The sequence below is a fragment of the Schistocerca americana genome, chromosome 2, assembly GCF_021461395.2.
Source record: "Schistocerca americana isolate TAMUIC-IGC-003095 chromosome 2, iqSchAmer2.1, whole genome shotgun sequence".
In the NCBI taxonomy this organism is placed as follows: Eukaryota; Metazoa; Arthropoda; class Insecta; order Orthoptera; family Acrididae; genus Schistocerca; species Schistocerca americana.
In genome coordinates, this window is record NC_060120.1 from 506,375,627 (window position 1) to 506,663,984 (window position 288,358).

The following is a 288,358-nucleotide window of genomic DNA, read 5'->3' on the forward strand; positions in this document are numbered from 1 at the left end:
AATCTTTCTCTCTTCATCTCACTATATGCTGCCGTGAAACTTAGCCTGGGACGCGGTCTTAGAGCATTGCATGGATGGTGCCGCTAACAGATTGAACTATTCAGGTTCGACTCACGACCGCCATGGCAGCTGCCATTCTGACCGATATACCTATCTTCAGCTTCTCACCAGGTCTCCTGCATGCCATTCTGGATTAGCGTTCTTGGAAGAAAAGAATGTCTTAGCCACTGCTAAGGACAGAATCTTTGTACTGATATTTGTGTTGTATACAGAAACGCGAAACCTTGCCCTTTGCGAGCAACACTCTTAATCCAATAATCTCTCGTGGTACGTCTCACGAACCGTCCTCAATGCCGCAGTTCTGCCACTACATCTGTGCCACTTTCCAAATTACATAGTATCTCCAACATACACCTTACTGACTTGATATTACTAGACAGGTCAATCCACAGTCGACTGTCTACAGCACAGCAGAGTTTAGCAGAAACATTTGGCGAACGTGGAGGTTGTTGTTATTGTTGCTGCAATATTCAGGCCAAAACCTTTCTTGATGCAGCTCTCCGTGCTACTCTGTCCTGTGTCAGCCTCATCATTTACGAATAACTACTGCAACCTACATTCTTCTGCTTCATCTCTCTGTCTCCCTCCTTCCTCTACAAGTTCCGCCCCCCCCCTCTCCCCCCCCCCCCACCACCCACCCACCGAACTTCCTTCAAATACTAAATTGGTGCTTTCTTGATGTATCAGTATTCGTCCTTTCAAACGATGCCTTCTTCTAGTCAAGTTAAGCCACAAATTTCTTATCTCCCCAATTATATTCAGTACCTCCTCATTAGTTGCTTGATCTAGCCATCCAATCTTCAGCATTCTTCCGTAACGCCATATTTCGGAAGTGCCTATTCATTTCATGTCTAAACGGTTTATCTTCCATGTTTCACTTGAATACACGGCTACATTCCAGAAAAATACCTTCAGAAGGCTTCCTACAAATTAACTTTATATTCGTTGCTAATAAATTTCTCTTCTTCAGAAACGCTTTTCTTGCCATTGCCATTATAAATTTTGTATAGTCTCTAGCTCGGCCATCAAGCTATTTTTCTGCCAAAATAGGAATACTCATCGGCAACTTTAAGTGTCTCGTTTCCTAACCTAGCTTCCTCAGCATCACCTAATTTAATTGGACTCATTCCGTCATCCGTGTCTTGGTATTGTTGATTGTTGTCCTTTCAAGACATATTGTCCATTCCGTTCAGTTCCTATTCTATGGCTCTTGCTGTCTCTAACAGAATTACGAAGTCACTGGTAAATCCCAAACCTTTTCTTTCTTCTCCCTGAACTTTAGTTCCTTCTCCATATTTTTCTTCGTTTGCTTTACAGCTTGCTCAGTGTACAGACTGAATAACATCGGGGATAGGCTACTACTCTCTCTCACTCCTTTCTCAACCACTGCTTCCCTTTCATGCCCCTCTATTCTAACTACCGTCCGATTTCTATATAAATTGTAAATAGCATTTCACTCCCTGTATTTTATTACTGCTCCCTTGAGAATTTCAAAGAGAGTATTCCAGTCAAGTTTGTCAGAAGTCTACAATTGCTATAACCGTAGCTTTCCCGTTCCTTAACCTCTCTTCTAAGATAAGCCGTAGGGTCAGTATTACCTCGCGTGTTCCTACATTTCTCCGAAATCCAAACTGATCTTCCCCGAGGTCGGCTTCTAATAGTTTTTCCACTCTTCTGCAACAAATTCATGTCAGTATTTCGCAGCCATTACTTATTAAACAGGTAGTTCGGTAATTTTCACACCTGTCAGCAAATGCTTTCTTTTAAATTGGAATATTACATTTTTCTTGAAGTTTGATGGTATTTTGCCTTATTCATACATCTTGCACACCAGAGGCAAGAGTTTTGTCATGGCTGGCTTTACTATCAGTAGTTGTGATGGAATGTCGTCTAAACCAGGGACCTTGTTTCGACTTAAGTCTTTCAGTGTTCTGTCGAATTCTTCTCGCAGCATTATATCTCCCATTTAATCTTCATCTAAGTTCTCTTCCACTTATATACCTTCAAATTTAAATACCTTCAAATTTATCTCCCTCGTATGAACCGTATATATACTCCTTCCCCCCTCTCAGCTTTCCCTTCTTTCCTTAGGACTAGTTTTCCAATTGGACTCCTGATATTCTTACACCTGCTTCTCTTTTCTCCAAAAGTGCCTTTCATTTTCCTATAGGTGGTATCTATTTTCGACAGAATGAAAGCTTTCACGGCCAGATGACATTGCGGCTTGACCACGGCCTTATACCCTTACAGGTTTACCAGCAGCAACGGTATCTATTTTTACCTAGTAAGATATGATTACATGTCCTTACAGATGTCGTCTAGTCATTCCGACTTAGCCATTTTCCATTTCTTATGGTTCTCGTTTTTCAAACATTTGTATTGCATTTAGCCTGCTTCATTTGCTGGTTCTTTCAACTTATTCACGTCCCATCGCCGCAATTTCTTACATTTTTTGCAATTTATTCAGTTTTAATCTACAGTTCATAACCAATAAACTATGGTCAGAATCCACATGTAACCCTGAAAAGTCTTACAACTTAAAAGCTGGTTCCCAAATCTCTGCCTTACCATTATAAATCAATCTGAAACCTTTAGGTCTCTCCAGGTCTCATCTTTCGTAGTTCTCAAACCAAGATTTAGCGATGATACCAAGATTTAGCGATGATTAGATTATGCTCTGTCCAAAATTCTACCAGGCAGCTTCCTCTTTCATTTCTTTTATCGAGTCCGTATTCACCTACTATATTTCCTTCACCTCCTTTCCATACTATTGAATTCCTGTCCCCGAAGTCCCCCCACCCCCACACCTCATCCCCATCACAATTAAGTTTTCGTCTACGTTTACTATCGGAATAATTCCTTTTATCATGTCGTACATTTCTTCAATCTCTACATTACCTGCGGAGCTAGTTGGTATACAATCTTTCAGTACTGTGGTAGGTAGGTCCTTCGTCTTTATTTTGGCTACGATAAAGCGTTCAGTATGCTGTTCATATTAGCTTACTCGCATTCCTATTTTCTTATTTATTATTAAGCTCACTCCTGTATTACTCCTATGTGACTTTGCATTTATAAGCCTGTATTCATCTGACCAGAACTACTGTTCCTCTAGCCACCGAAGTTTACTAATTCCCTCTAGATATAACTTCAACTTATCCATTTATCATTCTAAATTTTCTAATCTACCAGACCAATTAAGGGATCTAACATTTGTTTCCCCTGATGGCGACATCCTCCTGAGAAGTGAACACCCCCCCCCCCCCCCACCCCCGAGATCTGAATGGGGACTATTTCATCTCCAGAATATTTAATACAAGAGGACACCATCACCACTTAACCTTACGGCAGAGCTGCTTGCTCTCTGGAAAAATTATGGTCGTAGCTTCCCATTTATTTCAGCCGATCACTGTACCAGAGAAGTACACGAAGAAGAAGGAGTACCTTGAGACGAGTTTACATATTGGATATCACCAAAAGTAAAACAATGGTAATGGGTTGTAAGTGGGTAAAATTAGGAGATGCTTAGTGAACTAGATTACAAAAACTAAAAGATGTTTATGACTTTGGCTATTTGGGCGACTGAGGCATAGAGGTCATAAAATGCTGAGTGGCAACAGCAAGAAATGTGCTTCTGAAAGAGATAATTTTTTTAAAATATCGATTATGAATTTAAATATTAATAAATATTTCCTTGTGGTATTTGCCTTGAATGTAGCCTTGTACAGATATGAAATGTGATCGATAAGCAGAAGGTAAATTATTTATTTCATGGCTTAAACAATTAGCTCTGTTCCTTCCTACAATTCTTCTATCCTAGAGCATTTGCGAACTTTAATTTTCATTTTATTTTCTGCATTACAATGTTTTAACAGTAAACAACATCTTAGAATTACGCTGGAAACTCTTGCGCTGCACATTCTTGTAGAATTTCTGCATTAAGCTTCAATTTTGCAATTTTTTCAACCAGATTACAGGTAAATGTTGTTTTACGAACATTTTTAAACTACGCCAATGGCTGCTCTGTTGACAGGTGCACATTGTCCACTCCATCTCATTTAGGTACAATTTTACAATCCTTTTTAAGCAGGTCTAAATGCAAATGGGGGTCTATAAATACAGCAAACGCCCATGGATCCACTGATTTCTGTGATTACTCTGACATGGACCACTTTCCATTGCTATTTAAAGTAAATACCAATACTTTGTATTCCCCGCTCGTTGTACGGTATTTCCATATACTTGAGTTAAAGTAACATGCAAACCTCATTTACACATCTGCATTTGCTTCGACTTTTCCGAAAGATTGTGTATATTCCTGTTATGTGACAGTTGCTTTCGTCGTATACTACAGTTTTCGTTTCAGACTTCGATCTCTTCCACCCATGTTTTCTATTTTGAACATATAACTTACTAACTTACGGCAGTATTTTATTTAACAGGAATTGGTCTAAATGTGTTCAGTAAGTTGATTCTTCTTCTGTAGAACTGTGGAATAATATTATTTCGAGAAAATATTTTAATTCAGCAATATCTATATGTGACTGTGTTGTAAACACTTCCCTAGACTGAGAAAAGCATGTTTCTCTAGTTTTAATATAGCACTGATACTGTCTTCGTTGGAGTCTGCGTTAATAATTTGCACATAGGTTACAGACAAGTAATAAAAGCAATGGGCGGACAAAACATAGTCCATAAACCTTTCTCGGCCTTGAGTGCCTGGAGGGTTTACTTGCACACCAGTCAACCCATCGCCCGGTAGACGAACTGCATAGCTCTGCCAAACACAACAAAGCAACTGTGCTGTAAGTTATATGTTACTTGACGCTTCATAGAAGCAATGCACGGATAGTGCAGTGGAGCACACAGTAATTACTGTGGCTGGCGTTTAATACACTACGACAGCCTTGCAGAACTTCGAATACACATCCATTCTCTAGTAACTTCCAGCCGGGTAATACCGTGTTCTTTAGCCAAAGGTTCACGCGGCTTCCCCCGTTAGAGGTTCGAGTCCTCCCTCGGGCACGGGTGTGTGTGTTGTCCTTAGCGTAAGTTAGTTTAAGTTAGGTTAAGAAGTGCGTGAGCTTAGACGCTTAAGACCTCAGCAGTTAGGTTCCATAGGATCTTACAACAAATTTCCAATTGTAGCCAAGGGAGATGTAAAAGTTTCTCAAAGACCCATATTGTGGCACTTTATGAAGTTGATATGTTTACTAATATCTTTGTTCACTCTTTGGATTATAATTTGACCATAAATCTGTTATATGTCTTTATTCTCCAATTGTACCTTGTCCATTTTCAAAAGTCTATTCCTGTTGTCTTATCGTTATTTACAATAACGTTATCTTTTTCTTGGTAGTCTTCTTCGAGGTAGAAGCCGTGGTTCAATGTTACGCAGTCACACATCCAAATTTTGTCCGAAATCCCAGCAAAATATTGCGTTATATCCAAGTCCAAAATGTAATGGTAGTCTACACCAAGCTCTTAAAATGTTCGAAGCAATTGATGGATTAGGGCATCTATTGTCACATCGGCCAATTACACTTTATATGGTACAGCCACAGGATTTCTGTATTTTCTCGAAATGGTTTACAGTGCCTCCTGATTAGTTTTTTGTAATATTTCTCTCGCTGACACAATACCATCCCCGTTTAGGAGAAATGGCAGTTTCGCCCCTACATTGTCTTACAGAGACGAACTTGAAGAATTTGCCTCTTAGATAATTGTCAAATGCTCTGCAAACTTCCTTCTTCAACATTATAGATTATCCATTATCCTACTGTTCATGGTAGTTCCGTTGATAACAGACTTTATACAGAATATGTTGTCTATAAACGGTTACGTAATGAGTGTGGAGACAACTAAAATCTGATTGCTAAGGAATATGCCACTGTCGATGCAATTTTTGTTACCAGTATCATTAAAAGGAGTAACCAGGTACTCCAGTAACAATCTTACAATGAAACGTTCTTTGGCTAACTGGAGAATTCTTCTCGGGTTATCAGCCGAGTGGTGACGTCGTCTTGTCGCAACGTTTCAATGAGTTTCGTACCCATCATCTTCTGAGCCGGCTACCAGAAACACGCTGTTTACAGCCGACGTGTAACCACGGTCACGGACTTACAAAAATTTCGAGCAGAGCGGAGTGCGCTTATCTCGGTGGCGCGCTCAGGAGCTCTAGGCGTGCCTCCACTTCGGTGCGACATCTGCCGTGCAGCCATTCTATTTTTAGCCACTAACGGTATGCTACACTGAGAACATCCCAGGGGGCTCCAGAGAGCATCCCAGGGTGCCCCGGAGAGCTAAAACACTAAGAAGAATGGCTTCTCGGCTTTTGGCAAGATCAATGTGTAGAGTTTTTATAAAGGATACAGGTCTATACCACAGGACCAATGTAGGTACAATACTTTATTACATACTATTATATACAGTCATGCCGCCAACAATTTTACATTTCATATCAACACCCTTACCACGCACAAAGACACAAATATTATCATCGTGACCAAGTTTACAAGACCGATGAGCTCTGAACACAGAATGGTTAACCGATAAAAAAATTACGTTTCTCCAACACCACTTGACACTTCGCCAGAAGATGATGGGTACGAAACTAATTGAAACGTTGCGACAAGACGACGCCACCACTCGGCTGATAACCCTAGAAGACTGCAATCGCATATGTTCTTTGGCTAGTCTCTTGTTCCTTCCTAATTGAAGAGGGATGTTTAGTAGTTTGGCGCAAGACATACTAACACTTTGCGCTACTGCTGATTACTGATCAGTTCCTGTTTACAGGCCTCCTTATATACTCCAAAGTTCCAGGATCTTGGGGACTATTGGTCACAAGATCATAACGTCACTTCCATTTATTCGTAAATTTAGAAGTCTGTTGTATGCTGCCCCTAGTTCCAGGCAATAAAAACTTTGCTATAGTTGGCGTCACAAACGATGGCGGTCGAGTTTAGGCTTCTTCTGCGCACATACAGTACGTCACGCATCCTCCGACAGCCAATCAGCATTTAGTAGTATTGTGGGCGCTCTGCTCTGAATGCCGTAGCTAATGTGAGCATTAAACGTGATTGTAGCGAATTGTTTAGTGAAGTTCTGTGCCACTTGTTGCGAGTTTTCAACGCTGTTGGTGATAAATGATACATTCCGCATAAGCAAAGAACTTGCAGGATATAATCTTACTTCAAGCGGAAAGCACGCGCATTCCCGTACCACAACTATCCCTTGGAATCGTCAGCAATGCAGTCCTCGTCCGCGCCTCGACGTGCTTAAACCGCCACGTTCGTGGTTCGGAGTGTATGTAAGAGCGTGTGCAGGTGGCAGCAGCAGCAGCTCAGCGCATATGGTTCCGTGAACCACACTAAGTTGCAGAAGTGACGTCACACGGGCCGTGACAGTTCACGCGGAAAGGGAAGCCGCCAATAATAGGCGTGTTCGCACGTGGAGTGTGTACCAAAACATTACAGCAGTGTACAGTGCACCAATGAGGCGATCTTTCTCACACGAGGGTTTTCAATAAGTAATGCAACACATTTTCTTTTCCTGAAAACAGGTTGGTTTTATTCAGGAATCTAATACACTATATTATTCCCCACTCTTCTGCTTACAAAACCCTACTTTTCAACATTATGTCCGTTCAATGCGTCGACCTTACGCCAGCTTACTAGGAAGGCCCGTATGCCCTTATGGTTCCTCTCCAATGGTCAATCGGAGCCGAAGTCTTACTGCATGAATAAGCTCCCCATGATCCACGCACTGCTTCCCGCGGAGAGCATTTTCGTTGGGACAAACCGATGTAGGTCGGATGGTGTGAGATCCGGGCTGTACGAGGGATGAAAAAGAACAGTGCAATGAACATTTGTGGACTCCTCTCGGGCTCGAAGACTTGTGGAAGGCCTTTCGTTGTCATGGAGCAGACGAAGTTCGTTCGCTTTTCTTATGGCGACGAACAACTGTCACAACTGTCTGCGGCCGGCCGGCACACGGAAGATCTGACAGGTTTGCGCGACCCTGCTGCGATGATGACAGAGGTCTCGCCCAACGACTCAGGGTGCTTTTGGTCATTGTCTCCCTAGACATTCTTCAAGCGCTTATGAATATTTGCGATGCTCTGTTTTCTAGCCAAAAGAAACTCAGTGAAAGCTCTCTGTTAGGAACGCATCTCCGTTGCAGACGCCATTTTTAAGCCTACGTACCAGAGCCGAACCCTATCGGAACTTCATCAAACCATATCAACTGAAGTGGGAATTTTCCAAGATGTCCCACATCCAGTTCCTCATTTTTGGAACCGAAGGTGCTGAAAAGAAAAATGTGTTGCATCACTTTTTGAACGCCACTTTTATATAGGCATGCTGCTTCGAAACGGTAGGACCGCAACCGTTTAATGTTGAGGAAAATTTGATAAATTTTTATTTTTGCCGTTTTAGCCGTGATATACCTTCTTGCTGCGTCCATCATCGGTTATTTTACTGCCTAGCAAACCGAATTCCTTAACTTCGTCTCGTGTTAAGTTCCTCGCTGTTTCATTTCTTCTACTTCTCATTACTTTCGTCTTTCTTCGATTTGCTCTCGGTCCATATTCTGTATTCATTAAACTGGTTGTTCCATTCACCACATCAGGTAATGCTTCTTCATTTTCTCCGAGGACAGCAATGTCATTAGCGTATATTATCACTGATACCCTTTCACCTTGAATTTTCATCCCTCTCTTGAACCATTATTGTATTTCCGTCACTGCTTCTTCGATGTGTAGCTTGAAAAGAAAGGCTGAATAACTACTTTGCTCTCTTACACTCTTTTTAATCCGAGCACTTTGTTCTTGGTTTTACACGCTTATTGTTCCCTCTTGGTTCTCGTACATATTGTCGTGCATTCAGTATAGTACCCCTCTTTTCCTATAGCTTACCCATGTTTTTCTCAGGCTGTGATATCCCAGTCGAAACTTACTGTAGCAATTTTTCTTGAATAAATGCTGTTGACCCTTTACCACAAATCCTGTGAGTGAGAAAGTATGCATAATCAAGTAATAATTCAATATCTTCGGAAGATGAGCAAAATGGTGTGAAACTGGGCGCCGTTACTATTGGCGTTCTGTATCTTACAGACGAATAGAGTGACCTGTTTCAGTAGAGTTCTGTTAGTACAATCCACGTTGTTCCCATGCAGAAGATTTTCATTCCCCAAAAAGGTCACGTAGGACGTGTTCCATAGTCCTGTAACAGACTGATGTCACAGCTATAGGCTTTTAGTTATGCGCTTCTGTCCTGCGACCTTCCTTCAAAAAGGAGATAAGCTGCGCTTGTTCCAGTCATTTGGTACGCCGTGTTGCTCCAGTGACCTACGATGTACTGCTGATTTGCTGGTTCTATGTTCGATTCCTGTTGGTCCAGTGATGCAAGGCGTTTTATACTGACGAGAAGGTTCTTGGATCAATTCCTAACGGTCCAATGTTTAATACTGATCATTACAGATCTAGGGTCACTTCCTAGTGATTTAGAAACTTCAAAAACAGATGCAGCTGCCATATGTCTTATAACGAAACGACACTTAGTGCTCAGCTAGAGGTTCTTGGTTCGATTACTACTGGTTCAGTGGTTTACGTTCCTTATTATCAGGGGTGATCAAAAAGATTCCGTTTTAAGGCGTGCTGCAGCGTATATGCAACGTAGACCGACTCCTATCCGGGTATATAAGCATCGACTAAGGAGAGGAATTCGTGTCTTCTCGACGTGCGTGCTGTAAAAGCGGCAACGAACTATGGCGACGTTACGATCAAGTGCGTTCAAACAGGAGCAACGTGCTCTTTCTTTTTCTTGGCTGTCAAAGCACAAACACCGAAAGAAATTTGTTGGGGAATGAAGAATGTTTACAGGGCACCATGGGTGTCTAAAACCACCGTTGTGGAGTGTGCGCCAAGGGGTGCTGCAGCTTCATAATAACTGCTTCATAATAGCCGCTTCATAATAACTCACGTCCCCATACCGAAAATGTCGTAATTCAATAGTTACGGCAACCCAAACGTGCACTCGAGCATCCACTCTAGAGTTCTGATCTCTCCCCACACAATTATCACGCCTTTGGTCCCTTAAAAAGTCCCTGAAACTTCGGCGATTCCTGTCTGATGAGGGCGTACAGAAGGCAGTTACGCACTTCTTCACGTAGAAGGACACGTTGTTTTACCAAACGGGTATCTTCAGTCCGCTGAATCGTTAGGATGATTACCTCAATGCTCACGGCGACTTCGTCTGATTGGCATACCAGTTCTGGACGTGGTCTTCGAATGGAAATTTTTTGATAGGCCGTTATACTAAATTATATTTCAAATGTTGCTGGGAGCGACCTTATATTTGGTAAATAAGAGTATTTGGCAGTGAAGTTCGCGTATTACAATATTTGTATTTCATTTTCTTTCCCTAGTGATCGGTTTCGACAAAATATAGCCTCCGTCTGCGGATCTCATGTACAGTAGCCACAAAGGCTATTTTGACGAACTCACCCCCACTCCAGGGCACGCTGTTGGTGCTATGGACTTTTTATTTCCACAGTTTTATGTATTTGACAAGCCAATATGGCACCCTTGTTTTATAACTGGAGTGTGCTCTCGTTATGTTTGTGTGATTCATGCCCAATAATATTATTTCCCGGAGGTATGTAGAAAGTATTGTGATACCTAGTTATTATGTTGTCTTACCACGGTTACTGGTTGTACAGCTATGAGGATTGTAGCAATGTTTTCTCCTGGTACAAAGTAGATCCGAAGATAACAGTTAGACTGTCGAAACCAGTTATTTTGGAAATAAAATAAAAAAAAATATCGCAACACGTGATCTTGGCTGAAAAATATTCTTATATGCTAAATTAGATGTACTGATTTCCATTTGATATCCAGGAGCCCTACTCGCTTATGTGCTGTACTGTATGGAGACAGCATGGCTTCATACACCAGTTGATTCAAAAAGAGAGAACAGATTTAAATTGTTTATTACAAACTACAAAAGATAAAAACACACTGCGAATGTCTCTGGCCAGAGGAAGGTTCAAAGTTTTGGCACAGCTGCACTGTTGTTTGTTTGTAGCAACATGGCAACTACATAGCAAGAGAAATCATTTCGTGTGTAGGAATTTGCGCAAAGTCAATCGATTGTTCAAGTGCTACGCTCATGCCACCGTCGATTCAGCAAGAAGCCGCCTCTGCACAGAGAGAGTGATGACTGGCATACAAAATCCTTGGAAGTTAGTTGCATACGCAAAGGGAAGATAACTGGTCGGCCACGCACGTCTGATGAAAATGTCAAGTTTATCGGATATGAGTTCACCCAGAGCCTTCGGAAGTCAACAAGACGGGTGTGGCTTGTTTTGAAAGGACGCTTTCTTATGAAACTTTACAAGTTGCAGTTACTGCAGCAATTGCGTCCCAGCGAATCGATGTTTCATCTATCGGGCAAAATAAACTGCCATAATGTAATAAATTTAGAGATAACAAAATCCCGGCGTCGTCGTTGATATGAAAGAGACTCACCGAAAATAAATGTGTTTTGTGCCGTTTCTGTTCACAGAGTTTATGGAGCCCACTTTTTTGCGGAGGAAACTGTGACAGGAATGTCACACCTCTACCTGCTGCAATATTGATTGTTTCCTTAGTTTCACGAAGATTCCAATGATATAATTTTTATACAGGTCGGTGCACGCCTCACTTTCAGTTTGAGGTGCGGCGTTGACTTAAAAACCCATCCCACAACTTCGGATTGTAAAAGGTGGACAACAAGAATTTGTTCACAGCTTTTGGCCTCACATATCACCAGACCTCAAACGTTGGGATTTTCTTCTGTTGAGATGCATAAAAGACAGAGTCTTTGTCTCACCTGCTCTTCAAGAGTTGGGAAAACGAATTGTTGAAGCTGTCGGTTCAATAAAGGGCGACCTGTTGCTTCATGTATGGAATGAAATAGACAACCGTTTCTATAGTTGTCGTTCATCGCACGGTGCTGATGTTGAGTGTATTGTGTAGTGTCTGTGTGAATACAATACTTCGAACCTTTCTCCATCCCAGTGACACGTGCAATGTGTTTCTACCTTTCAGAGTTTGACTGTAACAAACAACTGAAATATGTTCTTTCTTTTTGAATCGGTCTTTACTCTAGGAAATTGTAAGACAGTGACGTACGTAAATAATTAAGGTGCAGTACTGTAACAACCACCAAGATTAATAAAACCCTTAATGTTCTGTCAGTATGGTGTATCACGATATCGGGGCACAGTTGAAGTTCCGCCCTGCCTGCAGGTGACTCCAAATACACAGACAGTTATCTCGCAGAGAGTGAGAGGGCGCTGGATATGTCTGAGGCACCAATGTCGACGTGGTTAGGGATCGGAGCGACCCCGTGGAGTCTTGCTGAAAACAGCGAAACGAGCTGCTCAGCTCGGATGCAGCATGTGGAAGAAGCTTGGATAGCGGTGGCTTGGCGAGAAACGAGAGAGCGCTCGGTAGAGATGTCGGTTATAGCTGAAACAACCTGTTTTCTATAATATCGGTTTCCTTCAACGCCAGTTTAATCAAACTATTAGAACCGCTCAAAATAATCGGTTTCTGTTTGAAATACTTGATTTTCGTTTTTTGTTCCTATTGCTTCCTTTATGAAACGTAGAAATCGAACGAAGTTTGAAAAATCTTGACTCCCTCCGTTTTAAGCTACGTAGATTCGAAATATTAAATGGAACAGGTCAAGACAAGAAAACTTAGTCCGTCGACCATTCGCTGATTTTCTCGAAAACTGACAAGTGGCTCTCTACTACAAAAAATTGCCAGTATTCTACTACTGCTTCTAATTTCTTGAAACTCTGTCCAAAAATGATGTCGTAATCAAGGATCATACCACTATTTGTACATGACGAAAAGTCTGTGCTAAAAAGTGTAAACTAGAGTTGAAGGACGCTATTTTTCATGAAAAGTTATCGGTATTCAAGGACTACAAGCAGATAAAGGCATGTTATGTAGACACACGCAGCAGACCAGCTGCTTTCCACTCTTTCTGCTAAATATGAATGAACCATTAAGTTTTAAGTTTTCTCCTTATATTATGGCTCAAGTTTGTTACGGTTCCTTCCGTTTTTATCTTTTAAAGCAAAAAGAGCACTGTATTTCACTGATACCACACTTTGTAAAACATCCGGACTGTGAATGGTGCCATTCTGTAATACAACTGATGACAGACTACGATATGCGCTTCATTCGTATTTCAGTGTTGTCAGCGTGTTGGAGGTCAACATTTGCTTATATGAGCCAGGAAATTTTCGTATTAATTACAGATCATTCAAAGTACTTAGTTTGCCACGTCCAGCAATCTAATCTAACCCAATTTAATCTAATCTAATCTGATGTTACGTAGATTACTGTCGTAGCAAAAGAGCTACATACAGTCAATAATTTACTTTTTAATAACGATTTTAAATACCGTTTTCTAAATTTATTTTTCCGAATATTAATGACATTAGACCGTTGCTTTCTTTGTTCATTATTATTTCGTAACGTATTGCGTTGTCAGAAACCCGTGTCAATTTTTTGTTGCCATACGTATTGCCGAACGGTTATGTATTCTTTGCTGTCCCCATTATTGATCAGGTATCGAACAGACAGTGCTCAGGTGGAGACCGTATTCATTAGCTTCTGTATTATTTCAGTTAGATTCCATGTGGTACCCCTTTTTGTTTCGTAATTTATATGAGCAATGTCACTATTTCAAGTATCAAACGAAATCAAATAAGTAGAAAGTGCAGACATAGAATAGGTTGTTCATAAGAAGGCGTGATTCTTATTACCTTTTATCTTGGACATAAGCCTTCAAGTTCTTTTTTCCGTCGTTCCTTAAAGGCAGACAGATCTATTGTGAATTTTTTTATCATCGTTTCTTCAGACTAGGCACATTTCTTGTGTATTTGTGAATTCTGTTGTTTCAGTTCTGTTGTTGTAATAAAGCTGTCACCCACGTATACTAGGGACGTTCAATAGACAACGCAACCCCCTTTTTTTTCGTCGTCCAGTTTGGCTTGAAAAAATGCTGTATTTGTTGTGGGACATTGTGGAATATTCCCGCTTCAGTTCATACGGTTTTATGAAGTTCCGATAGGTGGCGGAGCTGTAGTAGCCTTCAAAATGTCTTCTGTAACGGAGGTGCATTCCAGGCAGAGACCGGTCACAGAGTTTTTTTTGGCAGAAAACTAGAGCATCGCATATATTCACAGGCGCCTGCTGACGTCTACACAGACTGGCAGTGAGCAAATGTACGATGAGTCGTTGAACGAGGCGTCTGTCAGCATCGCAACGAGGTCACACGAGCATGTCCGATCCCCCTCCGGCTGCCAGGCCGCCCACAGCTGTGACTCCTGCAGTGATGGAATGTGCGGGCACACTCATTCGTGTTGATCAATGGATCACAATCAAAAATTTCGATGCACAACTGGACCTCTTTGCTGGTAGTGCTGACACATTCGTCCACAGTTTGGTGTACTCGAAGGTGTGTTGTGCCCAGATCTTTGTGCCCAGGTCTCGCTCCTTCTGACTTCAATCTGTTTTGCCCAATGGAGGAAGCACTCTGCGGGAAGCAGTACGTGGATGGTGGGGAGGTTACTGATACAGCAAGACTTTGGCGCCGATATGGGCCATAAGAGTGGTACCATGCGGGCATACAGGTCCTTCCAGTAAGATGTCATAAGGCTGTCGCACTGAAAGGAGATTATGTTAAAAATTGTAGCCAAAAGAGTGAGGAATAATATGGTGTACTGGAACCCAGAATAACAGTAGCCTTTTTTCGGGTAAAAATTGCGTGACATTACTTACGGGTCGCCCTCGTATCTCTATTGCTGCTAATCATACTGTATCAATGGAAACAAGTATTGCAGTGACTGTATGGAACAAATAATGTATTACGGTATTGCAAATGACGTATGACAATCGTATTTTTTTTTTCGTACAAATTTCACGACTAAAAATACGTCTATCTCACTAAAACTCTCCACATGTCTGAACGTATGAAACAGTTCTGAATCTCTCGCAAATCATGAATAATCACTTCCAAGTACTATAATCGAATGCGTTAATACCAAGAATCAGCCTGTGAATTGATATACTGCTTCGTGTGAAAACCCTTTACAAACTTCTGAAAGCGACACGTATACATAAACCGAAAAAAGTAATACACTACTGGCCATTAAATGTGCTACACCACGAAGATAATGTGCTACAGACGCTAAAATTTAACCGACAGCAAGAAGATGCTGTGATATGCAAATGATTAGCCTTTCACAGCATTCACACAAGGTTGGCACCGGTGGTGACACCTACAACGTGCTGACATGAGGAAAGTTTCCAACCGATTTCTCATACATAAACGGCAGTTGACCGGTGTTGCCTGGTGAAACGTTGTTGTGATGCCTCGTGTAAGAAGGAGAAATGCGTGTCATCACGTTTCGGACTTTGATAAAGGTCGAATTATAGCCTATCGCGATTGTGGTTTATCGTATCGCGACATTGCTGCTCGCCTTGGTCGAGATCCAATGATTGTTATCAGAATATTATGGAATCGGTGGGTTCAGGAGGGTAATACGGAACGGCGTGCTGGATCCCAACGGCCTCGTATCACTAGCAGTTGAGATGACAGGCATCTTATGCGCATGGCTGTAACGGATCGTGCAGCCACATCTCGATCCCTGAGTCAATAGATGGGGACGTTTGCAAGACAACAACCATCTACACGAACAGTTCGACGAAGTCTGCAGCAGCATGGACTATCAGCACGGAGACCACGGCTGCGGTGACCCTTGACGCTGCATCACAGACAGGAGCGCCCGCGATGGTGTACTCAACGACGAACCAGGGTGCACGAATGGCAAAACGTCATTTCTTCGGATGAATCCAGGTTTTGTTTACAGCATCACGATGGTCGCATCCGTGTTTGGATGCATCGCGGTGAACGCACATTCGAAGCGTGTATTCGTCATCGCCATTCTGACGTATCACCCGGCGTGATGGTATGGGGTGCCATTGGTTACATAACTCGGTCACGTCTTGTTCGCATTGACGGCACTTTGAACAGTGAACGTTACATTTAAGATGTGTTACGACCCGTGGCTCTACCCTTCATTCGATCCCTGCAAAACCCTGCATTTCAGCAGGTTAATGCTCGGCCGCATGTTGCAGGTCCTGATCGGGCCTTTCTGGATACAGAAAATGTTTGACTGCTGGCCTGGCCAACCCATTCTCCAGATCTCTCACCAATAGAAAACGTCTGGTCAATGGTGGCCGAGGAACTGGCTCCTCACAATTCGCCAGTCACTACTCTTGATGAACTGTGGTATCGTGTTGAAGCTGCATGGGCAGCTGTACCTGTACACGCCATCCAAGCTCTGTTTTACTCAATGCCCTGGCGTATCAAGGCCGTTATTTCGGTCGTAGGTGGTTGTTCTGGGTACTGATTTCTCAGGTTCTATGCATCCAAATTGCGCGAAAATGTAATCACATGTCAGCTCTAATATAATATATCTGTCCAATAAATACCCGTCTGTTAACTGCATTTCTTTTTGGTGTAGCAATTTTAATGTCCAGTAGTGTAATTTAATCCAATCTAATGTGATGTTACGTAAATTACTGTCGTAACAAAAGGGCCACCTCCATTTAATAATTTACTTTTTAATAACGATTCTAAATATCGTTTTCTAAATTGATATTTCTGAGTGTTAATGACATAAGACAATTGCTTTCTTTGTTCATTATTATTTCCTAACGTATTGTGTTGTCAGAAACCTGTGTCAATCTTTTGTTGCCACACTTATTGCCAAACGGTTAGCTATTCGTTGCTGTCAGCTTTGTTGATCAGATAGTGGACAGACAGTGCTCAACTGGGCAGGAGACCGTTTTCATTCACTTGTATATTATTTCAGTTAGATTTCATGTGGTAACCCTTTTCGTTTCGTAATTTATATGAGCGATGGAACTGTTTTAAGTATTAAACAAAATCAGATACGTAAAAAGTGCAGGCATAGAATAGGTTGTTCATAAGAATAACTTAGTATACAATTCTCACCTCTAACAGGTCAATTTTTCTTCAGAGACGACAGCCGCGTCCAAAATCAAATTCATCAAGCGTTCGGGATCACTTTCATATTATCGTATTAACAGAGTAGTTAGGGGATAGGTTAAGAAGTGTAGCGCTGATTTACTCTGTTGAACTTAGTGATCTCACTCTGCTTCCTTTTATTTCATTGGATAAAATTTAGCTTTTGACTATTTTTTTTATTTTATTACTTTTTGTTCTTAGTACGAGGCGTGTCTCTTATAATTAAACCTTCTATCTTGGGTATAAGCCTTCAAGCTCTTTTTTTTACGTCGTTCCTTAAAGACAGACAGATCTCTCGTGAACTTGTTTTGATCGTCGTTTCTTCAGACTAGGCACATTTCTTGTGTATCTGTGAATTCTGCTGTTTCAGTTCTGTTGTTGTAATAAAGCTGTCACCCACGTATACTAGGGACGTTCAATAGACAACGCAACCCCCTTTTTTTTTCGTCGGCTAGTTTCGGTTTAAAAAATGCGGTATTTGTTGTGGGACATTGTGGAATATTCTCGCTTCAGTTCATACGGTCTTATGAAGTTCCGATAGATGGCGGAGCTGTAGCAGCCTTCAAAATGTCTTCTGTAACGGAGGTGCATTCGAGGCAGAGACCAGTCACGGAGTTTCTTTTGGCAGAAAACTAGAGCATCGCATTTATTCACAGGCGCCTGCTGAACGTCTACGCAGACTGACAGGGAAAAATGCACGATGAGTCGTTGAAAGAGGTGTCTGTCAGCATCGCAACGAGGTCGCGCAGGCCTCTCCGATCCCCCCTCCTGCTGGCCGGCCGCACACAGCTGTGCCTCCTGCAGTGTTGGAACGTTCGGACACACTTATACTTGTTGATCAATGGATCACAATCGAAAACTTCGCTGCAAAAGTGGACCCCTTTGTTGGTAGTGCTGACACACCCCTCCACAATTTGGGGCACTCGAAGGTAGGTTGTGCCCAGATCTTTGTGCCCAGATCTTGCCCAATGGAGGAAGCATCTGCGGGAGGCAGTACGTGGATGATGAGGAGGATACTGATACAGCAAGACGTTGGCGCCGATGTGGACCGGAAGAGTGATACCACGCTGATGTACGAGGTGCATTCAAGTTCTGAGCCCTCCGATTTTTTTTCTAATTAACTACTCACCCGAAATTGATGAAACTGGCGTTATTTCTCGACGTATTCGTCCTGCAGACGTACACATTTTTCACAACGCTGACGCCATGATTCCATAGTAGTGGCGAAGGCTTCTTTAGGAGTCTGTTTTGACCACTGGAAAATCGCTGAGGCAATAGCAGCACGGCTGGTGAATGTGCGGCCACGGAGAGTGTCTTTCATTGTTGGAATAAGTCAAAAGTCACTAGGAGCCAGGTCAGGTGAGTAGGAAGCATGAGGAATCACTTCAAAGTTGTTATCACGAAGAAACTGTTGCGTAACGTTAGCTCCATGTGCGGGTGCGTTGTCTTGGTGAAACAGCACACGCGCAGCCCTTCCCGGACGTTTTTGTTGCAGTGCAGGAAGGAATTTGTTCTTCAAAACATTTTCGTAGGATGCGCCTGTTACCGTAGTGCCCTTTGGAACGCAATGGGTAAGGATTACGCCCTCGCTGTCCCAGAACGTGGACACCATCATTTTTTCAGCACTGGCGGTTACCCGAAATTTTTTTGGTGGCGGTGAATCTGTGTGCTTCCATTGAGCTGACTGGCGCTTTGTTTCTGGATTGAAAAATGGCATCCACGTCTCATCCATTGTCACAACCGACGAAAAGAAAGTCCCATTCATGCTGTCGTTGCGCGTCAACATTGCTTGGCAACATGCCACACGGGCAGCCATGTGGTCGTCCGTCAGCATTCGTGGCACCCGCCTGGATGACACTTTTCGCATTTTCAGGTCGTCATGCAGGATTCTGTGCACAGAACGCACTGAAATGCCAACTCTGGAGGCGATCTGTTCAACAGTCATTCGGCGATCCCCCGAAACAATTCTCTCCACTTTCTCGATCATGTCGTCAGACCGGCTTGTGCGGGCCCAAGGTTGTTTCGGTTAGTTGCCACACGATGTTCTGCCTTCATTAAACTGTCGCACCCACGAACGCACTTTCGATACATCCATAACTCCATCACCACATGTCTCCATCAACTGTCGATGAATTTAAATTGGTTTCACACCACGCAAATTCAGAAAACGAATGATTGCACGTTGTTCAAGTAAGGAAAACGTCGCCATTTTAAGTATTTAAAGCAGTTCTCATTCTCGCCGCTGGCGGTAAAATTCCATCTGCCGTACGGTGCTGCCAACTCTGGGACGTATTGATAATGAACGCGGCCTCATTTTAAAACAATGCGCATGTTTCTATTTCTTTCCAGTCCGGAGAAAAAAATTGGAGGCCTTAGAACTTGAATCCACCTCGTACATGCCGTTCCTGTAAGACGGCGTGAGGCCGTCGCACTGAACGGAGATTGTGTTAAAAATTGTAGAAAAAAAGTGGGGAATAATATGGTGTACTGGAATCGTGAATACAACTAGCCTGTTTTCAGGTAAAAATTGCGTTGCATTACTTACGGGCCGCCCCGCATATTTCTATTGCTGCTAAATCGCACTATATCAATGGAAAAAAGTATTTCAGTGGCTGTGTGGAACAAATAATGTATTACGGTATTTCAAATGAAGTATGAAAATCGTATTAGTCTTTTACAGTTAAAAATATATCTCACTAAAAATCTCCACATAAAATGGTTCAAATGGCTCTGAGCACTATGGGACTTAACATCTTAGATAATCAGTCCCCTAAAACTTAGAAGTACTTAAACCTAACTAATAAGGACAACACACATATCCACGCCCGAGGCAGGATTTGAACCTGCGTCCGTAGCGGTCGCGCGGTTCCAGACTGAAGCGCCTAGAACCGCCCGGCCACAGCGGCCGGCAAACTCTCTGCATGACTGAACACCTGAAACAGTTCTGAATCTCTTGCAAATCATGAATAATCACTCCCAAGTACTGTAATCGAATGCGTTAATACCAAGGCTCTACCTGTGCATTGATCAACTGCTTCGTGTGAAAACCCTTTACAAAGTTCTGAAAGCGACACGTATACGTAAACCAAACAAAGTAATAGAAACATGCTAGCAGACACGCGCTCAGCAGCTGTCGAAGTCTAAACTAACTCCAGCACGGCTGACAGCCAATAGAAACACGTAAACCACTCGCGTGGTTGGACAGCGACGGCGCTTCCAGTGGTGGAATTCGGACACTGTTAGTTTCGAAATAATTATATTAATATCTACGCAGTACGCACCTAAACGCCGCAGAAGTGTATGTTAAATCGGTCAGCACTGGCAGTGAAAGAACCAAAGGAATATAGAAGACATGAAACATTACAAGGAGCTCCTGTTGTAGTCGCCAGAATAATCGTCAAAATAATACACTCTACAATCACTACGGAAAAAGTTTAAAACATCAAATTTACAAAATTTTATTCACCTGTCAATAACATGATATAAGGCAGGTAGCGAAAGGTACAGTTTTTCATTACGTTACATTAGCATCAGCAGCGACTTATTAGGAAATACGTAACAATTGTTTGTATTTTTCGTGGGACTTTCCAAGTTTATTGAGTGCAACACAATTTAAATGGAAGTTGTGTTAATGCCTTTACTGTTGGTTGGTTTGGGGAAGGAGACCAGACAGCGTGGTCATCGGTCTCATCGGATTAGGGAAGGATGGGGAAGGAAGTCGGCCGTGCCCTTTCAGAGGAACCATCCCGGCATTTGCCTGGAAATGCCTTTACTGTAAGATACAATAACTAAGGAAGAAGAGGCTTTAAATGCGGCAAAAATAAGTTCGTGATACATGTTTTGCTTAGCTTGTCTGTTTTGTATGTTCATTTGTACATGAGGACAATTACAACATAATATACATATACGAGCGCTCTAAATTGTTCCAACAGCTCCTCGCAACACTCAAATGTCTCTGAGCACTATGGGAATTAACATCTGACGACATCAGTCCCCTAGACATAGAACTACTTAAACCTAACTAACCTAAGGACATCAAACACATCCATGCCCTAGGCAGGATTCGAACCTGTGACCGTACCAGTCCCGCGATTCCGGACTGAAGCGTCTAGAACCGTTCGGCCACCGGGGCCGGCCCTCACAACACTGCAAAGTTCCTTGAAGCACCACTTAACTACTCGATTTTAACCTCGTACACGTCGGTGGAACAGCTAACGTGCCTAAAGAGCAGGTAGTTAATGCATTTTATTGGTTTGTACTTCTAGGTTTCCTGCTTTGGTCGTCTGCGCCGGAATGTTACAAGCCGGCTGGTGTTAAAGCGTGTAGTAACAGAGGAACTAGTTGTACACTAATCTGAAATGTAATGAAAACTGTTTTGCTCTTTCATACAAACCAATCACAGGCTCTTGGAATATCCAAGTTTGCATGTACTGCGTCAATATTGCTATCACGCCGCATTCCAGAGCACGATGCCAATGCCGATACACCAGCGAACCTCACTCAACAAACGATACAGTCTATAGGCTCTCATGTAGAAGTGGTTAATATTCCACATGAAATCCATTCCTTAACTTTTCAGAATTGTCAAATGACGTACACAGATTATTGTATGATGAGTTTGAAATGTTTGTGTAACTTTAAAAAGAAAAGTCACTATAACCACTAAAGCTGTAATAATTATAACGGTACAAGACATGTTAGTATCTGACTCATTTCTAACACATCCAGCAACTGCTTGGTCTACGGTGGAGATAGCAGGTGTTTAAAGTAATGTGGTTCAACGGTGGCATAGTCCAATGCGTTGCTCTGAGAAGTCCGCCTGCAATATCTTTCCTTATCAAAGTTGTCTTACACTACTGAGCGACCTTCAGAGCTGGTGAACTTCGCTCCCGCTTGACTCACTGCGATTTGCGCCGCGGTACCGCTGTGATAAAGAGCCTTACGTTAGTCAGTAGTTCTCCAGGCAACAGACTGGAACAGCATTCACGAGGATGACGTCCACAGAGAGTGGGTACGCCACTGTGTGTGTGGCGGAGGGTGCTTTACGAGGCCGCGTAAGCTCCACAGCGACCGGCTGCAAGTACTACAGCTTCCAGGGCGTGCCGTACGCTCGGCCGCCAGTGGGACAGCTGCGGTTCAAGGTGAGTGACAGGAAGGCAATGCAGTGAGTTACGTACCACGTATTTGTATATGATGGTACTAATCTTGATGTACATGCAAATGTAGACGTAGCAAAAATATGAACACCACAGTGAAGAAGGCGCCCACATCACCGCCTGCACATTGTAAAACACTACAAAACAGTGAAGGTTCTGTCTATTGCACCAGATAATCAGATTCTTGAATGGTACGTGGAAGATCTGACTTTTGAGTGTGCCTTATTGAGAGCAGTTATTATTCCTTTCCTTTGTGAAATGCGTGACGTACGGCTGCTGTGGTTTCTAACTACCACTACGAGTCTCACTTAATACGACCATCACAGTAAAAAAAGTTTATCTATCATTTACATATTATTCCATGTCATTGAATGTGGCAATATTATCAGTAGACCTCTATCAAATCCAGGTATCCTTTCTATACATGTGGCATATTAGACGTCGTTAACCTAAATCTTTACTGATAATAAAGGACATAATGACTGTAGAATGCCATACAGTTCATAAAATATATAATATGTGTTGGCAGTCTCTTAAAAAACTTTTAGTATAATTTTGTCGTAATGGACACTACCGGAGGAATATTTGGCGGGCTGAAAATATTCGTAATTCCGCCTTCAAAAGGAGTTTTAAATATTTGGTAAATAGATTTTTGTGACATACTTGGTGACCTGAAAATGTCTGCCAACGAAGTATTCTAGCATTTCCATAATATTCTCTCTCCAGGCAAACTACGAGGCGGTTATTCGTGCTGCACCTTTTTGCACTCGTATGTCTTAACATCCTCCGAAAAAACCAGACTGGGTTGTATTTCAGTTCTGGTTCTTTTGTGAAGTAATTCGTAGTTCACTTATCAACTAACCGGAGCATGCCATTTACTATGTGTACAAAAGAGGTTGTGTGGCCAGTCCGTCCCATGTCAGTAGTTTTGCTTCCATGCCTTTGTATAAAAAGTCTGATTCCAGTGGTGGCTCAGAAGACACACTCACACAAAGAAAGGACACAATACGAACGAATTACCTGAATGGGACGGAAATCGGTTGTTGTTATGTAGAGTTACACACAAATTATTACCATTTCAGGAAAATTGGATGACTTATTCAAGAGAATGGAAGTCACAAATTGAACCGGTCATTAACGCTTTAGTCCACTTGTGGCCCTTAAGTAAACAGTTATTCAGCTTGGCATTGACAGAGTTGTTGTATGTCCTCCTAAGGGATATTATGCCAAATTGTGTCCAACACGAGCATGCACTCCTCAAGATCCCAAGCTGGTTAGAGGTCGCTATCCGTAACGCTCATACGTTATCAATTTGAAAGAGATCTGGTGACTTTACTGGTCAAAGTGAGGATTGGCAAGCACGAAGACAAGGAGTAGAAACTCTCACCATGTTCAGGAGGGCATTATCTTGCGCAAATACAAGCCCATGATGAATTGTTACGAAGGGCAACAAAATGGGGCGTAGAATACCTTAGACGGCCCTCAGTGCTCTAAGGGTGCCAAGGATGACAACTTGCTATGAAAAGAAATGGCCACCTCAGACCATCAGTCCTCGTTGTCAGACCATACCGCGGGCGATAGTCAGGTTGGTATTCACTGCTGTTCGGGCATTCTCTGGACACGTCTTCGGCCTGGAATCTCGTTTACTGGAGTAGGATTGTCTTCAGTGACGCGTCCCGCTTCCAATTGAGCCCCAATGACCAGCGAAGACAAGTTTGGTGACGTCCCAGACAGTTCTAGTTGGACAGAGTTTGACACGATATGCCTCAGGAGCACATCGAACAACTTTGTCAATCAATGCCAAGCGGAATAATTGCTTACTTAAAGGCCAGAGCTAGATCAATACGTTACTGACTTGCTCTATGCCTGCTATAGACTTCTCTCGTAGTCTTTCGTGTTGCCTGTTAAGCGTGGCGCCGCTGCGTCTTGGGATACCTGAACGGCATTTCCCGTGCATGAATGCCGGACAATGAAAGACGCCTTAACGGCGTATATACTGAGGTGAAGAAGTCATGGTGATAGCGATATGCACACATACAAATGTAGGCAGTATCACGTACACAAGGTATAAAAAGGCAATGCCTTGACGGAGATGTCATTTGCAAGCAGAAGATCTATGTGAAAATTATCAGAATTTCAGCGGGGAAAGGTAGCTGGTGAAAGAGGCATGGGACATTCCTTTTGCAAAATTACTAGGGTACTAAATATTTCGAGATCCACAGCGTCAAGAGTGACACAACAATACCAGTTACAGGCATTAATTCTCCTCACGAAAAAGGCAGTGGCCGACGGCCTTTACTTAACCGAGAGGAGCTACGTTTACATCGAATTGTCAGTGCTAACAGACAAGCAACACTGTATTAAATAATTACAGTTATTCTGAACGCCTCTGCAGTTCACTGCATTTAAAATTTCTTTCGTGACCTAAAATGATGCTCAATCCTCTCCATAGTACGAGTAGTTACGTGTTACTCGTGCAGGGCTCCTTCTTGCATTGTCTGGTACACTGTGAGTTTCTTCTACCCCAAGAAAGCGACGACTTGCATCCAACTGCATCTAGTGCTTTCAGTATTTGCCGTTAGCGCCTCATCCATGTCTTGACTAAGACGTCAAGGCAAGCATACACTTGACTTATTTTCAAACCTAACTGAAGTTTCTCTGAGGCCTTCCATCACTCCCCTAGTATATATAGTGGCTCTTACTGATTCTGTAGTCCCAGGACTGGCTAACGCCTCATACATTGAGATGACTAATGGAATAGCTCCTAATTTCGTGTCAGACCTTCTTTTTACCGGCGTAGTGCAGCAGCTTGACGTGGCATGGATTCAGCGAGTCGTTGGAAGTCCCCTGCAAAATAACTGTCACCCTCTAACGGCAGCAACAAACATGGAGAACTTAGTGGACGTCCTTCCACGGTGATGAGAAGATAAGTAAAACAGATCCGCCCATCCAGCCCCCAGCAGCGAGCCAACAAATAAAAACATGAAGCTTCCTCAACCTTGTCATTACTGGCCTCGCCTTGCTGAAAGCAGCACCGCCTAAATCCGAAATGACATATGATGATCAATGTGACTGCGGAACGTGGGAATGTGCTGCTACCTGCAGTTGCGCTTTTTTTATCGCCCTGGAGACACCATTCACGATGTTCGGCCACCTGGTGCCAATACGTTCATTTGACGCCACTTCGGCAACTTGCCTTCTGATGATGATAAAATGATTGTCAGAACGGAGCGGAGAAAATCCTACGTGGTTGGGAATCGAACCTGGGATCCAGTGAGTAAGGATTAGCAATTCGAACTGCAAGACCACGAGCAGTTGACGCATATGAGCCGATTTGTTATGGTGAGTGATGATCACTTTCTAAAATTGTAAAATATCGAGTAACTGACGGATAAAGAAAATAAACGATTTGTAGTTAGGTACAGCGCATATTTTATAGTTAGAAGTACAATAACTTGAGTTGATCTTACGTGTCTACCCGTTTCCAAAGGCTGTGCTCGTAAATCCTAACGAATCAAAGTCCCACTAAAAGCCTCCCACGTTTTACATGTAAGTGCACGAGGTCTCGCTGTTCGTCTTACAGCATTTGAGTGACACCGACGTCGTGAGTCTTCAAGAATGTCACAGACTATAAGAGACACATGAGTAGAGCTGCTAAAATGCGACAGGCTTGTGACCGTTCTTGGTATGGAAGTACGGATTAAACACATTGAGTGTGGTCTAAGATTTGAATCGTATTATGTACAACTTATCAAACAATAAAAGTATTTTCTCAAATGTGGTAAAGTTCAAAAGTCAAAGAGAAAACAGCATTTTCAAAGAGTAATTATTATTCCACATTTCTGAACTTATTGTTCAAATCAGTGTGTACTACACACTTTCTAAAGTAGCCTATGTTCTTGCTCAGCGGTCAAGTTGTCATCGATGCGTGGCTTTCACTAAATGGGTTGATACTCAGGGGCTTGTATTGTTAGCCAAGAAACAAAATGTATTTTTTGTGCCAACATAAGCTTTCTTAAATGGAACAATGCATACTGACATTAACAAACTTAAAGTAGGTTAAATTGAAATGTCAGTGGTGACTGTTGCTGAATTTTAGAGCGACTCGTATACGAGATATCGTGTTTTGAAAAGTTTCCACACTGACACTTGGTTGTGCCGCTCAACCTGTTTAGTTACTAGGTACAATGTTATTATGTTTGTTTACAATGTCATGGTGTGTTCCTTGACTTCATTCCAACTTGCAAGTCAGTTAGTGAAAGTCCAAGCAGTAGGTCGTGGGTGGTTCAAATGGTTCAAATGGCTCTGAGCACTATGGGACTTAACATCTATGGTCATCAGTCCCCTAGAACTTAGAGCTATTTAAACCTAACTAACCTAAGGACAGCACACAACACCCAGTCATCATGAGGCAGAGAACGTGGGTGGATGATGGGATTTTCCAACGCAGAAAAGCCGACATGCTCATGGTGTATGGAGAGTGTAGAAAGATGCAGTTCGTTCTTGTACGGTGTGTGCGGCAGGATATCCCAATAGACGTCAACCATATCACTACTTACTTATCAACCTCTTCAACCAGTTACGTGAAAGTGCTAGGGTAACAGCTAGAAAACATAATGGAGGGAAAGAAATGGCGATTGAAGAGGGGGAGTTAATGTTTTTGCTGCTGTTCCATTTCATCAGCACAAAAAGTCAGCCAAGTTTCCTATGGATTCTCCTCCGACATAGGTTCCATCCCCCATCACATCTCTTTCAAGCAAGAGCTGCGTGGAAACGATTACGAGGATCTTGTTAATTACTGTACATGGACGTTAAGACAGGTCTCTGCAGATGCAGAATCTATCTAGTTCAGTAATGAAGCCACATTTACCGATCATGGCCAGGAAGACCACCGAAACAAGCACTACTGGTCTGTTGACAATCCCAATTGGCATCGTCAGATGGTACGTTAGTGTCGATGGCGAGTAAACATGTGGTTGAGGGATAGTGAACCATCATGATAGTGAACCATCAGCTCATAGAAAGCTGAAAGATGCTGTATACAAGGACATACCAACTACACTCGATGATATTCAACGGCGTATTACTGCAGCCTGCTCGGGCATCTTCGCTGAAATGCTAGCACATGTGCAAGGGCCGTTCCACACCAGACTGAAAGTAGGTATTGACACTGTCGGTGGTCATTTTGAACAATCTGTGATGATAAAATGTTGTCTGGTTACTGTTCAGCAGCCACATAGCTAGTGTATACACTCGTTCTTTAGTGAATGCTGCCACAGATACTGTGCAAGTGTCGGTGTAGGATCTTTTCAAGTAGGATATCTCCTACACGATCGCACAATAGTCTGTAACAAAGACCATTGAAAAACTAATTTAGTTAACTTTTAGTTTATTAGTGTCAGTAGGCATTTTCCATTTAAAGATAGTGCATGTTTGCACAAAAAGAAACACTTCCTAAATACTATTACAATCTGTTGATTGCCTAACAATACCAGCCCCTGACTAACTACTCATTCCGTGAAAACTGCACATCAATAGCTCTTCCCATTTCCGCAATATTTGCGGTGCAAGTTTTAGATGATTCATTCAGTACATACGAAGTGGAGCAGAAGCAGATACAGCAGCAACTAAGTATGCAGAAGCGTCTTTAGCAGTCACTTTATAAACATATTAAAGAAACCCCATAGGGGCAGCTCAAAAGAAAATTGGGTAAGGTATGAAATTGAAAGTAAATAAATATCAGTACCAAATCATTCAGTGAACTTGATGTTGCTCGAGTTACTTTGGCAGAAAGGAAAATTATTTTAAAGTTCTCGTGTGACTGATAAAATTTCAAGAAAAAGATTATAAACCTGCTTTTTTTGAGGTAGTTGTTGAAGTTAGTCATACATGTAACGCATTATGTGTAAGTTAGGTCTTACAACAAAATCAGACATCAGAGAAAGTTTTGCAGTTCCGAGAGTTCCGGAACCTGTAAAAAAATTGGAATAGAATCAACATAAACATAAGTTGACCCATTGTATTGCTCATGAAAACCACACATTACATGTTGTACCACCATACAGCGAGACCTTCAGATGTCGTGGTCCAGATTGCTGTACTCATCGATACCTCTAATGCCAAGTAGCACGTCCTCTTGCGTTGATGCATGCCTGTATTCGTCGCTGCATACTATCCACAAGTTCATCACGGCTTTATTGATCCAGATTCTCCCACTCCTCAACGACGATTCGGCGTAGATCCGTCGGAGTGGTTGGTGGAAAACGTCGTCCATAAACAGCACTTTTCAATCTATCCTAGGTGTGTTTGATAGGGTTTATGCCTGGAGAACATGCTGACCACTCTAGTCGAACAATGTATTATCCTCAAGGAAGTCAATCACAAGATGTGCAAGATGGGGGCGTGAATTATCGTCCATGAAGACGAATGCCTCGTCAGTATGCTACTGATAAGGTTGCACTACCGGTCAGAGGACGGCATTCACGACTCGTACAGCCTTTACGGTGCCTTACAGACCACCAGCAGCGTACGTCAGCCCCACGTAATGCCACATCAAAACATCATACAACCTCCACCTCGCTGCACTCGCTGGACAGTGTGTCTAAGGCGTTCAGCCAAACCGGATTGTCTCCAACACGTGTCCGACGATGGTCTGGTTCAAGGCATATGCGTCACTCATCGGTAAAGAGAACGTGATGCGAATCCTGAGTAGTCCATTCGGTATGTTGTTTGACCCATCTGTACCGCGCTGCATGGTGTCATGGTTGCAAAGATGGACCTCGCCATGGACGTCGGGAATGAAGTTGCGCATTATGCAGCCTACTGCGCACAGTTTGAGTCGTAACACTACGTCCTGTGGCTGCACGAAAAGCATTATTCAACATGGTGGCGTTGCTGTCAGGGTTCCTCCGGGCCATAATCCATTGGTAGCGGTTATCCACTGCAGTAGTAGTCCATGGGCGGCCTGAGCGAGGCATGTCATCGACAGTTCCTGTCTCTCAGTATCTCCTCTATGTACGACCAACATCGCTTTGGTACACTTCGAGGCGTGTCCGCCCTGGTGACTGAGTGGACAGAATGTCCATCCTAAGGGCCCGGGTTCGATTTCCGTGTGGGTCGGAGATTTCCTCCGCTCGGGGCCTGGGTGTTGTCCTATTCACAAACATTTCATCCCCAGCGACGTACAAGTCGCCGAAGTGACGTCAAATCGAAAGACTTGCACCCGGCGAACGGACAACCTGGCGGAAGACCCTAGTCACACGACATTTACATTTTAATCAGAGACGTCTACACTTCCCTCGTTGAGGGCCCTTCCTGCCAAAAAGTAATAATTCTGACGCGATCGAACCGCGGTAAGGACCGTCTAGGCATGGTTGTACTACAAACAACCTGAACCCTGTGCTTCCTGGTGGAATGACTGGAACTGATCGGCTGTCGGACATCTCTGAACAGTCAAAGGGACTGTGTCTGTGATACAATATCCCCAGTCAACATCTATCTTCAGGACTTCTGGGAACCGGGGTGATACAAAACATCTATTGATGTGTGTATTAGTAACTATGTACCCTTTAACTGTTAACTTCTCAACGTTTCTTTAAAAAACCTGTACTGTACGTAACTGAAATTAATATGTCAGAATACATAGGATTTTTGAGACAGTCATAATTTAGATTACAGTAGGCCACTGCGTTGGGGATAGTTTCATCTCTAACACATCCCCCAAACTCTGCATAATGTCACCGTGAGGTCAGGATTTGTGTAGCAGCCACTTTCGAAGTCATTATTCTATATGCTCAAGCATTTAGTGAGTATGTAAAAAGAGCAGTGGAAGTTGAATTGAAATGTGTGTGATTAACAGCGGTGTGCCCTATCATCACACTTTTATTTACTGTAATGCGTACACATGAGTATGGAAGGTTTTGCTATGTACTTGACTATAAACAACAGTGACACTTTAGATATAATGCAGAGAAACTGCATTCTGTGTTTTCTTCACAGCCGCCGCAGCCTCCTGAGCCATGGACAGGCACCAGGGACGCTACCAAGGAGGGCAACGTGGCACCGCAGCTGAACTCTTTCACAGGGCAGTACGTGGGCGACGAGGACTGCCTCTTCCTTAACGTCTACACAACAAAGGTAACTTTTGTAGGCGTCTAAATGCTTTTAAAACAATGGAATTCGGATAGAGTTCCATGGTAAATGCAAATGAAGTCGTTGCATTGACGACGAACAAAACCAAAAAACAAGCTAAGTATGGTTACACAAGAAGCACTGAATGATATCTAAAACAGGATATTACCTACCGACTTAGAAAAATGCATAGAACTTTTAATTGTTAGGAAATCCAGGAAGACTAAAATGTGATCAGCGGTTAGTATATAGATGATTCTCAATATAAGTAAATCTTGTGTGATTCGCGTAAGTTGACTAAATTATTTTATGCCACTAGATAAGCGACCAATCGTACAGATACAAAAACGATGACTATAGAAGGAAGTGTGCGCAGGATTACAGTCTATCGTATTTCACTAGGTAAACGGAGAGTATAAGTGACTGGACAGCAGTGAAATTCATAAAATCTTAAACACGGCTGTAATTCAGAAACTATACGACACAGATAGGAATTCGTGGAGGGCCGCATCAAACCAGTCTGAAAACTCGACATAAAAGTTTTCAGGGTTTGGTACCGCGTCATAGTGTAAAAACTACTGCTGCTATTTACATTATGACGTGGTACCAAACACAGAAAACTTTTATGTCGACTGACTCTGGCCGCGGAAGCCTACGCAATTATATCAGTCAGAAGACTGATCACAAATAAAGTCGACACTAAAATCGGAGGGGTTCAAAAAATCTGCCAGTTGCTTGAAAATTGGGGACTCGAACCCGGATTTTTCCGTTTTCGCGAACGGTCTCCTTAACCGTCTTCACCACAGGCACAGCCCCTGACCTAGTCAAATTTCCAACTTATTCAAACACTACTGACATAGTGCTCCTGCTCATTACCCGTATCACTCGCAGCGATTCGCTGATTTCTGTAAGAGTTCGCTGGTGTTGTGCATCTTCGCTGAAGGTATCACTGGGCATGCTAGCCCTATATAAGTGTATGCAGTGTCTGTTTTCTGGGACATATCCGAAGGAACAGTCATAATTTAGATTACTGCATTGAAAATAGTTTTATCTCTAACGCATCCCTCAAACTTTACATAATGTATCTCTGCATCTCAGAGTAGCACTTGCAACCTATACTCAGTTCCACAAGAACGTGTACGCCGCTATCTGCATGAAATAAAAGACACTATTATGAATATAAATTTACGTGAAAATACATGTTATTACTAATTGCGCACTTACCTAATAGTTAATCCAGTCGCAGCAATTATCGATTATAACTTGGCAGCTTAGCCCTCTGTCCGTGAAATCATATACTTTTCCAACATCGCTCAACCCACTCCACAATGAATGTCTTTGACATTCTAAAAATTTTAGCACCTGCTCCATATGGAACTTCCGTCCCTTTGGATGATTTACAAGGAACAGTGCGTGGTGACGCTTCAGATATTTTGTACTCATTTTAAACTGCAACCGACAAAACGAAAACATTCAACCCTCCCAGTGTTTATCTATACACTGTGCCACTGATCACAGATTCGAGACCGCTACCAGAGAAGTAGCTCCGGACATTACATTTAAAATTAAGGCATACATTTTCCTGTGAAACTCACAGAGCGTCCTCAATTATTCGTTGGAAGGATTCCAGTCGCTGTAATCCTCTGCAGTTTTTATCCTCTACAGCTCCCTCTAGTCCACAGAGGTTATTCTGAGATGTATTAACAAATGTCCTTATATCCTGTCCCTTCTTCTTCTCAGTGGTTTCCATATGATCCTTTAATCACCGTCATGTTCGAAAGAACAGACATCGCATATATAATGCTGGTAGAGTTATCTCCTCCATGTCCGAACAACATCGCTTTGCTTCACTCCGAGACGCCTGGACACTTCCGTTGTTGTGAGCCCTTCCTGGAACAAAGTAACAATGCGGACGCGATCGAACCGCGGTACTGACCGTCTAGGAATAGTTGAACTACAGGCAACACGAGCCGTGTACCTCCTTCCTGGTGGAATGACTGGAACTGATCGGCGGTCGGACCCCCTCCGTCTAATAGGCGCTGCTCTTGTATGGTTTTTTACACCTTTAGGCTGGTTTAGTAGCATCTCTGAATAGTCAAAGGGACTGTGTATGCGATACAGTACCCACAGTCAACATCTATCTTCAGGAGTTGTGGGAACCCGGATGATGAAAAACTTTTTTGATGTGTGTAGTTCTCATTGACTCACCAAAGTAGCTGTTGCCACATTCACAAAGTATTTCGTAAATTCCAGGATCACTACGTCGAAGTATGTCCTTATGTCCTTTACTGAGCACAGGATTTGTTTGATTTTCTTGGCTGATCGGAAAATGGATTGAACACAGCGTCTGATAACAATTTTTTTTGTGTGTGTGGGGGGGGGGGGGGGGGTGTAGGTTTGAAGAAAGGAAAGAATTCTATGAGCTGATCACCTTCTGTTTGGTAATCACTGGAGGCCAGTGGTTTGCTAATAATTTTTTTAACGAACGATTAATTATGTTCGAAATGGTCGTCAATTTATATGCTCAACACAGGTACCCTTAGCTTCCAGAAAATGTGGAAGGCGAGCGTATGCCGGTGATGGTGTGGATCCACGGAGGCAGCTTCACTTCCGGCTCCGGCAACGCAGACCGTTTTGGGCCGGATCACCTGCTGCCGCACGGCGTGGTGGTCGTCACCTTCAACTACCGCCTGGGCGTCCTGGGCTTCCTCAGCACGCAGGACTCTGTGCTGCCCGGCAACCTCGGCCTCAAGGACCAGGTGGCGGCGCTGCGCTGGGTGCGCCGCAACATCGCCGCGTTCGCCGGCGATCCCGACAACGTCACCATCTTTGGCGAAAGCGCCGGCGGTGCCTGTTGCCATTTGCACCTCTTCTCTCCAATGACAAGAGGTGGGGTGCATTCGATATTGCTTGGCCCCTAGCTGCGCAAGCAGCGTGGTAGGAGAGATGAAAACGATATTTGTGGGGGCACCTTATGCGACGGGGCAGCGCTGTAGTATAGGTGTAGTTCTACAGCTTAAGCCTTCAGACAGACGCCTGTCTTGTGGAACTAAGCTACAGCGGGCGACTCTGCAAACGATCATATTAACACGTTAAGTTAGAATTACCAATAGTTCTACAAGTCAACCGTTTATTAAAACCATAATCGGTTACAGGATTATCCTGAAATTGCAACAGAAGGAGCAATTTACACTGAAGAGCTAAAGAATCTGGTACAACTGCCTAATATCGTTTATTAGCCCCGCAAGGCCGCAGAAGTGCCGCAACACGACGTGGACTAGACTAATGTCTGAACTATTGCTGGAGGGAATTGACACCATGAATCCTGCAGCAGGGCTTTCCGTAAATCCATAAGTGTAGATCCCTGTTGAACAGCACGTTGCAAGACATCCTAAATATGCTCATTAATGTTCATGTCTGGTGGGCTTGGTGGTCAGCGGAACTGTTTAATCTCAGAAGAGTGTTCCTGGAGACACTCTGTAGCAATTCTGGACGTGTGGGGTGTTCCGTTGCCCTGCTGAAATTTCCCATGTCCGTCGGAATGCACAAGTGGACACGAATGGATGCAGGTGATCAGACAGGACTTCCACAGTATGTGTCACCTGTCAGAGTCGTATCTAGACGTATCAGGGGACTCATATCACTCCAACTGCACACGCCCCACATCATTACAGAGCCTCCGCCAGCTTGAACAGTCCCCTGCTGACATACAGGGTCCATGGGTTCATGAGGTTACCTCCATACCCGTACTGGTCCATCCACTCGATACTATTTGAAATGAGATTCGTCCGACCAGGCAACATATTTCCAGTAATCCACAGTCGAACATCGGTGTTGACGGCCCAAGGCGAGGCGTAAAGCTTTGTATCGCGCAGTCATCAAGGGTACACGAGTGGGCCTTGGTCTCCAAAAGCCCATATCGATGACGTTTCGTTGAATGGTTCAGACGCTAACACTTGTTGATGGCCCAGCATTGAAATCTGTAGCACCTTGCGGAAGTGTTGCACTTCTGTCACGTTGAACGATTCTTTTCAGTCGTCGTTTGGTACCGTTCTTGCAGGCTCTTTTTCCGGCCACGGCGATGTCGGAGATTTGATTTTCTTGCCGCGTTCCTGATATTCACGGTACACTCGTGAAATGGTCGTAAGGAAAAATCCCAACTTCATCGCTACCTCGGAGATGCTGTGTCCCATCACTCGTGCGCCGATATAACATCACTTTCCAACTAACTTAAATCTTCATAAGCTATCACTGTAGCAACAATAACCCACCTAACAAGTGCGCCAAACTGTTTTCGTATACAGGCGTTGCCCACCGCAGTGCCGTATTCTTTCTGTTTACGTATCTCTGTATTTGAAAACGCTTGCCTGTACCAGTTTCTTTGGCGCTTCAGTGTATTTTCATCTGGATTTAAAACAGTAATTCCTTCCGTAGTTTCCATCTCAAAATTAGCTTCCACAGCAAAATCATAGACGGTTCTTCGCAATTTTACCTCAGTAACATGGTAATGCATGTTGCAATTTCGACAATTCGTGAAACAAGTCTATCATTAAATAATAGCTTTAGGATATGTCAGGTCAGTACTTAATGAAACGCTTATGCTCAGTATAAAAAATCTGATTCTATCAATTGCATTATTAGAGACCTGTTCTCATTTCACCAGCTATCGATGGCCCTTACATAATTACATATTTTTTCTGATCGTATCTGTAGTTACTTCTATATCGCAGTGGGTAAGCAAGTTCGACATGTTACGTATATGTAAAACTATTCTCCGCTTTGCATGCTGTCATTTCACAAAACCTCATTTAGATGTAGCAAACAGTTTATGAGATGTAACGGATGGTATTAATATTTCAAATGGTCGTTTGCACTCGCGCTCGAAAGTGAGTGCACTACATACAATCCATTTAATTGAGAATACAACACATTTAGATCTCATCTCAGTTTTGAAGAAAAATTCAATATGTTATATACAAACGGTGGTTCCTGAAGAGGGACAGAAGCCTTTCCAGTAGTTGCAGAGTAACAGTCTGGATGATTGACTGATCTGGCCTTGTAACAACACAAACACCCATGCCCGAGGGAGGACACGAAGCTCCGGCGGGCCTCGCAATACGTGACTCCGCGCGCCGTGTGAATTCTGACTCTTTGTGCGAGTGCTGAGTTTGTCCTAATTTTAAGGAGTGATGTGGCGGAGAGAGGTTTTAGACTGGTATATTATCACTGACAGTTCCTAGTAATCAGTTGACTGCAGAGAGGTGACAATCAGCTTTTCTACATCCAGCGGTCGAAACTCGGAATAACAATTCTAATTTTGCAGCACTGACAAGTTTCATCCAGTCTTCGGGGGCAGATTAGAGGCTGTTGGCCAATGTTAACATTACTTCGTAAGTTTAGCAGTGTATGAAAATAAATCGGGTTAACCAGTAAATGTTTACCACTGCATCGCAGCCATATCTCTTGTTCGCCCGAGAGCACGTGGATTCTAGTCGCAGCTGTGAGTAGCAAATACGCGTGACCCCCGCAACATCTCTGGGGAAGACTGAAGGAACTTTTGAATATGGTTCACGTTCTGATAAAAACTACAGTGTCGTTGAGAGACTACTAACACTCACGGGTGTAGGGATGAGTTTAAAAAGGAAAGAGTGGGTAGACTTATGTATATACTAACGGGAAAAGAATCGGAACACCAAAATGTAATTAAATTGCAGCAATTAAATTAAGGGTGCCTGGTGTCAGTTTGAAGAATTCAGTTCCATGCCTGTTGTTCTTGATCGGTCAGTATAAGGATAGTAATGTTATTAGTGATCGAGTAGGCCAAGGCTACATGTTGACAGTTTGTGGAGCGTGTTGGATTACAATCGCGGTATGTTGGCGAGCGTTATCCTTTCGGTAAACACCCTTTGGATTGCAGTTTATGAATGGCTGCACACAGTTCGAATCACCAGAGAGTTCTCCTGCTGTCATGCCAAACCTCACTCAGACCATAATTCCAGGTGTATGTCCATCGTATCTAGCATACAGGCAGGTTGGTTGCGGGCCATCAACTGGTCTCCTTCTTTCGACCACACAGCCGTCACTGGCACCGAGGCAAAACCAAATTTCATCAGAAAACGCAACAGACTTACACCCTGCCCTCGACTAAGCTGTTGCTTGACGCAACTGAAGTCGAAAATAGCATTTGTTTGGCGTCAGTGGAATGCACTCTATAGGGCCTCGGAACTACCCTTACGTAACCGATTTTTAACAGTTCGCTGTGTCACCGTGGTGCCAACTGCTGTTGCAGATGCAGTACGATGCGCCAGAATCATACGCCAAATACGGTGGTCTTCCCTCTCGGTAATGCCTCAGGGTCATCCGGAGCCCGGTCTTCTTGCGACCGTACATTCTCGTGACCACTGCTGCCAGCGATCATGTGCAGTGGCTACATTCCTGCCAAGTCAATCGGCAGTATCCCGGCAGAAATATCTACTTTCCCGCAGTCCTATTACACGACCTCGTTAAAAATCAGTGAGGTGTTGATAATGGCTCTTTGTCACCTCAAAGGTATTCTTGACTAACATCAACCCGCCATGTCCAGTCACAAAGGTAACTAACACTCGCGACCGTTACAGCGCGTATTTAAGGCAAAAGTGATTCGTATAATCACAGTGGTGCTACGAGCGACACTGTTTATGCGACTGGCGCGAAATTTGATGGTTCAAATGGCTCTGAGCACTATGGGACTTAACTTCTGAGGTCATCAGTCGCCTAGAACTTAGAACTAATTAAACCTAACTAACCTAAGGACATCACACACATCCATGCCCGAGGCAGGATTCGAACCTGCGACCGCAGCGGTCACGCGGTTCCAGACTGAAGCGCCTTTAACCGCACGGCCACACCGGCCGGCTCGAAATTTGAATATACATCATCTTTCAAAGTGTAGAAACACGCCTACGAACTTTCGTTTATGCCGTACAGCTCCTTCTTGGTGCTGTGGTTTTTTTCCGTGCGTGTAGTTCTGGAACGCTTGGAGAAATTTCAACGAAAATGGCTTCACTTGCGATATGCGGCTTTGGAAAAATTTTGTCAGTGTGAACGACACTATAAATCATAGAGATGGTGGTAACTCTTCAACATGTAAAATTAAGCTGATAAAGAAACGATAATAGCGTCAAATTCGTAAAGTTAGGATTCAATTGGCCGACTAGTGATACTGCAAACTGAAGGACACAATATTAATGTTCCATGACATTATGTTTTACGTTTTGTTCTGAACCGTCTGTTAGCTCAGGATATCGTGCAACAGTGGTAATGGGTTTGAGTAGTAATTAGAATGTCTCCAGTTTCGGGTTCTTACGCCGCCAGCGCTTACATTTTGAATAAAAATCATCCGAAATGTCAGCCAGAGATTTACATCGTAAGAAGTCAACCTCACTCCACCAACGGTCTTTTCAAAGAAAGAGAAGGACCAGACAGATGTTCATTGCACTCTCATGCACTTGCCGGCCGGTGTGGCCGTGCGGTTCTAGGCGCTTCAGTCTGGAACCGCGTGACCGCTACGGTCGCAGGTTCGAGTCCTGCTTCGGGCATGGATGTGTGTGATGTCTTTAGGTTAGTTAGGTTTAAGTAGTTCTAAGTTCTAGGGGACTGATGACCTAAGATGTTAAGTCCCATAGTGCTCAGAGCCATTTTCTCTTGCACTTGGGGTGGAAAACTGCCCATAAAGGTGGAAGAATCAGCAGTCAATGGCATGAAGATGCAGAAGTCAATAGAAACCACGGCATTAAAGACACATTTTGCGTATCCATAGGACATGTGGCCTGTAATTGAAAAAGATTCGTGATGATCTCTCCATTGGCAAAATATTCTCGATTAGCCCTCATTCGGATTTCTCGGAGAGGGGACTGCCAAGGGGGAAGTGACTGTGAGAAAATACTGAGTAGCCAACGAAATGATAACGATTTGGGGCTTGGAAAGTCAGGAGTTTTGACGTGGTAGAGAACCTAGAAAATGTGAAAAGTAAAGTGTGGAGGCTCATTCTAGATATATTGGGAGTTCAATGAAATTTTGCAATAAATTTCAGCTACAAATAGCGAATACTCTGTTCAAGAATCGTAAGAGGAGTGGGTATACTTGGAAAAGGCCTGGAGTTACGAGAATCTTTCACTTAGATTACAACATTTTCAGGCAGAAATTCCGAAATCAGATACTGGATTGTATGGAGTACCCGGGAGCAGACGTAGGCTCACATCGCAATTTAGTGGTGACAAAGAGTAGGCTGAAGTTTAAGAGACTAATCAGGAAGGATCAATACGCAAAGAGATGGGATACGGAAGCACTAAGGAATGACGAGATACGCTTCACTTTCTCTTACATTATACATGCTGCGTTAAAGAATAGATCATTAGGCAGTACAATTGAAGAGGAATGGGCACCTCTAAATGGACAACCACAGAAGTTTGAAAGAAAAAGATGGGTACAAAGAAAGTAACTTCGAAGAAGCCAAGGGTAACAGAAGGAATACTTCAGTTGATTGATGACAGAAGAAAGTACAAAAATGTTGAAGAAAATTCAGGAATAAAAATGAAAGTCACTCAGGACTGATATAATTAGGAAGTGCAGAGAAGTTAAGATGAAATGACTGCATAGGATATGTTAAGAAATCATAAAAGAAATGATCTTCGGAAGAACTGAGTCAGCACATAGGAATGTCAAGAGAAGATTCGTTGAAATTAAAAAAAAGCAAGGGTGTTAACATTAAGAATGCAATAGGAATTCCGCTGAAAATGCAGAGGAAAGAGCGAATAGATCCAAAGATTAAATTGGAGGCCTCTGACAGGGAAAATTTGTCTGGTGTGGTAGAAGAAGAAACAGGTGTCGATATAGAAGAGATAGGGGATCCAGAAACAGAATTTAAAAGAATTTTGGAAGTCTTAAGATCAAATAAGACAGAAGGGATACATAACATTAAACAAGAATTTCTAAAGTTATTGGGGTGAAATGGCGAGAAACCGATTATTCACGTTGGTGTGTGGATTGCATGAGTCGGAGGATATACCATATGACTTTCGAAAAAATATCATCCACGCAATTCCGAAGACTGCAAGAGATGACAAGTGCGAGAATCATCGGACAATCAGCTTAACAGCTCATGCATCTAAGTTGCTCACAAGACTATTACACAGAGGAATTTAAAAGAAAATTAAGGATGTGTTAGACGAGCACCAGTCTGCCTTTAGGAAAAGCAAATGCCCAGAGAGGCAGTTCAAATGGTTCAAATGCCTCTGAGCACTATGGGACTTAACATCTATGGTCATCAGTCCCCTAGAACTTAGAACTACTTAAACCTAACTAACCTAAGGACAGCACACAACACCCAGTCATCTCGAGGCAGAGAAAATCCCTGACCCCGCCGGGAGGCAGTTCTGATGTTGAGATCGATAATGGAGTCAAAACTGAAGAAAAATCGAAATTCATTCATACGATTTGTCGACATGGGCAAAGCGTTGGATATTGTCAAATGGTGCAAGATGTGGAGATTCTATGGATAATAGGGGTAACTATATGGAGAGACGGCTAATATACAACACGTGCAAGGGCCAAGAGGGAATAATAAGAGTGGGAGACTAAGAGCCAAGTGCATGAATTTAAAAGGATGTAATATAGAGACGTATTCTTTCGCCCCTACTGTTCAATCTATACATCAAAGAAGCAATGACGGAAATAAAAGAAAGGCTCAAGAATTGAACTAAACATTGTAACTGAGATTACGAAGTAGTTGAAATCAAGGAATTCTGCTACGTAGGCAAAAAAGGTTAACCAATGGCAGATGGAACAAGGAAGACATCAAAAGCAGGCCAGCAATGGCGAGAAAAGCATTCCTGGCCAAGACAGGTGTACCTGCATGAAACGTAGGCCTTAATTAGAGGAAGAAGTTAGTGAGAATGTTCTCAGAATGGACTGTGGGGAAACTCGAACAGAAGGGAATCAATGCGTTTGAGGTGTGGTGCTACAGACCAGTGTTGGAAATTAGCTGGACTGATAAGATAAGGAATGAGGAGGTTCTGAGCGTCATCGGAGAGAAAAGAAATATGTGGAAAACACTGAAAAGAAGAAGGGACAGGATGACATGACATCTGCTAAGACATCAGGAAATGACTTTCATGGTACTAGAGGGAGCTGTAGATGGCGAAAATTGTAGAAGAAGACAGAGGTCGGAATATATCCAGAGGACGTAGGTTGCAAGCGCTACTCTGAGATGAAGAAGTTGGCACAGGAGAGGAATTCGTGGCGGGCCACATCGAAACAGTCTGAAGACTGATGACTCAAAGAAAGAAGGAAGGTCATAAGACAAGACTCAACACACAGTGGGAGCCTCTAGTTGTACAAAAACTGTTACATACAAAGATATATGAGGATTTGAATATCATTTGAATATCATTTATACATATGAGAAATACAAATTGCAATGTTTCCATTCTACCTGGGTATATAACAAGGTATACTTAATTATGTAGTGAAGTACGAAATTTACTAATTGAGTGACCTAAGCATATTGTATCAAACAAGAGATTTATAATCATATCCTTGTAGTCTAAAACATTCAATGCATTACATATTTTTTTTGTACCCATCTCAAATTTGAGCGCAGCAATTTGTGTTTTTCTTATAGGTGTATTACGTCCAAACTGTCATACCTCTTACCGTGTAATAGCCTTTGTACAACTACAGACTCTCGCTGATTTTGTGTGGACCGGCTCCACCATCTTGTCTGGTCATGGTTTAGAAAGCCGAAAGCTGGTTCACAGAAACATATATGACAAATCAAGAGTCTCAAATTTTTACTTTGTCCAACTGTCGATGGTAAAACACTATTTACCACCACTCAGCTTTTAACGAGTTGGTATTCCTTCAAGTACTAGTGAAATGACTGGTGATACTTCCGAACACCATTATGTCCAACATCAGTCCAAAACAATGGATATAAATTGATAAATCTGCCCAAAAATCTTTAGAAATTAATCAGTTCTACGTAACTTTCTAAATGGAAATTTATATCAACACATTCTGCTTAAGAATCACTTTCTTCCCAGCACATAGGTGGGATTACTGCAGTGTTTATGTGTTCTCGCTCCAACGGAGAAAGCTAAAACTGTTATTCTAATAAAGTTTTGTGTTAAAGTAATTCTCCACCAAGATGATAATAGTCAAGGGATAGCTCCTAATATTGCGTCGGATCTCATTTGGCCAAGCGTAGTGCTGCAACTCGACATCACATAGAGTCAAGAAGTCGTTACAAGTATCATGCAGGAATATTGAGTCATGCTGCCTCTATAGTTGTCTGCTCCAATAAATGTTCATTGCGATTCATGTCGGGCGATCTGGGTGGCCAAAGCATTCGTTCGAATTGTTGAGAATGTTCTTGAAACTAATCGCGAACAGCTGTGGCCCGGTGAAATGGTGCACTGCCATCCATAAAAATTCTAACGTAGTTTCGGAACATCATATCCATTAATGACTGCAAATGAGCTGCCAGTAGCCCGTCTATGATCAGTTAACTTGGACCAGAGCACCCAATCTATTCCATGCAAGCACAGCCAACACCATTATCAAGCTACCACCAGCTTTCACAGTGCCTTGTTGACAATTTGGGTCCATGGCTTCGTGAGGTCTGCGCCGCATTCGAACCCCGCTATAAGATCTTACAAACTGAAATTGGAAGTCATCTGACCAGTCGTCTAGGGTCCAACCGATATGGTCACAGTCCAGAACCGCAGGACTGCTACGGTCGCAGGTTCGAATCCTGCCTCGGGCATGGGTGTGTGTGATGTCCTTAGGTTAGTTAGGTTTAAGTAGTTTCAAGTTCTAGGGGACTTATGACCTAAGATGTTGAGTCCCATAGTGCTCAGAGCCATTTGAACCATTTGATATGGTCACAAGGCCAATAGAAGCGCTGTCATGCTGTTAGCATCTGTCATCTGCTGCCAAAGGCCATCAACGCCAAATTTCGAATGTCCAAACGGATACGCTAGTCGTACGTCCCACATTGATTTCTTAGATTATTTCACGCAGTGCTGCTCATCTGTCAACACTGACAACTCTATGGAAACGCCGCTCCTCTCGGCCGTTATGTGAAGGACATCGGCCACTGCATTGTCCGTGGTGAGAAGTGATGTCTGACATTTCGTATTGTCGGCACAGTAATAACGTTGTGGATCTCGGAATACTTAATTCCCTAACAATTTCCGAAATTGAGTATCCCAGGTGTGTAGCCCGACCTACCATTTAACATTGACTGTCTATAAATTCCCGTTGTGCCGCCATAATCACGTCAGAAATCTTTTTACAAATAGTTCAAAAGGCTCTGAACACTATGGGACTTAACATTTGCGGTCATCAGTCCCCTAGACTTAGAACTACTTAAACCTAATTAACGTAAGGACAGCACACACATCCATGCCCGAGGCAGGATTCGAACCTGCTACCGCAGCAGCAGCGTGGTTCCGGACTGAAGCGCCTACAACCGCTCAGCCACAACGGCCGGCCAATCTTTTTACATGAATCACCCGAGTACAAACGACCCTCTGCCAATGCAGTACCCATTTAGACCTTGTGAACGCGTCACTACCACTATCTGTATATATGCATATCGGTCCCACGAATTTTGTCTCCTCAGTGTAAAGTTTTGTATTAAGGTAATATTATAGTTATATGTTAAATGATTATACTGTATTATTTATACCGTACCTACACTTTTAAAACATATTAAGACAAAAATTTATTTTCCTGCTAAACAATTTATTGGGGTAACTAAATAACGAGGAAATGTCGGATAACCATCTCCTTAATAAACGAAGCAGCAGTTTGCACCATGAAGTACTCTCTTACTGCGATCCAGATGTCGCTTAACTGGCCTGTCTCCTGAGATGGTGTTGACTGGTGTTACAGGGCTGTTTCACCGGGCCATCCTCCAGAGCGGAGCCTTCACGCCGCTAAGTCTGGTCATCCCTTCCAGGGAAAGGAGCTTCCGGCTGGCCAGGCATTTGGAACTGCCGGCTAACAGCTCGCAGCAGCTCCTCGATTCGTTGATGAAGGTGCCCGCCAGGACGCTGGTGGAAAACATTCTCGAGGCTCGCTCACACGAGGTTATAACACTAAGCTTGCTCACTTCGATGTCACGGTTGTTTGGAGCGCATGTGTTTTGTCCCGAATATTAGAACTTTGGCTTCTGTGGTTTTATTTAAATTTGCCCATGTTATCTGGATGAACTTAGTTTCCTTTGTTGTGTTTATCAGTGAGGTTACGTATCGAAAACGACGCTTGCTCAGGGAGATATATATATATATACGTTATGGTATGTATATTGTGTGATAAGGTTTTTAGTCATTTTGTTAGTGCATTTACTTACATTTTTTGTTGGTAATGTCGTTGTTTGACACACAGAGGACAGTACACTGCAACTTAATGCTTTCACTGTAATGTGTTTACATCAGTCCAAAGCCTCTTAAAAGCTAGTTTCTATTGCTAAAACGGTAGTATACCGCGAAGATGAAACACTGATATCTAGATGTATTTATGTCATGGCAAATACTAGGTTATTAGTTGGAAAAGATAATTTTTTTTTCAGTGAAATAGACTTTCAACATGGGAGCGGTTTTTAAAGATGTTGGTATTATTCCTTTCAAGTATATCATTTAGTAACATATCTCCATGTACTGTACCTTCAGTGAACACTTGCTTCTTATAAGTCCATTTGGTGTCACTTGTCCATTTTATGTAATATAAGAAAATAATGCGCACTGTCATGGAAGGGGTGGCCTGTGTTTTACATGTGGGTGGCTGCTACGGATTTATTATAGGTATTAGTGTGGTAGGCATTTTGTATGTTTGTTGAATCTCTTCTGAAAGTCTCCCACCTTGACGTACGTAGAGGGCTTTGCAGGTGCTATATACTATTTTATAAATGCCATATTGTGAGTGTTTATATCTATGTGTGTTAACATCGTGTCTAGGTGTTTGTCTTACTGTGTTGTGAAGGCAATGTTAACGTTCCGTGGTCTGACAATTTTTTCTGTTTTGAAGGAGGGTTCGCATGTGAGAGGAATGGAAGCTGTGAATTTCTTTTTAACTTTCTTTGTAGAGGATGGTTTAATATAGTTTTCCTTTTTTGTGTGAAGCCATCAACTTTCATGGAACTGACCCACCATAGTGTCACACGATCCTCTTCTATTTTCACGCAGTCCTTTGTCGCCGTGGGCTAGTCTTAAGCGATTCTTTTATTACTTTATGACCTCTATGGGGCAACGATTGTAAATAGTGTTTTTCAATCGATAGCTGGACAAAGTAAAAATCTGAGCCTCTTGATTAACACAGGATTGTCTAAAGCATCGCGGGTTTTTCATTTTTGCCTAGTACATGTCAGAAATTTAGCACGTCTCTTCCACTGTCGCATCTTTACCGACGAATGCGTTCTTGAAAATTGACGAATACAGTAAGAAAGAAATTTGTGGATACCAAATCCAAGAATGTTGCTTATGACCGTCAACTCTTTCTCCGTAGTAAACAGTAACACAAACATGGTCAACCTTATACAGGGTGTCCCACTTATCTTCACCACCCTAAATAATTGTTTGTGCAGATGCAAATTACAAAATGTTTCAAGCAAATGTTATTTAGCTGTCAGGGGGACATCATTCTGTATGATTGCCTTCGTTGTAATTTTGCTTTTTTACAAATGTATGAGCAGTGGTATAACTCTTTTTTAAGGGCACCCTGTATTGTTTATTCGGTAATTCATTTCCTCTCCTAAAGACCTATTCAAAAATGTAGCACAGTGTACCATTCACTTAAACATAACGTTAATAATTACATAACACAACATTGACGTTGACGCTCCCAGCGATTAGTACAGGTACTCGGGGTAATGGAACACATCCACGTGCTGACGTAGACAGAGGACAAATGTAAATACAATTAGAATGCACACCCGTCATTCCGTCAACCACCGTCGGTTGAAGAAGTGCGTGAGTAGAATGTACACCAACGAAGAGTAGGTAGAAACGCTACTCATTAATGGAGAATGTAAGGTAGCAGAACAGTAATTGCAATACTGTTTTCTTATGTATGAGTACATTTGGTACAGTTCTTTAATCCTTTTAAATGCTGTTGTGTAGAGTAGGTATACAGTGCAGATTGTCCTTCCTACAAACTGCAACGACATAACGTTTCTTTTATTGTTGTTGAAGGTAGTCGAAATGCTACGCAGGCAGCGGAACTGTACAGAGAGCGATATCCCGACAAGAACCCACCTTACGGACGGTTGTTTCCTCGTCTTGTTGCGATGCTTCAAGAAACGGGAAGCTTCAGCCCACGACAAAGCAATCGTCGTAGCACTCGCACAGACGAAGACTCCGAAGTTACTGTTCTGACTTCCGTTGCTATGAATCCACATGTGAGCACATGACAGCTTGAACACGAAATTGGCATTCCCAAAACGAGTGTACATCGTATTCTTACACGTCACCGGTTCCGTCCTTATCATGAACACCTACATCAAGAATTTCATGGGAATGATTTCCAGAATCATGTACAGTTCTGTCAGTGGGCACAGCAGCAAATCCTCGCCAACCCGAAATTCTTCTCCATGTTCTATTTACCGATGAATGTTCCTTTTCAAACAAAGGACAGGTAAATACAAGGAACATGCATGATTGGTCCAGAGACAACCCAAGATGGCTTAGACAGGTGGAACATCAGCGTCAATGGAGAGTCAACGTCTCCTGTGGGATGCTTGGTACTACAATTATTGGTTCTTATTTCAGCAATGGTAGTCTAAACGGCACAGAGTATGCCAGCCTCCGCCGGCCGGGGTGGCTGAGTGGTTCTAGGCGCTACAGTCTGGAACCGCGCCACCATTACGGTCGCAGGTTCGAATCCTGCCTCGGGCATTGATGTGTGTGATGTCCTTAGGTTAGTTAGGTTTAAGTAGTTCTAAGTTCTAGGGGACTGATGACCTCCGAAGTTAAGTCCCATAGTGCTCAGAGCCATTTTATGCCAACCTCCTCAGACGAATTCTTCCTCCTCTTCTGGATGAAATGCCGCTAAGAACCAGAATGCTTACGTGGTATCAACACGATGGATGTGCAACACATAATGACTTGCGTGCACGTTGTTTTCTGAACCGAAGGTATCCTGCCAAGGTGATTGTTCGAGGAGGAACAGTTACTTGGCCTGCTAGGTCTCCTGATTTAAGTCCTCTGGACTTATTTCTTTGGGGATGAATTAAAGACGTCTATCGCGATATTCCTTCAACTCAGGACATACAAGAAAGTATCGCGCTTGCTTGTAATTCTCTTCAGCAGGCAACACTGGAAGCAGTAAAATATTCTTTCATCCAACGAGTGCACCAGTGTACCGCTGTTGAAGGTCACCACTTTGAGTACCTTTCAATGTTCTATTCCTAGGCAATAGTACAGGAGAGTCGAAGTCAATTTTGTGTTATGTTTTTACTTGGTTTTCATTTGTTTTCTGGCAACTCCAGCAGGTGGACGAGTTTGTGATCCCGGGCTCAAAGTCAATGTTGTGTTATGTAATTAATAAAGTTGTGTTACAGTGAATTGTACACTGTGATACATATTTGAATAGGTCCTTAGGAGAGGAAATGAATTACCGAATAAAAAAACAGGGTGGCATTTAAAAAAAAAGTCATACTACTGTTCATATCTTGTAAAAAAGAAAGCTACAACGAATGGAATCATGCTGATTGATTTCCCCCTGACGGCTAAAGAACATTTGCTTAAAGCATTTTGTAATTTGCATGTGGACAAACAGTTATTTAAGGTGGTCAAGATGAATGGGACACCCTGTATATGTTATTTCCCAAAGTAAGGATAATTCTACCTAGCGTCCAGGAACCTAAATAATTACTATGGCATTTGATCTAGTAACAATCTCTTATGTCAAGAGTCGTACTACCAAGAGACCTGCTTATAAGTTGCGCAAGAAATTATCTTTTGTTCGTAACAAAATACACGACTAGTAACACAGCTGTTGTAGCCAAGATAAAATATTTAGAATAGGTCGTTGACAAGCTAGGTCTGTTGGAATAAACAAAACTAAAAAAAATAAAGATCCGTGAGTTAAGAGAATTATTTCAATGAAACTGGAGACGACGATACAAAAACAGAATAGATAACCTATGACGACGGCATAGTGACAAATTTGTTATCCAAGTTCTATGGTGTTTCATGTTATCTTTTTAGGATTACGTACTATGTTTTTAATTTATGAAGTGCAAAAAACTTTGTAAAATTATCTGTGACAAGTGAGGTATGTGTCTAGTTTTCACAAAAATAAACTGTTATCCTGTTCTTCAAACACCCATCACATTTTGCACGTACGAAGTAGTGTAGTAGTCAGTTAGCATTTCGAACCAAACAGCCGTCCAGTATACAAATTTTGTTTTTTTATAGCATTTGTCATTCATTTAAGATAAGAGGCATGATGGTTTCTTCGAAACGCCATGGGGACAATTTCTTTCCCTACATCCGTCCAACACGATCTCGTGCTGTGTCTCCAACGGCTTCATTGACGACAAAACATTTAAACTAAGCATTCCTTGTTCTTTTCTTACGTTTTCAGGAAAAACTGCGGCTGGACATGAGCCCATTCCGTCCGGTTCTGGAACCTACCGACGCAGAAGGCGGGGCCTTCATCAGCGAAGAGTTCGAAGATGTGTTGGCTAAGGGCCAACACAGCTTGGTACCGGTCATCATGGGAGTAAATTCGATGGAGGGCTTGTATCAAATAGCCGGTGAGTTGTTATGGACTTCCATCAATAGCTTTACCACTAACAGCATACACACACACACACACACACACACACACACACAGAGAGAGAGAGAGAGAGAGAGAGAGAGAGACGCACACGCGCACACACACACACACAAATAATTGGCTTGCGTGCGAGCACTCGTCGCTTTGCAAAAACCGAAATGTTGCCTCGGTCCCTCGAGAAACCTACTGCATATAGACTGATCAGCCAGAACATTATGACCATCGACCTACTATCGATATAAACCTGCCCAGGGGACAGCAGCGCCACCTGGTGAAGTATGTCTGCTAGTCAGACACACGCACTGTGCCCGTAGTATCAGTGAGCGTGCTGTCCGTGCATAGGATGAGGAAGGTGCGCGATCTGAGTTTCACTGAGGGCTGGATGTGTAAGCCCGGAGGCTCGGTACGAACATTACGGAAACTGCATGGGTGGTCGTGTGTTAGAGGAGTGCTGCAGTGAGTGTTTTCAACATGTGGCGATACCATGGTTGGGCGGCCACCTCTCACTACAGATGTCTGACATCTTAGTGCGGCGGGGCGAGTTAAATTTTCGTTCGTTCGTCGTACTGTGCACTGTTCAACTGCAAAAATCCACCTACCTCAGTACGGCGTCCGCTCACCATCCCTTTTCTCTGCAAAAGTACGTCGGAAAAGCAGCATTGATAAAAACGACGCGTATACTTACGTTGCAAAGTCCGCGTAAATTCTAGTAGCCTTCTCTCCTACAGTTATCTCGTAATACACGTCGGGTGGTAATGTTGGTGCTTCTGTCATTAGAAATTGTTCAAAATTCGAAACCAAGTCTTTTTTATTTCCTTAAGCCCATATTTAAACCAGCCATTAAGTTCATATTTACTTAACTAACGAAACTACAACTCGCAGTTCTCAGTTCATACAACTTCACACGCTAAGCAGCCAGAAATACAAATAAGTCCGACCAGATTGACTACGCGATTTCGCAGTCACAGTTCCGCTACTAATAGTGAGATTCACATTCGGCCCTTTTCAATTGTTTTCTTTAAGAGAAATTGCTCGCCAAAATACTCCATAAATGAATACGGAACGTGGCACGCGGAAATGTTCAAAAAAGGCCGAAAGTTCACACGCCCGTAACTTTCAAACAAGGCAATTCCAAAACTTCCAAAAACAACTTTCAAACAAAGCAATTCCGTAACTTCCAACTTTCATCAAACTGTTCGTAGTTGCAACGGATTTTCTTGCAACTAGTTTTAAACGAGAGGAACGCAATATCTCTTCATCTTATACATAATGAGAAACAGCACATTTAAATTGTCCTTCCGCAACCGACGCTGACGAGCTACTCTTCTTCAGACTGCCTCTCTCCCAGTATAACTAACTAGTTGTGCGCGGGAAGTACTTCGTTCTGATTGGCTGATCAGTCTGGCGGACCAATCAAAATGATCCTTCGAGATTATTCTCGCGGCAAAACTCGCCTAAGCCAATCACTATTCAGAAAAGGATTTGCGTCTTCCAAAATGCAAATACTTACACAATATTTAATAAAACAAAACGAAATTAAAATTAATGTTGAAAATAATTTAGAAAATGATTACTCTGCAAACGGCCATTCTGGCTGCCTTCTTACAAAAGCAATAACATCTAGACATACGTCATCAACAATGTGAGTGAAACACAACTTTCTCAAGTTCTAGTTACGTAACGTTGTACATAATATAATACTGAATATCAACGTATGTCACACATACACACTCTCACTCATTCTCATTTCTTCACACAACAAACTAATAAACAGGTAATAATTTTTTCTGAATTTTATACTACAAAAATGCAAAATAATTGTTTTGAAAATAAAATTTCAGTTAAATCATTCTACACCTTGGGAACTCTCGTAATTATTTCAAATGATACTAAAAGGCAAACTGTTATTATTCATAACTGCGTTTTGTACTCTAAGTGTCGATTTGGGGTGTTTTAGGTAATTTTCTGAACCTCCGGAACTGTAATATGCACGACTTAGAAATTTTATGGAGACCTTCTCCTGAATAAAAAAAAAACTAGTATATCAAATTTGAAAATAATCTGTCCATATTTGATGTCTTTTATTTAGATTCGTAGAAGGTATGAATGTAAAGTCGCTCGAAGTGTCACAGGAGCCGTTCTCACGCTGCCTAGCAGCGACAGCTGTGCTTATGAGTCATGGCTAAGACACAAGTTAGCAGCTTCCTAAGGTCCAATACAGAGGGCTATGTTGCACTGAATGTTATCGTGTAATAACTTGCGACGCCGCTGTAGGATGGGCAGACTGGTGGAACAGAACAGGCGGTGGACTGTGGCGGAACTAACATCAGACATTAATGTTGGACAGAGTAATAGTGTGCACGCACAGTGCACCGAACACTCTGCATCCGATGAACCATGCATATACCAATCTTAACACGACGACATGTCAAATACGACTGAAATGGGCACGTGATCATGTGTCTGGACGTTGGAGCTGTGGCAGAGCGTTGCAAGGGTTGATGAATTCCGATATCTTCATCATCCTGCCGATGAGAGAGCGCTAATCCGTCGTCTTCCAGGGAAATAGTTCTTTGACACCTGTACTATACGACGGAGACATGCTGGAGGCAGCTGCATTATGCCCTGGGAAACATTCACATGGGCATCCATGGATCTGGTGGTGATCGTGAAATGCACCATGATGGCCAAGGAGTATCGTACCCTGGTTGGAGACCACGTGCCCTCCTTCATGACGATAATGTTTCCCGACGGCAATGGCAATTTCCAGTTGATGTGCTGGCTCCCGTAACATTACTTGGATGTGATTGTACTTGGCGTCAGAGCTCATTGACCCCTCGCGGGAGTTTACAGGATTTAGTTGACTCGTGTTTGATGATGTGGTACCAACACCCTCCAATGATCGACCAAAGCCTCGTTTCTTCCATGCCACGACGCGTCGCAGCTGTTATCCGTGCCAAAGATGGACATACCGGCGATTAGGTAGATGGTTATAATGTTCTGAAAAATTAATGTACATCCATCTTCTGGAAGCCACAGCGTAATCTCCAGCGGATACATGTGCTTCCTGACGTTATTACAAGAAATATAAAAATATTTGGCAGCTACCTGGTGACATCTGAAAATGGGGTTTAAAGCTGCAGTGTACAGTCTAGATGTGCCAGTGAATCTTATGGTTCAAATGGCTCTGAGCACTGTGGGACTTAACAGCTGTGGTCATCAGTCCCCTAGAACTTAGAACTACTTAAACCTAACTAACCTAAGGACATCACACACATCCATGACCGAGGCAGGATTCGAACCTGCGACCGTAGCAGTCGTGCGGTTCCGGACTGCGCACCTAGAACCGCGAGACCACCGTGGCCGGCCAGTGAATCATAATTCCCGACGGATATTTACAGGAGACAACGATGTTTGTAACCTTTAACGATTTCCTTGACATATGTCATTATAACACTGAGCAGAAAAAAGAAAGAAAGGGACGTAACAAAGGAAGCATAAGGTCAGGTCCATTGATGCCTAACAAAAATATACGTAAAGGAACACTGCTAACCATCCTGTCGGCATTTCTGTTTTAAAAGTGCGTCATTTTCTACTTCGAAAGATAGAGCTGTTTGTTCGATATGTGATCCATAACAGATCCCATTTCGATTCATGTAACGAGCTATCAGTGGGACATAGGGGACAGCAATTGAAATGTTCAGTTTCTTCACTTGCCTTATAACAACCGTAGCTTCTCTGAAATCATGGTCTAAATCGTGGAACTGGAGGTATTTTTATTTTAATTCTGGGACAAAAGAATGAATGTCTAATGCGTGATAGAGTATCTGTTGTTCTGTGTAACACAGCAAAATCGATGACTTGACGTGTACAGCATACCAACCAGCCAGTGGTTTCTCTCATTGCATTGTCATATTCACCGGAATATAAAACCTTATACTGGGGAGGGAGAAGATATTGCTGAGAATGTATGTTTTTAGCACAGAACTGTGTGGCAGTGAGACGTGGTCTGTGGGAAAACTGGAACACAAGAGAATAGAAACACTGATTCGTGGTGCAATAGAAGAATGTTGAAAATTAGGTGAACTGGTAAAGTTAGGAATGAGGAGGTTCTCCGCAGAACTGTCGAGGAAAGGAATACATTCAAAACACTGACAAGAAGGAGGGACAAGATGACGCGAAATCTGTTGAGACATCAGGGAATAACTTCCATGGTACTTGAGGGAGTTGTAGAGGGTAAAAACTGTAGAGGAAAACAGAGATTGGGTTGCATTCAGCAAATAATTAAGGATGTAGATAGCAAGTGCTGCTCTGAGAGAAAAGATTGGCACAGGAGAGGAATTCGTAACCGGCTGCATCAAATCCGTCAGAAATACAAGAATCAGCAAGTAACTTCAAAGTTAACACGAGATTGTACTTTTTTCACAATATACTGACATCTCTTCATCTCATTGAAATATGGAGGATGACGAGCGGAACTGTTTCTGTGACTCAAGAAGATCTAATAGCCTAATATTATGAGTACAAATCGAACAGTGAGAGACAAGAGAATTATCTGAATGCCAGCTCTTGGATCTTTTGTGCATGATCCTACTAAATATTATGCACGTCTATTGCAGTGTCTCTGGTTCAAAAATGGTTCAAATCGCTCTGAGCACTATGGGACTTAACATCTGTGGTCATCAGTCCCCTAGAACTTAGAACTATTTAAACCTAACTAACCTAAGGACATCACACACATCCATGCCCGAGGCAGGATTCGAACCAGCGACCGTAGCGGTCACGCGGTTCCAGACTGAAGCGCCTAGAACCGCGCGGCCACACCGGCCGGCTGCAGTGTCTCTGGGCTAAGACTTTTTAGCATCGCCCTCCCCTCAGTGACAGCATGCTAACAGTACTGACAACCCAACATCGCAACTAAAAAATGCTTTTGTGCGATTGTTTCTCATTTCTGTGTTCTTTTATTGCGCAACACATTAAAACTGTTGAGGTATGTAGTACAACTCCTTACAGAGACATATATTTCTGAAAATGTAGACACGATGTATTTCTAAAATTTAGTTACAGGTATAATTTCCTGATCGCCATACCATTCCTTACCAACATGTCATAACATGTGCAACGCCGATGAATTTTCTTTTTTTCAGACCTTCGTCGCAGTAAAGAGGCCTTGGATGCTTTTAACGAGGACTTAGAAATCGTACTCCCCACTAACGCTAAAATCAATCCGCAAGATCGAACAAACGTGGCAAAGAGCATGAGAAGTTTTTATTTTGGTGATAAGAGGTTGAGCGAAGAGACAATGCAGCAATTCGCTGAGGTGAGAGGGATTTTTATCTAGCCATAGTTCTATAGCTGTTATATGTCAAGCGTTAGGACATAAATTCATCAACAGCAGTTTACGTGGATCAAGGTATGATCTCGCCTTGAGTGGAGAAGGGACCTACGTTTATTAGATAATATTTTATCGTTGAACAGAGATAACGTGTAAATTATTAACATGAGAGCCTCATCTAGCTGTCTGACCATGATATTTGCACCTTCATTGTTTTATTAAACCACCATTCGTGAAACAGTGCATGAACATTGCTACGAGTAGTGGAATTTTGTAGCGCATCTGAACGGCACACTATTTGATTTTTCCTTCCTCTTCTTCCTCCTCTTCTTAGAGCTTTCTCCTCGTGTAACTGCTCATATCCTTCATATTTTTTGTTTCCGTACCTTTGACGTGATGTGTAAGGCCTTTGTAAATAGATCTTCCTGAAGAGTGGCGCAGTGGTTAGCATACTGGACTCGCATTGGGAGGACGAAGGTTCAAACCCACGTACCCCCATCCTGCTTTAGGTTTTCCGTGGTTTCGCTAAATCGCTTCAGGTAAATGTCAGGATGGTTCCTTTCAAAGGATACGGCCGACTTCCTTCCCCGTCCTTCCCTAATCCGATGGGTCGATGACCTCGCTGTTTGGTCCCCTCAACCAAATCAGCCAGTCAACTATATTAGTCGAAACCTCGCAATGCAAAGGCATTGTCTATGTTACACAACGCCGACTCGCCATTGCTGCTATTAGACGCCGCTCTTAAAACTGACCGTCCCCTACTTCACAGTCCACAACTCGTGGTCTCACGGTAGCAGTCTTGCTTTCTGAACATGGAGGCCCGGGTTCGATTCCCGGCGCGGTCAGAGATTTTCACCTGCCTCGAGATGACTGGGTGTTGTTGTGTCGCCTTCATTATCATCATTCATGCACATTACCGTCAAAGGAAGGCAACGGAAAACCACCTGCATTAGGACCTTACCTAGTAGGGCGGTGCGGGTCTCCCGCATCGTTCCCCTACGCTCTGTCAAGAAGCATGGGACTTCATTTCCATTTCCTGCTTCACAGTTGGCACTTCTCCCGTGTTGTCGAAAGATCAGTCTGAAGAAGGCTGTACGCTGTCCAACCATAGACCATTTAAAAGGAATTGTTCACGACGAGACGAGAGCTGTTGCTTTTCGAAGGCGACATTTTATTCGGCACAGTTCTCCATCTCAATAAACTTATAGTTTCTATGAAATGACAACAATTTGTGCCACGAATATGAATTAATTTACTCACGATTATGGATATACGAGGTGCTAACTAAAAGTATTCGGGCTTTCTAGCGCGTTTCTCAACACATACGTCTGTTACATGGAGGAAATGGATTCATACTCCTGTAACGTCAGGAATATTTCATAACTTTAGCCATTCGGCCTGTAGAAGGTGATTGAAGTGCTACTGGAAGCCGGAAGGGAAATAGTCCCATCGACTAAAAGATGATCAGAGCACAAGCACGGGTAGGGAAGGGATGCTGGATGATACCAGGTGTGTACATTTCCAAGGAGCCACCCCAGCATTCAACTTAAACTCTCGGTTCCAAAAAGAAAGCGAAAATGTCGACAGGCAATAGTTAGTAGCATTTTGTGTTTGTATGGAAAGATCGATGTGCGAAGCATAGAACTTCCGTCGTCCTACATCAGCGAAAGATCTTGACGAGAAGTCGAGGAAATTATGGTCCCGCGTAAAACCGTTAAACTGTTCGAAGCATTCTATTCATTTACTCGTCGACCAGTTTAGTGTGACAACGGGAAACCGCAAAAAGGAAAGCTGAAGTTTAAATTTTGCATGTAAAGTATCATTCACGCTGAAGGACCGTAAAGACATACCAGCGTTTGACTGTCTCGTATGGAGAATCCAGGAAGAGGCATCGCTGAAAGCAAACCACTCCGGAAGGATTCACTGTTTGGTTTTACAGAGAGTAATCTTCGACATTGGGCCCTCACTTAGCTTGCATTTATCGCGAATCTCTCACTCATTGCAAAGTCCCAGGCGTCTGGAAAAAGCACAGGGGACGCTCCTATACATTAAGGGTAAAAGAATGGACGTACAAAATAACAGACCGATATCCTTCACGTCGATTGGCTGCACAATTCTTGACCATATTCTAAGTTCGAATATAATAAATTTCCTTAAGATAGAGAAGCTTGTTTCCAGAAATCAGAAAAGATTTAGAGATCATCGCTCGTGCGAAAGTCAACCTGCCCTTTTTTCACTCTATACTTTGTGATCCATTTATGAAGCACAACCGGGGGTTCATTTTCCCTAGACTTCCTGAAAGCACTGAAGCACTGGACAGGTGCCTCACTGCAGAATGTTAACGATGGCCCGAACATACAGGTTAAATTTTCAGGTATGTGAGTGGCTCGAAGACTTCTCAAGTAACAGAATCGAATACGTTATTCCAGGCAGCGATTGTTCGTCAGCGGCAACAGTATCGTCTGGATTACTACAGAGAATTGTGGAAGGATCGGTCCTGTTTTCTTTACGCATAAAGGATTTGGCAGATAGGAAGACTAGCAGTCGGCAACAACTTGCTTATGAGACTGCACTTTATGGCAAAGTGTTGTCGTTGAATGACGTGGGAGGATACAGACTGACTTGCATAGAATTTCTATTTGGTTCATAAATAACGACTTGTTTTAAATGTAGATAAACGTAGGTTATTGTAGGTGAGTGGGAAAAATAACCAAGCAATGTTCAAAACCAGTACTAATGGTGAGCTACTTGATACAGTCACGATAAAATATATAGACGTGACGTAGGGAGGCGATATGAAAGGATACGAGCACGTAAGGTCGTTAGTGGGAAAGGCAAATTGTCAACTTAGGTTTATTGGGAGAATTCTAAGTAAGTGTGATTCATCTATGAAAGACACCGCATGTAGAACCCCTGTGTGACCCGTATTTGAGTACAGCTTGAGTGTTTCGATGCGGACTAGGTCGGATTAAAGCAAGACATCGAAAAAGTTCACAGGAGTGGTACTCGATTTATAGCTGGTAGATCGATCGACGCGTGACTATTTCGGAAATGCTCCGTGAAGTCAAGTACAAATCTCCGGATAGAAGAATTTTTCGGAAAACACTGTGAAAGGTGCGTGTTTATGTGTGTAAGCATCAATTATCTCTCAGAGGTAGTGATGGGGAAGCCCTGGTTTATAGTGATATACAAAGAAAGAAATTTCATTGGTCATGAAATGATTAATAACGCTTTCTGGCTCAATGTCTCAAAAGTAGTTGCATAGCACACACTTTCATGTACCTGAGTGCAACGGCTAACAAGGGGTGTGCTTATATCTGTATATCGTAGAACAGAAGTAAACAAATTGACGGAAACAACAGATAGTACTAATTTATTTTAATTTTACACTTGTAGCGATCCACAATACTATGGGACTGTTTCCCCGAGTATGTATTCTCCTATGCACAGCGATTGTAGCAGCGAAGCATCGGAATTCATTCAGCGACACTCCCACATTTATCGTAAGCAAAATAAACAAGATTACGTGATAAAGTATTACCACACGTAACAACCTAATGTCTTGCAACGGCAACCCACATCGCCTTACTCTATTTAGGTCATCCGACATCATTAAGCAAGCCGAATTTGTACAAAAAACAATGAAATTAATTCAAAAGTGATGCAGTAACCAGCTTCCAGCTTCTCAGTGCTTAAGAAGCTCTCGCCCTTTCTCAGCACACGCCATTCCATGTGAAAAGGCTTGAGTGAATGTGGCACTGCTCACAAAGTCACGACTCTGCTCACGTCGAACGGTGTGTAAAACTTAGGACAGTAAAATAACGTGTAATTGTCTTAATTGCAATAGTATGGATCGTAGAATTTATTCTCCATCATGCAGAAGTAATTTCATCAGAATAGTATGCTCCATTAAATATAACTCGAAATCAGACACGTCTTAATGCTACAAGCACACACAGGGAAGGTAATGGCTGACTACCTTCGTAGAAGGAAGGCCTATGTATATTCATCGTCAAGGCACTTGATTAGCTGATAGTCAACGGCTCACAAAAGACAAGGTTTCTGTTGCATCGGTAATGCAAAGGGTTTACGAAACATCAGAATCGATATGTGTTGAAGCTGGCTGGTTTAATATCTGAAATCTTGGAAGGGATAAAACAAGAGGCAAGAAATTGAAAGAACTAAAGATACGTACATTTGAAGTCTTGAAAAATCTTAGAGAACCGGCGTTGGCTACTAAATGAATGACAACTATACTGCCACCAACGTACGCCTATCTCACATAAGGACGACATAAGTGAGGGAAGAAAAATCAGGGCCCGTACGGAGGCATATAGACAGTTGTTTTTCCCTCGCTTAGTTTTCGAGTGGGCGAGGAATGGCAATGGCTTGTAATGGTACATTGTACCATTCACCATGCACCATACGGTGGCTTACGGCCTGCGTACGTACATGTAGATGTATCGATTTAAGAAAAATATTGCAAAACTGACTCAAAACAGGTTGATTGATACCTTGTCTTCCGCTCCTGCCGAATAAGGGCCCAGTTCCTGGAAGAGGAGTAACGGTGTTGTTCGGTTTTAGAATCGTGCAGTAACGATTGCGAAGTTGGTGTGGTAACCACATGCAACATGCGTCCATTTTCAACTTTGGTGTATGTGGTAACAGCAGTGGGTTGGCTGTTGGCTGGCGAAGTGCCACAATATGTATATCATTATATGTCACTAAGGAATTTATTCATCAGCAATCCAGGGAAGTCAATATCTTCTGCTCGTTATTCAAAGATTTCTCTTGTTTATGGTCTTGTACACCGTTTGTCGCTTTGCAGGTGCATTCCTCTTCTGTCTGCCACAGATTGGTCTACTCTTAATTCATCACAGGCATCTTTCGAGGGCGCTTCAGTGGAAAGCTAAATAACTGCCCCTCTTCGCCGCTGTCCGTCAGCCAGGTTCATTATACAATTCAAAAGGGACTGCAATATTACGCAACTTTAAATAAAATTACATTTATATATTTTTCCATTTTCACGTCAAAAGTGTGAGGTAATGACATAATTAATTAGTTTTTCAATGTAAATGAGCCATTACATTTTAGAAAAATATCCTTATTTCATAAAAAATAATTATTCTCAAAGAAAACATTTGCGAAGAAGCTACATTGGTATATGAATGATGGGTCACTCTTAACTGTTTAAGGGGGTGCACAAAGGAATGGAACATTCATTTAAAACTTTGGCATAAGGTTTACTGTTGACGACAGGGAAGCTTTTAGTCACGTGGAAAGCACCTTAGGAATAACTTCTGCCTTTGCACGATCTGCAAGGTGTCCCAGACAACTGTTTACGTAATGCAGAGCTATATCAGATATTGAATGCTGTACGTTTAAGTCAATATACAGGGTGAGTCCCCTAACATTACCGCTGGATGTAGTTCGTAAACCACATCAAATACTGACGAATCGATTCCACAGACCGAAAATGAGGAGAGGAGCTAGTGTAATTGGTTAATACAAACCATAAAAAAATCCACGGAAGTATGTTTTTTAACACAAACCTACGGTTTTTTTAAATGGAACCTCGTTACTTTTGTTAGCACATCTGAATATATAAACAAATACGTAATCAGTGCCGTTTGTTGCATTGTAAAATGTTAATTACATCCGGAGATATTGTAACCTCAAGTTGACGCTTGAGTACCACTCCTCCGCTGTTCGATCGTGTGTATCGGAGAGCACCGAATTACGTAGGGATCCAAAGGGAACGGTGATGGACCTTAGGTACAGAAGAGACTGGAACAGCACATTACGTCCACATGCTAACACCTTTTTATTGGTCTTTTTCAGTGACGCACATGTACATCACCATGAGGGGTGAGGTACACGTACACATGTGGTTTCCGTTTACAATTACGGAGTGGAATAGAGTGTGTCCCAACATGTCAGGCCAATAGATGTTCAATGTGGTGGCCATCATTTGCTGCACACAATCGCAATCTCTGGCGTAATGAATGTCGTACACGCCGCAGTACATCTGGTGTAATGTCGCCGCAGGTTGTCACAGTACGTTGTTTAATATCCTCTGGGGTTGTAGGCACATCACAGTACACATTCTCCTTTAACGCACCCCACAGAAAGAAGTCCAGAGGCGTAAGAGCAGGAGAACGGGCTGGCCAATTTATGCGTTCTCCACGTCCTGTGAAACGCCCGTCGAACATCCTGTCAAGGGTCAGCCTAGTGTTAATTGCGGAATGTGCAGGTGCACCATCATGCTGATATCACATACGTCGACGCGTTTCCAGTGGGACATTTTCGAGCAACGTTGGCAGATCATTCTGTAGAAACGCGATGTATGTTGCAGCTGTTTGGGCCCCTGCAATGAAGTGAGGACCAATGAGGTGGTCGCCAATGATTCCGCACCATACGTTTACAGTCCACGGTCGCTGTCGCTCTACCTGTCTGAGCCAGCGAGGATTGTCCACGGACCAGTAATGCATGTTCCGTAGTTTCACTGCCCCGTGGTTTGTGAAACCCGCTTCATCGGTAAACAGGTAGAACTGCAACGCATTCTCTGTTAATGCCCATTGACAGAATTGCACTCTATGAATAAAGTCATCACCATGTAATTGCTGATGTAGCGACACATGAAACGGGTGAAAGCGGCGACGATGCAGTATGCGCATGACACTACTTTGACTCAGTCCACCGGCTCTCGCAATGTCCCGTGTACTCATGTGTGGGTTCATGGCAACAGCAGCTAACACACCAGCTGCACCCGCTTCTCCTGTGACGGGCCTGTTACGGACCCGTTTGCGTGCTACGACCATACCTGTTGCATACAGTTGGCGGTAGATGTTTTGCAATGTGCGGCACGTTGGATGCTCTCTGTCCGGGTACCGTTCTGCATACACCCTGCAGGCTTCAGCTGCATTTCGTCGACACTCGCCATAGATGAGTATCATCTCCGCCTTTTCTGAGTTCGAATACACCATGATCACAGTTCCTACAACACTACACTATCACAGACGTCTGGTAACACGGTGTACTACAGTTGGTCTACGTGCGGAGACGAATGCAGAATAACAATAGCAGCAAGCTCTACATGCGGACACTGCGACAGCTAGACCAAACCACAACAGTGCACTACAGTAAACACGGTCGTCATCGTAAACATGTCCCTGCAGATGCTGCTCGCCGACCGTGGCCCGTGTTTGTTACAACACGCAACTGAACGTCGGAGTTTATCAGTAAACTCTTCCGGGCTAAGTTGCCGTGGTCGATCTGTAGAACTTCTTCTCCCTGACGTTTCGTTCTCAACTACGGAGAACATCTTCCGAGGTGAGTCGACTCACTACGGAGAACATCTTCCGAGGTGAGTCGACTCACCTCGGAAGATGTTCTCCGTAGTTGAGAACGAAACGTCAGGGAGAAGAAGTTCTACAGATCGACCACGGCAACTTAGCCCGGAAGAGTTTACTGATAAAGACGCCGGCCGTGAAAGCCTACATGGAATGATTTGAACGTCGGAGCTTTCAAGCGTCAACTTTAGGTTACAATATCTTCCGATGTAATTAACATTTTACAATGCAATAAACGGCACTGATTACGTATTTGTTTATATGTTCAGATGTGCTAACAAAACTAACGTGGTTCCATTTTAAAAAAACGTAGGTTTGTGTTAAAAAACATACTTCCGTGCATTTTTGTATGGTTCACGCTCGGTCTGTGAAATCGGTTCGTCAGTATTTGATGTGGTTTACGAAATATATCCAGCGGTAACGTTAGGTGACTCACCCTGTATTTAATCTTGATATACACGTATTGACTCTGAGATTGTTTTCAAAGGTTGCGTGGGGTAGTACGAGCCCTAAACGCTAGAGTACTAACAAAAGCAGGTTTTTTTATGTAAACTCTGGAAACTCTGGTGTTCCGTTCAGTGAAAGATGGATTGTAGAGAAAGAGCCAGAGTCGGGTAGAGTTGTACAAAAGCGGTCACTATGATAAAAGTGTTATTTCCAGTACTCTCTGCCCTATGAGGAGAATGAGAGGATAGATTATTAGATGAATATGAAGCATGTTAAAACACTGAGAACAGCAGGTTTCCAAATGAAACGAAGAGAAATAATTTTGAGAGAGAGAGAACCAACAGACAGGTTAAGACACAAGATTTCGGTGTTGTTCGCCTCACCGACGTTTGGAAGACAGGCATCATTAACATGAGCTGACTTTTGTAGACTAAATATATGCCTAGTTTCAGACGAGAGTCGCTCCGGAACGTGAATCACTTCAGGAGATACAAATGATTAAATATGATACGGAGGAGACCAAGGCGGAACTGCTAAGGAAAGACGTACAAAGCTCTAACTCCACTGATTGACCTTAGTGTAAATGGTCATAAAATTACAGCCATCCTACATTTATGTAGGAAATGATGTTATTCCTGTAGCCATGAATTTATATGAACAGTTTCACAGAACAGAAGAGACAACTGTACTTCCAGTAAATACTCTGTAATTACAGCAACCAGTCGTAAAACTCGTGCAGTTACCAGGATAATAATCGTAAGTTGTAAGACTGTAGAAAGGTACTTTGATATGGCTGAATTGTATTTGAATCTTGGATTGAGGATTGCGTCTTTGCTAATAACTGGCTGACCAAAAATAGATGTAAACTTTGGAAGAGAATGTTTAACAATAAATGATAAGAATAAAGAATTAGAAATTAATCTTCCTGGCAGATGAAAAGTGTGTGCTGGACCGAGACTCGAACTAGGGATCTTAGCCTTTCACGGAAAAGTGGGCTACCAGCTGAGCTACCTAAGCATGCCTTACGACCCCTCCTCACAGCCATAATTCCGCCAGTACCTCGTCTCCTACCGTAGGTAGGCAAAGGTCCCGAGTTCGAGTCTCGCTCCGGCACACCGTTTTAACCTGCCAGTAAGTTTCATTTTAACGCACACTCCGCTGCAGAGTGAAAATTTCGTTCTGGAAACATCCCCAGGCTGTGACCAAGCCATGTCTCCGCAATATCCTATCTTCCTAGTATGCAGCAGAGCCTTCTGTGAAGTTTGAAAGGTAAGAGACCAGGTACGGGCGGAATTAAGGCTGTGAAGACAGGTCGTGACTCGTGCTTGGGTAGCTCAGATTGTATAGCACTTGCCAGCGAAAGGCAAAGGTCCCGAGTTAGAGACTCGGTAAGACACACAGTTTTAATCCACCAGGAAGTTTCTTTTCTGCGTACACTCCGCTGCAGAGTGAAGATTTCATTCTGGAGTTAGAAATTAATTTGGTTACCTGTTACACAGGATAAGGAAGCAGGAGGGCTCACTCATATTTGTTTTAGACGCCCATGCTGGCAGTTACGTCTTTTTTGCCTCAGTAAGATCAACTGCAAAATATGCAAGAACTTTTAAAGAAGTTTAATGGCATTTATTATGTGAATGGTTTGGGTACGGTAACCAGTTACTGGGAGCTAGAGCGGGAAGAGCACAACCGAATGTTGCGCAGTATCTTTATAGAATGAACGATTTTAGCACTTCAAGTAGATGTCATTCGCTTCCAACATTTTGAAAATTGGAAATATGTGGTAAGGACTATGGGTCCAAACTGCTGAGGTCATCGGTCCCTAGGCTTACACACTACTTAATCTAACTAAAACTAACGTACGCTAAGGACATCACACACACCCATACCTGAGGGAGGACTCGAACCTCCGACGGGGTCCAACATTTTATCTGCTGCTTTTGTTCAAACTTTGGACTATAATCTCGTAGAGATTTTGACTGTTCAGCTCGTGGGAAGAGCATATAGATATGTTCGAAAAACTTCTGACTGCATTTGAAACACCTTAGGCCCCTCAATCTGCAAACATTTCAGTTCGTGAGAAAGAAGGTACAACAATAATAAGGGCATGTAATTTCGTCAGCAGCAAATGAAACAAATGCGAAAAAATTAGAAGCAGTTCGGAATTTTCCTGTAAAAACCTGGAAAAAACAGTTTCGGTCATTTCAAGATTTTTGTGGATTTTTCCAACACTTCATTAAAGGACACTGCGTGACTTCGTGTGCATTTTTACAGTGCATTAAAAAGAAATACATTTGGATACGGGGTACTGAACAACAGAGAGTATTCGAAGAGTTCATGAGTTACTTCTTAGAACTTCACTATTGTAATCCCCAGTCATAATTAAGCATTTCATCCAGGGACAGCCATAGGTCAATCTGGCATCAGGGCAGAGTTATGTGAGTTAGCTACTAAAATTGATATAGAAGAAACACACAAGAGAACTTAACATGAACTATAACAGAGCAATGTACGTATCAAGGTAAGAGAGCAGTTCGGCAAAACTACGTTGTGTATCATGACTTTTTGTACAGTAGTACGGACTGACTCTTAAAACGTGGAGACTTCGCGTACCAAAACAAAATACACACATCAAAAACAGTTTTGCATCACCGCAGTTCTTAGAACTCCTGAAGACAGACGATGACTGTGGATATTGTATCACAGACACAGCCCCTTTGACTGTTCGGAGATGCCACTAAACCCGCCCAAAGATGTAAACAACCATGCATGAGCAGCGCCTATTAGACGGAGGGGTCCAGTCATTCCACGAGGAAGGAGGTACACGACTTGTGATGTTTGTAGTTCAACCATGTCTAGACGGTCAATACCTCGGTTCTCAACAAAGGAAGTGTCCAGGAGTCTCGGAGTGAAACAAAGCGAAATTGTTCGGAAATGGAGGAGATACAGAGAGACAGGAACTGTCAATGACATGCCTCGCCCAGGCCCCAAGGGCTAGTACTGTAGTGGATGGCCGCTACCTATGGATTATGGCTTGGAGGAGCCCTGACAGCAACTCCATCACTTTGAATAATGATTTTCGTGCAGTCACAGGACGTCGTGCTACGACTAAAACAGTGAGCAATAAGCTGCATGATGCGCAACTTCACTCCCAACGTCCATGGCGAGGTCCATAATCGCAACCACGACATCATGTGGTGCGGTACAAATGGGCCCGACAACATACCGAATGGGCCGCTCAGGATTGGTATCACGTTCTCTTCACCGATGAGTGTCAATCAGACAATCGTCGGAGATATGTTTGGAAGCAACCCGGTCAGGCTGAACGCCTTAGACACACTGTTCAGCGAGTGCAGAAAGGTGGAGATTCCCTGTTGTTTTGGTGCGGCATTACGTGGGGCCGACGTACGCCCCTGGTGGTCATGGAAGGCGCCTTGAAGGGTGTACGGTGGGTGAATGCTATCCTCCAACCGATAGTGCAACCATATCGGCAGCATATTGGCGAGGCATTTGTCTTCATGGACGACCATTCGCTTCCCCATTGCTCACATCTTCTGAATGAAGTCCATCAGGATAACGACATCGCTCGACTATAATGGCCAGCATAGTCTCCAGACATGAACCCTATCCAACATGCCTGGTATAGATTGAAAAGGGCTGTTTATAGACGACGTGACCTACCAACCACTCTGAGGGATCTACGACGAATCGCTGTTGAGGAGTGGGACAATCTGGACTAACAGTGCCTTGATGAACTTGTGGATATTATGCCACAACGAATACAGGCATGCATCAGTGCAAGAAAATGTGCTACTTGGTATTAGAGGTACCGTTGTTGTACAGAAATCTGGACCACCACCTCTGAAGGTTTCGCTGTATTGTGCAATGTGTAGTTTTCATGAGCAGTGAAAAGGGCGCAAATGATGTTTATGTTGATCTCTATTCCAGCTTTCTGTGCAGGTTCCGAAACACTCGGAACCGAATTGATGCAAAACTTTTTTCGATGTGTGTATTTATGACCTGATTAAATGTGTGTAAACCACGTCTGCAAAATTTGGTTTCAAAAAATGTTTACAATAGTTTCAAGAGAAAATGACCTTTGAAAACATACTTCATCTATAATAACATGCAACAAAAGAAAGTTATTTATGTCATTGTAACAAAGTGTCAGCAATGTAACATAATGAATTAAGGCATAATATTCTCCAGCAAGCAATAGGCCAACTCTTTGCTTTGGATTTTTTGGACTGCTTCCTTTCTCTCTTGAAAATTTCTCATAAATCTTAGTACCAGTGGAATTATTTTCTAAATTCATTCGATACTTCATGCTGAAAGAAGCTAAATGTAAGATAATAAAAAAACCTAAGGACGACTATTTCCTAAATACTACTCACCTACAGAGTGTTTTGTCAGATAACAGCCTGCAATTTGACAGTAGTGCTTGGAACTCATTTGAAGAAGAAAAGAATATCCTTGACATTGCTACTTCTACCTATCGTCCAATGTATAATCCTGCCGATCACATCATGTAACAATTAAGAAAACTTTTCCGAGCATACAGCTGAAAGGAACATAAGGACTGATTTTGAAGGAGTAATGAATAGTTAGTTTATCAGACACAAGTACTGGTATGGCACCTGCATGGTTTCACATGGCAAAAGCCACTACAATATTTTGGAAGACAATGGAGAAGGAGGCTCTTGCCAGAAAATTAAATCACTATCGCTTACAAAAACCATTGTAATGAAAGGCGAAGTTTATGTGCGGATATGATCCAATTTCAAATCTTCAAAGACATAGGATGAAATTAAGAAATTTTTGCATAGCTTCTTCTTAGGAGCATTTAGGACTGAAAAGATAATCAATCCGAATTAAATTGAAAAGGAAATGCTTAATGGTGAAAAACATGTTGGCTTTCATCACGTGGAAAACATTGTGATGTATCAACAACGTTTGGAAAAGACTGAAAGCGAATCAAGGTGTAACAACAACAAAAAAAACTTTTTCTAAATTGCAAGACCTATCCCTTTTATTGTGTTCTGCTATCAGATCTGATCGGTCTAATCTGAATAGCAGATCATACCTCAGGGTCCAGTACTAATTAGTGAAGTTATGCACAATGCACATGGGAATTATTAGCTATGAAAGCAAAGTCACTGAATACAACATGCAGAACGTATTTCCTAAACAACGTTGAAGTTTACAGGGATTTGACATTTATTATTCACAATCTCAAATAATATCTCGGAGTTTACATTAACAATCGTCACTCTTGGTCGGAAAGATCCAGAAATGAGTAGGATATCAGCCAGGTCATGACGCTATCCTATTATACAGAAAAGTAAACTCGCGTCGTAGGTATGCAGTGATTGCGTGGCAAGGAATTAACAGCGAATGAAGTTAAGCCCATTAGTCGGCAGAGCGTTCATCCTGGACGCCGCCGCTCCTACCCAGACGAATAATCGGTAGTTCCTATCTGTCCCTGGCATACTGCTGCAGCGATGTAATCTAACTGTGAGCTGTGCTGGCTACTGTTGAACCGTAAGTAACTCGGGATGGCCCTCCATCACCTCTCAAAGCATGTAACAGACTGGTCGAGTAACCTGGTAGGTTAATAACTCGTCAGTGCCAATGAGCCAGTGTACAAGCATTTTTGTTTTATGGAGTCCTTATGTGTTGCACAGGTGTTCAGAGATCGAAAACTATGTTCTATAAGATACTGATGTGTTGTGTTTTTCTCCTTGTTTATGGACGCGATTAGCAGTGCGGTAAGAAGTTGTTTGGTCGTTGATTATACGTAATCGACAATGGCCTCATCGGTTTGGTTCCCATAGAAAAAGCAAAATCGCTACAGACGAAATATGTCGTTTTCCTACTGTCAACGCTTCGTGTACGCATTTGGTCTATACGTGAGAGATGTATACGTCATACAAATCATACTAGCCACCATTCATCTGCTTTGTCACGTAGTGCTACGCGTGTATGGCAATAGTACCAGCCGCCATTTCACACGGGGACGCTACCATCACGAAAATACCTACACATAGTCATGTTGCCATCAGCAGAGGCTCAATGACCTCCTAGTTTGGTCCCTTCCACCCTCCTTTTTAAACCAACCAACAGCAGGACCAGAGCAGGTCAGCCTGTCTGCGAGTGTCTGCTTGCACTCCATTCTTTGGCAGTAGTACAAACTGCAGCAGCTACTAGGAGAGACGCTGCTTATAATTGAAAATAGTGCACTGTCTACAACTTATTCTCTTGCATGTTGTCAGCCACACATTTCCATTTTATTTTCGTTCAACGTGAATATCTTATTAAAATTTGTTTAATACAAAAGTGCATATCAGTTATCATTTAACAGGAAACAATTATCACCTCCTTCTACATTTCTTGAGCAATATCATATTGCCACATAAGGGGAGCCACTCGACACGTCAAAACTCATCGCATATGATATATTTAATATGCATTTGGGTCCCTGAATTAAAAAAGGTAAAAAAATGGAAAAAGAGAAACATAGTATCCCAATATTTCATTAGTGCATAATCTGTGCGTATGTTGGTCTTTATAATGCGTTTAAGTAAATAAATTAAAAAAGACTGAGTACGTCAATGTCTCTTAAGTGTAGTGTAACGATAAAAACAAGCGCCATGAAGACACTGGATTAACTTCCTAAGGTATTTATGCAAGAGATTACTGTACCCTACGTACCACTTATCACAATGGACCCCACCTTTGACAGCTATCTTTAATGTGCGATTTCATATTGTATATCCCGCACTGAATATCTTGTGTCATTTTATTATATGCCTATTGCAATGTGTGTTATATAGGATGATACCTTCTTTAAAAACGCCAAAGATTATTACTAACAATTATGATGAACGTATTTTGTTTATTATTTATAAGTTACAGTAGATTTAATGAAGGTGGCCTTATGATTTTAAATGTTTTATTTTTATTTCTTTACCATGTTGTCATCTAATCACCTACAGGTGTTTCATTTTAATGTTGAGTAAGTTTATTACATAATTTTGACCTCAATTTGATTTGTAGATTAGGTAATGAAATGTCTATTTCTTTCATATCTTTGTTTTTACGTTTTTGTTGCTATAAATGTTGACAACACACATGATTCAGTCACACATTTAAATTTTGCTAAAAAAGTATACCCTTGTAGCGGGTACGTAGCTATTTCTGTACATCTTTATTTTCTGTTACGGCGCATCTGGAGCTAATTCACGTCATTTTCAATTACTACACATTTGATTGAACTTTTTGGGCTTAATTATCACTTTCTCTTATAAATTTCACATCGATAATTTTGATAAAACCTAATTTCCAGCGTGCAAATTGTTTTTATTTTTTAGGCTGGTCGGCATCGTCCTCTGAGCCAGTGGAAGAATACGTTAGCGAATATATAGAAACTAGGTATTCATAAATAATGTCTGAAATGGAGATGTAGTCTATGCTTCTCCCGCGACATCTAGCACTGGATTTTCACGAACAACAAAATATCAAATGCAGTTTTTTAATGCGAAATATTTTCTTATCAATAGCATGTATATAGTGTTATATCTACCGGTTTTGCACGACTACAATGAAACCTTAATAATCTGCATACGCATCCAAGTAGTAAACTTCATGTTAGTTTGACCTTTGTTGCACGCCGCTGCCATTGTGTTGCAGCTGTAGTGGCCAGCAGTATAGACATTGCACTCGTGTTTGGGAGGGCGTCGGCTGAGATCCTTTTACGGTCTCCTAGATTTCTCCTTTCTTTGGTTAACATCCTTCCGCGACCCATACCTGTGCTCCGTCTCCAATAATCTGTTTGTCGACGCTAATATTCCTTTATTTTCGGTGGTTTTGAGGTGTATTGTACATTGGTTACTTCTCTCCTTTTGTATGGTAAACTGAAAGTTTCGTCATCCCCCTATATGAAAAGTAGTGTCGTTCAAAAACGAAAAAAACTGAGATTTGACTTATGGTGTTTTGCTGTTTACTGATTACGCTATTAATAATATTACTCTAATCTAGATGAAGGGTGACCTCTGGTTCGTGTACCCTACGCTCAGAGCAGCGAAGAAACTGTCCACAACTCCAGGCGCAAAGCCCGTTTACCTGTACGTGTTCGACGTTGATGGACGACTGAACGTGTACAAGACGCTGTTGCGCTTGCAGCAGTATGAAGGTGAGACATATTTTTAAGTGGAGTGAATCCGTTGTTATCTGCTATTTACAAACACATTAAATTACGAACATGCTAAATTTATTATAGTAAATGTGTTGTTTGCTGTCTGTGGATTTGAGACTATGAATGCAGTGGTTTCCATTGCCTACTGCATCCTCATGTTGTTGATCATTGCTGATTCTTCGGGTCTTTAGGGGCAGTTTCCAACTCCAAGGACAAGAGACTGCCTCAAACCTCTGTTCGCTCCTCCGCTTTCTTCGACAAAGCAGTTGGCAGAATGAGGTCGACTTCTTATGCCGGAAGTCTTCGGCCACAGATGCTTACTATTAATCAAAATTTAAGCAGTGGTGGGTTTCGAACCCGAAGCTAAGGGGGTTTTGACTGCTAATTGAAGACGCTAGACCTCCTAAGATCGGAAAGTTTCTCATTTTAGAAATTTACTCGGCATCTCACAATGTAAAAGACATTAGGATTTTAAGTGCTAACATTTCTCTTGGTAACTGAGGACAGTGTAATAAACAATGTTACATCAGTATTTTACTTCGTTAGCAAATTAACAATTATAGTTACTTTGGGCACTATGTTTTTGGCTTCGTAAGCACGTCCAAGTACATGAGGCACAAGAAAGACACTAATGTTTAATTTCCTCCTGGGCAGCAGATCAGCTACCGAAGTGTGCAGGCGTGAACTAAAAGTGAAAAGTATAAACTGACAAACATAGCCCATTTGGTGACGAGTTACAACCGTTCAAAAAACATCAGGTACTAAACTATGTTATGTACTTGCTGGAAGACAGACGCAGAGAAAAAACAGTTAACCCCTGAAGTGGGCACAATGCCTGTACCAATACCCCTAAAACATTCCATATAAAAATGTATGCTTGGTTTGTCCATGCATCCCACTGTAACTCTGCAACTCACACTTGCAACACCGAGTATGATATTTGCTATGGTAGCCCTCCATCCTCTTTCATGAAGATGACTGGTCTTGACCTGCATGGAACTTATTCGAAGATATGGGGTGTAAAAAGAGGGCATTATACCAATAAACTTCTTACAGAAATTCGCTGGAGCACTTAGGAATCGAGGGCCGAGCTGGCGGAGACTGGCCAAAATGTTTATTCTAGAAAGCTTGAGAGTATTGGAGAATGTTATGAAATCTTATCGGTTTATCAGACGAGTGGCGTCGTCATCTTGTCGCAACGTTTCAATGGATTCCGTAGTCATCAACTTCAGGCGAAGATAATGGATACGAAATCCATTGAAACATTGCGACTAGACGACAACGCCACTGGGCGGATAACCCGGAAAGATTTCATGGTGAAATGCGTCGAAATAGCCTGCAATAACATATTGGAGAACGTTGTAGTATATTCGAGAATGTTATAGAATCTTCGAGAAAGTTCTACAGTTATGTAGAATTTTCCACAACTATAATTTTCAAGAATGTTTGACAGTGTTCTAGAATGTTCCAAGAACTACCCCAAGAACGTATTCAAATGTTCTATTACCCTATTGTGATCGGGTCACTTTTCAGAACAAAAGAATATACGCAAGTAATAGGTGTTGATAGAAAGATATGGGTAAATGGCTCCCTGCTGGAGGTTGGTGGAGGTGAAAATGGTGTAGACATATAAAACCCCTTATGAACAATCGTGAACAAATGTAGAGACGCAGCAGACAAACAGTAGGCAGTAGGCGATGGTACTCTGACTTGAGCACTGTGGCACAGACTCGCCTACATTGGTAGGCGTTTTTCGAGGACTGAAGCTTATAGGTTTCTGCTATTCCTGCTTTGTGAAAGCCTATGTCAGGATGCTGGGGCATTGGAGTGAGATATGGTGGTGAGAGACAGACCAGTTCACCCTGAAAGGACTGCCCTGGATGTTAAACTGGGACCTGCTATGCTGAGGAGTAACAGTGCTAATACTGCCTAGCTATTAGATGATGACGAGGTTGTCCTCGGAGGTTTAAATACATTGACCTGCCCCGACGAAAAGTGGTCATGCTTAAGGTCTTGTCAAAACATTTCAAACGGGGCCAGTGTTCTAGGTCCGAGTGTCATCACTTGGAAAGAGGGCGATGTGAAAGTGGCCCAAGAGCGAAAGATTGTTGCATCGACAGGTCTCCATCTGCGGCTGCTGGCTGTCTTGTGGCCTGGTTACAGCTATGGACTGTGGCGCAGTTTTATGCCATTGCATTTCGCCCCTCCTTAGATTAATGTGGTTCACCAGATGGTCATTTAAGAGTCTAGCTGCACAGATATAGATCTATCATTTCCTCTACACTCTATAGTCTACTGCACAAATTCAGAATACTTACAGCATGACTTTTCCCCTTGGCGTACTCTTCTCCCCTTTTTATATTCCATTATATACAATATCTTATTCTTGTAATGTTGAAACACGAAATTTCTAGGTCCGTACTCTATTCTTTCTCTTTCGCTACTTTCCTTCACTTACTGGCTTACTTCCTCCCTGGTGCCAATGCTACTGCTATGAACCCACAAGTTGAAGGAAGGTAAGGATAGGTTTTGGGCAGATCTACATCTCAGGTGGCAGTACACAGCACTTATTATTAGAATTAATTGAATAAACACTATTTTTCGCCTTGCCTCACAAATTTTAGTGTGGTTGCTACACAATCTAGGTTTCGGATTGTAAACCCATTTTCTAGTACATTACCGACTATGAAAATTATGTGAATTCTGCGAAAGTTTCTATGGCAATGAGTCGGTGCTGATGTTCGGTTCGATGTTTCTTTCACGTGGCCGAGCAGATGTTCCATCACTAGACGACAATTTTGTGTGCCTATCAACTGATCCAGAGAGGGGTGAGGTCTGGCATGTCATTTAAGTAAGTCAGGTTTCCCTTAGTTAGGATCTAGAAGAATACGCCTGGCAGGTAAATTAATACTTTGTGCTTCCGATTGTAGTTCCGGTGATGGCGGAGGGTAACTGGAAATAAGATTCTGAAATATCGCATCGTGTATCGTTTATGAACAACTTTTGCCCCTGAAGTACAATTCGCTTGTGCACTGTCGATATGATCTTCTTTATAGCGGTTGCAAATGACAGCCGCCGGTTTTGGTACAGAAAATAGCCATTGCGACCATATCGTTTGAAGGAATTAGGATTCACATGCAGTGACCTCACCATGGCACCCGATCGGCGGCTTCTCGGAGCACAACAGTCTACTAGCAAGACTCAGAGACTGTGTGTACGTATTTTTCGGATCAGACAGTGATTTAACCAGTTCGACAACGCAGTAATTCGGTGATGGAGAATATTATTTCCTTAATCCTCCATTATATTTAATGACTAAATTGAAGTAGTAAACATTAAAATTACAGCTAAACGTCAAATTGTGTACATACTAGCACCCACTCTTATATACTGCCAGCTGTTGCAAGGCTATACGACTACATCTACACAAACCACATAGTTAACGAAAAACAAGCGCACAGCACCATGTAACAGCGACATTACACTTCCAAAGTAAATGAGACACACAAAGATTCCACAAACATTGTAAATGAAAATTTCACACGAAAGTTCCTGTAAGCTACTGCCAAACCAAGACTGTCCCCTTTACACTCACTCGTGAGTCTCTTCCATGAAACCAATACAAGCCCAGACATATCCATAACATATAAACTCAAATATCCTTAGTAAACTAATAAGAAAAAAAACAAAAATTAGGTCGCAAAGCCATCTCGTGGTCTGAAGGCAATTGGATATGTCGAAAGAAGTGAGTACATAATGCTTCACTTGCCTGGCCTTCTCTCTCGCATTTTCTCCAACCACTTCCCTTTCCCCTTTGGAAGAAACTGCCAGTAACTGAGGCACGAAATATGGTAGCAGAGCATTCCAGTCGTTCTGTCTACATTTTGTATAATAATTTTACATTGTTGCTATTGTTTAGTGTAGTCTTTCAGTCCTATTGTTTGTTTGTGTCATGTGCTAGTTCATAATTTCTTTATGTGTAAAAGTCGACGCAATTGCTCCAGTAACATAAATAGTGTCTTGGTCTGTTGTCTCCAGCATTTCGAAATTAAGTATCCATTGATCAAGCATAGCCAGTGCCACCGCTACTATCTGTTGGTTTTGTATAGCGACCATGGCGAAAAAGATGAGAAATAATCAATTATAACTAATACATATCGATTCCTTGCTGGAGTTAATGCAAGAGACCAAAAGTGCCCCATTTCTGACGTAGCTTCGTATGGGTTGATGGCGAAAATAACCGCTACAGGTTGGCAGGAGCCGTGGTGATGTATACGTCAGGATGGACTCGGTTCCTAGGTGCGTAACTTGAATTCTTTTGATGGCTTGGGGGACGGATGTGTCATTGTGTGAAGTGGCAGACAAACAAACGGTGAGCAGAAACAGTTCTTTATGAATCCATTAAAACTGAACAGTCACTCGGTGTTTTCATATCGACTCAATATTTCCACTCACAGCGGCAGGAAGATAGACGAATCAAACAGCCCACAAATGCTGGCACGCCAAGTGCTGAGTCAGCCATGGCGCCCAGAGTGCTGGAAACATCTCTGCTGCAGGCACAAGGCAACCAACAGTGTCTTCTAAATTTGCGACTAGTCATAGCATCTTCCAGATTCAAACTCCGGCTGATGTCTGGGGAACGCAACGGGCAGCTGGTGGCTTCGCAGCCCAGAGCTGGCTGACCATCCATTCAGAACAAGAGTCAGCGGCCCCATAGAGATGGGGGCAGAGCGTTGGCCGACACACACACACACACATATATATATATATATATATATATATATATATATATATATATATATATATATATATATATATAGGGTGAGTCACCTAACATTACCGCTGCATATATTTCGTAAACCACATCAAATACTGACGAATCGATTCCACAGACCGAACGTGAGGAGAGGGGCTAGTGTAATTGGTTAATACAAACCATTAATAAAATGCACAGAAGTATGTTTTTTAACACAAACCTACGTTTTTTTTAAAAGGAACCCAGTTAGTTTTGTTATCACATCTGAACATATAAGCAAATACGTAATCAGTGCAGTTTGTTGCATTGTAAAATGTTGATTACATCCGGAGATATTGTAACCTAAAGCTGACGCTTGAGTACCACTCCGCTGTTCGATCGTGTGTATCGGAGAGCACCGAATTACGTAGGGATCCAAAGGGAACGGTGATGGACTTAGGTACAGAAGAGACTGGAACAGCACATTACGTCCACATGATAACACCTTTTTATTGGTCTTTTTCACGGACGCACATGTACATTACTATGAGGGGTGAGGTATACGTTCGAGGGCGTTTCATAGGACGTGGAGGACGCATAAATTGGCCAGCCCGTTCTCCTGATCTTACACCTCTGGGCTTCTTTCTGTGGGGTACGTTAAAGGAGAACGTGTACCGTGATGTGCCTATAAACCCAGAGGATATGAAACAACGTGTTGTGGCAGCCTGTGGTGACATTACACCAGATGTACTGCGGCGTGTACGACATTCATTACGCCAGAGATTGCAATTGTGTGCAGCAAATGATGGCCACCACATTGAATTCTATTGGCCTGACATGTCAGGACACCCTCTATTCCACTCCGTAATTGAAAACGGAAACCACGCGTGTACGTGTACCTCACCCCTCATGGTAATGTACATGTGCGTCAGTGAAGAAGACCATTAAAAAGATGTTAGCACGTGGACGTAATGTGCTGTTCCAGTCTCTTCTGTACCTACGGTCCATCACCGTTCCCTTTGGATCCCTGCGTAATTCGGTGCTCTCCGATACACACGATCGAACAGCGGAGGAGTGGTACTCAAGAGTCAACTTGAGGTTACAATATCTCCGGATGTAAGTAACATTTTACAATGCAACAAACGGCACTGAATACGTATTTGTTTATATATTCAGATGTGCTAACAAAACTAACGGGGTTCCATTTGAAAAAACGTAGGTTTGTGTTAAAAAACATACTTCCATGCATATTTTTATGGTTTGTGTTAACCAATTACACTATCCCCTCTCCTCACGTTCGGTCTGTGGAATAGATTCGTCAGTATTTGATGTGGTTTACGAAATATATCCAGCGGTAACGTTAGGTGATTCACCCTATATATATATATATATATATATATTCTCATAGAATATCTATATATTATTGTACACGTGTTAATTAAATCACGATGTTTTTCCTATCGTTGCCACGTTACGTCACTCCAAACATCAGTGACATATGGAACAGAAACATTCATGCCTCCTAGAAAGCTTCCAGGCTTGCGCTGCATAAATCGTGTCATATGGAACTGAAGATATTTAATTACCTAACATTGTCCAGACAATTTTATGAATAACTCTACGCAGCGGCCCGTAAACAAACCTACTGCTACACCAGAAAAGCCGTCCCACCATAGATACCTAGTGCTACACGTGAGAAACCGGAACATTTCGTTACTACTGATTGCAGTTATTTATGGTCACATTCACTGGTTGATTTTATTGTTTCGCAGTCCGTCATCGTTAATGACTATGTTTCAGAATGGAAACCGGTTCTTTTCATTTGCTACTTTTGCAAATTAATTCTTACATTTACTCAAAATAATCGTGGAATCGCTGTCCTTTTGATGTACCGATGGTATCATTTATCTTTATATTATTATTACTCTTACCAATATACATTTTTACTTACATTACTATACCTCTTACGAAATTATGTTTACATCAGGAGAGGTTGATCCCTACTTATTTACCTGTCTGTCCATATATTTGCTTTATTTTTAGCTACCCTTTAGCAGTTACTGAGAGATACATTTCATAAGTCACTACAATGACAGGCAGACAATGATGATCTTAGTTCTAATTCTGATTAATATCGGTATTGGGAAATGACTGTCTCTTTTATTGATTACTGGTTCTGTTTTTACACGATAATGTTTCATTAATGTCCAGCTGAAGCTTGTCGCTTCTTCTAGCTTATGTTCTGAATATTATTTTGTGCAATTTCCATTACATTCCCTGTGATGTTCTCTGCAGGTGCTTGTCACGGAGACGAACTGATGTACTTGTTCAGATCATCGAAGCGGCCCATAGATGTTGAAGCTGGATCCGTGGAAGCGAAGACAATTAACAGAATGACGCGACTCTGGACAAATTTTGCTAAAACTGGGTACGTTAGCAATACATTTGGCACTTTAAGACGATACTGATTATATAAAGTGTCAGTTTCAATGAAGCTTTTATGAAATTAAAATAGGTCTACAAACGTATAATACAGCCTCTTGCAACAGTTATATTTAGAATCGAATTTTTCTATATCTAGTTTACATAATAATAGGCTCCTGAGTATTCGTTTTCGGTATTTCTAAGAGTGCCAAAAATTTATTACTTTTCTTTTCATGGAACCTGCATTTTGAAGTGGAAATTTCAAATAAAATAAATCCATAAAATTCATAAAACGCTAAAATTTTCAAGATAAGGAACTGCTTATTTTAGTTTCAGTAAATATCGGAATTATGTCTGAAAAGAACAGAGAAATATAGATGAACTAGTTCCTCCATAAATTTCAAATTAATTTAATGTTTCGTAATAGGGCTGCGTTGTTGCAGAAAAGAAGATGTGATTGAATTTTTTTTATAATATCCATTAACCTTGGAACTGTACAATAGTACACATGAGGAACTGGAAAAAGTAAGCCAACTAAGGTGTATTAGCAATGCGTAGCTTAGGAAGAAGTATCTAGAAACTTCTGCCGCGCGGCCCTTTTGTTATGGAAATCCGGTGGAAATGCGACCAGAGAGTTCTAATTTGTGCTGCTGTCGAAGAATGTTTGATCTTCAGTTGATGGAAAGGTACAAAAAAAATTAGTGTCATAGTCAAACCCACAGACAAAGAAAACAGTGTATGGAGTACCCATCCAGCATAAAGGAAGAATGACAAATTTAGTGTACATAATTACATCTGCATGAAGTAAGATGTACAAATATACACGGTAGTCCATATCTATCGAAAAAAGCGTTCCCTGATACATTAATTATAAAAATATATTCTAAATGTCGGCATATGTACTACAGAATTCGGGTTTATATTATCAGAAAGGTTCAAGCACTTCATTTGATCCAGAAACCAGGGAAGGTACTAGCCGCTTTATGTGACTGTAGAAGGGAAAGATTATACGTGCTGACAGCGACTAAAGCAAACAAATCTGGCTAGAGCAGATTTTTTTGTGCGGTGATTGCGTATATACTAAAGTATTAGCAGGTATTACAAAAACGCGGGAGCTGGGCGCCATACAAGCCCACAGACTGATAACTTAGGAAGGAGATAATCAAAATCAAATGATATGCTGAATTCTCCCTTCTATCACTGAGTTTAAGAATGTGTTTCAAGGTAACAGTTACCGACGAATAACACGCTGACTTTTGGAAGGAATGCGAGGGCAGTTGTAAATTGCTTTTGCTTGATGCTCATAGCTGATACTTTTTCATTTCTGATTCTCAGAATACTTCCGTATTGCACAAAGAGCAACGCATGTTGATAACACATTTGTACTTAAGAAGTATTCGGTGTACAGTGACTGCGTGTGCATGGTATGTCGTGCAGTGCATATTTAGGAATCCATAAGGCAATATTTACTGAGAAAGTTAGACGTGTAGATAATTTCAGGTGCTCAAGTCATGACTGGCTCAAAAAAACCATGAATTTCAGTGTACTTCATTGATACCAGATGAAGCAATTATCATTGTTTTTCAGATTTCCTCTATCGTATAAATCTCTGTTTGTCTTTTATAATGTTTTAGTTATGGCATTACATGTTTTTATTTGTGAGTATTACTTTCCCTATAAATTTTAGCACTTAAATTTTGGGTTCTCTTTAAATTTTCCTTAAAAAGACGAAGCTCAGTTACATCATCACAATTTCAAGAAACATTTATACATCAGCACTGAAATGACGTGAACAGTAAATGTTAAGGCACTGACCGAATTGAATGTGACTGCTATGATAACGAACTGCCAACGATCAACATTCGCTCATTTTCTTGTCCTGCATCAGTACGTTAGACTACCTACCGCTGGCACAATTCGGGGGCAGGATCTAAACACTGGAGTTTCTTTTGTTTCAGATTTTATAATCATACCATAGTTCTACTTACTGTGAATTAAAATCTGTAAAATAGTGTTCAGGTGGCTAATTGTGTTAACTTTATTCTTCTTATATTTGTAGCGCGTGAGTAATAGATATCTATGGTTGCGATGATTGCAACTTTTAGATTTAAAAGTCTGTAGCACAATGATAGGCCACGGCGGCTCCTCTCGAATCGTTCCATCGTTGCTTGCGTATCGTTGGTTCGCTGCCCTGCCGTGTGGTTAGGTAGCTCTCCAGGATACTGGGGGAGGGGAGGGGAGGGGGGGGGATAAGCTAAGCGAAGGAAAGTTGGTGCAGCGGCAGTGAGGCGATTGCAGCGGCCGTGGGAAGATCGTGTACGGGGAAGCGTGGGTAGTTGGCCGTGCTCCACTCTGGTTATAGCTTTGCGGTCTGTGGGGGCTGGCAGCATTTTGGAGTCGTCACTATCCCGCTGCTTACATGTTGACCTACGGGCTCAGCTGATTTTTGGAGCCTTCCTTTTGTCCACTGAAACCGTATTAGCGGGGAATGAGGCCGTCCTCCTGGAAGGGAAGCTATTATTGTTCCGACCTCTGGATCCAAGCCATTGTAATTTTTTCCTTCCCGCATTTGTATTGCCAGCGTGGTTGAGAGCTGGCCTGAGATTGTATTTTAAATGACTGCATTCACCTGCTTTGGATCCAGCTATGTGTAATGAGATATTTTTTAAGTTTGCATGTGAGGGATTTGTTATAAGTTCATGCATTTATTTGTATTGGAATTTGATGGAAAGCTTGGTGTGTTCTAGTATTGCTCACGTGGACGGCTAAGTTTAAACTTCAGTTACGTTACTGGTCGGTTGTTCCGTTGGGTATATCTGATCTGCTATTTACTCTTGGGCTCACTGCTGGAACTGTAAGCTATTGAAGCCTAATTTTCCTTGTTTCAAGTTATGGAATTTTACGTGTACCATGCTGCGCAGCAATGCAAGTTTTGGTGATGCAAATTTGTGATGTAGCTAGTTTTTTCTTGCAAATTATATAAGATTTCTGTAAATTTCTTGTGCTGTCTAGCCATCAGATCAATTGCATTTTATCGTGTTTGTAAGCTTATCCATGTTATTGAGGATTCAAGGCCTGATATCTTTTTGGGAAATTGCTTCAGTCTGCTTCAGTCCAAAGGGTACTGGCCTAGTACAAGGTTTTTTCTTAAGAAATTTGGTCTACCTTTCTGTGCAGTTAACGTGTGTTTTCCCTCTTGTATCTCGTCTTATCTTTTGTATCCTACGTCCGTCTGCCACCCGACCACTTCTACTGTACTGTTCTGTTTAACCTATAGTCCGACACTACACACCTCTTCTTGACTTAAGTGAATGTTCTGTAACAATGCCACTCATATCATCTGCGAGCATATCAAGAACTGTGAGACGTACAGTTTTGCGTCGTGTGTCTGCAGGTACCCAACACCGACCTCCACAGACGAAGGGCTGGCCGCCACGTGGCCGGCGTTTACCGAGGGCGCTCCCAACTACTTGCACATCGCCAACTGTGGCCTCACCGTCGAGCAGAGTCCGTTCAAGAGCAGAATGGATTTTTTGGAGAGTATCTACAAATAAATTTGCACTCTGTACTTGACCACTACTTACTGGCAACATTAATACGAAATTTCTACTGACAGCTATAACTGAAATCATCCCAAGCTCACGTTGTATTTGAGGAGTTGCATACAATAACAGCGAACGTAGATTTATGTTTTCTGAAGAAACAAAAGTGTCAACTCATTATCTGAAAAAGCTCATCAATAAATAGTAAAATAAGGTAAAATATTATCCTCATTACTTTCTGATGACGATATAAACAATTTCAAAAAAAGTCTTGAAGGTATTCTACAATTGTAGGTATGCATCAAAACAGAATTACCTAGCATACGCTTTTGTTGCAATGAATGTATGAGAGGTCTGTTTTTACTTCTGGTTTATTGTGAAAAGTCAGTCAGGCTGCGGTATATTGCAGTTTAAAGGTAACGATTATATTTACAAATAATTACTCTTCAAATTTTCAAGTTTCACCAATTTGATACTTATATTTATCCACATATTCATCATCAGGAATTTCAACCTAACTGGACGGAACTAATACTTTCTAATACCACTTCTCATTTTCAGATTTCAAATATATAATGATGTGCAGTACTTCATCTCTTTTTTGTGCTGTTACTCCTGGTTTTCCTACATCACTCAATCTGATATCTGTGTATTTGAGACACTGAAACCTTTAATTGAAGAATAAAAGTGGATGGTATATGGAAAAATAGGACTCTGAATCCAGTATCCTTATAAAAAAAATCTGCAGATTTCTGAATACAAAACTTGTATCCCTTAGCAGGCAGGCATTCTTAAAAACATTGGACTGACCGCTGACGCCCAGTCTTTTATTAAGGACGCAGGCGTAGATGTATGCAACGATTGTGGTTGTTTTCTGCTTTCTTTCATAATGTTCTTGTACCCCTTCACTATTTGTATACTCTCTACTTGTTTTAATAGCTTGCCATATTCATCAAAATTCCTGTCACACAGACTGTAAGAATGTTTTGTTTCAAGGAAAATGTGTTCCACATCTACTTTCAAAAGTTTTGAAAGTTTTGACAGCGAAGCACAGAACTTTAACATTACACTACTTTTGTTCTGCCGCACCCCGCCCCCCTCCCGTGAATCTGAGAATAAACTTATTTTATTTGTATGCGACATTTCTCCAAATTCAGATATAATAAAATTAAGCATAAAAGAATTTTTGTTTGGATGTTGTTTGTGTTCAAACTTTAAAAAGCGAAATAAAAAAGTGCTACCATCGTTATGACAAAGTACACGATGAGAGTGTAAAGGAACAGCAACGTTTTGTAGAACTAAGAATTACATTTAGACATGGAATGGGAGATTTTGAGTATAATCTAATTTGACACAAGTAGGTTACAATCATCCTTACTCGTTTGATACTGAATTTTTGATTAAATGTCGTAATTTTCTAACTTTTTTCATAAAAAATACTGAACTTTATATGCGCTGTCTAGTTCCACTGATGTATGTTTAACATTCAGTACAATAATCACACATAACTCTTTTTGGCTGTCTCAGCAAGTACCCACAGTGTTCCCTGAAGTATTTACTGTATGATATGTTCTATAACTCACGTTCGCCGGCTACCCAGTTATATCATACAACAGATAATGCAGGATTTTTAAAATATTTTCCTCACATATTTGACCTCCTGTAATAAGAATCTTTATGAGAAATCTACTTCTATTGATGTAAGAGTTGCCAAACATCACCAGTTACTTTGCTGCTGCGAGTATGGTATTTTCCCCTATGCTCTTCCGTTACAACACCTAAAACGGTTGAGTCTTACAGTTACCAAGTAAAAAATTTAACCCAGTGTCAAAATTATCCCTTTATTTGTCCTTACATTCCTGTGTTACACAACCCTACTTTCCGACATTTTCATTCTTGGGAACATGTTAAATCGAGTATGCCTCTCTCTCATATGTACAGATTTAAATATGGAAATAATTATAATAATAATATAATAATAATAATAGAATTACTGAAAATATCCTCCCCCCACCCCCCACCCCCCACCCATGAACCATAGAACTTGCCGTTGGTGGGGAGGCTTGCGTTCCTCAGCAATACAGATAGCCGTACCGTAGGTGCAACCACAACGGAGGGGTATCTGTTGAGAGGCCAGACAAACATGTTGTTCCTGAAGAGGGGCAGCAGCTTTTTCAGTAGTTGCAGGGGCAACATTCTGGATGATTGACTGATCTGGCCTTGTAACACTAACCAAAACGGCCTTGCTGTGCTGGTACTGCCAACGGCTGAAAGCAAGGGGAAACTATTGTCGTAATTTTTCCCGAGGGCATGCAGCTTTACTGTATGGTTAATGATGATGGTGTCCTCTTGGGTAATATATTCCGGAGGTAAAATAGTCCCCCATTCAGATCTTCGGGCGGGGACTACTGAAGAGGACGTCGTTATCAGGAGAAAGAAAACTGGCGTTCTACGGATTGGAGCGTGGAATGTCAGATCCCTTAATCTGGCAGGTAGGTTAGAAAATTTAAAAAGGGATATGGATAGGTTAAAGTTAGATATAGTGGGAATTAGTGAAGTTCGGTGGCAGGAGGAACAAGACTTCTGGGCAGGTGAATACAGGGTTATAAATACAAAATCAAATAGCGGTAATGCAGGAGTAGGTTTAATGACGAATAAAAAAATAGGACTGCGGGTAAGCTACTACAAACAGCATAGTGAACGCATTATTGTGGCCAAGATAGACACTAAGCCCACGCCTACTACAGTAGTACAAGTTTATAAGCCAACTAGCTCTGCAGATGACGAAGAAATTGATGGAATGTATGACGAGATAAAAGAAATTATTCAGATAGTGAAACGAGACGAAAATTTAATAGTCATGGGTGACTGGAATTCGATAGTAGGAAAAGGAAGAGAAGGAAACGTAGTAGGTTAATATGGATTGGGGGTAAGAAATGAAAGAGGAAGCCGCCTGGTAGAATTTTGCACAGAGCGCAACTTAATAATAGCTAACACTTGGTTCAAGAATCATAAAAGAAGGTTGTATACATGGAAGAAGCCTGGAGATACTGACAGTTTTCAGATAGATTTTATAATGGTAAGGCAGAGATTTAGGAAACAGGTTTTAAATTGTAAGACATTTCCAGGAGCAGATGCGGAGTCTGACCGCAATCTATTTTTGTGAACTGTAGATTAAAACTGAAGAAACTGCAAAAAGGTGGGAATTTAAGGAGATGGGACCTGGATAAACTGAAAGAACCAGAGGTTGTACAGGGTTTCAGGGAAAAAATAAGGGAACAATTGACAGGAATGGGGGAAAGAAATACAGTAGAAGAAGAATGGGTAACTTTGAGGGATGAAGTAGTGAAGGCAGCAGAGGATCAAGTAGGTAAAAAGACGAGGGCTAGTACATATCCTTGGGTGGCAGAAGAAATATTTAATTAATGAAAGGAGAAAATATAAAAATGCAGTAAATGAAGCAGGCAAAAAGGGATACAAACGTCTCAAAAATGAGATCGACAGGAAGTGCAAAATGGCTAAGCAGGCATGGCTAGAGGACAAATGTAAGGAAGTAGAGGCTTATCTCACTAGGGGTAAGATAGATACTGCCTACAGGAAAATTAAAGAGATCTTTGGAGAAAAGAGGACCACTTGTATGAATATCAAGATCTCAGATTGAAACACAGCTTTAAGCAAAGAAGGAAAAGCAGAAAGGTGGAATAAGTATATAGAGGGTCTATACAATGGTGATGTACTAGAGGACAATATTATGGAAACAGAAGACGATGTAGATGAAGATGAAATGGGAGATATGATACTGCGTGAAGAGTTTGACAGAGCACTGAAAGACCTAATTCGAAACAAGACCCCGGGAGTAGACAACATTCCATTAGAACTACTGACAGCCTTGGGAGAGACAGTCGTGATCAAACTCTACCATTTCGTGAGCGAAATGTATGAGACAGGCAAAATACCATCAGACTTCAAGAATAATATAATAATTCCAATCCCAAAGAATGCAGGTGTTGACAGATTTGAAAATTACGGAACTATCAGTTTAGTAAGTCACGGCTGCAAAATACTAACGCGAATTTTTTACAGACGAATGGAAAAACTGATAGAAGTCGACCTCGGGGAAGATCAATTTGGATTCCGTAGAAATATTGGAAGACGTGAGGCAATACTGACCCTACGACTTATCTTAGAAGCTAGATTAAGAAAAGGGAAACTTACGTTTCTAGCATTTGTAGATTTAGAGAAAGCCTTTGACAATGTTGAATAAAAATATCTCGGTGTACAAGCCGCGTCAATTCAGGATAAAACTCCAAGTTTTCAACCACTACCTACATGGTCGTCGTCAGGGCTAAAACTGACTGTCGTGGAGTAGCGAGGTTCCCACTTTTATATGCCAAGGACGGCTTCTGATTGGCTGCAATACGTCATAGCAACAGCGATATGGCGCGTAGTGAGGTAGTGCCCTCTACTTCCATAGATGTAGTTTCTATCCTGCGTTGCTCGCAGCGCCACCCCTTGAATTAGGAGGTAAAGTGCGGGAAGTTTGCGATTTTTCGTTATCCAGTACACTCTTCCAAGTGTTGCTAAGTGCATTGCCGTTGTCTCTGTTGAAGTTATTATCGCTAAGTCTAATTTCGACTTCTTCCCGGATCACAGAGTCCCAGTAATTCAATGCGTGGGCTATTACTCTGGTTTCTTCTAATAAAATCTTATGTTTGTTAAGCAGGCTATGTTCTGCCACCGCAGATTTTTCCAAATACCTGTATTTTAGGTGGCGCTGGTGCTCGATGCAGCGGTCGGCAACGGTTCTTACAGACTGGCCCACGTAATTCTTGCCGCATTCGCAAGGAATAGTATAAATTCCCGGCACTCTTAAGCCGAGACTATCTTTGACTGATCTCAACATTTCCTTAATTTTCCTAGGTGGTAGAAAGTAGTTCCGATCGGTCGCGAAATGGAAACCACTGGTAAAATCCGATAAAGCTTTGCACAGATGTGTTGGGCAGTGTCTCTAGTATGCCCGTCAATCGTGGCGCGTTGCTCTTTTCAGTTTTGAGCGAACAGTGAGCACGTAAAGATGCGTATGGAATAGCATCTCCCCCCAAGTATGTGGGCCTGATTAGAGATTTCGCCTGTATCATGCAGCCCACAATACACAACTGTCGAGCAGTTCCTTCTTCATGCCAATTCTCTGCCGCTCACTGTAGAGCAATGAAGAAGCTCCTGCGGCGTTTCCGATGAGAAGTGTCTGATCACCCACAATACAACCCGTAATTGTCTCCCTCCCCCTCCCCCCCGAGTCTCATCTCTGGTGACAAGAACCGCTTGCTATGAAGACAAAAATTTTCTACAGACAACGAGCTGCAGACCAGTGCAGATAACTGGCCGAAAGCACAGATGGCTACTTTCTATGACGAGGATATTGGAAAGTTGATAGAACTCTACGACAAAACACGAAGTAGGAGCGACGAATATGTAGAGTAGTAGGTGGAAGGTGTACCTAACCGTTGCAAATAAAACGTTTCTGGTTTTCACTGTGGTTTCCGTTTCGCGACCGATCGGAACTTACTTCCTGAATAATCCTCGTACAACGAATAACTGCATTTTACGTAAGTTTGTAGCTCCATAGATATAGTCCGTGAGACTTTGTTAAGTGCTTCTCACCATCGACATTTCATGAATATTGAGTGAGTGGTACACTTTCACGCATAAATTCCATAATAGTTAGCCGCGTGCATTGTTAGTGGTTAAAAAAGAACGAATGAGCGCCCTATGTTACCGCGCATACGATACATAAAGTGAATTACTCTTACAGTTGTTGTTTTGAATGGCTTAACTGCTTCTGTGTTGTAAGATAAAATCTAAGATAATGTGTTATAGAATACCAAACACGTAACTGGAATTAAATAAAAATGACATAGATGGTAGACGTACTTTCGCTGTTCTAAGTTAACGAAGGAAACGAGAACGATAATAACGAGCTGGAAACATAGGAATGAACCGTTTCACTAAGAAAGCCAAATAATAACTACGTCATTGTTCCAGTGCCTACATTAATACGAAGTAGAATCTAGATCTGCAGAAAGAGAAAAGTGTTACTGAAACTAGCCGACAAAAATTCTGCGTCGGTTTATGTAGTTTTCTTGTGAAAGTAACTGTTTCTGCTATTAACTATAAATAACAAGGATTCATACTTATTTCTTGGATCGTAAAATGTAGCTGTGGACAGTCAACTCGTCATATACAACTGCTGGCACTGAATAACGTCCAGTCTTTCTAGTTACCCATTACTTTGAAAAATTCCCAGCATAAGTAAATGGGAAGTGCTTAACGTTTCCCATGTATTTCAAGGGTAAGTTAGTAGTACTCACCCAGTTAATTACAAGTTAAAAAATTCGACGAAAGTTTCATATTATCTGCACCAGATATGTAAGAGCTCCGGTTTCAAGGCATTGTACATAAAACGACCCGGAATCAAAACACTGCGTATAATTTCTCTGGTGTTTTAGAAATTTGCTCTAAACTATATATCCGCTAACTGCTAACTACTGTCTTTGCTTCTTGCGAGAAATTGAGTCAGTGAAGTCTTTCATTGCAAACACGATTCTCAAAATGCTTCATCACATAAAGAAGAAAGAAATGAATTAAGGGTTTCGTATTGAGTTTCATTTCTAACTTACGAAGTATGTAATGTGTGAATCGCATATATTTTTACTGGAAATTTCAGTTTGGTAAGCTTCTGTACAAATGTCATCATGTGTTAAATAATATAGCAACATTGTAGATTCCAAAGTATTTTATTGCCAATATTAAATTCCTTACAATGCTTCACGAAATAAGATGTAATCTAAAGAATAAGATCGAATAGTCCATGATGTTGAGCGATATCGCTGTAGATGTTATTATCATGTAGGAATGTCTTAAGCAATTTTGGCCTGAAAATAAAAAAATAGCATTTTAAAAAGTCATAGTTATAATAAAACAGTTCTACATTTACTTGAAACCTGGGAAGTGGAATTACAAGTGTCGTATTAGCAAAATTAAGTATATAATAAACGTATATACTATACTGGAAAGACAAGATGAAACTCGTATCAGCACACAAAAATCCGACGGGAACAACAACCAATATATCTTCAAAACCAAATATCGCACATATTTTGTTCTGCCTCCGTTGAGCACTATTTTAATAGGAGAAACTACATTTAATCGAAACAGATTTAAGTAACCTGTGTCTCTCTCTTCTAATTAATTTCCTATTTGCCCCAACTTATTTGTTGTAAAGCAATTCCATAAAGCGACTACCGTTTCAAGATTTTACTCTGTCGGTCATACAGCATTATATTGTCATAAGGAATGAGCTACATGTGGGATGCATTTATTGTAAACTTTTCAACGGCTATACGGAAAGGGGTTTTCATCAAGAAGGTTGGTGTAAGAAACATAAGTTTAATCAGAAATATATTCTAACAGCAAACAATGCTACAATAGTACTCTTATGTTATGGAAGGCGCATGGAATTTCCAAATTCTGAATATGGTACGGAAATTAGAAAATATGTAACCGGAAATCCAAAGGATGGGTCTAGATGAAATGAGGGTCAATGAAGTGACATGGAAGGAAAACAAGAATATCTGGTAAGACGAATATAGAGTAATATCAACAGCTGAAAGTGACGTAATGTGATCGCTAACAGGAAGATAAAGCAATATTGTGAAAAGTTGAGTCTTGGAATAATTCTAATCAGAATCCACAATGAACCAATGACAACTATAACAGTTCAATTCCATGCCCATATCTCAAGTAAAAGACATTGTCGTCTATAAGCACTGCAAACGTTCACTGCACATTTTTGACATCTTCGGAAACACCATTTTTGACTTAGTTATCATGATTTGCAATGGGATCTCGGCCCAAAACTAGTCATTGAATGAATAAAAAGTAAAATTATGCGACTTGGAATGGTTTTTCCTTCTATTAAAATATAAAGTCTAAACAAAGTATATGAGGGTACAGAACGTACAATGCAGTACTTAAACGGAGATGAGACTCTAATTGCAGTTCTGTATTGGTGGAAGATACAGAAGACAGGCGGCAATCGGCTTGATAGTAGGAATGAGACAAGAGAAACGCTACTAGACTTCTGCAACAGCCAGTAATAGCAAATACGCTGTTGGAAATCCACAAGGAAGTGTGCTTGGAAAAGTCCAGAGATACAACAAACTTCCAAATGGCTCAAATGGCTCTGAGCACTATGGGACTCAACTGCTGAGGTCATTAGTCCCCTAGAACTTAGAACTAGTTAAACCTAACTAACCTAAGGACATCACACACATCCATGCCCGAGGCAGGATTCGAACCTGCGACAGTAGCGGTCTCGCGGTTCCAGACTGCAGCGCCAGAACCGCGCGGCCACTTCGGCCGGCAACAAGCTTCCAAGATCAGACAGAGGGACTGTAGGGAAAAGAAAGACACTCGATCACAATCTAGAAACAATGAAGAGTGAAGCTTATGAAAATTGTCGGGAAGAACCAAATTGGAATTAATTGGGATATTGAACTACTTAGGACTGATGAGGTTCAAAAATATGGCTCTGAGCACTATGGGACTTAACTTCTGAGGTCATCAGTCCCCAAGAACTTAGAAATACTTGAACCTAACTAACCTATGGACATCACACACATCCATGCCAGAGGCAGGATTCTAACCTGCGACCGTAGCGGTCGCGCGGTTCCAGACTGTAGCGTCTAGAACCCTCGGCCACCCCGGCCGGCTGATGAAGTTCGTTTGGTTCTCTAAGGCTAAAGGTACTGCGATAATAAATGCCAGACAGACAATTGAGTTGACGAGGAATGGACATCTCTAAAAAGAGAAGTTACAGAATACGGATGGATATACATTGACGGAAAGAAATAGCAACACCAGTAGTGCGACATAAATAGAAGTGGGTGGGCGTATTTATACATCTGAAAGATTATCTCTATTCATATATCGTACCAGTCTCATAAGAGTGACACTAGTAGGGCTATATGAGGATGGAAATCAGCTCCTCTTTAAATACACCCTGTAGCGGTCGTGAGCGTTAGTTATCTTGAGATTGGATGTGATGAGTCGGTGTCAGCAGAGAACGCTTTAAGGCGACAACATCTCACAGAGTTCGAACGATGGCGTGTAACAGGGCTGCAAAAAGCTGCATGTTCCTTCTGCGTTATTGCAGAGAGACTTGACAGAAAGTAGCCATGGTACCTGATTGCTAGCAGTGGCAGTCACAAGAAACTACGGTCGCAAAACACGGTCGAGGGCAGAGTGGAGGCCTGTTGTGTTTCATATTGAAAGTTGGTTCTACCACTGTACAAGTGATGGTCGTGTGTTGGTTAGAAGGAGGCCAGTTGAGGGCCTGAAACCAGACTGTCTGCTTGCTAGACACACTGGACCTACGCCCGTTCTTGGGTGCGATTTCGTATGACAGAAGAAACACTCTTGTGTTATCCCAAGCACGCTGACTCTGTACATCAATTTTGTGATTCAACTTGTTGTGCTGCCGTTTACGAGAGCATTCCAGAGGGTGTTTTCCAACGGCATATGTCCCGCCCATATATCACTATTGTAACCCAACACGCTCTACAGAGTGTCGTACACAATTGGCCATTAAAATTGCTACACCACGAAGATGACGTGCTACAGACGCGAAATTTAACCGACAGGAAGAAGATGCTGTGCTATGCAAATGATTAGCATTTCAGAGCATTCACACAAGGTTCGCACCGGTGGCTACACATACAACGTGCTGACATGAGGAAAGTTTCCAACCGATTTGTCACACACAAACAGCAGTTGACCGGCGTTGCCTGGTGAAACGTTGTTGTGATGCCTCGTGTAAGGAGGAGAAATGCGTACCATCACGTTTCCGACTTTGATAAAGGTCGGATTGTAGCCTATCGCGATGCGATTTATCGTATCTTGCCATTGCTGCTCTCGTTGGTCGAGATCCAATGACTGTTAGCAGAATATGGAATCGGTGGGTTCAGGAGGGTAATACGGAACGCCGTGCTGGATCCCAACGACGTCGCATCACTAGCAGTCGAGATGACAGGCATCTTATCCGCATGGCTGTAACGGATTGTGCATCCATATCTCGATCCCTGAGTCAACAGATGGGGACGTTTGCATGACAACTACCATCTGCACGAACAATTCGACGACGTTTTCAGCAGCATGGACTATCAGCTCGGAGATCATGGCTGCGGTTACACTTGACGCTACATCGCAGACAGGAGCGCCTGCAATGGTGTACTCAGCGGCGAACCTGGGTACACGGATGACAAAATGTCATTTTCTCGGATGAATCCAGGATCTGTTTACAGTATCATGATGGTCGCATCCGTGTTTGCCGACATCGTGGTGAACGCACACTGGAAGCGTGTATTCGTCATCGCCATACTGGCGTATCACCTGGCGTGATGGTATGGGGTGCCATTGGTTACACGTCTCGGTCACCTCTCGTTCGCACTGACGGCACTTTGAACAGTGGGCGCTACATTTCAGATGTGTTACGATCCGTGGCTCTACCCTTCATTCGATTTCTGCGAAACTCTACATATCAGCAGGATAATGCACGACCGCATGTTGCAGGTCCTGTATGGGCCTTTCTGGATACAGAAAATTTTCGACTGCTGCCCTGGCCAGCACATTCTCCAGATCTCTCACCAACTGGAAACGTCAGGTCGATGGTGGCCGAGCAACTGGCGCGTCACAATTCGGCAGTAACTACTCTTGATGAACTCTGGTATCGTGTTGAACCTGCATGGGCAGCTGTACCTGTACACGCCATCCAAGCTCTGTTTGACTCAATGCCCAGGCGAATCAAGGCCGTTATTATGGCCAGAGGTGGTTGTTCTGTGTACTGATTTCTCAGGATGTATGCACCCAAATTGCGTGAAAATGTAATCCAATGTCAGTTCTAGTATAATATATTTGTCCAATGAATACCCGATTATCATCTGCATTTCGTCTTGGTGTAGAAATTTTAATGGCCAGTAGTGTATGTTGCCTTGGTCTCATCCATCACCAGATCTGTCTCCAATCGAGCTCATAGGGAACATCATCGGACGATAACTACAGCGTCGTCCACAGCCAGCTGTAACTGTCCCTGTACTGATCTAAAAAGTGCAACAGTCATGGAACTCCACCACCAGTACAACACAACGCTTGCACAGTTGCATGCTCACATTCTGGCGATTACACCGATTGTTAACGTACTAACGTTTAACACTTTCAGTGGCTTATCTTGCATATTAACCTACGATCTTGCGATGTTATTATTTATATACGTTACATGGAACAGGTATTTCTGAAATTTCGATACACTACATTAATTACTTTTTGGTGTTACAATTTTTTCCGTCAGTGTATTTGCCGGGAAGGTAACTGTGCTGTAACCTTGGGTTATCAGAAGAAACCTGTTGATCGACGAAAGAAGAAAGTGCAAAAATAGTTCGGGAAAATACAAGAATAACGCACTACAAATCACTTAGAAATGAAATAAATTAGAAGTGCAGGGAAGCCCAGGCAAAGTGTCAGCAAGAAAAAATAAGAAGAAATCGAAAAATAAATCGTTGTCGGGAGTACAGATTCAGCATACATAAAAGTCAAAATAGTATTCAATGAAATTAAAAGCAAAGATGTCAACATTAAGGGTGCAATAGGAATTCCGCTGTTAAAGGCGGAGAGTGAGCGAATAGGTGGAAAGAGGACCCTGAAGACCTCTTCGACAGGGAGAAACTCTCTGATGACGAGGTAGAAGAATAATTGAGAGAATATATGGTGGAAAAAGGTGTTATAGTATTTGACAAAAACTTTGGAACAACTGCGCTCAAATAATGCGGAAGGCAAGGATTACATTCCGCCGTACACAGGATTTGTCGACGAGTAAAAAGAATTAGACATTGTAAAATGGTGGTACATGTTCAGAATTCTGAGGAAAATAGATGTAAGCTAAACGGACAAATGGGTAATACAACGAACAAGAACCAAGAGGAAAATGTAAGACTGGAACACCAAAATCGAAATTCTCGCATCAGAGAGCGTATAAGAAATGGATGCAGTCATTCACCTCTACTGTTCAGTGTATATATCAAAGAAGCAATGAAGGAAAAGTAAGAAAGGTTTAGGGGTACACATAAAAGTCATGGTGAAAAGATATCCACCGTTATCTAATTATGTCACTGCTGTCCTCTTTGAAAATAAAGTAGAAGTACAGGACCTGATAAAAGGAATGGACACTCTATTGAGAACACGCTATGGACTGAGAGTAAATCGAAGAAAGACGGAAGTCATGGGAAATACCAACAATGACAACAGCGAAAACCTAACATTAGAACTGGGGGCCTCGAAGGAGACGAAGTGAACAGATTCAGCTATCTCGGAAGCAAAATAACACTTCACGAACAAAGCAAAGAGGACATTAAAACCAGAATATCACAGGGAAATACGGAATTCCTTGACAAAAAATTCTTTTACAATCAAATATCGGCCTTAATTCGAAGCAGACATTTAAAATTGGTCGGACTGATCAGATGAGAAACGAGGACATTCTCCGCGGAATTAGTGAGGAGAGGAACTTGTGGAAAACATTGACAAGATGGAGGGACAGGTTGACAGAAAATGTTGCAAGACATTGGGGAATTACGTCCAGGATACTAGAGGGAGCTCTGCAGGGGAAGACAGAGAATGCTACTCTGAAATAAAAGGGTTGGCGTAGGAGAGGACTTCGTTACGGGTTCATTAAACTAGTCAGAACGATAATGGATAAAAAGGTCATATGTGCTTTGATTCTGTAAAACACAGTCAACAGAGCTCTAGTAAAGGGGCTATAAAATTTTTTTCAATGGAATTATTTGTGAAACAAATCAATTTCGTTCTTGCTGCAGGTCTCAGAAAGAACTCATCCAATGCTTCTAAACTCCGTTGCGTATAAGGTTCATCATAGTTTCATCAAAACGTAGCTCAGAGAATATGTATACTATAAACTAAGTCCCACTTCTTGCAAACTACCTTAATTACTTACTGTTTCCCAAATACTTGGTTGACGTACGAATTTGGGTCTAGACTTAAGGAAATGTGTTTGACTTTTAGTTTTCAAAATGCTTCTTGTCACAGAAATAACATCTTCCAGAAACAGTAATGAGGTCTCTGTTTGCCTTACAACATATGTGCTTGCGAGAGTTGTTGAACTTACTCCTGTGTGGATGGCAACCACGCCGTCATCAGCCGACGTGAGGATCTCGATGTAGGCCGTACCGTCACCGTTGACGGTGATGGTGGAGCCGGTGCAGCTGTTTCCGTTCACATCACCAGATATGACGTCACAGTATTTACCACCTGGCAGACCAGTCTGTCAGAAAAAAGGTATGTATTACAGTCTGTGGCATGGTTTCGGCATGCGAGTAATGCCAGAGACAAACCTTGAGAGTCTGCTTCAGGTTGGAGTTAGCTTCGTTGTTAATGGCAATGAACCCGGTGTTTCCTCGAGAGAAGGCTATCTGATATCCGCCGTTGTCCCACCAGTTCGCCATTGCAGTCACTGCGAACATTTTTGGGAAATCTTATATTAATGGGATTTAGCATAAACTTGGTATTTCTTCTTACTTTGCATATAAAAAATGTAAACAATTATACTCTTTACCATGCGACAAGGATGCGTATAGACAAGCTACACAGCACGTGCAATGAAATATTTTACAATTGATAATAAAAACCTAACGGCTTCAAAAACGAAGAGGCGAAGTTACCTCTTGAAAGGATTATTTGAATATTTACTGCGGTCGTATTCAATATGAAAGGTATTGTTATCTACAAAGATTTAGAAGATGGGATAGAATGTAGGCTGCTTGTTACGTAATAATGGCCGGCCGGAGTGGCCGACCGGTTCTAGGCGCTACAGTCTGGAGCCGAGGGACCGCTACGGTCGCAGGTTCGAATCGTTCCTGGGGCATGGATGTGTGTGATTTCATTAGGTTGGTTAGGTTTAAGCAGTTCTAAGTTCTAGGCGACTGATGACCTCAGAAGTTATGTCGCATAATGCTCAGAGCCATTTGAACGTAATAATGAACTCACGATATTCGGCACTCAGATACACAGTTTTCGCATACTGTGAAGTATTACCTCTTAATCCCAGACAGAAAGACGTTAATGAACCGTAGAGAGAAAGTAATCTCTTATTATCCACTTTGTGAAATGGTTGAAACGGCTCTGAGCACTATGGGACTTAACATCTGAGGTCATCAGTCCCCTAGAACTTAGAACTACTTAAACCTAACTAACCTAAAGACATCACACACATCCATGCCCGAGGCAGGATTCGAACCTGTGACCGTTGGGGTCGCGCGGTTCCAAACTGAAGCGCCTAGACCCGCTCTGCCACACCGGCAGGTCCACTTTGTAACTTACGCATCGTAATACAAATATAAAATTAGCCCATAGATTAAAAGAAAATTCACATGCAGAATAATTCACTCTACAGTCAAAGACATATATTTTTATTGCAGTAGTTAAAATTATATGGGCGCCGTGAAATGAACCGTAGAATTTGTTCCCCATGCAAAGTCATTGTGTTCATATTCAACGACTGCGACAGTGTCTCATATTGAATAATTTACCGTAGATTTTGCTGCCAGTATTCCGCATAGGCACTTTGAGGAAGTTGTCCTTGTATGTATAACTTCTACTTCTACTTCTAATTCACCCTTTACCTTTCTACTGCTCTTTTTCACTGTAAAAACAGTACTATAGGTGCTCCTGCACACACACACACACACACACACACACACACACACACACACACACACACACGCACGGAGCTTGTGTGCTTTCACTGTGGATAGCAAATGCCATCAGCGAATCTTATCACTTCGAAACATAATCGCACTTCTGAATTTTTATTTTATTATCGTCATTACTGCTTCTACGTGTAAGCTGAACAATTTAGGAAAAAGGCTACAACCATGTCTTACGCCCTTTTTAATCCGAGAACCTCTCTCTTAACCTTCGATTCTTCCGTCTTGGTTCTTGTACATATTTCCTATTCGCCTTCCTCTCCAGCTTATATCTAATTTCCTGACCCTCCAAGATAGCCGGACCCAGATAGCCGGACGCAGTAACGTGCCTCTTCCAGAACGAGGGGACGTCAACATGGCCTACACCGAATCCGTCTCGCGGATTAACGACGATTTGTGGTGAGCCAGCTAGCCTGATTGTGATTTTTAAATGTTCCCCACATACCCTTCGGTAAATACCGGTGTGATACCGACGTCCCGCCTCAGATACACGATATGAAAATATGTGGCAAATGTTTCCATAGTTGCACATCAGATTTACTCTAGACGCTGACAGTTCAGATACACAGATTCCGTCCTGGGTTGGTGGGGGAGGGGGAGGGAGGGAGATTAATAATGTACCGACGATCACAGATGATATGCCCCATTAAACCCATAATTATCATCATCTATTTTCCTTAGTATTTCAAACATCCAGCTCCCTTATTAATTTGTCGAATGCTTTCGCAACCAGGCAATATTATGAAAATGTATTAATTTTTCTTAAGACATTTTTCTGTTATGAGACGAAACGTCAGAACCTCATCTCTGAAGTCTTTAGCTTCCCTAAAATCGAATTAATAGTCTGCTAACAAATCCTCAATTTTATTTTCCATTCATCTGTGCAATATATTCGTTACTAGCTTGGATGCATGAAGAGTTAAGCTGTTTGGACGATTGTTCTCACATTCAGTTTTATCTAAGCTTGTTTTCTTCGGAATTGTGAGGGCGATGTTCATAAGCAGGTCCGACAGCGTGTCAGCCGTCTCAGATTTTCTACACTAATATGAATAATTGTTTTGTTTACTCATCTCTTACTAATGTGAGGAATTCCTTTGGGATATTATCTGTCATGTTTGACTTCAGGTTTCCTATGTTCTGTCAAACTGTAACTTTAATAGTAGTTGTTCTATGTTTTCCATTGCGACATCAATTACTTCTTCTATAACATCACCAAAACAAATAATCTCTGGACTTGCCACATTATCTCTGCTCTTTAAGTGAAATGGCGTACTGAGTAGTGGCATACATATGACAATTTGATATGAAGGATTGCCTGACCACGCCTGAAAGAAAGAACTCAGTTTCCCATTTCTGACGTCACTTTGGTCCACGTGACATTGTTTGAATACCCGTTAAGCATTTTTACCAGTTCCAGATACAAATGAAAAAGCCGTTCACAGTGGTTTTTATTGTAGTCTTTAGCCCGAAGTCTGGATTTGCCTCTCACCGCCCTAGTCCTTCCTGTGCTCATTCCTTTCCAGTTCGACATAGCTATTGCAGTCTACCACTGCCATATGAATCTGATTATTTTATTCAAGCCTTGGTCTGTGATTACAATGTTTATCTCCTACAAGTAACTTCATTTCCAAATTCACGAATGCTTGATACCTCAGAGTGTGACCTATCAACGATCATCTCTTTTAATTAAGTTTAGCTATAAAGTTATTTTTTTCACATTTCGATTCAGTACTTCGTCATCAAATACTTGATCCATCCACCTAATTTTTAGCATTCTTCATTCATCTTATAGCGTCCCCAGTGCTATATTACGAAAATACTCAAAAAACCGTATTTATAAATTGAATAATATATTTTTATCAAGTTGCCGTAAAATAATAATCTCTCTGTCCAAGTTTCAAATGCAAAGAAATAATTTATGACAAAATGATCTAAAGAGACGACAAGATACGCTCTTTTGTTAATTTTTTTAGTCGCCTTCTCTTCCTCTTTTGTCTTGAATGTGTTTAGAGGGGCATCTTGCGAGTGCTGGCAAATGTAAGCATATTTGTATGAGTTAAGCATATAATATACTGATTTAATATTATTGTGCACTTTTAATTTGTAAGAGGTGATCCCGATTTCATGTCCGCCTTCCTTGAATTAACCTGCATTCAAGTAATTTACAGTTCAACAATCGCAGTGGCCGATGCAGCCAACGACGCCATTACGTAGCGATATTAACTTATGAAAAATTAGCGGAAGCGGAAACCTCGCCCGCTATTAACATAATATTAATTTTTCTCCACAGCCGCCCGACGTTGCAGAAATTACTTAGCTTTAAGATTCTTATTTTCAGTACCATAGCCGAGACCCAGAGCCAGGACTCTGACTACAATACAATGATTAACGGAGGTAAGAAAAATACTCTCGCGCGTGTATGGGCCGCAATTTTAATTAATAAATAAAGATCTTATGCTTTAAAGTGAACTGACTAGCCGAGGAAATTAATATGAAAAGTTTATTACATTGTACAACTTATATGCTCATGTTTTAAGATTCAGCGAGTCTAACATTCACTAACGTAACAAATAATTTAAGATTAATATTGCTAAAAATGGAGAACTTCAGGAAAGCATTTAATCGTAAAATCAAAATTAAATGAAATATCATTTTTATTAAGGCCCACCACGTAAGTCGGCAACAATCAAAAAATAATAATAACCATAATAATATATATATTAAATTACGACGGCCGACGGACGCGAGAATCTGTAACGCCATGTTCCAGTCGCTTCATTTCTACTCTTGCATGTATAATTTATCTTCCATATTACACAACCATTTGAGGTTACTTGCGAGGCAAATACCTCCAGAAAGAACTCGTTATATTTAAATCTATATTCTACGTCAACAAATTTTCAGAATTTCTTTTGTTGCTTTTCCCAGTCTGCATTATATCTTCTTTCCTTCGACCATCGACAGTTACTCATACTTTTCTCCGTTTGGACGTTTTGTTGCCAGGGAACCAGTATCATTAACAATATTTCATGAAGCTTTAATTAACGAATCTGTCAACAGCTGCAGTACGTATGTTTTGCGACTAGTTTCGAATTAGAAATGTCATTTTCAAGCCTAGCCTACTGAGGCTGCACTGAAAGTGCTTGATCTTAACAACAAACATCAGAATGTCCAGAGATGCTTTATAAAATGTTAGCATACTGACTTTCACAATCCATATGTGCCTCTTAATTTGATTTTGACTTGCAAAGATTCCACTTCGTCTCTCTTAATTTTAATTCACTTTCCAAATTGCTCCTTGGACCCAGCAACATCAGGGCGAATCTACAAACCTATCTTACTGCCTTCTCAACTACCTGTTCTCTTTTGTCAGTCAATAATTATAACTTTTGTCTCCTCTCTGTGCAAGTTCTCTTTATTTCATCCCTCTTACCTTCAGAATTTCAAAGAGTTTATGCAACCAACATTGTCGAAAGCTTACTCTATATGTAACAATGTTATTTAAGTAAATTAGCTTTCCATCAGTCTATCTTCTAAGATAAGTCATAGTGTCAGCATTGTCTCTCCATGCCCGCTTTTATCGGTCGCTCCATACTCCTACAATGCGAGCTAGTATTTTGCAACTATTACTTATAAAACTGAGGATTCGCCGACATTTCACACTTATCAGTAGCTACTTTTTTGGAACTCGTACACAGAATGCACGTGTCTGCGATTTTAGAACGTCGCAGAAGTTAGTGTAAAGAACCAATATAACAAACGAATTTTTTGTTTAAAAAAAGTCGGTGCTAGAACTCCGGCTTCTAAATTAGTCAGGAAGACAAACTGTAGTTCTATGTTCGTTACAACGCTACTCATGATAGAGGCATCAGTTCCACAAAATCATAAAGGTTGCAATTCTCGTATAAATATCTACACACTTCCTCAAAAATTACATCTTGCTGAGTGATCTGTGGTATCCAGAGATATAGGGACGTACTGACTTGGACATGTTAGTCTCTGACCGGATTCACACATAACCATCTATGGAAGTATATGCAGGCAGAAGCAAAAACGAGTTGTTGGCAAAAAATACGTAATTGTTATTACTAGTACGTTGCTCCTACACTAACGAAAATCTTACTTACGTCCTGCATTGTTCCTGAAGCCAACCATGTTGTAGATTTGTCTCCAGCGGTGCTCGCACACCCACGGCCTGGCACAAGAGTCGTCTGAGTTGATGGTGGGAGAAATGATGTTGTTGTTGGAGTCCTGTGGAGGTCCGTCCTTGTCGAGATTGAATTCGTAGCTGGACATCACTCGGGGGAAGCCGTAAGGCCACGCCAGCATGAAGGCGGTGGCCATCTGTAACGGCGGACAAGGCAATAAAACGATACATTGCAGCAGGTTCTGTTTTGGCAAGTGCAGAAAGTAAGCGAAAATTGTCTCTCTAACGTCCCCTACATTGTCAGTACACAAGTTTCATAAAACGATAATAACAATTATGCGGTAACTTACACGTCAATGCATCAGTACAGTTACTAGAGTGAACATTGTTATAAACAATTCGTGTAGATTGTTGTAGGTGTTTACGCTCGTCATGACGCTGCCAGCACATATGCTTCTCTTTTCGAAGAGGAACAAATGTGTTGCTTTGGTTAACACCTACGATGTACGTAAATATAAGCATTTACATCGACAGGTACACACATACTTCGCAAGTCACTCTGCAGCATGTGACGTAAAGTGAATGAAAATTAGCCACTCTCTGGTCTCTGACGTATGGAGTATGCCACTGTAAGTTCCCCAGTCTCAGTTACGTTATTCTCACAATCCGAAATCGAGACTATGATGGAGGAAGCAGAACGGTTGCCTAGTCTGTTTCAAGTAGCGGTAATCAAAATGTTCCAAATAAGGTTTCCTAAGAACAGTGTTAGCAGTATAAAACGATTCTCATCTTTCACTCATGGCAATTTCTTCTACTCAGATGCTGCATGCATCTCTCAAATCATCTACGTGCTTGATAGCGGAGGCTGTGTGGAAGGGACTGAGCGGTTTTTAGGTTAGAGTGTCTCAGGAAACCACAGAAAGGGCGTCCGTCTCAAAGGGGGCAGATAAAACACAGTAAGGTAGTTGTAGAAACGATCGGTAGTGTAGTTGTAACTTGTCGTAGCTGTGGGGAAAGAACCTGAGCTCCAAGCGCCAATAGCTCAAATAGTTACAGGTACGGAAAGCTGGTTAAAGCCGGATATAAGTTCAGCTGAATTTTTTTCAAACGACCTAACAGTGTTCAGAAAGGATAGATTAAATACAGCCCGTAGTGGAGTATTTATTGCTGTCAGAAGTAGTTTACCTTGTAGTGAAATTGAAGTAGATAGGTCCTGCGAAATAGTAAAGGTAGAAGATACCACTTGATAATCGGAAGAAACTATTAATTGTATCGTTTTACCGATCCCCCGACAGAAGATATACACTCCTGGAAATTGAAATAAGAACACCGTGAATTCATTGTCCCAGGAAGGGGAAACTTTATTGACACATTCCTGGGGTCAGATACATCACATGATCACACTGACAGAACCACAGACACATAGACACAGGCAACAGAGCATGCACAATGTCGGCACTAGTACAGTGTATATCCACCTTTCGCAGCAATGCAGGCTGCTATTCTCCCATGGAGACGATCGTAGAGATGCTGGATGTAGTCCTGTGGAACGGCTTGCCATGCCATTTCCACCTGGCGCCTGAGTTGGACCAGCGTTCGTGCTGGATGTGCAGACCGCGTGAGACGACGCTTCATCCAGTCCCAAACATGCTCAATGGGGGACAGATCCGGAGATCTTGCTGGCCAGGGTAGTTGACTTACACCTTCTAGAGCACGTTGGGTGGCACGGGATACATGCGGACGTGTATTGTCCTGTTGGAACAGCAAGTTCCCTTGCCGGTCTAGGAATGGTAGAACGATGGGTTCGATGACGGTTTGGATGTACCGTGCACTATTCAGTGTCCCCTCGACGATCACCAGTGGTGTACGGCCAGTGTAGGAGATCGCTCCCCACACCACGATGCCGGGTGTTGGCCCTGTGTGCCTCGGTCGTATGCAGTCCTGATTGTGGCGCTCACCTGCACGGCGCCAAACACACATACGACCATCATTGGCACCAAGGCAGAAGCGACTCTCATCGCTGAAGACGACACGTCTCCATTCGTCCCTCCATTCACGCCTGTCGCGACACCACTGGAGGCGGGCTGCACGATGTTGGGGCGTGAGCGGAAGACGGCCTAACGGTGTGCGGGACCGTAGCCCAGCTTCATGGAGACGGTTGCGAATGGTCCTCGCCGATACCCCAGGAGCAACAGTGTCCCTAATTTGCTGGGAAGTGGCGGTGCGGTCCCCTACGGCACTGCGTAGGATCCTACGGTCTTGGCGTGCATCCGTGCGTCGCTGCGGTCCGGTCCCAGGTCGACGGGCACGTGCACCTTCCGCCGACCACTGGCGACAACATCGATGTACTGTGGAGACCTCACGCCCCACGTGTTGAGCAATTCGGCGGTACGTCCACCCGGCCTCCCGCATGCCCACTATACGCCCTCGCTCAAAGTCCGTCAACTGCACATACGGTTCACGTCCACGCAGTCGCGGCATGCTACCAGTGTTAAAGACTGCGATGGAGCTCCGTATGCCATGGCAAACTGGCTGACACTGACGGCGGCGGTGCACAAATGCTGCGCAGCTGGCGCCATTCGACGGCCAACACTGCGGTTCGTGGTGTGTCCGCTGTGCCGTGCGTGTGATCATTGCTTGTACAGCCCTCTCGCAGTGTCCGGAGCAAGTATGGTGGGTCTGACACACCGGTGTCAATGTGTTCTTTTTTCCATTTCCAGGAGTGTAGTTGCTGAACAGTTCAAAGAAAACTTGAGTCTCATTTCAAATAGGTAACCCACTCATACAATTATAGCTGGTGTGACTTCAGTCCCAACTTGATATGCTGGAAAAATTATATGTTTAAAGCCGGCGGCAGGCATACAACGTCATCCGAAATTGTACTGAATGCTTTTTCAGAAAATTATTTTGAACAACTAGTCCATGAGCCCACTTGAAGTGTAAATGGTTGCAAAAGCATACTTGACCTCTTAGCAACAAATAACCCCGGAGAAATAGTGAGTATCATGAGGAATACAGGGATTAGGAATCACAAGGCAGTTCGTGCTAGGCTGAATACCATGACACCCACAACATAAAAAAGACACCCAAAGTACATCTGTTTTAAAAAGCTGATAAAAATGCTCTTAACGCCATTTTAAGAGACAGTCTTCACATCTTCCTGTCTGATCATGTACACGTAGAAAAGATGTCGAATGATTTCAAAGAGATGTTATCGACGGCAAGTGACAGATATACATGACATAAATTAATAGGTGATGGTACTGATACCCCATGGTACACAAAACGGGTCAGAGTTCTGTTGCAGAAGTAACGAAAAAAGCATGCCAAATTTAAAAGAACGAAAATCCCGAAGATTGGCAAACTGTTCCAGAAGTTCGAAATATAGTGCGTATTTCAATGCTAGATGCTTTTACTAATTTCCAAAAAGAAACTCTGTCTCGGAATCTTGCTAAAAACCTAAAGAGATTCTCCTCATAGGTAAAACGCACCAGTGGCAAGGCACAATCAAAATGTTCACTGCGCGATAACAACGGTGAAGTCACGGATGATACTGCCACTAAAGCAGAGTTATTAAACACGGTTTTCCGAAACTGCTTCACCAAAGAAGACGAAGTAAATATTCTTGAATTGCAATCAAGAACTACAGCCAAGATGAGAAACATAGAAGTACATATCCTCGGCGTAGCAAAGCAGCTTAAATCACTTATAAAGGGAAGGCCTCCGGTCCAGATTGTATATCAGTCAGGTTCCTTTTAAAGTATGCTGATAAAATAGCTCCATATTTAACAATTATACACAACCGTTCCCTCACAGAAAGATCTGTGCCTAAAGACTGGAAAATTTCTGAAGTCACACCAAAACCCAAAAAAGGAAATAGGAGTAATCCACAGAATTACAGGCCCACATCACTAACGTCGATTTGCAATAGGATTTTGGAATATATACTGTGTTCAAACATCATGAATCATCTCGAAGAAAACGATTTATTGACACACAGTCAGCACGGATTCAGAAAATATCGTTCTTGCGAAACACAACTAGCTCTTCATACTCATGAAGTATTGAGTGCTATCGACAGGGGATGTCAAATTGATTTAACATTTTTAGATTTCCAGAAGGCTTTAGATACCGTTCCTCACAAGCGCCTTCTAAACAAACTCCGTGCCTATGGACTATCGCCTCAGTTGTGAGACTGGATTTGTGGTTTCCTGTCAGAAAGGTCACAGTTCGGGGTAACAGACGGAAGGTAATCGAGTAAAACAGAAGTAATTGTCCGCGTTCCCCAAGGAAGTGTTACGGGTCCTCTATTGTTCCTGATCTATATTAACGACATAGGAGAAAATCTGAGAAGCCTTCTTAGATTGCTTGCAGATGATGATGTTATATATCGTCTTGTAAAGTCATCAGATGACCAAAACCAATTGAAAAATTAATTAGATAAGATTTCTGTATGGCGCGGAAAGTGGCAATTGACCCTGAATAAAGAAAAGTGTGAAGTTACTCACGTGAGTAATAAAACCGCTAAATTTCGATTAGACGATAGGTCACAAAATCTGAAAGCTGTAAGTTGAAGTAAATATTTAGGGATTACAGTTACAAATAACCTAAACTGGAACGATCACATAGATAATGTAGTGCGTAGAGCAAACCAAAGACTGCGATTCATTGACAGAATCCTTAGAAGGCGCAACAGGTCTGCTAAAGAGACTGCTTGCATTACGTTTGTTCGCACTATTCTGTTGTATAGCTGTACTGTGTGGGATCCGCATGAGATGGGACTGATGGATGACATCGAAAAAGTTTAAAGAAGGGCAGCTCGTTCTGTATTATTGCGAAATAGAGGGGATAGTGCCACAGACATGATAAGTGAATTGGAGTGGCAATCATTAAAACAAAGGTTTTGTCGTTGCCATAGGATCTTTTCATGAAATTTCAATCACTGGTTTTCTCCTCCGATTGCGAAAACATTCTATTGGTACTCACCTAAACTGGGACAAATGATCATCATCATAAAATAAGAGAAATCAGGGCTTGCACAGAAAAAATTAAAGTGTTCGTTTTTCCCGCGTGCCATTCAAGAGTGGAACGGTAGAGAGACAACTTGAAGGTGGTCCATTGAACTGTCTGCCAGGCACTTCATTGTGAATAGCAGAGTAATCACGTATATGTAGATGTAGACGTTTGAGAGGATACAACGTACCTTCCTGTTGTCATTTACTATGTGAGAACGGAGGAGACAGCCTTTTGGATTCCTAGAAGGAAAGTGCATCTACTATCTGCAGCATATTGTAAGTAGAGGAGACATAGTGTTTCAGATGAGTGACATTTAGGAACTAGTGTTGTTATTCGATCAAAGACGAGAGGTATGAATACTAACCGCCATCCTTCAGTTTGCTCGTCACAGGAGGGACATAATTTGTTATGGGGGAAAATTCCAAATTTTCCAGGAAAGAATACAATGTAAAAGGGCTTCACGTAGATGGATCAGATGTGTTGACAGCGTAGCATAAACAAGGGGCCTCTTGAATGATGTCGGGTAAACTGGATAAATCATCAGTCATAAGGGGCTACAAGGAGTTCTAAATAATAATGACGTAGATTACAACTTCCGTGGTGCGTTTTTTGCTAGTAGACTGTTTTTTATGGCAGCAGACCTTTTTGGGGAGATTAATTGAATGTCTACTGCTAATCCAGTTTCATGTATGACCTGTGTTACATGTTTTGTACACCACCTAGAAGATGACATTGGCTCACACCTTTATTGACTTGATGTAACAGGAGAAAGTAATTGGTTATCGTGTTCCATGTGTCAGTTATCATTCTCTTGTGCCATTAGAATCAAAGTTGAATGTGTTTTGTTCGGATTTCTCTGTGGACCAACCACAACGTGCATTAACTTTATAAGGCAACTGTTCGGACGTCAACGTGGTCGTGCTCCTTCGGTGGTGGAGTTTTACGGTAACTGCTCAACACTGCGAACGGCTATCGCTTAATTTACTTTTCCATTCTCAACTTTTAATTACTATATATAACATGTTCGTCCCCGTCCAACATCTTATCGATTTGTGGTAGCTGCGAGTAACACAATCATCAGAATAATTCCTTATTCAGTTATTCTTCCTCCACGTTTTACGATGCAGCAGTACACTTACTAGAATGAAAGAACGCTCCTAGGACTGCTTATTTCAAAACTTTTGCCTTCCACATAGAAATCCAGAAAATTCAGTGCTCGTTCAATGCTGCGTAAACAAGGCAGAGGAAACAATTGCAGGATGGCTTAAATAAGCGATTTAGTCGTCCAGAATGTCCAACTTCTAAGGAAGTTCCAGTTTTCTATGACATCCATGCAGAAAATTTAAAGTCTTATACCGTTATTTTTTAAAGTAGGGGCGAAAAGCTCTATGATTCTTTTAGTTTTTTAAAGGGTGTTTTAAGTAACTGACAGAACGACAGAAGGCGGACTAGACTGAATGGTGCGGGTAACATCAGTGCTTACCTTGTAAAGCCTTGGTTCCCGGAAGGTGAGGACGTCACCACCACCACCGTGACCCCGCTGGTTGTCATGGTTGTCAATAAAGACCAAAGCGTTGTTTCCGTTAACCATGCCCCACTCCTCACCTGAGAAACGATAGATAGTCCGATTTCAAACCATGCAATAACTATTAATTGCTTGAGAATCTACTTTGGTTGAAAGAAAGTGAGCCCGCATCTCGTGGTCGTGCGGTAGCGTTCTCGCTTCCCACGCCCGGGTTCACGGGTTCGATTCCCGGCGGGGTCAGGAATTTTCTCTGCCTCGTGATGGCTGGGTGTTGTGTGATGTCCTTAGGTTAGTTAGGTTTAAGTAGTTCTAAGTTCTAGGGGACTGATGACCATAGATGTTAAGTCCCATAGTGCTCAGAGCCATTTTTGAAAGAAAGTGAAATAATAAAAAAAGTAGAAATGGGAGTACACACTTTCCTCTATACAAGGTGATTCAAAAAGAATACCACAACTTTAAAAATGTGTATTTAATGAAAGAAACATAATATAACCTTCTGTTAAACATCATTACAAAGAGTATTTAAAAAGGTTTTTTTTCACTCAAAAACAAGTTCAGAGATGTTCAATATGGCCCCCTCCAGACACTCGAGCAATATCAACCCGATACTCCAACTCGTTCCACACTCTCTGTAGCATATCAGGCGTAACAGTTTGGATAGCTGCTGTTATTTCTCGTGGTGGCTGGGAGAGGTGGCCGAAACACCATATCCTTAACATACCCCCATAAGAAAAAATCGCAGGGGGTAACATCATGGCATCTTGGAGGCCAGTCATGAAGTGCTCTGTCACGGGCTGCCTGGCGGCCATCCATCGCCTCGGGTAGTTGACGTTCAGGTAGTTACGGACAGATAAGTGCCAATGTGGTGGCGCTCCATCCTGCTGAAATATGATTTGTTGTGCTTCTTGTTCGAGCTGAGGGAAGAGCCAATTCTCTAACATCTCCAGAGAGTGTGGAACGAGTTGGAGTATCGGGTTGATATTGCAGGAGTGTCTGGATGGGGCCATATTGAACAACTCTGAACTTGTTTTTGAGTGAAAAAATAAACCTTTTTAAATACTCTTTGTAATGATGTATAACAGAAGGTTATATTATGTTTCTTTCATTAAATACACATTTTTAAAGTTGTGGTATTCTTTTTGAATCACCCTGTACTACAGACTGCTGAGTGAAACAGCCGTATTCGGAGAACTCATAATGACTCTGAAATAAGGCTTCCATGTGAAGCTATCAACAACAGAACTGAAATCAAAGCTGCAAAATTAAACTTTTTATCATTATTTGTTACCGAAGTTGACCAGCCATTTCATGAGGTTCTTCCTCCGGAAGCATGGTGCCAGCTGGGAACCATACGTAAATTCGCAGACTCTTCCCATCCCGATGTATTCCGTTTTCTTTACAGCTTCAGTGCCTACAACAAAATATAGAATTTAACCAATGTAAATCCACTACATAATGATCACATCAGTAAGTGATTCGGTTTTGCTTACCAGGGTCGATCACTTCCTGATAAATAAAGGGCCTCTTCCCGCTGCCGAAGTAGTTGCTATTGAGATTGCTCAGTGCACCATAGATCTTGGCAAGATTGTCGGGCCACATGTGCTTTGCAGCATCGATCCTGAAAGATAAGAAGTCATCGTACACCAAACTGTAAAGGTGTATGTTTAATTTCTGGCTACTAGCACGGAAAGGTACCATTAGCAGGAATCGCAAATTAATCTCCAAGCAGTGGACCAATGAATTTGTGATTGAGTCAAGGAACTACACTGAGGCCATCACTGATTGCGGCAGGCAGTTTCGCAGAATTGTCTGCCCTGTTGTGGCACTCAATCCATCAACCACTCACTATCCACGGCAGATGAAACCACTACACGGAGTAGCGGGCAGGTGTGGCGTTTATTAGGTCGAATGACTTATCAACTGCAGGTGTTCTGTGTAAGGCCTGAAGCATTTGCTGTAGTTTATGGGACGTATTTTGTTACCTGTTTCCAGTATTCAGATCACCATCCTATTTTGAAATATGATGGAACTTTATTTCTCAGCGACTACAGTGTGCAATTAATGATCTAACAAGAGCACGAGGGCATGCTCTAAATTAGCGCCTCCGAATGTTAAATATTTTAACATAAAACAAGTATTATTAATATATTACATCTTAATTTTTCATGTCAACATATTTGTTTCTCAACAGAGTCACCCGAACATATTAATCCCAACGACAGACTAATTTGTTGATACCGTCACTGTAACATGTCTGACTTTATTGACGGAGCCATAACCGCATCTCTGCTTGCACCGCTTCATCAATATCAAAGTGAAGTCATCGAAGTTGCTCTTTAAGTTTTGGGAACAGATGAAAATCAGATAGTGCCAAGTCGGTACTGTGCACATAATGACCAATGCCAGTGGAACAAAGCGTAGGCTTGTTGCAGCTGTCGCAGAGCTCGTGTGTGGTCTGGTATTGTTACACTGATGCAAAGGATGCCCATTATGTGAACGAACTTTTCGAAGCAGAAAGTCGATTATAGCAAAGTCTCACGCACCGAGTCAGTTACGTTACACGCCGACACACTGCGGTTTGGAGCCTTTTAAGGCAGAAGGTTGAGAATATGAAGTTATGATGAAAACGATGTAGAATGTAATAAGGTTTGTTTTATTTAGAAAGCTTCAGGAGTCTTCACATACGAAATTCGGAACTATTACTTTTCACCACGCCTTCGTATCAAAAGATCAAAAGGTACATTACTTCGCGTATGTTCAATGTTTTCGTTATTTTGTTCTACATGCATCTCGCAAACACCTATTGTGTCTATGAAGGTTTTCACTGTGTCAATGCAAAAAAAAATATTTGTGGCTTTCTTGCCGCGAAACCCGCTGTGTGAGCGCGACGTTTACGAAATGCTAGTGCCTCTTCCCAGCTTCTGATGACATGCCGGCGTCTCCCACTTACACAGATATCGACGGCCGCTGATACTGAGTAAGTGTTTAAGGAGACCAAACGCTGAAGGCTATCAGTCTCTTATTCACCCTCCTGGACGTAAGCGGTGTACCCTGTCTGACTGAGCACAGGGTAAAGCCTTTGTGCAGGCGTAGTCTGCATCTGAGGCGGAACAAGGGCACGTGCCACATGTTTATCTAGTGGATATGGAAAACCGCCCGAAAACAACACCTATGCTGGCCAGCAAACCGATCGCTCACCGTTAATCCGCCAAGCAGACACGACCCTGTGCCGGCATACCTCCCCGTCGCAGAAGCGGCTCTCTCCGACGCAGTTTAACAGGGGCCTGGCCGGTTGTTTACGTAGCTGACCAGTCACGTACGCCGTCCACTCCTGTCCTACATTATACAGACCGCCGTGTCTCACGTCCGTTTGCTTCTAAACTGCTTCCAAACTTGATTCCTAAGGTGTGCTTAGGGCTGTTTATCGACCTGAGGAAGTAATACAATTACATACGTAGAGGACCAATGCATTTTTCAAGTTACGAGACAGAACTCATTAAAGGGGTTATTAAGGTTATATGAGATTCCATGTAATATGGTCCCACAGCAGCTATATATTTTTTAAATGAGGCTGCCTTCGCTTTATACGAATGATAAGTACATACATGTATGTATACCTCTTTATGTTCTACTGTTCGCCTCTTCACTCTATTAGATAATGCACTCCAGCGCAATCTCTTAGTTAGTTTCGTAGTTTTCGGAGGACTCTTGGCAAAATTAGTGACGTAAAAGTGACTATTGTAAAATCAGTTTTAATTTACTTTTCTTGGTACTTCCCAATAATTTTCATAATGTACTGACTTGCGAGCGATCGTTATGTATCCGTTCGAAGGCTGTACAATCCAGACTCAGTATGTTAATCATGCAAAACCGCCGTGAGGACTGAGGAAATCATCCCAACGAAGAATCATCCGTTCGGTAAAGAACCGTGTCCCACTATATGAAGAAGTACATAACTGCCACTGCACGTCATCACCCGACATGAATCGTCGACTTTTCAAAACCTTTTTTTAGAGACCGGAGGCCTGATAATCGAGTGGTAAGAGTTCCGGACCTTAGGGCAGGTGCTCGATTCCTTCCACTTAAGTCGGTGCAACCTCTGGCTTACTATATTTCCGATATGGGGACGAGCATTATCATGAAGCAAGGGCAGCCCTTATAGCGCAATTCTATGCATCGGTGGTTTTCGACGGACATAGTGCCCCAGATACGTTCTTTATTCTCAGATGCACGTCAACCGCTGTTACATCCCTTAGTAGGCAAGAAAATAATATCAGCACGTTTGTTCTATTTGGACACATTTGGTGAAAACGTTTCCCCATGCACTCGCGTGGGAAATACCCAAATGCTACTCTAATCCCTTGCCTTCACGTCGGTGCTTACCTGCATCGGACTCCCGCCGTGTTGCATACACCGATGAGCCAAAACTTCATGACAACCTTTGTCAAAGCGTGTTGCTCCATTTCTGAAGCACAGTGCAATAGAAAGTCTGCTTGGCATGGATTCTACAGGTCTTTGACAGTATTCCAGAAGTGTGTGGAACCTGATGTCTACGGAGAGGTCACGTAATTCCCACAAATTACGTGATGGTGCTATACGAGCACGCAGCTGGCGCCCTGTTTGTAGGTACGGACCAGGCACATTTGCTGGGCGAGACATCAGTGACGCTTCATTATAATGCCCCTCAAACCACAGTAGCACGATTCTGACCTTGTAGCACGGACAGTTATCCTGCTATAAGATGTCATCGACCTAGTGGGTGACTTCAAGGAAAAAGCGATGTAGGTTGTCCGCAATAATGTTCACGTTCACTGCTGGCATGATGGCTTCGAATACCACCGCAGATACCATGGAAGACCAGCTCATTGTGCCCCACAGCACAACTCTCCTCTCAGCGGCCTGCATCTGTGAGCGGTGCATGTTCTTTGCAGCCACTCGTTCGGATATGGCGTGTAAGGACCCAACCGTCGACCAGATGTGACCAGAAATGCGACTCATTCGACAGGCGACACGTTTCATATTGATCTACGATGAAAACTCAGTGATGCTGTGCCCACTGCAACCATAACTGATAATGTCGTAGGGTTAATACAGGAAACCGTAGGCTTCGTGTGATGTGGAGCTCCGTGTGCTTGCATCAGAATTGCACTCTGTTGTCAGATCTGCCACAGGTCGGTGCCTATCCTGGATTACACAGTGGGGAATCCTCCTATCTCTACGTTTTGTGATGAGACATGGTCATCGAATATCATACGGCCTACTCGTTACGCTTACTTCACCATCCTTCACAACTTTTCATAGGTGCTCACAGCAGTAGTGCTCAACAGGTGATCAGCTTCGCGGTTTCAGAGATTCTCGTTTCGAGCCGCAGCGCAACAAAGAAGTGCCCTTTGTCAAACCGCTTACATCAGTGTATTTCCGAATTTGCGGCTCGTACCTTCGCTATAATCACTGTCCATTCATCTCTCTTCTACCTACATTCATTCCTTACTGGGTCCCCGGGTTCGATTCCCGGCGGGGTCAGGGATTTTCTCTGCCTCGTGATGGCTGGGTGTTGTGTGCTGTCCTTAGGTTAGTTAGATTTAAGTAGTTCTAAGTTCTAGGGGACTTATGACCACAGCAGTTGAGTCCCATAGTGCTCAGAGCCATTTGAACCATTTTTTTTCTTACTGGATCACATGTTCCCAAGACCACCAGGAGGCGTTCAACGTGGCGGAGGGCAGTGGTCATAAAATTTTGGCTCATCAGTGTATACGCTGGAGCAACACCCTCAGACGGAAAGTTTTAGATCTCCCCTGATAATTTAGTACCTGACTGACCAACCAGCGGCCCGTATGCCGCATTTGGCCTGCGACTGGTTACCGCGGAGAAATACGCCGGTGAAGCAGTGTGACTCTCGCATTGTACTCGGCCAAAGGCGCATTTTCGGCTATTTCCAGCGATGCTCGGCTCGTCTCGGGTTTGCAGTTGACACTTGCATGTGGAAGGTGCCGCGTACAATGCCATTTCGTCCCCACTGGATATAAACAACAAGCGAATGTCCTGCCTGTGGCTAAAATTCGATAAGTTACTCAGTTTCGCTTGTCGACTTGCATTGCCAATCTCATTCCCGTATTTTACTTCGCTTTTCTTTCTCATATTAACATTAGTAAATAATTCTTTTCCGTTGTGGATGCATTAGAACACTGCAACTTGTAAGGGGTCCGTAGGCCCTTACTATAAATTTGCACTCGGCACAGGTCGATAGGGCGAACAATCGATCGTGTCGTGTTGCGAGAGCGAGTGTGGAGTTGAGCCAGTGCCATGTTGCGGGTAGAGATGTGTGGAGGTCGTTGTTGAAATGCAAGGCTTTAACGGAGAATGGAGTCGCCATCGCCGTGGTCAGACCCCTTTGTACTAGAAATAATACCGGGAAAGTGAAGAAGTATCATTACAGAAGTGGTCAGTGACATTTCTAGTGCCGATATTTTGGTTTCGCGTCTATCGCGCCGGCATCACCTTGGATTGCAGTGTTGGATGCAGTGATGGATTAGCGTGTGACGATAATGGAAAGTGAAGAAGCCTGTGCTGAGATTAGCCGTAATTAGATATGTATGATGAAGGTAGTGGCTGTCTCCTCCTTTTTGTGTTTTTGAGACGAATATAGGTTCGTAATTAGTGAAACTGTGTTGGTGTTTTTCTTGTTACCAGACATTTCATTATTACGGTATTGAACAGGACAAACTGGAAAGTAACAACTTCCGTAGCAGTCAATTCCGATTACCAGCCCCATTAGGTACACGGTCATATTAATAATAAATATTGGGCTGCTATTCCATCAGATCAGGTCGGGATACATAAACGGAGGTGTTACAAACTGTGGCAGTGAAGGCAATTTATAAGGAATTATCTGCCACCAGTAGCTTTTACAGGCATCTATTTTTCCATAGTGACATTTCAGGGCAACAATTATCCCATCTTCAGTTGTTTACATTTACTTACATTCCCTGAATGTTGTTTCTTTACTAAAAGCATTGCGGAAGTTTGAAATTGAAGATCTTAAGACAGAAATTGTAAAAGGTGATGAGTAAATGTCCACGACGCGTAATTAAATATAAGCATCTGAAGATGGGGTGAACGTAAAATGAATGCACTGCCGAAAAAACGCTTGATTTGAGGCATAATTTGTAGGCGTGGCTTGTTGGGAAACGTAGAGGCACTTATATCGATAAGTTATCCCATCATCAGTAACATCACGGACGCTATAGTTCTAAGGTAATGCGCTAGGAGCGCTACTGTCGCGTCACGTCACTAGGCGGCCTTCGAGCTTAAGTATGAGAATCAGGCCTCCGTGTCATCAAAGGTCGTGCGTGACAGTTTAGTACTATCGGACGAAGTTTGACACATTTTTCACGATAAACTTGTAGTGCTCTTAGTTCATAGGTCACTGAAAACCCCTCAACTGGCGTCGTGAACGACCAACGCCGTAAAGACCGCGCTCACCGGCATGTAGTACACGGCTACCCGCTACGGCCCGAGGATCGGAGTGTGTGGGGTTGTAGGAGGAGCTTACATGAAATAATCAGAGGGAAGCTAATCGAATATTACGTAATAGTTGTTATTTCTCTTCTTGGTGTACCGATCAATAAAGAGTCTTATCTATAAATAAAATGTACCGTTTATTAAGAACGTACAAACTGTAAATTCTCTATAAGTTTCTGCTAACTTGTAACACAGATGTTCAAGTGTATTACAGGAAGAAGAATTCTTAGTCACACTCACAAAGACACTCTGACTATACACATAGCTCACAGCTGGATCATTTTTCAAATGTTGGGCTCCAGGAGTGCGCTCTGTGCTAGTATTCACGTCGAGTCGAGTAAAGGTAAAGCAGTGGCTCAGGAAGGTGATGTACCATAGTGTCACGCACATCATGCGTTGATGATATTCAGTCACGGACGTTGCAAATAAGGTGACTGTTTCACCTTCCTCAGACTCTGCGCCAATAGCAAGTAGATGTGGAATATTATCTCTCTGCCTCATAAGCTTTACCATAGCAAGTAGATGGGGAATATTTTTATTCTTGAAAGTGACGTCGGGACTCACTTAAGAACATGTTTTGTGTCACATTAATATAGTGAGACCATACTGACTTGGAGCCATACATTGTCCTCTGATGAGTTAGCATTTTGAGTGCTTGGGAAGCAGCATTAAATATGTGTATATATCGTTTTTTATACTCTCTGATGTAAAATTACACGAAATGCCGACGAATGAAAAAATTATTTGCAGTGTCGTGGACATTTAGTGAGCGTTTATCATAACTGACAGACGTAATTTGAAATTTATCTTCAGAGGGATAGCTATACATGCGGGATTCTTGAAACTTTCGCTCTGGTTCAAAATGGTTGAAATGGTTATGAGCACTATGGGACTTAACTGCTAAGGTCATCAGTCCCCTAGAACTTAGAACTACTTAAACCTAACTAACCTAAGGACAACACACACCTCCATGCCCGAGGCAGGATTTGAACCTGCGACTGTAGCGGTCGGGCGGTTCCAGACTGTAGCGCCTAGAACCACTCGGACACTCCGGCCGGCTTTCGCTCTGGTGCGTGCTAAAAACATTTGCAATTCCTTTCCTTATAAGGACGGGAAAGGTCGTCCGTATGAACTTAAAACTGAGAAAAAGATTCCACAAGCTAAGAGCATCGTTCCGTTACACCGTTTATCTGGTGTGTTGCATCCTACTGACTAAGTCTGGGTTTCGCATAGGTCACATATAGTGGTTAAGCCAGCATTTTCCACGTCTTCCATAGCTAGAGATTGCTAAAGTAGTGGAGGACTACCCCAAAGTTTAATCTCATTGACTTAGAAAAGTATCATTGTTATTTGTTCATTTAGGACTCAGCTATAATGGTTACGTATTCGTCAGACATTCAGCTGGTACAAACGTTGTTCTCAAGCAGTGCCTCATACAGAAAGTAATTACAGATTGCCTACACCAATATATTCCAGTTCATTGTAGGATATTTTCAAGTGTATACACTTATGAATGACCTGAGTAACTTAAATATATTTCTTGACACAAGGTTGAAATTTGTCCTACTAACACAAACAGTTTTCATTAAAACTGATTGGAACAGTACCTGAACCCAGCAACGCCGATGCCGATGAGCTTGTTCATGTATTCCGAGATCTTGCCACGCACGTAATCTGATCCATCGTTCAGATCCTGAAGTCCAGTCAGTTCACAGTTGCGAACCTGAAAGTAAGACATAACAACAACAGTTCAAACTTATATTTCAATTATTGGTTTCTGTCGTCCGAAATTGGACATCGAAGTGGTGTAAAATGGAAATCTAAGAAGTGTAGCTCAAAAACTCTGGTAGACTACTGGTTCTATCTGTCATTAGAAAGGTGTATGTTCAATGAAACGTATCTGTTCATGTAACTTCTGCTTAGTATTTCTTTTTTAACTACATTCGGAAATCAAATGAAATTATATTTTCAAGAAAAATATGGAAAAATGACAGATTTTCGAAGATTCCTCCAACTATAAAGTAAAGACAAGTGTGAACAAAGAAAAAGGTGTACTAAATCACTTCGTACTCTCAGAACCTGTCGGTGGTTTCTCGTCGTCGTAGTATTACGAAACAGTTAGATCAGTAAAATTACTCTAATCTACAATGTTTTCACTGCAGTACCGAAGAGGGCTTACATGTTCTTGCCTGGACACGGAAAGTAAGTCTTGCAGCACTGCTCTTCGTGATGCGAAACTTCAGAGAGTATCATAAAAGCAATTTGAAATTTGTGGTAAGGTCGTGTGGGACCAAACTGCTGAGGTCATCGGTCCCTAAGCTTACACACTACGTAATCTAACTTCTACTAACTTACGCTAAGGACAAAACACACACCCATTCCCGAGGGAGGACTCGAACCTCCGACGCGAGGAGCCGCGCGAACCGCGGCAAGGCGTCCTAGACCACGCGGCTACCCCACGTGGCAAATCAGTCGGCACCAGATCGACGATTCCAAGTCAAGTCTTACATATTCACTTTTACTAAGGTCATGTACACTGATGAGGCAAAACATTCTGATCACTGCTTACCGTGATTTTGGATGCCGATTGGTGGTGTTCCGGGCACTTGACGCGGTAACAGAAGTATGTAAATGGAATAGACATCCTAGCGAAGACATGGACTACAATGGGGAAATCCATTAAGATTAGCGACTTTGACAAAGGGTACATTATTATTACGCAGAGCCCGTGAACGAGTATCTCGAAAATGTAGACGCTGGTCGAATGTTCAAGTACTGCTGTCGTGAGCATCTACAGAAAGTGGCAGAAGAACTGTGAAATTACCAATAGGCGCTAGATGGTTGGACGTCCACGACTCTTTACAGAACGTGGGATCGGAGGTTTGTCTGCTTCATAAAGCGGAACAGATTATGATCTGTGGCATGTCTGCTGACAGAGCACAATACTGGTGTACGCAGAACTATTTCTGTGGTGTCACCGCCAGACACCACACTTGCTAGGTGGTAGTTTTAAATCGGCCGCGGTCCATTAGTACATGTCGGAACCGCGTGTCGCCACTGTCAGTGATCGCAGACCGAGCGCCACCACAAGGCAGGTCTCGAGATACGGAATAGCACTCGCCCCAGTTGTACGGACGACTTTGCTAGCGACTACACGGACGAAGACTCGCTCATTTGCAGAGCAGCTAGTTAGCATAGCCTCCAGCTAAGTCAAGGGCTACGACCTAGCAAGGCGCCATTAGCATTACATTGCATGTATCTACCGAGTCTCACTTGTATCGTCAAGAGCGATGTACAAATGATGGATTAAAGTTAAGTATTCCAGCAGCTACGTACTTTTCTTTATAGCATTCATTACGTATCCTGTTTCAGACCTCACGCCACCCTGCGTGAGTTAGCGCGTGCATCTTTGCCGCCTCTTTCTATTAGTGTACGTAGTGTTGGCAAGTCTGCCGACACAACAATTTCGGAGCACATCGTTCATGATATATTGTTGAAAATGGAGCCCCGCAGCAGACCACCCCTACGTGTTCTCATTTTGACCCAGCGATATTGTCAGTTATAATTGAACTGGGCACAGGACCGTCGATCCATAGATACGTGTCGCCTTTCCGGGTTAATCACATTTTTGCTACAAAAGTTCGATGGTCGTCTCCACAAACGCCGTCATCGAGGTAAACGGCGGTCCAAACCGTGCAGCGCACCACGGACGCAGGCTGGTGGGAGGAGTTCTATGCTGTGGGAGACATTCTCCTGCGCTTGCATGGGACCTGTGATAGCAATCGAAGACCGCTGACGGCTGGAAACCACCTGCATCCCGTCATGCTTGATGTCTTCCCCGAAGGTGATGTCATCATTCATCAGTGTGTCTTTGTCTCGGGAGGACGATGGTTCAATCCCTGATTTAGGTTTTCCATGATTCCCCTTAATCGTTTCAGGCAAATGCCGGGATGGTTCCTTTAAAAGGGCATGGCCGATTTCCTTCCCAATCCTTCCCTAACCCGGAGCTTGCGCTCCGTCTCTAATGACCTCGTTGTCGACGGGACGTTAAACACTAACCACCACCATCTGTGTCTCGGAGGCAGAACCGTGCTACAGTGGTTTGAGGAGCATTATAGTGAACTCACGTTGATATTTCGACCACCAAATTCGCCTGATGTAAATCCTACGGCACCCACCTGGCTCGCTATCGGGCGTCATCACAGCGTACACATATCAGCGGCCCGTTATTTATGCGAATTGCAAGACGTGCGTGTGAGCATCTAATGCCACAAGCCTCCACAAACGTACCAACAAGCTGTGGGATCCCTGATACGCAGCATCAGTGATGTATTTCGATCCAAAGACAGAAAAGTAAGCTATTAAGCAAGTCTTAATGTTTTGGCTCATCAGTCTATTTGAATTTATTAGTCTTATTTCGGAATGATTTTGATTTAATAATCAAACCCAGTTATGCAGTTTCAGACGGAGAAGCAGCTCCATCGGGAAGAAATCAAGAGACCAGTTTCGTACTTGCCGAGTACATTCGAAAAGTTAGCGGAAAGGAGGTAGTGTGAGAACGAGAAATTCAATGGAACTGTATCAGGATATAAATGTTTAAATATCACTCTGTCGTGTAGTATATGAATATCTTTTCTCCAAGCAGGAATTGCAATGGAAATGAATATGTGGAGTATCGTAGTATCACTAGAAATACACTATCCGGACATTCCTACGTAACGCGAAACTGCTTACTACATACCACGAGAGACGTACCAGCAAGTACAGTATCAAAAGACGCGGGGAGTGTTGTCAATGAGAAGCAGTACCATCAGTATGGCTGGTTCAGGAGAGCTCAGTGCCAGTGTCTCGGTCAGCAGAGCTCCGTGACGACAATTGATGTCACCTAAGTAACTAATCCATCAGGAACATTTAAGCCATGTTATGGCTGCCCCAAATCGAGCGTTGGTACCTGTGAAGGAAACGTGAAGAAATAACCACAGCTAAACCAAAACCAAGCAGACGTCAACCAAAACCAGGCAGATGTAATGGACACCAACGGTGACCGTCGAGAATTGCGATGGGTGGTTGTCGAAAGCCGCCTGAAATCAGCGGAAAGACTCACTCGTGAGACTGAAAGTGCTACCAGCAGTTCAGCTAGGACAATGACTGAGCTAAAACCACACATACGTGTAGTCAGTGCTACGCAATGTTGGAGTTGCTGTAAAGAGCGAGCCATTGGGCAGTGGATGACCAGAAACGAGTGATTTGGCGTGATGAATCACAGTATACCTTTTGAAAATTCGATGGAAGGGTTTGAGTTCGACGGAATGCTAAGAGAACGTTATGTGCCATCATTTGTAGTACCAACTGTGAACTACAGAGGTGGTGGTGAAGCGTCATGGCAACATTTTACGTGATTCGGCTTCCAAATTATTACATGCGGAAGGATAAGAACACATTTTATTACAGTTTTACTGTGTACAGTAATGAAATATTTGTATCAGCATGACAACGGAAAGCAGCATCTGTCAAGCTATAGTTTGTGAACAATAACACTCCTGAAATGGACTATCGTCCACAGAATGCAGATCTGAACAGATCCGCCTCAAGCTACACAATATAGAACACGTTTCGCATGAGTTAGAACGTCGAATCCGCTCCAGAATTGTCTAACCTTCGGTTCTTGAGAAAGAAGGGGCTGACATTCCTCCACTAATATACAGACACCTCATTCTTCGTTCCTGGCAGAGTCACTGTCACCATAAAGGCGAAGGGTGGACAGCCCCCCCCCCCCCCCCCCTTACATTCACGTCCACTAAGAGGTGTCCTGATATTTCTGCTTATATAATGTAAACATTGGGCTGAACCCGTCTATAGAAGGCTTAACCTGTACACTTCAGTAGCTGTTCGTCTAGAAATGAGAAACCTGTAATGAATGAGGCAAACATTGGGTGAGAAAAATTTTTCGCTGCACAGTAAGGAGTCTAGAGAGGCCAAGGATGACAACACAGGAGAGCCGTAATCTTTAGATTAGAAAATACAGGTGTGCACCCATTCCACATTTATACCAGTGTAGGCAATCAGACATTCGTACTGTATCAAAAAGTTGTTCACGACGTATTTGATAAATGATCATGTAAAGTGGGCTAGGGACATTTGCAGGTATGCAATCGTAGATAACGCGATTTCTCATAACGAAGATGTGGAAAAAGATTTTTTATTTGTGTGTGTGTGTTTGTGTGTGTGTGTGTGTGTGTGTGTGTGTGTGTGTGTGTGTGTCCTTGTGTGTTTTAGCGTGGGAGAAGACATTACGCAATAGCTATAAATGTTGCTAAATAATTCCTTTAGCGAGAAGAGTAAACTGAATTGACCGCACGCACAAGAAACTTTGCAGATCGCTAGGGGACAGATCCTGCTAGACTTCACAGTAGAGACTCTGGTGCAGGACTTGGTACAGACACTCTTAGCTGCAGCTAAGACGTCACTGGAGACTTCGGTCTTGACCGCAATGAGAGTTAGTGGTAGCCACATCCACAGCCACTAACGCTGAGGCCTCGAAGTAGACTGGGACACGAACCAAGGCCCAGCGCAACATGTCGACTACACCGCAGTCGAACGGCCACACCACCGCCAGCCGGATAATGCCTTCAGTAACACTTTAGTGCCATCATCAATTTCTGGGGTCTGTGTCCTACTTCAGAGCGGGGTCGGCCTTGTTACTATGGAATTGGTGATGTTAGTGTGTGAGAGGGGCCGAATGCCCTGCTTGCCGTCACCCCGTACCCCCAGGGGCGGAATTAGTGTGCCCCAGGTGCCTGTGAGTAGTGTAAGCAATGAAACAGTGCGAACGTATTCAAATGTCTGTGAGTTGTGTAACTAAGATGGTAGATGGGACCATCCAGGTATTCACCTAGCAAGTTAGTAAGTTTAATTAACATTAATCTTAAAAATACGCTATCTTAGCTTGAGTTAATTCCATCACTGAGAACGTACTCTTTTGAACAAGTCAATGATTACGTTGCCATAGTTGATACAAGTATATGTAAGTTCTTACGTTGTTGGCGTCTTGGTAATTGGTGACGCTGCAGGGGGGCCAGTGAAAGTCGTTCTGGCCGTAGGGCACGTCTGGGTAGTTGTAGGCCGAGGGACTGCTGCCTCCCACACCGGTCTGTCCGCCCTGCGTGGCGCTCATGTGATTGATCACAGCGTCCACGTAGATCCTGCAATATTAGATGACAGGGTCAGCAGCAGTTGTAAAGTGCTAATTATCTTACCGCTAAAGAATTGCATCATCAAGAAATTTCACAATATGGCATCGTATACATAGTTCTTCGTCCGGTCAGTTGTTTTGCAGTGGCTCTGAGCACTATGGGAGTTAACATCTTAGGTCATCAGTACCCTAGAACTTAGAACTACTTAAACCTAACTAACCTAAAGACATCACACACATCCATGCCCGAGGCAGGATGCGAACCTGCGACCGTAGCAGTCCCTCGGTTCCGGATTGCAGCGCCTAGAACCGCACGGCCACCGCGGCCGGCTCAGTGATGTAATACACATCTAATACACTAGCCTTTTAAATTAGTTACTACAATGTTTGTCGGTGAATCAATATCTGGAGGACTTGGGATGGGTCATTTACCATGGCCGAATAGGATTCTTTTTTTGCTGTGTGTGTAATCCTTAATTTCATCTTCTAATGATCACTTTTTTTAAAAAAAAAGTCTCACGGGAGATAAGGAAAGGATCAGTAGTTTATTTCAGTTTCTATAACAATGTGTCACATCACCAACAACTCTAATCTTGCTGCAATTAAGAGCTCCTACAAGCCACACGGATCCAGACTCTGGCTCGTATGTGAAACGATGACTTGATGTTGTGAGGTATATTCTGTGGGACATGGAGATCAGTAATGAACGCGCTTGAAAGTAGTTACGAAAGCTTGTGTTCGTTATATCTGTGATGTCTGGCTCTTTCGTCGTATTTCACCATCACATGCTCAGCTATTCCGGCTGCGTGCAGACGAGGACAGATATATCCACATCCTCTGTCTTCTCTATTGTCTTGTCAATAAACTCTGTCCCTCTTATCCCTCCTCGACGACAACGCTGTTGTCTGAACAGTATGGCAGAAACAGCCACTCCCATCACAGCAAAATCTTTTCTGTCCCTCTCCTTCATTCAGCTACCTTACCAAAGTCCTCACCACTAGCAGGTACTCGATTCTGAAATAACCTCCTTCACTATATTTCAGAGCTGAATAACACCTTCAGCTTCAAGAGACAGTTAATGACGTACACTAATGAGCCAAAATATTACGACCACCTTCTTGATCCCCCCCATGAACCATGGACCTTGCCGTTGGTGGGGAGGCTTGCGTGCCTCAGCGATACAGATAGCCGTACCGTAGGTGCAACCACAATGGAGGGGTATCTGTTGAGAGGCCAGACAAACGTGTGGTTCCTGAAGAGGGGCAGCAGCCTTTTCAGTAGTTGCAAGGGCAACAGTCTGGATGATTGACTGATCTGGCCTTGTAACAATAACCAAAACGGCCTTGCTGTGCTGGTACTGCGAACGGCTGAAAGCAAGGGGAAACTACAGCCGTAATTTTTCCCGAGGGCATGCAGCTTTACTGTATGATTAAATCATGATGGCGTCCACTTGGGTAAAATATTACGGAGGTAAAATAGTCCCCCATTCGGATCTCCGGGCGGGGACTACTCAAGAGGATGTCGTTATCAGGAGAAAGAAAACTGGGGTTCTATGGATCGGAGCGTGGAATGTCAGATCCCTTAATCGGGCAGGTAGGTTAGAAAATTTAAAAAGGGAAATGGATAGGTTGAAGTTATAGTGGGAATTAGTGAAGTTCGGTGGCAGGAGGAACAAGATTTCTGGTCAGGTGACTACAGGGTTATAAACACAAAATCAAATAGGGGTAATGGAGGAGTAGGTTTGATAATGAATAGGAAAATAGGAATGCGGGTAAGCTACTACAAACAGCATAGTGAACGCATTATTGTGGCCAAGATAGATACGAAGCCCACACCTACTACAGTAGTACAAGTTCATATGCCAACTAGCTCTGCAGATGACGAAGAAATTGAAGAAATGTATGATGAAATAAAAGAAATTATTCAGATTGTGAAGGGAGATGAAAATTTAATAGTCATGGGTGACTGGAATTCGAGTGTAGAAAAAGGGAGAGAAGGAAACATAGTAGGTGAATATGGATTGGGGCTAAGAAATGAAAGAGGAAGCCGCCAGGTAGAATTTTGCACAGAGCACAACATAATCATAGCTAACACTTGGTTTAAGAATCATGAAAGAAGGTTGTATACATGGAAGAACCCTGGAGATACTAAAAGGTATCAGATAGATTATATATATATATATAAGACAGAGATTTAGGAACCAGGTTTTAAATTGTAAGACATTTCCAGGGGCAGATGTGGACTCTGACCACAATCTATTGGTTATGACCTGTAGATTAAAACTGAAGAAACTGCAAAAAGGTGGGAATTTAAGGAGATGGGACCTGGATAAACTGAAAGAACCAGAGGTTGTACAGAGTTTGAGGGAGAGCATAAGGGAACAATTGACAGGAATGGGGGAAAGAAATACAGTAGAAGAAGAATGGGTAGCTTTGAGGGATGAAGTAGCGAAGGTAAAAAGACGAGGGCTAGTAGAAGTCCTTGGGTAACAGAAGAATTATTGAATTTAACTGATGAAAGGAGAAAATATAAAAATGCAGTAAATGAAGCAGGCAAAAAGGAATACAAACGTCTCGAAAATGAGATCGACAGGAAGTGCAAAATGGCTAAGCAGGGGTGGCTAGAGGACATATGTAAGGATGTAGAGGCTTATCTCACTAGGGGTAAGATAGATACTGCCTACAGGAAAATTAAAGAGACCTTTGGAGATAAGAGAACGACTTGTATGAATACCAAGAGCTCAGATGTAAACCCAGTTCTAAGCAAAGAAGGGAAAGCAGAAACGTGGAAGGAGGATATAGAGGGTCTATACAAGGGCGATGTATTTGAGGACAATATTATGGAAATGGAAGAGGATGTAGATGAAGATGAAATGGGAGATATGATACTGCGTGAAGAGTTCGACAGAGCACTGAAAGACCTGAGTCGAAACAAGGCCTCCGGAGTAGACAACATTCTATTGGAACTACTGATGGCCTTGGGAGAGCCAGTCCTGACAAAACTCTACTATCTGGTGAGCAAGATGTATGAAACAGGCGAAATACCCTCAGACTTCAAGAAGAATATAATAATTCCAATCCCAAAGAAAGCAGGTGTTGACAGATGTGAAAATTACCGAACTATCAGTTTAATAAGTCACAGCTGCAAAATACTAACACGAATTATTTACAGACGAATGGAAAAACTAGTAGAAGCCAACCTCGGGGAAGATCAGTTTGGATTCTGTAGAAACACTGGAACACGTGAGGCAATACTGACCTTACGACTTATCTTAGAAGAAAGATTAAGGAAAGGCAAACCTACGCTTCTAGCATTTGTAGACTTAGAGAAAGCTTTTGACAATGTTGACTGGAATACTCTCTTTCAAATTCTAAAGGTGGCAGGGGTAAAATACAGGGAGCGAAAGGCTATTTACAATTTGTACAGAAACCAGATGGCAGTTATAAGAGTCGAGGGACCTGAAAGGGAAGCAGTGGTTGGGAAGGGAGTAAGTCAGGGTTGTAGCCACTCCCCGATGTTGTTCAATCTGTATACTGAGCAAGCAGTAAAGGAAATAAAAGAAAAATTCGGAGTAGGTATTAAAATTCATGGAGAAGAAATAAAAACTTTGAGGTTCGCCGATGACATTGTAATTCTGTCAGAGACAGCAAAGGACTTGGAAGAGCAGTTCAATGGAATGCACAGTGTCTTGAGGATATAAGATGAACATCAACAAAAGCAAAACAAGTATAATGGAATGTAGTCGAATTAAGTCGGGTGATGCTGAGGGAATTAGATTAGGAAATTGGACACTTAAAGTAGTAAATGAGTTTTGCTATTTGGGGAGCAAAATAACTGATGATGGTCGAAGTAGAGAGGATATAAAATGTAGACTGGCAATGGCAAGGAAAGCGTTTCTGAAGAAGATAAATTTGTTATCATCGAGTATAGATTTAAGTGTCAGGAAGTCATTTCTGAAAGTATTTGTATGGAGTGTAGCCATGTATGGAAGTGAAACATGGACGATAAATAGTTTGGACAAGAAGAGAATAGAAGCTTCCGAAATGTGGTGCTACAGAAGAATGCTGAAGATTAGATGGGTAGATCACATAACTAATGAGGAAGTATTGAGTAGGATTGGGGAGAAGAGAAGTTTGTGGCACAACTTGACCAGAAGGAGGGATCGGTTGGTAGGACATGTTCTGAGGCATCAAGGGATCACCAATTTAGTATTGGAGGGCAGCGTGAAGGGTAAAAATCGTAGAGGGAGACCAAGAGATGAATACACTAAGCAGATTCAGAAGGATGTAGGTTGCAGTAGGTACTGGGAGATGAAAAAGCTTGCACAGGATAGAGTAGCATGGAGAGCTGCATCAAACCAGTCTCAGGACTGAAGACCACAACAACAAGAACCTGCTTGATAGCTTGTTTGTCCGTCTTTGGAATGAAATACATCATTGATTTTGTGTATCAGGTTCAGAATGGTTCAAATGGCTCTGAGCATCATGGGACTTAACATCTAAGGTCCTCAGCCCCCTAGAACTTAGAACTACTTAAACGTAACCAACCGAAGGAAATCACACACATAGATGCCCGAGGCAGGATTCGAACCTGCGACCGTAGCGGTCGCTGTGTATCAGGGATCCTACAGTTTGTTGGTAGCGTTTTGGAGATATGTGGTATTAGATATCGACCCACAGGTCATGTAATAGGCGTAAATAAGGGCCCATTGATCTTCGCACGCAGTGATGATCGAGACGGGTTCCACTGGATTTACAGCAGGCAAAGCTGGTCACCGAGACATTAATGTGGGTTCACTATAATTCTCCTCAAACCACCGTAGCACGGTTCTGGGTCCGAGACAGACAATTTCACTGCTGAAAGATGACATCGCCGTCGAGAAAGACATCAAGCGTGAAGGGATGCAGGTGGTTCGCAGTTGTCAGCGTGTCTTCGATTACTACCACAGGACCCATGCAGGCGCGGGAGAATGTCTTCCATAGCATAATACTGCTCCTACCAACCTGCGTCCGAGGTGCGCTGCACGTTTCAAGCCGTCGTTCAACTCGATGACGTCGTTTGTGGAGGCGAGAATCGACTTAGTGCAGCAAGAGCGAACATGTTTCCATCGATCAACGGTCGAATCCCGATGTTCTCATGTCCACTGCAATCTTTACTGACGATTTCTTTGGATCAACATGTGGACACGTAGGGGTGGGCTGCTGCAGAGCTCCATGTTCAACAATGTACGATGAACGGTGAGCTCCGAAACAGTTGGCATTGTGTTCATTCCGCAGAGATGTCGCAGACTACCATCTACCCTACTTTACAGAGCAGACAAGCCTCCGAGCACCACTTTCTGTGAAGAGCCCTGGACGTCCAACCATTTAGAGCCTAGTGGTAGTTTCACTGTCCTTCCATCTCTTTCCGTAGATGCTCATGACTGTAGTACCTGAACACTAGAACAGCTTCGCCGTTTTCGAATAGTCGTTCACAGGCTCTCCGTAATATTAATCTGCCGTTTGTCAAAGTGGCGTATCTCAATGGATTTCCCCATTTCCATCCCAGATCTTCGCTAGGGCGATCCGTCGGCCCTGCCTACTCCGTTTACGTACTTTTGTTACTGCGGAAAGTGCCCGCAACGACATCAGGCGGCATACACCGTCGCGGTGATCATTTAATAGTGTTTTGGGTCATTTGTGCATCTACTACAGTGACAATAGGGATTACCGTTGTCGTTTGACATACTCGTTATCCTTGTACATTCTTCTTTCCAACTAGGTCTTAGTCTTTTTCCAATATATTTTAGTGATGCTGTGTCCTTAAATCTCCTATTCTAGGAACTCGCTACATCGGGAAACATCTATATTATATACCAATAAACACTTTTTATATCTACGACTATCATTATTGTTATTATTGCCATTAATATTATTATTGCTATTATAACTATTAGCGGCAGCAGCAGTAGTAGTGCAAGCACTGACAGCAATAACTTATTAACCCATAGTCAGTATTAATTATTCACTTTGTCTCTTAAGACACTCAGATCACTTTAATTCTAGTTGTCATATTAAAATTGTTATTTCTTGGATAACTGTGATGTAAAAAGGCACTGTAAGTTTTTGTCCGTTGTGCAATGCAAGAGAAGGTGTGATGGCCTTAACTGAATCAATGAAATATACAAATAACTAAAATAAAAAATATAACTCTTGAACATTAATGAAACACTAGCGCACAGCATTTCTCAAAAATTGACAGAAAAATGCATATTTTGTTTCGGTGTTTAGTTGAAATGCCTCACTATATTGGGTAGTCTCATGCACTAAACCACCATGATTAACATGCAATGAAAGTAAAGTAAAATACATACGTACTGTACCTGCAAGTATAGCGTCGTAGTTTCCACGTTTCACCTCGTATGAACCTACGCTCTTTACTAGAAAACAGTGCGCCATGGTCAGCAGGAAATGAGGACTCTAAAGCGGCCAAGCAACGGGTATTACTACCATATTTCCCAAAAACGCAGGGGAAAACTTCACAGTGGACGCATTATTTTACATTTTTCCAAGACAGCATTCTGTGCGGGCAGTGCATTCGATGACAGTAATAAAAAATTGTTATCGAAAGACTCCATCGAGTTTACCTGAAAGGTCCCAAATAAGTAATGTGTTTACCGAAGGAAATTCATATCGTGTTTAGTAACGACAATTAACCTCATTGTATAGTATTAGTTCCACAAAAGAATTCGTGCCCACATTAATTCAACTAGTGGGAGAAGAACTGGAGTGTTATTGGTGGTAATAGTAGTGTCAAGCGCTCAACGACAGTACACACCAGTGCTTGGTGTTTGATAATGGGAGTAAGGTTATTGTTATTAGTAGTAAAAGTAGCACTGCTTCAAAAGAAATATCTCGTCACAGAAGTCTGTTGCTTACAATAATTATAATTTAAAACAAAATATTAATAGGATAGTAATAGGACATATAGGAGAAGACTTCTAGATGGCACGGCCCTGCTCCTTGGCATATTATACACGGTGAAGAATGTTCGTGACAAAGGTTCTGGGATGGATCGGAAATACTACCCGGAGCCTTGCGTACCGACTTTAGAAATGCCAGTCTAACGGCATACTGAGGGAGCCTCTACGGACCATAGAGAGAGTACCCGGTGGCAGATTGTAGACATCAGATGGTCAATGATTTGTCCTCCTATGACACAACTGTTTGCGCACTCTCCGTAAATTGCGATTTATAGCCCATCCAAAAAACTTAGCTTGTCTCAAAAGTTAATCATATAGTTTGTAACATGGGGCAGTTCCAGAGACCACGGAGCTGTTCATATTTCTGAATGGAAAAATCACTCCCTTTTCTTCGTATTGGGGTAACTGAGAATAAACATGTTCTATCCAATACAAAATCAAAGATCTCGGAATAAAATTAATACCGAATTGCAATGACGGCAGGAATTCAGCGTTATATATCTCTTACAAAAATCACGATGTGAAATGTTCTGCATATTTAGTGGTACGTGTTCGAAATTTTTTCAGTAATAGCTACATAAATGGAGCGTTGACCTTTGATATATAATCGAAGAACTGCTTACAATATATTCGTTGGAGACGCGCGCAGAAAACCACGCTTTTCATCTTATAGAGTTCTTGCATTTTCCATTTCTCACTTGAACTGTTCTTTAACATTTTTGTCACGTTGAATGTGAAAGATGTTACTCAGTTAAGTCGTGAAAGCGGAGTTCGAAAATAAAATCGCCTTTTGCCTATCGCCATTCTTGAAAACATTGTATATTGGTTATTCTGTTGCGGCTTAGTTAAATTATTGACTCACATTTTTGAAAGTAATCTAAACGTATACATGGAATTTCCTTACTTGACAGTTCAGAAACACAGCTTTGGGGAAAGGAAGTTCAGTCTATTGCTGACGTGTCATGATGGAACACGAAGAATAGCGTGATGCTGATTTTGTGATTCTACATCCAGATTTATGACAACCACTGTAGAAACTTGCTGCTTGCTGTTGTAGGTACGTTATGTATTTTATGTTAATTCTGGGGAAATGCTTCATATCTGCGTAAATACAATTATTTTTTGATATACGTAAGAAGCGTTATCCCCAAGCCTAAACTAATCTAATAGTATATCTATTCTTAGACTGGTGGGACCGGGACAACAAATGCACTCGTACTCCTGCCTTCCACCTTGCCCCACGAATGTCCTACTTTCCTGACAAGCTGGTGATAAACATTGCGTCATATATCTTTTACTGCTCGATTTGTTGGAGGGTACCGAGCTATTACACAAGAGACCGGACTTTTGCGTGGTAAAAATTGTTATTATAACCTCTAAAACAACTAGTGAACTGTAATGAAAGCACTACAGTATATTAATTTGGCACTTACTTTGTGTCATAGTGACGAATTTCAGGTACCACCGTGTTCTGGGAATGACGGTGGATAAAGATGAATACTACGACCAGCACGCAGAAACCAGAGGTGATGTGTATGACGACCCAACGTTTCAAGCCCCTTGTGAATCAAATGAAACGTACATTTTCTGTCGAGGTGATCTCCAAGATCTTCTTCGTTTCAGTTTGTGGAAGCAATAGGCAGAGATTTACCTCAGAGACCATATGGATGACGTCGTGTTCTCCGAAATAGACGGACCACTTCGACATTAGTGGAATAGGGTACCTCTACAACACAGACCGCAGTGCACAGCAAATGTAGAAACAACGTTTTACTTGCTATTTGGGATCGTAACATTATTTATTTTCAGATGATTTACTGAAGCAGCAAACTACAATTCGTCGTCGATTCTCCAGTTTAGTACACCTCTATATTTTAGTTCTTCCCATTCAGCTTGCAATTTCAGTTACACAGATTATATCACAAAATATTTTGCTAAGTAAAGCAATCCAGTGACAGCCTTTACTTGACACTAAGTGGAAGTTTGCGATTCGGAATAATATAAAATATACTTATTTGTTACGTTCAACCTGATGCTGAGAATTTAAAAATTAATAGTGAAATGCGGACAGTTGTTTCTGTAACGCACTGTTCAAACACAGATCATTTAGAAGAAATCCTTTATTTCATTCGATAGAAACTAATCGCGGGCCTTCGTGAAGCCGTTTTGGGGTACTCGTTAGAAAATAAAGATGTGATTGCCAAGTTATTCACTTTCTATCGGTTTGAGACGAATCTTCTTGAGCTACTGCCAGTATTACGATGTTGTAAAGTAAGCTTTAAACTCACCGCACTCCTACGTTGTTACAGCGGTTGACCATGTCGGTGAAGGCGGCCTCGTCGCCAGAGCGGGTAATGAGCCTGTACGAGACTGGCTGGTATCTCTCCCACCACGGACGGTTGTCGCTCGGAATGGCCAGGTTCTCGTTTGGTGGGGACACCTGAAAAATGTCTCGGATAAACATCTCTGACCTCCAACAAATTTTATCAAAATACCATCAGATGCTCTGTATCTGTTTCAACCACATAAGACTAATACTGTAGTATTATCTTGTAATTTTTAACAATATTCAGTCACGTTCTGTACAAGCATACAAACATTACAGACTAAAGTGAAAAACATAGTTAGAGAACTGTATTTTAACTGTCAGTTCTACAAACAAGCCTTTATTCTCCATCGGTTGCGGTCCCTCACGCCATCATCGCAGAAAAAAAGACACCCATAAGATGGAAAAGCAAGAGAAGGGTGAAATGCTAGAGCTGATGTTTTTGCCCTTTCTTCCTATGCGTGATGGTCTGGGAGACCGAAACCGGTAGAGAATAAAGGTATATTTGTATAGCTGATGGTTAAAAACTCAGCACTTTAAGTGTCTGATGGCTACAGAAAGCTACCACGCTGAAACGTTACTTGAAAACCATAGTGCCTGCCAGCATTCTTAAGAAGTAAACCCAAAATGTCTGATATTTATTAGGAATCGCCTTGATTCTATTTCAGGTATTTCGTGTAGTCTTCATCTGCAATGAGAATCAGCTGCTCTAGCATGATATTACAGTTGTAGATTTTGCTATCTTGGGTGAGATGTCGCACTTTTCTCACTATCATCCCGCGTAACATACCTTTAGTCCCTCCGCATGCAGATATTTAGAGGACAGGAGTAGGGTGGGATGGTTTGTATGGTTTCGACGATGACTCCGATGCTAAACAGTACCGCACATACCAATCTCAGGATGCAAACCGCTGCTTGCAACTTGTTGTTAATGGGTAAGGAGAAAAGGCTGGCAGGAGAGTTATAAGGGTATTAAAACAGAGGGGGAATTTTGAATCTAAAAGCTAATGGAAATATGTGGTCATGTATGAAAGGGCACTACCCTTTATAACATAAAGTTACAAATTTTACTGATAGTTGAAAATTAGCAGTCGTGGAATTACCAGATGTAGAAGTATGAAACCGGAATTTGGTTCCAATAATTACACGTCTGTTGTCTGAAAGTGATAAACGAGATTTTACTCAAACCAGAGATTGAAAATCCGCTTCAGTTCTAAATTTCTTTTATTATCACGACCGGTTTCGGGCTCTCATAAGCCCATCCTCAGGTGTCGCAACTGTGCTGTGGCCCCCGAGCACCACGGTAGACGTGTACTAAGCGCGGTGTGCTGCCTATAAGCATTATTCAAAATAATCTCCATTGTTATTTATACATTTCTCCCATTTCTCCGGAAGGCTATGAATGCTACGCCAAAAGAACAGTTCTTCTTTGGAAGCGAACCAGTCAACGAGCCATTTTCGTACATTTTCATAAGAACTGAAGCGATGTTCAGCGAGAGCGTGTTCCAGTGATGCAAGTAGATGATAACCGGAAGGAGAGTCTAGAGAATAAGTCGCATGCACTGGTATTTCCCAAATGAAAGTCTCGATCGTGTCCCTGACCCGTTCTGCTGCGGCTGATGGGGCGTTATCATGGAGCAATATGACTTTCTGTCGCCTTTTTCCATATTCCAGTCGTTTTTCACGTAATGCTCGATTTAAATCGATCACTTCCTGTTGGTAGCTACCAGTGTTAACGTTTTCACCAGGTTTCAGCAGCTCATAATATATTACACCAATAGCATTGTCTTCTTTCCAAAGCGAATTAATATTGCAATGAATGTCGATGGTTTGCCTGCATTCACCCATGATTTACGACGCTTAGGATTCTCAAAATATATCCATTTTTCATCAAATGTCACTATTCAACGGAGAAACGACTTTCTTTCGTACCTGGCGAGCAGCATTTCACAAGTGGTCTTTCGATTTGCTTGCCGTCTTTCATTCAGTTCATGCGGAACCCAGTATCCCACTTGCTGCACCTCTTTCAACGGAGGATAAACGGCTTTCTGAGGTCACATTCAATTGTTCCGCGAGTTCCTATTGAGTTTGAACATCATCTTCATCCAATAAGGCTTGCTATTCGTTGTCTTCAAACTCTTTCGGTGATTTCCCGCGCTTGTCGTTTCTCATGTGAAAATCACCGCTTTTGAATATTTTGAAACATTAGGAACACTGCTTATTCCCAAGAGCATATTCGCCGAAAGCTTCGACAAGTATTTGATGCGATTCTGCAAGAGTTTTCTTTAAATGATAACAGAAAACCAATGCCGCTCGCAAATTGTAGTTCGTAGGCACAAAACTCGTCATGTGTACGGGTTTGAAACAGATACCGATGTGTGTAACCTGGGTTACTGTGGGTTGACATTCGTCGTCAGCCGTTACAGGAAGCAGATGGCGCTGCAGACGCGGTCTCCGGGCCCTACACTGATAGCTAGCGCCATCTACAGGTTTCATACTTCTACACCTGGTAACACAAAAATACCAGTAATAATTTCACCACTAACGAAGAAGAAAAATACTCTCATAACAATAAAAATAAAAAAGAAAGGTATAGGTTAGGAGTTTAGAAGACACTCGGTGAGAACGAAAACGCTGGAGACCGAAGCTGAAACTGACGAAATATTTAGAAACATGCGAATGTCTACCAATGTTTACAAACTATTTCAGTGCTATTAAACGCAAAGACAAACTTCATACCATGTCCTAGAAAAGGAAATTTGTCCATTTTATCATCCTTATTACTGTAAAAAATTGATGCAAACTCAGTTACATGTATCTATTTATAGGTAGGCCCCCACGACACACTCACACTGAAATTATACGAAAATGGCTCTGAGCACTATGGGACGTAACCTCTGAGGTCATCAGTCCCCTAGAACTTAGAACTACTTAAACCTAACTAACCTAAGGACATCACACACACCCATGCCCGAGGCAGGATTCGAACCTGCGACCGTAGCGGTCGCGCGGTTCCAGACTGTAGCGCCTAGAACCGCTCGACCACTCCGGCCGGCAACGCTGATACATTTGAGTACGCAATGTGTCTGCATCAATGGCACTTGCAGCCACTTGGACCAGTTCTGCCACTGATACATAGCGCATAAGTAGTTCTTTCGTCACCTCAAAAGCAAGGTTCAGTTTAAAGATGAATGTTGAGCGTTATAAAATGAGGTTAACGAGGTATGTAGCATATCGACTGTATTGGGTCCAAAACTACGCCACAGTGGAAGTGAGCTGCAACACAGCCAGCCACAGGCAGGCAAGATTGTTATGCTTTGTGAAGCAAAACACATCTCACAGGCGTTGCCAAGCAGAGCCAGCTGGGTGCTGCATAGAAACAGCCAATGCTGCAATAAGCTAGTGGAAGGACAAAGCCTATCCTTACTTGCCACCGTGGACGTGTTCGGTGTACGTGCCAAAAGCCCTAAACGAACATAGGCTGGAACATATAAGTACTCAGCTATTCATGTACTAACATATTCTCGTCTCAGTATGACAGCATACACCATAAGCCTGTAACACCTGGAGCGACATCCTGGAATCCATTAAGGGATCTGCTGTTCGACCACGGAGTGGGGCAGCCTGCCGTGAGTCACGAGAGCGGTCACCACAGAAGCAGAGAGCTGCTGGTTTGCTGGAGGGAGGTCACGGCTGCCTCCAGGGTACCGCCATCTGTGTTGGCACGGTGTCATCACGGTTGCAGCTGGGGACATAAATAACAGCAGATTCGAGTGACACCACGCTGGGTTCTGCTGTTTCTGGTGTCAGCAATGATGGACGTCTATTATTTCGCATGAGGGGCAACTGGACACCTCCACCAGGCTGTTCCTGATGTACTACAGCTGAGGGCCAGAATAAAGAAGTTAATTAACAAAATTTATTGTGATCCTGATGTCTCATTTCACTCTCATGGGTGACAATCCATGGGCCATCTAACTCCGGTGCCGGGTCATTGACGTCGCCTTCTTGGAGCAGTGTCTGAATCTACAGCGCTACAGGCTTTGGTACAGTGAGTACAAAAAATTTTTCGTATGGAGAAAATATTTGACAGTTGAGCTTTTTCTAAAATAGATTTTATTGCGAGTAGAGAACCTCTTGATTTGTATAGTTTCAGAGGTAATGGAAGTCACATTTGGTGAGTGCCTGTTAGATGTTCACAGTGTAACCTTGAGGGCCACTCAGCACGATGTACGGAATCAATTCCAGTAAAATGTTATACATGTAATCGTCAGGGGCCTGTGATTAGGCAATACAAAAGGTGAACTGATTAAACCACGAACAATCACACTAAGACTTGATTCACACAGTTGTGTGCTTCAGTATACTGAGAAATCACTTTGTTTCAGTGTTGAGTCTAGATTGCCAGTAGAAATTTTGTGTGTGGTGGAAGCGTTAGAAGAAAATGAAGTGTTATATTAGGTGGGTTGCTTAGTTAAGAAAGGTACTGTATGTATATAAGAAATACAGGCTGTTTTTATAGACAATTTTAGTGCAGAGGGCGTAAGATTAACAAAGGGGTTGTTAATCGCAAAAAAATGTATACGCTGGAAGAAAACCGCTGGCCGTTGTGGCCTATCGGTTCTTGGCTCTTCAGTTCGAAACCGCGCTGCTGCTGCCGTCGCAGTTTCGAATCCTGCCTAGGGCATGGATGCGTGTGATGTCCGTAGGTTAGTTAGGTTTAAGTAGTTCTCTGTCTTGGGGACTGATGACCTCAGATGTTAAGTCCCATAGTGCTTAGAGCCATTTGAATTTGGAAGAAAAGCAATGGGACATGAATCGTGTCAGCGATGTACAGTCACCGGACGCCACTGAAATTGCGTTATGGAGAAAAGTGAAGCACCCAGAGGGAAGTAATAGGGAACGGATCGAAAAATTACTTTTGGAATTTAAAGATATATTTTTTCAAAAACGGACATTACCGGCTATGCGTATTACATAGCACTGCATACCAATAGGAAATGAATCACCAGTCTACCGAAAATCATACAGAATACCTAGGTTCTTACAGCCAAGTTTGGAGGAATTTATCGATGAACAGCTGAAAGGTGGAATAACTGTTGGGTTGGAATAGTCGTTGTGCCAAAAAAATCAATGGATGGAACACGAAAATACAGGTTTTGTTGTAATTACATATATCTAAATACGGAAACGCCAACCCTTTTCCAAAGATCACAGAAACCTTGGACCATTTAGGGCAATGCAAATATTTTTCAGCAATGGACTTGAAGAACGGTTATCGTGAGATAGAGGCTGCACTGCGGGATCGATACAAAACAGTGTTTTCGGCACCCAGAGGACATTAACAATTCAGAAGAACGCCATTTCGATTAAGAAAAGCTCCTGCAACTTTTCAGAGATTGTTGCGTGGATTAAGCAGAGGTTTAAAACCACGGCAATGCTTAGTGCCTCTCAATGACATAGTCGCCTGCGGGAGTGACATGGAACAGTATATGCAGCGATTAAGGGTATTCCTATGGATAAAAGCAGCGAAGTTAACATTGAGTACAGAAAAGTGAAAGTTTGTGACGCAAGACGTAGCATACGTAGGTCATAAGTAAAGAAGGGGTAAATACAAACCAAAGATTAATTAGAGCTCTACGTGAATCTTCTGTACCAGAATCTGTAAAGGAGTTGCAATTGCTCATAGGCGCCGCGAACTGTTTCCGCCGGTTCTTAAAAGTATTTGCGGATATTGCCAGACGATTGACACGGTTGTTAAAGGAGGGTACTAAATTCATGTGGTCAGAAGAGTGCCAGCATGCTTTTGAAGAGCTACAAAAGCTTTAACGTACAGTCTGATATTGGTATTTCCGGATTTTAATAGAGAATTTGTTTTATCGTGTCATGCATCAAATCGTGCACTTCGCTGTATGTTTTAATAAGAGGTAGAAGAAGTAGAACATGCGTTAGCTTACACATCGAGAGAACTAACCTCTGCAGAAAGAAATTATTTCACAATTGAGAAAGAGATTTTAAGCCGTTTTTATGGAAACACATATTTCAAATGTTATATGTAAAGCAAAAAGTTTAGAGTAACAACAGATTATGGGGCATTAAAATGGTTGTTGGGGTTAAAAGATCTAAGTGAGTTAAGACTAAGTGAGTTTGATTTCGAAGTGACATGTAAAGCTGGGAAGAGGCAAGAAAATGCGGATGCTTAAGTAGAAAACTAGCAGTATTACATATTTGGGGCAATGAGCGCAAGAAATGGCAGATTGCACTGAGAGCGGATGACGAATGTAAGAACTGTTTTAACCAGGTTGGGATACTGTGCGGAGAAGACAGGTTGCGACTGTCATTAGTGTTACCAGAGATGCTAAGGAAGAGTGTTACAAGAAGCTTATGATCACATATTAACGAGCCATGGAGGTTGCAGATCTACCAACAGAAGAGTAGCAGGCAGATATTGGTGGAGGAATAAACAGATGGACGTAAACTTTTGTGTGCGGAATTGCTTACAGTGCGCACAGAGAGCGGATTTGTGTCGAACCAGAGTATCACTGCAGAGGTTACCTAAAGCATTAGCACCATTCGAATTTCTGGGTACTGATATTATAGGTCCATCCAATAAAACACCTGCAATGGATAAATATGTACTCTCAATCATAGATTATTTTCAAAGATACGTAGAAATGGTCGCGATGACAAACCAGCAGGCAGTAACAGTGGCACCAGCACTTGCGAAGAAGCGGTTCTAGGCGCTTCAGTCTGGAACCGTGCGACTGCAACGGTCGCAGGTTCGAATCCTCCCTCGGGCATGGATGTGTGTGATGTCCTTGGGTTAGTTAGTTTTAAGTAGTTCTAACTTCTAGGGGACTGATGACCTCAGATGTTAAGTCCCATAGTACTCAGAGCCATTTGAACCATATTTGAACTTGTGAAGAATTATATACTGAACCTTGGAATGGATTTTTATTAAGACTGCGATACAGATGCCGGCTTAGCTTAAAATACTATAAACTTTTTTTAATGATACGGCAGTAGCTATAATACTGGCAGTTGCAAACGTCAGACCGAAAGCAAAGGATGAGGAGGGTGAAAGAAATAGTAGCTGGAGTTATTAGAACATCTGGTCCTGGTTATTCCATTTTAGGAGGAGGTACCTGGCGTGGAGTGTAATTAATTAGGTATTCTTCATAATGAAAAGTAAGGTTTTCGTTACCTGCACACCGGCGTAGCCTTTGGGCGCGAGGAAGCGCTCGCACTCGGCGGCGATGTCATTCCACTTCCACTCGAACAGGTGGACCATGGCACTGCGGCCGTTCGCCACGTTGGGGTCCCATTGCGCGCTGGCCGCACCCAAGACTACCAGGAAGGTCCACAAGGCCCGCATCGTCGCTTTCTTTGCCGGCAAGAGTAACTTGGGGACTCCCTTGGTCTCTATTTATACAAAAAGTTAATTTTAGTGTTGCAACAACACTGCCCAGTGATAACTGCGTATTGATTGAGAAATGACCTGTTATTTAAGGTCAGAGTACAGATCAGTGTGGTTACAAAATGTCCATTTTAGTGTTGCAACATCACTGCCCATTGATAACTGCGAATTCTTTGAGATATGAGCTGATATTTAAGGTCAGAGAACAGATTAGTGTGGTTTCGTGATATTCTGTTTACAGGAAATCAATCAAAAGGTAATTATCCAAGATTTTAGCGATGATTAGAAATTTCTTAAGCAATGTAGATTTTTAATACCTAAAATCCTAATGTGTATAGAGCACCGAGACATCACGAACAAACAAACAAATTTTTCAGTTAATTACTTGTGTCAGAGTGTCTAAGGAAATAACATGTCTCGATACCAGAAGGAAGGAAGGAAGTTTAGGGTTTAGCGTTCCATCGACGTCTAGGTCGCTGGAGACGCTCGACACGAGAGTGGTCACTGAACTACTTAGTGCATTGCCAGTTAGTGATAATTTCAAATGTTGAAACGTCCGAAAAAATACAGGGTATTTCAGAATGTTTTGATGATTTAAAATTTGAGAAACACAAGCTACAAACACGATAGAGCGACGGTGGCACCGTCTATTAGTAGTGGAGAGAATCAAGTTTCACCCCAAATACAGGTCAGTAATCGCCTCGTACTGGTCGAAGCAACATTGCGCGTTCGCAGTCGAGTGCTATTTTCACTACGGCGAATGTGTCGTGCGCGTTCAGCGTGCCTTTCGTAAGAATTCCTAGATGTAGCCGCTTTATCCAGTTCCTGCTAGTGAAACAACATTGAAATTGGTAAGAAACCTCCGTGAAACTGCCAGTGCATCGAATCGAAAGTCAACCGGCCCTCGGAAAACCGTGAATTTCGAACGTGTGCTTAGCAGTTTACACGCAAACTCTCGTCGTTCCTTACGAAAATGTGCCGAAACGACCAGAGCGAGAAGCTTGAAACAGTTAAAAGATCGAATTCACGGTTAAATTGCCAGAATTACACAAGTAGTTTTGAAAGATGTGTTCAATAACTAGGTGAAACGGCTCGAGTGTTGTGCAACCTCAAATGGTCATCATTAAGTCAATGTAATACGTAAATCTGAATAAATGATGTATCCTGTCTAAAATGTTCAATCTCGTTTCACGATTAGTTGGTGTGTTATTCAAATTGGAAATCGTCCAAACAATGTGAAACAACCTGTCTTACACACCTTGGTTTTTAGTTTAGAATATGATGAAGTGCTTTCCAAAAGAAAATTCTTGCTACTCTTTTCGAAAAAGAGTAAACCCCAAAGTTAAAAGAAATTTTCAAGAATTTTCCGACTTAAGCTTTGGAGTGGGGGACGACGGGCCATGTAATTGGATGCGTCGTTTTCTCTAAAAAGATGTTGATGTTCTCCTGAGTGATTTGTAGGGATACCAAGGAAACCCACATCTGATCAATCGATGAACGCGCTGCTAAATCAGCGAGACTTATACTTCATCTGCAGCACACTAATTTGAGGGTCGATCTGTTTGCGGTGCGGGGAACCACGTGGAACACAGGGGTCCCACGAAGGCGACTCTGCGCTACATCGCAGCCAGAGTCAGCAGCAAGCTGGCCCCTTCGGGAGTATACAACTAGTACACTAGAAACGAGACACTTATTAAGACATCAGCCTACATTTATACACATGTTATAGTGACGACTATGACACAAGCACTTACATTTTACGTAGCTTAATGTTTTGTCTTTCATTGCATAAAGTCAGAATCACTTTATCATAACCTAACGAAGCAACTCCTTTAACATTTTAGACTCTCTTGATAATCAAATTCCCATGCTATGAAACAGTAGTATCAGTTTAAGAAAGACTGTACTTCACAACATTTTATTCGTGTTTTAGCCTTTGTAATAAATGTACTTGTAAGACAATAACACAGGTCAGTACATATGATTTTGTGCTACTATTCTAACGCGATAATAACACCGTGTGTTATACACTCGTATATATAAGCTCGTAGCTTTTTGAGTTTTCTGACCTAGTCCTGCTTATAGGTAAGCTTTATATTTTTGTCTTTTTCATATACATTGGCACGCAAAACTTAAGGTCGAAAGTAACTTTCGTATGATGTGTCACTGTCGAGTAACATAGCTCTAACAAGGGAACCTCCCCATCGCACCCCCCTCAGATTTAGTTATAAGTAGGCACAGTGGATAGGCCTTGAAAAACTGAACAGTCATCAATCGAGATAACAGGAAGAAGTTCTGTGGAACTATGTAAAAATTAGCAAAATATTTAAACTGAGTAGACCATGCGGAAGATAGGCAACATCAAGGATAATACTAACACCAAAACGTCGTGGTCCCGTGGTTAGCGTGAGCAGCTGCGGTACGAGAGGTCCTTGGTTCAAGTCTTCCCTCGAGTGAAAAGTTTGATTCTTTATTTTCAGTTTATGTGACAAACTATTATGTTTTCATCAGTTTTTTGGGAGTCACTATCACATTCACAAGAAAACCTAAATCGGGCAAGGTAGAAGAATCGTTTTACCCATTCGCCAAGTGTACAAGTTAGGTGGGTCGACAACAAATTCCTGTCATGTGACGTACATGCCGTCACCAGTGTCGTATAGAATATATCAGACGTGTTTTTCTGTGGAGGAATCGGTTGACCTATGACATTGCGATCAAATATTTTCGGTTCCCATTGGAGAGGCACGTCCTTTCGTCTACTAATCGCACGATTTTGGGGTGCGGTCGCAAAATACAGACACTAAACTTATTACAGTGAACAGAGACGTCAATGAACGAACGGACAGATCATAACTTCGCGAAAATAAAGAAATTAAATTTTCAGTCGAGGGAAGACTTGAACCAAGGACCTCTCGCTCCGTAGCTGCTCACGCTAACCACGGGACCACGGCGATAATCAGCTTACGCTCTCCTTGATGTTAACTATGTTTCACATGGACTACTCAGTTTCTATATTTTGCTTATCTTTTTCACAGTTCCACACAATTTCTTCCTGTTTTCTCGATTGATCTTCGTTCAGTTTTTCAAGGCCTGTCCATTGTGCCAACTTATAACTAAATCTGAGGGGGGTGCGATGGGGCGGTTCCCTTGTAAGTATCTTGGACCATACATAGACAAAACTACTACAATATAGTAAGGAAGGTAACTGAAAGAAATACGTAATGAGATGAAGAGAAATGAGATTTTTATTGACGGACAATTACTACAGTGAAGTTGCCTTTATTTATGAAGGCCTTTAGGACATTACAAAAGGCGGAACATGATTCTTAATAGGAGCTGTGGTCGCAACGGACGATAGTGCATGGCCTCTAACGTGCTCCGATGTTGGCCACGAAGAAGTTAAGGAGTTGTTGTAGTCCGTTCGACCAATATCCTCTCGCTCCAAGAGCTCCTTAACCTGCGCTCGTCCATGCGGTCGCGCAAAAAAAAGTAAAATAAATAAATAAATAAATAAATAAAAATTATCCAGCATTATGGAATGTGATCATGTTCACGGTCAAGATGTTATGGTATGTGAAGGTATAATGTTGCACAGGCGTACTGATCTCCATATCATGAAACACAGCACACCCACCGGTTGTTATTATGACTCTGTGGTCTTTCCCTGTGTGCGTATTTCCATTGGAGCGTATGGCTCGGACTTCAATGCACAACGGCATCGAACTGTGCAGGTCGAGGAGGTATTGGAAGAGAGGACATTCGGCGAATGTAAATGAAACGACTACAGCCGTCTTTATGATCTTATTGTGTAGCTCCAGTTTCAGCGACTTAGTGCGCCATCTTCAGGTTGCAGCTGATGCTGAAGGGGTTATTATGATCTACATAAACGCTGCATCAGTGGCCGACATAACTTATTTACGCGAACTATCTGCAACCGGCAGTTGATCATTTGAGTTACATATGGTCTGCGCAAACCAGCATCAACTGTGGCCTGTAGATGTCGCACTGAATCTTTTAAACTGGTAGCCACAAAATAAACAAGAAGGACGGGTGTAGTGAACGACCACGGTCCCTAAGACCTCCAGTCAGAAGGATGGACATACAAAATGTTCGGCGAATGGGCTGATCGGCCCGTTCTCCCGACTTAAATCCAGTCGAGCACTTATGGGATGCTTAGGGGGACACTGCAGCACGTACAAATGCACCAACGAACATCCAGCCGTTGCCATTCGCGCTGGTAGAGGAATGGAACACCCTATCACAAGAACTCGTTACCTACGTTGTGGCTAGACTGGATGAACGTTGCAGGAAATGCATTGCCTACCTTGGAAAACACGCACCCTATTAGGAACCATGTACCGCCTTTTTTAACGTCCAAGGTACCATCATTAATCGTGGTAACTTCACTGTAATTACAGTCTGAACAAAAGTGTCATTTCTGTTCCATTTAACGAGTATAGTACACTGTACCATACTGTACTGTAACAGTTCTTTCTAAGTCTGGTAAGAGTTTCATCGAACTATGTTACTTCGCAGTGACACATCATGTCAAATTTACTATCTTCCTTATGTTTCGCACACCAGTGTATTTTCATAAATAGATTAGAAAAATCGGAATAAGCATTGATTTTGTTTCTCTTGATTCAAGTGTTATATCTGAGGTAAGGCCTAATTTGCCTGAAACCTGTCATAACAGTTACAAAAAAGCCATCTACAATATTTTGTTCATAAGCTAATAAAAAAAAGGATCACCGACTTCTCCTGCATCAAAACAGCGCCTTGCTGAAGGTCAGACAGTGGTACTAACCCCACTTCCCCTAATACGAGACTAATAACTTACGAGCACGGTCTATTCTCTCAGTCCGATATATAACGCCATGCGAAACGACTTGTTTATGTTTGTCATGTATGAATCCAAAAGTGAACACACTAGTGATTTTGCTACATTCTCAAGCCAATTTTTTGTGCATATGCTTTGGGGGTTTGTGTGCTGTAACCATTCTTCCAGACTTAATGAAGACATCGCCAAAACTATGGATACATCAAAGCTATGGAACGTAAATAGTTTTCTCCTGTAAATAAAGATAATATTCGAATGTGTTTCATCCGTGGAGATATCAAGTTATTCTAGTAATTGGTGACAGAAAAGAGAATCCATGGGGTCACACACGTTTTTCTGGAACCATCCAACAAATTTGCTGAAACTTTTGTACTCTTAAACATCAGTGAGTACTCACTTTAGTGCACTAAATAACGAATCTTTAGATTTCCTTCACACAACACACACCCACTCCGGTAGCTTCGAGTGCTAGCACACCACTTCAGGGTTTTGGAGACGTGAGCCGGTTCGGGACCGAAACCGCCCAGCAGACCAACGACAAGGTCCGATGTGCCGGCCACCATGGACGCGATTCTTCAGGTGGACTCTGACATCTAACTGCAGGAATACCGGGCTAATTCTCACAACGCAGTTATACGATTATCAAACATTTCAAAAACGTCCTCACACTTAAACATGGGAAAACACTAGACGCACAAGAGGGGCACGAATTCCGTCGTAGAGGGGAAGGCACGAACAGCATGCGGGCATCCTCTACCGCTAACGTCGTCAAATCCACAATAACAACCCTATCCGGTGCAGACCCGTGAAAATGGCAATAAGAATTCATAATATACTAAAGTACATCTCTTACAGTTTTGGGTCCAATGTAGAGACTTTAGAGGCTCCTTACATATTTTGAATCCGGCAATTCAGTCCAAAGCTATTAAGCAATTCAGTAGGCGATTTTTAAACCTAATGACTGGAATTATGTGGACGACACCTCTGTAGTATGGCCACATAGGGCAGCAACCTTATTTCCTTCCAACCTATATCTACGGGCTATGAACTGCCATCGCCAATCTCATGGCAGTCGTGTACTACAGACTCTTGCTCGTAGATCTAGTTTTACATCCAGGAAGATTATCAGCAGATCTTAACAATTTTCACGTTGTGTTTGTACAAAACGGGTACTCTGATAAGCAGCTTCGAAATGCATTTCGACCTTCTCGTCCTAAAAATGAAGAACAGCCACAAGCAACGGACAACTTTAGGATGATGGTTTTTTGTAACCTATGTTGGTGGCGTGTCCTTTACGATAGGTAGACAGCGGAAGAAATATAAAATAAAATGTGTCACGTGCCCAACTGCGCGAAGGCAAACGATGCTTGAAGACAACACAGAATTGTGGAGACCAAGTACATATAAAACCCCGAGCCAGTGTCGGTAATCATACAATGGCCAGACGTGTCGCTCTGATAAATCCGCTGAACACAGACGTCACACCAGGTGAGGTCAGCCATAATAGTCTGACGTTGCTGAACACTTTCTCGACATGGAACATATCATGAACTACTGAGAGGGAAAGATCGTTTCGTCCGCCTCCGCGTACAGAGATCCCTTCATTAAAGAAGCAGTCGAAATACGTGTAAGTAACGTTCTGATTAATAGAGTCTCGGTATTTCAACTTAGGACGGCATGGGACTGTGCTGGCCGGAGTGGCCGTGCGGTTCTAGGCACTACGATCTGGAACCGAGTGACCGCTACGGTCGCAGGTTCGAATCCTGCTTCGGGCATTAATGTGTGTGATGTCATTAGGTTAGTTAGGTTTAATTAGTTCTAAGTTCTAGGCGACTGATGACCTCAGAAGTTAAGTCGCATAGTGCTCAGAGCCATTTGAACCATGGGACTGTTCAACTGTATGTGAAATCTTATGGGACTTAACTGCTAAGGTCATCAGTCCCTAAGCTTACACACTACTTAACCTAAATTATCTTAAGGACAAACACACACACCCATGGCCGATGGAGGACTCGAGCCTCCGCCGGGATCAGCCGCACAGTCCTTGACCGCAGCGCCTAGACCGCTCGGCTAATCCCGCGCGGCGACATCATGGGAAGCAGTATTAGTGGTACTTTGGCATCGTTGGCCCCACACGTACGATTCCAGCGAGACAATACAGACAGGGAATCGAAGTCAGGACTTTTAAACTGGGCAACAACAAACAATCCGCGCAAGCGCCTGGCCGTGATTTGCCGCCGCGCTTTCCCGCATCGCGTATTCGAAGACTGTTTCCAGTTTCTCCGGTAGGGGGCATTGGACGTCGATGTCCTCTCCTGTTCGTTTACGGTAACGCTGTAGCCCCAGCCCTTAGTGACTGCGCTATTATAGCGAGCCAGTGCATATATTGGCGAGCCACTGCAGCTACACGTCAGAAAGCACCTGAAGACGACGAGCAGCTGTCTCACTGAAATATTGTGCAGGTTTGACAACAGTATCCGATGCAACCATCGCGAAACACTGAAACACTCAAGGAACAGTTCGGCTAGTTGCACGAGAAGTAAAGTATGGGAATTGTCCTGCTGCAGGGAATACAGCCCCTCACTTTCAAGAAATAGCTGCATGCTCTGTGTACTGTTCCCTGAATGTACACTGAGGGCCACTGAAGACTAGGATTCCCTACCCCCTTAAGCCCCAGCCTACCACATTGTACTGTCGACGCTCGAGGTAGATGGTCTCTAGAGTGGTAGAATCGAATTGACTTGATGCGTTGTTGTAATCAGGAAACATCATTATTAATCATGCATACTACTGGTGAAGAAACTACAAGAGTCGTAGCGACTTTGTGTAGGCAACGCCCCCGAAGCGTGTACTGACGACAGAGAGCGCAGTTTTGCTCATGCAAAGATAACCCTATGCTGTAATGCATAAAAGAAAACATTTTCTGAAGTCATTAAAATTGTAAAGACCTTGTATATAACGTAAAACCTTTTCTAACAAGAAATTCATTAATATTTTGTTATATTTGCAGGATCAACATAATGTGAAATTAGAAGAAGGAATACTCGCTGCCGTCTGTCAACGAGCTCACACCCGAAACTGCCTGCGGCAAAAAAAAAACCATGCATCAAAATGTATGGCTGGTGGAAGTTTTATCTACAATGATATCTGCAGTTTTTATTATTAGCTGCTTTTCTTCTAATCTTTGAGACCTTTTCGTTTCAGCTACAAATTCACATATCTCAAACAGATTTTGCGATCAATGAATACATTATTTTAAAAAAGTCCACAAATTGTGTAATTAAAATTTTAAATTTCCTTCTATTAAGTATTTTTTTCGGGTGAAAGTGATTTGACAATGTATAGAGTATTACCTAACTTGTTTTCGCGGAAATGGATTATCAGATTTAGTTTCTTCATGACGATGTAAGCCTGTTCCCACGGAGTTGCTCAGAAGCAACCGTTATCTAAACGTGTTTACCAAGTTTTTTTCTGTCTCCTCAAGATAATATCTTGTGACCATTCATGTGGCGGCTGGAGTGTGCGCACGAGATCTTAATCTATGCACAAAAATTCTGCCTATTTTATTGGCTAATTTCAGAAGATTGAAAGGTATAGGTAAGCTAGATATAGCGGTGATCAGTGAAGTGAAATGGTAAGAAGGTAACCATTTCTGGTTAGATCAATGTAGGATCGTACCAACAGCGGCAGAAAATGGTATCACAGGAGTAGGACTCGTTATGAATGGGAAGTTAGGGCAGAGGGTGAGTCACTGTGAACTGTTCGGTTAACAGTTATGATATACCGGGTGATCAAAAAGTCAGTATAAATTTGAAAACTTAAACAACCACGGAATAATGTAGATAGAGAGGTAAAAATTGACACACATGCTTAGAATGACATGGGGTTTTATTAGAATCACCCCATATTGCTAGACGCGTGAAAGATCTCTTACGCGCGTCGTTTGATGATGATCGTGTGCTCAGCGGCCACTTTCGTCATGCTTGGCCTCCCAAGTCCCCAGACCTCAGTCCGTGCGATAATTGGCTTCGGGGTTACCTGAAGTCGCAAGTGTATCGTGATCGACCGATATCTCTAGGGATGCTGAAAGACAACTTCAGTCGCCAACGCCTCACCATAACTCCGGACATGCTTTACAGTTATGTTCACAACATTATTCCTCGACTACAGCTATTGGTGAGGAATGATGGTGGACATATTGAGCATTTCCTGTAAAGAACATCATCTTTGCTTTGTCTTACTTTGTTATGCTAATTATTGCTATTCTTATCAGATGAACCGCCATCTGTCGGACATTTTTTGAACTTTTGTAATTTTTTGCTTCTAATCAAACCCCATGTCATTCCAAGCATGTGTGTCAATTTGTACCTATCAACATTATTCCGTGGTTTATTCAGTTTTAAAATTTTACTGACTTTTTGATCACCCGGTACATAACAAATTCTCAAGAAGAAGATGTGATAAAGTGTAAGAGGATATTAAACAGATAATTTAGTATGTATAGGGCGATGAACAGCTGTTAATAATGGACGTTTGGAATGCGGTTATAGGGGAAGAACAGAAGAAAGATTATCGCGAGAATATGGGCTTTGTAGTAGGAATGACAGACGATAAATACTAATTCAATTCTGCAATAGATTTCAGTTACTAATAGGAAGTACAGTGTGCAATAGCCGGCCGGAGTGGCCGAGCGGTTCTAGTAGCTACAGTCTGGAACCGCGCGACAGCTACGGTCGCAGGTTCGAATCCTGCCTCGGGCATGGGTGTGTGTGATGTCCTTTGGTTAGTTAGCCATAAGTAGTTCTAAGTTCTGGGGGATTGATGACTTCAGAAGTTAAGTCCCATAGCGCTCAGAGCCATTTTTACACTGTGCAATAATCAAAAGAGGAGAAGATATTCTTGGAAAGAGCCTAGAGATACGAGATGATTTTAGTTGGATTACATCATGGTCAGACAAAGACTCCAAAAGTAGATACAGACTCAGATCACAATTTGGTGCTGTTGAAGAATAGAGTGAAGTTTAGAAGAACCAGTGTGGAAGAAAGTGGGATACATAAGTACTGTGAAATGATGAAACACGTTTGAAGTTCGCTAAAGATATGGTTACTACGATAGGGAATACCAAAGTAGCAATTTAGTTAAAGAGAAGTGGACATCTCTAAGAAGAGAAATCACTGAACATCGGCAAACAAAGAAAGGTAGAAGGAAGTAAATGCTAAGACACCTTAAGCAAGAGAAGGAATAACAGGGGAGAATACAAATTTTCCCTTCGAAGACAGTACAGTCCAAAATTCATTTGCCAATCACGTGAAATCGCCATAAGCATTGAGGCAATCATCCCACCTACCCACCAGTTTGAAGATACTCGTTTCGTAGTACACCGTGTCTTGCTGCGAGGAGAGATGCGTAATCGCCTGCTGCAATCCTCGTCCGACAGGAAGCTCGACCCTTCAGGCGATTTTTTAAAGGACTGGATAGGTGATAATGGCATGGGGTGAGATCTCAACTATAGGGTGTGTGCTAGAGCGTCACCTACAAGAGTTGGCGTACCTTCTGCGTTACGACATTCGCGATAGGGGTACGTGTGCTATCATGAAGCAGTTGCAATTCTTACCGCAGTTTTCCCTGACTTTTAGCGTTAATTGCAAGCCGCAGTTTCTCCAGTGTTGCTAAGTACTTTTCCCCAATGATTGAGTCATCACTAAAAAGTAGCAGAGACAGGGAATCTCCCTGCTTAAGTCCGTTCATCATTACAAATTCTTCTGACTCACTTCTACAAGTCTAATATACTTCTTTGGAACTTGGAATACAAAAACAATGACGACGAGGAAGTGAGAGATAGTGAGTTGAGACAGCAACATTAATAAGGATGGAATGTTATATAAGCGGTAATACGGAACAAGAAAGAGACAGTGTCACTGAGAGGAAACTGACTGTGGTTGTGACAAAGGAGACAAAGAGAGAGAGACACAGAGAGATAATGAGAAGGAGTTGGATTGAATGAGTGAATGGGAAGGAGCAACTTGGAGTGGGTGGGTATGAGTGACTTGCAGCGATAGAATAGAGGGAATAAGTGAGTTCAGTTAAGGGAGCCTGGGGGAGCTTGAAATGAGTTGCATGTTAAAAAAAGGCACTAATATGTTTGCAATTCAAAACGTTTGGCAAAAAATTTCTGAAGTTGATGAGAATGGGGAAACAGTTAGGATCCTTTAAATAAACAGGAATATATTTGCATTTTTTGTGCTATAGGAGCTTGTCCCGCCGGCATTTAACATATTTGGGACATCATACCCGTTTTTTGTTGCAAGAAACGTTATTCGTGAAAGTAAGATTTTTCGGTATAGTCCCAACGACAGTCAAAAACATTTATGCCGTATCTCTATAACGAATCCAATTTTAATCTTGATGAACTTTTCACCTTGATTTCTGTTGCTTATGAACAACTTGTCTATGTTGTTGTCGTCAAACTTGGTGCCTCATAATAACTCTCTGTAAAGTCAGCAGGGGTAAGAACAGACACTGCGAGACAGTGAAAGGAAGGCAGGTGTCATAATAGCTCCCAACAAAGTTTTCGATCGTCTCTGTCGCTTTCATAGTGTGTGAATATGGCTGTAATTTGGCACTTATATTACTCGTTTTCAGAAACCACCCACGGATTTACATTTTGCCGTAAATTTCAAAGTGTGTGGAAGCTTGTTGTTAAAGTAGTATTTAAGTTTCACTCCATGTTGTCGTCTTCAACAGTCACAAAGAACTGAGGTTTGAGTTTCCCCCTGCACCGGTAATATTACTTAATCGTTTGAAAGCTGCATACAGGCTCACAATGGTGAGGCCGCTGTTCATCGCAGTGTTATGAGGCTATTATTTTCCGTAGAAAAACATTATTATTTGACAAAAGAGATCTGATAACATGTTTTGGAACCCTTCAACAATCAGTTTTAGGAAGTCGGTTGCGACTACAGCCAGTCGTTTGTAACAATGAATATCAGTGGAAATTTCTGTGGCTGAGCTAAAATTTTCAAATCACATCCACAGGTACAAGATTTTGCACATACCTTCTAAACGTTATCGAGTATTACGGTGATATTAGATCTTGAGATATGAAAAATCGTATTAGTGACCGTCGCTGTTCTGGTGTACACATTTCGAGAAAAGAGGTTGTCTTTCCTTTTACTTTTTTTCAAACACTTCACGTAACTCGTCCCCAATGATGTGCAGTAAGTTTATTTCGTAATATTCCGTAGATTCCTGACAATACAGTTTCGCTCTTGAAGTTCCTTTGTATCTCTTCTTTCTTTACTTTTGGGGTTTGTTTAGCCATGAACGTTCTTCCCCCTACTTATATAATTACTAAGGAATCTGCCCCCATTCTCTTCACACAAACTCTCTCAATATTTCCTAGCTGTATTATTTTGCCTCTTTCTATTTCACCCATTGTCACACTCTGCTTGTTGTAACCGCCTCTTCTACTGACATAATGTGATACTGCATTAGGTTAGGCACAGCAAAAGTATTCACGAAGAATGTGCTGCACAGCCTGATCTCTTTATCAAGAAAAGAAGAGCAAGTGACTACACAGTGTTCAAAAAGACAGTGACGAATACTTTGAGACGTGGTAGTACTTATCGAAACAAGAAAAATAAGTCTCATAAACATGGGGCCGGAAATGCATGTTGTCTGCGATAAACACGTGTTTTCAGGAGGTGCTCAACGTGGTGTCCATTCATGACAGTGCACCCCTCTGCCCTACGAAGTAAAAAATGACGCACTCTTTGAAGTTTACCAGGTTGACGTTGTACCTGCTGGCATGCATTAAAAAGGTGACCCTGTAGTGTCCGCACATCGTCGGTTGGAATGTCCGTCGTTCCTGAAATATCTGCGTCAGGTTTTCTCGCACATTGTGGTGAAAGTGTGCTGGTTCGCCATCATGCACGGACCCCATTTGCATTTCTTGCTGCAGTGATACAACCTCCAGCAAGGTAGGCAGTACATTATCGGGAAAGTCCAGATAATGCGCGCCAGTTAATCTTTGTGGTAGCACATATGGCGCTATTAATATATACCCTAGTACGCCTGCCTATACGTTAACTGGAAATCGGTGTTGATGACCTCTTTCCTGAATTGTTTTGGGATTTACATCTGCCCACGGGTGCTGCTTATGGAATATCACAACACCACCTCTTGGTAACCCTGCCTCATCGGTCAATAAAAGCTTGGTTGTGAGCAGTGGATGTGCCTCACACCTTTGCAACAGCCATTGACTGTATCACTGGTTGCCATGATGAACCTGTGGCCATAGGGCCTGAACGTGCTGTAGATGATATGGGTACAGCAATTGTTCTTGAAGTCCCCCCCCCCCCCCTCCAGACAAGAGAGTGAGGCAAGGCTTCTGCTGAAGCTAATCATGGTACACGGGTCCCAGTGGTTTCTTCCACCGTACGAAGCGCACGGTCCTCAATGTCAGGCGTGTGGCCTGCGCGGGACGTTCCACTGTCAGTCTTCCGAGGTGCAAGGGTACCTGTGTCCCTGTGTCGCTGGGAAAGTCTGCTGAACAGCTTACCAGAGTGCACTCTGCGCTGTGGATATTTTTCAGAGTATAGGGAAAGGGCTAAACCGTAGCAGAAAGTCATATTTGTCATTTCACTCGTCGAGTAATAGGCTCCTATTGCTAACAGAAAAAGTAAATGTACCACACCATTTGTACGTACAAACAGCGCAATAACAGTAAACACAAAAGCGAATCCGCGTTAGGAAGATAGTGAAACACCATGATACGTACCCAGCGTTGACAGTACTATACAATAATGCACACAAATACGACAGAAACTAACGTAGCCTCCACCGCACTATAATGCACACAAATACGACAGAAACTAACGTAGCCCACATCGCGACTCGAACCACACAACTGATAGCAGAACACCTATTTGCAGGTAGAGTACAGAGAGTAAGATATCGTAATACCTTGTCGACACATTTTACTGAGCACCAATAAAACGACTGTGCTAACAGCCGCAACCAAGCGTCGAGCAGCCCTTCCTATACACACAGGTATCTCTGCAAGTGTCCGTTTCCGGACCCATGTTTAAACGACTTATTTTTCTTTTTTGAATGAGTAATACAATCTCTCAAAGTATTCGACACTTTTTTTGAACACACTATACAATATGGGTTAAAAGAACATACCTGCAAAACTGGAGACCAATATTCATACGATGTTTTCCTACAGACTCCTGAAGCATTTTCTAACTTTACTTGGGAGAGAGAAGCATCTAACAATAAATCAACGCGGGTTTAGAAGCATTGCTAGTGAGGAACTCAGCTTGGCATTTTCTCGCACGATATTTTGCACTTAAAAAAAAAGTGTTTCACAATGTGTTGATGATCTAAAATGTGAATAACGCATCTGTAACCAAGATAGAGCGACGGTGGCACCTATACACAGGTCAATAATCATGTCGTACTGGTCGAAGCAACTTCTAGCGTTCGCAGTGGAGTGCTGTTTTCACTACGGCGAATCTGTCGTACTCGTGCAGATTGCCTTTCGTAAGCATTCCAAGATTTAGCCGCTCTACCCATTGCCTGCTAGTGAAACAATATTAAAATGGGTAATAATCTTCCGTGCAACTGCCACATCGAAGCGAAAGTCAACCGGCGCTAGGAAAACCATCCGAACTCTAGAGATCATCGAACGTGTGCGTAGCAGTTTGGACGCGAGCCCTCGTCGTTCCTTACAAAAACGTGCCGAAACGACACACCGATAAACTTGCAACAGCCAAAAGATCGAATTTGCGGCTAGATTGCCAGGATTCCTCGATCACTTACGAAATATGTGTTCAAAATCTGGGTGAAACGCCTCGGGTATTGTGTAGTCGCAAATGATCCTCATTTATCCGATGTAGTACTTCTTAAGTAAGTTTCAGTAAATGACGTACCTTGTGAAAAATGTTCAATTTTGTTTCAGTAATAGTTTGGGTGTTATTCAAAATTGAAATCATCAAAATATTGTGAAACACCCTGTATTATACATCTCTATTTTTAGTTTAAAATATGTTGAAGAGGTTTCCAAAATAATATTCTTGCCTGTCGCAACGAAAAAAAGTGATACTAACATTAAAGGAAATTTTCAAGCCTTTTTCTCCCACTTCAGTCTTGGTATTAGAGAACAACGTGCCATGAAATAGTATGTGTCATTTTCTCTGGAAAGATGTCGGTGCTTTCCTGAAGGATATGTAGGTAAACCAAGGAAACCAACATCAGATTACTCGATGAAGATGCTCGCAAGTGAGTGGGCTGTATATTCTCTCAGCAGCACACTACTTTATGGGTTGTGCTGCTTGCGGCGTAGGGGACATGGGACAGAGGGACCCACGGAGGCGAGTCCACACTGCACCTCAGCCAGTGTCAGCAGTAAGCGAGCCTCTTCGTAAATGCACAACTACTACACTAGAAGCGTGACACGTATTAAGACATCAAATTATATCTATACACATGAAATAGAGACAAATATGACACAGGCAATTATATTTTACGTAGATTTATGTTTTGTCTTTTATTGCATGACGTGAAGTAACTCCTTCAACATTTTACACTGCCGTGATAATCAAATTGGCATACTATGAAACACTAGCATCAGTTTAAGAGAAGCTATATTTCAAAACATTTTATTCCTCTTTTAGCCTTCGTAGCAAATGTACTTGTAAGACAACATTTCAAGTCAGTACGGATGATTTGGTGCTACCATTCTAACGTGATAATAACGCCATGTCTGTGACACGCTGTCATATATAAGCACGTAGCTTTTGTGACTTCTTAGTCCTGTTTATAGGTAATCTTGCACACTTAAGTTTTTCATATACACTGATGCGCAAAACTTAAGGATGAAAGTAACTGTTACATGTTGTGTCACTTTCGAATAACAAAGCTCTAATTAACTTGGACCACACATAGACAGGAGTACTACAATATAGAAAAGAGGGTAACTGAAAGAATCACCTCATAAGATGGACAGATATGTCACTTTTATTGATGGACAACAAGTATAGTGAAGTTGCCACGATTTATGACGGTCTCTTGAACATTACAAAAGGCGGAACATGGTTCTTATTAAGAGAGTGATCACGAGGTGAGTGGTCTGCAACACATTCCGACCTTGGCAACGAGGGTGGTAAGGTGATCTTGTGTAGCCCGTTTGCTTAATATCCTCTCGTTCCAAGAACTCCTCTTCATGTACTGTTCGATGCTGTCGCGCATTGTCATCCATAGAAAAAAGACATCACGGCCAAATGCGGCCCTGAAAAGACGCACCCTCGATTACAGCATTTGGCAAACTGTTTTTATGGAGCATATTCCTTTCCTGATTGGTAGTTACACCATGAGTCATCACCTGTGGGGCACAGTGCGTGTTGTGGGTGCTCATTTGTTGATGCATTATAAAAAAAATAATGCCCCATACTGTTCTCCTCGTTTGCTCAATGCTTCTTGTATTTTGCCTAATTGCACACCCATAATACCTCTGCAATCTATCAATGGGTTCATTTGTCAATCTTCCTCTTCCTCCAAGGGTCATACCATCACTAAGCTTCTACGATCCTAATGTCTGCTTTCGTTTGCGCAAGCGAGCCCCCATGCTCTTCTGCACATGTCCAATGCACTCCTGTTTTTTAATGTGTATTTCAATGCCATAAGGTTTGAGTTCCTCTACAGCTTCATATCCCTTAGAATCACCATCTCCTAGATGGTTAGTGTATCGTACATTATACCACTCCTGTGATCTGAAAAAAATTGCTTTCAGTCCCTCTACTTCCGTCTAGTTCCTCTACAGCTTTGTATCCCTTACAATCAACATCTCCTATATGGTTTGTATCCCTTACAATCAACATCTCCTATATGGTTAGTATATCATACATTATACCACTCCTGTGATCTGGAAAAAATAGTTTTCAGTCCCTCTACTTCCATCTCTCCACTCGTGCCGTGAAAATTTGCTTCACAACTTTCGTTCTTGGTATTGCCCTTACATCTGCAATGTTTTCAGAGAATAGTAGCATCAATTACTTTGCAACTGTCTCCACTGGTAGCTGTCACAACTCCATTTAGAGATTTATGACCTCTACATTGCCATCATCCATCTAAAGCAACAGTTAAGTCCCTACAATTCCCATTATATGCCACAGCTTATTCAACTGCTTTCTTTATTGTTGCTTAAGCAATATCTTCAGCACAAGATTCCACCAATTCATTTTGAAATCCAAACATGGTTTGTGGTTTTGGCAAGTTCATAATTCCACGTAACATTGTCCCTACAGCACTGCCGTTGGCAATGCAATGCAAGCCATACACTAGCCTAACATTTACATCACACACCTTCAATCCACTATTACCACTACGAGGAATACTGTTAGAATTAGAAAACGAATCTTCAGCAGCACATTTGATACACTTCAAGAACATTTTACGTGCCAAACCAATGTGTTAATTTGTTTTCATTTCCAGTCCTCTTTCTTTGCAAACTTGGCATAATACGTTATGATTCAAAATATTAGAGAGCAAGGAAATGTTAATCGTTTTATTCACATCATTACTGGCGCTTTCCTAGTTTTCAAATTTTTCTTTCCTGTCATAAAGTTTCTTGCTGGAAGAAGTTCTATCACATTCATTTGGAGTAGTCGGTGAAGCAGTCTGAGCAGCAACTCCCTTCGAAACAACAAAAGATTTCTTCCTCCACTCATTGTGCCTTTTCTTAAACACTCGATTGCTGAAACGGGGCATACTGATATCCACAAACCAAATACGTAAAACAGATAGAGCAAAATTCGTCAAATACGCAAAATTGAACAGTTAAACAACACAAAGCAAACTTCACAAGTCACCACACACGGTATAGTGTTTATGTTTACCGATATGAACACTCACTTGTCACAGAGATAAAGCCGTTGGAAAACAAAACACTGTCTAATTCCGCAAAGATACCCTGCTTGCAGCCAGCGGGCAGCGCCGTCAGAGGTGACACGCCGAGTCGCTACTACCGTTTACGCGGCCCGTCAACTTTGCAGCGATAAAAAAACACACTTAGTATTCCCTTAGAAGGGTGAAACTTGATTTGTTTTATTCATAAATCTCTAAATAAATTTATAATGAAAAAAAACAAAAAAGTTAATTTTGTCAATTTCATCGTTCCGGCTCACCTTAACCTACTCTTCATCACTACTACATTGTGATCTGAGTCTATATCTGCTCCTGGGTACGCCTTACAATCCAGTATCTGGTTTCGGAATCTCTGTCTGACCATCTCTGTCTAACTGAAATCTTTTTCTTTACCTGGCCTTTTCCAAGTATAACTCCTCCTCTTGTGATTCTTGAACAGAGTATTCACTTTTACTAGCTGAAACTTGTTAAAGAACTCAATTAGTCATTTTCCTCATTTCTGGTCCCAAGCTCATATATTCCTGTAATCTTTTCTTCTACTCCTTTCCCTCCAACTGTATACCAGTCTCCCATGGCTATTAGATTTTCACACTCCACTACATACTGTATTATCCTTTCAATGTCCTCGCACACTTTCTCTCTCTCTTCATCTTCAGTTTGCGACGTCGGCTTGTATACCTCAACTGTCGTTGTATTTGTTGGTTGATTGTCGATTCTGGTAAGAACAACCCTATCTCTGAACTGTTCACAGTAACGCACTCTCTGCCCTATCTTGCTATTCATAACGAATCCTACTCCCTTTATACCATTTTCTGCTGCTGTTGATATTACCCTATACTAATCTGACCAGAAATCCTTGTCTTCTTTCCACTTCACTTCACTGACTCCAAATGTATCTAGATTGGGCTTTTCAATTTCCCTTTTCCGATTTTCTAGTTTCCCTACCACGTCGAAACTTCTGACATTACACACCCCCTCTCGTAGAACGTTATCCTGTTGATCATTCAGACTTTTTCTCATGGTAACCTACCCATTTCCAGTCCCCTCCCGGAGATCCGAATGGGGGACTATTCCAGAATCTTTTACCAATGGAGAGATCATCATGGCACTTCTTCAATTACAGGCCACATGTCCTGTGGGTACACGTTACGTGTCTTTAATGCAGTGGTTTCCATTGCCTTCTGCACCCTCATGCCGCTGATCATTGCTCATTCTTCCGCCTTTATGGGTAATTTCCCACCCCTAGGACAAGATATTGCCCTGAACCTCCGTCTGCTCCTCCACCCTCTTTGACAAGGCCGTTGGCCAATGCTGATTTTTAATAAAAATTTTAGCAGCTGCGGGATTCGAACCCAGGACCGAAGACGTTCTGATTAAGAATCAAAGACACTCCCCCTTTCTGTTTGGCTGATCTAATTTTGTTTGTTAGTATTCGTAGCCTTTGTTCGACACCCGCTGAAGTTCGTTATTGATCCATTCACTCAGTTTTTTATTACAGAGGACTGCTAACCCTCCGACCGAACACGCTAATCTACCCTAGATCACTGGTCAAGGAACAGTAAAAAAGTTCGCTAAAGTTTGCATTCCTTCCCTTATGTACCACCTTGTCGGCTAAGACAAAAGTCCTCCTAAACAGACTTATTTTTACTAGTCGCTATTGACGCCCGTGTACTGCGAAACAACGCCGGAGGGAGTGTAAGAAGTGCTGTAGCCTACGCTGTACCAAAACGGTGCTACGGCTGAGTATCCTTTGGAAATCTATCACCGCATCAAGTATGATAACATGAGGCAATGTATGGGCATTTACAGCGATACAGTGGGCGCTATGTGCGGCACAGACTGCAACTTGAATATACGGGGTCAACAAAATGGCTCTGAGCACTATGGGACTTAACTTCTGAGGTCATCAGTCCCCTAGAACTTAGAACTACTTAAAACTAACTAACCTAAGGCCGTCACACACATCCATGCCCGAGGCAGGATTCGAAACTGCGACCGTAGCGGTCGCGCGGTTCCAGATGTAGCGTCTAGAACCGCTCGGCCACTCCAGCTGGCATGCTTATACGGGGTCACTTACAGATTTGTTGAGAAATTTAATCAGCAGGAACTACATTATTTCCTTTTGGTCGATGGTTTAGTCACACTATGTCAACCAAAGTATTTTTATTCGCGGGAATTATCTGCAGCTGGAATAGGTATCACACATGGATGCCGGGAGAGACAATTACGGTGCCACACTTGCTCGACGGCACCCATTAAGTAGCGTTGTTCATCAAGTCCAGAGCAAATGAAGTGTTATTTGTGAAGCAGGCCCATAACAGCTTCATACTCTGATAATATTATGCAAGAAATAATTTTATGTTCTTCTGTCGTCGTTCGTGTGCTACGGAAGAAGAGTGGTAGCTCTGTAAGTTTTCGTGTTGAATAACAACCGCTTGGAAGCTCTTAAAATAATTTATTTAACGGCCCATTTCGTAGCCTAGCAGCCACATCATCAGGTCAAATCTGTTAAATTACGAAAAGTGTTCGCTGCAATTGTGGTCGAATAATATTTAAAATTGCAACATGGATGGGATCGAAAATTCTTTGTCTATGAATGAATGTGTAAGCGTCAGGCAAATCCAACACCTTCCATGAAAACCCTGACATGATAGCAAATCCGGCAGTATGTCACATAGCTCCAAATAAATCCTGACATTAAATTAACCAAAGTAATGCGATCAACGAGTGAGCAAATGGAATACCACAGACACACAAGAACACCTAAATGCGTGTCATACCTTCTCACTGTAAAACAGACGCAGTTCCGAAGGGAGAAACGAGAACAGAACCCAAAAGCAGAGTTGTGTAAGCTAGAAGGCCCTACGATAAAGGACACCCACATCGCCCGCTGACCACCAAGACCACCCTCAGCCCATATTAAAAGATTGAGCCCTCCAGAAGAATAATATAGATCTAACAATAACACTAAAAGGGCCACACCAGCTGCAAGTTTTAGCGTGAAACTATACGCTTCTCTGTTACGTTGCAAATGTTAAAAACATTGCACCATCACGAAAAGTATAACGTTTCTCATTGAATAGACAGAATTTTTGTAGGTGGAGCTTAAAGTTAAAACTGAGATGCTGATTGGTCAGTTGAAAACACAGCCAGATACCTTTTCTTAAAACCAACTTCACCAAATTGTAGTAAGGAGAAGTGAGAGTGAGTGGCTTCCGAGACGGCGAGGTGTGTTGAGCTGCGCCGCCCGCCACTCCCTGACGCTGCCTAACCACCGACAAGGTAATGAACGCACGCGATGCCGCATAAGAGCGCATAAGGCTTCACTCAGAACTGCAGAATTCTCATCTGTTACATCGCCTTTTTGCATAATACTAATGTCGATCGTCAATTAAACTTCATGGTATTCACATTGGCTACTAGAAGTTAAAATCTGAAACGCAATGATTTTTCTGTTATATAATTATTGAGAAGCCACATCAGCCACTATAATTTACGAAAAGTTAAATAAGTAATTAAAGATAATTGAGGGTCACTGTAGACCATTTTGATAGTTTTCTCTTTTATGAAACTTAATTTAAACCTAGATTATACAACGTGATATGGCATAGGTCACCCTTCGATCCACTGTAGAACTTGGAAACCCATTCAGGGAATATTCGTTCACATTTTTGTTGGACGCAGTTGGTTTTTATCATTCTGTATTAAAATATTTCCTTTCATCAATAGCGCAATTTATAAACAATGTTTCGTGAGTAGAATAAAAATTCCAATGGTAAACTTAACTGCTTTTTCGACGTTATTTTACCAGCTAACTAAAATAGGAAAGCCTTGAACCCCTTCCACTAAATTTAGTTAGTATTAAGATTCTTTTACAGGACGTGCAGTGGAGCTGACGTTGAAATCTTTAAGTATTTGATTATATCATCGCTAGTCTCACTGAACTCTACATCTCATGTGTGGCCTGACGTCTCCTTACCAGCAACAGGTCGCAGGTTCAAACTAGTCAATTCCCTAACAAACATGCTCAAAGCGTCGTTGCGCGAAAATGGTAGGGAGACACGACTTAGAACAAACAGACACCATGCAGAATGTTAGAGAATGGCGACCCTGCCAGGATGGTAAAATACCATGATTGAATGTCGACCACATGCCTAACTAGGTCAGAAAAATATCCTGTTGAAAAATTTTCGTAACAAAAAGTTTTTCTGAAAGGTATAAATAGTCGAAAACAGTAGCTGCAGTGATAGATAGTAAGAAAGGATTCAATAGAAAGTGAGACATTCTAGCAGAGACAATAGCATAATTAAGTTATGATTTTTAATACTGTTAGAATTAAGTTTTCTCTCCAATGCAAGCGCACAGGTGGCGGATACATCGTTGACAAGTTGGTTCTGACCAAACAAGTAAATTAATGGATTGTCAGTCTTAAGTACAATAAGTGTCAAGTCGTGTGAACAAAAAGTTTATGAACCGCTTGAGATAGTATGAACGCATGTTGACGCGAAGTAGGGTGAGTGAATTGCTTTTAAAACAGAAAATAAGGGAATGTGAAAGATTAGCAATGGCAGATCGAGACATTGACCGAATTGAGGTAGAGACCCAGCATGAACACAGACAGAGAATAGAGGACAGTACAACAGACGATGCAGTACCACGAGATATAGGACAGATTACGTACCATAACGAGGATAATGTACGCCAAGGCACAGATGGCAGATGTTTGTTTAAAGGATATTTGTAATTTTCTGCTGCACGGGATTAGCCAAGTGGTGTATGGCGCTGCAGTCATGGACTGTGCGGCTGGTCCCGGCGGAGGTTCGAGCTCTCCCACGGGCATGGGTGTGTGTGTTTGTCCTTAGGATAATTTAGGTTAAGTAGTGTGTAAGCTTACGGACTGATGACCGTAGCAGTCAAGTCCCATAAGATTTCACAGGCATTTGAACATTTTTGTTAATTTTCTAATTAGTGTTAAAAAATGTTCAAATGTGCGTGATAACTTATCGGACTTAACTGCTAAGGTCATCAGTCCCTAAGATTACACACTACTTAACCTAAATTATCCTAAGAACAAACACACACACACCCATGCCCGAGGGAGGACTCGAAACTCCGCCGGGACTAGCCGCACAGTCCATGACTGCAGCGCCTCAGACCGCTTGGCTAATCCCGCGCGGCTAATTATTGTTTGTGTGGCCTTCAGCCGAGCATGGCCTTCAGCCGTGTTACAATAAGGTTTTTAAGGAAACTTGTTTTAAGACCAAAGGATTTATTTTAAATGCGCTTTTTGGAATTGTTCTTCTGACTTCTAATTCAGGCCTTCATCCGTTTGTTATTTCAAGTTGTGTGTGGCCTCCAGCCAAGCTATAATTTCACTTCTCACATGATAAGGCCTTCAGCGTGTTACAGTAAGTTTTCTTTAAGCAAACTTGTTTTAAAAGCAAGGTATTTATTTTAAAAGTGCTATTTGGAATTCTATTCCTGACTTCTAATTCAGGCCGTCAGCCATTTTTTATTTGAAATTGTTTGTGGCTTTCTGCTGACAAGGCAACCTCCCAATCGCACCCCCCTCAGATTTAGTTATAAGTTGGCACAGTGGATAGGCCTTGAAAAACGGAACACAGATCAGTCGAGAAAACAGAAAGAAGTTGTGTGGAACTGTGAAAAAAATAAGCAAAATATACAAACTGAGTAGTGCATGTGGTAGAGAGGCAACATCATGGAGCGTATGGCTCAGGAGCACCGTGGCGCCGTGGTTAGCGTGGGCAGCTCGGGGAAGAGAGGTCCTTGGTTCAAGTAATCCTTCGACCGAAAATTTTACTTTCGTTATTTTCGCAAAGTTATGATCTGACCGTTCGTTCGTTGACGTCTCTGTTCACTGTAATAAGTTTAGCGTCTGTTTTGCGACCGCACCGCAAAACCGTGCGATTAGTAGACGAAAGGACGTGCCTGTCCAATGGGGACCGAAAACATTTGATCGCAAGGTCATAGGTCAACCGATTCCTCCACAGAAAAACACGTCTGATATATTCTATACGACACTGGTGACGGCATGTGCGTCACATGACAAGAATGTGTTGTCGACGCACCTAACTTGTGCACTTGGCGAATGGGTGAAAAGATTGATCTACCTTGCGCGATTTAGGTTTTCTTGTGGATGTAATAATCACTCCCAGGAAAGTTATGAAAACATAATAGTTTGTCACATAAACTGCAACAAATGAATGCAGCAGTTTCACAGTCACACAGTTTTCCCTGTGCTCTGTCAAAACATATGTTTTTAACGTTTTCAAATTTTTCCGTGTGAGACCGTAAAATCCTGCATATTTCCAAGCAAATCTGAACATGTCCTGGTATTTTGAAGAGCGAAGTTGATTATGTGTGAGTGCCTAAACTTTGATAATTGACACACGATCACTTTAACAATACTGCTGTTTGTACCTGTGCAGCTTCGCAAAATCATAGAATCTTTTCACAAAGTATTTCACTTGCCGAAAACCAAACATATCTAACGGTTGCACAAGAGGTGTACAACCTGGAGGAATTGAAATCACGTCTACTCCAACACTAAAATTGTACAGTGTATGATCCTTCTGTCCTGTATAGCTGTCCGCGTAAGGAGCAATCACACGTTCATTAAAGTCTTTCACCAGTCTTTTCTCCATTTTTCCTGACGCACTACAATTCACTACCGCGCAGTTACCTCGCATCGGACGGACGGACAGATAATAATTGTCTGAAAACAAAAAATTGAAATTTTGACTCGAGGGAAGACTTGAACCAAGGATCTCACGTTATACAGCTGCTCACGCATCCCACGGGACCACGACGACGTTGCCTATATTGCGCATGTACTACTCAGTTTGTATATTTTGCTTATTTTTTTCATAGTTCCACACAACTTATTCCTGTTTTCTCGATTGATCTGTGTTCAGTTTTTCAAGGCCTATCCACTGTGCCAACTTATAACTAAATCTGAGGGGGGTGCGATGGGGAGGTTCCCTTGTGAGTAATAATTTCACTTCTTTTATAATAAGGCCTTCAGCAGTGTAACAGCTGTTTTAAACCGAAGTATTTATTTTAATATGTGCTATTTGGAATTGGTCTTCTGACTTCTAATTCAGGCCTTCAGCCGTTAAACAGTCAATTGTGTGTGTGTTTTTTTAAAGATGGTTTTAAAATTTTAATTTTTGGAAATAAAGTTTACGTATTTGTTGAGCAAACGAGAGTAACTGATTACGGCCCTCGTCCACAATCGTAACGTTATCCTGTCCCATCCTGAGAAAGCAGCCCTCAGATGGCATGCCATGTAGGGCTGAGCTGTATGGGTGCTCCAGATGACAGCCAAAGGGGTCCTGCTATGAAGAGAAGTGGTACCCCCTGGCTTTTGGGTAATATGGCGGGCGTCAGTCAGATTGGTATCGCACCGCTATCTCGGACGACTTCACACGCGGCTTCGCTGGCCATCGTGGTTCAGAACGGGCACCATCACTGAAGACAAATCTACTCCAGTCAACGAGATATCAGTGCTAGTGTGCCTGACACCACCTCAAACGCGCCAGTTGGTGTACAGAGCTCCCTCTCTGTGAGACGCGTATCACTGTGATCACGAAGGCATCGGTTACATGTCGGATCGATGATAATGATGACTTCGGGGCTCTGAGTGCCTCTCTGACGATTGCTCTGTCTCAAGTTCTGTCGCGTCTCTAAGTCAACCGCTCCCTTCCATGGTTCACTCATGCGCTGCCAACACCATCGAACAGTGGCATCGCTCCTGTTCAGAATCGCACGATTCGGTGATTCCTCCAGTTGGCTTCTCTGGGCTCAATTACACGTTCTCTTTCCAATTCTGCCATCTGTGTATACTCTTCATGAGCCTGTCTGCGAGGCATAGTTACGGTCCAGCTTAGTACACTGAATGCCATCCGCAAAGACTTTATTCCCTGTCGTCGACTGACCCTTGTTTATATTCCTCACCAGCTGCACGGTGAAACTGTGCTGCAGCGTTATACATTCATCCATCGGCCGCCAAACGTTACGGTTTTACCAGTTTGTGTAACTCGTTCTCGATGCACCTGGTTTTTTTTTTTTCGTAGAACGTATTAGCGGCCCTCTTTTGGTTGATGTATATACTGAGAAAATGGAAGATGTGTGTTGCTTTGACAAGTATCTTTGAGCCGTAGTTGTGCTGAGCCGCTCTGTCAATTTGTAGTGCGAGCAGTTTCTTTCTTTTCTTTATATTGCAGCCAGTTATATTCGTTAGCTACATTTTACGGAATCTAAGAAAAGACAGAAAAATCAAGAACTCTTGTCATTTCGCCTTCGTGTTGCTAGATAGATTTGAGCAGGAGTTTCTTCTTCCTAACATTATGGCTGTACGCACGTGTCGCTGGGAAAAAGATCAAAAGCCCCTTAGGGTGAATGAATGGTGAGTGTAGCCAGCTAGTAGCTGTGTGTATAAAATAAACTGTAAATGGAGCTCACAATCATGTAGAAACTGCACTCAGTATGCACGCATCCACAGGTGTAGAGTTTAAAAATTATCACACCATGTAAATTTGAGTACCTTAATTTAAAAGTTTTACAAAATATAGCATTATATTGCAAAAAGGTTCAAAATATGTAAATTATAATTCCTGATTTACTCCCAACATGTACCCCGAGTAGCATGAACCGGAAAAGAAAACACAAATATATTCCCAGAATTATTAAGAACATAACAGAAAACTGTTTTTTTTTTAATTACGAGTCTTTTACTTCCAGTAGCTTAAATTATTCCACGAACATGAGCTAATTACACACGTTACCATTGAAAACCAGTATTTGAATACTTGAGTCAGAATTCGAAATCCACTCCTTCTTAATGCGAAACCAATGTGCTGACAACTGCGTCCCACATCCACCCCTCCCCCAACTCTTCGGCCTGTAAAGTTGTTGCAGTCGTAACTTAACCTTAATGCACAATAGAAAGCTTGGTATTAGTATTTCACAATGACATTTCTCTCATATGATACACTAAAAAAGGAAATTTTTGTGACAAGCTAGAATATTTCCACAGTTTTCGACGTGAGGTACATCTGAAACTTCGCTTATGGAAAACAACTTAATGCAATACTTTTCTTTAGCAAGAATTTTGTTTTATATTCTGTTCCACTCGTGAATGGTGCATTGGAATAATATTACAATTAAATTTTAAGCTTTTACAGTATCACAAATGTCCGACAATACATGTTCAAATTGCATAACGTGCTGTGAACCTAGAAAATTTTGCCAACAAATCTTAAGAGAATTAAGGGGGTAACTGAGAACATATAATTCTTGTTCTGTTGACTAAGAACGAAAATATGCAATTACGTGACGCTTTTGAAACGGTGATTGACCCAGTTGATGATACTGGTAAGTCTTCAGGAGACCGAAACCTTATACTGAGTTCTAGTAGGCCCTCCGCTCCCACATGGCATATGATCCCATATGCTAGTTGGAGTTACACTTTCTATAACATACGAAAGCTGAAATGATGATGGAGGGAATTGAAAGGGCATTCATAACGTTTGTTCATAAGACACAAAAAGTACACGTTCTTTACATGTAAATGCATATTATCTGTCTTTTCATACATTTAATCTGTCTTTTGTGTTATGATTTTTATTCTTGACATGACACAAACATGTCATTTGACGAGAGCACTTTTGCTGAAAATTTTAAACCTTTTAGGTGATTTCATGTAACTTTTACCATTCTAATGAAGATAGTCTTCGAAAAATGGTTAATGTGTTTTCTAAAAAAAATTGTGTGCAACCGCTTGGCTGACTATTCCATTTTATATAATTGCATACATGGTTGCTAAGATAACAGCCACAATATGCTTAAAATATCAAAATACATTTCAGTTTCTTCCGCCACAAATACATACAAGCGTGGTATAAAAATTTCTACCGCCTGACAAAATCTAATTATTATTACTATATCCATATGTATGCTGATAAAAAGACTCTTTGCCATAACATCCAGCAGTAGAAGTGTGCCGTTACTGTACCACCTTGTTCTTCGGCACAACCAACCAGATCACTAGCAGGCGTGACTTCTTTACTCAAGCACACGGTAAGGCATGCTCCATATCGATGATACAGACTGCTGTGTTGCCATGCACAAAGAAAAAAACCTTTCCTTAAGTCATTAAAATGTAAAGTTATTGTATATAACGTAAAAGTCTTTGTAAATAATAAATTCACGAATGTCTGTTATATTATAGGATCAAAATAATTCGAAATTTGAAAAACAAATCCACGCTGCTGTCTGACATCAGTTACTGCGAAATAAATCATTCATCGAAAGCGTGGCTGGTCGCAGTTCCATCTTAAGTGATGTTCGTGTTTCTTCTAACCTTCGAGATATTTTCGTTTCAGTAACAAATTTATACATTTCAAACTGTTACTTCCGACCTTTGAATAAATTATTTAAAAAGTCTTAGTACAAAATGTCGAACTGAATTTTTTTATTCATTTTCGTCAAGTACATGTTTCGTCTTACACAATATAAATATAAAACACTGCTTAACGTGTTTTCGCGGATATGCGCAATCAAATTTAATCTCTTCACGATATGTAGGCAGATTGCCACAAAGCTGCTCACAAGTAACAGTTATCTAAACATGCCCACGTGTTTTTCTATATCTCGAGATAATATTCTCCCACCATTCATTTGGCGACTGGAGTGAGTGAACGAGGTCATTTATAGTCTGTTCATAAATATTCTGATTATTTTATTGGTTACTTTCAGAATTTCGAAAGAGGTAGGAAAGCTAGAAAATCTGGAAAGGGAACTGCAAAGACCCACTCTAGATATAGTGCGTAAGCATTTCTGATGAGGTGGATAGACGATCATAGCAACGCCAGCGGAAAATGGAACAACGGGAGTGGACTGTTCAGTGATACGGTTCTTCTCATCAGATTCAACAACCAGCCATAACCGACAACATTACTTGAGTTACACGTGCCGACGTCGCAAGCAGAAGATCAAGCGATAAAGTGGTTGAGGAAATTAAACAGATAATTTAGCATGCAAAATGAGATGACTAGCTAATGATCGTGGGTGATTCGAATGTGGCTGAAGTGGAAGGAATAGAAAAGAGTTTCAGGAGAATATGGGCTTGATAGCAGGAATGAGAGAGGAGAAATACTCAAATACACTGTTCAGAAATTAAAAGAGGAGAAGATATTCTTGGAAAACGCCTTGACTTAGGAAAGTATTCCAGTTCGATTACATCATTGTCAGACAGACCCGAAATTTTTGTACAGAAACACAACGTCAGAATTTTAGCTGCTATGACACACAGCTAGTACTTTAAAAAAAAGAAAAGAATTAAGCGTTCGCCAAATGTCTGTCTTTCGAGGCTGCTGGAGAAGTGTTCACACCAGATGTAGCTGTAGCAGACAGTGCATGCGTAACACGGCGGGCCCATAACCTTAACTGGCGGAACATCGCTGAACAGATAACACGGCATAAAGGGATCGTAATTTTTAAAGCGAATTTCAGTTTCCGTTGACAGTTTCTCTGACACAGTTGTTCACAATTACTATTCATTCGAACTTGCAACTCATGTCCATAATAATTTGTAGTTGCCTTTGCGATATTCGTAACTGTTAAAAATGGAGGTAAAGCTGAATCAATTTTCTTTGTCATTTCCTCGCATATGCTTGTTAACAGCTTCTATCTTTGCGCAGGCTCCAAAGTTTCATAGCAGTGTGGAATTAATTAATGTTTACAACCGCGCTAGGATAAAATATGAGGAACTTGGTAGGCGGTCGAAATCACACACTTCTCTTGTCAACCTACGCAAGTGTTATTTATTAGTTAATTTCTTGGAAATTCATTCCAATGATGTCAAAATTTCGTTAGAAACTTAAAAAACGTTATAAGAAACAGAAAATACTTCTGATGATTCCGTGAGTTGTCGATCAAACGATAGCTGTTGTGGTAATCGAAGTCCCGAAGGAAAACGCAGTATCTTTCTAGCCCAAAGAAAACATTAAAGTAACTGCTTTCAGTGACAAATAGATATTCTTTTTTGCTGTATTCCGAGGAACCGCCCTTGAACTATTGGTACCCCCTTAAACCTCAACAAGCCCACTGTAGACCACATTAGATCCAGACAGAACCAACAGAATTGCTCCTTTTGCCTAAGCAGGAGGAAGTGTGTGATATCATACTATAACCATGTACTAGATGATAATTCCATTAATAAAATCCTTCTGTTGTGTGTAGGAATGGTCCCCAGCCCAAGGGCTATCGAACGTACTTGACACTACACTTTTATCACCAAAAGAACCCGATGTATAAGCACTGGAAAATCCCGTTTTTATGCCCAGCGTTTTGGAACGTATTAGGTATGCATCAGAAGAAAGCAGGTGCTGACGGATTTGAATATTGCCGAATTATCAGTCCAGTAAGACACGGCTGCAAAATACTAAGAAGCCGACATCGGAGTAGATCAGTTTTTATTCCAGAGAAATATAGGAACACTCGAGGCAATACTGACCCTACGATTTCTCTTAGAAGATAGGTCAAGGAAAAGCAAACCTCCATTTATATTATGTGCAGGCTTAGAGAAAGCTCTCGGCAAAGTTAGCTGGAATACTCTCTTTGAAATTCTGCGGGTAGAGGGGGTAAAATACGGGGATCGGAAAGCTATTTGCAGTTTCACAGGAGCCACACTGTAGCTATAAGAGTGTAAGGGCATATAACGGAAGCAGTTGTTGAGAAAGAAGTGAGACAGGATTCTGTCAGACACAAAAAAGATTTGGAAGAGCAGTTGAACGGAATGGACAGTATCTTTACGGGAGGATATAAGCTGAATATCATCAAAAGCAAAACTACGACAATGGAATGTACTAGAATTAAATCCAGAGATGCTGAGTGAATTAAATTACGAAACGACACACGTAAGGTAGTAGATGAGATTTGCTATTTGGGGAGCAAAATAATTGATGATCGTCGAAGTAGGGAGGCAAGGGCAAAAAAAGCGTTTCTGAAGAAGAGAAATTTGTTAACATCGAATATAGATTGAAGTGTTAAGAAGTCTTTATTGAGAGTATTAGTATGGAGTGTAGCCATGTGTGGAAGTGAGACATGGACGATAAACAGTTTAGGCAAAAAGCGAACAGAAGCTTTTCAAATGTGGTGCCACAGCAGAATGCTGAAGGTTAGGAAGGTATATCACATAACTAATGAGGAAGTACTGAATAGAATTGGGGAGAAAAATTTATAGCACAGTCTGAGTAGAAGAAGGAATCGGTTGATAGGACAATTTCTGAGACATCAAGGAAGGACCAATTTAGTATTTATAGAGTTGAAGGGAAGTGTATGTGTGTTTGGCCGGGGGGGGAGGGGGGGGGGGGTGATAGTAGAGGGAGGCCAAGAGATGAAAACAGTGAGTAGGTTGAGAGGGATGTGGGTTGCAGTAGTAGCTGAAGAGGCTTGCACAGGACACAGTAACATGGAGGGCTGCATCAGACCAGTCTTCTAACTGAAGAGCGCAACAGCAATACGTAATCAATGATAAATTTCCATGTGAAATAATTTATTATCATCATAAAGAATTTTAAAAACCTTTTTCCTTCATGTGGCCAATAATAACTACATCATGGTACCATATTAATTTCCTCCTTGTTTACTCACTTGTCTAACATTCTTTAACAATTTAATCCAAATAATCTCCCCTAATACCGGTGATTGTTCTGCTGAACAGCTTTGCAAATTACCTATTGCTTTTCTGTATTACCGACTATAGTATTTAGAAATATTTCAGACACATCACCCCTCTTTGATACTAGGAAGTATTTGAAAAAAAAAGGTAACCGTGACAATAATACTTCCACGATTTTCCAGTATAGTCCTAACAACTTTTAAACATTTACGCCATCACTCTATGACCTGTCTAATTTCGGTCGTGAATAACTCTTCACATCGACGTCGGTGACTTATCAACAACTTGTTTGTCTGCGTTGTTGTCAGAATTGGTGCCACGTAACAACTCTTTGAGAAGTCTGTAGGAGCAACAATCGGCAATGGAAGGTTGGAAAAGTGAGGCAGGTGTCACAATAATTCTTTTTTCGGCCATCGTGTCGCTTTCAGAGTGTGTGGATATGGTTGTTATCGGGCACCTGTTTCACTCCTTTTGAGTGGCCATCGACAGAGTTTCTTCTTATCGTAGATTTCAATTGATGTGGCTGCATGTTAAGATAGTACTCACATCTCACTCTATGTTGTCCTCCTAAACATTCGTAATGAGTTGAGCTCTGAGACGCCCGAAAGGCCGTTAATATCATTTACTCGTTGGAGAGCTGAATGTTTTCTCTGCAAGCGTATCAGGATGGTTTATCCGAGAGTTTGTCATTTAAGTACAGCTTCACACTGGTGACTCCGCTCTTCATCGCTGTGCTATAAGACTATTACTTTCCGTTGAAAACGATTATTTGAGCGCAAAAAGCATGCAAAGAGCAGTGTCTTCAAGGATGTAATCAGTTGTTTTGGAATCCATCAACAACCACTTTTATGATATTGAAGCATGCCATGAATTACTATTATACGTTTTTATGTGTCTTTTTCAATGAGATAATTTATGCGATTTTGTAACGAGTCGTTCGAGACTACAACCTGTCTTTTAGCACGGTGAGTATCAGTGGCATTTTCTCTGGCTGAGATAAAATTTGAATCCTCACCAACAAGTTATCACGAATAAAGACTTTCGCACGTATCTTTCTCGAGCAGATCTTGTAGTTTTATAGCTTCAGGTATGAAAATTCGTATAACTGACATTGCTATTCTGGTGTACACATTTCGAGAAAAGAGGTATTTGATTTTGTTCATTTCAGACACTTCACATAACTCGTCCCCGATGCTGCACAGCCGGCCGGTGTGGCCGTGCGGTTCTAGGCGCTACAGTCTGGAACCGAGCGACCGCTATGGTCTCAGGTTCGAATCCTGCCTCGGGCATGGATGTGTGTGCTGTCCTTAGGTTAGTTAGGTTTAATTAGTTCAAAGTTCTAGGCGACTGATGACCTCAGAAGTTAAGTCGCATAGTGCTCAGAGCATTTTGAACCATTTCTGATGCTGCACGTATCTTTGTGATAGTACGTAGATCGAATTCAGGAAGAGTGTGATATATAGCACAATCTCTCTATTAACAAAAAAATACAGGTGACTCCCATACATTAGACAGGTGAAAGAATGGGCCCGTAGAATTACAGACCAATATCTATAGCGACGGCATTTTCCACGTTCGAATCTAATAAATTTATTTGGGAGAGAAAAGCATGTATTCACAAATCAGTGCTGATTTAGAAAGCGTCGCTCGTTTGAAACTGAGCTTGCTTTTTCTTCGCACGATATCTTGCGAACATTGGCTACATGGAAACTAGTAGATTCCGTATTTCTAAATTTCCGGATGCCTTTGACTCAGTGCCATAATGTAGACATTCAACAAAGGTCTGAGCATATGGAATAGATTCGCAGACATCTATGTGATTCGTAGACCTGAGTAACAGAACCCAATACATTGTCTTGCAACGCGAATGTTCATCAGAGACAGATCAGCAGACCCCTGGGATCTATGATACGACCGCTCTTTTTTTTATAAACTTTACCATTCTGATGGATACAGTGAGCAGCTATCTGCGAATTTTTGCTGATGATGTGTGTGCGGGAAACTGCCATCGTTGAGTGAATCTGGCAGAACACAAAACGATAGAATTTATATTTAATGTGATGAATGGTAGTTTGATCTAAGTGCAAACAAAAAAAGGAATTACTGAAGACGAGTAGGAAAAATAATCCTGCAAAGTTCAAATATAGTGTGAATTGTGTACTGCTTGACAAACTCATGTCATTAAATATCCAAACGAGACGTTGCAAAGTGATGTGAAATTGGTCTAGCACGTAAGGTCATTTGTGCGTGAAGCGAAAGGTCAGCTTTGGATTACTGGGATAATTTTATATAAGCGTAGTTCATCTGTAAAGAAGACCGCGAACTGAATACCGAGTACTGCTAGAGTGTTTTGTATCCCTACCAGGTCGGATTGAAGGAAGACACCGAAGCAATTTAGAGGTATGTTGCTGCATATGTTACCAGTAGGTTCGATTAATCCATGAGCTCAAGTGGAAATTCCTAGAAGGAAGGAGACATTCTTTTCACGAAACACTATCGAGAAATAATAGTTGTTATGCTTTTGCGATCGGTTTCTATTTGCATAAAATCGTATTGTGTATTAGTTATTACTGTGATCAGTTGCCCTGAAGAATATCGCTTCAAAGTGGGACGAATGTTTCCAGAATGAGATTTACACTCTGCAGAGGAGTGTGCGCTGATACGAAACTTCCTGGCAGATTAAAACTGTGTGCCCGACCGAGACTCGAACTCGGGACCTTTGCCTTTCGCGGGCAAGTGGGACGAATGTTGTTTTACTATTTCGTAATGACGCGGCGTAAACTGACTTAGTTCAAGCTATTGAGAGTTTAGAGAACCGGTATTTCCGATGAACTGCAAAAAGATCTTACTGCCACCTACACACGTGTATCTCACGAAACGGCCACGAATACAATATTGGAGAAATCAGAGGCTAATACGAAAGCGTTTAGACAGTCGTTTTAGTCGTTTTACCTAGCCCTAACTGCGAGTGGAACACGAAAGAGAATGACTGTCAGTGGTACAATACCCTCCACTATGCACCGTATGGTGGCATAAGTTTTCCGTTGTTTTGTTGCACGTTTATCCGATGAATACAACCGACGTATTAAGTTCAGTACTCATACTTCGCTTTAACTGCAGTACTCACCAAGTCTTTTTGGGGCGGGCGCAGTTCATACGTTCAGAACAACGAGCGTTTCTCCGATATAACGGTATGGAAGCCGCTATGTGCACCAGCTACCGTCTTTCTGCCGAGCAGACTACGGTGGGACGCCTATGATGCGACGTCCCAGCAGGAGCGCAGACTGTGTACTGGTGTTAACCAGGAAACCGCAACTCCGCCGCCAAGGACAACGAATCAGACGCGCCGGTCACCATCGGTGTTCTCGTGACTCCAGATGCAGGAAGCGCCAGCAGCGTTCATACCCGTTGTGGCTGAAGCCGTAGAGAAACCGTGTCTGTTCTGAGTCGATGTAACTATGGACTGGACTACTACTGCTGTTTCCTTAACAACCGAAAGTTATCAGACGTACCACATATACCACCAAGCGTCGAATATGTCCTTAAAATTTCGATCACTAGAAACTGACTTGCAAAACCTTTCAAAGCTCTCAGACAGAACGACTTTGCTGATCACTGAGGATCACTCACTCCGAGGTTACCCGCTCAAACAATCTTGAAACGTCACGTTTACCCCACAAGACCCCCAAGAGTTGCCCACCGGTTTACAATTTCACAAACCTCGAAACAATCACGCCTTTCAGCCACTGAATTTCTGAAGCAGAATTGACACTTTTCAGTAATCACATACCGTTCGCAGTACCAGCACCTCTGTGGAAAGCGCTGCTTCCTCGTAGGACTTCTCAAAGCTTTCTCTCCAACAGATGTTGCAAAATACGTGCCACCATGGTGAGTCACAAAGCCCTGAACCCAATCAATTCAGGGATTACAGAAAGCCTGACTCATAATAGCCAAGGCCACTTTCTCACTTATACTGAAAACAGGTTCTTACATTCGCAACAGATAAAGAATGAAGAATGCGGCGGTGAATAATATTTTAAAATTTTCCTAAGTATATTCATTCCTTGAGCTTCGCAAGATGGAGTGCTTGATCAACGACGGCAAGAATCTCTAGTGACTCGTTTCTCAGATGAATAACGCTGTGTTTGAGCGTGAAATAGTCACAGAGGTGAAAACAGGGATATTTTCATGTCGTCACAAACCTGAAGCCGAAGTGAGCCATGTCATTTACTTCTGGTGGTTTCATTGAGTGGAGGCGTGGTTGTTTGGTCAAAAAAATAGCTCAAATGGCCCTGAGCACTATGGGACTTAACATCTGAGGTCATTAGTCCCCTAGAACTTAGAACTACTTAAACCTAACTAGCCTAAGGAGATCACACACATCCATGCCCGAGCCAGGATTCGAACCTGCGACCGTTGCGGTCGCGCAGTTCCGGACTGAAGCGCCTAGAACCGCTCGGTCGCTCGGGCCGGCTTGTTTGGTCAAAAATGCCAGATTTCGTCGTTTACGGGTGTACTAATCGTTCTACTCGTAGTCAAAAGTATAACAGAATCACATTCTGATTGTAAGTGGAGCCGTTCAAGCGGTACTTTCCTTTATATACATGAATGTTGGTCGTACTGGTTACTTTTACTCTAATGGTTTTATTTCTGTCATTTGAATTCAGGTTTCCTAACAGTCTAATTCTCCAAGTTCCTTGGGTGAAAGATTGGAAACCAATCAAACTCGCCGTAATACATTATCATAATTTTCGGGAAGAGGAGATATTAGGAAAAATGCTGTGCCATCATTTTTCCTGCGTTTCCTCTTCACGTAAAGTGTAGAACATTAATTTGGAATTCAGCTTCTATAAAATTACGTTATGAGAGTTTTCTGTCAATATAATGGATATTATTTCTGTGTACGTTAATGAACAATTGATATTTAATTACGTACCATTTACTTTCGGAAGATTTCATAGAAGTCTACCATTCTCTGATACAAGAGTTTCACACTTCCAGGCATTTATGGAAATTTATAATGCCAGCTAATGTCCTAGCTTAAGGAACGTCAGGTCAGATTAGGTTAGGTTAGGTTAGGTTAGGAAGGATACGTAACTCAAAGCGTTATCAGCTTAGTACTTTGACAGCGCAGTCACTTCCTTGGGCTACTACCACCTACCCAAATGGAGCTACTTCTGTAGGCAGTACTCTCTCTTCCCCCATGAGTCCGCAGCTCGTGCTCTCGTGGTCGCTTTCTCGCTTCCCGAGTACGGAGTCTCGCTTTCAATTCAAGCGGGGTCAGGGATATTGACCTGCCTCGAGATGACTGGGTGTCTGTGTTGTCCACATCATTTCATTCATGAAAGTGGCGAGATTGGACTGAGCAAAGGTTTGGAATTTGTGCGGGTGCTGATACCCTCGCGATTGAGAACCCCACAAACCAAACATCATCATCATCCCTGGATGATTCGTTCGTACATAAAATCACTGTAAAGGAATGTGATGTAAATACATATAAATAAGTATAATCAAAGATTTATAATTATTGCAAACATTTGATATCTCCTGGAAGAATGAGAAGAGTTACTGCTAGGCTGTAGTTTGTGATGGAGCACAAAGTAATTTATAACATTAATTTGCAGTAAGTTAATAATTTTCTTTAGAAAGCGTAGAAGAGGCCACCAACGCTATCTCCGTCACCAAAGGACCAGAAGGCTGCAAAAGTATTGTGGATCTATCAACTAGCAACAAATTATTTCTTTCCTTGCTGCTGACAATGACTCTCAGTGAAAAATCTTAAGAGATATGTGAGTGTTGCGTTGGCAAAAAATTGAGAATTCAATAATAAAATTAAACTTCATCAACTGTCAAAGCGAAGCTCAAGCGAGAAGGTACGTCTCCGAACATAGTTATTGATAAACTTACGTAACCGCATTTTGTTTATGAAAGCGCTTTTATTGTACTTGAAAGCATACCTGGAATGAACATGGAGTTATAGTAACAGAAAGCTTCAACTGTTAAGTGTCAGAGCATGCCTGTAACATACAAACCAGAACTATGTTCATTTGTCCTCGCCTTAAGTTTTTACTCACCAAGAGCATAATACTATGTTAGATGGCTCTTTAACACTTGCCTGCCATATTCTAGAACGTTAGCAAAATGGTAACAGTGTGTGGATGGTGCCCCTGGATTTATCTCCGAGTCTTTTACCATAATTATATCCAAAGCTTACCTTCAGAGATGAACTAATGTTATTCTCTGCAGTCAATTATTTGATGAAATCAAGATCAGGCACCACAATGACCTCATTAGCAGCTAATATTAAGGCTATGTTGAACAGGGCCGTATATAATGGATAAATTACCTGTAGCTAAGGAGGCGTTTTTACTGATGCTGGTTGCTATTAATGGCTCTTGGTGGCTTTGAGTGGGGTACTTTTTGACTTGTGGAATAACTGGGCAGCCGGAAGCCCACCTAGTTCAACTATGCACCAGCCTTGCCAGTGCTAGTGGCATTTTGATAGTGTGTATATTTTGTGACGGTTGCGCCTCGAATTAGTCCATAGCGAAATGCTTGGGGTGCAGTTTTGACCATTGTGAGCTGAAAACTATGTCTTTCTCTTGAAACTATCAGATATTAAGTGGCATTTCTGCTAGATCCTTCACACATGTTGAAGCTTGTGGTGCTTTAAGAGAAAAGAAACATTTCTGGTATGAGCAGGGCGTAGACACTTCATGGTATCTTTTTGAATGACTTCATAAGGAACAAGTAAAAGAAGGATTCCATAAAGCCAAGAGTATTACAAACAGCCACATTACTTTTCTAAATAATAAAATGAACATGAGGTTAGTAAGTCAGCTGCTAAGCAACTCTGCAGCGGATGTTATGAGTATTGCTTTGACATGAAGATACCTGACTTTGACATTGCATCTACAAAAGCCAGATTTATTCCCATATTCAACTGCCTTTTCAATGTGCTAAATTCCAGGAGCATCAATGCAAGCAGCCTATGACAGCCCAGAATTTTAGAACTGTGGAAAGACTTTCATTGGATGTGCTGAAGTGCATCGCTCGAAATGTCTCAAATACCTGGTGGCACAAGTGTTTTGTGCTCTAAAAAAAGACAGGATTTGCTAGTTTTCTTGTATGTATTTCCTGTGTTTTACACCTTTATACATAGTCAGTCTTATGCACCCTTTCTAAAATTCCTTCTATTTTCTCTACCTCGTGATGGCTGGGTGTTGTGTGCTGTCCTTAGGTTAGTTAGGTTTAAGTAGTTCTAAGTTCTAGGGGACTTATGACCACAGCAGTTGAGTCCCATAGTGCTCCGAGCCATTTTTTAAAATTCCTTCTCACTTACACTGTCGTACATCCGACCTTTGTTTCTGCACAGCGAGTGTACAAATGTGTGCAAACTTAGCGTACCACTTAGTGTGCAGCCGGCCGCGCTGGTCTAGCGGTTATAGGCCCTCAGTCCGGAACCGCGGGACTGCTACGGTCGCAGGTTCGAATCCTGCCTCGGGCATGGATGTGTGTGATGTCCTTAGGTTAGTTAGGTTTAAGTAGTTCTAAGTTCTAGGGGACTGATGACCACAGATTTTAAGTCCCATAGTGCTCAGAGCCATTAGAACCGTTTGAACTTAGCGTGCAAGTGGATGAAACATCTGAACTGTCTTCTTAAGCCCAGTGTTCAAAAAGACATTCTAGATAAATATGACCTTGGCCCTGTAAGGCAGCTAATATCAGGTGAGGACCATAACAAAAATCATAAGAAATGCTGCTGTCACGTACCTAGAATGCATGAATTAATATAAGTGAAAGTTTGGGGTCTATCCTAGAAATTCAAAACAGCTATTCCCTTTTTATTCGACATATAATTTATCAACTGTTGCTTACAGGAGTCAAGCGATAAACAACAACCATGTTCAATTACTTTCGACACTCAAAAACAAAATATTTAATTCCTGGAGATATTGAAATGACGATTATTAAAATCGTTATCTACAAATGAAATTTTTTTATCACAGGAAAGAATGATTATTAAAAATTCTTATCAGCTCATTTAAATCTACATTTCCATAGCTGGTCAATGCTCTGAGTTGGTGGAGAATAAATTTACTTTTTGAACCAATAAAAAAACCTCTCATGTACTCAATATGAGGGTAGGTTAGTATCAAAAATGGTTCAAATGGCTCTGAGCACTATGGGACTTAACATCTGAGGTCATCAGTCACCTAGAACTTTGGACTACTTAAACCTAACTAACCTAAGGACATCACACACATCGATGCCCGAGGCAGGATTCGAACCTGCGACCGTAGCAGTCGCGCGGTTCCAGACTGTAGCGCCTAGAACCGCTCGGCCACACAGGCCGGCAGGTTAATATCTAGCTTTTAATGTTCAATGGTCAAAGCATACGCAAGTTGGAGTGAGCAAAATCGAGACTCCACATTTACTGTGACATAATGCGCGATGGTACTTTACCAAGCAGCATTTTCAACAGCATTGTCTCCATTCTGGATCTGAAACGCTAATTCCCCACTCTGGCCTTGACTGAATTTACTCAGTCACAACTTTCCTGCGTTCCGTAGAACCTTAATCATTCCCTTTTTCAAATAATGGCTATTCCACACTCGCTATGGCTTGGAGGAACGTGCAGAATTTCTTCGCCCGCAAAAATTCCCGCAGGAATAATTAACTACCAGTTTGCTATCTGTCGCCATGATACATGAAGCGTATCATCCTCACTTTTCAGAAAGCAAACTCTCAATGCCTTCGCATATTTCCACACACTTGTGCGGTCTGCCACGAGACGAGAGAGAGAGAAATTTTAGGTCTCACAATACTTTTATGTAATGGGGATCTCCCCACCGTGTCGCGTCTGCGTTGCCAAGTATGACTTGAGCCAATCAACGTCTCGCTAGAGGTGATTACATTTTTATTTTTATTGCTGGGTCGTAGCCTAGACCTGTTAATGATGTGCAGCCACTTACCCTCAGTCCTGGCCGTATTTACGTTAAAAGGAATAATGTATTGTTCTGGTAGCTGCGCTGAAGCTCTCCGTTTTCTCGCTAAATGAGAGTTTTACAATATCATTAACCACCTGCTCGGTTCGTCTCTAAACTACGTTTCACTTCAACTTGTTTGTTGATGCCAGTCCATGTAATGGTAACTATTGTCTTGATAGTTTTCGGTACATGAGATTAACTGAACTGCAATTGCCTTTTGTTGATATAATATAATTATTATTATCTGAGGATCTCATAATGTATCATCCTGTCGTTATGGATCAAGCTCACGTAAGGTCCGTAAAATCCGGACACCTTAAAACAAGTGCTCGCAGGACCCTCTAGTAATGTTTTTCACTGACAGTCGTAGTCATGGTGGGTGGAACAAAAACCCAACTACACGTCAGTTCATGTCTGTCTCAAAGAGAATATTAGTAAACAATGGGGTTGTGAGTCTGAGAGAGGCAATTGTGTGATACTGGAAGAAATCCCTATTCCGACTTAACGGCAGACAAAGCACCGAAAAACACATCAATCTCACCTAGTATCATTCGCACATAGTAGTTGCGAGAAGCAATTTAGCGACTTATTATCATGACTATGTTGAAGCTGGCGTGTGTCTATCTGTGGATGCTCAAATATGTCCTTCGTCACTTAGAACATACGCCGCACTGCGAATCATGCTTATTAGTGTTGCGAGGGGATGCGACTCACATTGTTTATTCTCTCATACACAGGAAGAGCAGAGGTAGTTTAGTTTCACCCTCAAATGATATTGCGAAAATTAGTCTGTCAAGAGAAAATACATTTAGGAAGTACAATGCCGAAAATAGCAAATCCCAAAAATGTATATTTTTCCAAGTATGTGTCAGAGGTACTTAGTACTTTTGAGTTCAGACCAGAGTTCATTGACCTGGCTGAACACAAAAAGGCTCAGCACCCATTAAACAACTATTTGCTGTTGCTGACCAGGGCGACTGCCATAAGGTACCTATTGAAAGAGCAGAAACAGTCTGCAAAAGGTACAACAGATACATTACATGCTAAAAACAAATTGAGATCAGATTACGCCAAAGCGGTTCTTTTAAAAGGCCACTTTTCTTTTTAATTTCTCTCTCACTCTCATACACGAGCATATTTTTGAATGTATAAAAATAATACATGAACAAATAATGGTAAAAGTTATGATTCATTTCCATCTATTTCTCTTACTTCTCTCTCTTTCTCTCTCTCTCTCTCTCTCTCTCTCTCTTGTCGCTCACAACCAAATTACCACCTTCCAGCTTAACCTAGAATTCGGTCAACATTAAAGAGCAGTCTGTCAACACAATAAAGTTTTCAGGGGTGTCCAATACTACACTGACTGCACCCTGCCTGTTTATTAATATTTCTTCCTGGATTTTACAGTGTTTTCGACTTTGCTATCTACACAACAGCACCCTGAATTTTGTAGTGTCTTCGGTTTTGATGCGTACAGGACAGCTGTCTTTCCAGCTCGGAATTTGAATTGGCATTACTTCTGCTTAAACACGAGCTCATTTTTCACATACTGTCATAAATGCTATGTCAATTCCTTGTCTTCTCTCTCCTAATTTACTTTTCTTTGGATTTACTTAATTCTATGAAAGGAGTTAGTAAAAATGCTCTTGCCTTTATACAGAATAATTGACAATGCCTGTCATCTGAACTGTAATCCCTTTCTTTAGAATGCACGCAAAGCATTAATAATTTCAAATTTGTTAATAAAACAATAAGCTCTGTTAAACAAAACAAATATGAAAAATTACCTCTTAGAGACATGTTGTTGTGCAAATGATTATCTGTTTATGACCTTGTGGTTGTAACAAATAAACCAATTTTCTGTATCTTGTAAATGTTTCTTTTTTATTTAGTCTGTAACGTTATATTCCGACTGACAGTTAATGAACATTTTGGGATGTCAACATTTCTCAACTTGACATTATTTTTATTACTTCGCATACTTCTTTATTAAATGTGTGAAGTACATGGAATCAAATGTGATGTCCTGGATGATTGTGGTTAAATGAACAAACAAAATCAGTATTTGGCTGGCACTCTAGCAATATTGTAGGTTGATCACAAAGTGTGATATACTGTTACGTTCTTTGACAAAATCAAATTCGAAAGTAACAGCAAGCGTATGAGCAAAGCAGCTGCACATTCTATTTGGGTTACGTTTGATTACCGGTACTACTGAAAATCTGACGGAGATCCTGGCAAGAAATTTCTGGGAAATGAAACAGATAGGCTACTGTTTGGAAGAAACAGTAAATTATGATGAAACCCCTGTGTGAAACTACATTCTGTTAACGAAATCTTTGTTAAAACACACTGACGCAAAAAAGTTGCAGCACCTGAAATTAATAAACGAAGAGTAATGACATTTTGGGAATGCGTATTTAAGTGGTTGACATCGCAGGATCACAGGTTAATGTAAACTCAAGATACGCCATTGCCAATGTGAAGTGCTGCTAGATTAATAGCCGGTGTAACCATGAACGCAAGCTTGCAAACGTGCATGCATTGCGTTGTACATGTCAGTTTGTGGAATAGGGTTCCATGCCTGTTGCATTTATTCGGTCAATACAAGAATGGCTGATATTGTTCGTCAAAGGCGCTGGCGCGTATGGTGATGTCGCACATGTGATCGATTGGAGGCGGATATGGTGATCGAGCAGGCTAAGGCTACTTGCCGATACGATGTAGAGCGTTCTGGATTGCAAGAGCGGTAAGGCGGCGAGAGTTATCCTGTTGGAAAACAACACCTGGAATGTTGTGTATGAATGGTAGCACAACAGGTCGAACCACCAGACTGAGCAACTAGTTTGGGGTCGTGGTGTGTGGCATAACGACAGTTTTCCTGCTGTCATATGAAATCGCACCCCAGACATAACTCCAACTGTCGGTCTAGCGTGTCTAGCTCGCAGACCAGTTGGTTGCACACCGTCAACTGGCTCCTGTTAACCAGCACGCGGCCATCACTGTCGTCGACACCGAACCAGCTTTCATCAGAAAACACAACAGATCTCCGCTCTGCCCTCCAGTGAGCTCTCGCTTGACACACGTAAAGTCGCAAATGGTGGTGGTTTGGACCCAATGGACTGCAAGCTACAGGGCGTTTGGATCGGAGCTGCCCTCAAAGTAACCGTTGTGTAACAGTTCGTTGTGTCACTGTGGTGCCGACTGCTGCTCATGTTGCTGCTGCAGATAGAGTGCGAGGCGTTAGAGCCATCGCCTTACACCATGGTTTCCCTCTCGGTAGTACCGTCCGGAGCCCGGTGTTCTTGCTACCGTACATTCTGGTCACCACCGCTGCCGCCTGAAATCGTGTGCACATTCCTGCCACGTCTTTCTGCAGTATCGCACAAGGAACATTCAGCTTATCGTAATCCTACAGCACGACCTCGTTCAAACTCAGTGAGGTACTGACAATGGCTTCTTTGTCACCCTATAGGCTTTCTTAACTAACATCAACTCACCACGTCCAGTTTCAGAGGTACCTAACGCTCAAGACCGTATTTATAGCAAACCTGACATATCCTCATAGTGGCGGTATTAGCCCCACTCTGATGCAACTGGTGCAAAATTTGAAGAGACATAATCTTTCAGATGTAGAAACACGCCTACCAACCTTTGTTTATGGCACACAGCTCCTTCTCGGTGTTGCGATTTTTGTTTTCGTCAGTGTGTATGTGAAACGTCTGTTTAAGAAACATATATACGTAATAGATGTTATTCTGTCTTTACTAAAAAAATTCTCACATACTTGTTGAAGTAAAACATCCATTTTCGAGGGTATAGGCTATTGAGGTTATTCCTTTATTCATAATGCTGTCTTTCGCACTAACTAATACAGAAGGTATTAGTTTGAAAGTACATTATTGCTCTCAGAACCGTCAACTGGGACAATTAGAGCATTGAAAAATGCTATTACATGTTTTAAAAAAAGAATTTTTCTTATATTTACTTTGTATATTGCTGTTATTGGCCACACACATCACTGGTGAGATTCAAACTGAAAAAATGTGTAAACTACAGTGAGACTGTTGCACTGACGACCTAGTAAAAGAAGAACTGTATTTTGCATTGGGTTATATTTACGTGGTCTGTTCCTTTGACATTTCAAACGTCTTTCACCTTGTTGACATCCACAAGAGATGATAGATGCCTTGTTTCTATCCTCATGGCACAGATTTATGGACTGGCAAAGAAAATATAGGTAAGTTTTTGGTAAACGTGAAGTTTAATAATGTTGTGCATACGGTTAGAGTTAGATGTTGAAAATGCAGCTAGTAGGAATCAGTAACAGGAAACAAAGAAGATTAATTTCAGGGCACTAGCTTCATCAACTACTTACGCAAATAGAGTAAAAGAGGGCTGAAAAGGATTACGGAAGCATCCTTTTCACATCATGTACCACTGTTCTTGGTTATTGTAAATAGAAACACGTACATTAATGAGGCCAAATGTGTCATACTACTGGGTCAAATACACATTTAAGAGCAGAAAAAACGTTTGAAATTGCCTTCCTGACATTGTGTTATTCACCTAAGCACTGTAATATTTATATCTGAAGCAACTGTTGCGTGTACACGAGAGAAATTAAGAAGAGGAATCAACCGGAAGAAGTAGTCTGCCAATGTTTAGGGGTACCCAAAATCACAGAACTCTAAGATGGCCACAGGATCTGCCGTTCAGCATAAAAACAACTTACAGCAGAAGTCTGGAGCGTCATCTCCCCAAATTTTTATCTCCATGTTAGATACCATGGCACTTATTTGTGCAAGACATCTGAGACCAGATGCACAAGTCTTCTCTGGGTAACTTGGTGCAACTGTTAGATGATAATTTGATGATTATGAGTTTAAAAGGACTAAACTACTGGGCCATCAGTCCCATAACTGTCTGATCTGCTGAGTATCGCAAAGTGGCATTTGCACCAATGGCTACTAACGGTCTGGTAAGGTGAAAGCTTACAGTCGGTATTATATTTGACCTGTAAATCATACAATGTGGTTATAATTGCAAATTTTGTTGTTTATGATAAGACATTTGTGTTATGACTGGGAGAACTTAGGAAAACCTTTGTTTTAAGTCATAGACAGATCTATCATTTTGGTCCCATCTATCCCTCCAGTTTCATTTCGTTCAGTTCACATCCAGGAGTAACAAGTTGCTCCTCAACATCCACTCTAGGCAGCTTCAGCCCACACAACTTTTACCTTACCGTTTACGATGGTCCTATCCAGCAAAATAACACACTTAAATACCTCAGGCTAACACTTGAACGCCGACTATCATGGAAGAAATATCTACGAACCATTGAACACAAAGCCCAAATCACACTAAAATTACTAACCGGCTGAAGTTGGAAATTGCACCCTTCCACAATCCTCCATACCTATAAAACCCTGATCCAACCAACCCTCCGATACCAAAATTTGACTTGACTTTTCGCTCCTCTTTTCTTTTCTTGAGCCCCATAGATCCTCAAACGCCGTGCAATCCACCTAACCTTTCGCATCCGCTTACTCTCCCTCATCCAAATCCGCTACCAGCTTATAAAACCCCCCTCCCCCCTGGTCTTCATTTTTGAGCACATTCGAGTGTTCTACGTTACCTATAAACCCGACACTACCCACCAGCTAGTTCCCCACCTGTTTACCGATTCTGGTACAAAATTTCCCTAAAACCACACCTCCACGTTCTCCGCGTTCTCCCCTCCCCCCCCCCCCCCCCCACCACCATGATACTATCATCGTCTTCCCTTACCCGACCATAAAATCCCCCCTGGCTTCTACCCATCCTGCCAGATCTAACAGAGCCCATCCCCTCTCCCCTGTTCAGGACTCCCTGCCTCTCCACTCCTCTCAACCAACATCCTAAGGCTCGGCCCAGAACAGCATTCCTCTTCTCTCTCTCAAATATCTCCTCCAAACACCCGCCTACAGAATACCGTTTTACACATTACAGCCGACTGATAGGTTGCGATGATACTCCTATCCCTGCCAGTCTACATTCAATCATCACTTCACTCGTGTATGTCTCTAACTTGACCAGTCAACACTTTTGCTTTTTAACTTTTAACTTATGCAACTGTCCATCTGTCTTTTATATTTTGTGGAACATTCATTTTCCATTTCATCCGTGTCAATATTTTAATTGATCAACGAATCAGCTTTTTACATTTTAACTCATGCAACTGACGATCTGTGTTTTCGTTGTACCATTCTTTAGTTTCTACCACCATTACCTATTTTATAACATCTTTTAAAATTTTTATTGTCACATGGCTACAAGGTGGCGACACATACCTGCAGACATTCCTCCTCCAGTCCGCCCATATGGGCAAGAGAGATACGAAATCACAATGAAAAAAAAATTTCCGTCTGCTCCCTTCTAGCGATATCTTATAAAAGTCTCATCCGCCCAGTCCTAACATTCCAACTATTCTAAATTCTACAAGTCCCTTAGAAATCTCGGAAAGACATGCACTCCGTCTCGCCTCCAAAATGCGTCTACGTTCCCCAATTCTTATCCTATACCAGCTCATCTAGTTTCAACATATTCTTCTCTTCCTAGAGCACCATCGCATCCAATACGTTAATCGCAAACCTCCACCCAGTCACCCAATATCCCAATCATTAATCACCTTTCCAAGTATCCTGCTGCAGCCCTTCTTCCATATACCCCCATTCCTTATCCATTCTGTCCTGGTGGAATTTCAATCAACTCTCGTTCCTCAACAATGAAATATGTTCCGATATACACCACTCTTTCCAACCTTAATCACATAGCACCACTTCTCACCATCCTTCCCATTCCTCCACGCCCCCTTCTCCACCTTGCTCGCCTTCAATCACTGGCTGTGGTTCCACATAGACCCACAGTCGCGCTCATCATTCCACATCCACAATATCCATGCTCTTTTTTATGTATCACCAGCTCCACCATTACACGAGAGCACCATTGACAATATTTTCAGTGACTACACTTTAAATGTAATGTAAAATAAAAGACAATGTTTTAAAAAATCGTCAATTATTGTCCACCACTGTGGGTTTTTTAAATCTTCATTTATCATCTTCTGTTCGTATGTACAAACCGTAAGTATTGTCCAGTAATGTTTTCATATTTTTATCGTTTATTGTCATCCGCTTTTGTGTATTTAAAAACCGTATTTTCTATTGCTGTATAACGTTTAGCTGAGGAATGGTTTTATTCGTTGCCACCCCTTCTCTTCATAGTATTAAAAGCTTGGAAAGAAGTTTTTCGAGTGATAAACGCCCAGAACTGGTGCGGAGATGCATTAAGTGAAGATGTATTAAGACGTCTTCAAGAGATGGACACTGATAAAGACGTAAACTCTGAGCTGTACTGTTTTGTTTACCTGAACTGTGTTAAGGAAGATAGCCTAGACAACACCTTGTAACGACAACTGTACATATAATAATTTTTTTCTTTATGAATTTAGATAAATTAATGTAAACAATGTTTTGAACTTTTTTTTTGGTTCGTATTGTTAGGTTAAAGAGACTGTGAGCAACTTTTGAAATTAATATTATTATTTATGTTAGATTTCAAATAATGTGGTAATCAAAGGAAAGTGTATTTAATGTTAAAACTATTGTAAGATGTGAAAATTGTAATTTATACACTTGGTCCATACGTAGGTAATGCATTAGGATATGTGTAGTAGAAAACCTGTGGTGAATACCCTACCTGTAGGTGAGCGAAAAAAGGTGGAGGCAGGCGAGGCGGGAAAACGCACACTGGCGCGGTTCGGCACAACGGGCACAGTAACACAGTCGGAGGCGAGCAACAGTCGGAAGTACACGTACTGTACCGAGGAGGCTACCCAGGAAAAGTGGATTCCATTGAGCCTCGGATGAACCGATTCCGACGACTACTGGGCATGGCCATATTCTGAGGCACAAAATTGGAAAGATTACGACGCTAAGAAGATGGAAAGTGCCGATGTTTTGTGAGCCTTAGCCGTGCTTGTATGTGTGCTGTGCTGCCCGCTATCTCGCTGCCCGCCAACCGCCGCACCGACTCGCACAGGTCAAATATTTACTTCATCTTTAGAAGTGTATCTGTGTGGGCCAGTGTCGAAACTGTTTCTAACTGTTCAATAATAACGTGACTTTTACCAGAATTGCATTAGCCATTACTGATCCTGATCACTGACCTAGACAGGATCCTTACCTCGTATTGTGCAATCCGAGTATCCTGAACTGAAAGTTTAATGTTAGTGTTAACGAAAATTATCAGCAGATTAATCTATGCTATAAAGAAGTTTAAAATCCTATGTGTTATTGCAAATGTTGAGAAAGAACAAAAGTATGACTAAATTGGAAGAGAGTTTTCCTTTTTTTTTTTTTTTTTTTTTTTTGAATTGAGTTAGCGATGTTATTTAATTAATTTGAGATAGAAATAATGACAGTTAAATTATTCAGAAGTAAGACAAAAGTTATCCATAGATTGATAATTTTGAGTGTTAATTTGCCTTCAGTACTTAACAGTTTCAGTATAACGACTATAACAGTTTCAGGGCCCCCCCCCCCCTTCTCTTGTCCATTCTTGCAAACCTTGAAATGTGCTGATCAGACTTGACCAGTAAAACTAAATTCTATATTAATCCTAAGTGTATTAGTGTTTTTCCATCCTTAATAGTGGCATTGTGTGTGTGTACTTTCAAGATTGTCGATGCTAGGGCAATCTATGCCCGATTTCGGTCTGATCAATATACAAAATGCATTTCGTAGTAATCATTGCTGTGTGGTGTTGTGTAAATTTAGTTCGTCCAAATTAGTACAAAAAGAGAGAACTTTAGTTCAGTGGATTTTGCTGGTTCCAAACTTTGCCATATAACGCAACTTTACTACGTGTAGTTATGCTTGTACATGCACCCACTTGTACAAGGAAAAACTCACTCATTGCCTAAGTAGGCTGGCGACCAAATTATTAATCGTTGTTAGCATCTACTGTGTGTACTTCTTGTCCATGCGAACGAACAATTATACTTTACATCTGCTTGATGAATCACTGTAGTTATTGACTGAGAATAAGTCCGATCTTGCTTCTATTAGGTACACGCGGTCAACTTATGTACTAAAATCCTTGTTTATAAGGTGAAGCCCGTGAACTTATTACAGTACAGGCTTTGTAGAGCTAACGTACGTCCGAGTAGGGCGGTAGCGTTACAACCTCAAGGCTATAATTGCAAGAGCTCAGATAATTAATTTAGAAGTCACCAGTGGAAACAGATTTTGATCTAGTACATGTGAAACATCGTTCTAAGTTTGAGATCTGCCGGTCGTGCAATAGTTACAAATAGTGATATCAAATACAAATATCTGTCGGTAGATCGACAGTTCTGCTCTTCAGGAAGGTTCTTTGAGAAACTAAATTTAATATTCTGCTTGGAAAGGCAACTCATTGTATTACTTTGTAGTCACTAACACAGAACTTTTTCATCGTATCAAAGGAAACTTTATTTTATTCGACACTAAGGCAGTACACTGCCGAAAACTAGTAATGTTTGGTGTGATCATGAATGAGGAAGAACGTCAAATCATAGGTGAATGAGAAACTGCTGTAGAAAACACGGTCTATTATTGTTTGTAAAGTATAACTACGAGTATATTGACTTCACTGAAGTAGCAGTTTAGTATTGATACCGTTAATAGTTTCAACATATGAATACACAGCCAAACGGTTGCACGTAATTGGTAGGTACATTGGTTTCACAACTACTAGAGGTGTCTTCGTCAGAACAAAATTATGATAAATCGTAAAACTGCATTTTTAAAAAGCAGTGGTCAGAATTTAGAGCAGCTATGCTCAAGTCAAAAGTATAATAAAACGTTCTAGCCTTTGTCACGTGTGCCCAGCTGGGAAGAACATCAGACTCTGATGTTGTTCCAGGTTGGACACACTGACAAAGGCTAGAACGTTTCATTTCAAATTTGACTTGAAGATCAGACTCTGGTGTTGCACCCAGCTGGCCAAAGTCTACGACAACTTATTTGACTTTCGACCGCTATAAATTTTGAAAATTGCTTTTTAGGAATCTAATTTTATTCTGATGAAGACACCCCCAGCAGGTGTCGAAACCTGGGTTAATGTACCTATCAATTGCGTACAACCAGTTGGCTGCGTAATCCCATGTTTAAACTAGTATACGGTCGCTGAGTAACAGCCATGTTTAAAACTGACCTTCAATAGTGTCAAAGGTGACTTAAAAGGAAGTGTAATTAACTGTTCATGTCTATTAGTTTGCTTTCAAAGGTACAGTCGTGCTCAAAAGTATCCTAACGACCTGAATAGCATTTCGCCTGATTCGAATGCAACCCACATAGCGCAGCTGTCTAGCAGGTCCTCTAATCGCCCCTCGGTACAGTCGTTTGACTATTGAAAATGGTTCCAACATGTCACCATTAGAAAACCCTGCTCTGTATCGCAATACCTCAAGATGTAAAGTAATACCAAGGTACTACAAATATCAGGGAACATCTTATCACAGATAATACGGTTCTTCAGGCTTGTAAGTTCACATTTATTACAATAAATGACATACACGAAATGTTACCACTCTCATTATTACGTCAGATAGGTAATTCACGTAGTAAGTTCGTCGTATTCATGATTACCTCTTCAAAATAACATACCCTACTTATTATTTAACACAAAATGACATTAAAATTTAAGTTATTCACGAGCAGCTAGTTGACAATATGTGTGAACTTCAAATGACACTTCGAACCGTCTCTTTCTGCATATGGACTCAAACCCAGGTCATGCAGACTAAGCAAAGACTTCGTGACTGACGGAAACTAACAGTCATTCCTGACTAGGCATACAGAGAGTGATATACCTCGATTTTAGACAGTATCAGTTAGCAAATATCAACTTTAAACTACATAACGTAAACATTGTTAACGGACGCGAATTCCTACCCAGCATCTATTGTCCTTGTTAACGAACTACGAGAGATGTTAAATATTGCTTCTTCACAAGTAACTTACCTGAAAGGCCGTGAGGTAAAGCTTTGTGTTGGACAGGGATTCGAACCCAGAACCTAATTTGATTGTCATCGAAGCACAATCAACTGTGACATATCGGATTTTATCGGCAGTAGCTAGATGCTTTAACTGAAATGACGAGACGAAACATTACTTTTTTCTCTCCCAGGACTCCAACCTGGCACCTATCGCTGTTATATTCTAGAGAAAACGAACGTTAAAAATGGGTTTGTTACACAAGCAGCGACATGTGAGCATGTTTGAACTAGAAATAATATGGAGAAGAGTCATTTCGTGTATGTCATTTATTGTAATAAATGTGAACTTACAAGCCTGAAGAACCGTATTATCTGTGATAAGATGTTCCCTGATATTTGTAGTAGCTTGGTATTACTTTACATTTTGAGTTATTGCGATACAGAGCAGGGTTTTCTAATGGTGACTTGTTGGAACCATTTTCAATAGTCAAACGACTGCACCGAGGGGCGATTAGAGGACCTGCTAGACAGCTGCGCTATGTGGGTTGCATTCGAATCAGGCGAAATGCAATTCAGGTCGTTCGGATACTTTTGAGCACGACTGTACATTTGTTTGTTGAGTGTTCAAGATAGATGTGTTTCATACCTGAGACACAGGGTACACTCCTTCTACAAAATGCATTTCTTACTCTAATGTATTGTTTGTTTCATTGTTAAAACATGTGGACTAAGCAGAACAGTGTTTTCCCTGTTCAGGTAACTGTTCCAGGTGATTTAAGTATCAGACCAATACGCTTTCATTTACTCCTGTATTGTAATACATTCAATCAGAATCTTATATCAACGGGTGTTTAGTTGTACGTAGGAAATTTTAAACTATTTTCTGTTCTTTGGATTTTGAGTTCATCTACTGGGTGGAGGATACTGCGTGTAGTTAAGGGTACTCGCACGTTTGTTGTTCTTGTTATGTGGGTGCTGCTGATGCTGCACACTATCCACTCCTTATTAAATGTTTATACTAGTGGCTATTCCTAAACTGAAGTCTCTAAATCTATAACGTGATGTGTCGCTGAGTAATATCAAATCCAGTCGCATTCTGATGTCTTAGGCTATAATTATTTGTAAATTTTCTTATTGTTGTACTAAAGACGTAAGACTGGAAGGCAGTATATCGGCCCTGCCCGTTCTCTGCCCAAGCAAGGAACAGCCCGTTACGGCTCTTACAGCAGTACATACAGGCTCTGGGGATTCCGTAAGAGCCGGCCGAAGTGGCCGTGCAGTTGAAGGCGCTGCAGTCTGGAACCGCAAGACCGCTACGGTCGCAGGTTCGAATCCTGCCTCGGGCATGGATGTTTGTGCTGTCCTTAGGTTAGTTAGGTTTAACTAGTTCTAAGTTCTAGGGGACTAATGACCTCAGCAGTTGAGTCTCATAGTGCTCAGAGCGATTTCTTTTTTTTTTTTTTTTTTTTGATTCCGTAAGTCCAAAATTGTTTACTCGCCGTGATCAGACTCTTGGGAAAGCGTTAACACTAAACTGTTGAGAATGTGATTTACACTTTTTAATGAAGTGACCTGAATGTGAACGCTGAGACAAAAGCCAAAACGCCATGCGTCACGAGGATAAAAACGAAAATTACTACAGAACAAAATATGAAAGAATACGACGACAAAGCTAAATGACACAGCTGCTGACCCAGCATCGCTATATGAAAGTGAAATTTAGAGTGTCACGAAAGAGAATGTCGGAAATGGTATTTCACTGGAATGGGACTTCATAAAAGCAACTCAGAGATGTTACGCAGAAGATAAAACTGGCATACAGAGAGATTTAAGCTTATAAAGCGAAAGTTACTGAATAAAGCGATTAGTAAAAGTATTCTAGGGACCGTCTTACTCGGACGGCGCCAAGGCAGCTCTTTGTGAAAACTGCGAGACAGCCGTCTCCCGCCAAAGGAGACGTTGTAAACGATGCGTGCCGAATTATTGTATTTATCTTAAACCTTTACTTAAGGATAAGAAATATCATATCTTTGTTCGCCACAAAGAAGAGTTTATCACTAGTTCTGTCTTGGGATGCGTTGCCACGAATGAGCGTACGTAAACTAATATAAACGTTATGTATGTTTCATATCATCGAATTAATGACGGAGTATTGACCGATGTTTTCGACATCTGTTGTAGGTACGGAACTGTGTGCTTCACTTGATGACGAAGAACAAATAATTCGAATATCAGCCCAGAATCGTTACACACGCAGGAAGTTGTTGCAACTGAAATTTCCTAAACGGAAGCTTGTGATTGGACAGAAGATCCGTTAGACAGACATGATCACTTTTCAGCAATTTTCCATACTCTGTTTCTGAGGGTTTCCGTGCAGTCCTCACGACTGCATCAGACTACGTAACATGCTGTTATTCCATTGTCACAATTCTATACCGTTTTCATACTCTCGAGATACATGAGATTCTTCTTGCAGCGTGAATCCTATGAACTCATTTCAAAATTCCTGCGTATTTTCTAACTTCGTGGATGTTTCTTTTTGCGAATTTAATACAACGATACAGGTGGCAATAGCCAGTCTAGGCAAACCAAATGTTACCAATTTCATTGTAAAACAGATTTGTACTTTACACAAAAGTGACAAAAGTCATAGGATACTTCCTAATATCGTGCTGGACATACACATACGTGAGCGATAACTAGACGTGGTATGGACTCTATAAATCGTCGGAAGTCTTCTCCAGAAATATTGAACTATGTGGCCTCTATAGCCGTGCATCACTTCGAAAGTGTTGGCGGTGCTGAATTTTGTGCACGAACTGACCTCCCGATTATGTCACGTAAAAGTGAAGATGAAATTCACGCCGGGCCGTCTGGATGGCCAAACCACTCGCTTGAATTGTCCAGAACATTCTTCAAACGAACAACCGTGACCCAGTGACACGTCGCATTGTCATTCATAAAAATTCCTTAGTTATTTGGGAATATGAAGTCCACGAATATCTGCAATTGGGCTCCAAGTACAGAAAATAATCATTTCATTCCATGTAAATACAGCCCACAGCACTATGGAGCCATCACCAAATTTCACAGTGCCTTGTTGACAACTTGAGTCCATGGAGTCGTTGGGTCTCCACCACATTCGAATCCTGTTATCAGCTCTTACCAGCCGAAATTGGGGCTCGTCTGACCAGGCCACGGTTTTACAGTCATCTAGAGTACAAACAATATGGCCACAATCTCAGCAGAAGTGCTACAAGCAATGTCGTACGGTTCGCAAAGGCACTCGTTTCGATCGTCTGTTGCCACAGCCCATTAATGTCAAATTTCGTCCCACCGCCGTTAACGCATACGTTGGTCGTAGGTCCCACATTGATTTCTGCCGTTATTTCGCGCACTGTTACGGGTTGCTAACACTGACCACAAAACACCAACGACGCTACTCTCGTTTGTTAAATGAAGGCCATCGGCCGTTGCGTTGCCCATGGTGAGAGGTACCGTCAGAAACTGCGTATTCACGGTACGCCGTAGATCTCGGAATATAGAATTCCCTAACGACTTCCGAAACGGAATGTCCCATCCGCCTAGCTCCAACTACCACTCCTCACTCAAAGTACGTTAATTGCCGTAGTGCGGCCACATTCACGTCGGACAGATTTTCACATGAACAATCTGAGTACAAATGACTGTTTCGCCAATGCACTGCCATGTTACACCCTGTGTACATAATACCACCGCCATAAGAATACGTGCACATCGCTATGACATGACTTTTGTCACCTCAGTGTAATCATCGCAATGGACAGACTTCTACTAGCTGAATCATTTTGCGCATCAAGCTGCATCACGCCACGAAATGTTATGCCAGAACATCCTGCAATTAGTTTCAAACGCCTGTATTCACACTTGGAAAGCGGATTTCACGGAAGTCAACGTCACATCACACCAGCGATTCTCTGTAGGAAAATATAGACGTTCACGGAACTGTGGCGTCATGTAGCGATCTAGTCTTTCTTAATCCTGTCTTACTCGTGGCACAGTGGTGGTTGCTGCTTTTTTGCATCGTCTTTGTCTTTTATTGCTTACTCTGCTTTTCCGATATATTGTGAAGTACCTGATACTTTTCCTGTCTCGAATCAAAGGGACTCGGTATCTTAAAGTACGCTACTGATCAGGTTTTAAACTAATGTAACAAAAGAAAAAGCTTAAACTGCGATTAAATGAGAACATAAATACTCGCGGTGAAATATGTCTCCTCGGAAACAGCTTGAACGGTGATAAATCCATCCACTTTTTTTTACCCCTTCTGTGTGTGTACGTGAGCGTGTGTGTGTGTGTGTGTGTGTGTGTGTGTGTGTGTGTGTGTGCGTTTGTGTGTGTCATCAGTCTTCTGACTGGGTAGATGCGACCCCCCATGAATTCCTGTGGCAACCTGTTCACCTCAGATTAGCAACTGCAACCTACGTCCTGGATTATATTGTGGCTGTATTCGAATCTCTGTCTTCCTCTACAGTTTTTATCCTCTGCAGCTCTCTGTATTACCGTTGAAGTGATTCCTTGGTCTTAACAGATGTCCTACCATCCAGTCCCTCTTCCTTGAAAGTGATATCCACACTTTTCAAGATTTTAAACATGGCTGAGACAGCAACTGTTGAAATTCTTCATGTAAATCATGACAGCCAAAACAGTTGCAGGATAAAGATTTATTAAAATTCTTGACCACGATTTCGGTATATACACTCCTGGAAATTGAAATAAGAACACCGTGAATTCATTGTCCCAGGAAGGGGAAACTTTATTGACACATTCCTGGGGTCAGATACATCACATGATCACACTGACAGAACCACAGGCACATAGACACAGGCAACAGAGCATGCGCAATGTCGGCACTAGTACAGTGTATATCCACCTTTCGCAGCAATTCAGGCTGCTATTCTCCCATGGAGACGATCGTAGAGATGCTGGATGTAGTCCTGTGGAACGGCTTGCCATGCCATTTCCACCTGGCGCCTCAGTTGGACCAGCGTTCGTGCTGGACGTGCAGACCGCGTGAGACGACGCTTCATCCAGTCCCAAACATGCTCAATGGGGGACAGATCCGGAGATCTTGCTGGCCAGGGTAGTTGACTTACACCTTGTAGAGCACGTTGGGTGGCACGGGATACATGCGGACGTGCATTGTCCTGTTGGAACAGCAAGTTCCCTTGCCGGTCTAGGAATGGTAGAACGATGGGTTCGATGACGGTTTGGATGTACCGTGCACTATTCAGTGTCCCCTCGACGATCACCAGTGGTGTACGGCCAGTGTAGGAGATCGCTCCCCACACCACGATGCCGGGTGTTGGCCCTGTGTGCCTCGGTCGTATGCAGTCCTGATTGTGGCGCTCACCTGCACGGCGCCAAACACGCATACGACCATCATTGGCACCAAGGCAGAAGCGACTCTCATCGCTGAGGACAACACGTCTCCATTCGTCCCTCCATTCACGCCTGTCGCGACACCACTGGAGGCGGGCTGCACGATGTTGGGGCGTGAGCGGAAGACGGCCTAACGGTGTGCGGGACCGTAGCCCAGCTTCATGGAGACGGTTGCGAATGGTCCTCGCCGATACACCAGGAGCAACAGTGCCCCTAATTTGCTGGGAAGTGGCGGTGCGGTCCCCTACGGCACTGCGTAGGATCCTACGGTCTTGGCGTGCATCCGTGCGTCGCTGCGGTCCGGTTCCAGGTCGACGTGCACGTGCACCTTCCGCTGACCACTTGCGACAACATCGATGTACTGTGGAGACCTCACGCCCCACGTGTTGAGCAATTCGGCGGTACGTCCACCCGGCCTCCCGCAAGCCCACTATACGCCCTCGCTCAAAGTCCGTCAACTGCACATACGGTTCACGTCCACGCTGTCGCGGCATGCTACCAGTGTTAAAGACTGCGATGGAGCTCCGTATCCCACGGCAAACTGGCTGACACTGACGGCGGCGGTGCACAAATGCTGCGCAGCTAGCGCCATTCGACGGCCAACACCGCGGTTCCTGGTGTGTCCGCTGTGCCGTGCGTGTGATCATTGCTTGTACAGCCCTCTCACAGTGTCCGGAGCAAGTATGGTGGGTCTGAATCACCGGTGTCAATGTGTTCTTTTTTCCATTTCCAGGAGTGTATAAATATACCTTTATCAGAAGTAAAATATCTAAAATTACATCCTGCAATTGAGGTTAATGAAACAATTGTGCCAAAGGCGTCGTCAGTAGTTAAAACATCATCTCCATTTATACAACATGATTATGGACAGCAGGTCGATGCGAACACAGCTTAGCATCAGTACTTCGCCTATTTCATGGTCAAGAATTTTAATAAATCTTTATCCTGCAACTGTTTTGGTTGTCATCAATTACCGTGATCCATACATTTCTTTTCTTGTCGATTCTGCGGACAACCTCCTAATTCTTTGCTTTATCAGTCCATCCAACTGTCAACATTCTTTTGTAGTAACTAATCTCAGATGCTTCTATTCACTTCTGGTTTCCCAACAGCCCATGTCTCACTACCATACAATGCTGTCCTCAAAAAGTACATTTTCGGAAATTTGTTCCTCAGATTAAAACCTATATTTGCTAGTAGTAGACTTCTCTTGGCCCGTAATGCTGTTTTTGACACTGCCAGTCTGACTTTTATGTCCTCCTTTCGCCGCCGGTAAGGGTTATTTTGCTGCCTTTGTAACAGAATTCCTTAACCTCGTTATGTCCAATTCTGATGTTAAGTTTCTCGCTGTTCTCTTTTCTTCTACTTCTCATTACTTACGTCTTCCTTCGATTTACTCTCCGTCCATATTCTGTACTCATTAGACTGTTCATTCCATTCAACAGATCCTGTAACTTTTCTTCACCTTCAGTGAGGATGACAATGTCAGCAGCCCGTTTTATAATATCCCTTCATCTGGAATGTTAACCCCACTCTTGAACCTCCCTTTTACTTTCGTCATTACTTCTTCGATGTATAGATTATATAGTAGAGGCCGAAGATTACATCAATGTCGTATACCCTTTTTAAATCCAGCGCTTATTTCTTTGTCTTTCATTTTTATTGTTTCCTCTTGATTCTTGCACAGGTTGTGAACAACTCGGCTTTCTCTAAAGTTTACTCCTATTTTTCTCAGAATTTTCAACATCTTGCATCACTTCACATTAAGGCACAACAGAATTACAGACACTGACTGCAAGTGGGTATTGATTTAAATCAATGGGGAAAGTTGAAAATTTGTGCCGTACCGGAATTCGAACATGGGTCTCTTGCTTACCAGGCGGATGCGCTGATCAGTGCGACATCCCGACACAGTGGTCTTCGCAGCTGCATGCTCTACCCTTGCACGAATCCCGTCATGTCCAAGTTCTAAACTTCATCCACACACTAGTAACGTAGCGCCCATTGCACCTTATCCTCAGCCAGATGTGCATCTGAGTTAAGGAAATCATTGATCGTTCTCGCCTTAATTACGTATATATCATGTGACACTGTCGAATGCTTTTTCCTGGTCGAAAACTCCTACGAACAGTCTTGATTTTTCTTCATTTTAGCTTCCACTATCAATCGCGACGTCATAACTGCCTCTATAAGAGAAGAATAGTTTCTTACGTTTTCTTACGGTTATTGCGTTTTTTACCATTATTCTTCCGGAATAATAACTGCATCAGATTTTCTTATGGCGAGGTACTGCCTGAAGTGTGTCGAATTCACGGTATGACCTGCGCATAGATCATCCATTTTGAATTTTGACCGTTAACTGCTACCATTGCCAGTTCCTTGATCCAAAGGCTACATTGAGAGTAAGTAGAAGAAAGGCGAAGGTATTGAGAAGTAGCAGAAACGAGAACAGCTAGGAACTTAATATAAGCATTGATAGTCACGAAGTAGATGAAGTTAGGAAATTCCGCTAGTTATACTGCAAAATAACCAATGACGGAAGGAGAAAGGAGGACAACAAAAGCAGACTAGCAGTGGCAAAAAGGGCATTCCTAGTCAAGAGAAGTCTACTAGAGACAAACGTAGGTCTTGATTTGAGGAAGAAATTTCTGAGAATGTAAGTTTGGAGCACAGCATTGTATGGATGTGAAACATGGGCTGCTGGAAAATCAGAACAGAAGAGAATCGAAGCATTTGAGGAGTGATGTTACAGACGAATGTTCAGAGTAAGGTGGACTCGCAAGGTTAGGAATTACAGAATCGGAGAGGAAAGGAATATGTGGAAAATACTGAAAAGGAGAAGGGACAGAACGATAGGACATCTTTTAAGACATCGGCGAATAATTTCCATGGTACTAGAAAAGGGTGTAGAGGGCGAATACGTAGAGGAACACAGAGATTGGAATACATCCAGGAAGTACTTGAGGACGAAGGTTGCAAGTTCTACTGTGAGATGAAGAGGTTGACACAGGAGAGAAATTTGTGGCCGGTAGCATCAAACTCTCCAAAATCTTACGCTACACACAATAAGTTTTTCACACGTATTTTTTGCTATTTTTATTTTTTAGTAACTAGAGCAGGGGCTGCTGCGATAGCCTTCCTCTCGTTATCTCTGTTGTCATTTGATTCTGCTTCTTTCTTGGTATATTTCACATGGCAGTATTGAGCAATGTCCACCTAACAGTTCTCCCTAACTTGAATCATGAAATGCAATATTACATCTGTTTGTGTATTAAGTTTGTTTACAAAGACATGATCTTCTTTTTGACTCTCCCAACTGCATTAATACTGATGTGATACACTACGTGATCAAAAGTATCCGGTCACCCCCCCCCCCCCCCCAAAAAAAAAAGTTTTTCATATTAAGTGCATTGTGCTGCCACCTACTGCCAGGTACTCCATATCAGCGATCTCAGTAGTCATTATACATCGTGCGAGAGCAGAATGGGGTGCTCCACGAAACTCACGAACGTGGTTAGGTGACAGGGTTTCACTTGTGTCATACGTCTTTACGCGAGATTTCCACACTCCTAAACATAATTAGGTCCACAGTTCCCGATGTGACAGTGAAGTGCAAACATGAAGGGACACGTACAGCACGAAAGCAAACAGGCTGACCTCGTATTTTGACTGACAGAGACCGCCGACTGTTGAAGAGGGTCGTAATGTGTAATAGGCAACATCTATCCAGACCATCACACAGGAGTTCCAAACTGCATCAGAGTCCACTGCAAGTACTATGACAGTTAGGCGGGAGATAAGAAAACTTGCAGCAACTCGTAAGCCACGCATGAAGCCAGTAAATGCTTGGTGTAAGGAGCATAAACATTGGAAAACAGTAGAAAAACGTTGTGTAGAGTGACGAATCACAGTACACAATGTGGCAATACGATAGCAGGGTGTGGGTATGTCGAATGCCCGGTGAAAGAAAAAAAAAAAAAAAAAAAAGGGCTCTATTCTGACTCAAAGTAACTCAGGTAGTTCGTCAGAACTACAGTTTCAGGTGTGACGTTACTAGATGACAATTTGTTTGATGAGAGAACAGCCAGCTAGAGAAACACCTCCTACCGCGTTGTGTGAAGTCATGTGTTTGCTTCTTAGAACAATGTGGAAGTGAAACTTAATGCTAGAATGCAAGGAAAGCTTATCCTCGCTTACATGTAACTCAGATTTTTTAATTCTGCGCTCGTCTTTTTTGCATATCAAGTCACCTTTTTGGTACATAAAACAATCGTTTATAGTGTAAAAATGTAGGAAATTTAAGATCGTCTCCTGATATTTAGTACTGATCTAAAAAAATGTCACCTTCAAATCGAAAAATCTAGACTTTAAAAAATTTGTTAATTTTTCAATCCATTTTTCATCTATTGTTTGTTTTAAAATTCAGTTAAATTCAGATGTACTTCAACATGAATTTCTATTTACATTTAGGGTGTACTAACACTGAGTGAGGCTGAAGTCACACTGACCCCAAGCAGCAGTCTGTTCGGAAACATGTACTTACTCTCATCATCATCATCATCTTCTTCTTCTTCTTCTTCGCTTTTTGCACCTGGAGTGTTTGGTTGGAGAGCGCGACACACAGCAGTATGGTTTTCAGGAATGAGAGGACATCTGTTAAGACATCAGGGAATGACTTCCATGGTACTGGAGGGAGATGCAGAGAGCAAAAACTGTAGAGGAAGACAGACACTGGAAAACATACAGCAGACAATTGAGGACTTAGGTTGCAAGTGCTACTCTGAGATGAAGAGGTTGGCACAGGAGAGGAATTCGTGGCGGACCGCATCAAACTAGTCCGAAGACTGATGACTCAAAAAAAGAAAAAGGGAGCGGCGGCATCAAGTCTTCGTGTTTTGCAGCAAAATACAAGCGTGTTGCATTATGTAAGCGTGAATAAAATGTTATGGGGCCGAAATGTGTTGATGACCTTTGTTTCCGATGTCATACAGTATTCTTGTGAAAACATCAGCATCCTCATAAATAGCCTATGGAAGGTATTTTGTTTAAAACAGATAACGTCAGACTTCCTGGCTTCGATTTTCATGACGTAAATGTTTTGAAATTTCATCTTCTACCCCGACGTACATTTCCGTTTCTTAGGTAAATTCGAAGTTGCTTCTTGCAAATCTTGAAAATCTTCCTTGTTCATCCTCGGAACAGGAAAAAGATTCTTCACTCGAGCATATTCTGCTAGTCTGTACCAATCCTCTGGAGTACAGGCGTGGTCGTGCGGTAGCGTTCTCGCTTCCCACGCCCGGGTTCCCGGGTTCGATTCTCGGCGGGGTCAGGAATTTTCTCTGCCTCGTGATGGCTGGGTGTTGTGTGCTGTCCTTAGGTTAGTTAGGTTTAAGTAGTTCTAAGTTCTAGGGGACTTATGACCACAGCAGTTGAGTCCCATAGTGCTCAGAGCCATTTGAACCATTTTTTGAGTACAGGCATCTTCTAAATATCCTTCTCAATAACACTAACGTCACAGCCAGAATGTATGTGCAGTTTGTTTGGTTGTTTGTTTTAGGGAAGGAGACCAGACAGCGAGGTCATCGGTCTCATCGGATTACGGAAGGACGGGGAAGGAAGTCGGCCGTGCCCTTTGAGAGGAACCATCCCGGCATTTGCCTGGGGCGATTTAGGGAAATCCCGGAAAACCTAAATCAGGATGGCCGGACGCGGGATTGAACCGTCGTCCTCCCAAATGCGTGTATGTGCAGGAACTTAGTGATAATGTTCAATTGAATCAAGATCTACAGCCGTTATGAGGGCGTAGTACATCACGTACAGTTGTTCTATGCTGAATAGCAGTCCTAAAACGAACGCAAATTTATTTTTTCATTGTTTTTTGCTGGACACTTCGAAATCTAAACAAACAAACAAGACGCGATGTTGGCTGCAACTGTTGATGCCACGTTTGCAGGAGACATGTACAGAATATCACTATCATAGTTGCCTGTGTGAATGCAGGAACTGTACAGCCACAGTTGCCGCATACAGAACGTGACTTCAGTAGGTACCTGCGGTGTCTGAAGAGCTTATCACAAATAATAATTTATTAAACGGAAGTCTGATTCTTCATTGCGGTATTCAGCCCGACACTGGGCCAGAAATGTACAGGCTGCTGTGGCTCGAGTTTGATGTAGGCGACTATTCAGAGGTACTGTATCTGATGTTTGGATAGCCATACATCACATGCTTTACATTTATGAGTATGAGACATCTTGAAACCTATATTAAATAGATATTATTCTGTATCTATTCTATATCTATTCTATCCGACATTCCTCAGACCATTCCTTCCATCGATTGATTTCAGCTACGATGTTCTCAGAATGTGTAGATCTTTGGCGATCTCGTCCTAGTCAACGTATGCAAAGGTAATCGCCTTAAATGATTACTTACTCCAGCCTCCAAATCGATAAACACTGACTTTCGTTTGCCTGTTAACATTATGAGAAGATTTTCAGGGTTCATTTTTTAACGTTTATGCTTCGAGTGACTTGTCAAAAGAATAATATCATTTGGCGTTTCAGGATCAATGTCAGGCGACTGTGAACTTCGGTCTCCTCTAGCTTCCAGGATATCGCAAATATATCACAAAATGCTTTAGCACAAACCCTTACTGAAACATCATTAACATTCTCTATGCTGTAAGAATACGATAACTTCCTTTTATTTCCGCTATGAAAGGCTGTACGGCTTCTATACACTCTTTACCGTGCACGACAAGACATCACACAAAAGTATTTTGCAGATTATAGTTTACTAATTTAAAGAACACAGTAAAGAGAGTGACCGTATCATTCAACGTAAGTGTGTGACATTCACACCAACTGAGGTTCCTATTAAAGACCTCACGGCACAATCGCGACCGCTACCTTCCCTCGCTACAAGAAATTTGTTAGCTTTTTCAATCATGTAGTCTTGTCCTGAGTTGCTTCGTACTTTTGCCTATCTCTTCTTCCTGCCATCTCGCAATTTTTCTACATTTCTCACAACTACTAGACGCAGTATCATCTTCACCGTGAGCCGTGATGTCAAGACTAAAACATGTGCGTATACTACTGGTTACCACTAGCAAGCGTAATGTTACCGCTTGGCTTAGCTCCCATTCGCACTGCAAGAGTGCGATTCAGAGATATTACAAAATTTTTCTGTTGTACCGAAGGAGATCATAATTATTCATATATTGTGGAATAAAAACTATTACTATTATGTAATGTCGAAATATGTCAATAAGGGACACAAGTATATAATTTCTGTACGTCTCTCTCTCTCTCTCTCTCTCTCTCTCTCTCACACACACACACACACACACACACACACACACACACACATACGCAGAGAGAGAGAGAGAGAGAGAGAGAGAGAGAGGGAGGGTGGGAGTGAGGGAATGAGGGAGAGAGAGAAAGAGAGAGAGAGAGAGAGAGGGGGGGGGGGAGGTTGGGTTGGAAGGGAAGAAGGTAGTGAGAGGGAGACAAGCGCTGAGGAGAGGCACGAGGATAGAGAAAACGTAAACATTTTACATAAAAACGCAAGCTCGAACAAGAAACAAGTATGGAGACATGCTGCCTTCCGCTCAGTTATACAAGTCTGCTATCTATATCAAACCCGAATAATATTTTTGAAATAAACTGCTAATAGTTAAACAAATGGCATACAAAATGATTATAGACCTACCCTAATTGAAAACGTACTGAGCGGAAGACACAGAGTGTAATGCGGAATCGGAGCGGTGTATCCGACCCCCAAAAGGGCATGATCATTGACTTATGGGACAAGGGTAGATCGATTTCCGAAACTCCTAAGTTTCTAAATTGTTCGCGAGCCGCCGCGGTTAAAGTATATAGTGCATGTCAGAATGGCGCCACTGAAAACCAGCGCCGAGGCAGCAGTGGTGCACCGTGTACCATAGATGACGAAGTTGAACGACGGCTGCGGAGATGTGTACGGACGAATAGAGGTGCAACTGTCCAGTAACTGACCGCCAAGATGAACCAAGGAGCCACCAACAGTATATCATCGTGGATCGTCCGGGGAATGTTGCGTATGGGCTTCTGCGGCAGGCGTCTGGTTCATCCACCCGTAAAGGCTGAAATTCGTCGACGACCAATACCGCAACAGGGCGTCCACCACGTGATGACAGGTGGCCTTTTCAGAACAATCGTTTTATACGCCATTGGACAAATGACCGTTGGCGTGAACGACGTGAAACATCTGAAAGCAAACACCCTGCAACTGTGCAAAGGGTGTAATCAAAAAGTCAGTATAAATTTGAAAACTGAATAAATCACGGAATAATGTAGATAGAGAGGTAAAAATTGCCACACATGCTTGGAATGACATGGGATTTTACTAGAACCAAAAAAATACAAAAGTTTAAAAAATGTCCGAGAGATGGCGCTTCATCTGATCAGAATGGCAATAATTAGCATAACAAAGTAAGACAAAGCACAGATGATGTTCTTTACAGGAATTTCTCAATATGTCAATAGCTGTAGTCGAGGAATAATGTTGTGAACAAGCACTGTAAAGCATGTCCGGAGTTATGGTGAGGCATTGGCGTCGAATGTTGTCTTTCAGCATCCCTTGAGATGTCGGTCGATCACGATACACTTGCGACTTCAGGTAACCCCAAAGGCAATAATCGCACGCACTGAGGTCTAGTTACCTGGGAGGCCACGCATGACGAAAGTGGCGGCTGAGCACGCGATCATCACCAAACGACGCGCGCAAAATATCTTTCACGCGTCTAGCAATATGGGGTGGAGAGTCATCCTGCACAAACATCGTATGTTCCAGCAGGTGTTTATCAGCCAGGCTGGGGATGATGCGATTCTGTAACATATCGGCATACCGCTCACCCGTCACCGTAGCAGTCACTGACGTTTTGCTGCCCAGCGCCATCTGTCGGACATTTCTTGACCTTTTTTTTTCGTTCTAAAAGACCCCATGTCATTCCAAGCATGTGTGTCAATTTTTATCTCACTATCTACATTATTCCGTGGTTTATTACGTTTTCAAATTTATACTGACTTTTTGGTCACCCGGTATATATATATATATATATATATATATATATATATATGTGTGTGTGTGTGTGTGTGTGTGTGTGTGTGTGTGTTTGTGTGTGAGTGGGTGGATGGGTGGGTGAGGGTGTGAGTTTGGGTGTGTGTGGTTTGTGGTATGTGTTTTATGAGAGGATTTAGGGACCATACAAAATGACACGCTCTCTTTTCCTTTTTTCGTTGGGTATTGTGAAAGCCTATTATTAACTTCTTCTTATATTTTCTGATCCTCACTCCGTATCATCTTGAGGTCGGCACAGCAATTATTGGACATGGCAGTTTTAGCGGTAAATGGTGGCCTAATGTCCTTCCTGTCACCAGCCCTTCCTGTCCCGTGGGACAGAGTTTGTGTACCCCGTCTGTGTCCAGCGTTATCCCATGTGAAAGTGTGACAACGTTTTTAAATATTGGCCGCTGGGATAACTGAGGTGGCACGTGGGTACCAGCCTGGTATTCACCTGGTCGAATCTCAGTAACCGCCTAGAAACCACATCCAGGCTGCCCGGCACACCAGCCTTTGTCGTTTATTTGCTGAGCGGATTCATCTGGGGAAGGCGCGCCTTCCCGAATCCCGTGAACGGCAAGCAAACGGGTGCGGTGTGGAAGCCGATCATTAATCTGTTTCTGCAGATTATAAAAATGCACATTTAATGTTCTTGTAAAACAAACAAATGCCATATAAATATTGATGACAGCTCTTTCTCTCTATTTTCCCCTAATATTTTTTAGCTTTCACTTCGATTTTATGCGACAGGTGTGCACATTTAAGCAGAAGGAAATTGCGGTGTGTATACTTACTGAAACTTTCGTTCCGTGTACTGAAGATTTATTAGCACTGGGTAAAGCAGTAAACATTGTCAAGCTAATATAATGCTAGCGCTTGAAATATGTCCAACATAATACGTGAAGATTCTTTGTGTGGGCACGTGTGAAATAGCGTCTTTATCTTCCCCCATGAGTGTTTGACAAAAGTGATTTGACTGATATGTTTATCTACCGAAGTTTTTATTCTCCTTCAAACAACACTATTGTCTCCTTCAAAATAGTTCCCTTCAGCAGTCAAACACAGGCGGAGTCGTTGTTCCCAGGCCTGGTAGCAGCGCTGGAAGGCTTCAATGTTTAACATTCTTTTGAATGTTCTACGTAGTGACGTCCTTTTATGAGGTTTTTCAATTTCGGAATAAGAAAGAAGTCCGAGGGACTCAGATCAGGCGGGGGCTCTGAAACAACACGAATGCCGTTTGAGGTCAAAAATTCCGCGATGGAAGTGGCTATGTGACATGGGGGCTTGTCATGATGCAGCATCCACTTATCGGCAATGCCCGGATCTCATTCTATACAGCCGGCCGAAGTGGCCGTGCGGTTCTGGGCGCTGCAGTCCGGAACCGCGAGACCGCTACGGTCGCAGGTTCGAATCCTGCCTCGGGCATGGATGTGTGTGATGTCCTTAGGTTAGTTAGGTTTAACTAGTTCTAAGTTCTAGGGGACTAATGACCTAAGCAGTTGAGTCCCATAGTGCTCAGAGCCATTTTCATTCTATACACTCTTTTCCTCAGTCTTTCGATTCTTTATAAAACACTTGGTTGACAGTTTATCCTGGAGGAACAAATTCCTTATGTGTGATACACCTACTGTTGAAAAAGCAAATGGGCGTTGTTTTGAACCTCGATTTGCTCGTTCGAACTATTTTAGGTCGAGGAAAATTTTCAACGTGCCACTTCTTACGGTGCCGCATTGTCTCAGGACCGTACTCAGAAATCCAGGATACATATCATTTGTGATCACACGACTGAAACATTCGTGGGCACTGGCACTCCTCTCAAGAAGATGAAAGCACACGTTTCTTCGATTGTTCTTCTCAGTTGCGAGGTTTTTCGGCACCATTTTGGCTCATACATTCCTCATGTGGAGAGCTTTTGTCAAAATTTGATCTACAGTAGGAGAATTATAGTTTAACAGGTCACTCATCGTCTTTATTGTTAAATGTCGGCCGTATCATACAAGAGTACCCACATTTTTGACGTTTTCGTCGATTTTCGAAATTGGGGGTCTCTCTGAGCGATGTTCATCTTCGACGTGTTTCGGCCTTCCAAAAATGAGTTTTGCACGAAAAAAACGTTTGATCTTGATACGGAATGTTCCCCATTGACCTGTTTCAACTTTCAAAGCTCACACTATCACACTACCAGATTCCCCAAGTTTCATACAAAATTTGGTAGTATAAAGTTGCTCTAAATTCCACTGATCCATTTTCGTAGCACACAACAAACACACAACTTCATTGATGGGGCTCTCAAAAATCGCGTGGTAGCTGTACGGAGCTGAAACTCCGACTGTGCATCTGGGAGGGATGAACACACCGGTCTACATAAGTGGAACAACACGGCGTTGAGCGATTGCTCGTAGTGTTGAAGATCTCATTACTTTTCTCACACGTCTCGCACGACTGAATTCAGAAATCGCTTAAATATTCATTAAAAGTTTCTTCTCCAGTGAAATTAAACCACTTGCGATCAACAACAGAATGGTATAGGTTCCCTCTAATTTATAGTAGCCTGTCCTCAAATTTGTGCGGTACGACATATGCTTAAAAATTGTGCAGCGTACTGTACCTTTTTGAAAGCCATATTTTTTTATGTGCTCATGAACAAGTCATATTGAGAATACTGAAGGCATTTCTCTGTGGCTTTAATTCTGTGGATTTCAATGAGCAGCCTCCTGTGGTGTATGCTGGTACAAGGACAAGTAAATTTCATGATTGAACTGTATGTTAGACACCACAAAGCGCCCTTTCCTTTCCTTTTGGATCTGTGTTTCAGTACAGAAAATCTGCTGTGAACATCTAGCATACTTTTTGCTGGTTTACTTTTAAATATTTCGTTAATTCATATTTCAAGTGCTACAGAGCCAATTCCATAACGTAAAATAGCTCTACTTTTAACTGCTGATAAGCATATTATTTATACGAATGTTATCAATGATGAAATGTCTGCAAAAATTTACATTTGAATGGTCTGATTTTTATTACAGTGAAATAATGTCAGCAACATACACCAATTCGGTGGCAGAGATGTATGCATAGATGGAAGATGAAGGACAAACGCAGTAGAAGAGGGGGGCGGGAGGGGGGGGTTGAGGATGGGCAGTGGGCGAGGTCATCAATTCCAATATATCACCGTTCTGTCGGCATTTTAACTTCGCGCTTTTTGTTAACTTTTTGAAACCTTACCAAGGGGAACGCATAAGTCGTGGCACGGAGCAGCTATATGAACACCAAAATAATGCATTTCAGCGTTTGCTTCCATTTTAACTTGAATGGACGACCATTTGTGAACGTGGGCGCAGTGCATGTGCACGGGGAATGTGTGCGTGCGTGTGTGTGCGTGAGTGTGTGTGTGTGTGTGTGTGTGTGTGTGTGTGTGTGTGTGTGAGTGAGTGAGTGAGTGTGTGTATGTGTTCATGACGTGCCCAAGTAACACGATTTTACGCTACATATGGTCAGTTGTCTATAAGAAAGTCGGCTGACGTCGCCTCGATTCCAGGATACTGGGAGACTGTAGAATATTTTTGAAGTGTATGGAACCCATATCAAATAGGACTAACCAGAGACATTTTGAGTGTGCAAAGAAGGATAGCACGAGCGGTGACAGATTTGAATGATCGCGGGAGAATGTGACTGAGATAATGGAAAATCTGAAGTTGTAGATTCTTGAAGATGGGCTCTGACTGTGCCACGAAAGCCTTCTAACAAAATATGAAGAAGTGGAGATGTTTTCCAGCCCCATACGTATCGCTAGCGCAGGGTTTGTGACGACGAAATTAGACTAATTACAGCACGCATACAGACATTTAAGTTTTTTTTACTGCACTCTATACGCAACTGGAACGGAACGAATCCTTGACATGTGGTACCATCCTAAGTACACTCCGCCAAGCATGTCACACTGATTTTCAGAGTGTGTATGAAGATGCATATGCCTATGTCATAGGCCTTACGGTTTCACATACATCTGAATAATTAGGTTATTTTCCACTCCGTTTCCTCTCCCATTATCTATCGTCCTTTACCTCAATACCACACTCCCCTCCATTTACCACCCCTGCATCTTACGGAAGTGTAAGATACAAGGAAAATCTGAGAAAAATATCGCTATTGGTGGCGTGGTACAAGCCGTCCTGATCTAATACTGCACAAAGGTCAAGGCTAAGTCAGATAATTTTAAGTGCAAGATAATTATTCGCCATTTACTCAGGAAAAGCGAAAGTTATCGATGACGAAAGGCTTTATTTTCCTCTGCATTTTGAAAGGAAGGAAGAAATTTTGATGTTTGACGTCCAGAGGACGATGAAGTCGATAGAAAAGGAGCACAAAGTCGAATTGTTTTAGGACAGTATACTTTTCACAGGTAGCATCTCGGCGTTTGTCATGAGATATGCGGGCGAGTCTGTAGAAACTCAAATCTGGTTCGCTGATAGGGGATTTTTGAGGATCAAATGGCTCAAATGGCTCTGAGCACTATGGGACTTAACATCTACGGTCATCAGTCCCCTAGAACTTAGAACTACTTAAACCTAATTAACCTAAGGACATCACACAACACCCAGCCATCACGAGGCAGAGAAAATCCCTGACCCCGCCGGGAATCGAACCCGGGAACCCGCGCGTGGGAAGCGAGAACGCTACCGCACGACCACGAGATGCGGGCTTTTGAGGATCGATTATGTACATCATCGTAAGGGAATTCATTGTTTTTTGAGTCATCTCGGTTTCATAACACTAAATTCTCGCAAATTTTAAAAAAGCATAGTTATCTGCTTTCCTGCTCAAAATGTTTTCTTTCTCATGATTTCATATCATTCATAGCGGTTTGTTCTCCTACCTGACTTCAATAGATTGTTTGTGCAATTTTTAAAAGGAAAAATTCAAAAGAAATCTAAGTGACCAGGGCCGTGTCCTTCTGGATTTCGAACTCGAAACTGTGTGTTATGTGCAACAGTCTTTTGATAAAATCCTAAGGTCTTCAGTGACAAATTTTACTTCATTAGTGTTAACGCAAACTGCAAATGATAGAGCGAAAGACATAAAAGATAACTTTCTTTTAACTGTGTTGTAATGTTTCTATTTTTTGGCAGTATGTATGAGTGGTGTGCGTACTGTAAGACCTTCAGTACACACGCCATCAGATTATTTGACTTGTCGCTCTAACGAAGTAGGCGAGTGTCAGCAATGTGTCTTATCATGGCGTGTTTATCTTCTGCCGTTAGGTCAGACGATAGAAATGCCACTTGCACGCTTAGAGTAGCAGATTGACGGTGACCAACTTTAAACAGAACTTGATTAATTTTCACACACATTTATTAAAATAATAACAAGCATAAAAATTACTTAACTTGGTTCTGGATGCTATTTAAAATTGACAATCTGAACTTCCCTTAGAATTGGTATGTTAGTCTTATTCTCACATATCTCTGATACTTGACAAAAGTGTCTATACATTTATCTTCATGGCTATGTACAGGAATATGGTAATCTGATTAGGCGCAGACTGAAACTTGACTATAGACTGGTACACTAATGCAGACTGGTACAGACTGGTGCAGACAAATGCAGACTGACTAATCGGAGGTCTGTACACTCGTTATAATATCTCGCGCATTCATGCATCACTGCGCGAGTGTGATCCGCGAGGACAAAAGGTTCTACGTTAGCAGCAAGCTCTTTGGCTGCGTTACATATTAATACGCGGATCAGCGAAAGCAGAATTTGGTCTGTCTCTATGGCAGTGCCGTCTCATAGTGCGGAGACGGATGAGCGCTGCGCCTGCGCTGTTATGCTTAGCGGAGCGCGCTCTAGTGGGAAAGTTGTGTACGCGCTGACTACGCGGAACTATGTACACAACAGTATGTTGTCCAGATTTACCTTTTTATTTTAAAGAGATAAGGATTATTGTATAACATTTTGAACATTGTTAGGTACTCAACTACACCGATACGACTGCAGTGGAACAGACGGTAATATTAAGATCTTTGCAATTACCTATTGACTACTGTAAATAAGAGGTAAGCCGTATTAACGAAGAAACTAAATATTGATTTTTGGTTCAAGAAATGAATTTGCTGATGGTGGTTGGTGAATCGATCATATTCTTGCTTAACTGTGAATTTGGGTAAGTGAACGTAGATATTTAACACCGTCACAGGTGCCATATCGCTGCCAACAAGGGGAAGTATTACATCGTGTTTCCAAGACTGCAGTTTCAAGCTTTCAAAACCCGATCTGCATTATTCAGTATTTAGGTAAATGACCACTGACAAACATGTAAGGAGAAATAGAAATTAAAATGATTGGTGATAAGAAACTTTAATTTGGATAGTTTGAAAATAGAAAAACTGTGCATTACAAAGTTGTCTATTTGGCATCATTTTTCACAACGAAGATTCACAACATTTATCAAAAAGAGATGGAATGAATCCAGAAGACAGAGTGATGTCGTTGGTGGTGCTGATTTTTGAAGTCCCCAGTATACAACTGTGCTCAACCGATCTTCGCCTGTAAAGAGGAAAACATTTATTAGTTTTATAAAATGTTACCAAAATATATTAAATAATTATTTTGCATACGTAAATAAATTATTTACAACGCCTAATAAACTTTGTGTCATGCATAATATCCAAAAATCTCCAGTAATGTGTGAAACCGGCAAGTGTAACTTATGCACAGGGCGGCCTACTTATTTTCCATCAAACGGGAATGATCTTACAGCTCTAAACTCCGTTATGTGATTGGTTAAATGACTGCAACTTACGAGCTTGGATGTTGTGTTACGTACATTTTACGTGGTTACAATGAAACAAACTGTGGCTTTTTCATAACCCACATATACTTGTACTGCACCTTTGTTATAGGTTTTACGAGAGTTCCATTAATACACCAACAATCGCTTTTGGAAGGGTTTTCCGTTGGTAATTTATTATCAGCAGTACCGATATAGATTTTTCTTTCTAACGCGTTATTCATTGTTCTAGTACCTTTTCATTGTAAGTTCATTAAGTGTCCACGCTGAAATCCGACTATCATAACAGCCTATATCGCATAAAATTAAGGTGATCTGTAATCTTTTTCGGTCGCCATATCATTTTATAAAGTATTTTAAGTGTTCTCACACATAATGGTAATATTAATTATTTACTTTACACATTACATTCATTTAGAAGCAGCTTTAGAATTTGTTGAACCGTTTGTATTCTTTAAGTTTTTTAGATAGAGAGAAAATGTATAAAATTTGTCGACAGTACCTTTAACGGATTTCAAGCCACGTTTTCTCCCCTTAGGTGGCTCTGTTTCTTCGTCAGCGACAACGTCTACTGACTGTTTGCCATTTTCATAACGGAATACCAATAACATTTTTTACCTTTATACGATCAGCTTTCCATCGCCACAGGCTACGTTACATTTTATTTCATTGTCTAAAATAATTACTATTATTTGAGTGTTTATTTCGCTGACATTAATGACCAATCTTATCTGTGTACAGTGTAATATTAGATGTGAACGGCATTTCTAAAAGGATCTATGGGGCGGGGGGGGGGGGGGGGGGGGGGCCGAAAGCTCCGAACCTGCCCTGTAAGATAAACAACACATATTTAAACATGACCATAGTTAGTTGTTCGTGATTTTTGTGTCTTCTACCAACAAGCGATATCTTGGCTTCTTTTCCTTACTTAAATATTATTTTTCTGATTGTAATATTCAGACAATTTTGAATTCCACGGGTACTACATAGATTTTATATAGAGATTTAATACCAAAATTTGTCTTGAAAAGTAGAAACATGACAGCATCAGTAATTAATGATGTTGGTAGACGAGTATCTCCGTTTAAATCAGAAATAAAACACCGTGTATGAAGAAGCGTTATAGAGATACATGGAATGTAACAAAGAATATGATGGAAGCAAATACACGACTACTATGAACTGTTGTGCTACTTTGGTGGCTTATGAAAATGATACTTAACAAAAAAAGCAGCAGCAGCGTTAATTAAGGCTGAGGTCTTTTAGCAAACACATTTCTTTTGCTTACATATCACCCAAATAATTAAAGAAGAAATGTTGAAAATGTAGGTAAATTTTTGTGCATAGCTGCTGGTAAATCCTTCGGGATGTGAAAAAAAAAAGTTCAAATGCGTGTGAAATCTTATGGGACTTAACTGTTATGGTCATCAGTCCCTAAGCTTACACACTACTTAACCTAAAGTATCCCAAGGACAAACACACACACCCATACCCGAGGGAGGACTCGAACCTCCGCCGCGACCAGCCGCACAGTCCATGACTGTAGCGCCCGAGACCGCTCGGCTATCGGAATGTGAGGTCATGGTCCAAGAAACTCTTCTGTTCCTAACGTTTCGTCCATGAGTGCGCTGGACATCCTCAGAGTTGGCAAGACTCAGCGGAGGAGCGCCTCTGAGGATGTCCAGCGCTGTCCTGGACGAAACTTCAGGAACAGAAAAGTTTCTTGGACCACGACCTCACATCCCGAAAGGTTTACCAACAGCTATGTCATCTGATCGTGAAAGCCTTCAAATTTATGTGCCTCAACACATCTCTGTAAGACGTGTTTTCACCTTATGGGTTCCATAAATTTTACCGGTGATGTTTACTTGGTCCGCATATGATTTGGAATTTGTCCGCTGCAGGTTGTCGCACTTACCCCGGTGTGAATAGCGACCATGCCGTCATCGGCAGACGTGAGGATCTCGATGTAGGCCGTGCCGTCGCTGTTGACAGTGATGGTGGAGCCGGTGCAGCTGTTGCCGTTCACGTTACCAGATATAACGTCACAGTACGTGCCACCTGGTAGACCAGTCTGCCGAAAGAGAACTTATGTAATCCTTGTTTTCCTTTTGCGTATTGCAGTCTCAAAACACTACAAGGGAAATGTAGAACTCACCTGTAAGGTCTGCTTCAGATCGGCGCTAGCTTCGTTGTTGATCGCGATGAAAGCAACGTTTCCTCGCGAGAAGGCGATCTGGTAGTTGCCATTGTCCCACCAGTTGGCCATGGCAGTGGCTGTGGACGTCATTATAGTAATTAGCTTGTATGACAACTGGCATATAAGTGATGTAGATTTGGTGGGAAATTTGTTGTGAATGTGAGTGGAGTTAAACGACACATATATCACTGATCATCCATATCAACGGAACATAATGTGATACTGATGTAAATGTGAGAAAGGTTAGGTAAAATAGTTTTAGCAATAAAATCATTTAAAATCGATTAAAAATCTGTGCGGCTTTGAAAACTTTCATGATATAATGTGGACTTACAGCTGTCTAAAATTTTTGAATAACCATAACAGCAGTTCAGTGCATTATGTTTGCACATCACGAACTGAATAATAATAACTTAATCAAAAATATTACAGAATTTGTTATCAAAGAAGTGATCGTATACTGAAACAAATATGTTTCATGAAGAACAAAATGATCAAAAAATAATAACCACGTCCTTAACATATTTTTAAATTCCATCTGTTGAGGATTAACGTGCTGACAAAATCATTCACTTGATACGACACTCACTTTAATGAACACAAAATATGTGCACGTGGTACTTCCGTAAAAAGATGATGTTTTTATCAGTAGAACAAAACTATTCAGAATAAATACCTCTGACAATATTCGGGTGACGAATAGGGGCACAGATGACAGAAAAAAAGGGAAGCCAGCAGAACTTTGAGTCACCTATGTTTGATAAATAACTTTCTAAAGACAAGACCGCATAAATATTTCTTGATTTTCGACAACCGGTTTCGAAAGACTTTGCTGTCATCTTCAGGTCTTAAATATTTTGTTTCAAAATGTGTTCATCGTGAGCTGGAACCTCGCAGTAAGTTGTCATGTTAGTAGACAAAAGATAGCACATTGTATAAAACTTTGTCGGAAACAAAACATTTACAGTCAAAAGGTACCTAGTGCACATGGCCATGTCCCTATATGCAGCGCACACATGTGATATTTACGTCATAAATGTCACAACATACAAATGTACAGCAGCACAACTGTTTACGGTAGCTTGACATTCATTCAGTGACGATCCACCTTAGATGATGTATATGGCACCTGAAGATCAAAGAGAAGTCTGTTGAAACCTGTTGCTGAAAATAAAGAAATATTCAGACGACCTAGACTTTAAAAAGTCTTTTACCAAGTAAAACAGATTTCTGCTTCCACTTCTCAATATGAGAAATTTCAACCTATATTTGACATCTAAACCTCACAAACTCACAAAGAGATCCACAGAGTTAAGTGAATGCCTTTAGAAAAAGTATCAAAATTCAGGAAATAAGATTTACCTGTAATTAATAGCAGACACAGCGAAAAATTTGATGGAATTACGAACCAGACATTATAAATTTCTCGTTGCAGACGAGGAACCCATTACCACAGGAAAGGTCGCTCGACCACTATGTAGCATGTTCGATTCCTAGTGGCCAGTGAGACGGAGGTACACTTGTTGGAGGGGACATTAATTCAACAGCACCTTTTCATGGAATAACCCTAATGAAGTCACTGGTTTCATCCTCGCCTTCATTTCCGTATACATCTATGCTAATACAAATGGACATCATTGGGACTTCAGAATGTGATAAACAACCATAACTCGGAGGAAGGCAACGGCAAGCTATACCTGCAAGGACGCTCTGCAGTACAAGAGAGTGGCATTCCAGCGCTGTCTCAAATGCTATAGACTCTAGCTAACATAAATTTTTCGGCCGATGTGAGTCTATAACATAATTGTGACTGAATATAAATTGTGTAGTTCATTTTACTGAAAAATAGACTCAATGGAGAGACAAGCAAAGCAAAACAATGCCTGCCCTGACAGGAAAATGGGTGCCGACCGACTGCCGTGTCATCCGTCAAAGGCGTTACTGGATGCACCATGGAGGGAGGTGTAGTCACGACACCCATCTTCCGCCACTTGTCGGCTTTCTTGCCCCTGAAGCCGTTAGTTCTCACTCAGCTAGGTCCTTCATTGGCTTCACGAGGCTGAGTGTATCCAGTGCCAGTCCTACCACTAAGGAAAAATCCTTCTTAGCACCAAGAATCAGACCTGGCTCCTCCGCATAGTAGCCAGACATGATTACCACTTATATGGGGAGGTGGATGGAGAGAAATAACAATCCAGATTATGTTGCTTTACTGAAGCAACCAGTAATAAAGGAGTCAACACAAATACCTGGCTTCAGAACCAATACATTTCACAGTCACTTTTGTATTCAGAACTGAGAGTTTAATGGGAGAGTAGGTAAATAGCTCTGACGCCAGTTACAAGAAATAGCAGAGCCAGATATCACTGTACTTCCGTTTGGTGACTCTTAATTTCGAGAGTCACTACACTTACCAATGGCTCTCTAAAGAAGCCCGTTTCATCTCAACTTTTATTCGACTGTAAGATGTACCCTTGGGATCATGGTCAAGTCTTAGCATCCTCGACTACCATTTTCAGGAATTTAAGCAGACAGAATGAACCTATTTTCAGTCGTAAAGAAAGTTTCACTCACTTCCAGCAACATTCCTGAAGCCGACCATGTTGTAGATCTGCCTCCAGCGGTGTTCGCACACCCACGGTCTCGCGCAGGAGTCGTCAGAGTTGATGGTGGGAGAGATGATGTTGTTGCTGCTGTCCTGTGGAGGTCCGTCGTCGGAGCTGCTGAATTCGTAGCTGGACATCACTCGCGGGTAGCCGAAAGGCCATGCCAGCATAAATGCGACGGCCATCTGAAAAAGGAGAGAAAGCAATAAATAACAAAGTATGCACAGACTAATTGAGAAGTTTCATTTCACTCTGTATGCACTTGAACTGGATTGGGCCCAGTGAAATTAATAACAATGAGAATCCGGAGAAACAATCGATCGAAATATGAGCTCAAAACAATATTACAGGCCATAGCAGAAATCACACGTGGTTTCTCGAGACACTTCTTTGATTGAACTTCGTTGGTTCACAGTTTCTCGTTTAGATAGTAAATTAAAATTCATTTCTTCCAGTAGGCAGTATTATTTTGGTTTTCATTTATGGGTGCAGAGACTGATCATTGCTGTATAAGCTTACTCGTTTTGGTAATGTAGCAATATGTGTTGGAGAAAAATGTTAGATTCCATCAAACTAGCACGTAGTAAGTAAGGTGCTTTTCTGTTGTTGCAGTTGTTGCCTGCAAGACTTGCTTTGATACAGGTTCATATTTTAGTCTATATAGTATTTTATCGACCCTCAGCAATTGTAATCGTATGTCACGAAATAATAAGCAACCAGGTGCAGAAAGGAAATTTAATTTATTTATCGGTTTCGGGCACTTAGTGCTCCTCTTCAGAAGGTTATATCTGTCTCATTATTTGCAAATGTTAACGATAACATGCATGCAGCAAAATGCTATGGTCATGTGCTTCATAGCGTCAGTACAAAATCAGTGTAAAGAAGTGAAACAACAAGTGCCAATAAAGAAATTAAATTTCTTTCATGCAACTGGTTGCTTATTATTTCGTTATATGATAGTCTATCCTGTGCAATCATCTCCACCTCAACATTATCGCAGTCTATTTAAATTCAGGGTGCTTTCTGATTTGAAGCGTTCGCCTCCATCGATAATTAGCAGCGCCCCTCTCCCACACACACGCACACAGACACACACAGACTCACACAGACATACGCATACTTCCTTCAGTTATGAAACTGACGCTTGCTTGATGCCTCAGGACGCGTCCTGTCAAAAGATCCCTTCTTTTAGTCAAGTATTTTCAACATCCTTTTTTGAGTCATCAGTTTCAGACTGGTTTCATGTAGCCCAACACAAATTCCTCTCCTGTTCTAACCTTTTCATCTTAGAGTATCAAATTGTAATATATTGTGTATACTACAGTCTCTGTATTTCTCTACAGTTCTTACCCTCCTCACCTCCCTCTAGTATCACGGAATTATTCCTTAGTGCCTTAACACTTATCTTAACATCGTCATCATCAGTTATCTGCTATATTAGCAGGTCCTTTGCCTCTCCATTTTCTGCGATCCATTGCTTCCTTCTTAAGGCTGCTGTATGTTGTACCGTCCATCATGTCATCCAGTATCTGGAATCTCTTCCTTCCTCGCTTCCTTTTCCCTTCTACATAACCTTCTAAAACTGTTTTTATCAGTCCGTCATTCTTTCTTAATATATGTCCAATCCAATTTCTTTTTCTTCTCTTTATTACATCTAGTAACTGCCTTTTCTCTCCCACTCTTCTCAGTACCTCTTCATTTTTTACTCTATCCATCCAACTTATTCCTTCCATCTTCCGCCATGTCCAGATCTCAAAAGCCTCCAGCCTTTCTCTGTCTTTTTTCCTCATAGTCCATGTTTCAGCGCCATATAGAAGAACACTCCATACAAGATATTTTATGAGTCTCTTTCTGAGTTCCCTGTCCATACCGCTGCAGAAGATTCTCCTTTTCTTATAAAACGCCTCTTTTGCCATTGCTATCCTTGTTTTAATTTCTGTGGTGCACTTCAAGTCGGTGTCTATCCTGCTTCCAAGATACTTAAAATTTTGCACCTGTTCTAGTGTTTCTCCATTCAGCACAATTTTTATTTCCTTATTTCCTCCTATTGCCAATACTTTTGTTTTATTTGTGTTAATTTTCATTCCATGTTTTTTTCCGTTAGTTGCAATGGTGTCCACCAAATCCTGTAATTCTTTTTCCCCTGTGGCTAGAAGGACCATGTCATCAGCAAATCTCAAGCACCCTACTCTTCTTCCTCCAATTTCTACTCCTTTGTCATCTAATGAGCATTGGTCAATCATATTTTCCAAGTACAGGTTGAAAAGAGTAGGTGATAAACAGCATCCTTGTCTTACTCCTTTCCCTAGTCTGATCCAGTTTGCACTTTCTCCTCTCACTTTAACTGAAACTTTTTGATTAAGGTACAATGAGTTTATAAGTCTTCTGGTTTTCCAGTCCACTCTCTTTTCCCTCATAATAGTCGCCAGCTTGTCCCAAACCACATTGTCAAATGCCTTTTCTAAATCGATGAAGCACATATATAGGTCTCTTCCTTTTTCAATAAACCTTTCTCCCAAGATTCGTAGGAGCCCTATTGCATCTCTGGTGCCCGTATTCCGTCTAAAGCCAAACTGCTCCTCGCCGAGATTCTCCTCTATTACTTTTTCAAGTATTTTATTAATTATTCTTAACATCCCTTTGGCTGCATGTGAAATGAGGCTGATTGTCCTGTGCTCGCTGCATTTATTGGTTCCTTGTTTTTTCGGCAATGGAATCATTAACATACTGTCTCTTTTTCTTGTCAATGCTTTCTACGTGCTCCTCGCCTTGCTGATTCTGCGAAGAACCTTGTCATTTCTTATCAGTCCACTTAATTTTCAACATTTTTCTGCAGCACCACTTCTCGAATGCCTCTACTGTCTTCTGTTCTGGTTTTTCCTCTGTTCATGATACTGTACCATACACTTCTGTATTGTATACGTACATTCTCAAAAACTTCTTCCTCAAATTAAGGTCAATATTTGATACTAGCAGACTTCTCTTGACCAGGATCGCCCTTTATGCCTGTGCTAATCTGCTTTACGTCCTTCTTGCTCGTCCTACATAGTTGTTTTGCTTCCAATGTAGCACAATTAGTTAAACGACTTTGATTTCATGACGTTAAGTTTCTCGATATTTTTATTTCTAGATATGTGATCACGATGGACAGCAATGCGTATTCTGCAAAGCGCTGCCATGCTGGCCATACGGTTGCTTTTGTGGAAGCACGTTCCATTTCCCCATTAGGGTCGTTGGTACGTGTAGTGTGTCACCCAAACACATCCCACAAGTGCTCGAGGATTTAAGTCGGTGGAACTGGACGGCCAATCCATTCACGGTATATCCTCCAACTGCGCTGTCGGACACAGTCATCCATAAAAATGCTTTTACGGCAGAATTCTCTCATGAAATAATGCCCATGGGGAAGGAGTACAGTAACAACGGCATTGAGCAGTGAGCGTATCGTGTTCAAAGATAATGGTCAATATTCTCTTGTATGGTTAAATGGCGAAATGTGGGAAGACGTAATGCCGCCATTTACATTCGTCCTCTCTTTCACAAACCGGCTAATGTCATTCCCTCTAGTACCCAGGTCACCTTTCCTTATTGTGCATATTTAAAGTAAGAGTACGGTAATTAACATGTAATCTTCTAATACGTATATAGATGTTTCCCGTACGTACATATTTTGACGTCGCTATTCGACGCATGGTGTTCTGCCAGCCCGTCACGATTGTGAGAAGACGTTGTTGCAACTACGAGATATACCAGTTTCGGCCAAATTTTCGTTTGAAAATTTCTCTATGGTGTGGTGCAAGAAGGCGAGCTATCAAAACGACCAATTCAGAATAACACAGTGAATGGACTTGTCGACGTCGAGTGTTTGGAACAAGAACCAGACATGTCCAGGGCTTGCTTAGTTAGTGCACCAAACAGTAGTCGGATTCTGGAATGTGATTTGCATGGAACAAGTTCACTGTGGTCGATATTACACAAAATGTGTTTTTCAAGTTCTTCTGCCGCCCAAAACAGCTGTTTCGGTCAAATATTAAGAGTGCTGGTGTTTACCGTCCCAAAGTACAGTTTCTTTGAGTAGTCCACTTCACACAAGCATGTCGTTCGCTGTACGGCGTCATTACCAAAACTTGTTATATTTCGTCATTCAGAAAGCCTCAATCACATCGTCTTATCGTGAGGAAAAGCTATAAATATCCTCTGCTAGATAAATATGATAAATATAAAGGCGCCATGAGGTTGGCCATCAAGTATGTGCTGACATCTGACACGTAATTTTATCGTAAGGTCGAATGTGAGAGAACTGTTACGAACGCCACGTATGGTTCATCAGAAGGAAAAGCGCTATGAACTTATTATCTTTCCACACGTATGACTCTTATTACGGAATCCATTTTCTGTAACTCTCAGATCCCTCATTATATTTATTGTTTTTAGACATCATATTCAAATAACTTAGGTGTTTGGCGAAAAAGCGAGAGAAAATCTTTTTTTTCTTTCTTTTTCTTTAATTCAATAAATGATTCCCGTTTTTGCATCACTTTCCACTTAAGCTCGGTGAGAGTTTACGTTCATTTTTTATGCTTCCTTAGCTCAAGCGGATTTAATGCTTATTCCAAGAATAATAGACATTATTAACGTTTTAGTATAAGTTTCCTGGACGTCTTCCTGGCCCAGTCTTGACGATTTCGTATTTCGTTTTAACCTTATGTTACTGAGGCCTGCATCGACTGACTAATGCGGCTTTCACTGTATAATAATTTTTATACCGCACCGTTAGCTTAATATCACTGAGTGTCAGTATCAGACACATTCGCATAGATTCATGTAACAAAAATTGTTTCGTTACTACCTCGTGACAATCTGAAGATGCGGCAAACGTGCGAGGTGTATCATTAGCAACAAAGCGTTTTGCGACCGACACTGTTTTTTATAGTCTTTGTTTGGTTATTTAATAAGCTATTACGGTGTGTTGCTGGCCTCAATAAAGGTTGGGAAAAGGCAAGACCGATTAATACACGTTTTCCAATTTGTGAACAGTTTTTTCGTGCTTTACTCGAAAGTGTGTAAACGTGACTTATCTGGTTTTTGCACCAATTCCTCAATCTAGGAACGATTATTGAGCTCTGCTCATCAGTCTGGGACGCACACAACGTCGGATTCAGGGATGAGTTAGAGGAGATACGCACAAAGTGTCACATTTCCTCACTTGTTTAAAAAGCGGGCACCAGTTACGGAGATGCTCATCAGACTCCGGTGAGAGGCGCTGCATGAGAGGTACTGTGTATCGCGGAATGGTTTGCTGTTCAAATTTCAAGATCTTGCATTCAAGGAAGAGTCATGCAAGATGTTACTTCCTTCCACATGTGTCTCCCGAGAGGACAAGAAAATCAGGGAAACTAGAGATCAAAGAGTAATTGGGGATTGTGCGGAAAAACTGGCTAACACTCTAATGTAAAATCTTAGAGACAAGTGTTGCCATCTGTCGCTGGGAACGGGAACTATCGAAATTGACATTAGTCTCACCCCTAAAAAACACATTAGGATATTTACGGGTGATAGTTCCCGTACCCAGTAACAGAGCTTTTACTTTTCAGGGTTCATATGGTTCAAATGGCTCTAAGCACTATGGGACTTAACATCTGAGGTCATCAGTCCCCTAGACTTAGAACTAATCAAACTAACCACCATCCAAATCAAAAAAGAGGTGTGATTACAAGTCTCGTTGACAGAGCCAGAAGGATTTGCACGCCGGAGTATCTAGACGACGAATTAAAACATCTGAAGCACGCTTTTGAGAAAAATGGCTACTCAAAGAAAGAAGTAAGCAGAATTCTGCACCCAAACAACAAAAAGCTTAAGGACAAGTCCGAAAAACGATGGAATAATACAGTCTCTCTCCCTTTTATAAAGAAAGTAACGGATCAGATTGGAAAGATTTTAAGTAAACATGATATTAGACCTGTTTTTAGACCAACGAAGAAAATTTGTCATGTTCTTCGGTCTGTAAAAGATAAACGCGCTCCTCTATCAGCCAGTGGCGTATATAAAATTCCGTGTACATGTGGTAAAGTTTATGTTGGAACAACAAAAAGAAGCGTAAATACACGGTTAAAAGAACACAGAAGTCTTTGCCAATTAGGAAAAACAGATAAATCGGCTGTAGCAGAACACGCTTTTCAGCCAGGAAATCATCAAGTGAAGTTTTCCGAAACAAAAATTTTATCTACGACGACGAACTATTACCCACGGCTTTGTAGAGAAGCAATTGAAATATATAATCATAGGGATAATTTTAATCGGAAAGAAGAGACCATGAAACTTAGTGATATTTGGACAGTAGCACTACAGAATTGCTAGACAGTTTTATCCGTGACGAGATTACGATCGATAGTTAAGTTTTATCTCTGACAAAGGTTATCTCTGCATATCACGTGTAACTCTGGTCACGCCCACTTTCTACGATACATAATTCGCTCTCAGAAGTCCGACCCGTCAGTCGGCAAGACTCACCGGAGGAGAAACACCCCTCTGAAGATGTCCAGCGCAGCTCTGGACGAAACGTTAGGAGCTGAAGAGTTTCATGGACCACGACCTTACATCCCGGAAGGTTTACCAGAAGATATGCCATCCGGTCGTGAAAGCCTTCATACTATGATACTTAAACCAAGCTGTCCTACGAACATCACACACATCCATGCCCGAGCTAGGATTCGAACCTGCACTGCAGCAGCAGCGCGTTTCCGGACTGAAGCGCCTAGAACAACTCGTCCACAGCGGCCGGCCCTCGTTTCAGGGTTAGCCCGTTTTTCCGTGCTTGTCTTCAATTGAACACCATTTGTGAATAGTGTAGGAAGCACCTACGTGAGGTATCGGAAGTATCCTCTGCCACACACCATGAAGCGGCTTGAAGATTATACAAGGTCCAGTCACGTTAATGTGACCACTGTCTATGTTCGACGTCAACGTGCAATAACCACACACAGACAGCAAGTTGTAGCACTAGCAGTGGAGGGTATATAAGACGTCTCTGGGGGATGCGGGAAATAATGCAGTTGTCACTCGGAAACGGAGCTATTTATCTGACTTCCAAAAGTTCATGATAATTGGCTTTCGGGCCGAGGATGAAAGGACTTCCGAAACTGCTAAGTTTGTAAACTGTTCCCTACCCAAAACCGGCACCGAGACAACACCGGCCACACATAATGGGATGAACGATGGCTTAGTAGATGTGTATGGGCGAATAGATGTGCAACTGTCGAGCAGCTGACCACCCATGTGAAGCAAGGAACTAGCAACGGTGTCCCTTAACGAGCATTCAGCGAGCATTGCTGCGTATGGGTCTCTACAGCAAGCGCCTGGTTCAGACATCCATACTGAATGTTGTTCATTAGCGACGAAGGCTGAAGTTTACACTGCAGTACAGCAACAGGACAACGACTGAATGGCGGCAGGTGGCTTTTACAGATGATTCTCGTTTTTTGTTTCATCAGACGGATAGTGTGTACGTCGTGAAACTGCTTGCAAACACCCTGCGACAACCGTCGGAACCGTGCAGTCCGGAGGAAAGAACGGTATGGTCTGGAGAATGCTTTAGTGGCATTCTCTGGGCAATACAGTCATTCTAGAAGGCACAATGGATCAACACAAGTATGCATCTGTTGTAGGAGACCATGGACATCCTTACATGGAGTTCTTTTTTCTTCGGCTCTGTGGTATGTAGCAGCAGGACAACGAAAAGTGTCACACAACTCGCATTGCATGTGCGTGGTTCGAAGAGAACCGGGATGATTTTACTGTACTCTCCTGGCGACCAAACTCCCCGGATTTAATCCCAATAGAGAATCCTTGAACCACCTCTATCGGGCTGTTGGAGCCATTGATCCTCAACGGAGAAACATAGCGCAGCTGGCCACGACTCCACATCCCTGTGGTTACCTCCCACAACCTCATTGACTCCCTTCCTTTATGTGACGCAGCGATCTGTGCTGCAAAATGTGGTTATTCAGACTTTTGACAGGTGGTGACATTAATATGACTGAACAGTGTATATGTAGATGTGCAAATAGAATTTTTCAGCAACTGTAGATCCCGAGTCATGATCATTCGTCTAATTAACCACCAATAAAACCGAAGTGATCTGTTTGTCGTAATCTATAGTACTAGTTGAACAAATCAACTCTGCTCCTGAAGCCAGTTATGACTTCAGTCGAATTATGTATCAGTGCCTCACACCCGCAAGGAAACACATTCCTCGTTCTATACGTCACACTGTTTTGAAAGTGTTAAATATAATGGAACAGAAGGCTTTACTAAATCAGTCAGCGCTGTCCTCTCTTGCGAAAGAATGAGCTTTTGCACGAAATCACTTAAGGTAAAACAGAGACTAGGATTGCAACAATTAAAGAGGAGTTATTATAAGGTGCCACCAGCCGTACGTGATTTTAATCAGATGCAAGCAAACATATGAACAGTTAGACACATTGAAAGATCACAGCGGTAATACCGAAGAAAGTTCAGTTAGGAGTGAGCGGAATGTCTTACCTTGTAAAGCTTCGGCTCCTGGAAAGTAAGGACGTTACCACCGCCTCCGTGGCCCCTCTGGTTGTCGTGGTTGTCAATGAAAACCAGTGCGTTGTTTCCGTTGACCATGCCCCATTCCTCACCTGAAACATGTATATTCCTCTTTCAACAGTCAGACAGAGAGCGAACTAATGATTTTAGACAACATTATTGGAAGCGTAAAGGTCTACACGAAATTAACAAGTAACAAGTCTTGAGAGACGAAATACTTTTTCAAATATTAATTTCAACAGTACCGGTTTCAGTCTTGACGCTCATCATCATAGCATTACATGTTACTCAGGTGTGTGAAGAGAAGTCAAGTGGAGCAAGAACATATGTCAAGAGACACATTTGTCGAACGAGCAATCAAGACTGAACACGTTGCCATTAGAGTAAAATAGTTTAAAAAATATTTTTGGCATCAAGAGTGATTATTTCGTGTAGGGATACAACTTTACTGTAGGTGCTATGTATGGACTCTAAATGCAGAGAGTGTAGGAAGACATAATGAAGATCTATTTCATCTTTTTAAACTTTCAGAAAAATTAGGATACAACTTTAATATTTATCATGGAGTTAGCTAATCAATGTAAATAGAATGGTTATAATTAAACTTCCGCTACTTGAGCCATTGCAAACGGAAAACTAATTACCGCATGGGTAGCCAACTTTGTATGAATGATGTTCAGACTGAGCGCTGCATGATTTGCATTGTTAGTTATGGTAGTGGCATGACTTGCCGTGAGGTACCGCCACTGGTATGGCGTAGTAATGAAACACGAGCATCAGTGTGCATTGCAGTTGCAGACGGTCAACATCCGTCTGCACAGGGTCAGCAGGGCTTTGTTCGGAAAGCTGTTTTATCAGTGCTGATTCTCTTCGTGAGTACTGACGTATTAAAGGAAAACGCAGACGTCCTCTCTCCTCAATTAGGTGGAAGAACACGGTTCAGTACTTCGAATTAACTGGCAATTTGGGAATTGCTCGTGGGAGAGGCCGACGGCCAATTGCGCTACACAGTGTTGAAGAAATTAGTGTTGCCACGGCCGAGAATGCTGGACACAATGAGCCATCTCCAAGCAGTGCACTAGCTGTGTCACGACAGCTGGACGTTCCATGGTCCAACGTTCGAAAAGTACTGCGAACAATTGCAAACAGGTGTCCGTACAAGTTTCACATTCATCATCAACTGTTGTCACGTGATGCGGACATTCGAGTAGACTTTGGTCTTATGTTTTTTCCCGGACTTGAAGTAGACGACATTTGGCCTTGGAACACTGTGGAGTGATGGAGCACGCTTTATTTGTTAATTCTCTTCAGCATGTGCTCACAGAAGTTTGCACAAAGTTTCATTATCCTACAATAATTCGTTTTTAATTGGAGTCCTCAGCAGTATCAAAATTTAATTATAATTACGTATGATTTGTGGTAATACGAAATAAATGTTGCTCAGTGCCTAATCGAGACGAGCTACTTTTCTCGTAATATCACCGTACTACGTTATATGGCAGGTTAACATGACCTTTATGCTGGGCCGTCAGGTAGCTTAACGCTATAATCCAGAGCACTCAGTATAAATATATTTGTTTTCCTGACTCCAACCACTCCTGCATCGTTTCTGCGTGACATGAAACTGGCATCCTCCCTTTTTGTAAAACTTAAGTTTTACGCTATTCCAGATTTGTGCTCAGTGGGTAAAAACAGTTTCAAAAATGCTAAAATGTGTCTTTTTACTCAGCCTCACTGCACCCAACTATCAAACTCAGTATCTCACAGCGTCATGGTAGCTCATTTAGTGTTTTTCACACTGATGAAATTATTTTTCGGTAATATACTGATTTTGCCGGCTGGAGTGACTGAGCGGTTCAAGGCGCTACACTCTGGAACCGCGCGGCCGCTACGGTCGCAGGTTCGAATCCTGCCTCGGCCATGGATTTGTGTGACGTCCTTAGGTTAGTTAGGTTTCAGTAGTTCTAAGTTCTAGGTGACTGATGACCTCAGCAGTTAAGTCCCCTAGTGCTCAGAGCCTTTTTTTTTTTTTTTAACCCAAGACTTGCACCTAATTTAGATAAAACGCTTACTAACTAGGAGAAAATTTCAATGATTGATCTTCAACTGTCTGGACGCGTTTCTTTCTCAGAGACGAAAGTTACGAAGTTCTAATAAAAACTGCTGAACAACTGAGATTTTAGCGCTTTCTTAATTACCAAAGTTGACAAGCCACTTCATTTGGTTGTTCCTCCTAAAGCAGTTTGAGAGCGACGATCCATACGTAAATTCACACACTCTTCCCATGCCGATATATTCAGTTTTCTTCACAGCTTCGGTTCCTAGAAAGTAAGAGTACTGATAAGTATCGAAACATTACACTTTGCTAAACCGAGGAAAAAAGCCTTAAATAACGCTTATCTACCCACCTGGGTCAATAACTTCCTGGAAGATGAGTGGCCTCTTGCCGCTACCAAAGTAGTTGCTGTTGAGATCGTTCAAAGCGCCATAGATCAATGCGAGGTTGTCCGGCCACATGTGCTTCGCTGCATCAATCCTGCAAGGGAGTAACAAATATTTTATTGAACAACTACGTGTAACCAGAGCGAGTAGATATTTCACGTACCATTAAAGAAGTAAAATCCAACCGCGAAACTGATTTCTTCGGTTGTAATATAACAACTACGCATTCAAAATATTTGACGTGGCACTCCACTACTGGTTTTTCAGATGTAATATATTCTTACGGGAAAATCTATTGAGCATTAGAAAGTAATGAAGTTCTAAGTTAGTGACAGGAGATGGTTAAACGGAACAGTAGAAAAAACGTAATATGATTATAGAAAAAAATATAACATTTTCTAGTTTTTCGTAACTCGTTCGCTGAACTGTGGGCTCTGAAACTGAATTGTCTTCCATTTGAACGAACATTTTTTGTTCTTTCTGCTATAATCAGGACGACAAAAATATAATTTTTTGGTGAGCATCTTCGTACATAGATATCTACATTATATCGTTGTTAGTGGAACTTGGAAATATTCTAGTAAGCTACAGCAGCCGGAATTTCGAATAGAATCACGTAGAAAATTTCTTGAGCTATGTCAGTTTTTAAATTACCTAAAACCAGCGACGCCAATATTTATCAGGCTGTTCATGTAGTCCGCAATCTTCCCACGTACGTATTCTGACCCATCATTCAGATCCTGAAGTCCAGACAGTTCACAATTGCGAACCTGCAAAAGATTTAAATGAAACTTATTTGCTATTATGTTTCCATTCCTTCAATACTGTATTGTCACTGAGTTTGGAAAATTTCTCTCTCTCTCTCTCTCTCTCTCTCTCTCTCTCTCTCTCTCTCTTATCTTTCATATTGAGGGAAGGAATATTTTCAAAAGACATTTTGTAGAAACTGTTGTTGCTGAAGAACGTTCTTGCTGTAACAAAACGACTTGTATGTTGAAGATTACATTGTACGATATCCTTGCGCTGTACCGAATAAGTGCGATTTCGCTGCAGCTTAGTGAAGGGTGAAGGAAGGGAAGTGTAGCACTGATAGTAACTAGTATTTCTCAACTTGCAGCCAAACGTATTCCCAATGACTACTATCTACAAACCCATCAAGCTCAATGCTCGAAATATATACATCAAAAAAAAGTTTTGCACCACCCCGGTTCCCAGAACTCTTGAAGATAGGCGTTGACTGAGGACATTGTATTACAGACATAGTCCCATTGACTGTTCAGAGATGTCACTAAACCCGCCGAAACATGTAATCATCCATGACTGCATAGCGCCTATTAGAGGGAGGGGGTCCGCCAGTCATTCCACCACGGTACACGGCTCATGTTGCCTGTAATTCAATCATGCCTAGACGGTCAATACCGCGGTTCGATCGCGTCCGCAATGGTACTTTGCACCAGGAAGGGCCCTCAACAAGGGAATTGTCCAGGCGTCTCGGAGTGAACCAAAGCTATGTCGTTCGGACATGGAGGAGATATAGAGAGACAGGAACAGTCAATGACATGCCTCGTTCAGGCCTCCCAAGGGCTGCTACACTACTGCAATGGATGATGGATACCTACGGATTATGGCTCGGAGGAACCCTGACAACAACGCCAACATGTTGAATAACGCTTTTCGTGCAGCCACAGATCGTCGTGTTACGACTTAATAGGCTTCGTGATGCGCAACTTCTCTCCCGACGTCCATGGCGAAGTCCTTCTTTGCAACCACGACACCATGCAGCGCGATACAGATGGGTCCAACAGCATGCCGAATGGACAGCTAAGAATTGGCATCACTTTCGCTTCACCGATGAGTGTCGCATTTGCCTTCGACCAGAAAATCGTTGGAGACGTGTTTGGAAACAACCCGGTCAGGCTGAACGCCTTAGACACAGTGTTCAGCGAGTGCAGCAAGGTGGACGTTCACTGATGTTTTGGGGTGGCATTATTTGGGATCGATGTACACCACTGGTGGTCATGGAAGGCACCGTAATGGCTGACCGATACGTGAATGCCATCCTGCGACCGATGGTGCAACACTATCGGCAGCATATTGTCGAGGTATTCGTCTTTCTGGACGACAGTTCGCTCTCCCATCGAGCGCATCTTGTAAATAAATTCCTTCAGGATAGCGACATCGCTCGACTAGAGTAGCCAGCATGTTCTCCAGACATTAACCCTATTGATTTTGCCTGGGGCAGACTGAAGAGGACTCCTTATGGGCGACGTGAACTACCAACCACTCTGAGGGATCTACGCCGAATCGTCATTGAGGAGTGGGACACTCAGGGCCAATAGAGTCTTGATAAGCTGGTGGATAGTATGCCACGACGAATACAGACATGCATCAATGCAAGAGGACGTGCTACTGAGTATTAGAGGTACCGATGTGTACAGCAATCCGGACCACCGCCTCTGAAGGTCTCCCTGTATGGTGGTACAACATGCAATGTGTGGTATTCATTAGCAATAAAAAGGTTGGCAATGATATTTATGTTGACCTGTATTCCAATTTTCTGTACAGGTCCCGGAACTCTCGAAACCGAGGTGATGCAAAACTTTTTCCTGTTTGTGTATTACCGCATGTACTTATCTCAGTATTAAATTATTTGTCGTCATCTTTTTCATGTTATGTCAATCAAAGTCTCCGTTTGTAATACTACGACAAGTCAAGAGAACTGTATTTGTCATAGGTCCAATGGCTCTGAGCACTATGGGACTCAACTGCTCAGGTTATTAGTCCCCTAGAACTTAGAACTAGTTAAACCTAACTAACCTAAGGACATCACAAACATCCATGCCCGAGGCAGGATTCGAACCTGCGACCGTAGCGGTCTTGCGGTTCCAGACTGCAGCGCCTTTAACCGCACGGCCACTTCGGCCGGCCCGAAAAACAATTACTTTAAAATATTAGTAGTAGCTCGAATCCAAATTGAATTTTTCAGCGCTTCGGCCAGAGACTCTAATTATTTACGAGTCTTGAGAGCGGCGAGCAGCTTAGAGAATGGAGTGCTTATGTCTTCCCTATCGGGATTCAAATGTAAATTTTGGACTGAAGGCAATAGACCGTGGAACTGTATTCTCATGTTAGGATAAAAAATGGATTTGTACGGCAATCATAGCACATATCATATGTATCTTAACAAAAGAGGGAGAAGTTGAGTGAATAAACGTAACACAATTACTCCTTGTAGATAAGATATTTAAATAAGAGAAAACTCGTGTAATCATACGTTGGTGGCGTCGTTGTAGTTGGTAATGCTGCAGGGTGGATAGTGGAAGTCGTTCTGTCCGTACGGAACGTCTGGGTAGTTGTAGGCCGTGGGGTTGCTGCCCCCGACGCCGCTCAGACCGCCCTGCGTGGCGCTCATGTGGTTGATCACAGCGTCCACGTAGATGCTGCAAATCAAAAGAACGTGATCGTGAGTTCACTATACAGACTCTTTTACAGCAATGCACAAATAATCACGAAAGCAATTAATGTAATGACCATAACTGTAAAAAATTTTAATGAGTTTCTGCCTAAAGTAGTACAAGTAGTATAAGGACAACTAATCATAATAGTTGCCGCAAAAGAACACGCTCTGATGATGCTGGCTTTCTTTCGGACTGTACTGAATAACTTATGTATTTCCCGTTGTGATCAGAAAACGCAAATGGTACATCAAAGCCGTACAAACATATTAATTTCTTTAATTAATTTGAAAGACTCACACTCAGTGCACTGTCTATAAATTGGATATACGAAATAACATTTTCCCTTCTTTCTTTGAGATTGGCTTGCATTACGTACCAAATGGATATTAACTCAATTATCAACTTAATGCACTTAAAACCATTTTTTGACATCCTTGATTCTGATAGCTTCATGTGTGCATTCTTGTTGTATATAACTTCCTCAGCAATAAGTGTCACATAAAATTGAAACTACTTCTTCTTTCGAAACCATTTAGTTGTATGGCAGAGAAAGACATTTCAGAATTACCGCCACTGAGAATGGACACGAAAAGACCTTACGTGTGGCATAATGCGCATCAATGAAACTATCACTACCCCAGTTTCATTGATTCCCACACATTTAGCGGTCGAAAATTACAGTTCTCAGTGCAGTGCTAGTGACTTTTCACACGACGACCCCTAGTTTCCGCGAAAATACACTCCTGGAAATTGAAATAAGAACACCGTGAATTCATTGTCCCAGGAAGGGGAAACTTTATTGACACATTCCTGGGGTCAGATACATCACATGATCACACTGACAGAACCACAGGCACATAGACACAGGCAACAGAGCATGCACAATGTCGGCACTAGTACAGTGTATATCCACCTTTCGCAGCAATGCAGGCTGCTATTCTCCCATGGAGACGATCGCAGAGATGCTGGATGTAGTCCTGTGGAACGGCTTGCCATGCCATTTCCACCTGGCGCCTCAGTTGGACCAGCGTTCGTGCTGGACGTGCAGACCGCGTGAGACGACGCTTCATCCAGTCCCAAACATGCTCAATGGGGGACAGATCCGGAGATCTTGCTGGCCAGGGTAGTTGACTTACACCTTGTAGAGCACGTTGGGTGGCACGGGATACATGCGGACGTGCATTGTCCTGTTGGAACAGCAAGTTCCCTTGCCGGTCTAGGAATGGTAGAACGATGGGTTCGATGACGGTTTGGATGTACCGTGCACTATTCAGTGTCCCCTCGACGATCACCAGTGGTGTACGGCCAGTGTAGGAGATCGCTCCCCACACCACGATGCCGGGTGCTGGCCCTGTGTGCCTCGGTCGTATGCATTCCTGATTGTGGCGCTCACCTGCACGGCGCCAAACACGCATACGACCATCATTGGCACCAAGGCAGAAGCGACTCTCATCGCTGAAGACGACACGTCTCCATTCGTCCCTCCATTCACGCCTGTCGCGACACCACTGGAGGCGGGCTGCACGATGTTGGGGCGTGAGCGAAAGACGGCCTAACGGTGTGCGGGACCGTAGCCCAGCTTCATGGAGACGGTTGCGAATGGTCCTCGCCGATACCCCAGGAGCAACAGTGTCCCTAATTTGCTGGGAAGTGGCGGTGCGGTCCCCTACGGCACTGCGTAGGATCCTACGGTCTTGGCGTGCATCCGTGCGTCGCTGCGGTCTGGTCCCAGGTCGACGGGCACGTGCACCTTCCGCCGACCACTGGCGACAACATCGATGTTCTGTGGAGACCTCACGCCCCACGTGTTGAGCAATTCGGCGGTACGTCCACCCGGCCTCCCGCATGCCCACTATACGCCCTCGCTCAAAGTCCGTCAACTGCACATACGGTTCACGTCCACGCTGTCGCGGCATGCTACCAGTGTTAAAGACTGCGATGGAGCTCCGTATGCCACGGCAAACTGGCTGACACTGACGGCGGCGGTGCACAAATGCTGCGCAGCTAGCGCCATTCGACGGCCAACACCGCGGTTCCTGGTGTGTCCGCTGTGCCGTGCGTGTGATCATTGCTTGTACAGCCCTCTCGCAGTGTCCGGAGCAAGTATGGTGGGTCTGACACACCGGTGTCAATGTGTTCTTTTTTCCATTTCCAGGAGTGTAGATGTTTAAATGTTATGCGTAGCCTCCACACCTGTAACACTGAGGAACGTTTGCACGAACGAGCCTAGGGCTGCGGCTAAACTTCACAGCCACCATATTTGCGGTATAGATTGCAACCCAGCCTTTGTACCACTTTTTCTTTTTCCTCTTGCTTCGTGCAAGATGTCATCAAATAGTACATCTCATGTAAAATTATTTTAAAATAGTAACTTTCACCATAGTTATTTAATCAATAAAGCAATCATTACAGAAAAACTTACTTCAAATGTGTATTCCGCATGTTATGGAATAAATTACAGAATAGTCTTACATGCTACCGCCTGCAGCACTTGCCGTGCTAGAATAGAATTCTGGATAGTATTTGTCGTAGATGCAACTTAAACACAAATTCTTAAAGCACCACGCATATTTAATAAAAGCTGCTGCCTTGCAGGTACACACATTTTACAGAAGCGATACTGGAAAACACAGCTTGTTTGGCTTCAGAATGATTGTCCTTTCTTCGATCAAAAATTAGGTGCGAACCACTCATATCTGATCATTTATGTCAAAGCAGGACACAGTATTGAAGAGTTTATTTCTATGGAATCTACGCACGAAGTGATTTCCCTATTGTATTAGTCTTTAGCCACTCGGAAGTATTTCGAAATTTTTTCGTGAACCTTTTAATCCGCCTGTAAAAGCTAACATGACTGGGTCGGCAAAATGGAGTAAATTTGGGTGAGAGAATTTTTGCGGCACAAGTCCATGCTTCTCTCTCGCCTACAAATATTTGATCGTAAAACGTCTGATCAGTCTGCACCCCCCCCCCCTCTCCAGCGCATCAATAATGTGAAGAATAACAGATTTTAAAAACCCTTGATACAGCACCTTCGTAAACTTCCCTGATTTCGTGCAGACCACAATTACAGTTTAAAATTTGTGAGTCAAATCGTCAACTCTTTCTTGGATAACCTGATCAAATATCCCAGATGGTTCTTGAATACGTAAGAAAACGTAACGGAGTATCTTTCTTGGCGCAGTTTAGTATACTGTCCTGTGAATAAATATCTAATCTTACGCAGATAGGTTTTCACTGTTTGTTCCGCAAAGCATCTGTTATATGTCGATTGGTGCCGGCAGCTAATTTGTTAGATATTAATTATATAACCGAGGACAAAATTGGGGCTGAGAATTTTAGTCTGCATATGGAATCCTTCTGCAGCTTCTAGTACTTCGTCCATCGTTGCAAACTCCTTGGAGCTGTCTAGGTATTTGAAATTTTAACTCAAATTAATATTAATGAAATTATCACGGCGGAAATTAGTAATTTTGAATAATTTTCTGTAACTGTTAAAAGATATTCTCTTCCTATATATCGAAGAAAAGGAATATTGGCAGGGACTGAACACAAACTCCCAGCGTAGCAGCTGTAAACCTTAGCCCTTGCGCTTCATTAGCTATCTAAACATGATTGACGTAACTGATATAAAAGGAACGCATAAAACTTCAAAATCGATTATATCGGAAACTAGGAGCTGTCGCATGAAAAGCCGCTAGCCAGGTAATGAGGACAGATCTCTTTACAACGTACCTAAGACCCATCAAAATCTGTGATTGACAGGTCTGACGGTCCTCTTGGGAGTGGCGAAGTCTACATCTACATGCATACCCTGCAAAGCACATTCAAGTCCGCGGCAGATGGTTTATCGAACCACGTTCACAGTAATTCTCTATTATTCCGCTCTCGAACAGCGCGCGGAAAAAACGAAAACCTATATCCTTTCGTGTGAGCTCTTATTTCAATTATTTTGTTATGATGATCGTTTCTCCCTACGAAGGTCACCGTCAACAAAATGTTTTCACGATCGGGGGAGAAAGTTGGTGATTGAAATTTCGTGACAAGATTAAGCCGCAACGAGAAACGCCTTTATTTTAATGGTGTCCAACCCAAATCCTGTAACATGCCAGTGACACTCCCTCCCCTATCTCGCAATTGTACAAAACGTGCTGCTCTTCTTTGAACTTCCATTACGTACTCCGTTAAGAGCCGCTGAACTATCGCCTGCTTGCAACATGCTACATCATTGGGGTGTCGAAAGGATTGTCTGTCGCACAGGCGCCTCGTAATGAGTGACCTTTCGTGTTAACACTTAACGGCGCTGTGTCAAAAACGTTATTCTCGACCACCTGTTTGGAAACCGCTTGAATTCACCGCTGGGCGTTGCCGTTTAGATTTCCAGCGCAGAGGCGTCAAAACAAGGCGTTAAATTCGGGAACAAGGGGTGCGCCACGGAGTCGCTCGGCAGAGTTATGGTGAAATTTGGTGCTAATGTGATATGATTAGGTCACCTCATAACTCACACGCACTTCTGAACTGAGGCCTGTTTTTGCGTGTGCCGACACCTTCTTGTCTGAAGCGTCGCCGAGCCTCAGGGGGACGTCGTAGGGCGCCACTCTTTTGCAACATACAGAGAGAGGTCATAGACAGCTGTGAGTTGAATTCCAAAGTCACGCGATGCAATGGGAGACAGTTGAGAGGTTTGGAAAAAATGACCCTTTAATTGTGATAGCAGTAAGATAATAGTGCTCAAAACAACTGCTCGCCCTCAGCCGCAGAGGTTCCACAATCGTCTGACCAGCTGTAGCGAATACACGTAAACACGTGCGTCATGGGTGGTTCATCTGGACATCATTTTGATATTTACGTGAAGTATTACAATGTTGGCCATACCACTGATACTTCCTGCAAATCGATTTTGGTCAGGCAATGCAGCACGCTGAAATTCATCAGGATTCATCGTAGCTCAGGCCCGTCCAAGTAATGGGTTGGACATCCTGATATTAGATTTTCACAATTTCCAAAAATCGTTGAACGGTAATGGCGGGAGAATTCCACCAACAATACCCTCTCTCCTAGCGTACTGCGGTCGATATCCGTTTGTGGCAACGTCCCTATTGATTAGACAAGTAAAGAATTAGAAACGTATCTCGATCAAAGAATCTAACATATTTCCAGCTGTATTTCAAGCCAGATGTGTGACAGTATTATCACTGACTTCTAAACGTGTGCCATGATTTAGACCTGCGTGGTAATTTGAATGAAACTAGATTAATGTGAAACATCCTGTTTGTCTGCAAGAAGCTAATAATTGGTTCTCTGTGAGAAGAAAGAGCTGCAAAGTTGACGGTGTGGGACGTACCGTACTCCTACGTTGTTGCAGCGGTTCACCATGTCGGTGAAGGCGGCTTCGTCTCCAGAGCGACTGATGATCTTGTAGGAGACCGGCTGGTAGCGCTCCCACCACGGTCTGTTGCTGGTGGTGATGGCCAGGTATTCGTTCGGTGGGGACACCTGAAACATGGCACATTGTGGGCTTATTAATCGGAGTCAGTTAATTTACCTGATTTGTTATAAATACGCTGTCACATTAGTGTGACTGCATCCTAAGTTCGACGTCAACGTGCAATCCCAGACTGGAAATGGAGAGTATATAAAGAGTGCCGGAGTGGTATGGAAAAAAATGCAGTCTTTGATATAATTCAGAAGCCGAGAGATTTGTCTGACGTCGAATTGGGACAGGTCATTGGCTTTCGGACCATGGGTAGAAGAATTATCGGAACTACTAATTTGATAAACTGTTCGCGAGATCCCTGGCTAAAGTATGTCGCACATGGCGAAATGACGCCATCCAAAGCCGGCGCCGAGACATCTGTGTTCACCACGGGCCACAGATGACTGCGGTGAACGACGGCTGCGGTGATGTGTACGGGGGAATATACGTGCAACTGATGAGGAGTTGACCGTTCATATGAACCAAGGGAGTACCAACAGTGTCTCCTAAAGGACCGTTCAGTGAAAGTCGCTACGTTTGGATCTCCGCTGCAGTAGCCTGGTTTTTGCACCCATGCTAATTGCTGTTCATCGGTGACTCACGCTACAATTTGCACGCCAATGCACCAACTTGACGACCACTGAGTGGCGACACGTGGCCTTTTCAGAAGATCTCCTTTTATGCTCTTTCGAACCAATGGGCGTCGGTGTATACGGTGTGACACGCCTGAAAGTGAGCACACTGCAGTAATCGTTTGAAGGGTCCAGACCGGAGGACATTCCCTGGGTGGTATTATCATTCTGGAAGGGACAATGCATCTGTCCTAGAGGCCATATCCACACCACATGCAGTTTGCTTTTAGTTGTCACGACGGCACCTACCAGCAGGACAATACAACATGTTACACAGCTCGCAGTGTACGTGTGTGATTTGAAGAGCACCAGGATCAATTTAGCGTGTTCCCCTGGCCACCAGACTCCCTGTACTTAAACCCAATCGCAGTCTGTGGGATAATTTCGATCGGGCTGTTCTCGACATGTGTCCTCAACCGAGAAACCTATCGCAGCTGTCCACGGAACAGGAATTGGCATGCCGCCACATCCCCATCGCTACCTTCCAGAACCTTATTGACTCGCTTCCTGCACGTCTCGTAGCGGTTGTGGAATATGGTTATTCAGATTTCTGAGAGGTTCTCGCATAAATGTAACTGGGTAGTGAGTTTGTCGGGTGGAATGTGTTGGATTCACGTACAAGTTTACTCTACTGGAGACAGAAAAAAGTGAAATGGAGAAAAGTATCCCTTGTTGAACTTTCCAGCAGGGAACATGGAGACTGTGAAGGCAGTCATTGAAGATACGTTTTTAAACGTAGTTGCTACATCACTCAATATACTGCTATTTCATTTATTCAGTTTGTATTAACAATTCTGAACCTGTATTAGTTACATAAACGAAACATCATTTTACATTTTATAACTGGACGATGAACACAGAAATGACATAGCATCTGGCATCGGAAATCGTCTCCTGCCAAATCACTCTACAACATGAAACACGGTTACATGACCGCGATATAGAGCCTGAAAGACAGCAAATTACTGATAATATCGCAGATAAAGCCACTGAAAGTGGAAGACGTGACGGACGAGAACTGTTCAGGTTATGCTTTTAGTTGTGGAGCTCAAAACGTGTCAGGATGTCAGACATCATATGACAATGCCAGAGGCAAATTGCGAAGCTCCTAATCGATGTTGCTACTCGTAGGAACTCCTTACGAGAACGTCGTATTATTTTAGCTCCTGGCTCGACGGCGTGTACTACACATTGTACTGCACCAAACCAAGACGCCCCTTGTCGCAATGGGTGTCACTTTGAGACGCTGCGTGGCCTACCAGCAAACAAAAATATTTCTTTCGGAAGAGGTAACTTGTATACTAGAGATGACGGAGAACTTGTAAGCCACCGCTGAGGTTTTATACCTGGGCGATTAACCGCAGACGTAAGAGTATGAGGCATTATATGTTATCATGGGTCGTCCCAGCTGCCTTGAACTCTCAGAAATCTATAGTTGCACGTGTTGTGTTTGTAACTGGCGTTTTATATTACATATTATAAGAAATGTTCATATTTCTTATCCATAGTAATCGCTCCTTCACCTCTGTTACCACCTTTCGACGGAGTTTCGAATTTCGTTACTGAGTGAACTGCTCTTGATCTTGATGAAAATTAACGTCCTGATTATTGTGTTATCAAAAAGAATAAACGTGAGTGAAATAATTTTTATATCAAAAAACGAGGTGCATTATAAAACAGATATGGTTAGGATTGTAGAGTATACGTGTCCCCTGACTTCTGTATTGTTCCAAATCAACACACGGTTCTAACCAAATACCTAAATATGACTGCATGGAATCTAATGTGGACTGAATATATTCCCAACACGAAGAATGTATGTTACAGCACAAAGCATTAACAATCGCTCCTGGAAGAGCGTGACAAGCAAGTTTCCGATCGAAGATATTCATAACATGTTTGACTGGTAGCGTATCAGCCGAATGTAAAGGCCAAGGAATCAGTGGTACCCGTCTTTCGTCGAAGAAGGCTTGTATGGGCCTCAACACACGCAATACTAGGCTGGCTGTAGGAGAAGCAGTACCTCGTGTTATCTTATGGGTTGCTAATCAGACTACAGGGAAGTCGAGTGTGTACAAGAGTCGAATAAAAAGCAGTTGCAGCACGATTTTAGTTCATACTAAACGTTACTGACAGACGTTCAGGGTAATACAAGGTCTTAATGTAATCGTCATGCTCGTCGGTCAACTTCCACCAAGAGATGGAAGGCGCCTACGACGTCAACGCATTCTCTCGGTCGACGTCTTGGAAGCACTGCTCTGTGGCACAGTTGATGTCTTCTCTTGTGTTGTAGCATGTGCCACGAAGAGGTTCTTTCGTTTTGGCGAACAAGTTGTAATGGCACTGACTCATATCTGGTGAAAACGGTGGATGTTCGAGTAACTCCCACACACCAAGTACGCAGGAGTTCCAACACGGGGTTCACCGTGTAGCTTCGTGTATTGTCATGAAGGATGATGGGATACAGTGCCAGAAGGAAACACCGTTGTGTGCTCCTACTACGTGCCACTTCAACACTGAGCCGCGCAAACTGTTTGTGTTTCCTAAACATATCGTCAGGGCCCTCGAACTGGCTTTCAGCACTTTCACTGATTCAAAAACAGGAGTCGCCTCTCACTGTACTCCTTCAAATGGTTCAAATGGCTCTGAGCACTATGGGACTTAACATCTGAGGTCATCAGTCCCCTAGAATTTAGAGCTGTTTAAACCTAACTAACCTAAGGACATCACACGCATGTGTGTGTGTGTGTGTGTGTGTGTGTGTGCGTGTGTGTGTGATCTTGATAAATAGTGTCCGGTAATTTAGCAGTCTAGCCTCATATGTGTCGGTCCAGATACTGCGCTGTATATTGTACTATGTGTCGATGCAGGCGCTGGCATCCCAAGTAACTGCGTTTTAACTTCTGTATGTGTGTTACTGTTAATGAGGAAATAAATGTGAACTATTGCTGAATTCTTTGTTATTACATCTCACAGCGCCATTCCGCTCCCAGGATCCTTACAATCAGTCAGTTTGCACCTCCACTTAGCAATGTTTCAATGAAATTTATCCTGATTATTGCATATCCAATATATGAATTGGTGTTTTATTAAATCATCGAATGATCTGTGAGGTGGCGCCTTTTTATCAGTTTAATTAACATTTAAATAAATTTGGCCTATTAATCAGAAATTTTGTCTGGTACCTGTTGCAGGTAAGCAAACGTAGCCTCTACTTGCAGAGTCATTATTGGGAGTTGGAGAATCACTAACTAGATATTTTGAGTAGCTGCTTTATCAGTACCTTGCAGTAGTAAAAGAAAACAGGTATTTTTGCAAAAACAGACAGTCCGCAGCTCGTGATCGTGCGGTAGCGTTCTCGCTTCCTACGCCCGGGTTCCCGGGTTCGATTCCCGGCGGGGTCAGAGATTTTCTCTGCCTCGTGATGACTGGGTGTTGTGTGCTGTCCTTAGGTTAGTTAGGTTTAAGTAGTTCTAAGTTCTATGGGACTGATGACCATAGATGTTAAGTCCCATAGTGCTCAGAGCCATTTGAACCAAAAACAGACATAATGTCTGATAGGATAGCCCCAATTAGTGATTTTACAGTGTTACTTATAATCCGTCTTGATTGCATAATGTTTATTCATGTGACCGGTTTCGGTTCATCTTGAACCATCTTCAGATCTGATATTTCGGTTACAGGAGTAACCCATCCAAATACAGCAACTTTCACATGCTGCGTGACATGTGAACGTTGCTGTATGGTAGCTATAGTAAAGATTCGTTATACTTCACAAGTTATAGGGCGTTTCGTCACCTACATACATCATGTGCTCTGAAATTTTCATCTCTTATCAGTCATTTCATTTCAAGAATGAACAATAGTCACAACCCCACACGTTTAACCTTTGTGCCACAGCTGTCTCTTTACCCGCTGTAATTTCATTCTCCAACATGTTCATGTTTTTCTCTACTGTAATATGGATAAGGCTAATCGTTATACTCTATAATTTCGTATATCAGAACGATACTTTCTGTTGACGTAAAACCGTGTTAAAGTCTACTGACTCTCAACAAGGAGCGTGGTGAAATTCGGGGCTTATTCCTCCATCCTTAAAATTCAGTTAACAATTTAGCCTCTTGTTGCTGGAGCGAAGTTAATGCTCCGGACAAGCTAAAAAAAAAAACAGACTAATTCGCAATTACGAAGAAAAAATTTCTGTTCGACTAATATACAAACTAATTAACGAAATCCCATGGGTCCGTCTCTTTCAGTCCGTAATTAGCTCAAACATTTGTGACAGACATACGTAATCCGTTTTGAAATTGAACACAAATACAAGCACCGGCTATGTTACGGTGAAATGAGAGAGAAAATTGGAATTGTATTAAGTGTAGTCTTACAAACCAGCTTTCAAAAGTGTTTTGAAGAGCTTTCGTGCACTCTGAGAAAAGTAATTTAACACTGAACACTACAAGGTTGCCAAAATCGAATAAAGCTGTAAAACTGGTGGATGAGATTTGATACATGTTATATTTTTACTGGTGTAGTGTCATCAGGGAGCACACTGCTATTTTTTCAATATCTTTTCTTTCATACTGTCCTCTATCAGAATTTATTTTTTGGATAAATGAAACGAGTTTCTTAACTAACTCCGAAAAAGGTACTATCGAATGTTGGCGTTAGAGATGAATGAACGACGGAATAAGTGAATTCTACTTTAATTTTGAATAAAAATTAACAGCAATGGCGGCCGACGACTTTTAGCATAAGAAGTCACTCTCATTCTTCCAATGGTCAAATAGAGCTGAGGAGCGGAAAGAGGTCCAGGGCGCTCTCTTGCCTTGCAATGTGGAATCGCCCCTACAGAGAGGAATAATCACCAATCATCAGCGGAATGACGCTAAAGAAGACAGTAAGAAGCCACTGCATTAAAAACATATAATGCGCACCCGCAGAACATGTGGCCTGTAATTAAAAAAGTGTCACAATAATCTCTCCATTGGTAAAAGATTCCAGACTAGTTCCCTATCCGAATCTCCAGGAGAGAACAGACAAGGGTCGGATGACCATGAGAGAGAGATGGATTAACCAACGAAAGGATAATATTCTACAAGTCGAGGTGCGGAATATCAGATGCCTGCACATGGTAGGGAAGCTAGAAAATCTGAATCGGGAAATGCTGCGGCCCAGTCTACTAAATATAGTAGAGCCGGGGGGGGGGGGGGGGGGGGGGGGTCAGTGAAGTGAAATGGAAAGAAGGCAAGGAATACTGAGCAGACGAGTATAGAGCAACAGCAAAATAAAATCATATAACTGGAGTCAGATTCGCTATGAGTAGGAAGGTAGGGCAGAGAGTTGGTTGCAATGAGAATTATACTGTTAAAAGCAGAGGAGGGAGGGAGTAGGAGGAAAGAGTACACTGAAGGAGTCTATGAGATGATGCATGAATTGTCTGATGACAAAGCGAAAATCTCATTCTGGAAACATCCTCCAGGCTGTGGCGAAGCCATGTCTCCGCAATATCTTTTCTTTCAGGAGTGCTAGTTCTACAAGGTTTGCGGGAGGGATTCTGTAAGGTTTGGAAGGTAGGAGAAGAGGTACTGGCAGAAGTAAAGCTGTGAGGACGGGGCGTGAGCCTTGCTTGGGTAGCTCAGATGGTAGAGCACTTGCCCGCGAAATGCGAAGGTCCCGAGTGCGACTTTCGGTCCGGCACACAGTTTTAATCTGCCAGGAAGTTTCATATCAGCGCACACTCCGCTGCAGAGTAAAAACCTCAACGGAAGGAATGATTCATGAGTTCCAAAGTACTATCAGCACACCGGCAGGAAAACATAATGTGCATAGGAAGTTTAAAGAATGGAATAAAATGGTCGGCAGCTGCTTATAAGCCACACATTTCTATCTCTATTGATCCATCGTGGACAGGAGACATCGACTGTTTAAGTACTTGTGAACCTCAATTAAATTCACCAACAGCCGTGTAATTTAAGATGTTATTTTATTTCATTTTGAAATCTACCAGTTTCAGCGTTTTACTATGCTATCTGCAGGCCCCATATACATCTCTACAAATAAACGAAAATTTTATATAGAGCTGTATATCGCCGGATCTCGTTAATTCAGCCTTAACTCTAGCACCCCCTTCGATAACTTGATAGCAAATCGTCGAATGAAGCACTAGTGTAAGGATTGAATTCACGATATCCAGAGATTTATCGCTCTATATATTTTCGTTTATTTGGAGAGACGTATATGGGGCCTGATTCAAATGGTTCAAATGGGTCTGAGCACAATGGGACTTATCTTCTGAGGTCATCAGTCCCCTAGAACTTAGAACTACTTAAACCTAACTAACCTAAGGACATCACACACATCCATGCCCGAGGCAGGATTCGAACCTTCGACAGTAGCGGTTGCGCGGTTCCAGACTGTAGCGCCTAGAAGCGCTCGGCCACCCTGGCCGGCTATGGGGCCTGAGGACGGCATAGGAAATGCTGACAGTGGTAGCCTTCCAAATAAAATAAAGTTACATGGCTGTTGACAAGTGCACATTTATGTAGTCAGTGCTAAGCGATGCACGAGAAGCCGTACGTGGTGGCCGTGCGGTTCTAGGAACCTCAGTCCGGAACTGCGGGACTGCTACGGTCGCAGGTTCGAATCCTGCTCCGGACAAGGATGTGCGTGATGTCCTTAGGTTAGTTAGGTTTAAGTAGTTCTAAGTTCTAGGGGACTGATGGCCTAAGATGTTAAAGTTCCACAGTGCTCAGAGCCTTTTGAACCATTTGGTGCTCGAGATGGCGGAAACAGCGACGCCGCTTGACGGCGGACGACAGGAACGAGTGATCCGGAGTCATGACTCAGACTTTCGATGGAAGGATTTGCGCCTGGCAAATGGCCGGACAACGTTATCTGTCAGCATATGTAGTAGCAACGGCCAAGTAGATAGGCAGTGGTGTTACAGTATGGGAGTGAGTTTCGTGGTTAGTATTTGGTCTTCTTACTGCTCTTACGAAGACGCTAAATATGGAAGAACTTGAATACGTTATATGGCATAGTCCACTATGTACTGTAGAGGAACATCTGCAGACGATGATTGTTTACATCAACGTGACAATGCAGCCTTTTATAAAGCAGCAACCTTTAAGGCAATGGTTTGCGGACATTTACATTCCTGAAATGGAGTGGCTTGCCCAGAGTCCGAACTGAAAAGGGGCGGAAAGCTTTTTAGGTGAACTGGAGCGTCCAAAATTACTACCATCTCTAATGTCCAATAATAGATGTTCTGATGGGTTTGGTGAAATAGTATAGATTTCGGTTTTATGGACAATAAGATTAGTAATAGACTTTACACCAACGAAATCGACGTCGACAGTAGCCAAACATTACTTCAGGGCAGTTGCTGTATGCATCTGGGACCAAAAGGAGTCTGATTTAACACCAGATGCCAAGCTGACATTAGGCTATTAGGTAACCGCAGTGCTGAGTTGACTGAATGTTTTTAGCTGACCTGTACGCCGCCGTAGCCCTTGGGTGCCAGGAAGTTCTCGCACTCGGCAGCGATGTCCGACCACTTCCACTCGAACAGGTGGACCATGGCGCTGCGGCCGTCCACCACGTTGGGGTCCCACTGGGCGCTGGCGGCACCCAGCAGGGCGGCCAGAAGGCACAGCGTAGCTCGCATTGTCGGCAGTTTGTCGGGAGCAGTGCAACGCCTCACTGAATGTGGCTCCTTTTATACAAGTACAAATTAGCAAACATAAAAGCACATTGAACTGATAAAGTACACAGTGGAGGGGCGATAATAGTCTTGTTATGTCTACCGTATCGAGAAAACCCAGGAGAAGAGTTTTCAGAGATTATAAATACATTACGATAGCTTCGGCTATGTTTGTACAAAGCCTGCTCTTGCGTGAAGATCTGGAGATTACGTGACATGTTGACAGGCAGACGAATTGACTAAGGCACGAACATCGGTCGCATCCATTACTCTGTATGATTTAAGCTGTGGCCTTCGAGATAACTACAAATTTATGACTGTAATCCCAGCTGATTATCTAATAATGAAAGACACGGAATCATTTGGCTCCTGGATGTAAGCACTGACCGGTTCTTTCTATGCACATAATGTAAATTTCGATACAAAGGACATCACCTTTGAAATGTCATGTGGTTTACTGTCATGTGGTTCTTTCATCAGTCCTCTGACTAGCTTCATGCTTCCCGCCGTGAATTCCTCTCCTACACCAACCTATCCATCTCAGAATACCTATTGAACACAACGACTTTCATACATACCAATCTTGGAAATATTATATCGCTTTTACCCTCTACGGTACCCTCAAATACCGTGGAAATTATTTCTTGATGCCTCAATACACGTTCTATCACTTCTTCCATTCTTCTTGTTAATGATTTTCACGAGATTCTCATACAGAGAACATAGAAAAAGCGATCTACGTTTTACTTGGAAAAAAATTCAATAGCCAAGATACCAAAGTCAGACTTTCAATTGTTATAAATGTCATCTTCTGGTCTGTAACATAATGCATATACATAGAATATATCTCCTATCATGATTTATGAAATAATGCTGCCTAGAACAGCATATGGAAGCATGTGCAACAGAAGTAGAATTTCACAAAAATTCCTTCATAATATTAAGTGTACCTGCAGGTAACTTTAATCTTTTCGTAAACCATCTTGAAGCTGTACTGGCCCATTTAACAACAAAAAACAAAGGAATAGTGGTTGCTGGTGATTTCAATGTAGATTCCCTTAAAGACTCTCCCAATAAGAACTTATTTGTGTTAGTATCACTACCATTCAACTTAATTCCCACTGTAAAGTTCCCATCTAGGGTAGCCAATTGCTCACAAACAGCCATAGATAATATCTTTATAGAAAAGTCCAATGAACAAAATTATATTACAAAACCAACAGTCAATGGCCTCTCAGACCATGACATGCAGTTCCTTCTGTTAAATGTTAATACCGAACAGGATATAAAATCTGTTAAATCTGAGCTCAAGAGGGTAATCAATAAGCCAAAAATTGATTATTTTAGGACATTCCTCAGAGACATTATGTATACAGTGCTCATGGCATGAATGAAAATTATAACACTTTTGCTAATAAATTGCTTACCTTACATGAACACTGTTTTCCCCCAAAATTTACCAAGGTTACAGCAAAGTCTACAAAGAAGCCATGGATTACTCAAGGAATAGGGGTAAATTGTAAAACAAAAAGAAAACTGTATCTGTCAATCCGAAACAGTTCCGATGTTGCTGCTATAGCACATTACAAGAAATACTGCAGAATATTAAAGACTGTAATACGGACATCAAAACAAATATATCACCAGAAAAAGATAGTCATATCAGATAACAAAATAAAGACAATATGGGATATTGTGAAGGAGGAGACCAGTAGAACCAGACATGAAGAGGAACAAATAGCATTAAGAGTAAATGATACATTGATGAGAGACGTGTATAGTGTTGCAGAACTTTTTAACAAACATTTTATAACTGTTACTGAAAAGATGGGTTGTCAGGTTCGGCAGCTGCTGCTATGGAATACCTCAGACCAGACATTTCAAGTAACTTCCATAATATGAATTTGACCCTCACTACCCCACCAGAAATTATGTCCATCATAAAATCTTTAAAATCAAAAACATCTAGTGGGTATGATGAAATATCAACAAAGTTAATTAAGGAATGTGATTCTGAGCTATGTAAAATATTAAGCTGCCTGTGTAACCAGTCGTTTATCAGTGGAATATTTCCTGAATGGTTGAAATATGCTGAAGTTAAGCCACTGTTTAAGCAGGAAGATAAAGAAATAGCATCAAAGTTCTGTCCAATTTCACTGTTGCCACCATTCTCAAAAACTTCAGAAAAAGTAATCTACAATCGGCTTTATAACCATCTTATCTCAAATAAGATACTGTCAAAGTCACAGTTTGAATTTCTAAAGGGTTCTGATATTGAGAAGGCTATCTACACTTACAGAGAAAATGTGCTTAATTCATTAGACAAAAAGTTGCAGGCAACTGGTATATTTTGTGATCTGTCAAAGGCATTTGACTGTGTAAATCACAATATCCCTTTAAATAAATTATAATATTATAGTGTAACAGTCATTCTCTGTCTTCTGGTCGTATGTGAAGTGTGCTAGCGGCAAGACACAATCAATGCCTTCTCTGAGCGATAGCAATGGAGATACTATCGAAGACAGTGCTGAAATATTACAGTTACTAAACACAGCCTTCCGAGATTCCTCCACCAAAGAAGACGAAGAAAATATTCCAGAATTCGAATCAAGAACAGCTGGTAACATGAGTAACATAGAAGTAGATATCCTCGGAGTTCTTACATATCAGTCGTTAAGATTAACTTCCCATTTTTATTTTACTGTCATGACTTTGTTTGCATACTCGCATTGAACATCAAGAGTTGTGTACTGAAACGCATTTTTATTACAAATGGCAAGATACCGTCTTGCATTACACATCGCAACTACAGCAAGTGAAATTTGATTTCTGGCTGTCTCATCAGCATTCCTAATAGTCATAGGATGCAGAGCAGACAGGTGTTCCCTTAACAAGGTATGGCAATAAATTTAGGCGCTACAGTCTGGAGCCGAGCGACAGCTACAGTCGCAGGTTCGAATCCGGCCTCGGGCATGGATGTGTGTAATGTCTTTAGGTTGGTTAGGTTTAATTAGTTCTATGTTCTAGGCAACTGATGACCTCAGAAGTTAAGTCATATAGTGCTCAGAGCCATTTGAACCATTTTTTTTTTTTTGCTGCAAAACGGTTCAAATCATATATCTCTGGCAGGAAACAAAGGGTGTAATCAGGAAAGAGACATGTATCAAGCTACCAGGCATCATCCAACTGGGAACTAAATACATGTGGGGTCCCACAAGGTTCCATTTTGGGGCCCTTACTTTTCCTCGTATATATCAATGACCTTCCATAAGTAACATTACCAGATGTCAAGTTCGTTTTGTTTGCTGATGATACAAACATTGCAATAAATAGCAAATCAAGTTTAATCTTAGAAAGATCAACTAACAAAATATTTGTGGACATTAATCACTGGTTCCTAGCCAATTCTTTGTCACTAAACTTTGAAAAAACTCACTCCATGCAGTTCAGAACTTGTAAGGGGTGTCCCACAAGTATACGACTAACATACGATGACAAGCAGATACAAGAAGTGGACACCAAGCTAAAGTTTTCCGGGCACAAAAACGTGCAGTAAGAGTTGTATGTGGTGTAAACTCACGGACATCCTGCAGAAGCCTGTTTAGGGAACTAGGGATAGTAACTACCGCTTCCCAATATATTTATTTCTTAATGAAATTTGTCATTAAAAATATATCACTTTTTGAAATCAACAGCTCAATTCATGGAATCAATACTAGAAATAAGAATAATCTTTATAAGGATTTAAAGTCACTTAGTCTTGTACAAAAAGGTGTGCATTATTCAGGAACACACATTTTCAGTAACTTGCCAGCAGCCATAAAAAGCTTAACAACCAATGAAATTCAGTTTAAGAGAAGCCTAAAGGATTTATTGGTGGCCAATTCCTTCTACTCCATTGCTGAATTCCTCAGTAACACCAACTGATTTGTGTATATAAAAGTACAATATAACTTCTGCACAATTTCAGTGCAGTAATGTGTTCATTGTAAACGTGTGTGTGTGTGTGTGTGTGTGTGTGTAATCTAACTTCTGCACCATTTCAGTGCAATAATGTGTTCATTATAAATAAGTATAATAGTAGTTGTGTTACAAGTTTATTACCTCATAAATAAATAAATAAAGATTTTTATTTTAAATTCAGTGCATTAGTATTTGTAAAATGACTCTTTCATAAAGTGTTCATTAAAAAATAACGATCATTCCACTTGGGACCTGTGGAATGGTACATTAGCTTATGTGTTTTAATTGTAAATATTTGTCATGTATGGTTGTTTTTCTGACATGTTCTACATCCTGGAGGACCTCCTAACTACGGATCAATTGGAATGAAAGTCAATCTAATCTAATCTAATCATATACTCCGCAAGCCACCCAACGGTGTGTGCCGGAGGGCACTTTACGTGGCACTGTCATTACCATCCTTTCCTGTTCCGGCCGCGTATGGTTCGCAGGAAGAACGACTGCCGGAAAGCCTCCGTGCGCGCTCGAATTTCTCTAATTCTACATTCGTGATCTCCTCGGGAGGTATAAGTAGGGGGAAGCAATATATTCGATACCTCATCCAGAAAAGCACCCTCTCGAAACCTGGACAGCAAGCTACACCGTGATGCAGAGCGCCTCTCTTACAGAGTCTGCCACTTGAGTTCGCTATACATCTCCGTAACGCTATCACACTTACCAAATAACCCTGTGACGAAACACGCCGCTCTTCTTTGGACCTTTTCTATCTCCTCTGTCAACCCGATCTTGTATGGATCCCACACTGATGAGCAATACTCAAGTATAGGTCGAACGAGTGTTTTGTAAGCCACCTCCTTTGTTGATGGACTACATTTTCTAAGGACTCTCCCAATGAATCTCAACCTGGCACCCGCCTTACCAACAACTAATTTTATACGATCATTCCACTTCAAACCGTTCCATATCCATACTCGAAGATATTTTACAGAAGTAGCTGCTACCAGTGTTTGTTCCGCTATCATATAATCATACAATAAAGAATACTTCTTTCTATGTATTCGCATTACATTACATTTGTCTATGTTGAGGGAGCAAAATAACTGATGATGGTCGACGTAGAGAAGATATAAAATGCAGACTGGCAATGGCAAGGAAAGCGTTTCTGAAGAAGAGAAATTTGTTAACATCGAGTATAGAGTTAAGAGTCAGGAAGTCATTTCTGAAAGTACTTGTATGGAGTGTAGCCATGTATGGAAGTGAAACAAGGACGATAAATAGTTTGGACAAGAAGAGAATAGAAGCTTTCGAAATGCGGTGCTACGGAAGAATGCTGAAGATTAGACGGGTAGATCACATAACTAATGATGAAGTATTGAATAGAATTGGGGAGAAGAGGAGTATGCGGCATAACTTGACAAAAAGAAGGGACCGGTTGGTAGGACATGTTCTGAGGCATCAAGGGATCACCAGTTTAGTATTGGGGGGCAGCGTGGAGGGTAAAAATCGTAGAGGGAGACCAAGAGATGAATACACTAAGCAGATTCAGAAGGATGTGGGTTGCAGTAAGTACTGGGAGATGAAGAAGCTTGCACAGGATAGGGTAGCATGGAGAGCTGCATCAAACCAGTCTCAGGACTGAAGACTACAACAACAACAACATGTTGAGGGTCAGTTGTCATTCACTGCACCAAGTGCCTATCCGCTGCAGATCTTTCTGCATTTCGCTGCAATGTTCTAATGCTGCAACTTCTCTGTATACTACAGCATCATCCGCGAAAAGCCGCATGCTACTTCCGACACTATCTACTAGGTCATTTATATATATTATGTAAAGCAATGGTCCCATAACACTCCCCTGTGGCACGCCAGAGGTTACTTTAACGTCTGTAGACGTCACTCCATTGAGAACTACATGCTCTGTTCTGCTTGCTAAAAACTCTTCAATCCAGCCACACAGCAGGTCTGATATTCCGTAGGCTCTTACTTTGTGTATCAGGCGATAGTGCGGAACTGTATCGAACGCCTTCCGGAAGTCAAGGAAAATGGCATCTACCTGGGAGCCTGTATCTAATATTTCCTGGGTCTCACGAACAAATAGAGCGAGTTGGGTCTCACACGATAGCTGTTTCCGGAATCCATGTTGATTCCTACAGAGTAGATTCTGGATTTCCTGAAATGACTTGATACGCGAGCAAAAAACATGTTCTAAAATTCTACAACAGATCGACGTCAGAGATATAGGTCTATAGTTTTGCACATCTGCTCGACGACCCTTCTTGAAAACTGGGACTACCTGTGCTCTTTTCCAGTCATTTGGAACCTTCCGTTCCTCTAGAGGCCTGCGATACACAGTGCAACTGAATGACAGCAAGCAAATATAAAGCGTGTAGATAGTTACAGCCACTAGAGGTCTTGCAAAATCAAGGCGTAAAGTATTCTCTTTTTACATTTAAACCTTCAAACTTCTGTGAATAATCTTTCAACATTTTAACGATTACAAAACTGTGCTGTTTTACGGACACGAAATATTTTTTTACATTTTCACAAAATCCTTTAATAGTGAATATGTAAAAAATGGTGTACAGAAAACAGCACAGTTTTTTAATTGTTACTATGTTGTAGATTATTAACTCTGTGAGTGTTGCATATATGAACATGCCCTTGTGGACAAGCTGCTTTTTTACTGCAAGTGGTTTTATTCTAGTGAAACCTGTGTAAAATGTGATGTATTTTGTCCACTAAAATCAAAAGAATATATGAAGTACTAACATGTTTTATAACATATTTTGTCTTGTAGGTATGTAAATGCATTTTTCAATTTCTTATTTATAATGTCAAACAAAACAAATCTGAAATATTTTTTCATAAATCATGACAGGAGACATTTCCCATGTACATACAGTCTGTTAGAGACCAGTAGATGACAGTTACAACTGTCGAAACACGTTCTCAATGACAAAGATGAATTTATGCGATATTGGCTATTGACAGTTTTTTTCCAAGACTTCGTTCTATTTAAAACTTTCTTTAACTCTTTCACACTTCGCTGAGGATAGAAATGTCGTTAGCGAATCTCATCATCGATAGCCCTTCACACTCAATTTTAATCCCATTGCTCAACCTATCTTTTATTTTCGTCAATTTTTCTTCGCTGCATACATGGAATGGTATAGAGGCGAAAGGCTAGATACATGTCTTACTCATTTTCGCGTCTAAACAATTTGTTCATGGTCTTCTATACTTATTGTACATACGGAACATTACCTGTCGTTCCCTCTAGCGTACACTTATTTTCCTGAGAATTTCGAACATTTGAACCGTTTTACATTGCCAAACAATTTTGTAAGTCGACAAATCCTATGAACACGTCTTGGTTTTTCTAAAAGCTAACTTCCACTATCACTATCCACGTCATAACTGCCCCTCTGGTAAATTTCTTTTTGCTGCAGCCAAACTGATCGTCATCTAATAGATCTTCAATTTTCTCTTCAGTTTTTCTGCATATTATTCTTGTCAGTAACTTGAAAACACGAGTTAAGAAGATTATGCAGTAGTCGTAGTTGTTATCGTCCCTAGCTGTCTTTTCCTTGCACAAACTAATTCGAATAATCGTTTGGTTACCACTTTCATCAATAATTTTATATGTTACGAAGAAATGTCGTTTACGCTTTTCGTGTTATTTGATCGTAGATCTTCAAAAGTTCTTTTACACTCTGACTCATATATTGGTTCACCTATGACTTCAATATTGACCCACATTTCTTCTTCCAGCACATTATCAGACAAGTCCTTCCCCTCATAAAGGCCTTCAAAGTTATCTATCCAAATATTCGCTTACTCCTCTGCATTCATCTGTGAAATTTCTCTTCTACTTTTAGTATTGATGACTATGCTTTAAATGTCACAGAAGTGTAGTTCGACTTTTCTGTATCCTGAATCTGCCCTTCGTCTACCTTTTATTTTCCGATGTCTATTTCTCGCAGGCTTTTCGTCTTGATTTACATGTATTTTCCTTTCATTGCATTCCCAAGTGAGTTATATTGCTGAGTTCTTGTTTTTTTCCTAAACATTTTAGACTCCCTTCTCATCGATGAGTAGGAATTTTTCTTTTGTTACTCAAGATTTCTTCGCCGTTACCCACCTTGTACCTATATTTGTCTGTCTAACTTGGGTGATTAGCCTTCCACTGAACTGACCCATGTGATATTCTTTATAACTGTGCCGACAATTTTATAGAACCACACATGTTCTTCACCACTCCTCAGTACTTCCGTATCCATCTTCTTCTATATTTATTCTTACATAATGTTCTCTTTAGCTTCAGTCTACTCTTCATCATGCAAATCTATAGTTGTTCGTAAGGTATTCTAACTGCAATGGTAATATTCCTTACCCTTGACGTTGCTGTGATGATGGGTTAGATGGCGAATGTGCGCCGCCTCTGCATGACTTGGGCACTAAAGTGGATCGAATTTTATCTCTTCGCAGAATGTGTGGCTAGTACTATACCGTAGAAACTTATCATTAGATCGTCTCGAAATTGTTAGGCCATTTGACACAGAAAATGTTCCGTGGCACACAGAATAACCAAATATATACATGTCGACAAGAGCAGAGATATAGCCGATCTCATAAGACGGGAGGTATTTTAGGAAAAATCACATACAAAAATACACTACGTCCCTCTCAGTTCACAAGAGGCGGATGACGGGCCACTGGCCTCGAATTCGATAATAAAGGGGTTTCAAATTCCCTTCGGACAAAAGAGATTGAAAAATTTCAGTAATTCCAAAAATCAGCCCAGGTAAATGCCTGGAAGTATCAGCGGCTCTCTGTGTCATACTTACGATTTTACGTAGTCTCTAATTCCAGCAGGTTAAAGTCACTCTTCCTCCACTGAGATCCGCTAGCACTGCATTGTGACCGATTCAACATCTATAACAAGTGTAACCACGTTTTGAGGACTCTTTTCATGCACTTATATGGATTCTGAACAGAATACGATGGGTTTCGTACTATCCTCTCCAACGCACTTTCGTCCTCCACACGCGGACTGTTTGAACCCATTGGCCACGCCACTCTGCCTGGCTCTTAGACAGTTTGAAACTGGTATCTGTACAGATATCATTGGTGATCTTGCAGCTCTCGGAGGATAGAATTATAATGAAATCTACATCTTTAGCTGCTTACAGGCTTTGATAGTTGCACTAGCGATTGTGTCTTCGGTGGCTCAGTCGAATAGAGCCTCTGCCTTGTAAGCAGGAGGTCCCGGTGTTTAGTCCCGATCGGGGCACACGTTTTTCAACTGTCCCTCTTGATAATTATCAACGCCTGTAAGCAGCTAAGGGGTCTAGATTTCATTATAATTTCATTCTTAGAGAGTTTCTCCCAGCGATCCTATTTGAATGAAGTCTGACTGAGAAGTTTCTAATTGCGAGCAAACAATGGGATTGGGGGCAATATTTGCTGCAGCTACAGAAGCAGTTATAAAGGACATAGCCATTTGGCTAGTTAATAACTGAAACAGAAAATTCTGAGTATTTCTGATCCAACATTTTATTCAGCCGAATACACAGATTGAGTTGGCGTAGAGGTTAATGCAGTGGACCCTCTTCTGGGAGTAGCACGTTTCGGATTACCATCCTTTCATCCAGTTGTATGTTTTCCATGTTCACAGTAAGTCACATAGGATGAATTGCGGGATGGTTCTTTTGGAAAAATCGTGAATTTTCCTCGCCGCTCCTCAGCTGACGGCAAATTAAACCCTAAAATTCCTTCGTTCCTTCCATCAAAACTGACGTCGAAACTGTGAAGTATGAAGGCGAGTTGAAAGCTTTGTTGATCCACCCTTTTACCTTTGTCAAGTCCGAGCCGTGGTGGCTCTCTGCATATCGACTTTTGCCATCTTTTTCGATCTTTGATCGTCAGCTCCGACTCGAGAGCGAGGTGGAGCGCTCTGACGTAGAGAAAGGAGGTCACTGGAGACAGGTGAGGGCAGTACGAGTCTACCGATTGTCTCACGAAGTGATCGCCGATTTGGCCGGCGTCGGCAGTACTTGGCAGTGTCTTGTGGAGCCTAGGTGCTTCGGGACCGGTGACGGCTGTTGCTGTTGTGGACCTGGTTCGCTTATCTGCCAACTGGAGAGTTTATGCTGTCAGACGTGTACTCTTCGAAACGTTTTAAGTTAGATTCCTTGTGTTGTTGTCGTTTTATTTGAACACGTTTCCTTGTGTAGACCCTGAAGTTGTTTTAAATGCGGTTTACTGCTTCCTCTTGATATCTGAAATCGTGTTAATGATTTATAGCGAGGCTAGGTGCTATGACCTTTTAAGTTAAGAGTGTGCCGAATACTACAAGTTATCCGAACCAGGATTTGTTTCACTGGCATCTTTTGGTGTATCTGTTGTTTTACCCCTTCTCAGAACTCGTATTTAATCTGGTCCTGGCAGCTCTGAGTATTGCCGAACGGAGATCGTACCCAATAGCTTTGACGACATGATAGAAGGTGAAAATGGACCCGATAGGGAAGAGCTATGGGATCCAGTATTAGAATCAGAATTTAAAAGGACTTTGGAAAACTAAATATCATATAAGGCAGAGGGGATAGATAACATACAACCGAAATTACTAAAACCATTGCGGGCAGTGGCAATGACACGACAATGTGCCTTGGTGTTTAGAGTGTGTGATATTCCATCAGTCATTCGGAAAAAACATCATCCACCGAGTTCCGAAGATTGCAGGAGCCAATAAGTGCAACAATTATCGCACAATCAGCTTAATAGGTCATGGATCCCAGTTGGTGACAAGAATAATATACACAACAATGGAAAGGAAAATTAAGGATATGTTAGCTAACTAAGCTTAAGGTAAAGGCATAAGAGAGGCAATTCTGATGTTGCCGTTGATAATGGAAGCAAGACTACATAAAGATCAGTACACGTTCATAGGATTTGTGGACCGGGCAAAGGCGTTCGACGATGTAAAATGCTGCACGTTGTTCGAAATTCTGAGAAGCTATAGAGAACGACACGTAAGACAACATGTACAACAACCAAGGCGGAACAATAAGACCGGAAGACCAAGAACGACGTGCTCAGATTAAAAACGGTGTATAGCAGGTGTGCAGTCTTTCACCCCTACCGAAGAATCAGTAAGGGAAATGAAAGAAAGCTTGAAGATGGGAATAAAATTCAGGGTGAAAGGATATCAGCGACAAGATTCGCTGATCACATTGCCATTCTCCCTGAAAGAGAAGAAGAATTACAGGATGTCTTGAATATAATGAAAAGTCTGATGAGTACAGAATGTAGGCTGAGAGTAAGTCGAGGAATGACGAAAGTAATGATAAGTAGCAGAAATGAGAAGAGCGAGAAACTTAACACCAGAATTGGGGATCACGTATGGGAGAAATTAAGAAATTCTCCTAGCTAGGCAGCAAAATAACCCATGACGGACTGAACATTGATGAGATAAAAAGCAGACTAGCAGTGATTAAAATGGTACTCCCAGTCAAAAGAATTCTGCTAGTATCAAACAAAGTTCTTAATCCGAAGAAGAAATTTTTGAGAATGTACGTTTGGAGACAGCATTGTGTGGTACTGAGACACGGACAGTGGGGAAACAGGAACAAAACAGAATCGAAGCCTTTGCAATGTGGTACTACAGAAGAATTTTGACAGTTACGTGGACTGGGAAGGAACGAGAGGGCTCTCTACAGATTCCGTGAGGAAAGGAACATGTGGAAAACACTGACAAGAAAAATGGACAGGATAGTATGACATCTCTTAAGACATCACGGAGTATCTTCCATGAAACTAGAGGGAACTGTAGAGGGTAAAAACCATAGAGGAAAACTGAGATTGGAATATATCCACAAAATAATCGAGGACGCAGAGTGCAAGTGCTACTCAATGATGAAGAGGTTGGCAGAGGAGAGGAATTCGCGGCGGCCGCATCAGACCAGTCAAGAGAATGATGACTCAAAAAAAGGAAAAGAAATCAAGGCAACACGTTACACCAAGGCTCTTTTTAAGTGTGAGACCTATAGATCTGAAGTAATAGTTGTAGTAACATCCACCTCACTGTCCAGATTTGTTACGCGATAGCTTTGATATTTTTCTTTTCTCCTGAGTCACCGATCTTATGACTGACTGACTTATTTTATGCAGCCCCCTCACGTGCCAAGCTCTTCATCTCAGAGCAGTGCTTGCTTCCTTCGTCCCCTATTGTTTGTTGGATTATTCCAGTCTCCGTATTCCTCTATTGTTTTTTCCTCTATACCTCCCTCTAGTACCATAGAACTTATTCCCTGATGTCTTAACACATGTTCTAAGATCTTGTCGCTTCTGCTTATGAGTATTTCCCGTATGTTCTTATCTTCACCGATTCTGCGGAGAGCCTCTTCATTCCTTACTTTTCAGTCCACCTGATTTTCAACATTTTTCTGTAGCATCGTACCTCAAATACTTCGATTGTCTTCCTTATCTCTTTTCTCATTACACGTGATTCACCATACAATGCTGTGACCCAAACGCACATTCTCATAAATTTCTTTCTCAAAGTAAGGCCTATACATTGAGGTAACAGAAGTCGTAGGATACCTTCTAATATCGTGTCGGACTTCCTTTTCCCCAGCGTAGCGCAGCAACTTGACGTGGTATGGACTTAACAAATCGTTGCAAGTCCCGTGCAGAAATACTAAACAACGCTGCCTCTACAGCCGTGTATAATTGCGAAAGTGTTGCTGGTGCAGGATTTTGTGAACGAACTGATCTCTCGATTACGTCCCATAAACGTTCGCTGGGATTCATGTCGGATGATCTGGGTGGCTAAATCATTCACTCGAATTATCCAGAATGTTCTTCAAATCAGTCGCGAGCAATTCTGTCCCACTACATGGCGCAATATCATCTTCCTTTGGCCAGGAATGCCCTTTGCTTGTACTAGTCTGCTTTTTATGGTCTCGTTTGTTCGTCCGCCCAGGGTTATTCTGCTTCCAAGGTAGCTGAACTCCTTTACTTCGGGTACTTAGTGATCACTAAGTATCAAATTAAGTTTCTCGCTATTCTAATGTCTGTAACTACTAATCATCTGTCAGTTTACGCTCAGTCCATATGTCTGTTCATTTCATTCAGCATATCCTGTAATTTTTTTAATAACCACTAAGGATTGTGACGTCATCGGAGAATCTTATCATTTATGTCATTTTGCCACGAATTTTAATCTCGATCTTTGAACCTTTCCTGGCGTTGTTGCTACTTCGTTGTACAGACTAAACATTAGGGGCGAAAAATTGTATCCCACGCTTACACTCTTTTTAATCCGAGCACGTTTTTGTTGGTCCTCCAGACTTTCTGTTTTCTCTTCCTCTACAGCTAACTCCTTTTTTTCCGAATTTCGAGCATCTTACATCATTTTGCAGTGTCGAACGCTTTTTCCATGTATACAAACCCATGAACATCTCTTGATGTTTGTTGAGTGGTGCTTCCATTATCAAGCGCAGCACCATGACTGCCTGTCTGGCACCTTTACCTTTTTTTTTTTTTCAAGCCAAACTTACCAACATCAGCCCAATCTTACATTTTCTTTTCCATTCTTATGGCAGCAACTAGGATGAGTGAGATATTAATCCGACTGCGCAACAGTTCTCGCAGTTATCTGCCCTTGCTATCTTCGCAATTGTGTAGCTGATATTTTTCTGGAAGTGCGTTGCTATTCTCGTACTTTTTACACACCAATATGGATAGTCATTTCGTTGTCAATTCCCCCAATGGTTTTATAAATTCCGAAGAAATTTTATAAATCTCTTTTCCTTTAATTGATCTCAGAGCTTCCAAAGATCTTCTAATTTTGACTCCAGTACTGTATCATATCTCTTCCACATCGATTACAACTTCTTTTTCTGTTATATTATACTGTACCACCGACATCCTCATTCCACCTCTCCTCTGTTTCCCATGCGTTTAACAGTGGAATTATCATTGCACCATTAAAGTTGCCACTTTTGCTTTTACTTTCACCAACTGTTGTTTCAAGTTTTTTGTATGATGAACCAGTCCTACCGACGTTTATTTCTTTCTCAGTATCTTCACATTCTTCCTGCAGCCATTTCGCTTGGGCTTCCCTGCATTTCTTAGTTACTTCATTCCTACGTATTTTATATTGATGTACTCCTGTCGGTCCCCGATAGTTTTTGCTTGCATATATTCAAAATTTGCAAAAGATACTTGGATAACATTTTGAGTAGCAATAAGAAATCGCAGTTTCAATATTTCGTATAAACAGTACCGTTCTTCCAGGGATGAAAAGAAAATTAGAGTAAGTGAAGTTGCATGAATTTGAGTAATTAAATTTACATGAAAGGTGACAACGTCAGAAAATAGTAATATTTCTCATCTACGAAACGCAGCCATTCTCTGTCTTCTGGTCGTATGTGAAGTGTGCCAGCGGCAAGACACAATCAATGCCTTCTCTCAGAGATAGCAATGGAGATACTATCGAAGACAGTGCTGAAAAATCAGAGTTACTAAACACAGTCTTCCGAAATTCCTTCAACAAAGATGACGAAGAAAATATTCCAGAACTCGAATCAAGAACAGCTGCCAGCATGAGTAACGTAGAAGTAGATATCCTCGGAGTAGAGAAGCTACTAAAATCACTTAACAAAAGCAAGTCTTCTGGTCCAGACTGTATACTAATTAGGTTCCTATCAGAGTATGCTGATGCAATAGCTCCACAGTTAACAGTCATACACAACCGTTCGCTCGACGAAAGATCCGTACCCAAAGACAGGAAAGTTGCACAGGTCACACCAACATTTACGGAAGGTAGTAGGAGTAATCCACTACATAAAAAGCACATATCATTAACGTCGATATGCAGCAGGATTTTGGAACGTACATTGTTTCCTAACATTATGAATTACCTCGAAGAAAACGGCCTGTTGGTGCATTGTCAGACATCGTTCTTGTGAAACACAACTAGCACTTTACTCGTACGTTGCGTTGAGTGCTATTGACAAGGGATGACAAATTGATTCTGTATTTCTGGAAGGCTTTCGACATAAGCTGCCTATAGTGAAATTACTTGCATGTGGAATATCGTCTCAGTTATATTACTAGATTCGTGATTACCTGTCAGAGTGCTCACAGTCCGTAACAATACACGGAAAGTCATCGAGTAAAACAGACGTGATTCCTGGCGTTCCCCAAAGTAGTGTTATATGTCCATTGCTGCTAGTTATCAACATAAACGATTTGGGAGACAATCTGAGCAGCCGTCTTAGTACTTTGCAGACGAGGCTGTCGTTTATCGACTAATAAATTCATCAGAAGATCAAAGCAAATTGCAAAACGATTTAGAAAAGATATTTGTATGATTTGAAAATTGGCAATTGACCCTAAATACTGAAAAGTGTGAGCCCATCCTCTTGAGTGTCAAAAGGAATCCGTTAAACTTCGGTTACACGATATATCAGTCCAATCTAAAGGCCGTAAATTCAACTAAATACCTAGGGGTTGCAATTGCGAACAATTTAAATTGGAGGGAACACATAGAAAATGTTGTGCGGAAGACTAACCAAACTCTGCGTTTTATTGGCAGAACACTTGGAAAATGTAACATGTATACTAAAGAGACTGCCTACACTACGCTTACCCGTGCTCGTTCAGAATACTGTTGAGCCGTGTGAGATCCTTACCAGATAGGATTAACGGAGTGCACTGAGAAAGTTCAAAGGAGGGCAGCACGTTTTGTATTATTGCGAAATAGGGGAGAGAGTGTCACCGAAATGACACAGGATTTGGGGTGGACATTTTTAAAACAAAGGCGTTTTTCGTTGCAGCGGAATTTTCTCACGATATTTCAGTCACCAACTTTCTCCTTCAAATGCGAAAATATTTTGTGGACGCCGACCTATATAGGAAGAAACGATCATCGTGATAAAATAAGAAAAATCGGAGCTGGCACGGAAAGATATAGGTGTTTGTTGAAAATCGCTAGTTGAGCTCTTTGGCTGGTGAAGCACAGAGACTGATTGCTCACCTCCTAGAAGGCCTGACGTATACCACTGGATAACGGTTGGGTCCAAAACCTGTCGTTATTTTTAAAGTAAAAAGGAAAGTGCAACTGGGGCAGGCATTTTATTAATGTCTAAATAATGTCGGTAGGGAATTCAGTGCCACAAGCTGGGCATATCGAGTTACTGCACGCTGTGCGTCTACCTAGGTAGTTACATTCTGTTCCAACACTTAGAATCAATGTAAGTCATAGTAGTGGCCAGAGGCAAACATTTTATCCTAGATTCTGGTTCACACCTCTGATTCATTTCAGAATCACGTGCTCAGCGAGTGCAACATCGAAACAGGCACAGCAGTGTACCAGTCCGAGGAATAGGGTCAACCATTTCAAAAACAAGGTGTATTGTTTCTGTGTAAGTGGTCTCATGTATTAGTGAGTTTACCTTTGAAGTCGAATGGTTGTTTCTTCCTAAGATAATTAGTAAATTACAGGAAGAAAATATTGAGTAGTTCATGGAATTGCCAGAAGTCGGGTCACCAGATTCATGGGTTTACCCGATCGGTAGAGCTGTAGAGATACTGGAGGGCTACAGAAAATCTCAAAACGAAGTCCCATTTCCAAAGAGATAGAGTTGAATCGATCGTACAAGGCCGGCATCAAGCGCTAGTCGCTGTGACTGGAAGTGCCATGCTTGGCTAAAAGCCATATGGCGTTCCAATTACGTTCAAGAAACTTTGGGAACTGCAAAGAAAGCTCAAAACAAGGGGTATCCTTGCATGTTCTGTAGTTTTCCGACCAAGTCTTCCTGTATTCCCTGATCAGTTTATGTTTTTTGTACTGAGCTGCACGCGAACCTGAAGTCGCTGAAGTAGCTGACATATCATCAAAGTAAAATGTTTTTCATACTCTTTCATTTCCATGAAACTATGTCTACCGTGTCTATGTCTGTATTATGTTGTAGCTTGTAATGGATCCGGAGATAGCAGCCTAGCCACATCCATCCCCGCCCGTCTGAGAGGCAAGGCAGGCAGCCGACAGACGAAAGAGAAGTACTCCCCTCAACCCCCCCCCTTCCCCCCTACCCCTTCCGGTAAATCCATTCTCACGTTTGCCAGATTGTTTTTCTGTGCTGTTGAGACGCAGACTGAAATGCTTTATAAAACTGCAGGTAAGAAGTTTGCAGTGTGCAAGATGGGAGAAGTGGATTACCCTACCGGGCGTGAAACACTAATGTGAAATGGGCGTTATCCACTTTAGTAAGGGAAATAATTACTATTATGAAACGCCCTTTTAGTATCTTCGTGTGCTCTCTTTCCGAGCGCAAGTGTAGGAAAGAGCACACTGTTATGGAAAAGTGTTTTAGCGGAGGAGGAGCTGAAGGTGACAAATAGACGGAAGACAGAAAATCTATTCTTACCGCGAGAATTTGTAAATTGTGGCTCGTACAAAAATATTTAACAATGTCAGTGAATAATATGTTGATTTGCCAAAAGAAGAATATGAGCCAGCCAATCGAATGGGGGACATGGCAATGGTGGCCGCAAAGAGATCGCCTTGGACGCACACTCATTGGCAAGTAAGGAAAAAAGACACACTTGTTATCGAGCCGGGAAGGAAGACACTTGTAGCCAAGACGGAAAAGGAGAGACGTCTTGCTGAGAGGCGGTAGATGCTGAGCGCCTTCCGTCGCGCAGCCTGTGTACAACACCCACCTCCGGTCGTAGCCATTCGCCACGCCCACCACTAACGAAACGCCGCCTGCTGCCTGCAGCGCACGAACTCCGAGCCGGCAACAGCCTGATGACCGCACAGTAAAATGCGCTACAGGTCTCACCCCTCATCTTAGTCCGCATGACAGTTCCGTTTGTCTCCTAGCAACCTAGCAACTTCGACTTAACCTTCCGTCGGTTGCAACCCTTCCGTAACTTCGGTTGCAATGTGAAAAAAAAATGACAACTCCAAATTGTTATAACTCCCATCCCCTTTTGGATCTGGAGAACATGTCTTACCTTATTTAGGGCCTAGAGTAAGGGATGTCACAATAAATGAAGGAATATAGCTTTTTACAAACCAAACAAGATTTTGAAAACAGACATGATCCGAGCTCCATTCATCATCTCATAAACGATTACCATTGGCCAACGCTTGTTGTTTCTTAATACATGGCAAGTTCTGTACACTTGGTCTGTATATACACTACTTCTTTTGTGGAGTTGTAGAATGTCATGATCTCTAGTCTCCTTGCCTGTCCAGATGAAGGATCAATAGCATTATCATGATGAAGGGAAGAAACGAGGATCAAATTTTTTTGCTCTCTCGGTTGCCTGCTTTGGAACGAAAAATACTGTCGTATTGCTCCCTTCGTGCTGATAAAGGCTGAAGAAAACTGTCTCTGGTATTCCCTTTCTGTACCAACTTAGGTAAGTTTATACTTTTCGAGCTCTTCAACAAGCACAAAGTCGCTAAAGCAGTTGTCTGATGTCATATTTCGTCCACTTTCTAATAAGAGCTGAACCATTAATTTTAAGAGGTCAGGTGGTTTGTTGCTCTCTGAAATGACCTTCAGGCTGTGTGCCAGCACACTCTTCCATGTAGTATGTGTAGGTCATCTTTGCAACCACGAGAGCGAACAGTTTGATCCTATACTCGTTTGGTGTTGAGGGAATATATTGACAGGAAAGGCTTCTTCTTCTAAAATCTGGGAGCATTTCGTCGATGGTGACATACTCTCTATATAATAGTTCTTTTCATAATTCTCCACAAATAGTTCACAGATTTCACGAAATAGGTCCGAGCCTGTCGTACTTTTTCCTAGGCTCTCTGGGATTGTTATCGTCGAAGCGAAGGCACCTGATCAAGTTTCTAAAGCGTCTTAGGCTCATAAACACTCCACATTTCACAATTTCGTCGTTTTCATGACCCCAGAGATCTTCCCAACTTCAACGATTTCCTTTACAGGCCCGTGCAAGGTACAGTAAACCAATAAATGCCAGAATTTCAGTCCCATTTGTTGGCCTCATGTCCCTCGCTCGAGCAAAATACCCCTTAATGCTCTCCTTATATTGACTGGTTTATTTCACCATCATTTCATTCACGGTGTCAGTAAAAAAGTGATTCAAACAGCTGGGTTTATGGCTAATCTGGCTGTTACTACGACCAATGGAAGATGAGCGACAACATTCTCAGATCCTCTACGCTTACTCCATATTCGGTCGCTTTCCGGTCCATCTGGTATTCATATCCTTCCCTAATGTGAATGGTGCATCTTTGTCTTCAGTGTCAAAATCCCCTTCATCGCCAGAATCTTCAGTATACGCTTGTTTTTCTTCAGCCCCATGTACTGACACAATATCGCTTTCTTCACCTAAATCTTCTGTTACCACCGGATCCTCATTATCATCAGCTGTCAATAATATTACTATCTCCTCGACAACCATCTCATTACTCAAACCGAGCGTCCTCTTCGCCATATTATCCAAAAATCTGAAACAAAAGACAAACGAAGTAAATTAGTTTCACCATAATAAGTTACCTAGCAATGTACTAATTATGTACACATCCAGAAAACACCCTTCTTTCCTAGAAATTCGACAAAATTTTCTTGAAATATAACCAATAAAGATGAAAGCACTTGCTCTGACTCCGCTCCATGTGGCGAAGTAGCGAACAACTGTGATGAGAGGTCGCAAAGACCTCTCCGAGCTTGGTGAGTACAGGGAAGGAGGGCTCCACCTGTCTACTTGAAAGTGGACTGTCCTACTTCCCACGGCGATTTTCAGGTAGTTTTGGCCACAATTGCGAATTGATAAATATACTCAGCCTCTGTAATTTTATGTTCTTTGATCAGAGAGGTTACTTCTTTGGAATGGAGTAGCAGTGTGTGTTGGACAGTTCGGCTGTGTCCTTGGCTTGAAAAGGATGGAAGCTGACCTGCCACATAGTGGAGGCAGCATTATTTAAAAAGAATTTTGTACTAATATGTTTTGAGGAAAGAAAAAGAGATTATATTCATGGGAGAATTTCAAAAGGCTAATTTTGAACAGAATCCAATTTTTTTTTACATTTTTGTATAACTTCTTATCGTCAGAACAAAGCGTATGGTTGAAGTTTACTATAGACGTCTTCTAATGCAACATATGGTTTCCTCTTATAGTTCAAGCAAGTGTCAAGGAATGTAATTGTACACAGGAAAGTTTTTAAGAAGTGTTTTGCTGACTTTTATAGGTGTGAGAACTTTATGAAAAGATGTATTGTTGTCATGGCTTAACGAAGCGTAATTAAGTTTGGAGTCTTTGTTCTTACTTATCAGTCGTTAAGATTAGCATCCCATTTCCATTTTACTTTCATGACTTCGTTTGCATACACGCACTGCACATCGCGAGTTGTGTAATGGGAGGCATTTTTATTATAAATAGTCAGATACCGTCTTGAATTATACATCGCAACTACGGCAAGTGAAATTTGATTTCTGACTGTCTCAACAGCACTCCTAACAGTGATAGGATGCAGAGCAGACAAGAGTTCCCTTAACAATGTATGCCAATAAATATAAATGTCATAAAAATTCATGTCCATTGTAAGGCACAGTGATGGTCAGAGTGTAACATTATACCAGTTCAGAGTTTTAATACCACTGCAATATTCCAGTGAAGTGCTAACGTGTGAATTTTCATGCAGTTTTATGGGAAAGTCAGATGCGCTAATTTTTGTGTTCGTCTCATGTGTCATTATACTAACAATTCTGACTGTCTGCAGGACCTCCTAATTGTCTGATGTACTGGCTAGTCTGGATATCGCATCGTTTAGCGTGAGCTTCACAGATTTCCGTTCAAAATTAAATTTTTACATAGCACTGTTGCTCTGCACCGACCTTTACACATTTAGACATCAAAATAAGTTATACAGATTTTTCAGGTACCAAAGTGAGTCTTATGAACACGAGCTTGAGTTCTACAAAATACTTTCACCTGGCATCCTGATCTGCCAGGATACATATTATAGGAAAATAGACACACTTGTTATCGAGCCGGCAAAGAAGACACTTGCAGCCAAGCCGGAAAAAGGGGAGACGTCTTGCCGAGAGGTGGGAGATGCTTGTTTATCAACCATAAATTAAAATCTCAGTTTCAGGCTTCAACTCAGCAGTTACTTTCAGGATCTGTGAAGCTACAATTGAAGTAATTAGACACTGTAGCACATTACAACAACATTACCCGTGAACAATATATGCAGATTTTATGGAGAACAGTTAAAATTGCTGGACCAGGAACAGAACTACTGTGTACTCTCTGCAACTTTAAATACCGATTTTGTGAAAAGTATTTCATTCTCAACTGTGAACTTCTGAAATAGTACAGAGGGTAGTGAAAGTCAGATTCTTTCATTTTATGCATTTGTAGTTTTATGTGGTGCTTAGAATCATTTATTTTGCTACTGACTTTGCTATTGCTAATTACATATTCCCAGCTGGAAGAATTCTTGTTTATTAAACCTTGAAGTGTTATGTGGCTACATGCGGTATATGCTACTTTGTGTCTTTTACTGAGGTGTACGTATTTAATTGCACAGTTATATGAGAAACTTGGGTTTTCCTTTATACAGTGAATTATGTCAGCGGTAATTTAAATATTTTTCTGTTTTCAGTAACGTTTATATCAAGTAATTTTTAGCAGTTATTTCTGTAATGTTGATCTTCTGTGTGTGAGGGATTTCCTTATTGTTTGCTGTTTTACTGTAATCGCATTAAAATGTCAAAAGCAGGTGATGTAACTTTTGGTAATTCTATAGACAGAGAAGGGACGAATGAGCAGGGACCCTCTCACACTACTGATTTAACTGAGGCAGGTAGGACAACACTTGATAGAATTGATCAGGGTAATTTTTCAGTAGAAGCCGACCTCGGGGAAGATCAGTCTGGGTTCTGTAGAAATGTTGGAACACGTGAGGCAATACTAACCTTAAGACTTATCTTAGAAGAAAGATTAAGAAAAGGCAAACCTACGTTTCTAGCATTTGTAGACTTAGAGAAAGCTTTTGACAATGTTAACTGGAATACTCTCTTTCAAATTCTGAAGGTGGCAGGGGTAAAATACAGGGACCGAAAGGCTATTTACAATTTGTACAGAAACCAGATGGCAGTTATAAGAGTCGAGGGGCATGAAAGGGAAGCAGTAGTTGGGAGGGGAGTGAGACAGGGTTGTAGCCTGTCCCCGATGCTATTCAATTTGTATATTGATCAAGCAGTAAAGGAAACAAAAGAAAAGTTCGGAGCAGGTATTAAAATCCATGGAGAAGAAATAAAAACTTCGAGGTTCGCCGATGACATTGTAATTCTGTCAGATACAGCAAAGGACTTGGAAGAGCAGTTGATCGGAATGGGCAGTGTCTTGAAAGGAGGATATAAGATGAACATGAACAAAAGCAAAACCAGTATAGTGAAATGTAGCTGAATTAAGTCGGGTGATGCTGAGGGAATTAGATTAGGAAACGAGACACTTAAAGTAGTAAAGGAGTTTTGCTGTTTGCGGAGCAAAGTAACTGATGATGGTCGAAGTAGAGAGGATATAAAATGTAGACTGGCAATGGCAAGGAAAGCGTTTCTGAAGAAGAGAAATTTGTTAACATCGAGTTTAGATTTAAGTGTCAGGAAGTCGTTTCAGAAAGTATTTGTATGGAGTGTAGCCATGTATGGAAGTGAAACATGGACTATAAATAGTTTAGACAAGAAGAGAATAGAAGCTTTTGAAATGTGGTGCTACAGAAGTATGTTGAAGATAAGGTGGGTAGATCACGTAACTAATGAGGAGGTATTGAATACGATTGGGGAGAAGAGAAGTTTGTGGCACAACTTGACTAGAAGAAGGGATCGGTTGGTAGGACATGTTCTAAGGCATCAAGGGATCACCAATTTAGCATTGGGGGGCAGCGTGGAGGGTACAAATCGTAGAGGGAGACCAACAGATGAATACACTAAGCAGATACAGAAGGATGTAGGTTGCAGTAGATACTGGGGGATGAAGGAGCTTGCACAGGATGGAGTAGCATGGAGAGCTGCATCAAACCAGTCTCAGGACTGAAGACCACAACAACAACAACAATTTTTCAGTATCAAACATGGAACAAGAAAGTGGAGTTGAGGGATTCTGCTTTAGGAAATGAGACTCTAAGTTGTAATTTGTCACAACAGTCAAGTTCTGTAGTTAAAGATTCAGGCTTTGCAGCCACAACTGTTAGTCAAACTAAGCCTTCTGATAGTAGCGTCAAAGATACGGACAAGGCTATTTTACAGATTATGCTATCTGAGTTTAACAGCGTTAAGGAAGACAATAAAAGCCTTATATCAAAGTTTTAAAAGCATTAAGGAAGACAATAAACGTCTTAGAGAAGAGATTAAAGAAACGTTATGAAGCAAGATGTACGTAAAGAGACCAACCACGTAGTAAATAGTCTAAAGTCAAAAATCGAACATACTGAAACCGACGAAATTTCCCTCTCAGTTTGAAATCCAGATACAAAGTCTTGAAGAACAGTGCACATCATTTAAGGCTAAAGAGACAGAATTTGCTACCCGAAAACAGTTAAACACAGTTACCCAACAGGCAGACGAACTTTCTGCTATCGTGACCCAACATGTGGCACCTCCTATTGGCCCCAATTGGCACGTCCACGATTAACGGAAAATTAGCGATGTGAAACAACACTATCTGTCATCAACATTTGTTGATTAATAAGTTTATATTCAAACTATTACCATCGGCTAGCTGAGGGGTTGTTTAGTGCCAATGATGGTCATTAACAGTTACTAGACGGCCGATTCGCGTTCCAAAGTGAACTGATGTCTTCGATTTGTGTAGGCACGTGACACCGAATTAATCCCGTCAAAGATCGCAGGGTTCATTTAATACAGCATGATGTTTTGTCCGATGAAAAGTATATTATTTTATATTAATATGGAGTAAAGTATTATTATTATCACTATCATTGTTATTATTATTACTATTGTTATTGTAGTCCGCAGCTCGTGGTCGTGTGGTAGCGTTCTCGCTTCCCGCGCCAGGGTTCCCGGTTTCGATTCCCGGCGGGGTCAGGGATTTTCTCTGCCTCGCGATAACTGGGTGTTGTGTGATGTCCTTAGGTTAGTTAGGTTGAAGTAGTTTTAAGTTCTAGGGAACTGATGACCATAGATGTTACGTCCCATAGTGCTCAGAGCCATTTTTTTGTTATTGTCCAGAGATAATCCAATATGCGGTTTACTTCTCATTATACTATGTTCCAAATAGTAGGACACTATAGTTTTTCCTGAAGTTGATTTTTACTAACACAGTTTCTTTGATACGATTCAGTACCATGAATGGTCACACTTAAAGCCTAAAATAAGTGTCCAAACAGAGTCAATATTCGAAAGTCAAGTTGCGACTCGTTGTTTGAATAGTAGCCTCGACAATAACTGAAGTTCTGAAACTGGAATTAACGATATCAATCTTCTGTCGATTGAGGTGATCGCTGGATATTAGCGTTATCTCACTTCAGTCAATTTTCGTCTTTTTGACGATAAATTAAACGAAACTAAATATACCTTAGCTTGCCCGGCTTCCAATGAAGTTAACTACTTCATGCAGTAGCGCATGTAGTTAAGAGACGCAAATATTAAGGATTCAAACGCTAAAAGCTCGGGCACTAAAATCTCAAACGCTAACGACTCTCAGACGACGAAAACACTAAGACGCTATAAAGACGTTAAGAATATGTGCGTTGCGTTCATGTAGTTGTTTTGAAACAAAACGAACTTTCGTTACAAACTCTTTCAATGAAGCCTCTTGCTACTTTGCATATAATACTCTATTCCATTGGCTCTTATTATTCTTTTATTTAATTTTCTCTGCTTTAAGAGAGGAATTTGTGATCCCATATGAAATACAGTGATTGTTCATGGCCGGTTCGAATAAATTTTAGTTTTAACAAAGATCAGGTATCAGGTATGTAACAAGGGGTTACACAGGCCCCTCGCCCCCCCCCCCCCCCCCCCTCAACGATGACTACTTGATTTTAACCAAGTTGTCATCGTTTAAGGTAACCGCGAGATATGTTAGCATTAAACCTATTCAGTTTTTCTCTTAGAGGATTGAGGTTCTTCGTTAACTATGCTTGACTTGGACTTGGGTTTGTACTTTCTTTTATGGGCCAGGGTTTTGGATCTTTGCTTGGGACCGTATGTTTTTCTTTCCGTTTTTACACGGGAGAATGTCAAAACGCAAATTTTTAACGTAATCCATTTTTTTTTTACATTTTTGTATAACTTTTTATAGTCAGAACAAAGCGTATGGTTGAAGTTTACTGTAGAAATCTTATAATGCAACATATGGTTTTCTCTTATATGGTAGTTGTTTCCGTTTTTATGACGGAGCGATTTTGAGTGGGTGATATGACATGATTGCAAAAATTGTGCAATAGGTTATTTACACGTTTCTTATTATAAGCTAGGTATTTCAAAGTACTGTATAAACCTTGTCGGAGGAAGGCAATGGCAAACCTCCACTAGGACCTTGCCTAGTACAGCGGTGAAGATCTCCTGCATCACCGGCCGGTGTGGCCGAGCGGTTCCGGGCGCTTCAGTCTGGAACTGCGATGCTGCTACGATCGCAGGTTTGAATCCTGCCCCGGGCATGGATGTGTGTGATGTGCTTAGGTTGGTTAAGTTTAAGTAGTTCTAAGTTCTAGGGCACTGATGAGTTCAGATGTTAAGTCCCATAGTACTCAGAGCCATTTGAACCATTTTTATTTCCCGCATCGTCCCCTACGCTCCTCGGAGTATGGGACCTCATCATCATCACCTAAACCTTAAGATATTTCCATTTTTTCTAACATTAATCAAATATTTAATTCATTTAATATATATACTGAATAAGTCAGTTTAAAATTAACTATAAATTTCATTTTAGGTTCTAGTTACAACTTACATATTCAATTTATGTTTACTACTGAATAGGTCAGTTTATACTAATTACACATTCCATTCTATGTATAGTCTTAAATATTTGATTAACCATCTTGGTACTTGATTGTAGTCTTGTCTGTTGTTTTGCCTGCGAGGTCTGCGATACGCATTCCCCTCGCCGCTCCTGTGCGGCTACACAGAGTGATCGTTTGAGTTCTGCAGGTCATCTGTGTGGTTGCAACAGCGGGACATACGTAATATGGGTAATCTACGTCACCCTTTTGTCTTGAAGGCTCTTCAATTGCTAAGCAATTCATTATTTGACTCATGTTGCCTCTTCTTATAGTCTGCTACATGACCATCGTAACAATGGATCTTCTTGCCCACCACATCGCACAGCTTCTTGGATGATTACACCATATGACGTCTAATTTTAGATTTTTCGTTCTCTTTAATTTCCATTCGCCGATTCTTCGTCCCTATTTGTTAAGCTTCGGAATGCGTTCTACGGGTTGCCTACAGCGGCCGAACTTCTTCTGTAGGGTCTTCTTTTCTTCTTCAAATTCTTCAACTTATTAATATCGATGTTTCTTGTAGACCTCCGTTACGTTCTTGCCTAAACTCACAATCATATTTCCGGTTGATATCAACGGACAGCTCACTTCTTGTGTAATGTCTTCCAGTGATGAACCTCAGGCGAATGGTTCCTGTTTGCTTGTTTTCGTTCCGCTTCTAGGCGACCAACCTTCCCAACTTCGACGCCCTCCGCCTGCGTCATGGAACGTCTCGTAGCTCGTAGTTGGCCGTTTCTGGAACCATGCAGCCAAGAGATGACTCGCCCCATCAGATGACAAAAGCTGTTCCTCAGGTTGTTTGGACTGAGGCCGCAGCGACGGGGAACATGTCTCCACACATACTCCAGAATGAAGAATATACAAGGGCTGTCCGGAAAGTAAGTTCCGATCGGTCGCAAAATGGAAACGACTATGAAAATCCGATAAAGCTTTGCAAAGATGTGTTGGGCAGTGTCTCTAGTATGACTCTAGGTAGAATTATGTCGCTCTTTCCATTCCTGAGCTCTTAGTGAGCACGTAAAGATGTTATAGAAAATAGTGTCTCCCGCCAAGTAAGAGGGCCAGGTGAGAATTTTCCTCTGAAGCTATGCAACCAACATTACATAACTGTCGTGCGGTTTCTTCTTCAAGACAATTTTCAGCCTCATTCTGCAGGGGCAATGAAGACGTTCCTGCATCTTTTCAATTGGAAATGTTTGGTTACCCACAATACAGCCCGTAATTGTCTCCCACTGAGTTTCATCTCTGCTCAAACGAACCGCTGGCTATGAAGACTACATTTTGGCACAGACAACGAGCTTTACGCCAGCGTAGAGAATTGGCGGAAAGCACTGGCGGCTGCCTTCTATGATGAGGGTATTGGAAAGTTGGTACAACGCTATGACGAATGTCTGAGTCAGAACGGTGACTACATAGAGAAGTAGCTGAAAGGTGTACCTAACTGTTACAAATGAAACATTTCTGATTTTCACTGTGATTTTCATTTCGCGATCAATCGTAACTTACTTTCCGGACAGCCCTCGTAGAACACGTATAGACATGACAAATAAATATAAAAAGAATGCGGCTCGTTAAATTTTATCCCCGGCAATCATTGTTATTTTTCACTAATATATGCAGTCTTTTAGCCTCTTTAATAGTTCATAGCATTCATTTTCCCACTAGGGTCAGACATTACCTGTTGCACATGCGATATTTCATTGCTTCACAATTATTCTTAATCCACAAATCACTTTCATTTCCTCAGGTTATACCGCAACTCTGTCCTATTCTGTTCCGGGAACAATCCCATTGAATTAATTACTTTGTTACTTCACTTTCAGCAGGTTGTGTGCAGTTTCTGCGCTTTTCAATTCCGGTCACAACTCTTTTAAAATAACTGACATTCACTGGGCAACCAGCACCGAGACAATGTAACATTAAATTCGATAATTCATTGTGCTTGTTCTTAATCTAAGGCCTCTGTTCACTAACAGCTACATGTGAGCCTCTCAAAACATTACAGAACTAAATATTAACAAATTCCAATGTCTTTAACCACTGTAATATTAAACAAAGAATACATTTATATCCACTAAGATCAGAACACTATTGAAACAATAAACATAAATACCATCTGAACTACGAAAGAACTACTAAGGTGAAGCTTCTCGTTTAGTGTTCCATTAACTGTCACTAAAGTTTTCATCCAAAAAATTTCTTCAAATTTTTGTGTGGAAACAAACCCATGTTTGCTCCCCGTTACATTTATTAGCTAACAAATATCTTCCCTCATGCGGAATACGAATAGTCCGGTAAAGTCTGGCGTAAACATGATGGCATTTCTTGTTTAAACTCCTAAGAGGCGATAACTTCGGGTGTTTTCTTAATAAAACCGTATGACCTATGGTATATGTCACAGTTCTACCCAATTTACGATCGAATTTGGCCTTCCTCAGACGCGCAGCATGCTTTAGAAAGTTTATTGATTCACACACGTTGTTCAACAGCGACTTCCTATCTCTGTCTGGCTGAACCGAGATCCGTAAAAGTTTCATTCACTCGTTAGACTCAGGTATGTTGTATATTATCTCTACTTTATTATGCCTGCTGGATGAGTGAAGCATGTTATTGTGAATCTCTTCAAAGACCGACACGTACTCAATCCACGTAATTGTTTCATTGCAGCATAAGTGCTAATAACTCTGTTAAAGTGTCTAAATATAAGTTCAACAGGCGACGCTTCTGCGTGATACCATGATACCAAGTTATACTTTACGTCTCATTTTAAGATAAGCTCCTTCCAAGCCTTGCTGGTATAATATGATGCATTATCTGATAGAATTGCACTTGGCTTACCATCCTTAGGTATGTACTCCCTAATTAGGTTGTTCAACGGAAGCTCAACATTAGTAGACCTCATAGGGTACATTTTAACGTATTTTGAAAACAAGACGTAAAAGGGAATTACATATATAAATCTACCTCCTGCAGCCTGAAGCGACACTACCACATCAAAAGACACTGTCGCTAAAGATTCTGATGGAAGAGCTATTGGGTGTTGTAATAACGTAGTGCTGTAGTTAATAGGTTTTACCTTTTGACGTAGGTGCATACCTCAAAAATATTTTGAATTTTCCGTTTTATATTAGGAAGAAAACAAAAGAATTCGTAGGTACATTTTCCATATATACGCATTTTCCACTGAATGGAGTAAGAGGCTTTACAATAAGTTTGATGTGGATAGACATCCATCTCATAAACATAACCCTTGATCACACCAGGTTTCTGGTCGAAGACTTAAAAATATTCCTTGAACAAGTTAGCTAATTTATTCCGCTGTACTTCTGTAAAGTATTCAGATACAACTACTTTATTCTGAATAAGGTTTTCAACGTCCTATGTGTTGTCTGTTGGTAAACCACTTAGTCCAAAAATTCTTAACTCAACTACCTCAGATACCCATAGCGAGACTTCACCAGTAATTTTCGACACTATAAACCGAATTTTATCTTGCTCATTTCAGGCTTTAGGAAACACATATCGAAAACTTTTTATGAACACCACAGGGTGGACAGAATTTTTCTGTGTTGAAAACGTATGGGATAGCCCAGTTTTAAATATGGTATTTTTGACTTTCGCCGACGAAATTACACTTCGACGGTCAAAATGCCGAATCCCATAATCTGAATCCTCGCTACTGGTAACCGATTTCTCCCGGAAGCCGTCACATCTCATTTGCTTTCTCTTTGGACCGATCGGTGATAGGACAACCTATCCAGCGATATTAGCTCGGTTGACTCGCCTTTCATAAGCAATAATCGATTGTTGACTTAACTCTGATAAACGGGAATATCTAAGATTACCTTTTCTTTTAATATTCTGAAATCGGCTTTAATTTGTTCAATGACTTAGGTGTTTCCGGGTATCTTGAACGATTTACTGACTGACTCTACAGAGCTATGTTCATGAGATCGTACCTACTGTGATTTGGTTTCTATCTACTCGTCTGACCCATCAGATAACCGTCAATATAATTTTGGTTGTTAACTGTAAGTTTTTTCCTTTCTATCCGACACACTAGATCGCTCTTTACGTATGTATTTCACATCCTTCTCCAAAGTATTAACCGACCCCCGTAAGGTATCAAGTTTACTACTTGATGACATCAAGTCCAGTCTCACTTCCTCAGTTAGCCAACCTATCATCTCTTTCCTTATTCTGAGCCTTATTTAATCGCCTGCTTTATTTCCTCCTTATATTCTCGGTCTTTCAGCTAAAGTTCTTCGCTGTGTTTCCGTATTAGTACCTCCCGTTCCTGGAGAGCACGTAATAACTCCATTTTAAATTCTCGATCCTTGCGATCCCGTTCTTGATTAGTTTGTAATATTTCATTTTTAAACTGTCAGTCTTTTCGATCTCGTCTTTGTTAATTCTGTGCTATCTCCTCTTAGAATTTAATTGAAAAGTAAACGAAACATCCACCCCGATTTCATTTGTTGGGTTATCCATTCTGCTAGGTCGTACAGTGGAACCACTATTGCTTATCGACATTCAGACGTTGTTACTTTCAGTCGTTTCCGTCGCAAACAACGAGTCGGTTCCGGTCGCATTCGATGATTCTAATTCTCCTGCCCTATTCGCTTGTTCAGCAAATACGTTTCCTATCTTCTTATTTTCCATCTCTGTTCCCTCCTCACTAGTCATATCCGTGTTGACATTCCCTGCGTTAGATTTCACCCTAAAGATAGCACTTCTTTGAGGTACTACAAATCACTACCAGACTAAACTAACGTAACTACAGATCACAACACACTAACATTGTTTAATCTGCAGTATCAATTCAACAGCACGACAAAATTGTCGTAGTCATCCGCCAGCTGTTGCAATATATTTAACCGAAGCACAGTATGCTATGATTCAAACTTCAGATATCGATTATTACGGCAAGATCGTCGTGTCAGTTATTTCGACACGTACTTAGGTTTTGTGTCTTTTATGACGCCTGTATGTGTGGCCGCCTCAGGCACAACATCTATCGCTTTCAGTTCTTTGTAGTACCTTCTGTCAATCCGGGCGTAGTTTCTCGAAGACAGTGAACATGTAATACGTCGTTGAGTACACCATCGCAGGCGCTCATGTCTGTGATGCTGCGTCAAGGGTAACCGCAGCCATGGTCTCCGAGCTGATAGTCCATGCTGCTGCAAACGTCGTCTAACTGTTCGTGCAGATGGTTGTTATCTTGCAAACGTCACCATCTGTTGACTCAGGGATCGAGACGTGGCTGCACGATCCGTTACAGCCATGCGGATAAGATGCCTGTCATCTCGACTGCTAGTGATACGAGGCCGTTGGGATCCAGCACGGCGTTCCGTATTACCATCCTGAACCCATCGATTCCATATTCTGCTGACAGTCGTTGGATCTCGACCAACGCGAGCAGCAATGTCGCGATACAATAAACCGCAATCGCGATAGGCTACAATCCGATCTTGATTAAAGTCGGAAACGTGATGGTACACAATTCTCCTCCTTACACGAGGCATCACAACAACGTTTCACCAGGCAACGCCGGTCAACTGCTGCTTGTGTATGAGAAATCGGTTGGAAACTTTCCTCATATGAGCACGTTGTAGGTGTAGCCACCGGCGCCAAACTTGTGTGGATGCTCTGAAAAGCTAATCAACTTTCCTCATATGAGCACGTTGTAGGTGTCGCCACCGGCGCCAAACTTGTGTGGATGCTCTGAAAAGCTAATCATTTGCATATCACAGCATCTTATTCCTGTCGGTTAAATTTCGCGTCTGTAGCACGTTATCTTTGTTGTGTAGCAATTTTAATGGCCAGTAGTGTATGTTCGTTTGATGCGTAATTACAATAACAGTTCTGATTGTATCCAAAACTAAAGATAAAGATTATTAATATGCAGGGCGACATTTTTATCTGAATTATTTTGGTTTGGAGTCAGATGGCATATGTAAATTTAATTAAAAACTGGCTGCTATCTCGCAGGCGATTATTTAATGTACTGGTTAGTATGGATTCGGCATGGCGTAGCTTGAGCGCCACTAGTTTAAGTTCTATAAAATACTTTCAACCTTCAAGCACAGGAGCCTACCGAAAAACTATAGCTATGCTTTTTTTGCACAAGTGCGAACAAAGGAGGGTCACACCCTTGTAATGACCCAGTGAATTTTTTTAACAAATTATAAGCAAACTATTATGGGTTTTCTGTTATGAGTATTTGTAATTTTTTAAATTTATTTGAAAGACCGTGTTCCAAAGGCATTTTACTTTTCAAATAAATATTTATGACTAACCTCCAATTCTTTCTGATGGCACTCCTAATTACTTTTATTTAATAGAGTAATGCCACACTCAAGAGCAATTTAACATATCGCGCTTCATTTTAATTTATATGAAAATTTCGCAATTTTATATACATTGAGATAGCCTTAAAATTTCGACCACTAGAAGTTCTTTGACTTTGTCCTACGTTTTCGTATGTGTAATCTTCGGAGCTAATAAAAGGAAGTATTTAACGAAGTATTAGTACGACTGATGCTAGCTGAACTGTTTTGCATACGCCAGTTCGCGATACAGTGCCAAAATTTGGTCTGTGAACTATGATGTACATTCACTGGACCCTTTCTTCGTCGAATGGAAGCTCATTCGTCGTGGGAAAACTATCCTCCGTAGGTTTCTATGACGGTAGTAATCCCTTGGGTCTGTTATTGTCATAGCTTCTGAACCATTAGGTACAGTGCTTAGTTCTTCTTCGATGAGAAAGTGTCCTGGTGTCCAGGAGGTCACCGTCACACTGCATCTGAGTTCGGAATCTGAACGCAGCATTGATGTCAACCTCCTGACACCAGCGACAATCCCAAAACGTAGGCAGCGTTTAACTGTAGCTGTCGTCCTCTCCCAAAATAATCATACTACTCTGCCGTCAGAATTACGTTCTAAAATAAAAAAAATTATTCTCCATGTAGGAATAATTTCGAATAAACTGGATGATATCTTCAAGACGAAGAGCTTCACAAATCGAGCAAGTCATTCACGCGTTGATCTACTTTATGCCCTTATGCAAGTAAATATTCGGCGTACCATTGATGTCTTTCTATGGGATATAGTGCGAAATTTTGTCCAGTCACCGCTTTGGATCGTCAAAATCCCAAACTGGTTGGAGGACCCTGCCCATAATGCTCCACACGTTCTCAACTGCGGAGACAACCGACCACCTTGCTGGCCAAGGTATAGTTTGTCAAGCACGAAGCAGCAGAAACTGTTGCCATGTGCGGGTGAGCATTGCATTACGTTGCTGGAACGTAAGCCCAGGATAGCTTTCCATGATGAGCAACAAAACTGGGCGTAGAATATCGTCGACGTACCGCTTTGCTGTAAGGGAACCATGGATAACAACCAAAGGCGTCATGCTATGAAATGAAATGGCACTCCAGACAATCACTCCTGGTTGTCGGGGCGGTACGGCGGGCGTTATTAAGTGCGGGGCGCTTCCAGACTCGTCTTCACTGGTAATTGGGGTTTATTTCGAAGCGGTATTCATCACTGAAGACAATTCTGCTCAATGACACTTTGGACGAATTAGAACACTGCAACTGTTGAAATTGTGGACAATTTATAACGAATTACCTGCTGTAGGCACGACATTTCAAGTTGCCCGGCTTCTTCAGTTTTTTATATTTGCTCACATGTCGTGGACGTTGTTTCTCTGCTAACGGTCTTACAAAATTAAGTGAGAATACGATGTTCGCGACGCTCAAATAAATGTAAAATTCTGAAGAAGAGGTGAACATAAAATTAATGTACTCTCAAACACGCTTGTTTTGAGGCATAATTTGCTGGTGTGGCGTGTCGAGTAAAGCGGGGGTGGGGGGAGGGGGGCATATTTATTTCGATGACCTATCCTGACTCGACGCGCTAGGAACGCTGCTATCGCATCACGTGAGTTGACTGCCCTCTAGCTTCCAGTATGGAAGTATGTGAATCAGGACCGGTTGTCGCCATAGGCTGCTCATGCCTGCTTTATAGAGTTACAGGAACCGCTATCTATTACAATCGCACAACAAAGGGAACAAAGAAGGAAAACTGAGGTGCGAGTGCTTTCCAACGCGTCGCTACTACGAAAAGTCGCGGAAGAAATTTTGATATTGAGGTAATATTGCCGAACAGATTGTCAGGGGACTGACAACTTCTGCGTGTTCCCTGTTCTTTGTTTTAAGTAGTCAGTATCGTATTGAACGACAGTGTATGTTACGCTACGTTTTCGACGCAATTATTATGTGTGGTCCTACATGTTTTATTTCGGTTCATTCTTTGTTTAGTCATTATTTCTTTATCGGTAGTCTAGTGAGGAACTATTGACTTTCAGTGTCTATATTTGCAAATTTGTTGATCGTACTAGCATAACCTGTTGAGACTATCTTTCGCAGAGTGACTAGCTTAATTAACGCGAGAAACGCGTTTGTGCTCAGGCTTCAGCCGTTCAACTGCACCTCCCGTACCACGTGACGGTCGATCACAACGGAGTCTCCAGCACCCTCAGTTTCACGTCACCTGTGCCAACTTATTTTGGGCGGACTGTACCTTACACCGGTCACTCCCAGAGAATGAAGTCACAGTGACTCGCTTCCGAATAGGACCTGTCTGTTAACACATAACTTACTAATCCGGTAGGGAGACCCAGGTCTATGATTCTGTGGCCTGCTGCTCAGCATGAACTGAGTATTTTATATTCACACCAGAGAGAAACAGCTAAAGTAAATTAGGGCACATCCTCCTTCTTCGTGAATGAAGAGGAGAGTTTTAAGTAAGCTGTTTAGGTTTTTTTATTGGTAACGCCACGTAGCGCTCTGTATGAAAATCACTGGCTGTGCTGTGTGCAGTCTGTGGCTGGTTTTCATTGTTGTTGGCTATTGTAGCGTTGGGCTGTTGGCTGTTAACAGCGCGTAGCGTTGCGCAGTTGGAGGTGAACCACCAGCAGTGGTGGATGTGGGGAGAGAGATGGCGGAGTTTTGAAATTTGTAAGACTGGATGTCATGAACTGCTATGTATATTATGATTTTCCAACACTATTAAGGTAAATACATTGTTTGTTCTCTATTAAAATCTTTCATTTGCTAACTATGCCTATCTGTAGTTAGTGCCTTCCGTAGTTTGAATCTTTTATTTAGCTGGCAGTAGTCGCGCTCGCTGTATTGCAGAAGTTCGAGTAAGGAATATTTTTGGTGAGGTAAGTGATTTGTGAAACGTATAGGTTAATGTTAGTCAGGGCCATTCTTTTGTAAGGATTTTTGAAAGTCAGATTGCGTTGTGCTAAAAATATTGTGTGTCAGTTTAAGCTCAGTCCTGTATAATTTTTCTAAGGGGACGTTTCATATGTCGACCCTTAACCGAGGATACCTCACTGGAATCTTCTGATTTTTTCTTGTAGTTTGTGTAATTAGTGTAGCTTTTGTTTATTGCTAGCGCGTAATTGTAGAGAGAATCTCCTTTGTAGTTGCAGTCTTTCATTGTTGTACAGTAAAACAGTTGTGGTATGCATGTAGATTTGCACCAAGTATTTCGCAGCTGCGCTCGCAATTAACGAGATATTATTTTCAGTGCTATGTTAATGTGTTCTCTTACTTTTGCTCTTCAAATTGTGCTTGTCTGTGTTATCGTGTGAAATATTGTGACAATAATGGCGTGTGAAAAACGTAATAGTAGGCTCCAAAGTAAACTGAGAAATGACAGTGAAGACGAAAGCAGTGTGTTAGCGCCGCCGAGTAATGAATTAACTGATGTTCTAAGTAGTAATTTAGTAATTGTGCATAGGGAAATGAAGCGGGCTGCAAATAATGGTGTCGACAGTGAAACAGGTAGTGAACAGGGAAGCATTATCGATCGATCGGTCGGCAACAGCTCGCCTCAGAAATCCGAAATGACAGAACACAATATTGCAAATACTGTAGACTTAGGTTTTGGGTCCTCACCGTTTTCTCAAATGAGTCAAGACACATTTTCTGCTTGTCAAAATGTGAATGTTGCCGGTGAAAATGCACTGCTAAAAAGCATAGAGAAACAGATTCCACACACTAATACATTATTATTGCAATTAATGCAACCAATGGAACAAAATCAGAGACAAACACAGCAAAAGCTTCAAAAGTTAGACGCAATGGAACAAAATCTTCAAAAGTTAGACACAATGGAAGAAAATCTTCAAAAGCTAGACACAATGGAACAACACCAGAGACAAACACAGCAACAGTTAGGCGCAATGGAACAAAAGCTTCAAAAGTTAGACTCAGTGGAACATAAGCTTGAACAAACACGTGAAGATTTAACTACTGAGTTACATAACATTGAATCGAAATGTCAAAAAGTCTGTAATGATGTAAAATCACAAATTTGTGAGCATTTTCAACCTATTCTTTCACGGCATGAAAATGCATTACAGAATCACGAAACAGCCATAAAACAACTGCAAACTATTGTTCATGAAAATCATGAGACCTTGCAAGCTAAAATTGACTCAGTTGCATCTACCAATTCGGTTACGCAACTTGCAAAAACTCAGGAAAACTTAAAGGACACAGTAGATACTCTGAAAATTGGTTCAGAAAGACACATGGAGGAAATTAGTTCATCATCGGAGAAAGTAGTTGAACTTTCGGATCAACTAAATAATTTATCTACGGAGGTGGATGATAATCTGAATGACACAAAACCGGTAGTCTTTAATGACACAGAAGAGTGCGAACAAATTAGGAAATTCAAACAAAATCAGAATCAAATAAATACGTAACACCAAAGAGAAATCTGGGAAGTACAAGATCAGCTGACACAGGTAATACAAGAATTACGTATTTTAGAGGACACTCGCGCTCCAGCACGGGAAGAGCGACTTAGAAATACGGAACAACCACAAAATAATAACACAGGACACTTCGGAAATTATGAAAGAAATTGGCAAGGTGCACCGAATTTTGAAATGGAACCGCCGAAACGACGTAACAATGACCGATATGCGACTCGCCGACATGATGATTTTGACTATAAGCTGTTCATTACTACACGTAAATTTAAAACACTTAAGAATTCTGGCAACGACATTCATCCACAAGCGTGGCTCCATCAATTCTCTCATTGTTTTCCTCCCAACTGGTCATTAGAGCACAGATTAGAATTTATGTGTGGCTATTGTGGCTATTTAGAGAATGAACCAGCTGTAAGAATGCGATCGGTCATTCACGATTGCCACATGAAGGAGAATTTTATCATGCCTTCCTCTCAGCATATTGGTCTCAAATTACACAAGACCGAGTAAAACATAGCATCATAATGATGAAACATTTCGAACAATCTGAATTTTCCAGTCTTGTGAAATATTTTGAAGACATGTTGCACAAGAATCAGTACCTGTCAAACCCATACAGCCCCTCAGAACTCATCCGCATTTGCTTAATCAAATTACCTGAACATTTACGACATATTATTTTGGCAGGACGTTGCAAAGACGACATTGAAGCTTTTCAGGGACTGTTACAAGAATTGGAAATCGACACTGACAATCGCAGCACGCGAAGACAGGAACACAACAATTACAGGTCAGATCCGTCGCAGTTCCGCGATGACAGAAATAATAACTGGACACGCCAAGGCTATTCTTACAACGTAAATCGTGACCAAAACAGACACTACCCATATGACAACCACTGGCAGAGTAATAGTTACAGAGAAAGATCGCATTCTCGCAGTAATGAATGTGACAGAAACAACCATAGAAACAGACAATATGGGAACCAAATTAATTATTATAAAGGGAGACAGAATAACTTCAGACACAACGGTCCACCACGCCGTTACGATTCCGGGAGAAATTCTCCACCACATGACTGACAAACAAGAAATTATGTAAACTACCAACAAAACAACAGACCTGAATTCCATCGGAACTGGTGAGCTTCAAACAGGGCAGGGCCTTCTCGTCAAGGTGAATTTGTAGAAGCTAGGTCTCCTAATCCCAATAACGACGCACACCAACAAAGAGATAGCTGACAATGACTCGCACCGCAGGCAGCCGCGTGCGCCGGCTGGCTCAGAGAAAAATAACATAGACGCTAACCTCGAGAAAAATTCCAGTATTCTTTCCCGACGTATACCACATGATAATTGTGTCGAAGCTGAAACACTGCATACTAGGAAGAGTAAAGGTTTACACCCCATTTCACATGTAAAACCATTTATTGAGAGATAATCTGCTTTTTAACTTTGTCTTTGCCATATAACTTTTCACTTTACATTGCTAGTATGCTTTGTCAGACTTAGAATCTGTTAACGTGCAACAATGTTTGAAGTTAAATATCCAGTCAAGAACCAAGAGAACTTATTTAAACAGAAATTACGAATGCATTGTTATTGCAAACAGACGACACAGTGTAATTGTGTGTGTACATTCTTGCTTGTTATTTGCACGATTACATAACGACTATAAGGCTCACATACTTCGAACATTTACCAGTACTGCTAATGAGATTTTAATGCAACATTTTGGTTTACTTGAAAATACATTCTGGATTTAAATTACTTTCTGTGAGATACCAGATGACACAGTGGTTAGTTTATGTGACAGCTACATGATTTTATCACGACGCTACTAATGAGTGACAATTTACAATGTTGCTTTTACGGTGTATCTGTTTTATATCTGCACAGTTTTTCTGAATTGATCTGGAAAGTAAAACATGTTTTAGTAGTAACTTTTGTGGTATAGCTACAATGAGACAGCCTTTTCCGTAGCACAACAATACGTTACAGTACAGTACTTTCTTCATCACGGCAATAAGCGTAATAACTAAGATATCTATACCCAAAGCATTTCACTTTTGTTTATCATGAGGTAAGTACATTGGCTTCTGCAGAACTTAGCTTTCGGAGGACAATAACTACGACACTTCCACAGAGATTATCTTACAGCAAGACGCAAATTTAGCGCTACAGGACACGTATTTGAGTGATTAATTTTATACTTAAATCATTTATTTTTAAAGATATTTGAAGTACAATGATACAAAGGTTTTCAGTAATACATTTCATTCCATTGTTGTAATCTGTAACACCTGAGGGGATAATTACATTAATCCTCAGGAGGGTACACGCTTATTTTGTGCACCATGTGTGTGGCAAGCACAAGGAGCCCTAGCTAATATGGTATTTGCTTACACAAGTTTACACATCGGTACCATATTTCTCTAACACATAATTACACAGCTATCTGATCATTTAACTGAGAGAGAGAGACAAACTTTTTTACTACATCAGTGACACATGTTTACCCAATTACTGAGTTGGATAACTTCACACTTGCGAATTTGTATTTTGTCTGTACTTTGTGTACTGTTCATATTTTTTCGGACTCATTGTGATATTATGAGAGCTTTGAATGATTTATTTGATATGGGATCACGATTTTTAAAGTAAGTTTGAGGTAGATGACACTACTGAAATGAGCAGAGAATTTTCTTTAGGTTTTGAAATTATTGCAGAAAGCTACGACGTTTTTGAGATTTGACTGAGGTGTTATGATGTTATTATTACGATGACGATGTGTATTATGCTGTTGAGGTATGTTTATGATCAATAAGCTGATGCTATATGTGGAATTTGATTATGCTATGTATTTATTATGATGAAATATTGAAGTGTCGTCGCAAGATTGACGTGTCGACGAGTATGTATATGGGTAATAAGGTAAGGAGTAATGAATAGTGGTTAGGGACTCTGACTTGTGAAAAAGGATGTTGGAAACCAAGAATCGTACTTTAAGAGTTATGATATGTGTGTAAATGCATGAATGTATCACAATGCTGGCGAAAATTTTTTGAACACTGTTATATTCATAGGATTTTGTTTCTACACATTTGCAACACAAATTCTTGACCGGTGAAATTTTTTATATGAGATTGTCACTGTAATGCAAACTGGTGTCGTAAATATTTCAGTAAGAAAGTTAAGTGACCACCTTCACGTAATGAGTCGTGGGCACCCTGCTGCGCGACAGTCACCTGGAAAAAAAGCCATTAGTGTGTGCCTTTCAGAGGCACAGGTGAAAAAAAAAGGGGCCATTATCCTCACCATTGATATTCCTTTGTAGAAAGCATCGCAAATACGACACACTCAAACTTGAAAACATGATAACACTGTGGAGCTCTTAATTTATGATGTTTACTGAAATGCCTAATGAAATGACGAGAAATATTTTTATGTCTATACACCTGATTATGACTACCGTCTTTCTTGTTGAAAGATTTTTCTACTAACTTATGAAATGTCTCATGACTACTGAATGATGTTCTTATGCTTTACTTTGTACATAGTTACTTATTTGATTTGATATCTGGTTTCCAGCTGTCTTGCAGCATTGGTTTCAAAAAATAAAATTAAATGCATTTGCTTATGTGAACACTTTCTGTCAACAGATCTATTAAATAATTATTTTACGATCCACATTCTTCGAAAAAGGTGCTCTTGGAATGGAAAGAACAATAAGAAGGGACTAACAACAGTAACTGCATATATAATTTTCTTTACAAGTACTTGGTAATTTTTTGTAGAATTAGTTTTTGTGGTGCACCACTTTAATTACATAGACATTACGATGTGAATATACATTTCCCTTGTCTGCATTGTTGTCTTTAGTGTAATGATTAATTTTTGCTTGAGCTATGTCATGTTTAGATATAAGTTATTTCATTTGCTGCTGCTGTTTGCCAGGCATAGTGTTACTGAATTTGACTTTGTGTTACTCTGCTAAGCCAGTTTACTACTGATTTATTTTTCTTGTTTGCTGCTCATTGCCTTATATTAGTTGTAATATTGTTGCTTACTTTGCCAATTTGTATTTTTTTTGTCATTGCTGTTTGTATTAATTGTTTTGTGCTGCTGCATTGCTTCATCTCTTAGTTTAGCATCTCAGCTCAGTAGATTTAAGTTAGCATAAGATGGGGTAGGCTATATAAGAGAACGAGTTGTGGTGAATGGAAAGAAATGCATAGAGAAGCTATAAGAAAATGGTTTGGCCAAAACAGTATTTAGAAAGAGGATATGAACCAAAAAGTAGGGTTTAGAGGCAACAGGTTTAGGTAGGATTTCCTTGGAAATAAATGATGAGGTAAGATAATGGAAATTAAATAATGAGGTAAGAAATATGTGAACATATAAATACAGAAAGCATGCTTGGATAGGATTGTTTTGGTGGAAACAAATGTTGAAATAAGACAAAAGATCTATGGAATGAAGTTTTGGGTTGGACTGCACTACCAAATGTTACACTGAAAACAAACCATGCACTTTCCTCTTGTGTTATTCTGCTATGTGTTTGTGTACCCTTGTTTATTTGTGTTTTTCTTGCCTTATGTGTTTAGCTGATGAGAGTTATGTTGTAGAATTTTTCTAATACTATGTTATTTACTTTGTAAAGATGTTTAGACATTATTTATTCTGCTTTGTTTTAATGCTCATGTTGATGGTTCGAAAGTTATTCTGATCTTTTATGTATTTACTCATATCATAGTTCCTGTAACACTGATGTATATGTTAGTTCTATTCTTTTGTAAAGCCTGTTTTACTACAAATGTTGTCTGTATTGTTATGTTCTTTAATGATGTATTTTGTACCTTTGTTACTGTATTCTCATGTTATAAAATTGTATAGACACCATTTCTTCAATTAAGTTTCATTTCACTGCACACGTTTCTGTTGGTCATCGTATATGTGATAAGTAGGGACTTATAGTGTTTGCACGTGTGTTAATAATTCAGTAAGGGACTGGATAACAGCATTGTTAGTTCAAAGGACAATTAAAAAAAAAAAACTTTGTGAGTGCACAAGTGGTGGTTTATGGACTTGGTATATTATCCGCAAGACTCTTCAATGGTAATTGTGCACCTGCACAGTCACAACTGATGGCTGCTGGCCATCTCTACAAGGACTACAGTGGGTCTACATCTTTGATGACCTACCAATACCATTATTTCTACAAGGACTACAGTGGGTCTACACCTTTGCTGACTCACCAGTACCATTATTTCTACAAGGACTGCAGTGGGTCTCCACCTCTGGTGGCCCACCAATACCACAATCTCTACCAGGACTACAGTGGTCTGCTCTGTGACGACCTATCTACCAACATTCTTCAAAACTTCGACTGACTCTGCTGTGGGTTTGCTCTGTTGTGGCCCATTACTTGTCTGCATGTCAAGAGTCAGCACTGTCTATCCGTTGGAAGGACAACACTACTTCTTCAAGACTGCATGGAAATCCACTACTTCTGTGTGCAATTTCTTTTACTAATGAGACTTTGTGAAAAAAACCTGTAATTACTATTATGATAAATGATCAGGACTATCTGTATGGACTGTGAGAAAATTTTAGCTTTTGACCAACATTGTATCACTAAGTGCGTGCATTTGATTTCTTTGTTATTGTAATCACGATTATGAAAATTTTTTTCAAATCTGTATTGGCCAGTGCCCAAAACAATTTGTAAAATTTTTTTGTGGGGAGCATGGGGGCTATGTAAGTAAGCTGTTTAGGTTTTTTTATTGGTAACGCCTCTGTATGAAAACCACTGGCTGTGCTGTGTGCAGTCTGTGGCTGGTTTTCATTGTTGTTGGCTATTGTAGCGTTGGGCTGTTGGCTGTTAACAGCGCGTAGCGTTGCGCAGTTGGAGGTGAACCACCAGCAGTGGTGGATGTGGGGAGAGAGATGGCGGAGTTTTGAAATTTGTAAGACTGGATGTCATGAACTGCTATGTATATTATGATTTTTCAACACTATTAAGGTAAATACATTGTTTGTTCTCTATTAAAATCTTTCATTTGCTAACTATGCCTATCTGTAGTTAGTGCCTTCCGTAGTTTGAATCTTTTATTTAGCTGGCAGTAGTCGCGCTCGCTGTATTGCAGAAGTTCGAGTAAGGAATATTTTTGGTGAGGTAAGTGATTTGTGAAACGTATAGGTTAATGTTAGTCAGGGCCATTCTTTTGTAAGGATTTTTGAAAATCAGATTGCGTTGTGCTAAAAATATTGTGTGTCAGTTTAAGCTCAGTCCTGTATAATTTTTCTAAGGGGACGTTTCAGAGTGTTATACATCATTTGCAATTTTTTGCCTCTTTTGGACTTCACCCTAGTCTTATGTAACCAGTTTTGGTGTGTCACACAGTGGAAGGCTTATTCTTCTTTTGTTTAGTGATTTTTTTAGGGGGTTATCAGTCTTTTGACTAGTTTGATACGACCCGCCACTAATTCCTGTCCTGTGACAACCTCTTCATCTTAGAGTATCACTTGCAACCTACGTCCTCAATTATTTGCTGGATGCATTCTAATCTCTGTGTTCTTCAGCTTTTGTCGTCTCCAAAATCCCTCTAGTACCATGGAAGTCATTCCCAGATGTCGTAACACATTCCCATCATCCTGTCCCTTCTTGCTGTCAGTACTTTCCACATATTCCCTTCCTCTCCGGTTCTGCGCAGAACCTCCTCATTCCTCACCTGTAGCTCCACATCTCAAATGCTTTGATTCACTTCTGATCCGGTTTTCCCACAGTTCATGTTTCACTATCATACAGTGCTGTCCTCCAGATATACACTCTCAGAAATTTCTTCCTCAAATTAAGGCCTATGTTTGACAAGTTGAATTCTGTTGGCCGGAAATGCCCTTCTTGCCAATCCTAGTCTGCTTTTGATGTCCTCCTTGCTCCATCCGTCATTGGTTATTTTGCTGCCTACGTATCAGAATTCCTTAACTTCATCTACTTCATGACCATCAATCCAGATGTTAAGTTTCTCGCTGTTCTCATTTCTGCTGCTTCTCATTACTTTCGTCTTTATTCGATTTATTCTCAATCCGTATTTGTACTCATTAGACTGTCCATTCCATTCAGCGGATCACGTAATTCTTTTTCACTTTCTCTCAGGCTGGCATTGTCATCAGCGAATGGTATAATTAAAATCCTTTCACCTTGAATTTTAATTCCTCTCCTCTTTTATTTCCATCATTGCTTCTTCGATGTAGAGGTTGAACATCAGGGAGGAAAGACTACATTATAGTCTTACACACTATTTAATCCGAGTACTTCGTTCTTGGCCATCCACACTCTTGGCTCTTGTACATGTCGTATATTATCCGTTTCTTCCTATAGCTTACCGATATTTTTCTCAAAATTTCGAACATTATCGAATACTCTTTCCAGGACGACAAATCCTGTGAATGTTTCTTGGTTATTTTGTGTAGACTCCATTATCAGCGGCAAAGTCAGAGTTACCTGCCGGGTGCCTTTACCTTTTCTAGAACCAAACTGATCGTCAGCTAACAAATCCTCAACCTTCTTTTCCATTCTTCTGTATATTGTTCTTCACAGCAACTTGGATGCTCGCCTGTTAACCTGATTGTGCGATAAGTCTCGCGCTTGGCAGCTCTTGCAGTCTTCGGAATTGTATGAATGATATTTTTCCTAAAGTCAGATGCTATGTCGCCAGACACATACATTCTACACACAAACGTAAATAGTCGTTTCGTTGCCACTTTCCCTAACGATATTAGAAATTCTGATAGAATGTTATGTACCTCCTCTGCCTTATTTGACCTGAAGTCCTCCAAAGCTCTCCTAAATTTTAGTTCCAACATTGGATTCCCCATCTCTTCTAAATAGACTTTTGTTTCTTCTTCTATCACGTAAGACAAATCTTCTCCTTCAAAGAGGCCTTCGATGTACTCTTTCCACCTCTCCGCCACATGTAAGAGTGGAATTCCCATAGCCCTCTTAATGTTACCACCCTTGCTTTTAATGTCACAGAAGGTAGTTTTGACTCTCCTATATGCTCAGTCAGTCCTTCCGACTATTATTTCTCTTTCGATTTCTTCACATTGTACATGCAGCCATTTCGTCTTAGCTTCCCTGTACTTCCTATTTATTTCATGCCTCAGCAACCTGTATTTCTGTATTCTGAATTTCCCTGAACAATTTTGTACTCCATTCTTTCATCGACCAGTTGAAGTATATCTTCTCTTATCCACGGTTTCTTTGCAGTTACCCTCTTTATATCTATGTTTTTCTTTCTTGCTCATGTGATTGCCCTTTTCAGAGATGTCCATTCCTCTTCAACTGTACTGCCTGCTGAGCAATTCGTTATTGCTGTATCTATAGCCTTAGAGAATTTCAAGCGTGTCTTCTAGATCTACAT

General features: G+C 41.8%; 3 protein-coding genes across 3 annotated transcripts; 1 reads left to right on the forward strand and 2 right to left on the reverse strand.

Annotated features, from left to right (window-relative positions):
- The first annotated feature begins 22,114 nt into the window (after nt 1-22,114).
- LOC124594999 (esterase FE4-like) lies at nt 22,115-80,532 on the forward strand. Its single transcript, XM_047133543.1, has 9 exons — nt 22,115-22,318; nt 30,332-30,469; nt 33,007-33,352; nt 43,400-43,596; nt 48,092-48,263; nt 53,434-53,606; nt 69,455-69,608; nt 76,642-76,774; nt 80,165-80,532. Exons 1-9 carry the CDS (start codon nt 22,169-22,171, stop codon nt 80,322-80,324), a joined length of 1,623 nt encoding a protein of 540 aa, XP_046989499.1. The 5' UTR covers nt 22,115-22,168; the 3' UTR covers nt 80,325-80,532.
- Nucleotides 80,533-86,997: 6,465 nt separating this feature from the next.
- On the reverse strand, nt 86,998-171,936 carry LOC124593713 (alpha-amylase 2-like). The gene is made up of 12 exons (XM_047132022.1): nt 171,848-171,936; nt 137,036-137,253; nt 129,794-129,945; nt 120,389-120,554; nt 114,960-115,075; nt 107,322-107,449; nt 107,120-107,242; nt 105,790-105,911; nt 99,271-99,487; nt 93,773-93,891; nt 93,547-93,702; nt 86,998-87,244 (listed from the first exon to the last, which is right to left on the reverse strand). Exons 2-12 carry the CDS (start codon nt 137,204-137,206, stop codon nt 87,230-87,232), a joined length of 1,485 nt encoding a protein of 494 aa, XP_046987978.1. The 5' UTR covers nt 137,207-137,253; nt 171,848-171,936; the 3' UTR covers nt 86,998-87,229.
- Nucleotides 171,937-209,603: 37,667 nt separating this feature from the next.
- Nucleotides 209,604-243,138, reverse strand: LOC124591452 (alpha-amylase 2-like). Its single transcript, XM_047131732.1, has 11 exons — nt 242,930-243,138; nt 234,674-234,825; nt 229,146-229,311; nt 226,526-226,641; nt 225,838-225,965; nt 225,628-225,750; nt 223,400-223,521; nt 214,827-215,043; nt 212,211-212,329; nt 211,971-212,126; nt 209,604-209,808 (listed from the first exon to the last, which is right to left on the reverse strand). Exons 1-11 carry the CDS (start codon nt 243,101-243,103, stop codon nt 209,794-209,796), a joined length of 1,488 nt encoding a protein of 495 aa, XP_046987688.1. The 5' UTR covers nt 243,104-243,138; the 3' UTR covers nt 209,604-209,793.
- Between the last annotated feature and the right edge of the window lie 45,220 nt (nt 243,139-288,358).

Excerpts from the sequence above, each read along its gene's own strand:
- LOC124591452 (XM_047131732.1), bottom strand. The coding sequence starts at position 243,103 with ATGCGAGCTACGCTGTGCCTTCTGGCCGCCCTGCTGGGTGCCGCCAGC. Across the intron at positions 225,751-225,837 it reads CCAGGAAGTTATTGACCCAG|GAACCGAAGCTGTGAAGAAA; the intron begins GTGGGTAGATAA and ends CTTACTTTCTAG. Across the intron at positions 212,330-214,826 it reads CTTCAGGAATGTTGCTGGAA|CCACTGCCATGGCCAACTGG; the intron begins GTGAGTGAAACT and ends TGACGTCCACAG.
- LOC124593713 (XM_047132022.1), bottom strand. The coding sequence starts at position 137,206 with ATGCGGGCCTTGTGGACCTTCCTGGTAGTCTTGGGTGCGGCCAGCGCG. Across the intron at positions 120,555-129,793 it reads TGTAACAACGTAGGAGTGCG|GATCTACGTGGACGCTGTGA; the intron begins GTGAGTTTAAAG and ends CTAATATTGCAG. Across the intron at positions 93,703-93,772 it reads ACCTGAAGCAGACTCTCAAG|ACTGGTCTGCCAGGTGGTAA; the intron begins GTTTGTCTCTGG and ends TTTTTCTGACAG.
- LOC124594999 (XM_047133543.1), top strand. The coding sequence starts at position 22,169 with ATGACGTCCACAGAGAGTGGGTACGCCACTGTGTGTGTGGCGGAGGGT. Across the intron at positions 43,597-48,091 it reads TCGAGGCTCGCTCACACGAG|GAAAAACTGCGGCTGGACAT; the intron begins GTTATAACACTA and ends TTACGTTTTCAG. Across the intron at positions 69,609-76,641 it reads GCGCTTGCAGCAGTATGAAG|GTGCTTGTCACGGAGACGAA; the intron begins GTGAGACATATT and ends TGTTCTCTGCAG.